Below are 279,744 nucleotides of genomic sequence, written 5' to 3' on the forward strand. Positions count from 1 at the left end.
CATTGTATTGTAACTCCTTAAGTAACGTAATGTGTAAGTCATAATAAGTTATTATTGCGTATTGTAAGTAAGTAAGGTAATGCCAAGTATTGTAAATAGTTGGTTTTTTTATGTATTGTAAGTGACGTTTGTAAGACAGTAAAAGCATTAGAAATAATAACAATAATAATAATAATAATAATAATAATAATAATGTAGTGTATTGTAAGTAGATTAAGTATTGTGTCGTGTTGTAAGTAGAGTAAAGCAGTGTAAGTAATTATGTGTTTAGCAATAAAAAAAATAAATAGTTTATTGATGATGCACCCCTTCGTAACAGTTGTGAAATCCGTCCTGGTGGGTTATTTTTGTCCCCCTCAGGGGTGATCTGAAATTTCAGAAACCTTCATTACCCTGATGCCGTTCAGGTGCTACGCTAGGAACAAAATTGCAAGAACATTTGCAAAATTGCTGGACTCACAAGAAATGATCTGTATGCATTTTCTGTTCGTGTCAGGGGTTAACCCTGCAATAGATAGATGGAAAGATACTGTTATTTATACAGAGTTTCTTTTTCAGCATTAACAAAGTGAAATTGATACCAGTAAACCTAACAATTAAATAAATAAACAACAATGATAAGTATGTGGTTAAATATAATATGACATAACACGGCTAGATAGAAATTACTTTAAAAGGAAGCACACGAAAAACGTAACTAATATATAGATTTTTACCGCAATTGCAGCTAATCTCGCAATCTGATTGGCTAATTTGCTGCAGTCGATTAGAGTCCAGACAACGCTGCTCGCGTCAATGTGTCAAATCGAACGAGGTTTAGCATTGTCTGTACTCTTATCGACAATGATATGCGTCATCACAGTGGTCAACATTTGTTGTGGACTCACTCGGCTGCGCCCCGTGAGTCCACAACATTTTGACCACTGTGATGACGCGTCTCGTTATCAATGAGAGTATAGACCCCGCTAAACCTCATTCGATTTGTTAATTAGCCTAAAAGCCTAAAAGCTGAGCTCTTATAAAATACTAATCATTTGCACGAAGCAGTAACCTTTTATTAAAGAAATATCAGCAATGAGCATCTCACCAAACCGTATGAAATTGAACAAATAAACTAAGGAAATCTTCATAAACAGGTACAATGTGCAATCACCACGTGCGAGTGTCAAATAGGAAATTTAAAACATATACTTCTCAACGGAAGATGGCCAAATGAAAGAACATGATGTTAAAGAAGCTTCGTTTAAGATTGATTATCATTCAAGATTTGTAAAGGCAAGACTAAAATGCAGTTCAGTAGAAACAGAAAACTTCCGAAATTTCAAAGACGTTTAGGCCAGGTCAAGCTTTGCCAGTGACAGTGCTTTTCACGTGTTCTCGCAGCTTGCCAGAGTCGTATAAGAAAAATGGCTTCTTGGTATCCAACAGTAACAGAATAATCAGTTTTAGCAGTCTACGAAGCAGTCGCCCCTACTTACACAAACAGAACTACAAAATTCGGTTTGGCAGTGTTTACAAATACGGATTTAGTATTCTTGGCCGTGAAGTTATCGGCGAAAATGAATGGATATATAACTTTCAGAACTGAAAAGAACATGTTGTAAATAGCCGGAACAGCAATTTTCAGACCAATGCCATGTAAGGCTGAGATTTAACGACGATTTGAATATTGCAAAAATAAGAGAGTTATGTACGGAAGCGACGGAAAGCTTTGCCCTCCAGAAACCTTTTCCGTTATTAATCACTACAAAAGGAGGCTGCTAGCATAAAAAAAAAAATCAGGGTAAAATATTAGGAATAATGGAAGATTCTAAGCTCTTAAATTAAACCGAAGGACAGAGTTTTTATGACAGTTTTTGTTCAGAGAAGCCTATAACATTCAGTGATAAATTTTATTACTTTTATCTATTTTTTTTATTTGTAATGCTACTTTTTATATTTTAAATTTTTATAAATATGTATATTTTATATTTTTATATTTTAAAATGGAAAGCGCTTATGAATATGTTATATAATTAGCGCCATACAAATCGAATTATTATCATCGTTAGTTTGAAAACTTACAAAATTGCAAGGATTTGTATGAAAAACCACTGGAGCGTGATTGGAGGGCAAAGCGTCTTCTTCCCATACAAATCCTTCTACTTTCTAACGTCCATAAAAATTCTTTCTTAAAGGATATAAATCTGAAAGTTTGCCTCTAAGCTTATTTGTAAATGTTATCTCGTTTCTGATAACATTATGCATTACCAATGACTAAATCAGTGTGTTCTTGAAAAGCACGTCACGTGATCAACTGTTGCAAAAGGCTTACTGCAATTTACAACAACTTCGACAAAGCAACCCAAGAATTGTTGTTTAGAGGTTACCGAAATTAATTGATATAATGAAATTTATTAATAGTTCACAGTATGGTTTCAGTATGGTTTCTAGCCAACCCCACTGCGGGAAAAAAAGTGTTAATTATTCACGCTGAAGCATAATTTGAGTACATTTTTGCCGACGTCTCCGCAGTCATTTCATCGGCTGTAGCTTTACCATATCTTTTAAAATATCGAATCCAGCTTTGAAGCAATACTGTACATTATGCATCAGTCAATTCCAGCAGTGCCCATCCCCCCCGGGCAACCGCGGGGCATTTGCTCACGTTGTCAGTCCCGGGGGTGGGGCATCCGCAATTTTATCGCGGCCCGGGGGCTGGGCATTTGCGTACCCCGGGGCGACCCCCGGGCATTCGACACACGTGTTTTGGAAAGTGCCATGGATGAGTTCATCGGGAAAGACGAGGCGTTTGTCGAACAATGGCTTGTCCGTCAGGGACTAGAGAAACTTGAAGATGTTTTTAAAAGTATGTTTTCTCAATTTTAGATATTTCTTCATTACTTGTAAGGTGAACTATATTTTGTTTATCACAAAACAATCACTGACGTGTAAGCGACTATTTCGCATTTCGCATTCAAAACTAGCCTAACATTTTTTAAATTCATGAAAGTGGAGTTAAAATACTCAAGGTTTGCGAATTCAAATGATGCGATCTTCAAGGCAGATCTTGCGAGCTTAAAATGCAATGCATCATCTTTTAAAATGTCTTGATTCTTCACAGAAAAAGTAGCCTGCGAATACAGGCGCCTATCATCGCTCGCGGCTGGGGGCACGTCCGCCGCAATCCCAGCTATCCTCTAGCAAACTGTTAAAAACAAATATAAAGAAATAAATATAATCAGAATCAATTAACACGTACTGTTGTCCTTGAAGCCTTACCGTTGCATTAAAATACCGAACAGTTGACCGTTTTATTCACTGATTAATTAAAAAAACTGCGGAGGTGTCGGAAGGCGACGATCCCGGGGGAGGGGCATTTGCCCTCTTTCTTCGTCCCCACCCCGGGGCATTTAGACAGCTTATGTGTCCCCACCCCGGGAAATTTGCCCATTTTTTTTAAAAAATGCTAATGCCCGGGGGTTAGCCCGGGGGGGGGGGGATGGGCACTGCTGGAATTGACTGATGCATTACCATTCAGTTTTCTGAATTCCCGCATTAAATCGGCGATCTGTACGTATTCAAATCACAGTTAAAAGCGCATTGATCGTCATATGTCTTTGCATCCATAGAAGGAAAGAGAATTATGTCCAGGTGTTCTTAGCAAGGTCTTACGACTCTCTACTTCATGATTTTCCTCTTCAGTGTCTCGTAAACATAGGTTGTTGTTTTTTTCTCTCAATTTTAAGGCCAAAAGTAATTTTCTGTTATGAATGAAAAACCACACCTTGAAACCTTGAATGTTTGTGCTCGGGTCGAACGGGCGTTCGTACTTATATTACGAACGGACGTCTTACGGACAATCACGTGACAACCAAACTTTTCTGGCCTGATAGGTTACCAAGTTTTCTTTCCCCTGGTGCTCCGCTCGCATGCCTTCAGTGCGCAGGAGCTCCGCTACAAAAGCAGACATTATCACCAGACATAAATTACGATTAAAAACTATACAGCCATAATAATAAAATGCCTTTTGGGGGCCTTCCAAATTTATTATAGAAGGCATTCTAAGGTGGTTATTTTCCCTTGCCCTCCTATATAGAATGTCTATATTGCATTTTTAAGGCCAACCTCTGATGTACTATTGATGGTGTGCAACCCATCTCGAGAGATTTAATAGAAAAGTTGTGGCGACTATTTTGAATAACACAAATGAAAGAAGCCACTTGGAGAATGCAAAGCAAGCTGACAATGACGTCATAAGAGAGTTGAGAGTCAGCTTTGGTATTCCTTTTATTAGCCTTTTGCAATACAATAATTTATTCTTCTTTATATAAAAAAGTAATAAAATTAGAGTTGTCCGACGTTTCGATGTTGCTGACATCATTATCAAGGTAAAAATGACTTTTTTATCGCGGTGTGAATATATATTAGGGGAAATAGCATAATATACATTTGCTTGTGATCTCACGGAAATAGTTTAGCGCGGATAGAGTCAGTTTACACCGGCGTTCAAAGCTGACTTGAGATCTTGAATCTCAAGCCAAACTCTTAAGATCTCAAGCCAACTTTGAACGCCGGTGTAAACTGAATCTGCTCGCGCCAAACTATCCACGTAAGATCAAACGCAAATGTCCAATTCCAATAATTCATATTCACAACGCGATAAAACTATAAGTTTTACCTTGATAATGATGTCAGCACCATCGAAACGTCGGAAAACCCTAATTTATTATTTTTATTGAAGTTTTTGTATATACAATTACAAAATAGCCTTAATGACTGGGAAATAGTTTAGTGAACAAAAAAAGCCAAGTTGTTTAACGGTGCGGCGGCTTCAACCGGGGCCATAGCCTGCGAAAACAGCTGCCCTTCTTCTCTCCCAGCCCAAGCAAAGAAGGAGGGCTGTTTTCACAGGGAACCGGGGCCATGTAAGATTTTTGATATCAACATAACGTGAGTTTAAACAAGAGACGGTGTAGAACATCGTCTCTTGGTTTAAAACAAAATAATTTGAGTTTGTTTGTTAACGGACCAGCCACGTTGAAGCAGCGTATCTGTTAGATGTTGGAAAAAATGATTTTGGTTGTTGCTAATTAACTCTTATTTTGATGACTTGAATATATAGCGTAGCAAAGGTGCGAAAAAAAAAAAATTGAACCCGCGAACATTCCATATCAGTATATATATGAACTCGTGCTCTGCAATTTGTTTTCCCGCCAGGATGAAAATCATTATTTCGTTCGAGTCCGGAGTTGTTTTGTAGTTACGGAAAATCTCTGTTCGGCTATTGTAGCCCTGGGTTTGAAGTTTTGTCCAGTCGGCGTGTTCGGAGTGTTCGAGTTATTTTGTTACTGGGTTTGAAACTATGATGCCCCTGGACCAAAATTCAAAAAATTTGTTGAAACTACTAAAAAAACACTCCAGTTCAGTTCTTCATTACAACAGTCCAGAATCGATCAAGGACTGTACAATCATTAGGCTCCTTCTCGACTCGGCAAGTGATGTGCGATAACAATGGCCTTCCTCTTCCATTACAGAACAAATCGCAAATCGTCTACTTGAGTGAAACTTGGGCGGCTGTTTGCTGATGTTTCTTTCGACAGTCGAACGCGGTGTTTTCTGCTCGCCTTCCGTCCTGACTCCTTCACATTTGGAGGGTGGTAATCTCTTTTTTCTGCTAAAAAAGGACTTTATACGTCTCCATTGAAATACTTTGGGTCTCTCCAGTTGAAATGAAACAGTTTTTACTTGCCTTTGCCCCATAACTCCTCGATTTCCTTCACTACTGTTCATGTTACGCTGCTATTCATTACACGGGGAAATGTTAAGTAATGACTTGTTTTGAACGGCATAACGTGTTGACCACCTATACCGATTTTTTCGGCAAATGACACAAAGAGATTAAAGAAAACCTAACTGGACAAAACAACCAAGAATTTGAAGTTTTGCCCGTTAGATTAAATAATTTCGAAATTATAATTGATCTGTTTGCACGAAAAGTTTTTTTCGGGGTGTGTCAAATACTACGTACTTACAATTATTGACCGAGTGGGAGGTCAATACGTAGAGACCGAGCGCACCGAGGTCCGTGCGTCCTAACTGAGGGCCAAATATTTACCCGTCCGGCCCGACCCCACTCATTCGGTAAGCATATGACCAGTTTTGTTGTTCATTTGTGAGGAGTGTTAACTCTCCCTCTGTACTTTCGGAGTAGGTTGGCAACTGAAGTAGTTCTGCATTGGACAGTTCACCAGGATAGTAAAATTCACTGTCAGAATGCTCACTTTCATTCAATTTGAAGAAAACAAAATTTGGCAGAAAAAAAATCTGTCATTGCGTTGATTTTAACTTGCAAGGATTTTGCGGGGCCGTCCGCGTTTCTAGCAGCGTCGTACGCGTGTTCCCGACCCAATCACTTCGACGCGTACGGGACCTTTTTCTTATCAGGAAATAACGCACGGGACCGTACGAGCCATATGGGGGATAAAATGGCTCATACACCATGATGGCTAAGCCAGTGAAAGTTCGAGAGCTTTCCTGTGGTTTTGTGAAACATAACATTTCCAATGATTGTCGTTATGGTTCGCACACGAAATTTTCCATTATCGGAATGCCAAAAACTGGGAAGGACACAAGTTTGTTTATTATATTTAAGTTTCCAACCCCTATTTCAGGTCTATTTACAACATTCGGTTATCAAATTAAAGTGATCTCAATTAGCTCGGCAGTGCCGTATTAGTTTAGTCCCGGGGGGCGCTGGTTACCGATGCTTTTGGTTTGACTCCGATCAATTGATAAAACTCTCTAAGACGAATACGAAAACAAGTAAGTTCATAGAAGAATAAGAGAAATTAAAAATAGTCATTTATTTAACAAAGTCTTACTTTCAAATATTGAAGAAGCTACTTAAAATCTGTAAAAAAAAAATCGTAATCTGACATCTCTTGTTAGCATTTCCACTGTCCAATGAAAAAAGTCGCAAATAATATTATCTTTGGAATTTTCTGAGCGGTAAACATGCAGGTTTTAAAATCCTTGCAAAATCTAACATTTCGTAGCCGCAAAAACGTTTTTTAACGAGGAGCCAAAGAACAAGACGTCTTGACTTGCTCAATAAAATCTTCTTAACCAACCAGCCTATGTTATACGGTCTGCTAAGAGTGCTGATTTTCTTTCATTCAAGTGAAAACAAGCTACTGTACAAATTTGATGCGGGCATAATTTAAGTTTGTCTCAGAAAATCTAAATTCTCGTTTACGATTGTAAACAGTCAAATTTAGATGACCACCAATAGTAACCTGTCTTTTGGAATTTCGAAGCTTAAAAAAGTCTCTTTCATCTACAAAATGGCACAAATGCCAGACTTTTTTTCTTTGGTTTTCCCTGCCTCGGGTTTGTCTGCCTTATCGTCCTTCTTGTCTTTTTTGTCTGTTTTACCTTTGCCATTCTTTTCTTCCTTGTCTCCTTTGTCTTTACTTTTTCCTTCTTCTTCGTCTTCTTCTTCGTCATCTTTATTTTCTTCGGCATGTTCGTCGTCTTCATCATCTTCCTCGTCTACGTTGTCTTTCTCCTGCACATACAATAAATACAATGTGATTAACAGTCCTCTCTATTTTCTTCTGCTGTTCACAGTATGCTGGACTATATTCAAACGTCTTTTTTATTTTTCTATTGTAGAAATTGTGGTTCAAGTGGCGTTTTTTTTTCTCTCTGTTCTGGTGTATGGCAACATATTATAATGTATACGAAACAAAGGCAGATATACCAAATTGTACCAAGGGTAATATTGAACCACAACATAGACAAAACGGACATTTTTACACTTCTTTTCTCACAAAATTCTGACGAAGGTGAAGAAGACGGTGAAGCATAAAAAAGGACATCTTTTAACGCTGCAAAAGTTTAGAACGAAAGTGATACACTCACTCCTTCACCAGCCTGGCTATGATAGAACGACAAAGACAACAAGGGCTATTACAACCCACCCTCAGTCAATTCTAAGTTGCAAACTCACAAACTTTATTTCAGTCAATTTTCACGGCTAGGCAAGGCTGAAGTTCATGTAAACATTCCATGTCTAAGGGCCTGTTTACAAGGAGAGATAGTTACCCTAGCAAGCGGGTTACCCTAGCACTCAAACATTTCCTCTTTTTTTCTCCGTCGTGTTTACAAGGCAGCTAGGGTTACCCGGGTAGGCGGGTTACCCTATCTGCGTGCTAGGGTTACCCTGGCTGGCGGGTTAACTTTCTTTTGTTTCCAGACCCTTTGAGTGTAACCGCGCATTACGTTGTCCCGGGTTGTAGGGTTACCCTACCTGTGAAAGTTTGCTAGTAAACCCGGGCTATCTTTTGCCCTCAAGCTAGGGTTAACCCACTTGCTAGAGTAACCCTCCCTCTTTTTAAACAAGCCCTAAGAACTGTCCAGCAAGGTGGTTATTTAGTAACCCAGTCACTAACCAAGCAATGATTGGAAACTCGTTTAATGTGCCTACGCATATTGATCCTAAACGGCAGTTGGCTACCGAGTGAAAGACTAAAAAATGTTCCGCTAGGGATGAAATTGTATATTTTAAGCGAGATACGAAAACCCAACTCACTTTTCCTTTCTTGTCCTTGTTCTTTTTCTCTTTTTTATCATCAGATGTTTTCTTGTCCGAATTGTCTTCATCTTCTTTCTTCTTATCTTCCGTTTTTTCCTTGGACTTTTTATCTGGAAATAAGAAAGGTAGAGTAAGTTTAGAAGATGTCTAACATTCATTCATTCTTACCGTATTTTCCCCGCCCCAGCATTTAATTCAAACTTTGCCTGATTGACCTGGCGTTTATTAGAGTCCCGCGGTTTTTTCGAGCCCGGTGTTTACTTAACAAAGGTTTTAATTCTTTATTTTTTTTACAGCCATATATCTTGCCATCATACTCCGAATAAAGTCTTGAGGGGCTTATTTACACCTCTACCCTTAAGTCCCGGCGTCAGTTAAATCAGGACCCGTCTTCCACCCGAGGAAATACAGTAATTTAATTTTATTTATTGTGCACGACCCCACAAGCTACTGAGCTTTAATTTTTATTGTGCTTAAATAAAGGTTTTCTGTCTGTCTGTCTGTCTGTCTGTCTGTCTGTCTGTCTGCCTATCTATCTGTCGGTATACTCCGGCCCATTCTTGTCCAAGAAAATTACACACAAAAGTCGACAAGAGACGAGTCAGTGATCCTGCTGAACAAAAGTCTGTAATGCATGAACAGATGATGTTATTTCTACCTTTCGTAGCATCCTTTGTTTGTTCCTCTTCTTTTTTCCTGTCCTCTTCCTCATTTTCCTCGTCCTCGTCATCATCATCTTCCTCTTCCTCTTCTTCGCTATCCTCTTCAGCTTCCTGCTTTTTCTTGGAAACAGCTTTTTTATCCTTGTCTTTAACTTCAGATTTCTTGTCAGATTTTTTTTGCTGCTCCTTCTGTTTGTTTGCCTTGTCTTCTTCTTCCTCGTCCTCGTCCTCTTCTTCACTTTCCTCTTCCTCAGAATCCTCCTCCTCCTCCTCCTCCTCCTCTTCTTCTTCGTCGTCGTTCGTCGTTTTCTTCACTTTTGTAACTTCAATTTTCTTTCCAACAACTTTAAGTGTCTCACTCTTCTCGGATTTTTTCCCCTCCTCTGGACTCTCTTCATCTTCGTCTTCCTCATCACTTTCTTCGTCGTCTTCGTCGTCTTCGCCGGATTCTTCGTCTTCATCTTCTTCTTTATCTTTCTTGCCCTCCTTTGATGTAACAGTTGAGACTGTTTCTACTTGCTTCGTTGCTGCTGCCGCTGCTGTTTTCTTTTTGTCAGAGGGCTCTTCCTCTACACTGTCACTTTCATCTTCAGTCATGGATTCCTCTGATTCTTCACCTACAGTTAATAAGAAACCAAAGAAATTACAAGAAACGTTCGCTTTAAAACGAAAACCATTTAGGTTTTTATTCTCGCATTACACTGCAGGATTGCAATTCAAGTTGAAAAAATCCATATTAAGACAGTTTTTAGTGTTTTATATATCAAGGATGAGCAAAATAAATAACTAAAGAGAGGCAGCAGAATCCAGTTCTTTTCGAGACCTAATAATTAGTAAATAGTAAGTTAAAGGCTCCGTCCACAATACGCCGGATAAATTTGAAAACGCAGCTTTATTTTTACGGTTAGGCCTACCGTCCGCACTAATCCGTCACGAAAACGGAGCTTTTCGAAAACACTCTTCAAACCGGAGGAATTTGAAAACGCCGGCTTTTTATTTTAGTATGGACAGAAAACATTTTGAAAACGGAGCTTTTCGAAAACGATGACATGTGGTTTCCCTGCCCAAGTTTTCCTCAACAAAGAATCCAAAATGTCCGGTTTTTGCTGCGTTTTCAAATTCCTCCGGCGTAGTGTGGACGGAAAACATTTGATGCGTTTTCAAAGTGAAACCTGCGTTTTCAAATTCCTCCGGCGTAGTGTGGACTAAGATGACTAAGATAACATTCCGCAAAAAATGTCTTTTCAGTCATTTACTAACGATCAACAACAACCCCTGCTATCTCGAATTATAATGTTTCTCTTGAGAGTTTGAAATAGCGGGGTTTGCCTGTCTTTACCAATTTAAAAAAAAAATTAAAATGTTGCCTAAAGGATATCCACTACAACCTGTTAAAATGAATTTGAGTGTCCATAGCCCACCTGTTTTTTTAGTATCTACTTTTTTCTCTTTCTCCTTTAAACTTGTTGTTTGGCTTGCTTTTTTCTTGTCTTCCTCCTCGTTTTCATCTTCGTCATCTTCACTTTCTGATATGCCAGAAGAACTTTCAGCATCTTTTGGTTTTTTAGCCGGTTTATTAGTGACCTGTGGGTCAGAGAAAACAGAATTTTGCACTCAATTAACAAAATTAATGGTGATTTTAAGGTGATTCCATCAAAAAAGAAGCAGTGTGAAAAAATTTCTTAAATGTTGTTCACTTAGTAATTATAGGGAGCTTAAGCAACGATGGCGGCGACGCCGAGGACGACGCCTAGTCAAAAATGAATCTATATTCTACAAGCGAAATTCGCAATTGTCTGGTTCTGTTCAGCACGCCAATGGCTCCAGAACCGTGCTCAGGCTAAATATGTAACAACAGCGTTTAATTTCAACTGGAATACAAAAAGCTTAGCCCTCGTCCTTCGCGTTCCTTGGATTACGCAAAACTTGGCCACTTTATTTGTTGTTTTACAGAAACAAATGTACAAAGAAATGCACAAAGATTTATAACGCACGTGCACAGCTATTGTTCTGCTCGATAAGCCTTTTGTTTGGTGACGTCCTCGTTGCCGTTGCCATCGTGATTTGCTTAAACTCCCTTATCTTAGGTATATTACAAAATGTAGTCAATAGAAGATGGGTGTCACTATGCTCTTTTTTGCGCGGTATGGATGGCTGTTATATAGTAACTATTTGACTTTCCTTGGGACCCCACGTAATCTGAGAGGCTAACTAAAATTTCTGGAAAAAGAAATGTCTTACATCAAAGTAATTGGAGCCATTCAACAAAAGTCTTTGTTCTTACATTATAAACTACTTTTATGGTAAAGGAATGAGGGTTATGACACAAAAGGATATGCTGCATGTACACATACCCAGAATTTCCTATAACATGTGTTCTTTACATCATTCAAATAAAAATATCTCAAAGAAGAATTTTTGAATTTTTCTTCAAATTGAGATACACTGTAGTCAATCGTATATCATTTCAATTTATGCAGGGGTCACCATGCTTGTTTGGGAGAAAACAACTATTTATTTTACGTCATACAAGAGTGAAAAACTACGCACCTTTGTTTTTCTGCTTGCAGATAGCTTATTTTCTTTGTCCGAATCATTTTTTCTTTGGTCCTTTTCTGCTATTGATCAATAAACAGAAGAGCTTGGTAAGTCCAGGTATAGAATTCCTAATAAGGGAGCTATCTATTTAAACAAACGTCTTTCATCCATTTGTATTTGAACTGACTGTGTAACAAACATGTGCACTCTCCCCAATAGGCCATTTTATAGTTGTATGCTTGAAGTTACCTGGCCCATGAATGCAGGCGAGGCTGGAGGTGACCTTGGTTTGATGCAAACCTCTCTGCTTTTCTCATTTAAATGCAAACAAGTGAGCATTAGAACAACTTGATTTACACAACAAAAGCAGTGAGGTCTGTGTCAAAACAAGGTGACCTCCAGCCTCGCTACCATTCAAAGGCCAGGTCACTGAGCAGACAACTGTAAAATGATCTATTAGTAGAATTCTAATCTGATCAGCTGAGCCTCTTGTAGAGCATCAGTCACACAGTGAAAATGGGTAGAGGTTGTCCACATGATGGCAACACTTTCTAGTCCCTCTAATGTTTCAAGGAAGATTTAGGAAAATTATTGGTTAATTAAATTCTCAAGAAACGTAAAGAAAAGACCCTGACTGTTATGTAACTTTCAAACCTAAAAATTTGTCAATGATCTAATAAGCATGTGTGCACAAATGCAAATTTCAAATAACTATTCAATCCACAATTCGGGGGTCAAATTCAACCCCTTCTCCCCATGAAGGCCACTTCTCTAGATAAGCTACTTTCCTCTGTCCCCAAGGTGACTGTTGTGCCATATCATAAAACCATGTGCAACAGAACAGGGATCCATGAACTGTATACTTACCTTGCTCCTCTCGTGATATTTTAGGTAATGTCGACATGTCAAGGGGGTTGACAGGCATCTTTTCTTCTTTAGACACCTCTTTCTTCAGCACCGGGAGTGTCCGAGACAAGGGAGGTAGACTGGACTTGCTGATAGGTGGCAGTGAACCTCCTCCTACTGAGTTACCCAAGCTCTAAATAACATTAAATGGGTCAGTAAGTAGACCTTCATATTAAAGTTACCCAGTTGACATGTTTTAACTCATATTTATTCCATGACTTGTGTTTGTAGCTGATATAACGCAAGTTCTGATTGGCTAATACTAGGGCATTATTCTCCGGTAATGCCCACAGGTCAATTACAGGCCTGCAAAAACCAGGCAAAAAGCCAAGGCATATAATAAACTACTTAATAACCTTGAATATTTGGGAGAATCTCAAACCTTGGCATTGTCATATTGACCAAGTGATAGCAAAGGTCAATATGGCAAGGTCTTGGTTTGAGATTTTCCTGTAAAGACCTCACTCTTGGTTAATGAGTAGTTAGTAAATGTTTGTTATTGAACTGGCATGAGGTCCATATTGGGGAAATATTGGTTAGACAAGTTCTTTTTTTGCAAGTTAATAGACCTCACCTGTAGCATGGTCCATAATCCCACAAAAAATAGAAAAAGCTAACTCAACGAAGTGTTCATGATGAAAAGTAACTCTTTTAAAGCTCTGCTGATAATTGACGCATCCCAATTATCCTTTCTTGTTAAATGCGTACACAATGATTGATTTTCAAGTCACCCTGTGTATCTGAGCAGTCCATCTTAGCAATTCGTACTGCAAACTTCAGACTGCTCAGGGAACCAATCAGAATTCTCCTTTTAACATTGTTATAATAATAAGCAGCATTGAATCATGTTCTGTTCTTCTTTGACACGCTTCAATTTGATGAGGACCATAAACTGAACTGCATATCTGCACTGAAACCAAATCAGTGAATCCCCCAAGCTGAATTCTAGTTTTTTCAAGACCATTCATGCACTTTTAGATACTCATATCACATGCAAACAGTTAAAAGACTAGACTAAGTATCATTCCTGTTACCTTCCTTGTCACTATATGAACTTTTGTTACCTCTATGTTTCTTTGCCGACGCTTATTCCTTGCTGCACCTCCCACAGGAAAAGTGGAAGAAAGACCACCACTGTAACCTGACGGTCCATCCACGACGTCCTGGAGACTTTTAGTTGATGAAACTGAAGCTGCAAGAATGTCCTTCTCGGCCTCAGCTTCACTGTCTGTACCGTCACTGTTTTCAGTTGTTTTAACAGCAATAACAAGTGTATGACATCCTCCGCAGGCAACCTTTTGTACCATGAAGTTATCAAATCTAGTCACTTTTTCAAGCTTAAAAAGATTGGAGAATGACTCTTCTCCCATTCCAAGTTTTCCATGTCGACCATCTCCACAAGTGTAGAGATTTCCATGTTTTGTTATTACTGCCGTGTGAGATTCACCACAGGCTACATATTGAACACGAATGTTTCCTAGAGAAGACACCTGTTTTGGAGTTTGGCACTCTAACCATGAAGAGCCATGCCCAAGTTGCCCATGATCTCCCTGTCCGAATGTATATAATTTTCCATTCCTGGTGACTGCCACAGTATGATTTCCACCACATGCAACAGTGATAAATTGTTCATTTATACTAAAAAGTTTCTGAAGTTGTGATGTCTCACTGAGTTGAGAGTCATCCAATCCTAGCTTGCCACTTTCATTTTCTCCACATGTGTACAAAGAACCATCATCTGCAGTTGTAAGAGATACATATATTCCAACCAAAATGAACTGTAGTTGAACACCTTTAGTTAGTAAACCTTGTATAAATATTATTGTAAAAAATCATTCACATGAAGGCACATAATACATGCAGGGAGCTATAAAGCTGAAATACCATAGCCAACAGACCAACCATTAGGTAAATACACAATCTGATAGAAACCTTGAGTGCACTATCTATTCAGCAACTAGATTTACGAGCTCGAGATTTCTGTTGCATGCTAGTTGAAGTCAGGGCGCAGCCCGACTGCGAGTCAACTATCAGGTATAGAAATTGAGAGCCAATAATCTAATTGTTTTAGTATAAATCTACTAGTCATTCAAATCTTTACCCAAATCCTCTTCACAGACACTTCGAAAATGCAAAGAAGCGGCCACCAATTTCTTAACAACCACTCACTACAAGGCTACTCAATATTTACAACAGAATAGATAGTGAGCAAGGTAACCAATCAGAGAACAGCATTCCTGGTAGAACGCTAATAGATTTATACTAATATTAAATGTACTCCCTGCACAAGTTATATGCTAACCTGGTTAGGACTGACCTGTAACTACAGCCATGTGGTAATAGCCACACCCCACAGCCACTACCTTTCCTCTTATCTGCACTTGTGTAGGTACATTATAGTCCTCATCACCTTGACCTGTCTGCCCTTCACTGCTGGAACCCCATGTATACAGCCTGCCATCAGCTACAGGCAGGAAAACACCTCAATTAAATAAGTATTGCACAGTAACTGGACCAAACCAATTACGGAGAACTTAAGTAATTAATTTTAAAATCAAACAAGCCCACAGCGCAATGCCAATTTGAAATTTTACGACCACGAGTAATTAAATTTCATTAAAACCCCCCAAGACTCCACAACTCAGTGTACAGTAAAAGTTGAAGTATAAGTGGTTATTTGTACTCCTTAGTTGTCAGTTAAATAGATTTTTTCTTTATAATATTTGGACTTTCCACGTCATGTCACTTTTTAGTTGTTTTAGTTCAATTAAAATTCTCCCATGACAACCAACCCACGACCCACAACCACCAACCCAGGACCCAACCCACACACGCTGATTAGACAGTCTCAAACTCTGCATGTGAGTTTGTCAAAACTGCTTAATGCCTCTAGGGTCCAATTTAAGGGTAGATGATGTTATTGATTTTAACTTACAAATTTTCCATAGGATGACTTGCATTTCGTTCCTAAGCTATCATGCACATATTGGAATTTGTACATTATATTCACTGCTGGAATAAAATAATCCATTTACCAGTAACGGCTGCAGTGAAGTCTGATCCACAAGCAAGCATCTTGTACTGCTGATCATTTAACGACTCAATTGCTTTAGGTACTTGAGAATTCTATAAGTCAGAAAACAACAACAAATTCAGACGAGGTTTGTTTCAAAGAATTTTGCAATTTACAAGTTAGTATTAAGCTAAGTTTGACCTTTCAAAAATACTATTTAAACGGTAGATTTCATTTAGCTGATCAAATTGCAGTCTGCCAATTAATGTACCTTTCCTTACCAAACCACGCTGTGATAAATGCCACTCAGTGAGAGGACTGACAAGTTAAATGAAAAAAAAGAGAAGAATTATTGCATACCTCACAGTTGCCATGTCCCAGTTGTCCATCACTTCCACAACCAAAACTGTATAATTTTCCAGATTCTGAATGGGACAGAAATGATACGTGAAGTGTACAACTGTCCAGTAAAACACAAAAGATCCTGACAAATTAAGCAGCATGTCCCAGTTGAAAACAAACAAGAGGATTTCACATTCAGCATTGTGTCATAAAAACAACTGAAAACCTCACTGACCAGTTGACACAATTGTGTGATTCCTTCCAGCAGCAACCATGTTCACCTTTTCTGGTTTTAAGCCTGGAGTAAAACACCAAAACAAAAACATGACACTTTTCTTTTTGACTCCATAATGGGATATAGGTTCTCTTGGCTTCAGTGGTCCATACAATTAGACATTGGGACTTGTAATAAGCCCAGGGGAGACTGCAGGTCAGGTTCAATATTTTAACAAATAATTATTCTTTTTTATTTTCCTTATAGGCAATGTTGTGGAGGTATGGTGGCCAAATGGCTAGCACGCTGGAATCTGGATCGAGTGGTCCGGGTTCGAGACCCAGCCAAGGTCTCTGCATTGTATTCCTGGACAAGACACTTTACTCTCACAGTGCTTCTCCCCACCAAGGTGTGTAAATGAGTACTGGCAAATTTAATGCCGGGGTTAACCTTGCGATTGACCTGCATTCAATCCTGGTAAGGAGTAGAAATTCTCCTCGTAGTCACTTCAGAGATAAGTTCCGGCTATCTGGGCCACTGCCCTGATGCTGACTATACCTTTTATAAGCATTGTGCAGAGCAATAAGAGTACTGAAAGTCATCACCATCTCCTAGTAGAAATTTCTGTAGTATGGACTCTAGTCCAAGAAAAACCATAACCCCATGTGGTCATTGACAACATGTGAGCATTTCTAGAAAATGAAATTTTTGCTCACGGTATATATTAGATTTTGGAATTCACCCTTCTCATTAGGACAGGCGGCAAAAGAATTTACTTACGTTGTAACATGCAACACAACCTTTGAATATTTTTATCTGCATCGCTATAATTTACAGAATGATGTGGACAGGTATTTATCATGTGCTAATGCTGGAAAGGTAAATTTTACTATAAATGTTACTGTGCTATATGGCAATGTTTGAGAACATCTTTGATTATGCTCCTTTCCTCTTACAAAAGGAGAAAGATAGTTTTACTAAGGCACCCCTTGGAACTATAAAAATTAAAACAAAAAAAAAGCTGTCAGAAGCAATTATATTTATACCCCATGCAAATTAAGTTCAGTTCTATACATGTTTCAAATAAAACAGAAGTTGAAACAGGAAAACATTTAATTTGATATTAATTTGACAGGTGTTAGATTCTTTGTAATGGAGAGGAAACCCACAGCTTTGAACTCTTTTAAAGTTAAATACCAGTTAAGAACTAAGATACAGCACTAAAACAAAAAGAAAGGAACATGACACCAAAAATTGGAATGTATAAACTTGTATGTTTTGTTACAAGTTGCTGGGAAACCCTTATTAGTTGGTCATGGGATGAAACAGCGGAAATCAAGCAAACTGTTCAATAATTAAATAACAATTATTTTAAAACTCAATTAAGCTAAGTTCGCTTACTTTTGAGCAAGAACAACTGAATCTGAAAATTTAAATTAAAAAAAAAATGGTTTATACCGCAAACTTCATTTCCAATTTTTTCATAGAAGTGCGAATGTAGTTTCTCCTTCCTCTGCGCTGATCAGTCAAATTTTTAACGCGAATTTTTAATCATATCAGATCAAGGTAATTAAGTTTACTGTACTGATTTTCGGTCGTGATGAATTGACTGTATACTTACGTTTGACAAGCTTTGGGCTCGGAAACTGCACAGTGCTTCCATGACCGAGCTGTCCCCAATCGTTACTTCCAAATGTGTACAACTTCCCGTTTTCTGTGAAAAATCATAAAGCGTACAGTAAGCTTCATGGTTACATGTTACTAGTGAGTTATGTGAAGAACGTTAGTGTTCTGATTGCAAGCTATTAAGCTTAGCGTAGAAATTCACTTTCTTCGAACAGCCAACTCCAGCAAGAATGCAAAAGTTATTAATGATAAGGCTACCTGTAACGACAGCGGAATGCTCGTCTCCGCAAGCGAGATGGATCACTGCATCATCGCGAATCCAAAATTTGTTGTCCAAGAAACGGCTTTTGCCAAACGTAAACACGGCTCCAGAATCTGCAACAAAGCGTGAGGGAATCGCACAACACTGTACACATTTCGAGACTCGCTTACATCATGACCAGTCTTACCTTCACAACTTGAGGACAATTTTGAAAGAAACACAAAAAAGTGAAATAAACAAACCTGGCACATCCTCGTCGTCCGACGCCATCTTGGTTTCTACGAAAGAAACCTGCTGACCAATCAGTGCGTTTCTTGCGTTACTCCCGCCAAAACACTCTTCGTCAAACGTCGGGGAATCTTCGTGACTTTTCGTGACATTTCTGCGGGTGGTAGTGGAGCAGTAAGTATGGCTTTCGTTCGTGTATTTCGAGGGTGCTACCGACTTAATTCTTCACTTTCAAAAGTTGTGAAAGGAACAGAACCTTTCCTTGGTCACTGTAAAGCAGTAGGAGCTCTTTCTTTTATGAAAAAGCGACACTGCAGTGAAAGGTAATGATTAATATAGAAATCAATAGAATCCTTATGATCATTTGTTCTTACAACCTGTTAGAACACCTCTTTACCTCAGTTATAAAATTCTCATCAATATTAAATCGGTGAGTTAACATCTTAAGATAAGGGTGTTACACAACACCTGTAGTAATGATCTGTTATTCTGACATATTTATTTCCTTTGTCTCTTGGCAATATAAATTTGACAAAAAGGTTGTATTTTAAAAGTTCTTGAGGAAAATTGAAAGTGAACCTTTGGTTGCCCTACAGCCTTTCAACCTTAAACGTTTGGTTAAAATAACTTCATGGTGGAAGGTTTTCATTAAAAAAATTTAGCTGTAAATTGACCATACTGCTCAAAATTCTCACTAATTTTTGACTCCCTTTTAAATTATGGTCTCTTAATAGCTATCCTAGGCCTATTTTGGGAACTGTACAAGTAATAAACGGCCAATAGATGGGGTTTTTGTAATGGGTAAGGTGTTTGTTATCAGCTGAAGGAGGTTTGAATGCTGAGTGAAACATGGGTGTCTCGGAAACTCCAGAAATAAATTAAAATGTATCAAGAGTGAGTTAATCAGTAATGTTCTTGAAAATGTCCATTACACCTTCCATAACAAACTGTTCTGCTCACTCTTATTGAGACTTTGTTTAAAACTTGTTGTTCCTCCGGTCCATAGCCGTGGATTTCCATCCGTTGTGGGGAGAGATCTGCTTAATCTGAAAGACTATACTGGTGATGAGATTAGATACCTGTTATGGACTGCTACTGATTTGAAGGAAAGAATTAAAAAATCAAAAGAGGTGGGCAAAGAAAAATTGTATTCTTTAATTTAAGGTAGATTTCTTGAGTTAAGGAGCTGGGGGAAGAAAATATAATCAAAACTAAAGCTGGATCATAATACAGGGGAGTGGGGATGGCGCAGTAGTGAGAGTGCTTGTCTCCCAGCAATGTGGCCTGGGTTAGAGTCTAGCCTGGTGCCATATGTGGGTTTAGTTTGTTGTCTGTTCTTGCCTTGCCCCGAGGATTTTTCTTGGGGTTTTCTGCTTTTCCTCCCTCCACAAAAACCAACACTCCAAATTCCAATTTGACCAGGATAGAGGACCTGCATGAAAACCAGCCATGGCTGAGATGGCTTCCTCTCATAGAGCACGCATAGACCACACAATGTGTGGTCTATGTGTGTCATAGTCAAACCTGTTACATTGATATCCTTTGGGTTCGTCATAATAACTTCTGTGTAGAAGGTGACACATAGTCTATCATAGAATTGTAAAAAAAGAGTCCTGTCCAGAACCCTCCTCATTCTCATTTCTTAGGGAATAGTTTACCTTCCATTGTTAAATCAGTGCTGTTTGCACATTGACATAAATGTGATATTCACCATTTCAAATAACTGTCAGAACTTATTTTAGGAGAAATGGTTTAATTATATTTTCAGACAATTCAACTTTTAGAAGGAAAGTCAGCTGCTCTTATTTTCCAGAAGCGTAGTACAAGAACGAGAGTGTCAACAGAAACCGGTAAATATCCAGCTGCCTGCTTTGTAGTTACTTAGCTCTTATTAACCGAGTAGGAGGTCTGTATGGGAGAATCTTGACCAAGGTCTTGAGTACAGACCGAGGTCAAGATTCTCCCATACAGACTGACTTAATAAGATGTTCATTATATGGCAAAGAAGAAAACTTTAATTCGTTTAATGTAACTAGTTTGCTGACATTTTGCTTGCAAACGGAGATGAACTTAACTTAAGCCTGCCAAAATTTGCTCGTCCTCTTTACTTTTTTTTTTGTCATCAGGCTTTTTGGCACTTCCATAAATGGTAGAGAAGAAAATAAAAGAAAACGGTGAACATTTTTGTATTTGAGTTTGTTACTTTTTCAACGCAAAATGAAACCGGTCTAGATGCCAGTCTAAATGGGAAAATCTAGACTGCGGTCATTATCGATTTCAGCCAATCAAATTCGTGAATTCGGTGGTTCCCAGTCCTTGTGAGACACAGCCATGTAATAAATTGTGATATTACTGGGAAACATGACTCTTTTTAGGGTAATTGTGAAGAACAGCTCTCGCAAAAAGCATTTGGCAGTCTGTCGTCTTGTCTGCTAGTTACACACAGCATAGCTAATAGAGGGGACTGGTTATGAAGCTCGGCAAACATCAAAGGAGCAAACAAAGATGCCAAGATTTATGTTGGAAGGTCCACGACTGTGCACAATCTTTTGTTTTGCGGCCATACACTATGTGTAAATTATGTAACTAACACGTTTCTATTGGTTAGTTCCTCAGTACAGAGTAAACAATTATTGTGTTTTGTGCACGGTCAAGGCCAAAAAAGCGAACAGAAACGTACGATGAAGAACTTTGATGGGTTTCATAATCATTCCCCTCTATTAACTATGCACACAGTTACAAATTTGGTATAAAATTAAGTTTTTTGAAAATGTTTCACAATCAATATTTTCTGTGCCAACCATTGATTGGTAAGTTAGTGATGAGATGTATTGTTATTTGTTTACAGGTTTTTCAAACCATTTTGTTGGTCGGGTTTATTAATCTATTCTTGTCTGTTCTACAGCAAACTTTCTGTCTTAAGAAAACTGTTGGTAACCTGTCGGTAGCCTGTTGGTAGCTTGTTGGTAACCTGTCGGCCAACATTTGACCAACAGTCAGTTTCAGGGTTCTTATTCACAATTACCCTTTTTAATATATGTGAGAGAGCGATGAAAAAGAAGATGATGATGATGTTGATTTTGATTCTGATTCTGATGATGATGATAAATGTTCAGAACAGAACACTTTTCAACTGTTCACGAGTATTATGTGCTCATTCATTAATATTCAGGACTTGCTCTGCTTGGTGGACACTGTGTTTTCCTCACAGAACAAGACTTTCATCTCGGAGTCAATGAATCAACTAGAGACACAGCCAGGTATAATGTACATCCTTTTACTTTCTGTGATCTAATTTCTGTTGTCCCATTATTTCTCTCACAGTCTTTTGATTGAGGGTATTGATCGACACTTGACTGCAGATGCCTTTAGTACACATGATCCGAGTTTGATACAGAATCCATGCACTGAGCATTCAAGGCCAGTGTTATTCCTGCTACTTTTACTTGAAGATTTCCTCTGACTGTTATTAATTATCTCTTACGTATAGAGTCCTCTCAGGATTTTGTGATTTTATCGTGGCTCGGGTCAACAGACAGGAAGATCTGGAAGTGATGGCAGAAGCAGCCACTATACCAGTTATTAGGTACATGTAGGCTGATATAAAACCAAATTCTCCTTATAGTATCCCATACATTTCTTAGAGCTACAGTTGGAAGAGTTTTGATTAAAGATATGAAGACAACCTTTCTCGTCAATGATTACTGCCGGTTGTGCCATGTCCCATTTCAAGACATGTCACAGTCCTGTTAATCTTACGGTATTGATTTTTCTTGTTGAGATTCTCTCAGAAGGTAAAACTGAGGAGACTGGTGTTAATAAAGCTTCCTTCTGGCTTTGTCTACACTGTATCATAGTTGTAATCTGTTGAGAAGGTCTTTCTTTTCTAAATTTGTACTTAGCTTAATTTTCATCGCATTCTACACAAGTTTAGTGTCCTGTTCCTAACGCTTGAATCAATGATTTATGCGAGGACTTTGGGACTGCAGGTAATCATGCATCCTGGTTGAGTTTTGTAAAAGCAAATTTAAGTTGTCTCAGTGCATCAAGAGCTGGTCAGTTTTTGATTTTTATTAATACTAAGAGACCAGTAGAGAACAATGCAAACATGCATTCTGTGGGTAAAGAGTGAATTGTTCTTGTTCCTATACTAGCAGATGTTTAACTTTCATTTGTTTTTGATTGATGTCAATTTCTGTTGCACAGTGGCTTATCAGAAATGTACCACCCTGTGCAGATACTTGCAGACCTGCTGACTCTACAGGTGATGTAATTAATAAATTTCAGAACCCTTTATTAGATACTAGTTGATGAAGCTTAGAAGAACTGGCTGGTCTTGTACAGATACCTGGTTTATGTTACAACTTACATAGACGGAATTTAGAACTGTTTGCCTCAGAGGTTTTGAAAGGGTCAATTGTAATCAATTTTTATATGTGTAGGAGCACTTTGGTAGTCTCTATGGCCACACTATTAGCTGGGTTGGAGATGGCAACAATATCATTCATTCACTGATGATGGCAGCTCCCAAGTTTGGGATGCACTTGAATATTGCAACTCCAAAGGTCAGCTACTAATTTTTCTTCATTAATGGAATACAGGACTAAATAGAAAAGTTAATGAAAAATTATCTCAGCAGGAAGGCAACTAGTTTTCACAAGCAGAGATAACTTTTTGCACTGAACTTTTTTGTAAGAAGAGCTTTCCACTAGATGGTCAAACCAGGAAGATAAGAATCATCCACACAGCTGATCAATTTGCTCAGTGCCTGGCCTTATTGAAACTCCTGACTTACATGAATTTGATTCCAAAAGTACATAAATTAAATTTTATTTACAGCAGCGAGTAGTTGCTTGTGGGAAAGAAGTCAGTGTGAAGTCAGTATTTTGATCATGACAAATTTATTTTGAACATTATGATGTGATGTGCACTACGCACTACCAAATGATTATAGAAAAAAACATTGATATTACAAAGTGATGATGTGGATCAATGTAAGGCCACATTTGCTTGAGTTAGTCTTTTTTGTTCTTCTCCATTAGGGCTATGAACCAGACAGTGAAATAACAAAGGTTTCCCAAGAATTTGCTCAAGAGGTTGGTTACATATTAAATTATCTACTTGCTACTACGCAAGATCATGGTGGAGGTGCAGTGGCCTAATGATCAGTGTGCTTGCCTACAAATGGAGCAGTCTGGGTTTGAGCCCAGCTGGTCATGGACTGTGTTTTTTTTTTTTGGGCAAGACACTTTACTCTCACATTGCCTCTCTCCTCCAAAGTGTAGTAATGGGGGATAACCCTGTGATGGACTGGCATCCCATCCAGGGGGAATAGAAATACTCCTTGTCACTTCATGCTACTGAAACTGGAGATAAGCACTGGCATGTCATGAGCCACTCAATGGCTTGGATGCAGACTTGTGGCAGGAAACTAAACACCCTACTGTAAGGTTGCATTGATTTTTCTTCTTATAAACATTGTGCATTCTTCAAAATGTTTTAGAGTTCATTTTTAATTGGCCCATAGTATGTTCTTATGACATTTGTTACAATTGATTTACAAACTCAAAATTTGCTACTGTATCAAGTTTGTGAAGCAAGATGATGTTTTGAGCATAATGGCCCTTTGTCAGAGGAAAATGAAGTGAAATATGAAGGGCTAACTCTTGAAATGTCAGCTTCACAAGCTTGGTTAATTTTCCTTTTATTACCTTTATCCCTATCAACTTTATGTTGATAAATAGCTACATGTAGTTCTTTCACTTTCCCACTAACGCAGCCTTTATACCTTTGTTACTACATGTAGCTTATTTAACAAGCCAGATATGTATAATTTTTTTGACATTGTAAATTTTCAATGATTATTTGTTTTGTAGAATGGTACATCCCTGAACCTGACAAATGACCCAAGAGAAGCATGCTCTAATGCAGATGTGATTGTGACTGATACATGGGTCAGCATGGGACAAGAAGCAGAGAAAGCTGGTAGACTCAAATCTTTTGCGGGTTACCAGGTTGATACTAAGGTGTGTAATTCAATTAAGTGACAGGCTCACAGATCTCATTCAGGAAGGTGTTAATTACCTTATTCAAATTTAGGGATGATGGGCGGTAAAATATGGGACTCGCTGAGACATGCAAGACCCTTGTTTGAACATTCAAGACTGACTTATGATTGTAGACTCCAAGAAAGAAAGAACCACACAAACACAAGACTTTTGGACTCATCACACAGGATTTCTATATTGGACCAGAAGCATCTAAAATCCAGAGTTTCTTAGGTACCGTTCCCCACCTCTGAATTGGAAAATTAATATTTTTCCCTGGATGCATTGCAGACCTGTGACACTGGGAAATTTAAAAAAAAAAAAGAAAAAAAATTGAAAAAAAATGTGAAAAAAATGGAAAAAAAAATATTCATTTGGGAATCTGTCATCTGTCCGCATGCACTGTGGACTTGTGGTCAGATCTTGGCAACATTTTGGGAAATGGGCTTGGTTTTGAAGTCCAGAGAAAGAAAATAATGGTTTGGAAAGAGTTTTATGTACACAAGAATGTGTTTGTAGAGACTTAGCTGTGACCACCTATTTACAGTAATATGATATAATATAATTTACCAGTAATCTAATGGTAGTTAATCTGTTTGGTAGATGATGTCCCTGGCCAAGGAAGAAGCTGTTTTTCTACACTGCCTGCCTAGAAAACCTGAAGAGGTGACTGATGATGTATTCCTTTCTGACAAATCCTTGGTTTGGCAGGAGGCAGAGAACAGAAAGTGGACAATGATGGTGAGTTCTGTTGTTCATCCTGTAAGGCCTGCTGTGTATATAATTATCCTTTCATCCTGCAGCTTTACTTGTAGCTTTAAGAAAGATGACTATGATATGATAAAACAAGGGACGGTCTTTGCATAGTTTTGCGTACATGTAGACAAAATGGTGACATGTTCCAGTCTGCTTGTCTTGGCTACAGACTGAGATAAATTCAGGCCCTGCCCACACTACATTGGAGGAATTTGAAAATGCAGCTTAACAAAGGCACAGTAGGCTAGTAGTCACTCTCTACAACAGAATCGATACAGTCAAACCTTTCAGCAACAGCCACGTGAAGACCAGGAAAAGTAGCCGCTGTAGAGAGGTGGCTGTTATGGGGAGGCAGGGGTGGCAGGGAGGTGATATGAATAAAATGATGCCTGATCCTTTTCAGGGGGGTACAAAATCTTCTATTTGTAAAAACATTGAAAAGGAAACCCAAATGTTCAACATCTCAACTCGAAAGCCCCCAGTGACTACGCACACTGGTAGGTATAGGCTGCACTCATTTATATTTACTGGTATTATAAAAATATAATTTACAATGAATAAATATTAGTGCTACAGTTCTCTCTCTCTTTCTCTCTCTTGCTATAGGCAGTGATGGTCTGTCTGATGGATGACTATTATCCTATTTCTCCAATACCACAGTTTTAGTCAAACTATCTTTACTTTAGGGAAATTTTAGAATTATAGGACAGTATGCTGTGTACAGCTACTCGTTTACTTGAGGAGAGCTGACAAATGTACACAGGGTATTGTAATTATAGGTTGGTGTTTATTATCATTTTGATGTCTGCATGGATCACGTGGGTTATGGTAGCCTGAATTGTTCAGTTAACTGATTGTTTTAAATTATCAAGACTTCAGTAGGAATTAATTGTTACATAATTTTTTGTCATCATTGGACATCAAAATAATGCCCAGTTGAGACTGATATCAAAATTTCCCGATACCCTTGACTGTTTACCTAAGCAGTAAAATTATGACTGTTTACTATGATTATCAGTTGAGTAAAGCGCGACTAAAGGTTGGTGACCAGGTTTTAATGTTCAACTTGAGTTGTTTTAACAGGCAACTGACTCCGTTTCCAGTGGCAACTTGTCGGCATTTGATGTCATTGCCAGCAAGGCACATAAAATTGCGGCGACAGTGTTGTTACCACTGGAAACAAGGAAAGTTGCCCGTGGCAACACCGTAATTTTAAGTCCAACACTTCGTCAACAAAGCACTGTGGCACCTTAATCAACTGATAATCGTAGTAAAACAACTGCCTCTGTCAATAAGACTGAGCACTGAACACCAAAAACATTAAGTAGAGACTGATTTTAGTAATATATATATTTGTATATGTTATAACGTGCATTCAGTAAAGGACAACATTTTACTGGACCACTGTTCTGTCTTAGATTGTGTCATTCCAGGGAATTTCCCCCCCCCCCCGCCCCACCCTGCAAGGGAAGGATTTTTATTTATAATAACCCTCAGCCTGATGGAAATTTAACTTCAGTTACATACTTTAATAGGCATTTGAAACCTCCCACCAACTGGGAATTTCTAAATTTCCTTCCACCAGGTGGGATTTGTTATTTCCTGATTATTGGCAAACATAGCTTGTGAAATGAATACAATTTGGAAATTTGCAACTAGCCAATCAGACAACATGTCTTCTGTCCTAACTATCAGGGTTGCCACAGGTCAGGAAATAATCAGGGAAAAAAATTATTCGAGGTCAGGGGAATGTTGTGGAATTGTATTTTGAGTCACAGAAAAATTGACATTTAAAGAGGAGTCAGGGAAAATTGAAATTAAAACACCATTCTGATTGCTTTAATGCCATTAAAGAGTAGGATCAAAAAGAAATAAAAGAAGACAAAAATGGTCACAGAAATTTACTTTCCAGAACAAAAACCAAAAACCAACAATGGATGCTTACCCTATAGTGTTATTTATTCGCCCGATCCCAGTTGCTTTCTTTAACCCTTCATTTACACCAACTCAGAAATAAATTTGTGAAAGAATGTGGTCGCTTTGTTATGAGATAAAGAACATTAAAATTGCCATATCCAAAATGTTGGGTGTTAGACTTTAATTACAAAATGGAAACTGAAAATCTTAGCCTAATGACTGGTTTTAGTTACAATAATGTACAAAATGTATACACAACACAATGAAATCAGAATGGTCAAGGTTTTGTTTAACAGTATGTTTTGAAATAGTAATTACAACAGAATACTTAATCATAATATTTTCATCATGAATAATAGGAGTAATCATAGTAATCACGATGATTGTCAATTTTATTCACAGTAGACAACAAAGAATCCCTAAGTTTCTACTTTAATTGATTTTAAGACCTCATCCCATTCACAGACCTCTTGTAACAAGATTATTCAAGGGCCTTTGGACAAAATTAAACAGCCTTGGTGTAAAAAGCTAAATATTGTTGTATCATATACATGTATTCCCATTATCACAACAATCACAGTTTAGTTAGGTTATAGTTAAAATGGTGTCTGGGGAGAATTGTATCCCATGGAGAAGATCCAGTTTTATTATTACACGACAAAATCCTTGTTCCAAAACAGAGCTAAAGCCTGGATCACCAATTTCATTTTAAACCACATTGACAGTGAAAATTTAAAACATACTACCTTATCACAGGAAATTTTTGCACCCTCAATTGTTTTTTAACTTAATGTTGATTTTGATACGAAAGTTGCCACCAAAAATGTTAGTATAAAATTAAATGTCAACGGAATTATGAAGGTAAAATCAAGTAAATAATTCCTATCTTAACACCGAGCTCATGTTCTTCAGACTACATTCCCTAGGCTGTACAACTTCTAATTTAACTTCCAAGTGACTAAAAAAATAAAACAATACATTTAAAATTATGACAATTGCTCTCCGTGTTTGGCATTGTTCATAATATTAGTACAAAATGAAAATAGGATAACTTAAATAAATTATGCAAAGCAGAAAAAGTTGTCCTAACAAAATATTTCCTCTTCAAGATGTTGCAAAAATTTTCTGTGGTAAGGTAGCCAGAAAGGAATTTTTACCATTCTGTGTGACTAGCTGTCTACTGTTAATGTCACGCTGAATAGAACTTGTTTCAACTAATATACAAGTCTAGTAATGTGATAATATTATAACTGTTTGTACAGTAACCAGGAAAACCCCAGAACTAGTAATCAGTATTAATATTTATTTAATTTTGTAATTATAACACACATTATCAGGCATCCAGTGAAATTGCCCCCAGTGGAATTTCATGATTATTTAGAATTCTCTCAACTGTTATAAGAAATGTATGGAAATAAGTAAGAGGAATTTGTGGTTGAGAATAAGGCTTCCCTTAGAGGTACACGTAAAGCAATCAAATTCTAAAAAAATATGATACTAAAAATACCAGCTCACCAAGTTTATCATAGGTAACTACAACAATATCATGACAGTCTTAAAATTAAAAAAAATAATTAAGTTAACAAACATTTTGCATTTAAACCAGGAAATATTTACAAAAGAAGACCAGAATAAAGGAAAAACCCGAGTCTACTGTTTTCTAGCCTTACAAAAAGAAAATGTAATGTGTAGTTCCAGAAAATATCCATGCCTCTCCCACAAAAGGGTTGTTTTCTAAGACCCCCCCCCCCCCCAAAAAAAAAAAAACCCTCTGGAAATCCCAAGTAAGCTTGACACATTTCTTTAAAATTTCTGGCCTTACCCCCTCACCTCCCAGGAAATTCTAATCCCTTCTGTGGGGAAGAATGGAGATTTTCTGAACTACACAATCTGTAAATTCTATAAATAACTATTTTCACTTATTTTTATGACTAATGAAAATTAACAATGAAAATTGAACTTGAGAACACAAGCACATTCCCAATCTATGACTACTCCTAAAATAAGGTGGCTGTCAATTCTCAACAACTAGCTATACCGGAATTGCCAAAAGTAGTTGGCCACTGGTGAGAAGCTCTGTTTACTTCATTATCCCAGCCAGCTACTAATTCCATGCCGGCTAATTCCAATCAAAAAGCTTCCTTCCTAAAAACTCTGATACAACCCTGTACATTCAGTCACAGGGGAAGCTTACAAATTTGGCAAAATTAATTACAAGCCCATTCAGAAATAAGTAAAGACTTATGGTTTGAAAGCCTCAGTGTTGACCTGTTACCATTAGATGTAAATAAAATAAGTATGACAAGAGAAAGCTACTACATATTTGTACATTGGATATGAAAAACAGACCCATTTGGTGATAAATGTGTGAATGTGTGACCCACTAATGCAGACTAATATTCCACAGCCACTTTGAATTAAAACCCCTGGATGATACTTCTATAGTTGACACAATACTGTAAGTACAGGTTTTTGTTTTAACATTTCAGTGATGATAAAATGCAATGGAAACTGAAAAACACGATACAATGCAGTAATAATTATTAACTACTAGGCTGGAGTCAAAATTGAATTTTGATAATCAGCCACTATATTTGCATGCTATCTTTCACTTTGATTCACTTTGAGACCCCAAGATCCATCTCGGCACTTGAGATGGGTAACACATTCCTCCATCCAATTGAGTGTTCGATGAGCAGTAAAGTTAATGATTTAGTTTTAGTTTTCACTGAGTTTATTAGACAATGGCTTTATTACTCTACCTATTATACACAGTGTTTTTGAGATTTTGAGCAACTGCCACCTGTCTATGTTTTGTTTGCCACCTCTACAAGTGGTTCACACTACTGTTTCTGTTTCTAAGTGCCCTGTTTCGCTGATTAACTAGCATGCACTTTCTTAGACACTACTCAATTTAACAATTCCCTTCTCACTGTCAGCCTGAAGACTGTCTTGGTCTTGGGCTCTTGGCAGTAAGTTGTCTTCTTCTGCTCTCTTGGCATCATGCTTAACACCATTTGTTGAGCTTAACTGTGTTGGAGACTGCAAAAATACAAAGAGGCCAAGAAAGCACATAGTTTACCATCATACCCACAAAGCAGATACACCTTGTACACTGTACAGCAGGAACGAAAAACGAAAATTCCTAAAATACATTGAAAAAATGTTGTTTGGGTCCCATTTCAATTTTTTGTCACCTCTGAAAAGATTAAAAGCGTTCTTGGTTTTCTCAATCCCCAGTGAAATATCTTTGGCATTAGGTGCACTTAACGCCTTATAACATCAAAGGTGTTTATCTCCAAGAGTTCAGATGTAAAGCGTCATGACGCCTTTTGAAACTAAGGTAAGCCAGTTTTTGGTTCCTTCGTTTAAAAAAAAAAAAAAAAAGACAGCTGTTTGAGAAAATGTGAAATCATATTGGTAAACTTGCTATGACCTAGTGAACAATAGGAGTTCTCATAGTCCAGAGTGCTATTTCCTTACACTTAGGAATACTCACCATAGGTGCTGCTGTTGTTGTCCTTACTGCTCCATACTTGTCTGATTCTGGAGGTTCAGGTATAATGACTCCTCTTCTGTTTATTAAACTAACAAATCAAACCAACAGTGAGAATACATGCATGGCAATTACAGACGAACTCTGCATTGATGGATATGGCAGAGAGATATTTAAATACAACATACATACAACTTTATTTGACTATGGAGGTTTACAGACATTGGCAAGACCCAAGTCCTGATGTGGACCTGCCTAACTACAACTACTTTAGTAATATTAGATACCTAAGAATAGAGAGTCTATATGTTAAGATTTCTAGATCACTGTAAGTGCCTTACGTTGACCCAAAAGCTGTAACCTGATACAAACATAAAACAATACATTTTCAGTTTACACAAAACAGACAGGAGTTGGTGTATGTTGGTTACAAAAAAATAAATAATCATTCACATCAACAGCTTGAATTCCAATGTAAAAGATCAAAAATATAAACAAAAAATACAACAAAATACTGATGTTCAGTTGTACCTAGGATGAAGTGGCCCACAAAGAACTTCAGCACAGTTTTTCCAAAGTGATCCTTGGCTATAGGGATTTGTATTTCCTTGACCACTCCGTGAGGAAAATGATCCTTTAATCTATGAAACCAAAGACTACATGTAAGTCTATGCCAAGAGGTCCATTCTGCCCTAGCTTCTCCTGGTTTCTGTGGCATTAAGTGGCTGCCAATGACAATTTGACATATAAATGTTGTATGGGTATGCTCAGCCTCGCCTTTCATGTGTAAGTACATGCAATGAACAACGAAAACAGTAGTCTGAGTTGTGGTGGTCACAGCATTGTCATTATTACAGTGGACAAGGTTGACCTCCTTCAAGCATGCAAAGAGCTGCACCTTATGACTTTACTGTAACATAATTAACACAGACACCCAGTTCCCAACAGGTAGCATTACAGGTTCACCTATACTTACATCTTCATTTGTAGTTTGGTTAGATGCAACTAAATATGAGTGAAAACCGGTCAATCCAACTATTGACCAAATAGAAAAAAAGCAAATAATGGCCTCTAAGATAGTAGGAAGAGTTAAGGATAATTCAATTTAACGCAGATAATATTAAACAATGCGATAAATATCAGGCTCTTCATCTTTAATTAACACTAAAACTTAATACACCACAACATAGTCCATGACAAGATTTTTTGCTTAGTGACATATAAAGTACTTCAAAGGATATCTAGCAGGTGACTGTTTCATAGCAGAAATAAATGATTCCTCTTCACCTTGAGATACTATGTCAAGAAAAGCAAATAATCAATACCTACAATGGGCGACATAAGTAGTTGAGACACTTTAAGAAAATGAATCTTTTCAAAATTTAACCTCTTATTCTAATTCATTTGCATCTAGCATTAATTCTCTGATACCTCCAGCCCCCCAATTCAATGTTGTGTAAGTGCTGTGGCCTCCCCCCTCCCAAAAACATTGTTCGGGGGTGGGGGGGGGGGGGGAAGGAGGAAAAGGGGAAACGTTAACAAGACGTTCAAAAATTGCATTTTTCTGTGAAGTGTCCCAACACTTTTGATGGTCATTGTAGTTAACCTCACGCACAGGGAAGTGCTCTGTGTTGCTTCAGAGATGATTTGCCTTTGTAGTTGATTGATTGGTTCTTCACCTTTGCCCCAACCATCCCCCACCACCATCCAAAGTAACTCGTCTGTCTTGTTCTCTAATAAAATATCACTGGGACTAGTGCTACATGTAGGTTATGGGTTGACGGGGGTGGGGAGTGGTACTTAAATGTTTTACAGATGTAATGCTGTCATTGCCAGTTCATTATTAGAATACTGTTTTTTTCATATTCACTTGTTCTCCATGTTGCTCACCATTTATTATTGTGATAGAGTATAAGTACATCTACAGAACCTTAACATATTTTACATTAACTTATAGTCCAAGATGTACTGCTCAGAGCATTGCATAACAAGAATGTATTTTACTGAATTAAAAACTACACAAAGTTGTAACCACTTACACATTACAAGATGTGTTACAACAAAAGCAAAGAGATAACAGCAGTAGATTGACAATGAAACTAGAAACATGAAGAAAAACTTGTAGTTCCTCTTTCCTACACAGTTACCAACCTAGAACAAAACAAAACAAAACAGTTCTTACTTTCACTATCAATACCTACATGTAAAGAACACTATAAAAGTACATAGATCTATTGTTATTATGTAAACAATGCACAAAGTGACAAAGAACTAGCTGAAGATTGTTCTTGAGTAAGTGCTGAAAACCAACTGGTTCAATTACTTACCCAGGGACAGTGATGATCAAACCGTTCTGAAAACAAGGAAACATAACATCACTACAGGTAATGGAGTGAATATAATTATATCCAAGAAGAAAAAACACATGATACAAGAAGTACAGTGGAACCATGCTATTTTGAACTTTCAGGGAAAAAACAAAAAATAGTTTGAAATAGCAGGAGTTCAAAAAAGCTGATAGTAAATGACTGAAGAGCAAATCCATGGGAAATGGTTTTGAATTTGAAATAACAGGGAATTTGAAATAACCCACTTCAAATAGAGGGGTCCAATTGTAAATGACCAATAAAAGAGAGGCAATCTTGAGAAGACTTTTCACGTTCTACCCCTCGCTCTACTATTTAAAATGCTTCATGTCCCCTCATTTCTCATAAATGAAACCTGCTGTAGTCAAATTCAGTGATCACATGCATACATGGTCTGAACGGGGATCAAGGCAGGGAGACTAATGTTTACAATCATGAAGCCTGGTCTTGAACATTGAGTAGAAAATACAATGCAGTCTCAAGAACATGGTTTGATTGAGTTACAAAATGGTCAGGAGCTTTTACTTCTGGCTAAGAAAGGGCATTTTCATAATGGCAATTTTGGTGCCCCAAACATGAGAAGATTTTTACAAAATAAAAAACTCATTTCCAAAGAGAAGGAAATTTATGGCTTGGTGATAAAGGAAACCAATATGGCCAGGGTGATGTGACAGAAGTCCATTATTGTGTACGTTTCTTCTCACCTACACAGTTGTCACACATACTGCAATGCGATGCTCTGGGTGGTCTAAATATTTTGCAAGTAAAACAAAATTTAAGTTTGACAGCTTGTCCATTTATTGTTATCTCCTTCACTCTAGGAGGTGGTCTGTAAGTTTGTGGATCTTGATTAGGAGATTCTGAAAGAGGAAAGGAAAACCACAATCAATAGTACAAATTGAGAAAACACAAAGTTTGTTCTGTACAATATGACATGCTTTACTGTGCTCTTTACCAAACTAAGTTGAATATTTGGGTTCAGGCATGTCATAATTTCTGATATCAGAGTGCAAAAAAATCAGATTTTTCTCATGAGATTGTCATGAGAATAAAACCCAAACCAGACAACTTGCCTGTGGTACTATCAGACTAGCACCATAGGCAGACACTTCATGTGAGAGGCTATTTTACAATTCAGTTTCTCACCTAAGGTTTTTTCAATATATGCGGCCTCTTCAGCAGACGCCCTTGGTACAATTCCAGGATCGCTGAATGCCGTTCGAAGTAATGTTGACATAACAAAAATAAATAACCAGGCTGCAATAAATGGGACAGCTGGTGAAACGTTATCAAACAAGAATGGACAACTGAAAAAGAAAAGAAAAAGCAACATAATAGTTTGTATCCAGTTTACATAAAAAACTATTCATGTTACATGTACATTTGTATATGTTGTGCAGTTCTCTCCATCACTTTATGTACTCTGAGACCACTCTTTATGACAAAGAGGTGTTCAGAAAGACTTACAAGTTTGAAACTACAGAAACTAGTAACAGGCTAGGGAGAAAATGCTCAGGCAATAAGCCATGTTCGATATATCAATATTCTAACATGGCTCCAAGGTTTTCAGGACAAACTTCTATATTTAGTGTTGTCTTCTTTGTATCCATTCCAAGTCTCTTTTGAGAATTGAGAGACAAAGGGAACCTAAGAGATTTACAATTTTGACCTGAAAGCGTCGGAGTGATGTTAAAATATTGATATCAAATGTGGCCTATTTAAAAGTCTCTAAAATTCTGAAACAGTACAAACAAGCCATCAGAGACCACACTTTTTTTCCTGCAGTGCAAATTCCAAAAACACATGTCAAGCCGTTATCTGGATTGAAATCTGTGTGTATTTACCTTTCGTCTTTATTTCTGCATACTATCATTCAGTATTTTTCAAGATAGTTTGTTTTCAGTATTAATTTATCATCTTTGAAATAAATCAAGAGTCACTGCAATTAGATTTTATGGTTATCTACAGCTACAAAAATAAAAAACACAACATAAACTTATTAAATATTTATTCTTAAAAAATTATTGCTATTTCTGACACACAATCAAAAAATACAACTGTAACATATTAACTGCTTAAAATAAAAATTATTAAAAATGGACTTTATATGCAGTGTATGTACATTTGCTTGGGCAGAAACAAAAATATTAAATTAGTTTCTTGTGGCTTCATTTGGGCCAAACCAAATGTACAATATTAAAGTGTATTTTTATGTTTCTAAATAATTTATTGTTTACTCCAAAACTTTCGTGATAATTATTCTTATTCACACTAAATATAAAGAATAGCTGGTTTTCACATGACGTCACTAAAGTTCAAACTACAAAACTATCGATCTTCCTGAGATTTTACTTTAATGATGTATAAGAGCAGCTGAAAACTAATATTCATACAAATTTTCACTCCGAATGGGTTCTTGGTTTTGTGATACACTACGCTTAAACTTCTAAGCTTTTGCCTGACGCGGCATTTACATGACAGCCAAGAGAGCTGTCATGATGGTTAAAAAAGGGACTTATCCCGGGGAACTTGGCTATCTGAACAGTTCATGTCTTAGAAAAAGTATTATTTTAATGTTTTAGAGTTTCTCGAGGGATATATTCACGCTTTTATAGCAAAACTCAGTGACAGATGTTTCTGTTGGTTTCTGGCCGCCATGTTGGTGCCCATGAGGATGGGCACCAGCATGGTGTCTCCATACAAATCTCTATAAATTTGGGTAAAAAATTTCTCCACATATCTCGCATAAGAAAAATTGCTGTGCCCAGAATTTTGGCAAGAGTCTTTGCATATTTACCTTCTTTCATTTCCCAGATTCTGGACTTTATCTATTGACCGGTTTTGTTTGAAGACAATGAAGACAATGAAGATGGGTGTTTTGCAAAATGCCTGAAATAAACGTATTTCTCCACATTTTAGCTTCTATGATTTATTTTTTAACCTTTGACTTTTTCTTAAATGTTCCTTTTGGGTTCCATGGGGTAGTTCCGTGGAATACCAAAGGAAACTTAAGAGTGGAATTGAACAAATTCCACAGTCTGCAAGAGTCAAGCTGGTATAGGGAAAAAAACTCTCAAATCTCATTTTGCAAAATGTGGAAACAAAAAAGGCACTAAATCAGAATACAACTCATTCAAATGGGTCACACACCAGTGCTTCATCCAAAGACTAAATCTTTGGGCAACCTTGTTTGATTGCTCTATTATGCCTACCCCAAGTACCCATGACAATGTCTACATCATTCTTGGAATCCTGCACCAGCATAGCCTATGCCCAGTGCAAGTTAATTAAATTTACCACACAAATTTTGTATGAAACATATCCTTTGTTTTAAATACATGCATATACAGGTACCGGTATCAAGGAGGTTTAATACCAAAATGACCAATGACAAAGATATGGAATGCTGTCTGACTTTTTATGTTGACAATTTTGTGAATAATACTCAACTGTATCATTACCTCTATAAAATTCCATATAAAGGTACACGTCTGATAAAGCATACAAATTTGTTTGTCCATATGAGTCTGGTGATTGTATTCGCCTTTCCAGACATTAACCAATAAATGAATCCATAAACTAAACAAGGGCACCTGTCCACTGAAGTTTGGCAATGTATCTGTTTATGCTGTTTATATCAAAATACAGTAAATATGATCCTTTATTATCCAACTGCAGTGAATACTGTCCAGATAACAGTACAAATATACAGCAATATTGTATAGTTATTTGTACAGTAGAAAACTTATTTGCTGTACAGGTCAGTGTGCATGCGCAAAACTGTCACACTCTCCTTCTTTCATTGATAAATTTACTGACCACAGCAGTTGGATAATAAATCTCTTATTAGATGTTTTGGTGTATAGTATCGCTTTATATTTTTACTTGTTGTTTGTATTTTGACGCGCCCTACAGCACAGCTCGTAAAAATATACAGCGATACTACACACCAAAACATCTAACAAGATATATGTGGCTCTCTTTTTATCAATTTATCCACTTGGGAGAACATTATAAAAAGATATGTTTCTGTACATATGTTGTATGCCATCAACATGTAGATGAAAGTCATAAATGTACAAAAGATATTTGTTTACAGACGTAGACGTTTACGCATGGACGTGGCCTAAGCAGACTCAACCATGTTATTACAAAGCAATATTTCCCTATTTGATCAACGTAATGAAAACCCATTTTGTCAAATAACCTAACAATGTTAGTTTTGCACAAAAAGCTCATTGTGCTTTGCCTGGCAGAATTTTTCCTAGGCTACTTCAGATACCAGTTTATATCTAAGTATTTGTAATAGCATTGCATTGGCCAGGAAGAAAAACTCTTATTTTGATATCTGTACATCAATTTAGCTAAGCAATAGTACAATTTCTTATTGCACAATTATGCTCAGAACTGGAGCGAAATAAATGTTTGCCTAAAGAATTCACACTTATCCAGTTGCACAAAGAAAATAAATTGGCACTGAGTTATCAAAAATATGAGTTAAATATATAGGAAAAAAAACGCAAAAAGCAAAAAATGAAGTGCGGCAATTTCAATTATCAAAAAGCGACGCGGAATTATTAGGTTTACAAACAAAACGCCAAACAACAAGCTCAACAACAACTTGGATATCTTAGGAAATCTTCTGCAACTCGTCGCTTAGGAAAAAGTAAGTTTATACATGTACGCTTACTTTTTAATACACAGGTGTCGAAAAATAAGAATTCGAGAGACGGTGACCGATTTTGGTAAGTAAGTGAGTGACTAAGTGATAGAACTTACTGCATAAAGATTAAGCTATGGAATGGTTAATTTCCGCAACTTCTCTCCACAAATAAAACATGACCTCATGATTGGTGTAAAAAAAACTTCATACTTACTCAAATGCAAAGAAAAGTCCGCTAGTAACTACAATGAGCACAACCGTAAAGTAAAAGACGCCGTTATTCCTCGCCATAATAATCCTTCCATCACAATAAAATTTGTTTCTCCCAGGAAAAACCTCCCAATTCCGATTTGACATGATGGGTGTGTATTGCTTTACAGTCATGGAGGTTTTCTCTGTTCACAGCGGTCAAGGACGAATGCAGGTTTCCCTCGGCGAGAAAAAAATCATCACCGGCACTGGTTCCTGTGTGCCGAAGTAGATGAACAAATATCAACGGGTAAAACTCCACCTGAAATCACTACGCTTGTGTTCACATTGCAAAGCAGAACGAAGTGCCTTCGTGCATAAGCGCCACACGAACCTCAGAGCGCATGCCTAAATGAGCCTGCGGTAAAAATTCAAAATGGCGGACGACGGTAGCAAGAAATTGCGCCAGAACGGTACTTCGTCTGAAAATGTTAGACCAACTAATGTTCTACCAGGGACCATATTTTTGACTGGAGTTGCTTTGGCATCAATACTTGGTGGCTTTAGCTACGCTATCGGACAAGCGCGTCGGAGAAGTCCAGGGTCTTTTGATCAGCGTCAACAAGAAGGAGTGAAGTTGGCTGTCAGAGCGCTCGGCTGGGGTACTGTTCTTGCTGTAAGCGGCGTAGGCCTTCTAGTATTTGGAGTGAAGACTGCTCTAGGAGTCAAGGATGTAAGGGAGCGTGCCATTTCTTTGTTTTCTTTTTTTACGCGGTCGAATTCGAACGCATGACGTACAATTCCATATTTTGCACGTGCATCTGCTAGTCTCGTGTCAATTAAAGTAAGCTTATTTGAACGAAAATGCAGATTACTATATACTATTATTATACTTTTAATACTACGTACTGGTACCTTTTATGTTAGCATCTCAAAAATGTTCATGTAAGAAATGGTGAATTGTGGAATTGTGTAACGATCTCACTTGTTTTGGAACGATCTGACCACGGAACGATCAGACTGGATACCTTTGCTATTGATTATCTCTCTGTGGTAAAACCTCAGGCTCACTTTTGCCGGCTCAATACACTGTAAGCTTTTTCCTGGTAAAGTTCATACAAATAAACTTAAGTGAGTACTGTCATCAGTAAAGGTCTATTCAAAGGCAGGGCTGGGGCATTCCAAAACACTGACCCCTGGTCCACGGACCCCACTACGGACTACCCTAACCACTGCGGACTACCTTACCGGAGTGGTCCATGGAGTACCCCTACGGACCCCCTCTGCGGACCACCCCAAAATAGAATAAAAATGATAAATAAAGATTTCACTCATGGGTTGTCTAATAGATTACTCATGTCAGTGAAATTTCGAGTGTTATGCTATGCAAATGTAACCGACCTGGGTTTATAACACTCCCTAAAAATGTCTAAAAGCTGTCTTCCATGTAAGAAGATGCTGATGGGAAAAAGAAGGAAAGTTATTACCTTCCACTTGTGGCTCAGTCTGGCTACGGATTTGTTTTAGGTTGTTTATTAAGCTTGTTTGTATCTGTAATTCCGCTGTGTAAATCGTGAAAGCTGGAATGAGTTCGCGAACCCACTGTGGCAGAATGGGCTGAACAAAATGGCAGAGGGGAAAGAGCGCAAATTTAATTTCGAGGTTTCCTGGAAGCTTCCTGGAGGCTTCATGGTTTTTTATATACTGTGTGGCCACAGCAAAGGAAATGGCAATGTGTAATGATACAAATTGTGCGGGAGCCTGAACCCAAGCCTCTTGCATTTGCACATTGTAACGTTCAAAATTTCGCCGACACAAGTAATCTATTAGACAACCCGTAACTGAAATATTTATTATTTTTATTCTATTTTGGGTGGTGGTCCATAGAGTGGGTCCATAGGGGTAGACCGTGGACTGGTCTATAGGTAGTCTGCGGGCCTGGTCCGTAGTGGGGGTCCGCAGACCTGAGGTCAGTGTTTTCGGGTTACCAGCAGGACTGTGACATACCCAGTTCTGCCCCACTTCTTTCTTAACACAATCACTATTGATACAAATTATACAACAAAATATATGTCTGATGTCATTTTTACAAGGGCCTGCTTCATGCACCATTGGTTTCCATCTGAGGTTTATAACAATACTAATCACATGATATTATTATTATTTGTGTTGCATCTACATGTCGTAGCAACTGTTGGTGTCCAAGTACAGGCCAAATTCATGCTGGATTTCAATCTTTTTCAATAGACGTTTGAGAGAGATAGATGATGACTCTCTCTGTTTTTTGTTGTTGTTGTTTAATTTGTTTTGTTTTGGTTTTTCCTTATCAGGCAAAGAATTTGGTTTGAAAATGAAGGGCATTCTTCCCACAAAGGATGGAAAATTTGTATCCTATTTTGAGTCCTGGAAAATTCCAAGAAATAAGGGAGGTGGGAATGTTGATGAATGGTCTTCCTCAGGTTCAAAATCAGAAAGTCAGAAAATAACAGAAAAATAAAGCTGGTTTCCTGGAAGGATTTGGATTAAACTCACTGCTTGTTCCTTTACATGCTGTAAGAGGACAACTAGCATAAACTCTGGCATGTTACACAGCCTTGAGACCTGAAACACCACAAAATATTGGAATTTATGAGAGGCAATGTCATTATTGCCAGGTCCTGACAGATCTTCCAATTACTTCAGAAAGCGACTGTTAACGAAAACTTCACAGCAACAAATCCGTGATTGATGATAGACAAGTCTGCCTTTGTCCATTTCCTTGGAATGGGGTGAAACTCTATTATAAGTAACACAAGTTTATGAAGAACACTACAAATTTACCTGAAACAAAGGTTGCGTGAAAAGTTAACAAGTAAGATTACGTTTGATGCATTCTGGAAGCCTGCACTTTACTTTTCATGCTCCATTCTATCTGGTGTGGCACTTAGTCTTATTAATGACCTCACAACATGTGAGACTGAGCCTTTCAGTTTGCACCGTCTTTAGACTTTGTTAGCTGGCCATGTGATCGCAGGGTGGTTTTATCAAGAGATTGTCTTTGAAGACAACATTAAATATAGTTCAGTATTATTTTTTTTTTAATTCAGTATGGTGCTTAGGTGTTGGTTTTCCTTTTCTTACTCCACTCCTTTGATCAGTTCTCTAACTGGCCAGGGAGTACTTCAGACTAGGGGTAGGAGTGTACCACGTACCCTACAAGCAGGCTCTTCCCTGCAAAAAGCTGGCTTACAGCTATGCACCACTTAAAATAAACCGCTCATGATGGTCACCCTTCTCTAGCTCATGTGACTGGGCTCATCGGCATACATATGATAAACACAACATGTCAAGATGTGCTAGGAGTAAGGGGAAGAGTCCTCACAACCCATGTTGTGACTCCTTTAAAGACAGCAAAAGCTGGGCCATGCAAGCTGACTTCATGTATGTCCTTCCACAAGAAATAAAAACTAACACAAGTCTGATAAATTACAACCTTTATTATTAAAAGACAATTTACATGTACTGCAACCATGGTACACCTCTGCAGAGTCTTGTTTAAGTTCTTTCAATTTAACCCTCAGTGAAGATAAAATAATATATGATGTTTAAATAAAATTGCTTTAAATGAAGTTTAAGAACTATCAACATGAAGTCATTTCTTGACTAGAATTACAGAGTAGGTTGGCTCATGACTCGTACTTTTCAATACTAAAAATTGACACTATATTTGTACGGATAATTTCAAAAAAGTATTCCTAAAAGGTAAACAGATAATTTCACTGACTAATCGGGAATGACTACCAGTACTTAAAGTAAATTGAATAGACATATTGTGAAGAGTAACAACCTTGGTAAAAATGGATAAGTTGCCACTGTTACATTTCTGACAAAGATTTTAGATTGAGTCAGAGCCCAGAGAAAGGCTAAAAAAATAAACATCATGAAAGGAAATCCTGTAGTATTAGTGTCATTATAAGACATTATTGATTATTTGTAAGCTTCCAATACCCTCGAGCCCTATCAACATCAGTTTATTTCAATTGTTATTCTACACTGTCTAGTTCATTCACTCTTCACTTGACTCTTTCAGTTTTGCTTGTGAATACCTGTAACTAAAAAAGAATATTAAAAGGTACAATTAATAAGCATTTCAACAGTATATATGCTTGCCATTTGTTGGAAGTAGCTGGTTGGAATTACTCAATGACTGTTAAATTAAATGTTTACAAGGGTTTTCCCAAAGTCAGCAACAAACCGAAGGAGCTGGTGCAAACCATTTACAATGAATCTGGTTTCCTATTTTTTTTTCTCTTAATAAGAGTTCTAATAGAAACTGGAGCAAACGGAAAGGAAATTTTCCAAATTTATGTTATTCTGAATGGGCAAAGATTTTTCAAAAAATCCCAAAAAGAAAATCAAATGGATTAGTAAGAATGCCTTACTCAGTATAACTTCACTGTAAGTTCTTTCTACAGCTAAATTAAAATATAGCAATAAAATACATACTATGCTATTCTACAAAGCTGATTTATTCCTGTGATTCCAAGACCAATGTTAACACTAAACAGCAGCCAGTTCTTAGGGATGATAACCATGGAGTAACGTGCCCATATCAATCCTGCAACAACAGTACAATATTATAAAACTTATGTACCATATGTCTGTTATGTTGAACTCTATACTAATATCATGGTCAATGATGTGGCTGAGATCAATGGCATCACTTGAATGTAGAACATCATCATCTGCAGGTTTGAACGAACATTTATCATCTATTTATCATTTACTGATATTTAAAACCAGAAAATTACCAGCCGTATAGCCAAGTGAAAAGAGCACTTGTTTTTAATGGTATACTCAAAGTGGTTTCTTCCCATACCTAAAACAGAAGTGTCACATGGCAAGATAAAATAGCAGAAGGAACCACTTAGAAGATATCGTAAAATATTGACAATTTTTTGGCATTTTTCATTACAAACCAAAGAAACTTCTCCATAAATCAATTTACATGTAGAATACCAGATTTAGTAAATATGCAAAGTTTTATGATAATCTGTTGCAAACTCATGGAAATAAGAGACCCCAAACTTACCAAGTTTACAAAGAAAATGACTTTGTATGCCAGGGCACAAGCACTTTCCCAAGGCATAGATTTACTTGGACAGAAGTGGCAAGTTTCAGGTCCTTTATTCCTACGAGTGTGTGACGGATTATTATGAAACTTCCCATACTTACAAATTCCACATGATAGACTTAGGGACCGTTCATTTTTTATAAGGTAGGGGGGGCTGGTGGGATTTAGGGGGGGGCCATGCAAAAAAAAATGGCTTTCGAGGGGGGGCCATCCCAAAAAAATAAGGGAAAAAGGGGGGGTCACGTGAAATATTTTAGTAAAACTTTAAAATGGCATAATGTTTGAATATCAAAAAAATTGCTATAGAATAAACATAGAAGGCAGGATACAAATTTATTACAAACTTTCCTTCTGCTTTAAAAAAACGTTTGGCGACAAAAAGCATTTGTAGCTACTGAAAAGAAGTATTTAACACTGTTATTTTCGAATGCAACTTTCACTGGCACTCATCTTCATCTCCGCTGTCGTCGAGTTCTTCGTCGCCGCTTGTGCTGCTATGGGAGTCTCTTTCACCAATGCTGCAAGAAGCAGCAATGCTTTCCGTCAGAGTGTACTCTTCAGGGTACATGAAGGTGTAAACATAATCTCAGACTTCCCGCTCAAGGTTGGTGGTGATTCTGCTTCTTGCAGCATTGGTGAAATAATTCCCTTCCAAGAGCTGTGCGATGTATGGCCCATCTCTTCTAAATATCGACGTGGCAACATCCTCAACTTTAAGACACTCTTCCGGGACGGCCGTTCTAGGAGGGTACACAAGGCATTGTGGAAGATCATTTCCTAGCGGGTTTCCAACACAGATTCCATAAACTCGTTGGACGTTGTTTTCAGTCCACTTCCTCTTTCTTTCATTTGACTTTCTGCGGTTTTCTTTTTTCCTTCTCCTTTTGTTGATGTGCTGTTTGAGTATGCCTTTGAATATGCTGTTGTAATTGCTCTTCTTATTTTCTAGTGCTTCCATATCCTGCGTGACCTTCGTCAACTTAGCTTCTGTACATTTGATCTGTTTTACATTAAAACTGTGGGCAAATTCTTCGCCCTGTTTTAAAGCAAGCCCATTGGACTGAAAGAGTGTGGAATCGTGTTCCGTTACATCTTTCAATATGACATTCAACTTTTCCACCATTGCTCTGTGCTCTTTGATGGAGAAGTTCAGTTTTCGTCCATCACTGGGCTTCAACTGGTACCCTTGCATGGAAAACTCACTCGCCCTTTCTGAACAGCCATCCGCACCTAGAAAAATTGCTTCTTTGCTTGTAAGATGTCAAACTGCCTGGATCGTTCAGCTGTAAACCTTTTCTTAAATGACTCGTCGCTTTCGCCATTATTGCGCATTTTGGAATGAGCCTCTTTCATGATGCTCATGTAGTAATGCGCTCTTTCCCCGATTGGATTAACAATATAAAGAAGAAAGAGCATGGAAGTGGCAGGCTGGTTTTATCTGACCCAGAGAGCGTTGCTCTATTTGCAGATAAGTTTATTGTCAAATCGAAGTTTGTGGTGGATTATCTTCAGCATCTTGAAGTGCTGGAATTTAAAAGGAAAAAGAGAGCAGAAGAAAAGGCAAAGTTAAGTAGGGAGGAGGATTATCCTTGGACTGAGTTGTGCGAAGATCTAACCAAGCTTAAAAAGCTACGTGTTCCAGAACTAAACAAGTACTCAAACCACCACGGGCTGAAGCAGCATTTGAAAAGCAGCAAGAGTGAGAAAGTAAAGGCAATTGTAAGACATTCATGCTTGCAGCAGAAGAGTCCTCTCAGAGCTGGCCAACCAACACTGAGAAATGCCAAAACACTGACACAAAATGACAACAGGGCAAGTGCTGACAGCAGTGAAACGGATGAAAGTGACAATGATGAGTATGACAGTGATGCCATTGACTCTGGGGGAGAAGATGACTCAAGTGACGTCATTCTTGCATTCATCAATTCAGATGAGGAAGATGCCAATGAGAGGCCAAATGCCACACACTCAGGGCGAGCCATAACTAGGAGATCCGAAATTGACTTCTCTTTCTTTTGATTTGTTTTTTAAACAACAGCTCTCTGTCGTATAGAGATTGTAAATATTGTCTTCATAGTGAGCACAATAACGTGAAGTAGGGGGATAATAGAGAAATATTAAAAAAGTTGAAATCTAGATATTGTTTGTTCAATTTTTTTTTTGGGGGGGGGGGTCATCCCAAAAAATGACCGCTATAAGGGGGGGCCATGTGAAAAAATTGGTAAGCTGAGGGGGGGTCATGCGATTTTTAAATGGTGCTTCCCAAATCCCACCAGCCCCCCCTCCCTCATAAAAAATGAACGGGCCCTTATTTCTTTGATTAAATGAAATTGTTGGAAAAGCATGACCTTTTTGATTTGGTCCAAGTGATAGGGATGTTTATGTTCACCAATGAATTTCCAGCAATATGATTACCTATAACTTTCAGTGCTATAGATAATCGATAGACATCTGTACTTACCTGTAGCTGCCAGTGCAGTGGATTGTGATGGGCTGAGTTTATCAGCTGGCCTTGCAAGATCAGCTATTCCAGCAAATACAAGACCCTTAAATAAAACAGTTCACAATCATTTCTTTAATAACATAAAAGTAATGTCCTGCAAATCATATACTGTCTACATTTGAGAAATTTAATATTAAATATAGCATTATATACATGCAAATCTTACCCATTTGAAAGCTGGAGCCCAGAAAAAGATAGTCTGAGGTCCTGAAAATAAATAAATAGAGCATACAGTTTCTACAAAGCCAGAAATGTCACATGATCAGTGAAACATAACATTGACTAGTGCAGACCCCACACCCCCTCCCCCTACTCCACATATCGGGAGGCCGATCTTTCAACCCCCCAGAAATGACTAAAACTGCGTCTGAGGGGTAAAGTTTCTCAAATTGAACTTTAGGCACCAGTACACGAGCGCAGATGCATGGCAAATTGAAAAAGCACTACAAAATTTTAATCAAATCCAACCAGAAACATATCACACGTCACACGCTAATAAATTATGCCAACCAAATTCAACAAGCAAGCCGGCGCCGGTACAGGAACCTGCGCGCAGCAAGTTCTATTTACAACGAAGACAAACGCAGGAAAACACACTGACAGAAAAAAGTGCCATCACTGAAACGCTTATGTTGTACAAACGGAGGTCTAACTTTGCTTTACAAACAGAACATCAACCAGAACATTTATTTCGCGTTAAGCATAGGTTCCAACGCAATCGTAATATTTCGAAATATTTGGATGAATTTTAAGCCGTCCAACTACATCATACGTGTCTAAGGGAAAAAAAGCTTACTTACCAGCTGGCGCTTTCCAAAACGGAACAAGTCTACGAGGTAATGCCGCTTCGATCTGTCCGAGGAAACGCACCCAAACCACCTTCACTGCACTCATTTTGCGTACTAAAGTGACGATTAGGTAATTTCAACAAAATGGAAGACAAGAGTTTCACAACAGAAGAACTGGGAATTAGTGACATTCTAACAGCATGCATGATTGGTTGAAATTCAAAAACAGCCAATTGAAATTCTTGTAGGAAATGACCCAATGAAAAACGCCAGAGGCGTACACTGAATTTCACAGTAAGGAGCGGGAACTTGAAAGCGGGAAAGACTCGCAGTTTGTTTGTTATGGAAATGTAAATTCGCTGTTCCCAAGCGGTTTTGCTGAAATGCGAGAGAGAACAAAGAAGACATGAGACTTTACATCCGTAACAAAGAAAAATATGATCCTTCAAAGGCTGGCAAGGCGTTGGTATTTGTGGAATTTCCAGATCCTCGCGTGTTTTCAGTTGGGCAAGTGAAGGAGGTAAATTATCTTCGTGTTGTTTTTCATTGGAACATCCAAATCGGAGAACTGAGAGGTTATTTAAACCTTAAAAAACCCCAAAGATCCGTTACCTTGTGCTTGAAACCAAGGACGATCTTGTCTTTTGAAAATTGCCGCCCAAGTAAATTTGCTTTCCACGGGACAACGCGCCAGATTGACAGTATGACTTTTGCAGACTGCACTGCACACTACAGACTGTATTCGGACACTAAGTAGCGCTCTGGTTAGCCTGAAAATAATTGAGGTTAACCTGAATAGCGCTCAAGTTAGCCTGGTTACGGTTAACTCGCGGTCATAGGAATGGAAATACAATGATGAAAAGTCTGCAGTCTGTAGACTGCTACATCGCGCGCAAGAAAATAAAGTGGGCATGCTGCGCGCAAATAAGCCATATTTGTATTCTCGGTATTGGACTGGAACTAGCTTACAAGTGAGGCTAATGCTGGGATCTGTTCTAAATGCAAATGACAGTAATATCTTTGTAATGTTATACCCGTGCATGAGCCTTTATTGTAAGTTCCAGTCCAGTACCAGGAATAAGTACAGGGCTTGTTATAAATGACTTAGCTACGTGTACTATGCACGCTCTCATTGGTCGGTAGGTGTGTTTAGATGACAGTATGGAAACATGGTTGTGACATGTTAGATTTTGCTTGTAGTTTAGAGAATTATTTTACAAAAGAAAGAGAAGACTTTTTCCATGTTTTTATAGCCTTATTTAAACACTCAGGAGGGTTGGAGGAATTCTTAAAAGTTATGTAAACCCTTGACTGCATCTTGGGTTTGTGTAACTGTCTCGAATCCCCTCGTGTTTAAACGAGCTGGGTCATGTAAACATGGAAAAAGTACACCAATTAGCTAACACTTCCTATATCTAGTATACATTTTCCTTCTGAATCAAAACTACTGCAGTGTGTTGTATAACTTTTCATAGTTACAGAACTTTACAGACCCCCTCCTCACCACCACTACCCCCTCCCATTCCCCCCTTCCCCCCCCCCCCCCCATTTCCAACCTCCATGGCAGAAGGTTTTCTCTCCGGGGGTGGGATACTCCCATATAAAAGGACGGGAGTGTTGGTTGTACCTTTTAGAGGTTAAAAAAGCAGTTTTGGTACCTGTTAGGGTGTTCAGCCTCAAAAGGTCCACAGCGGGAGCTTTTGTGGTGCCTTTTAGGGTATTGAGCTGAAATAATATGACAGGAGATAATGCTTTGTTTTAGAATTGGTACCTCTTAGGAATGAATAAAAATTCAAGTGATGCCCACAAAGCAGGATCTTGGTACCTCTTAGGGGTTCTTTTCAAAATTTCCAACAAACAGCCCCACCCTATTTATATGGGAGTCCCCCCGGGAGGGAGGGGGCTCTCCTGCTTGCACAAACAGTTAGTAGTTTGAAGGGTGATGACAACTCATCAGCATATATAAAACTAGCCTGCTTTGGGCCAGCAGTGTACATATTGGCTGTGAGATCTACAAACGTTAATGTAAATAACGTGATTGTATTTTACACACTGCCTGATTTTGCATGTATTTCAATTGTCAGGAATTCAAAAAGAAAGCCAGGGCGGCAAAAATTGACTCTTTGTATTTCCGTCAAGGTGATGGTTCCTATGAGGTCTTAGCTGATGACCGGTGAGAATTGTGTAGAGCTGGTCTCACTAGCTACAATAGTTATTGTTCATAATATTTGGTTTGACTTAAACAGGACTCGAAAAAAACTTGACTTCCAGCTTTCCCTCAGTTCAAATGGCTCTTGAATTTTGCTTGCCCTGGGCAAGTCTTAGTTTGCTCATTTAATGATTTGGTTGGCAGATGACTTGCATGATCTGTTGCCCATCGGGCAAGTGAGAGTGAAAAGTTACTTGCCCAGAAGGAGAATGTACTTTTTTTGAGCCCTTCTTAGAGTGGATAGCAAAAAGTGTGAATTAGGTGGCTGTTAAAGTCATGTGTTATCATTAATGTTCAAGTTAAATCTTAGATCTAGTGGCATAATGGTTATATAATAGTGTGCTGGTGTGGTGGACTCTGGATCAAGTGGCTTGAGTTAAGTGTGATTTAAGCCAGTGATGGGCGCTATCTTGGCTGCTTGGTGTTATGCAATGTGTCACACAGGAAAAATTTCTTGCAGACATAATAAAAAAGTCCTGTAATGACCAAGCTTGTTCGGTCAAGATGGCTGGATAATGGCTTTGTTCTTTTTTATGAGAGTTTCATGGACCTTGACCTTGTCTCATAAACATGCAAAAAAATAACTTGACCAATATCAAGCCATCTTGACCTCACACTTGGTTAATAACCCACATAATATAATAACACTATATGACTGTTTGGAATTATGACAGGACCATAGGCTTCTACAATATACAAGACAATGCTGTTCTGGAAACAACAAGCAATCCTCTTTGGGCTGCTACCATCTACTATAGATTGCGGGAAGTGGAAAGAGATGCTGCCAATCGTGCAGATGATCCAAGGGCTGCTAGAGGATTGGAGCAGTCATTGATTCAGAAGTTTATGGCATTGGGTATTCTCTTTAATGGAGGAAACAAGTGAGTTGGTCAAATCTCTGCTTTTGGACACCTTCAAGAAGAGGACAACTTCTTCAATAAAACATTAACTATACAGGCTTTTAGTCAAGATTTGAAGAGTGGATGTCCAAAATGTGCTATAGGGTCTGTTGAAATGAACAATTGACAAAGCAACTTGAAAAAAAAATAAAACAATATTTTATTTAAAGGTGGGCATCCACAGGACACCCAGATGCCCATATGACTAAAAGCCTGCGTCAACCCATAATAGAAAACCTCCAATCATGGGACGCCCTTTCCATAAGCAGGGTTGTTATTAAAGTTATCAGCAGGAAGGCAGTATTGGTTTTCATAGGCAGGCAAAACTTTTTGAACTGAATGTCTTTATAAGAAAAACTTTCCTCCAGATAATCAAACAAGGCAGGCAAAATCATCCTCACAGCTGGGTAATTTGCCTGGTGTCCAACCCTTATTGAAACCCCTCCATACTATAAGGGCATACTTTTCATTACGGGACAATATCCATAGGGTACACCTGCCATATAAGGACACACCTTCCTCACACCCTGCAGAAGAGAAATCTTTCTATAGGGACATACCTTACACAGGGGCTGACCTTTCAAAATGAAACATATCATAAGGAGAGGTAAATGGTTACTTTAATTTATTAGTCGGCGGCAGCATTGGGGGCATTGATTCGTGTCCGAGCATCAATTTCTTCTAACAGTACAGTCTCCTCTTCTTAAATTAATAGCCATCCTTAACAGATCATTGCTTAATCCCAAATGTTATTTAAAGAAAGAAACTCCAGGTGAAACAAAAAGCTTTTTTTGTGCTTTAGTCATGAAAGGCAACAGCCTCCATACTTTGAAGAGTTGGACCAGCTATTTGAACATCTTCAAACTGCAGGCAAAAAGCCAGTCCACATGTCCCAACAAACCTTGGATACCCTGCAACAACTAAAAGATGAGTATGAACAAAACGACATCCATGAAAAAGACTCCATTGGTCACTTTGTTTGTAGACAGGCTGTGAAATTAGGACTTACTGCAAGTAAGTGGCCAGGTTTAATCGGTAGTTACCAAGTATTACTATGTTAGCTTGTCGATAAGCAATATTCAAATGGAGGGTAGGTGCCAATTGGCAGCAAAGCAGGCAATAAGCAAGTGAGTGTGAGCAAAAGGCAAATAAAGGGGCCACCTATGGCAACCTCCCACTGGTCACCTCCCCCTGGAACCTGTCACACCAAGTTCTCAGCGGAGAATAAGTGAACTTACCTGGACATAAGGGCCCTCCATGCACCAAGACGTGGGTGTGAGGGAGCAAACCAAAGGCCAAAGTGACAAGGCTACACAAAACAAGTCAAATATGCATACCCAAGGCAATCATCTGCTGGCTAACAGAAGACCTCCCAGTTAATAATCATGATTATTGTTAATCTCATTTTAGACTTATACCATGGCAGTGACAATTTTATAGACGTAGAGATGTGACATCAACCTTGTTCCAGGATCTCTCTTCATTATTCCTTGGAACATGATAAATTTGTAATGAGATGAATATGTTAAGAGACAGTAGTTGTTAGTAGAAGCTCTCTAACCAGTATGTAAACAGTTATTTTTAAAAAGCTTTTTGTAATATTTAATAGTTGAGTTAATATTTTTCCTTTGTCAGACATCATTATCACAATCTAACACAAATTGGTTTGAAATTTCTCAAATCGAAAGCAAATGAGCTTATTGTTTTCATTGATAGATGAATCAAATGGAAATGGTGATGACCACAGTAATGGAGAAGTGCAGAGGTAAGCAGTCTTCTTACTGAAGATAACTTTATTTACATATGAACAGGGCTCGAAATTGACTTTTTTATTAAGGAGCCAACTGGTGACTTATTCCCAAAATTTTGATTGACGGATTGTAATGTTTGGTTGCCTTGGTTTTTTTCACTGATTTTTTACTTCAGTATATTCTTAATATACACAAACTTCAACATAGTTCTAAGTTCACGTGCAAAGAAGCTTAACATACGATAGTAGAATTTAAAGCAAGAACACATAAAACAACGTTATGAAGTAACAATCGATGTGAAAGCAGCTCCAGTCTCATTTTCCGTGTTTCCTCTTCTTCCTTCTCTACTTTCACTTCCATGCAATTTTCGACACTGAGACAAGGTTTTGTGCCTTAGTTCTTAATATCTGGTCGCCCACACTCAATTTTTGGTCACATTGGCGACCGGTCAGTCGCATTTATTGATGAAGAGAAATTTATGGCTTAAGAAAACTCTGCAACATCCTTTACTGTTAGCATGCCATGCAGTAGTTGTTTACATGTACTTCAATGTAGTCTTTTCATTCCTTCTGAAATGGAGATGCACATTGACAATGTGGACAAATTGATGGGTCGCCATACAAGAATGAGACTGCTTTGTCCTATTTATGATTACGTGCTATCATTTTAAGACCTCAGGGTGCAGTCACCAGAGGTGGAAGAGGAAGAGGCAGCAACAGGGGTAAAAGGCCTAGTGGAGCTGGCAGAGGTGGCAGGAGAGCACCTCAGAAGCAAAGGATGTGTGAAGACTGTGAGGAGAATGCAGCTACTCAGTTCTGTGCTGACTGTCAACCATCATTGGTTCTGTGTGATAACTGTGCACTTGTGCTACACAGGGGAGTCACAAGAAGAAATCACCAGTTGAAAGGTAAGTAAAAGTTCCATTGAGATAAATACCCATTTCTTCTGGTATCTGGACAGGCTTTTAGCCAGATTGGTGTCTAGGCATCCTGTGGATCGCACTTTGTAAAATTTATCAAATGTTGTCATATAAATATTGCTGATTTGAGCAGACCCTATAGCACATTTTGGACGCTCACTTTTCAAATCCTGGCTAAAAGCCTGTATCTCGACATAATCTAATTATCTATGTCATTCTTAACAGTTAGTGAACTGTTTGATATCTTCACAGTCTACCTCCACTGACCTCAGTTTTGTAGGCAGTGGATTCATAAGGAAAAATATATAGCTCTCACAGATCATAGCCATGAGTCTGCATAGTGTAACTGTGGTCTTTTGTTTTGTCAGATGTCTCAGAAGCACCTGCCCCTGCAAAGGGCTACACACCTAAGGTAAGCTTCTAAAAGAAGCAACATCAGATAATGTTTATCATTTGAGTCTGGTGTAATTAAATACTGCACTCTTTCTTGCAGGCATACAGAGCACCATTTGCCATGCTAGTGGCATTTCATAGGTAGGTGATTTGCGAAGCGTATTTTCTGTAACTTTGAAAATGTTGAGGAAAAGGTTGTTGTTATTCATCGTGGTAGATGCAATAATAAAGTGTATTATCGTTTGTCTCACGATGTAGTCACTTGAGATGTAGATCGCGACGTTTCGACTGCTTACTGCTAGTCTTCTTCAGGCGATAAGGTCAACTGATTGCACGGTATCATTTATCGCCTGAAGAAGACTAGCAGTAAGCAGTCGAAACGTCGTGATCTACATCTCAAGTGACTACATCGTGAGACAAACGATAATACACTTTATTATTAACTTTGAAAATGATAGTCTCATATTGTTCATGGTGCCAAAGTTGAAATGTTGTAATTGCACTTACAGGGCTTCTAATGAAGTTCCCAGCAAAATGAGTTTAAATGCAGAAGACCTTAAATCCAGAGCTCAGCCTCTAACAAACACAGATTTGGAAATCAAACAGGGTAACTTGATGATCTGGCCAGCATTCAGGGGTTTCATTAACATTTTTAGCAGGAGGGCAACTGGTTTTCACAGGCAGGAAATTTTTTTATATTGAACTTATGTATAAGAAAAACTTTCCTCTAGATTGTCAAACCAGATGGGCCAAATCATCCTCACTGCCGGTCAGTTTGCCCTGTGCCTGGCCCTTAATGAAACCCCTGTGGCATTGATTACATGTAATTATATAGCCCAGAACCACTAATGGGCTATTCACTCTCAGCTTGCAAAAGGGACCACGATATCTATTTGTGAAGGATTAGTTAACCATTTGACAGTCAAATAATGGACTTGGAGAATACCATAATCTTTAGGTCATTCATTTTAACTGAGCATCACAATTCTTCTAAAAATTGTAAGTTTGCCATAAAGATCACCAAACGTACCATAATGGGGAACTTGCCTCCACTTTGGATTGATGACCACTGCTACTATCAGCACTGCTACCAGCGGTAGTAGCGCTTTGTAGACCATAAAGAGAATTTGTTTGTTGACAGCTGCATGTACAGGATGCTTGCAATGTGAATCTTGATCTTTCCTGTCATCAGTCATCTAAGCATTGATGCATGAGAATGATTCAACCTCATCCCAAGCTTTTCTTCATTGGCTACCGTGAATCTGAAGAGGAATTGTCTGTTCTCATTAACAGGAAGATGGTTTGGAGGCTTTGACTCACTTGAAAATGCCTTGATGAAGAATGAGCTTGTACAAAAGGAAGCAGAAATACCAAAGTAAACAAACTTTAATATGTTAGTGAATCCCTTGAATGTACTGATTATAACCCCAACAACAGTTCTTTTCATAAGCACCCTCATCCACACTAGATGAACTGCTTAAAACAGAAGCATACATATAACTAGTCTACAGACCCTGTGACCCTTCCAAAAGATGCTACACTGCTGAAAAAATTAATAACTTTCCCAGGTGATGAGTTGGTGCCAGACAGGTTCACACGAGGTAGCCCAGAAGAAAGGAATCTGCTCAATGTACATCAAGCAGAATGTGATGTTCAAATTAGCCCAAAATATATTGCATACTCACTAGGACAATTTTAACAACTCTGCAACCAAGTCTTTCTATTGATAGTGTCATGATAACATACTTTTTGACTGAGATAGGTCAGGCTGCTGAGACTTTTTTTTAATCTTGGCCAGGTCTTGAATGACCTGCCATCAAATGATTATTTTCTTATTTTCTTGTTTTCTTGATCAGTAAGTAGCTACCACTGTAAGTAAGTTAGAATTCCCTCCCTCCCATATGAAAACGTAGTTCTTTAAGAAACTGCTGTGAGCTTCCACTGGTATTTGGAGATAGTAGTGGCATCGTTTAGGTTCACAGACTAACCCTGTTGTAACATATGCCTCACCACTTTCAATCAAATGAAATTGATAGTAATTTTACAGGTATTCTCTTGTGGAAAAGGGCTTGCCCTTAGCTGCAAGGTGCTCAGAATTTGATTATGCTGTTCAGAATCTCACTCAATCAGCCTCAGTTCCAACCATACCAGTCATGGCAGCAAGGTTTGTTCTAGGCAATAATATTATACAGTATTTGTTTGCTCTTTGTTACCTATCTATGATCTTTTTTGTCTGGTTGTTGCATTGGAGGTGTGAACCTTTGGGCTTTCAGTGAAAATACCGGAGCTTTTAACTCTGTCTGTGAAGACACCACACATTCTTGATGTAATTTGTGCTATTCAGCAAACTGGTAGCTTGACTCTGCCACTCTCACAGTGCCTCCCTCCACCCAAGTGTATAAATGGGCACTGACATTTGATGCTGGGTGTAGCCCTACAGTAGTCTAGTATCTCGTCCAGGGGGGGAAGGGGGGTAGAAATAGTCCTGGCCTTTTCATGCCGCTAAAACTGAGATAAGCCTTGGTGCTATGGTGCACTTAGCCTGATGCAGTCTTTACCTTAACACTACAATGTACGTAGGGCTAGGCTATTACAGAAACTAGGTCAATCAGTCATGGCAAAAATAATAAACTAGACTAAGCTAAAATCATGAACCCTTCCTTTAAGGGACTAATGGACAATGAGATCATCTTGTTTTATAGGCCAGTATTCAGAAATCGCCAAGTGTGCTTGTTAGTTGACAGTGAAGAACCATTGAGGGAGCGTTTTGTTAGAGTGGCACTACAGAGAGGACTGTCAGCAAAAACAAGAAAGCTCCCTGTGGGAGATTTCCTGTGGGTTCTGCTTCCTCCTGGAGTGAATCCTGACACAGTCAGAGATATGCCAGAACAGGAACTGGTAGGTAGAAATGTTCAATTTTAACCCTTTAAATTACAAGCTCAAAGCTCAAGATCTTCTTCGTCTTTCTAGAGGACATATTTCTCGTAATGAAATTTACTAGGTACAAATCATCTTATAAAATAAATAAAGTAAATCTTGTTCTATGCAGGACTTCTTTGAGGTTAAAAGGTTTTTAAAACATTTTAACCTCAGAAAAGTCCTATGTAGAGCAAGATTTGCTTTATTTATTTTATATGGGAACATGAGAGGTTCTGAAAGTTGCAGAAAAACTATTGCAAGTTATCTGTCTGAGGCAAATTAACTGTAGGAGATGGATAATTTGTCTAGGCATAAATTTGGTGTTTAGATGAATTGTGAGGCAAATTTGTCTCTGGTTAGTTTGTCTTTTAGCATGTCTTGAAGACATATACTGACAGACATGGATTTTGCCCCATGTTCATCTTAACACTGAGTTTGTATCAAGATGGACTGTCTGTCCCAGGTGGATAAATCATCTGATCATTAATTAAAAGAAACTCATCATTATCTTGAAGTTTTTTACAGACCCCATCTGTTTTCATAATGACAATATTCAAAATATTTTGCAGGTTCTTCCCATGCTTGTAGAGAGGAAAACATGGGATGACTTGCGGTCTAGTCTCAAGTCCACAAGATTTGTGAACCAAGTTCACAGAATGAAGGTACGCTAGCATAAAATAATACTTTAACTGCAAAAGAATACAGTGGAACCTGGTTAATACAACCACGTTCGGGCCATGGAAAATTGGTCGTATTAACGTGGTGGTCTTATTAAAGGGGTTCTTTAAATAGGAAAATGACTGAGTGAGCTTTTTTTCGGGTCAGAATAAAGTGGCCGTAGTAACAAAGTGGTCGTATTAACGGGGTGGTCATAAGGCGGGGTTCCACTGTAGTGGCATTTGCTGAAGAGTAAAAAAAACTGTAGTGGTATCTTAACGAGACAATTCTCAACTGCTTTAGTACAAATAGGTGTACGCTGGTTTGTGATGATGTAATTACTCGCAGACATGAATAATACTAACATGTTATATATGAAACGCTAAAGTTGAATCATTTTTTTTCAGAATTGTGGTTTAGAGAATCTTTTCTATTTGGTGGAGGGTAGTCCTAAAGAGCTGAAAGGAAACCCAGGGCCTGAGGTGGAGAGTTTTCTGCAGGTACATACTACACAGGCAGGAGACAGTTATAATTTATTGAATTTGATCATAGATTATTTTCAGTTGGCTGTTATAATGTCAAAGCAAAGTAATCATTGTGACTGATGACAAAGGACAGAGACAATCCAGGTAGTAATCAAGAGTCAAAGAAAATAATTGTAGCAGACCTGTAGTGTAAGAGAATGTACAGGATTGAGTCATGCTTTAGTTTTACTTGATAAACTGTTGCAACAGCAAGCTTTTTAAGCAATTACTTAGCATAGCAAAGTAAAACCAAGCAACTCCAAATTACTGTCAACTTTCAAGTGAAAACTGCTCAGACTTAAACCTCTGGATCTAGACAATGGAACCAGATGAGCATGACTATTAAAGTGCAAAATAACTAATTTGCATTTTCATGTACAAGACTGAAGAGTAATGTTGATAAAATTGATGTAAGAAATTCATTTTCTAAGTGTTCTTTTGCCTTTATGTACTTTGTTGGTCTTAAATCAAGAGTTTGAACCAATTATTGTCCCTGGGGAAGGATTTGACAAAAAGTACCTACCTGAAAATATTGTCTGGTTGCTGATAAAATGCTAAGTCAGCTTTCTTGGTTGGAGTAATGGTAATGTAACTTTCTTAAAGACCTAAAGCAAACATGACAATGTGCAGGTACTGAGTTAAAATTATAGTACTTTGTACCATTGGAAAATGACAATTGATTGTTATTGTTACTGTCATGCCTTTTAAGGACAAAATTGACAGTCTACTTTTAGAGGATCAGTTTCTTGTGAACCGCACTGGCTCGTGGCTCAAAACGGTGGAATGGCTTTGTCATTTAACTAACATGGCCATAGAAGCTCTGCTGTCAGGTACACAGAGATGTTTCATAATATTAAATTAATGGTCAAAACTACCTAAAATAAATAAGTTAAAAAGTTGAACATAGTTACGTCTTGTAAGGCACTCAGTAACTAAGGGACATCTTGCAGTGGGATGGTAACAATGTCTGTTTACACAGTGTCAAAAATTCCAATGCAACAAATGCACGTGGGGAATAGCCTTCCCAGCCACTGAATATCATTACTGAGATAAAAGGCTAAGAGTTTGAGCTGGATTTAGAGCACCACAAGATTTGCAAAAACTGTTCACAGTCTTTTAATTTGGACAATGATAGAACAGTGCCAACCACTGCCTAACTAAAGAATGGATATTCTCATTTGGAATTGGTTCTGCCCCTTCCAGTCCTGAATCATATCATCCTGAATCTTTGTAATTCAGCTTTTGGAAGTCTACAGAAAATCGAACCCTTGAGGTGTTGTATTTTTGGTAAGCAGATTTAAAATTTGTACTGAGGTTTGGGTTTGCATGTTGATCATGTATAACATTTAGATGCCTAAATTCTTACACGGTAAAATTTCTTAACCAGGTTAGCCAAGAGAAGTTTGGTCTATTTGTAATCAAGAATAACTGTCCAGTTGTTGCACAAAATGTGTGCCATCAAGCATTTAACAGAAGGTTGTTGATTTGCAGAAAGAAGTCCCAGTTTAGTGACATACAGTGAATTTTCGAAGGGAGGGAAATCAAAAAGGTCCCTAACCACTGTTGCTTCAACATCAGCTGTTCCAGGTATGGTTAAAATGTGTAAAATCTTTTTCACAAAGTGTGTACAGTCTGTTTTCTAGATTTTTAATCCAAAACTCTGAACAAGCTGACAGTATGATTCACTAGCTCAGACGGCACTTTTGGCATGAAACAGTTACAATCATGAAATTATGCTTTCCCGGATAGACTAGCAAATGTATAATTGCCCTTGAAAACATCTACCACTGTAGGAGAAGTACATATAAATGGAACTATTGAGGCAATACATATGAACCTTCTTCTCATAAGTTTATTAAATAAATTATACTCAGAAGAAGTTACAAATTTCCCTTTTGTTTCTTAGCTACTTCCACTATTTGGTCAGCAACTGAGTTTACAGATATTATAAGAAGGTAATATTGCTACATAGTAACAGTCTGCCGTTAACTTGTGTTAATTTGTATTTCATCAACATCCTTGAAGACAGCTTTGCTAATGATAGTCTAGCCCATTCTTTTGGTTGATTTCTAGTCATTTTTACCAAATTGTAACGAAGTGAGTAGAGCTTGAGAACAAAATTAATGGCATGATAATCTGAAAAACTCTCCTACCTGGGGCAAATTCATGCATGAAGAATAAAACGAAAATATGGGTAAGACATTTCTAGCATTTGAGCATTTGACAACCATTTTCACTTGCAAAACGAGGATTCTTAGTACTTAGTGAATGCAAAACTATGTGCTAGTTAGATAGAATGCAATGCACAGAGACATATCTCAGCCACCAGATCCAGGAAAAATGTACTTAGCATGTTTGGGTTTTTCCAAAATTCTTTTGTTTAGTCATAGCCATGGTGGAAATGAGCTCCACAATCTCCCTATCAGCTGCAAAAAAGAAAGATCTTTAATTGTGATCCAAGGCCTTACTCTTTATAATAAGGTTAGTTATTTTAATGTACACCCTAATTTATTTGTCAAAAGTTAATCAATGTGTAGCAATTGACTTTTAACACATTATCATCAACTGTGTTATCTGTCTCTACTTTCTATTGAACATCTAAGTATTTGTGCTATAGTCTTAAGCTCTTAAGCTAATTACGTCAATGTCCAAGTAATTAGGCATATTATTTCTTGGTCACAACCAACAACAACAACAACCATTTTATTTTGCATAATACATAGAATATCATTTAGCAAAAGAATACATTGAACTTAATAAGCAAAAAAGCTACTCAAAATAGTAAAAACTAAACAAGCTGAGTAGTTACACTAGTTCTGATATTCACTAATGAAATTAAGCAATGCCTACAATTAGCACATGTGTTTTAATTGATAACAACAGTACTGCCTTTTTTTTTCTTTTCAGCAATGTCACAAGCTACTGGACAAAGTACTTGCTGACCTCTTAGAGAACTCACATCAAACTGCTGAAGGTAGCACTGTCTATTCCAACAGCACTGTGTTTAAAAATTCAAACAAATTTTTTGGGCATGAGGACATTGTGATTTCTCAACTTTATGCTTCAAATTGATCCATGCAGTGTATCTGATGTCAAAAAGTTCAATCTTTGGTGTGCATGTGTATACCATGGATAAATAATTGGATTGTTGCAAGATAACTTGAACATTCTTCAAGTTTGATGTGAAGTATATATGAAATAATTCATATTTGAACTGCGGTTGTAGGTGAAAGTGAAGAATGATCATCGCAGTAAGTTTTCCAATTTAAGCAATTGGAAGGAAGAAGCCTTAAAAAAATCAGTCAATCCCATTGAAGCCCTGATTTTTTTCAGGCTTCTTCTTTCCAATTGCTTAAATTGGAAAATTTACTGCGATGATCATTCTTCAAGTTTCACATCGTGTTAAAGGTGTGTTGTGTGCCTAACACGAGTCCACGGAATATATGAAAAATTTAATCATCTGGCCACCAAGGGAGAGATCTAGCCTCAGATGTCTCAACCCTGACACATCTAAATGAAAGCCCTTCTCCTCTGAAACATGTTTTTTGGAGTTTTGTATTTTTTTTTTTTTTTTTTGCTTCTTCCAAAAATGCCTCTTTACTCTCTCACTCCTCTTTGTGATGTAATCATCTCAAATCCTTGTTCTTTAATTATTATCCTGAACTCACCATTTGATATCACTCCTAGGTCCTGTGCTGTCCCTCATTTCAAACATTCTTCTGGCTTTGTTTTTACTTTGCTACTTTGTTTTTTTATTACTATGTATGTGAACCTGCTGCAAACAAATCACTTCATCGAGCACTTATTTCTTGTGCTGATTAGTTTTGCAATGTTCATCCATTAGCATGTGTTCAAAGACATCTCCAGGGTGTCACAGACCAGCTGATTCATGAGGATGTTCCACAGTGGTACATTCTTTGGCTACAGGTCAGACAAACAAAATAATAAACAAATGTTAAATTAGAATTTGTAAGAAACATTCCGGTAGGTTATCTCAGAAGGTTAATGGTATTTAGGTAGATTTGTAAAGAGACCTGATACTGTACAGTCTTAGCAATCATATGATAACCACTCCAATAAGCAGGGAAGCACCCAACAAAGTATTTGAACATTACATTCATTAATTTTCCCTGATTTCACATTACTGAAAACACCATATAACAGCTATTACGTCTCCCTATTTCCAACAAGGGATATCTCTGGTGTTGTCCTCGGTCGACTATGGGTGGCATCAGTGACATCTGCACTTAAGGTCAACAATTCTATTTGCGTTTTTGTTTGTAGGTTTTTAAAGGAGTGATAGTGCGTAGAACAGACACTGAGGAAGAGTCAGCAGAAATTTTGGGGAAGTTTTATCAAACCTCAACAGGTACAATAAACTGTCAGAGTTGAAAGTACTGTGCATTTAGATGTACTTTGCAAGCAGTAAGTAGATGGTGTAATAAACAGCATAGTGAGATGTCTGTGTCTCAGCTAAGTTGTCTTCCTGTTCAATTAATAATGGATAAAGTTCTAAACAGACTATATCAGAGTGTCAAATCTTGAAGTGTTGTAAATATTTTTTTTTCATTTGACATATCTGTTGGTTTCTCTGTTATCTGAAATGGAGGTAACAGTGAATATTTTCATAACCCACTGACCGACTATTAGGTGAATGCTCAATCTGTTGGCTACACAGGAGCACTCTAATAATTATTGCTAGACAGAAGTCTTTGATAGATCACTCAGTGGGTTATGCTAAGGCAATTAGGCTGCTCAATGTTGGTTTCTGTTGGCTTTAGGCATCACTCCTCATCAGTTATCAGCCAATAGAAAGCTCTCGCTCCCCATGTAATAATATTCTTAAAGAGTAGTCTTGACCTTAGGCTTGATTTTCACCTTGATGAGTTCAAATACATGTAGGCTGGTCATAATGTGATCATCTCAGAGGCAGAGTGTTGACTTGTGATTATTGGACTAACAAAAAGGATAATTTAATTGTTATTTTTACATGTCAGGTGGTGTAGATGCTCCTCTTCCATTTGACGATGAAAGTGGTCATATTATTGGACAAAAGGAGGAAGGGTATTTCAATCTATACTCAGAGAAATATAAGATACTGCCACTGCTGATCAATGTTTGTATAAGGACTCAGTTGCAAGTGCTTGTGATCCTTTGTAATGGCCTCTTGACACCAGGGCATTATAATGATATACAAACAACCAAGTCAGTTCTTGAAGCTTCCAAGTCAAAATGCAACTTGCATTCTAACTGAACAATATTATCACTGTTTCTACTGATCACTATTGAAATTTTTATGAGACAAATTAGAGGTAATCATGTCAGCAAGGCTGTTTGAGACTCAAAAAGGTGCTTAAGCTAAGTACAAAATGATTAAAACATCTTGATTGTTTAGAGCAATTTGTCTTGCGACCTGACAAAAAATACTGGGAGATAATTGACCTGCAATGGACTATTGTAGCATCACATCCAGAAGAATGATTGTACTCCTTGTTGCTTCGTGAAGCACAAATTAGACTTAAGTAAGCACAGCAATGTGGGATAGCTGGCTCATGTCAATACTATCAAATCTGCTTTGACTGGATTGTAGTCAATTAACTAATAATAATACTACCTTTTGTTTCCCTCTCTGTTCATTGATAGGCTGCCTGAGGATGACCTCATGTTCGCTACGGATTCTCAAGAAGAAGATGCAATGATCCGCCAGGTTGGATGATATTTGAAATGTATCTCATGTGAAGCATATCTTCATTCCATCTGTATCCTATTGTTCTAAATTTGTGTGTTTACTTGTACATTTACCTGTCACAAATTGAATGCAAATCTCTCATTTTTTTTCTTCGTAGGCTCTAAGAGCATCACAGTATAGAGATAAGACTCCAGAGGTATGGTATTGTATGTTTACTTGATATTTTACATTTTACAGGTCCTCATTGACTTTGTTTTGTCTCAGTCTACATTTTATATCATCCATTTTTCCCATCTGCATACTCTAAGATATATGTTGTTCCTGTTATTTGTTTCAACAAAAATTCTTTCTGTTTTTGCAATGCAGGAAGTCTTACACTCTTCCTTGGTTAGACCCCCTAGCAGCACCACAACAAAACCATCAGTTGAGCAGATGACTTCCAGCAGTTCAGACCATGGATTGCAGCCATTTTTTCTGGATTCCATGAATGAAAGGGAACAGCTTGATTTAGCTATGCAACTCAGCAAAGCAGAAAATGAAGCAGGTCCATATCACAGTGGACACATTCTAGGTCATGGCAAATCCTCTGCCAAAACATTAGGAACAAGCTGTGCATTAGAACAACACTCACACCCTCCTGTTAGGCCAAGAACTAAGAATGATGTACGTAAATCAACACATACAACTGTTTATGATAGCAAGACAGAGAGTGATGGTACAAATGATGAACTTGAGGAAGCCTTGAAACAAAGCTTGGAAGAGTTTCAAAACATGAAACAAAAACAGGTTGATAGGAGCCTCATGTCTGCTTCAATCAATGACCTGGAGAAAGCTTTGGAACTGAGCAGATTGGAATATGGTCCACCAAGGAACAACATAGTGCAACAACCAGGTAATACAGGTGGCCCATCTGACATGGACGAAGAGCTTCAAAGAGTATTGGAATTAAGTAAGCTGGAGGCTGAAGAAAAGGGACAAAAGGATCACTGTGTTGATATGGCTGATGCACACAGAGTTTTGCAATTAAACCAAACAGAGGTGCAGCAATCAAAAAAAAGAGAAAGTACCAACCAAGAGCAAAGCAGAAAAGATACCACAAGAGGTTGTGACAATAACCTACAAAGAGCCGTAGAACAAGGCAGAGTGGAATATGAGAAATACAGTTCAGATGCTGTGATAAGTTTGAATGAAGAGAGTCAACCAAAGGCAAATATTACTCCAGATGACAGAGAACTAGGAAAAGATTCTGTATCCAAACATGATGAAGATTTGGCCAAAGTCTTAGAAATAAGCAGAACAGATTCTGAGCATCAGGCATGGAATGACAAGGCAAAACAAAACAGTTTAGTGAAGAGCACAGTGCAAGATTCACAGGTAGAGGATGATGTAGCAAAAGCATTGGAACTGAGCAAAACAGAATACAGAAAGTCCGAAGACAGCACTGGTTTGCTCCCTATGCTTGGAAACAAAGAACAAACTGAGGACAAAGATCTTGAAAGGGTCTTAAAGCGAAGCAGAATTGAGTATACCCAATCCACCAATTATAGTCCGGATGGGAAGCAGAAAGACTCTGATTCAGATATAACTATTTTAGATGAAAGTGTTCTTGATGTTACCCCAAGGGAAAGAAATGTACCTGCTCTAAAACTGAACTGTCCTTCAACTGCAGTGAAGGATTCACTTTTGCTTGATGTTGATGACAATGATGTTGTTCCTTCTAGTGTAACCTCTGAATGGGATCCATATAATGAAAGTCGGGATATGTTTAATGCATTGGATCATGCCACACCAGTGGGAAGCTCAAAGTGTTCTGCAATTTTGCTAGATTCACAGGAACTTGATGATTCAGAAGACCTTCCAGTTGAAGACATTACCAAAACTAACAGGAAACAGCTATTCCCTTTAGAAGAAGAAAACAGCATTGGTGATGATTTTGCATATGCATTAAAAGTCCAAGAAGAGCTGAATAAACAAGTTAAGAGTGCTGATAATCAGCACAACATACCTAGGGCAACTGGTCATGAGCTTGAAGACCAACTCACTTGTTATTGCCAGTCACAGAAAGAAAAATATGGTACAGTCTCTGGGAAGGGAGACAAATTGTCACGTGGACTTGATTTCAGGAGAAATGTGGCTGCAATTGCATGTGGCAAACCAGTGCAAATTGGTATTGCTAGTCCCATTAGTAGGTCAGGTCATTCTCAAAGGAAGCAGGATTCACACAGGTTTCTTGGCAATAAGTCATCTCCTGCTAGCAGAATTGAAAGTGGCGAATGTGATTATTCTCCTAAAAAGCAGGGTCCCCACAAAGATGAAGTATATCTCGTAAGGTAGGAAAAAAAATAAGAAGGTGGCCCATAAGCATCACATTTTTATCAATAGCCATTTAGACAAAGTGATTGAAGTGGTTCACTTACATGTAATAATAGAGTTATACAATATTATAGTAATAGTGGTTAACATGTTTTACTTGGCGGGGGGTTGGGGGGAGTGGGGTTGCATCTGCCTATTCAGAGATGACACTGTAGCAAGGCATCTTATTTGTTACTGTTCACTGAAAAAAAAATGTAGACTTTTTCTTTAGTCAAATTTTCTTGGAAGTTAGTTTCATTTACATTAGGAAAGAGGAAAGACCTTGGAATGCCAAAAACCAATATAAGAAAACTAAACAAGCCCTGTAAATAGCGTTGGGTGCATGACTCAGTTTAGGTATTTTTGAAGAGTTGAGAGCAGTGTTTCGGTCAGAGCGCGCCATTGCGGGAATCCTGCACTATAATCAGAGATGGCCCCCAGAAAAACGAGATAAGGGCCAATTTGGCCCTTTTTTTTTGCAAGACTTCCAGATTAACACAGGCATAGTATTTTAAAGGCCATCCCAGGGTTAGAAATTGGATTCTCTGAAAACTTCCAAATCGCTGACCGTGTATGAAATCGCGCTACAATGCATTGCAAACCCTTTATCATTGACTACGTCATATATGCCTACAAAATGTTCTCTTGTAATGCACAGATCCTTCATACTAGTGTCTGATTCAAAAGAAACTTCATTGAGTAGAAACACTTCAAAAAGCACTTATTAAATTTTATCATAGATCCAAATAAACTGCTTTATTTTCCTTGGTACCCTGATGCATTTTTTCCTTCTGTAGCTTTCAATTTATTGGCTCCTATCCTAAAAAAATTGGCCCCTAAAAAAGGTCTTCAGGGGCCACTTTGACCCTCAAGTAAAACTTTCTGGCTGAAACACTGGTTGAGAGTAAGAACGTGCCACTTAATGTTTCAGTCCCTTTTAGTCCAGTTGTACTGTGTGGCCTTTGTTTTGTTCCAAAACATCACGTCCTTTGACTTGCAATTTGTCTTCAAGGGACATTTCATGGCTGCAAGCATATTTTATTGTCATTCCTTTTGAAGGAGCACCTTGTTGCCATCTGGTGAAATAAGAGTACTCCCAGTGGGAGACAGCAATTCCTACCCTTAGACCTAGAGTATAATTGAATGATTCCTTGTTGGAGGCTTGTAAATCTGATCCTAGCAACCCATGTTTTTGAATTATTCAAGTACACAGCATTTATCAAAGATGCTTGCATTCCTATTTGTTTAAAAATGTATATTGACCAATCAACATGTGGTTAATATATCAGGGATGATGAGGAAAGATGTAGAACAGCTGGTTACACATCAAGGAGTATGATGAAAAGTAGTGATGAGAGGTCATTTGCCTCCCAGTCAGGAACTACAGCATCTCCAAGGCCATTTTCGTCTTCTACCAGGTAGGTTAAGTCCTGTTTCTTAAAGAAGAAAAGGACTCTGTAATAAACATTCAAGGAAACTACAGTATCCTCCCAGAAGGCGACGTTCAGTACAATTTGTTTTGGAACCTTTTTATGGCACATCTCGCATCCTTTCTTGCATAATTAATTATTTTACTGCAATGTTGCTAACTATATTGATTTCTTATGCTACGCCATGCAGTCTTGTCCAGTTTTACAAACATAAGTACTAGACTAGTCTAGCCAAACATTGCTTAGTTCCTGTCAGTGCAACTTATGCCAGCACCTCTATTTTGGTTATTGCAGCTTTGAAAGAGTCCACAAACGTGATCCTCCTGCTCTCTCAAGCCCTCATTTGGTTGGTTCAATTTCAAATTTTTGTTAGTTGCTTTAGTTAATCATTTACACATCAGGTTAACACAATTGTGTTGTTGCAATAAGTTGTTCTGTAATGGTGTGTATTAACAATCACTTATTATTTTAATGGAACAGGCTCTATGAACGTATGCAGGGGACTAGCTACAAGTGCACAATTATGTTTGTAGTGAAGCATAGCATACTATTAATTATTTTTAAAATAGTAGTCATGTTCTACTGAAATACAGTCTTTTGTTTTTGTGTGAATCATTAATTCATTGCATTAAACAGTTATCAGTTCATCCAAATTTCTAATTAAGGTAGAAATACACTTATGGCCCATAATATCTTGGGCTGTGGTCTGTAGTTGTTTATATTTCTGAGTCAGAATGTAGACAGTATCAAGGAAGGAACAGAAAAAAAGATCTTTTGCCTGCACTCACTTGTTCTCAAAGGCCTATGAATATTCAGAAATTAAAACAGGTTGGAAATGGTGCTTTGTGTGAAACATTAGACAAGTTGGCAAATTCAGCCATTTGGAATGTCCAAAAAGGGAATTGAGTTGGAAACGGAGGACCAGAAGAGCACACATAAAGCTAGACCACTAGTCGGTGGAAATGGATATTAATTACTTACCAGGTGAAGACAGCAATTTACACCTCTCCATCTTTGGAATTATTTGTAATGCCTTTTGGTCTTTGTAACACGCCAGGAGCTTTCCAGAGGATTATTTGTCCTTATCAGCTAGTCATGGTTGTGACTTTGAGAAGCATCTCACATAACTAGGAGATTTGTTCCTGGTATGTCTAGGTTCTGGGTATGTTTCAGTTGAAGTTAAAACTCTTGTGTTTCCTGCTGTGTTGGTTGCTTGCCTTGGTGATATTGTCTCAGCCAAATATGATAAATACTAATCCTGTGAAGACTGAAACATTCCAGGTACAGTTCAGTCTCACCAGGGTCTTTCAGCAAAAGGTGGCTACTCTGGCCCTTTTTTACCACCCTCTTCTCAGGTGGCATGTTCAACCGGGTACCACAGTTAAACCAGCCTTGAAGGAGAAGCTGTTATCAGTTTGACTGTAATGCAATGACCTTTGTTGCTATGAACAGGGTTTGTACGGGTCCTGGAAAACCTTCAAAGTCTTAAGTTTTTTGCAGCATTTTCCAGGACTGGAAAGTGCTGGAAATCTGTTAAACTCAAGTAAAAATATGTAATGTATGGCAGTCAATAAGGAGAATTAACACTGAGATCTTGGGAGTGAAAGGGGTAATGTGAATTTTAGAGTCATGGATAAATCAGTCTGAGTCCTGGAAAAGTCCTGGAAATTTGTTTCTGAAAAAGGGTATGAACCCTGTATTGAGTGGGAATAGTCATTCACAGATGCAAGACATCGTAAACTAAGGTTATTGTGTGAAGCAGATGAACAACAATTGTTTGATAAATTTCTTTCTCTGTCTATGTGAGAGATCTTTGACTGTTAGGACTGCCCACAGTGGATTGTGATGGCTTCAAGGTTTCAAATAACCTAAAGGCCAAAGAGCCTGGTGTCTTACTGACTTGGAGGGTGTGTTATGAGAACAACAGCAAAATGCAACTGATAGTGCCAATGGCTGGCAGCAACTGATTTTTAAGTGAGGGCAAGCACTTGACCTAAACACGAGTGAGGTTTTCCTCTAGAGAAAAGGCCACATAGTCAGACAACCTCCTGGGAAGGGACTTCTGGGTTTGGGTTAAGCCATATATTTTGAGTCTTCAGGCATATAGGAGAAATTACTGCAGTTAGAGAATAATAGAGAATTGACTTGAATTGGGAATTGTATGATCAACTATTGTGTTGTTAGTTTTGAAGTTATTGTTATTTGAAGGTACAGCACAAACTGGCAACTTGTTGAAAGAATGTTCATGTAGATGTCTCATTTTGATGGTATTGTTTCTAATGCAGCCATCATCTAAAGTTCATTCACCTTCTGTTACACCTTCACAATCAAGAGATTCATGTCATTTTAAAAGCAGCTGTGACAAGCCAATGGGACCAAAGTGTGGAGCTTGTGGAGAAGTGGGACACAACAAAAATTCAAAAATGTGCTCTCATTACTTCTCCCCAGAGGCTGTTCAAAGACGAGAGGTATTGTAACACGAAGAAAGCAAAACAATGTCATTTAGTCAAACTCATTTCATAATAAAAAAAATATATCCAGGAACTTAATTTTGGTTGAAGTTTCTGGAGTAATTGTTGTTCTTTGTGAGAGGATATGTGGATTAGAAAATTTAGCTTGTGTCTCATCAACCCCCATTGATTCAGAAGGAAACCGAGTCTTTAGTCTTAACAGTGTTGGGATTAGGAACTGATAATAATAATATTATTAATATTATGTTTTGGAATCTGCAGTAAACAGCGAATAAAAGTTGCTCATTTTGTATTTTTCAAGTGAAAAATCTTCAAAAGTAACTCCTATGAACACTCAGAACTCTCTTAGCATTTTAGCATGCAGTGTCAAGGTTGAGTTTCAGTTTAAAAAAGTTAAACCTCTGCCTGAGGTGGATCATGGATCTAAGCTCTTAATGTTCCACCTATTTTTTGATTAATTTATGTTTAGCGCTATAATCCTGAATGATGTAATTTAAAAAAACTTGTACAATCAAAGTGCTGCTGGATCATCTCATTATGAAGCTGTTTTACCTTTACTTGTTTCACAGAAGTGAGTCATATTCAGGCAACGTCTAAAGGCCACTTGTTTTGTCTTGTGTGTTAGGAACAATCAAGGAAGAGGAAAGCAAGGAAAGAGGAGGAAGAAAGAGACTTAACTGATCGTCTGGGTGCATTGGTAAGTAACATTTAGACTAAAGAAAAGTATTTAATAAATTAAGTATATTTTAAATAAAATTTATTTTGGTTAAAATCACAGGGAAAGGGGCATAAGCATGTAAATAAATTATTACTGACATTTTATGTCTTACTGATATATGCGAGTCCTCTAGTTTGTCTGTTGTACACAGTAACAAATTGTAATCACTGTAAAATTATAGATACTGTACCTGTACCTTGTAAAGATCCTCTGATCTTTGACACAAAACCCTACTTCCAAGGTATGGAAGTAATATATGAAACACAAGAGACAGTGTTTCATCGGGATGTCCAAACACCGAGAAGAGAGTTGAACATATAATGCGCAGCGGAGTATTTTTGACGAATATAGCTGATGAAACACTGTCTCGCGTGTTTGATATATCTTCTCAATCGAAATCGTAATCGTTTAAGAAGCTTTGTTTGGGCACTGCATGGCTTGCTGTCCCTTTTCAGGCTGCTCAAAGATTGGTAATGGAGGAACGAACTAGAACCATAGGTGAACAACTAGATGAGCTAAGAAGACAATCTGAAAACCTGGCAAACACCCAAAAGATGGTAGAGGATGTAATAAAACGGAAAAGAAAGCGGTAAAGGGAGTGGCAGCAACGAAGGCTAAAATAAGTCAGCATTCAACCAATATGAAAAGAAGTATTTTATTACTGTATGATGAACACAGTACTGTTATCTTCATTGTTATCAACTTATATGCGTTTGTTCACTTGTTCCAGTTTCTTTTGTTAGCGATCAAATTGTTAGTTGTTGGTAACTTCAATATTGCCATGAACTGCACAGTGCCAAACTGTTGCAAATTAATATGTCCTGTTTTCAAGGAATTTGTATCAAGTCTGTATATACACCATTCAATAATAGTTGACTACTTACCATCTTTAGAGAATGTAGATTTTTAATGAAATGAAATGTTATAATTTTTACTACAGGAAAAAAAAACATAAAACTATTCTTACATGTTTCATTACATTTTGTAAGTTTTATTTCATATGTATAATTTAAAAGGGGGAAAATATTTTAAGCTTAATAATACTTTCATATGTTTTAAATGCCAATATGCAAGGAAAAGTAGTGTTGTTGTTAAATGAAAACTAGTACAATAGTGGGCAACTTCGTATCAAAATATATATGCTACCCGGCTTCCTTTCTTGTCACTCTGGCTTGGCATCCTTCAATCTTACTGCATTTCCTCACAAAACAAACAAAAACTCCATTGTCAAAGGTTAATGTGCATAGTAAAGGGTAAATTACATGGAGTAGTGATGTAAGTGCCTCAATAAAAGACTTGAAAGAAAGACAAAACAAGGTAACACATATACCTCATGCAACTAGCTGTCTTTCAAGTCTTGTTTTTATTGCTCTGTTCCTGTTCATGTTCCAATCATATATAGCCTTTGTACGTCTAGCTACAGCTGTAGTTGATGAAAAATTCATGAATATTATTTTAGCCTTGTAACCTGATCAATAAAAATGCCAAAAAGAGTCTTGTTTGGTACTCTTTACTACATTTGACTTAGCCTGCAGAACAGGTAGTTTAGTAAAGCACAGTGTGGAACAAAATACAAAAGCGAGTTGCAACTGACAAGCAGGCAAAGGAAAGTAAAAATATCCTGCCTGTGGACACATCATTTTTTACGCTTGTCCAACAGTTTACTTCAGTTTTTTGTGACTGGTTACTTGAGATCACTTGTTAAAAGAGTTGACAGCCTGTTCTACATGCTACATTTGACCAGGATTTTTTTTCAGATATGAACTATTTTGAGACTCTCCTCAAGCCTTATCACCACTCATGCTTTATTGTTTTTTATTCAATTAAAGATCTATTTCAGGTGTAAAGTTAATTTATATGGGCATCAAGTGTATCTTGTGTACAATTCCCTAAGATGTAGTTCCCTGAGGTGCTGTTAAGAGATTCAGTTATTGATTCTCTCTTTCAAACAGATCAACCCTCAGCAGCACCATCTGCTTGTCTACACAAGTGAGAATGTCAATGTTCTCTCTTTTCTATCAGTCAATACTGCCATGTTTCTCTGGGTCTTTTCTACCCTCTAGTGCTTTAAAGTGATACTATGACGAAAATCGCATCTTTCCTATCTAAGCCATTTTAAAACAAACAAGTAGTCAAGTAGAAGAAAAATACTGTTTACTTTTTTCAAATACCTCTTTTTGTTCCAGAGATGTTCAAGTTTTTAAAATATGCAAATTAGCTAAGTGATGATGTCATACACTCAACCAAATTTTGATCAAATATGATGAAGAAAGATATCTCAGCCAGTTTGTATCAGTAATGTTTGATTCTTTGGGGTACGATTCTACTAAACATGCTCCATAATACAAGCTTAACAGTTTTATTACCTTGGCAACATACTGGGTTCCAGACCTCCCCAATATTAAAGGCTTTTCTGGCCACCTTTGGCATTCCATTTTGATATTTTGCTAATGGTGCCTCATATACATGTCCCAGCAAGTGTATAAATACGTTTTGTTGAGTTCGTGGCCTAGTTTAACGTTTTTCAAGCTGAAAATCACTAACATTGAAATCAAGTGGGTGGGGACTGGAAAAGAGTGAGTTGCCATGGGAACAATTTTTAATAGCCATAGGTGTGTTTCCTGTAGAACTATTAGCCTGCCAAGTTTCAATGGTCTGTGTTGCAAATTGGCCAAGATAGCTCTATTCATATACTTAATATAATATTGGGCAACCTCGTTCCCAGGGTCTCTCATCTTACTGCCCCCTGGAGCGAGCAAAGGGAGGGGTGGTAAGATGAGAGACCTTGGGAACGAGGTTGAATATTGGGTTGAGTGTATGATGTCATCAGTCATCTCATTTGCATATTTTAGACATTTTTCAAACTTACATATCTCTGGAACTGATGCAGATATTTGCAAACAGTAAACAGCGTTTTTGTTCTTTCATGGAGTTCTATGTGATACACCTAAAACATCAAGGGGTAAAGATTTGGTCATAGTACCACTTTAAACTATTCTTTCTTTGCTTTCCTATTTTTTTTCATAATCAACACACTGAGAACTAACATTGATATGCACTCTTTAGTTGAGACTCAGTAAAAGCTTACATTTTCTTATTTCAGTGCACACCTGCCATCCACTTTGCCACACTGTATACTAATCAGTTTTTGATTGAAAGAAGCAATGACATCAGCAAATGTCAGTGTACAGAAGGGGCAAGGGAATCCAAATGTACCTTGCAGCATCACACATCAAATTCCATTTTGTTCTATTTTTAATACAAAATTGTGCCAGTTTAAAACCTAATTAGAGACTGAGATATCTATGTTATTGGCTTGCTCAGATGTCTGTGCTATCAATAAAACATTATTCCTTTCACCTGAGGCTGAGAGGTAATTTTTTTTCATTTTAGCACTAATTAATGGGATCTCTACTTACCCTCTGGAATACATATTTTAGTTCATTGTATATAAAAGATATATAATTTATATATTCCACTTGTGATTTGTATCTTTATATAATATTTAATATCTTCACTACGGCATTCTAAATACTATGTGAAAATAGACATATATTGCAGATTGCTAGTGTGAGACATTATGTAAATTTACATTAAATCAAACTTTTAATCCCTTCGGCTTCCCTAAACCTGACAGCTGTTTTTCCAGTTTTGGATCTGTTTGTCTGAGAAGGAATACTCTATCTCTGCATGTGTCAGAGTAGTTAGAATTTGCGTGGTACGACAGTATATGCATCCTACATGGTAGCATTATTTATCTTTCTGTGATAAAAATAAATGTGAACTTATTGTACCTTTACCTTGAAAATGTTTTTTTAAGGATTCTGTACAATACTTTCTTGCCAAACTGAAGGCCTTGATAAATTATGATTATAAACTGCAGTTAATGATGATCTTGCTGGTTTCTGACTCTGTTGAGAAAGAGAGCTTTGCTGAGCAAGATAGTCCCCAGGGATGAAGAATTGAAGCCATATACTTTGCTTTCAGAAAAACGTATGTCTGTTGTTTATTCTTACGGTGACAAAATTTACATATGTATGCAAAATAAAGGTCATTAGTACTTACCAAAGAAAGGTAAATGGTTTAACTAGTGCAAATGGAAAATTGTGTATCTTTGGTAAAAGAATATGGCATACACTGTATTTGAAAAATGTCTGAAGTAAACAGAAATTTATTTAGTTATGCAGAAGTGAAGAGAATCTGCCAGGACAAGACTTTTCAATTAAAATGTCAACTGAACAAACATTTAATGCTGGGTACCATCTTGCACCTGTTCATCCATTGTGCTTGGCATTATTTTTCACATCCTGGTTGTAATTAACTGAATATTTTAAAACACATTTTACTGCCCTTTTAAAATGTCTCAACATTCACTCAGCTGAATTATATTCAGATTGAAGTAACTGGTCTTTGTAGTTAAGTAGAAATTATTAATAACATTTATTTTTATATGTCAACATTACTGTATATGGCAATGAGTCAATTATTGAATTCAAATGGCCTAAAAGAGATTTATTACCACAGAAAAATATCCATTAAATCACACATTTCAGTCTGTAACAGATAAATGTTCAAATGAGGCACAAGAATGGTAAATAAATGCATTGGGCTTTATGGTTTTAACACTTGCATATTTTGTTTATTTGTAGCAGAGTGTTAAATTGAGGATTTCACAAATAAATTGCAGTGCTGAAGTAAGATTAACTCTGATGTTGTCTTATGGTGGTTAATCACTCTTGACCCCTTCTCTCAAAAGTACTCTTCTTAAAATCGGTGATTCTAAAACTGTTTTAAATGGCTTTATAAAAAATTAATCCCAAGTCAGCTCTGCAAGACTTTTTATGTTTTAAGAACCCTACAATAATCTAGGAGTGGGAGACATAACAGACTCAAGGATGTACAATTTCACTCCTATTCTGCATATAAATAAATAAAATGTAAACTTTCCAAAATTTTAGCACTTTTTAAGACGCTTATTTTCCAACTTTAGTGGAATCAATTGAAATCTGTCTCTTTCCCAACGACCCACACTGAGTAAAACTAACCTTGAGTGGTGATTGTTAAAAAAAGTTAAATTGAGTTTCTGCCGAAATAGTTAATTTCACTATTTTTGCCCATCCAGAAATCATGCCAGATCACCCATTGCATGTCCCTCATGAGTAGATTTATTTTCACAAGCTGAGTGCTTCTTAATGGAAGGGGTTTTGGTCACAAAATTGGTTGGACTTGTGTTTCCAAGGAACAATGCAAATTACACTTTGAGAGTTACTTGACAAATGGCAAGTGCTGTCAAAATTTAGTTTCTAACACTGTAACGACTTATTATCAGTTGATGCTACAATCATGGTATCAAAAATCTGCCCTAAGATGCAACTTTTTGCAAAGTCTTACACATTCTCTACATGAACATTACCTTCAATAGCAAAAATCAACAGTTAAGCTACTTGTTCTTTTACACCACATGAAGTACTAGTTGGAGATCTGGCACATACCATTGAAAAGATTACACGCCTGACGTGTTTCTTTAAGCTTAAGCTATAAAACATCAAGTCAAGAAGCACAACAGTTTTTGGAATACCTTCCCTGATTTTAATACTTTTTAATTCTATTAATTATATAATTCACAATAATAAAATTATTACAGTCAAACCTCCTGTCACTAGACACCACACCTAAGCCAACGCTGTCCCAACTACACACTAACAACTCATCAGTACTCACCTCTATGCAGATGCTTGTTCTGGCATCATCGGTGTTCGCATGCAGGAGGTTTTACTGTTACCATAAATATATATATATTTTAATTTAATATCCTTTCAAGAACATTTATTTTGAGGACAATTCAATGCTGTAATTCCACCAAACCTTAAAAATTTTCTGGGTGCAAAAATTTGTTTTAAAAATGATTCCTTAAATTGTGCACAATTTCATTTGAGAGATACATCAGTTGGCTTCAGTGATATGATACTCAGGACATCTGTACTTTACTTACTTACACCTATGTCTTTTGTATGACCAATAGCATTAAATTTTAACATAAAAATAGTATTCCTTAGTCAAGAGCAGTTTTCAATTAAGTTTTGTAAAACTAATGTAACCACTCTAGCCAGTCACAACGGACACAGACAATCCAGTGAACCAATCAAAACTTGACAGTAAATACTCCTACATGTAACTGATGCAAAGGATGGGAAAACATGTGAGCAAGTTATGTTTGGTTTTGGTTTTACTTCTGACTGGATGAAAAGGTGGTGTGATTTTGTTAATCTAATCATGTAGTGAAGTCATTCAAAACCAATAATTATTACTTTTTGCCACTTAAGTGAAAACTGCTCCACCAATATAGGAACAAGTTTAGTATTGTTTAGCATCAGAAATCTGCCATAATTTAGTAATCTTGGAAATATGAGCTAGCCATAAAGTGATTAATTATTCAAAAAATGTCATGTACAGCATCGTGATAAAACAAACATTTACACCATGAGTGCAAAATCATTCCATAACAGTTTAAAGTTCACAACTGATATAAGTTTAATTATTCTTCTTAAATATGAATTCTCTTGCTGAAAGTCTTTGAGTGTCAACAAAAATATTCCTGGATTGTTGCCCCGTGTGTGGCAACCACAGTTATATTAGACCTTTGGGCTAACAGCTCACAGGCACTTCTATAATGATATGTATAATCAGTGTCTTTATGTAGAAGTTTCCTTTAGAGTGCTGAGGTTACAATTTTTTTATCCACTTCATATACTACATGTGGCCTTATTCGTCGCATTGTCCTTCCCGGCAAACAATGTGGGACATGACACCATGAGGGCATAATGTCCAGGCAGGCCTCTCGGAATTTGCTGATCCGAATATAATAAATGATGGGCTTTAAAGTAGAGTTTAAGTAGGCTATTAATATGACCACAACATCCGCGGTGTAGGACAGCGAATCTGCATATCCTTTGACGAGAAGGTGAAACCGGATCACTGTGTACGGCGTGCCACAGATCACGAATAAAATAAATAGGATTAATATGGTGGTAAAGGCTCTTGTTTTAAAACTGTAGTCGATGTTCATTTTGCCTGGTCTATGCATTTTCGTCATAACACCTCCGGGTACAGGCGGGTGATTCTGAATGCGTGTCGAATTTCTTCGCACCGTTCTCAGAATAGAACCGAAGCAATATCCCATTAGAAGAAGCGGAACTGAGAAAGTTGAAGTAAAGAAAAACAGCCCATACGATAAATCAACTGCGTCTTCACTAGGCCATTGCAGGGAGCACTGAATTTGACCAAGCTCAAAGCCATATTTACCCCAACCAAATAGTGGCGGTAAAACCACTACAAAAGACGAGAGCCATGAAATTACGATGTATATTTTTGCCTTCCGCGGAGTTAAAGTGTCTTTCCGCTGAACGATTATCATAAATCGGTCCACTGAGATCGTCAGCAACACGAACGTGCCTTCTGTCACCAAGAAGCTAAACAAAATGGCATTTATTTGGCAAAACACATCGCCAAAAAGCCACCTCTGCGCGATGAGGGAGATGATAGCAAACGGCATACACAAAGTTGCCGTGAGCATGTCCGCCATAGCCAACGTTGCCAGTAAAATGTTGATGGCGGATCGCATAGCCGGTTTCTGATAAACGATGTAGCAAACGACCGAATTCCCCAGAACACTGAGAAGAAACATTAAAATAAACAGAAAACCCAGTGACACGACGCATCCCGAAGAAAATCCCGAAAAATCAGAGGTATTAACTTGATCTGTGTTCGAAATATTGCTTGCATTCGCATTGGAAGACACTGTTCCGTTCACCATCACATGTGAAGAGCAGGTTTTTCACTCTGATGCGAGTACTCTATTTCCCACTGTTGCATCAAGAAATGTCTCCTTTCTGACTGTACAAATTTACGTGATAAACAAGAACCGCCACCGCTGACAGTGCAATATAACACAAGGAAAATTTAAATTAAATGGTTGCTTTTTCGTCGCTTTGACCGTGTTTGTTTTGTACCTTATTTAACCGCTGTCAGTCGAAGCTAATTTTCCAGTTTTGACTGCGTAATTCTAATACCATTCCAAACAAAACCATGACTACGGGCTGCATTTTAAAGAACCTGCTGTTTAAATAGCAAACGGCAGATGTTTAGTGGAATCTTCCCATAATCAGCGAGTCGCCCACGGCAAAAACGAACTTAAGTGCTTTGCCATCTTGTAAACCAAAACTCAGAGTCATCAGCAGCGTCTGGATGCACCTTTTGTTCTCCAACTTTGCATGTAAATGTAAGTAAATAGAAAAAAGACGCGGTTTCGTTTACAATCTGTTACAATATTCTCTCTTTTCCAAGATGCACATGCCGTCATGAGCCCGCACAAATTACAGCGGCAGCCTTGAAACTTATTTTCCTCTATGTAATTAATCTGTAGTTTCCAGGTACAACGCAATCCGCATTCGACCAAGAGGATGTTTTCTCGAGGGGATTATTAGACTATTGGGAGAGGACGTAAATTTATTTGGAGGAGGAATTCTATTTCAGTTTTAATATGGAGTCGTCATGAAACTCCTTCCTAAAATTGGAGTTCCGTTTTACCTATAAAAGGTGACGAGTTTCCAAACCTGGGGGGGGGGGGGGGGGGGGGACAGGGGGTCAGAAACTCCCGCCTCCCGCCCTTTTCCGTGCTGCTCCCGTCCACTGTAAATTGGCAGAGTCAAAACACATCCTAGTCATTTAGCTTCGCAATTCTTAAGCATTTCCTTTGTTTTTGAATAATTTAACAAGATTACCGCTGCCATATGTTTCAATTCAATGAAGTTTTGACCTACTCGTTTATCTTCTTTGAGTTTCACCATTTCAGTTCATTTTCATCGGCTCTTCAGATTTGTTTCTGAAATCCGTTTTCAGTGACGACGGTTTCAAAAGTTAATTCTAAATTGTCTCATGTTCTGATAAAGTATACGCATTTCCAGTAACCAGTCCGGCGTTTATTGGGATCAGACAGTTAAATCATGGAAGTAGGTCGTCTCACCTTTTTGCAGTTTGACAGCTTACGCGACACATGTGCGCCCACGCCGCTTGACATTTCATGACCTATGACGTAACCACTGTAAACGGGTTTACTATTTCACCGGAAGTAAGCCTGTTTTTAAGCCCAAGCGCAAATTTTCGTTTGCTCGTTTGCTAAGAAGTGACTGAGAAGACGTTTAATGCAAGTCAAATATATTTTGGGTTCTTGTTTTTGACAGTATTCTAACGCATTTTTGAATTTAAAAAAATTAGCGTTTCGCACCTTTCTCCCGCTTCCCGCCTTCTTAGAACTCCCGCTTCCCGCCCTTTCCTCTCCCGCCTCCCGTACCCCTCCTCCCCCTATTCTTCCGGACTCCAGCCCCCTGTCCCCCCACCAGACCTGGAACCATGTTACTATTCAAGTCTCTAAAATAAATCACTTTCTCCTTGACAGAGAACCATCCTTTACCGGTATTCTGCACACCCAGTGTTCTTAACGCCTGGCTAAAAACCAGGATGATATGCTTTTGTTTCGTGGGAGGGTCCTCTGATGAACTATAGGGAGAGGCTCCGCCCGAAAGGAGTCCTTTTTCAGGCTGCAGGTAGGTATAGTAAAATGATTGAGTTTTCACGAGTTTAAGTATGGAGAAAAGTAGGAAAAATTGACAATTAGGTATTTCAAAGGGTCATTCAAAATATCTCGTACAGATGTATCACTGAAGTGCAAAGGCCTTTTTGCGATTTGAAAGTATCAATTTGGTGATTTTGTAGTCTGTCCATAGACGTTCATCTTTTTGCTACGAATTTTTTTCGAGCGCGAGAGCGGGCGCAAAAAAATTATTTGATCTTTCCACATCCCCACCCCGTTGCGTTTTAGCGCGTGTATCCCACGCGCCGGGTTAATATTTCGCTAATCCAACGATAACGACGAACTCAAGGGTCTGTGGACTGACTGGTGATTTTTTTAGGGGGGTGGGGTATAAATTGCTGGACCTTTTTGGGTAGAAAGATACCAGCGAGATATTATTTTCTAGGCTCGATAACAGGGTATCAAAGGCATGTGGCGGGGGTACCTTTTCGGTTAAAAAAGTTTTTCGGCTTGGACCTTGGGGCGGAGCGTCCCACTATGAAACTAACTATACTGAGTACAACCCTCAGGCCAGGTTCTTGATGACTGGTGGAGCTAACCAATGCTACAAAATGGAATCAAAACATTGTGGACTGTTACCATTGAAATTCAATGGTATATTTGTAGCAATTTATTCCGTTCTTCTCTCGACAAATGGTCTGTGCATGTGAGGGAATGCGATTTTTCAAGAGCTCGGATAGAAATCTGATCATGTACCAGTTCACCCCTTGCATCACGAGCGGAGGCCTGGTGAAGAGTTGTATCAAATTACATCCAAATAGACGAGACTTCCTGTCAAAGCTAAAAGTGGGTTATGGCTCGCAGTTTTTGCTTTCAACAAACAAATGAAATGTTCTAGTAGTAACAATAGATGAAGAAGTAGAAGTGTTTTTTTTCGAGAGATGCAGTGTCCCTTTTGCCAAGAAGAAGTTCGCAGCGAAGATGACTTGCAGTTACATTGTTTGGTCTGTTCGTCGGCTTATGCAGGTATTTACCGTTGATGTGCAATCGTCTAGAAAGCTTTACTCACTGTGTGTAAAAAGTTCAATGTTTGAGTTGTGAAAGCATGATGAAAGGTGTTCTCCGCTGGGAAAAAGGCGATTGAAGACAAATCCGTTTTTGAATATCAATTTGTTTGTGGTCAACAGAGCCTGGTAGAACTACAAGAACTCCCACAGTGGACAGTGTTGTAGTTCGCTTTCGCTGGGTCAAGTCGAGAGCATGCTTCGAGAGAGAAGTTCATCTCATTAGCTCACTGGTAAGTAAAGACATACAACTGGTTTATCGTAACTATTTCTGCAGGAAACCAGGGATTTTTCATTTACATCGCCTGATTCTTGGTGTTCTGTTACAATACTTTGTTAAATGTGGGATATCCGGAAGTTGAACTGAAGAAATTGATTGTGCTTTCGTTTGTTTACCTTTGACAACGCGTTTTGGTGGTCCCGAACAGCCTTCGTGAGAGCAAGTTTTTTAAGTGAAACGTTATTGAAAGTATTGTGGCTCGAAAAGCTTATCTAATGAATGCAACTGGTATTGGTGTCAATTTTTCTCGGCAGCCTATTTTGAATTTTGTGCAAGCTTGACCACTGTGGCTTGAGCTTATGTTTCAGCCCCCTCTTCATCAACGGTTGTATTTGTTTTGCTTCCACTTTCGCTTTCGAAGTAGGGGCAATTTCGACTAAAATTGTTTTACTTAGCACGTCAAAACAATTTTAATTTAGACAGACGTGTTTAACTTAACAAGATGGCTCTTCATTAAACTTTAATGGTTGTTCGTCGTCGTTAAAACCCACTATCTTTGCTAAACGAGATTACTTCGAATAATGCCTCTTCAATTATTAGTTGATTTTTTATAAGATATCGCTGACGTTGCGAGAGAGGCATGCCAAGGAAAAATATTTCCTTTTACCCTGAACTTATTCGCTAATTAATAAGTAGTTTTATGAATTTGAATACAAAATAAAGCCACCTGAAAGTTGAATGATTGAGAAGTTTTTGCTCCAGACAAGTTTTCTATGGAATGGGATGGACACGCTATATAATCAGGTATTTTAAGATACATGTTCCATTCTGATTTTGCAGCCAAGAGCTGAGGTGGGTTCAATTCCCGGGGTTCAATTAGCTGGTAAATTAGATGGTTTCAAACCCATTCAACCTGGCATTTCATGACCTGTGTTTAGACACCACAATTAATCCCCCAGACTCCAGACGGTGATCCAGATAAGTGAGGGATCTCAGGTCAAAAACCCAACATGATCAGCTACATGACCCAACAAATTAATTGAAAATTTAAATAATGATTTGATGGGAACAGTGGGAATTGACCCATTGGAATTCCTTATTGATACCTTGCCTTGAAAACTTATCTGGAACCCCGCCAGATCGAGCAAACAGGGTTATTGACCTTGCATGTAGTTTTCAACTTATGACTTACATAGAAACTTTTTAAGGTGTGGGTCAATTTTTTCTAGGCCGGTTCTGTTAAACTCCACTGGAAGGAAGATGAAGGACTGTATGAGTCAGGCACTGTTGGTGTTCCAGTTGGATCGCATACCTGTCAGTTAGCTATTGGTGGTGATGTTGTTCCTACTGAAGAATTTGAAGTTAATGAAGACAGTGATGTTATTTTTATAATACTTCAAGAAGGTACAATTCCCTTATTTGCTGAACTTGCTGTACATGTAATCATTTATTAGAATGTTGGAGTGGCAAGCTTGTTTAAGCTGGCTATTTTCAATCAATTTGCCACTTGAGCAAATAGTATTTTGCAATCTTCCCCACAAGGTCTCAAGCATCACAACGTAATAGTGCTCCACTTACTTTTTGACCCAGTATTAAGTTGGACTTTTATATTGACTGTATTAATAAAGAAAGCAAATATAGACAACAAAGTGTTATAATAATTCCTTTTTATTTCATTCAATATATATACTAGCCTTCTCGAGTGTCAATGAAAGGTTGTTGGCGGAAGGGTGGGACACCAGAAGGAGTGGAATGGTTTCTAATTTCCTAGGTGTATTTTTTCTGGCGGTGTTATGGACTAGTGGCTTGTCCTTGTGGGTAGTGATTTATTTTGCTTACTAGTCCACTGGCTAGTATTCAAAAAAGTGAGGCCCAGTTCAGACATTGAACTTTTCATGAGCCAAACCTAATATGTTGAATTTAAAAGTACATGAAAAGTTCAGCATCTGAATCAGTTAAGAATGGCTATTTGAATTTGGAACGTCTCAGTCGTTCTTCCCACCTAGCTCAGCCGGGTATTTTGGCTTTGGAACAGCTTTGATTCAGATGTCGAACTTTTCATATTCCGAACCTAATGAATATATTATTATAACATATTTTACAAGCAGTTTACACTTCACCTGAAAACCACTGACATTTGAAATGATTTGGTTCAATGTCCTTGTGGGTAGTGATTTATTTTGCTTACTAGTCCACTGGCTAGTATTCAAAAAAGTGAGGCCCAGTTCAGACATTGAACTTTTCATGAGCCGAACCTAATATGTTGAATTTAAAAGTACATGAAAAGTTCAGCATCTGAATCAGTTAAGAATGGCTATTTGAATTTGGAACGTCTCAGTCGTTCTTCCCACCTAGCTCAGCCGGGTATTTTGGCTTTGGAACGGCTTTGATTCAGATGTCGAACTTTTCATGTTCCGAACCTAATGAATATATTATTATAACAATTTTACAAGCAGTTTACACTTCGCCTGAAAACCACTGACATTTCAAATGATTTGGTTCAAACTAATTTAAGTTCAGCGAATTAAGTTCAACATCTGAATCAACAGGGGTACTTTTGATAATTTGGGTTGGTCCAAATTCATGAAAAGTTTGGTGTCTGAACTGGGTCAGTGCCAACCACTGACCATATAGCAGTTGACACTAAATACGATAGTATTGCTTTAACTTGTCCAAGTGTACTGAATTTGTCAATGTTTCGCCCACAGCCAACTATGGATATATGTTTGATGAAAATGACAGGGGGACACAAACCAATACTGGTGATGTGAGTTCTGATGGTGAAACAGAGCCAGTGGATGTGCACGACAGACCTCCACTTGGTAAGAAATTTAACAGTGCAAAGTCCTACCTGCTAACAAAATTATGAACAATACTCTGCAATTCAATGTGTAACTGCTAGTAAAACTAATAAACATTATTGTTATATGGCTAGCTCCATGAGTGGACAAGATGAACTGAATCCTGCAATGTGATTAGCTACCCGTGCGGGCGGGCCTCGTTTTTTTTTTTTTTTTTTTTTTGGCATGTTTATGGACCTCAACTCTGTCTTGGTCCATAAACAAGTGTAAAAAGGACTTGGCCAATAGCCAGCCATCTTGCATCTTTACCTCACACTAGGTCAATAAGCCATATTTATATCTTTTGGCAGGGATTTTTCTATGTTTATTGTAATAATTTAGATTCAAAACAAAAAAGGCCATTCATATGCATTGTGTCAGAGGAAGATGGCAGAAGAAGAAGGGAATCAAATATTAACAGAATAGTAACTGTGTAATATTAAAATTTACATGCAGGTTAGTGGTATCCTTTATCCATAACCACCAACATATTATCACTCCTCACAATGTCAATGTATACATGTAGCTTACAAAAAAATAGATATATTAATCCAGGAAGAGACCATTTTGTCATAAAACCTAATTCTCAGAACTAGCATCAAAGAAATTAATGGAAACTGGTAAGGGGAAATGAGAGTTTGATGTAATGAGACTGAAAGCAAAGCAATCTCATACATTGTACACTTATAGACATGGAATCAAGGGAGAACCGAACTGAGACTGCGAATGAAATGAGTCCACTATACAGAGAGCTGCTCCAGCATCAGGTAGAGTCAAGTTGAATTTCATGCTAGTATCATTAGTAACCATGCACTAACCATATTCTATTTAGAATCTACAATTCTGATTGGGTTTTTCTTTGTTGCATACAAAAGCAATAGCCTCCATTTGGCATTATTATAAAAATATGCTCTGATGTTTGTCTGCAGACATTATCTGTTCGGAGATGCAAACAGTTTTCTTAGAGCGTAGCTTAATTTTAAGAAGGTCACTTAGAGAAATCAAATAGCAGTGTGATGCTCAAAGAGTTCTTCTTTAAATAATTCACAATGATCTGATCACCATATTCAATGAACTTTTGTGAATGTTGTTTTCTTTCATTCTTTTCAAACTGAATTGTTTTCAGTGCCCAATTTTTGTAAACAATGTCAATTCCGGCTTGGTTCATGCTATGTAATATTTCTTTTATTTTTGTGGTGTTAAGAAAATCATATTCAGTACCAAAATTGAAACACCTTTAAGTGTTTGTGCTCTGTTTTGCAAGACGAGACAATTTCAGAGCAATAGTAAGTTTTACAGGATTCTTGTCCATTTAGTTAATGTAGGTACACAAGCTTTAAGCAAATTGCGGTAGTCTACATGCTTGATGATAGTATTTTTGAAAGACTTACCATTTAAGAGCACCATGACTCGGAAACATGTTTTTGTGGTAATTAAAAGTATATTCCATTTATTTATTTCCATTAATTCTCCCTGATGTTTCAGATATTATTGGCTTTGGAACTAGTAGATCCATGTTTTGATGTATTTTTGTATAATTTTGTATAGCACCAATTATTACGCTATGGTCACTAATAGCTATCAACACAGCAAAGTCCTTAAAGGAAAGTAGTGCAAAATTAATAAATGAAAATGGCAATGATTGTTACAGAAAGATTTCTGAAAAGTAATGGTTACAGTATAAACTTGACCTTATTTAAATCGTGAATATTTGGAACGTTTGGGCAATAATAACTGGAAATTTCAGCAGTTCAATCCATCCCAGTTGTGAAGAATATTAGACAAATAGAATTATTTGGGATTCATTTGTCCACATGAAAATTAAAATTGTTTTTTGAACTGTTTCCGTTTTTTCGCATTTTGCGTGGTGAAATAAGTATTCTAAAAAATGAATGATGAATAAGCTGTAAACTTAACATACAGTACAAATATGTCAAAATTATTTTGAGGTGAAGTATATTTTCACAGTCCAATCCAAGAACCTGTCAGGTTTGTTCCCGTTTATCTATAGTAAGTGAAGGAAGAGCTCAGCAAGAGTTTGCACTTTTCATTGCTGTTTCAAGGAGAGCACTGATAATGAGAAATGAGAAATTGATCAGCTAGATGCATCATCTCTGTTCATGGTTATTATTACTGCTAAAACTGTTGTCTGCATAGCAAAAAAATATCCAGTTGTTTCAAATTTGTTCCCCCATCTAGCTCAGCCATGGTGAGCCTTCCTGGGTTCCAGGAAGTGGAGTTCCGTCACCAGTAATGTCTGATGTTGACCTAAGTGCCCTTGCTGGTCAGCGAGATGATGATGATGATGACCCTCCCATACTGACACCTCAGCCAGATTCTACAGAAGAACTGCAGCCGTCAAGTCCTGTTCTGTTGCATCCAGGACTGGAAGCAGGGGCTCGACCAGGAGACCTGTCAGGTGAAAGTGATGGCCTTCAGTCACTTCCTGATGGTGGAGACGTTGATGATCAGAGTGGTAGATATAGATTTGAAGTTCATCTCAATAATAAGAAGTCTATTTGTTCTGTGTAGACTTCTTAACTTATCAGACTCTAGTAGCCCATCCAGCAAAGTGGCAAATATTAGTTAATGCCTTGATGCTGTGGAAACATTATGATAATAAGCTGATGGCATGTTAGGCATTGAACAGCTCAGTTTCAGGTTTCTCTTATGCTGGTGACCAAGCCTGAAAAATGATGGGCCAACTGGTTCATGAGTGTGTTTTTAAGTCATGCCCTGTGACTTTGTAACAACTGTTGTATGTTATGTGTTTTGTAGACTTGTTCTATGAATCTCTCACAGAAAATGAAGCAGAAGAAGTACTTTCCAGTTCAAGGCCCCCAGCCCCGCCCTCATCTGCCTCTCCAGTTCCTAGCAGCCACAGTGAGCATGACAGCCGAGTGTCATCAAGAGACAGTCCTGTCAATAGGTCAGTCAGTTCTGCTGTCACCAGAGTTTTAAGAGCATTATTATGTAATAAGGGCAGGAAATGATTCTCCAATATGTTTTCACGTGGAAGTTATGAAGGGAATCTAAATCAAATGCGACATTGTAATATCTTTATTTTTTAGTTCAAGTTGTCCATAATTTAATCCATTTCCATGTAGTTAATCATCTTCAAATCAATGACTTAAACGTGTTGGTGGACGTATGACGGATGTTTGTTTGACAGACTGAGTAGGACGCAAGCTACATGAAAATTAAGTTTTCCCAAAGGAGTCGAACCCATCAGTGACCTTTTTCAGAAAGGGGAGACGCATAGGAACTAGTTCATGTAATTAGGTTCAAGTGATCATTCTTGTGTTGCTTCAGCAGACTGATTAACATCTTTTTTGAAGTGGATGGTTTGATTTTAATCTTCTTCACAGCCATATCATGTTGTCAAACAGTGCTTCTCCTTACTAGTTTGGGAGAGGCATTGCATGATGACACAAATAATGCTTGCAAAAGAGGCTAGTTAAGCAAGGAATCCAGAAAAACACAAAAGGGAAGGTTACATGACAGTGTACATGTAGACAAAAACCTCATTGCTACTTAAGAGAGTTGTTATATGTGGAGCCAAGTTTAGTAAAAAGAACGATTCGGCTGTTGGTATTATAGATTATATGAATGATTGTATTCCTGACATACAGGATGAAAACATAAAATATGAAGACTATCAGTCAAGTTCGAGTATATAGACTCTTGACTTTCTACTAATCTTCCTGTCTACCTTTTACATCCAGTGTACCTAGTGAGGCAGGAACAAGAGACGACTCCGTTATAAGTCCTTTACTAGATGAGGCCCTTAGGCATGACAGCCCACCTCCTATCACTGGTACCCCATTGACTGAAGAAGAGCACAGAAATGTTGTTCCACGATACACCTCCCCACATGCCACACCGGTTGGAGATCATGACTCCACAGAAGAAACAGACCATGTACCACCCACTGTCCAGACTACAACTGAAGAGCAGCTTAGAGAACATGCCCATTCGTCTCTCAGAGCCAGTCCTCTTGGCTCTGTCTTGGATGCTGTTACAGTTCCTGTTGCTGATACCAATGTAACCTACAGCACACCAGCCGTATCACCAAGTGTTAACGAAATCACCTCATCTACTCAAAGACACAGCCCGGCAGGATCAGTGCACAGTAGTTCTTTGTTTTCATCTGGTTTACCATCTCCTATTATGTCTCCAAGAGGTCGCAGCCAGTCGGATACAGGCGTACCAGTGGCCTCAAGAGGAAGCCCTCCTGGGTCCATTCACACCCAGACACAACCACCATTGAGACCCCAAAGCCTTGGTGGATCGGGAAGCCTCTTTGGAACAGTTCCAATTTCAGTGGAGCTACTGACAACTGGTAACTCTGCATCACATTTGGAAAGTCGTCGGGGACCCATTTCTGGTGCAGAGGGGTCATCGATATCTCCTGTTGTAAGGCAAAGTCCCACAGGGTCCAATCACAGCACCAGCGTTCGCCCTCGAGGCGGATCAGGCCAGGATGCTGATGCTAGCCTTCACTCAAGTCAGAGGAGTACTCCTGTACTCTCTGCCCATGGTGAACCTCCAGCAGGAGCCAGTCCTTTTGTGGCACCACCAAGAAACTTGCATTTGACTCACCGAGATAGTGGAGATAGTACACCTTCAGTGCACAGTGCAGGACATAGAACATCAGGAGCGGGAAACCCCACAGAGCTGCATATGGAGACAGTGTATAGACAGGTTACTGACACAGCTGCAATAACCTCTCGTAATGGATCTACAGGAGCAACTCCAGTGATGTCACCAACAGGCTCAAGGGAAAGTCAGAGAGAAAGTGAGAATAGCACACCTTCAGTGCACAGTCCAAGACATAGAACATCTGGAGCAGGAAGCCCATCAGACCTCCTAGCGGAGAGAGCGTTTAGACAAGGTACACCTCCAGTAGTCTCACGTAATGGATCTTCAGCAGCAGCTCCTCCTGTGATGCCATCTAGAAGCTCAAGAGTTAGTCATGGAGAAACTGAGAGCAGCACACCATCTGTAAACAGTCCGAGGCATAGAACATCGGGAACTGGAAGCCCTTCGGAACTCCTTGCAGAATCCTACGGGCGAGGTTCACCTCCAGTACCTTCCCACGGTGGTCCCAGCAGGGCATCCAGAGGGCAAGGCCCAGTTTCTTCAATTCGAAGTCGAGCTGAGCATTCCTTTCGCCGTGTCGTGTCTCCTCCATTGTCGCATGAATCAGTTATTCCAAGCCGTGGAAGTGCATTTGCTACTGTGAATGGAGAAAGCGGACCATCTGCATTGAAACTATCGTCTGATTTGGAAGCTCTTAGAAAGGAAAGGGACACTCTGGTCGATGATTTCAGACAGAGGGCGGCTCATTATGAAGCAGAGCTTAGGAGAGTCAAGTCCAGGAATGAGGACCTTGAGCAGCAGATGCTGAGCATTGAGGTGGGTCTGCCGTAAAGCATGAGTAACAAACGTAATTCCAGTAACCTAATAGATGTTTTGAGATTGTTTGAGATTACAAAATAATCAGGTTAGTTGAAACCAGGGAAACAACGAGTTCACTCTCTTGTTGTTGCACTATTCATGATGCAACCATGCTGGTTTGAAGGATGTATCCCGTAGTGTTAAGTTGGAAGGTTGGGAAATTGAACCAATGTACACAAACATAATGGCTAGGACGAAATTCAGTTATCCTAAAAGAACTTCAATTCACTAGGCCTCAATTCATAATTCCTGTTACAGGCAGCCCGAAACTTTAAGTATCAACACAAAATTTGGCTATATGTTCGGAAGAAAAGTGATATTTTAAGCACCTTTTAGCTAAAGGCATTACACGTTTATTCCGCCAAAAAGTCACGAATAGTTGACAGGTTCTTCCATCTTTTTGGTAGTTTTGGAAACAACAGTGCTCACGTTTTACACAAATAGACTATCTGGCTCAAACATAGTTTTGCTATGTTTCTTGGTATTTGTTTTCAGCATCAGTGGCCTGTTTGCTATTTCTGTAATCCGAGTAAAAGACGTCTCTTTTGTCTTCCTCATTTTCAAGCTACCCTCTCAATTGCCACCTGATTGGTCGTTACTTGGTGTGAAATTTTCGCGCGCAACTATCAACCAATCCGACTCGCAATGTATATGTGTAGGTGTGGGTCATTGCTATAACGTTTTCTTTCGATCGACAGTCGCGAATGAGCGTCTCTTTACTCGGGCTTACATTCTTCCCGCTCTTAACCGCGTTCGACGACACAGAGGGCTATTAACTTGCACGTTGTCTGTTTAGACTGTAGCCTCTCTCGCCAAGCAAGATGACGAGAAAACACATGAACTGGAGCAGAAAGTGGTGGATCTTAACAGAACTTTACGAGAGAAAGACGAGGAAATCCATTCACTGCAGGAGTCTGTGAGGAGACTGGAGAGAACCAATCAGCAGTTGAAGGATGAGCAAGAGAGTCTGAAAACTGTCAATCAACTAAGCCTTGAAGAAATGAACAAGCTCAATTCAGACCTGCAACTAGAGGTTTGTTGGCCACATTGTGAAACAGTAATGTAGATATTCTTGCGAATTTGCACTTCTCATAGCAAGTTTGTGTTTTAGGCAGTTACACTTTAATACCAAGTATGGTTAATTTTCAGTGATAACTAAATTATTTAAAGATTTCAAAGCATTGTGCCCTGTGTGACTTACTGAGTCCCGATTCATGGTTGTCATTCTGCCATTATAGTCTGGCCCTCAAATTAAAGTATTCATTTCCTTCTTTTAAGCGGTAATTCTTAGTTTTAATGTCGTTTTGGCCGGTGTGTAACATTTGTGTGGTTAACTTTTATGTTTTAGATAGCACGTTTGCGGCGGAGATCTCTGGAATCAAACAGAGCCGGAGGAAAGATGATCGAGCTTCAAGTACTCAACAACACTCTCGAGCAGCAGGTCAGACAACTTCAACGAGACAACGACCGTCTGCAAACAAAACTAAAACAAGCAAAGCAAGAACTGGACACAATGAAAACGATAACAAGCAGAAATGGCTCAAGACTCGGCAGAGCCAAGAGCGAAACAGACTTGTCAAAGAAATTCGACAAATATACCTCATACGACAGACACAAGTATGCAGATCTGGAACCTACAGCAAGGTCTGTTAGCTTCGCCACGAGAAGCGACAGTTTGGGGCTCGGACCAACTCGGTACAGTTCGTTGGACACGAATTACACCCGATCCCACGACGCTGCAGTGTCATCTCCTGTTATAATGAACGGCTACGGCTCGCCGAGGTCTGAAGCCACGAGACAATCGTCGTCGTATACATCCCTCCAAGACAAGCTTGCGAGTACTTCGCGCAGAAGCAGGGCTACTGTCCCGAGGCACCGCGTAAGCTCGTTAGGAGAAGACAGCGATGTCTCTGATGATCTAGAGCATGGCTTGGGACACCATACTGCAACTCACCCGAGGTGGCGCACACAAAGCTCCGAGTCTTCCACTTCGTCTGTCGTTTCGTGGGATCGCGACTACAGGACAGATGCTGCGACGAGGCAACCAAGAGCAAGTGCCTACAGTCAAGACTCGTCTCGGTATCAACAAGTTGACAGAATCAGTGGGCGTAGAAGAAGACCTCATTCATATCATGGAGGTAAATGGATCATTACGAACTTGGCACAATCAGGAGCTTGGCATAATACAAGTGACCTTGTCTGTGCCTTGATCTTCGCGTAGCGCTCATCTCCCTAGCGTTGTGTGACGATCCAAATAAGGGCTGCGAGGGATACTACATAGCATGACATGCTAGTCGCCACCTGCTCGTCCTTGTACCCAAACCCCAGACGAGCAGGTGACTAGAGTAAGCCCGTAATTTTCGTAAATAGTTGTTAAAAAACGTGGCTTGGCCCTGTGATAGAGTGAAAACGAGCTCGCACTCAGGCTTGCTTATGTGTTAATTGTAATAATTATTGAAAATGTAAGCTAATGCAACATTGGCGACAGCTGAAAAGCTTACCGTTCTCAACAGTTGTTGAATGTCTTATATACCTTTCTCGGTTCTTACATTTTCCATTTTAGCAACGGGGTCCCTGAACGACGTTTTGGGCAGCAAAGACGACTACACTTCTTCGTACCACATCAAGTCTTCTCCTTACACCTATTCTCTGCGTGATGTTGGTCACCATTCCACCTCCTCGTCAAGTTATTCTACCAGTTCCCAGTCTCTTACAACCACTCCATACCATTCAGCAGTCACCGCGTCCCCTACAGATACGAAAGTATTCACCAAGCCATTTGCGCCCAAGTCAAGCAGCGATATTCAGGTGGGAATGGAGGTACTGGTAACGAGGTCACGAGGAGAGATTGGCCGCGGAGTTGTAAAGTATATCGGGCCGTTGCCAGGCCGCAAAGACACGTATATCGGAGTGGAACTGGGACCAGGTCATGGTGAGCATATATCTTTCTCGATTTTCTATGTGCCTGCCTTGTTTGTGTGGTGTGATACTGGCTGATGATAACGCGTTGATGATAAAAAAAGATCGTATTTTTAGTCCTTAAATTATGCCAGTAGGCAATAATAGTGATATATATTGCCAAATGCAGTCTTTTGGCTTTAAAGAAAAAAGATCAGAAAACACCTCGATTTATTGTTATCCGTGATTGATTACCTTGTTATGTCTCTTGAAGTGTAGTTATCGATGCAGCAGTAGCCTGTTCCAGATATTCAAGTGACTGAGAAAAACTCTTGTCATCGCGGGGAAATTTCTCTAAAGTCGTATTGCGAAATAAATCCTAGGCTGAGTAAGGAGAATTTGTACATCGACACAAGGTACCTGAAAGTAGAGGTTTGACTGCATTTTAGTTTGTAACGCATTTTGGTTCTTTCAGAGGGAAAGCACGATGGATCTTTGAATGGAGAAAGATTATTTTCTTGGTAAGTAAATCTGTAAAAGTTTGTGCAATAAAAACTAACGATAAAAATCACGACTTTTCGACCTCTTCGAAGTCATTATTATATCTTTTTTACTCACACTTGAAAATGACCTCAGAGAGGTCGAAACGTCGTGATTTTTTTCGTTAGTTTTTATCGTAAAATCGATCTCAAAGAAATTACTCATTAAGTGAAAGTTCATACTTAATTAATTCAGGATTTGGCTTGCATCATCGATTTCAACGCTGCACATCATCGAGTTATAACGCTTTGAATTCGCGATACACCGATGTTGATATGAAACGTAACTTGCGATGTTTCCCCGGTATTTTTCATGAGCTGCCAAAGTGGGAAATTCAAAAGTAATTTCTTGTTTTATTTTCTACAGTAAACCAAACAAAGGGATCTTCGTCTCCTTCAATAAAGTCGTCATGTGTTATGGGTGAAGGCTGCTCACTTGTGGTTTCTGCATTCCGAGTCTCGTGTATACAAAAGAGTTTAATTTAGACTCCGTAGCATCTGTTTCCTGCGGACGACATACTTGCATTACATACAGGCATAGAAGGAGGGACACTTCATTGTACAGGATACATGACGGGCCTTTTCAGTAACTCTCATGATTGCGACCCCAACGGAACGAAAACGCAGTCGTTGGATCGAGTGGTTTGTTTTTTTGTTCGTATATTTTAAAACCCGCCTCGACTTTTCAGATCGAGCGCAAGTAGTTCCATGTAAAATACATTCTCATTTCTTCTTAATCTGTGATTTCAGACTAGTTGCTAATAATTTCAAGCTTTATTACAAACAGTGAAAAGTAAAAAAAGTTCATATTTGTCCAAAGGGCGGTGATCTTCAGTAAACGGTAGATATCATCTCCAAACAATCCAACACTGGTGTTGATGTATTTTATCCAAATGTAGTATTGATAAGTTATTATATTTATTAGTCTTAGTCCCTCAAGCATTCGTTACATATTGTGTCTTATAGAATCACTTTTGGTGAACAAAGTTTAGCAGTCTTATTACTAAGTAACCGAGATGCCAGATATGTGCCATTTATTACCGGATATATTTTATACAGTGCACGTGAGATTTTACGCGTTGCTTTTATCCTCTTGCTTCAATTTGCGAGCCAGTCTGTGTTTTAAAATAGTCAGGCCTGCCAAATGATCAAAGGACTAACTCCGCCCCAAGCGGTTTGTCACCGGCGTGAACCAAGGAGCTATGAACACTTGGCACGAGGTGTACTTCGTTTAGTTTTATCTGACGAGAATTTTGCTGTCGAGGTCTTACATCCCTACATAATTCATAGAAGTGCCAAATGAGAGTAGAAGTTAGACTGCAAAACAGTCCTGTTTTTTGCGAACGCGAGCGACGCGGGCGGTATTCGAACGAATGGTCTGGAGCGATTGTGGAAACGGTGGGGATCGGAGGTGAGGCTCGTGCGCTTCACGCGCGAGGATCACGCTTACGGTGCTTTTTGCCTTCCGAATAGGGAAGAAAAAACGACTGCTTTGCGGTCTAAGTAGAAGTGAGCGTTGGACTTTAATCTCTTCTCAAAAAGAGACTCGGCTCACGGTCGCTCGCGGTCGTTTGTGGGGCCGTTTCTGACGTTTCTGGAGGCAAAACAAAATTGTCCCCAGGAACGGTCCCACAAGCAACTACGAAATGAGTCTCTCCCCAGGCTTCTCGTTTGTGTGGTGACGATATAGTTCTCTATGTGCGGTTTGTACCGTGGTATTCTCGTAGAACGCCAAGTGACTGTAACGTTTTCATATCATAGGACTTTGCATTTATCCACAGAGTCGTTAAAAAAATAAGTTCTTTATCACTATATATTCGCTAAAATAAACTATTCAACAGAATTGTATGATTTAACTGATTGTCAATAAACAACGAATGATATCACTTTGTATAAAACTAGTTTATTTGGTACAGTTTTCAAAAAGCCCCAGGGTTTCTTCAAGACCTTGTGAATGCAGGTTTGAACAGAGAAGGGAGTTATTAGATATAATAAATTCCGCGGGGCGGGAGTGCGGGGAAGGGGCTGGGATTGGACAAGTATTAAAACAAAATTGATCAAATTCCCCAGTGCAGGGAAACAAACGTCAATCAAAAGTATTAAAAAAGCCCCACCCCGGGGCAAAATATCTAAATACTACTATATAAAACAGATAAAAAACACACTGGGAAAGTAAGTTCTCCTTACCGCGTTTCATTTAATATAAAACGGAAGTGACTTTTAGGGTGGAGTTCGATTTCACTGAGTTTTATAATCAAATTTGTTCTTGAAGTTAAAAACTGTCTCAAAATAGACAGTGGCCGCGGCCGCACTAGAGAGTTAACCGGGTTATTTCTAATTAACTAATTACGGTTAACCGGGTTACCGAAAAATCGTGATGCGACCACTAATTTTGGCTGTTCATGGAACTTAAACCGGGTTTACGGTTACCATGAAAATTAATTGATGAACAATAGATTTTTTAACCGGGTTAGGTTAATTTTAAACCACCTTTTTCCGTGCTTTAACCCAGGTTAGTGGTCTCTTATCAGCAGTCTGATCAGCGCCGTGCACTGACTTTTTCGAAATCTGCCATTTTGTTGGTTTGTCTCATGACGTCAATTGAGTTAACCCACTTCATAACCCATTTCAGTGCGGCCGCTCATAAAATATAACCCCGTTATTTTATTATAACCAACCTTTAACCGAGTTAAGTTGTTTAGAATTTTTAACCAGGTTTCTAAAAAATAAACCCAGTTAACTCTCTTAGTGCGGCCGCAGCCAGTGTCGGATTAGATGTCAGTCTAGTGTCAGATAAATTGCGATTAAAACATTTAAAAACTTACCTTTCCCGAAGCGTAGGCTGTGAGAGACAGACATGGTAACCGCGTCCGAATTATGACACCAGGCATACTTTTTCCAACCACGGGGCCGCTTCGTACGATCAATAGCCCGATCGGGTGATTGTACCATGGCCAGGCATCAAATCCCCGCCTCTTGCCCGCAATCAACATTGGTTGTTGCACTCAGAGAGATCGTGTGATCGTCCGTTTGAGGGTAGTCGGTCTTATGAGAACTGTTGTTGTTGACAGACGTTTCGATAACCTGAGCGGGAGTCATCTTCACAGTCAAGTGAAAAGTATTTTTCACTCGATGGTGTTATACTAGCTCATTGAAACTGATTGCAGTGATTGGTCAGTTCAGCCGCGTGGTGGTATTGGCTGAAAGACTCGTGTAAGGTATTGTAAGGCTTCCGACATAAGCGAACTTGCTGTAAAATAGTTTGTCAGCGGTTTCTTTAACTGACTGATGGTGCGTTATGTAATGCAACAATTATGTAATACCGAGTAACAACAAACATGGCGACCTGTGTTCTTCAGAGATTTTGTCACATTTTGTCTCGCAATACGTGTACATCCCTGGTGCTGTTACGAGGATATCCCTTCCTTAAACAGGCAGGCCGTATGCTCTGCACACCAGCATCCAGCATGAAAGTCAAGGACTGTTATCTTCTTCTCGGCGTGGACTGGAGTGCAACTGTTGTGGATGTTCGTGAAGCATACTTGCGACTAGCCAAGCAGTATCACCCAGATTGTGGGAGAAAAACAGCTGATGCTGGCAAATTTGCGCGAATAGAACAGGCGTACAGAGTGGTCATGGATCATGTAACTACTGCGGCCCAGGAAGGGCCTGAAGTCAGCGATCAAGACTTCGAGAAAGAAATATTTGATATTCATCACACTGCTCCACAGCATAGGTAATCATAAAATACATGCAGAAAACTTAAGCTTATATATACACTTTCCGGATTTATAAACGCCTTAGTTTCCGAGACGACGGTGGGGTGTAGGGAAAGTTCGTCTTGACTCCGGTTTCTGTACTGTTGCATGAACGGACTATGAAAATTGGTACTCCCTCTGTAGGGGAATTGCTGGGACATTCCATTCTTAATCCGAAGCCCCACCCCACCTCCTTTGAAGGGCAGATTCTGACACTCCAGTTTTCTGTAGTTGGTACCTTAGAGGTTTGCGTCACAGGGGCTTAAAATTTTGCTGCCTTCTTTGAAAAAATATTCTGACAGGCCCTGTACCAGAGGTTGGCCCCCATAGGGGGATGGGGAGGGGTGTGCATTAAAAATGGAATGTCCCATTTTGCTTGCTTTTCTAGCAGTTTTCTGGCAGCCACTTATTCTAATGGATGGATAGTAAAGTGTAAAGAGTATTTTACCAAAACCTAACCTTTAGACCAGTGCACCTCCCCAACAACAACAACAACAACAACAGCTTTATTTATTACTCGTACATTTACAATTTCACAAAAATATATACACTTTACACTTAGCGCTTTCTTGACTATGACTACAGTGTGAACCCGCAGGTAGTCTAGGCTAATCTAGGTGGGCCACATCTATATTTATTTTAGACCATTAATATACTATAAGATTACTATTCAACTAATTAGACAAAGATTTACGAAACTGTTTAGTACAAGTACATAAACATAATTTGATTGAAATACAAATGCCATCTCTCTCTAAGGAGATGGCTTTTGTATTTCTTGTGATTAAAGGTTTAGTCTCATGGCTTGAAGCATGTACAAGCCATAACACGATCAAATTTGATTCCACTGTTTTTGAAATTAAAAAAAAAAAGGTGAAGCTGATAACTCTTTCAGGAATTTGTCTGTATGAGCTCAAATCCAAAGGGCGAGAGCACAATCTTCTGGCCTGATTTTTTCCTGACCCTTATACTGGTAGTATTTAAGTTCCTGACCCCCTGATCTCTCAGGGTCTCTTAGTTATCTGTTTAAATGTGGTGCATGTAACATTCATTATACTGTTGAAAAGCATGCATATCCATGAGAAATCAAACATGGATTTATGAATTAAGAATATAGGGGAATAATGAAGCATTGACATCCAGCTTCAGGAAAAAGTGCAGCAGAAGGCAATTTTCTTGGACAAAACATCTGCAGGCCTAGTACCCAGTTATTGTATATCCAGGAGTTTGCTAATACCTGACTATTCCCCTTTCTCCCATTATTAAATATTTAATATTAACTGGCCTGTTAGTAAAATTAAGTGTTTGCTGTTCCTAGGCAATACCTAGAGTATGAAGGTATTGGGTTTGGTTCACCTTCAACGAGACAAAAGCAATACCAAAACTACAGGGTGCAGAGGGCTTCAGACAAAGTGATTGATCATAAGACTCGACAGTTTGGCAATCAAGAAACATCCATTGCTGAACCTGAAAAGAGGGCGATAAGACGGTCAAAGTACTCCAAGGTCATTGACAGACTGGTTGAGGATCTCATCCAGGAGGCTATGTCTAAAGGGGAATTTAAAAATCTATCTGGGAGTGGAAAACCACTTAAGCTTGAACAAGAGCTGTATGTTGGTAGGTGCGATGTCTATGATCCAAATCAGAATCGCAACAACTTACAGTAGGGTTCAGAGGGTGTGTGGTTAATTATGAGAGTTAGAGGATGTGACCTTTTAGTGGGGGGGAGGGATGCTAACTGGCCCTATACTTGCAGGTAGAATCGTATATGAATTGGGTTATTAAAACAAGAGAAACCTCAAACAGAAATGAATGTGAAAAGGAAGTTGCATTCTGTCCTTTCCTTGCTCTTTTCTTTGGGAAAATTTTTGCTTAATGGCCAAAGTATGCGGAAGCTTTTTCCTTTCCGTAAGTCTCCGTTCAGGCAACGCATTCATTACCAGATCAGGCTTGTAATTCCTATTTTAGAGGAGCCTAGAGAGGAGCCATTGCAGTGCTGTCAAACAAGGCCACACCCATTGCTGTCATTTCCATAAGAATTCTGATTGGTTACTTCTTCTACTACTACTACTTGCGCTTATTTCAATCATCTTCACTCGGATGAAGTTCATTGCAAGGGTACTTTGGCCGTCCATGTGAGTTTTGTCCTCATCAGCTTTCACGAAAAGGTACACACCACACCCTTTCGTGTCTGCAAGAATATCCTTCCGCTTCAATTATATCTGGGTGTAACTGTGTCTAAATCTTTTGTCTTTTTCTCCTTCGTAGACTCTACAACTCGGAGGCTCAATAAAGTACTGATAGATTCAGGATTTGCGCCGGAATGGATTTCACTCGACAAGGAAATACGACATGATATCAAAGGGCTCAGAGATGGTTTATTGACAAAAAGGGCAAAACTCGGACCTAATCCACTGACATTGGAAGCTTCTATCACATGGGAGCAGAATTTGAAGGAATTCGAGGAGAAGTTACCCACCATTAATCAGAAAATCGATAAATTTAACATGATCGTCCCCATTCTCAATAAACAACGAGTTCATGTTAATTTCCAAAAGGAAGTCGACAGAACAGTGGAGAACTGCGGTTATGGATCAGTAACTGACAGTGACTTTCAAACGAATTCCTGTGAGAGAGAAAACAAAGATGAACGTAATAGAGTTAACTTGACGTTTATTCAAAGGCTGCTCGAAAAATGCAGAGTTAGGTTTTTAAAAATATTCAGTGAGAATGGTAACACATCATGAAGGAGAAATTTAGGGCGATAAAGCTTCTTTATTCATCTGCCATGGGAAGAAATGGGATTATCTATCCTCATTCGTCGAGAAAACGCGCCTCAAGACTTATCCCCTCAACTGCGACCAACACTGCGCTTATAAGTTGCCATACGCTTGACCGTCAAGACGCCAGGTTTGAGATCAAACGCGTGCGTCAAATGTACACCATTTTTTGTGTTATGTTGTTGTTATTTTTTGTCACAGTCCGGAAGTAGCTCCATTCACGGATTCGGCTTCAGATGTCATCAGGAAGAACAGCAGCCAGTTTTGGCCCCTGTCCTTAGCTGCCCACTGCCATGGCGAGGTCCCTTCCTAGTGAATCAGTTGAAGACGAATTTGGCCGCATAATTCGTGTAAACTCCGGATTTGTACTTGGGCGGTTAATCCTTCTCAGGCAGACAAATTTCCCGTCTCTGTCGACTAATTCATCTCGGACGGATAATTCGTCCCTAGTATAAATTCGGCCATTACAAGCCTAACCGCGCTTCATCGTCTCTCTTCAATCAATAAATACGAAGTTCTCTCTGTCACCTATTGTAGAAAAGCCACCGATGCTTTCATTCTCGAATGTTAAATTCAAACCCACCGCGTCACGTTTTCCAGTTGTAGGATAACATAACCACGGCAAGTGACGGCAAGGTGACAATGCTCTGGAGTCCAGCCAGCCTCTCTGCGAACGCCAGTCAGCTTCTCGTGATTCCTGTTTCTCAGATCTCTTGCACTTCCAAAGTTCTCATTCCAAGGCACTGTTAATTTAAGCTGGATTACTCGGCTGGCATAATCACTTCACACTGCTACATCTGGAAGTTGGCTAGTTATTAGAAACCGTAAGCAAATCACGACGGTAACGGCAACTAGAAAGTCGGCAATCAAAACGTTAACTGAGCAGAACAATGGCTTAGCACGTGCATTAGAAATCATTGTGCTTTTCGTAGCCGTCTTTTGCAAAACAACAACGGGAATTGCCAAGCTTTAAGTATTTTGGAGAACGTGGATCACGCGCGACGGCTAGGTTTTCGTATTTCCTTTGAAATTGATTGCTGGTGATACATATTTTGTTTGAGCAGGTTTTTAGACCGAAATTGGAGGGTAAAATCTAAATCCCTTTTTTGGTAGCCGTCGTCCGTGGCGTCGCCATTATCATTGCTTAAGCTCCCTAACATGATACTGACATGATAGGAAAACCGAACTTGTTGCCTGCTACCTCTGGTCCACTATTTCTGTCTTTGGAGGTGGTTTAGAAATTCTCCTATCCCCTACTCGGTGAAACACAATTCTGCATTTAGCATTGACGAGACGGGTTTTATTTTTTCATCCATCCGTCTGTTAAACGCCGTCAGCAAAATTCCTAACGCTATGCAAATGTACTGGAAAAGCGCGCTCTGGGCAAACGTGTTACAGGTGTTATTTTCGAGTTCGAAATTTTTGTACCGGTCTTTGTATTTGTATTCCGTTTTTAAAATGTCTTCAGTGTACCGTTGTGGAGGTTATGCTTTACACTGTACTCTATTTTTGCAAGAACGTCTTATTTTGTGCTGAAGCTTGACGCTCCAAATTCTTCGAGGATTTGAGCCTGAAAGTTGCTAAAATGCACCGTAAATCATTGTTAAATACATTGAAACCATACATGGTCATGTCGCTACGTTCAGGACTAAAATACTTCCAATTGGATTTGAATACGATTGATTTATAATTCTGTTCCTGCATTAATTGGTTATTTTCTCAGCAATTGGCAAAAAACTCAGTTTTCGCCCCAATCTTAGCCTTTTAATATACGTTCCAAGCATGTTAAAAAAATTTGGCTCTCCCAGCCTTAGGTCTTACTACAAAAAAGAATATACTGAACAATTTGAAGAGGCAGAGGCGCGACTTCAGACACAACTTAAAGCGAGTTTCAATTAGTGCAGCAAATTTATTTGACTTTCCGTAGGAGGAAGGTAAATTCCTAAAGATAAACATAAAACGAATTACTACAAATAACTAACCGAAGACGGCAGAAAAGTAAGAGGAAAATACAAAACAGACGATAAACTAAACGGCTTACCAAAATGCTGGCAATGGGGTTCAGGAAACCAAGAAGATACAAGTGTACCGGAAGTCAAACTAGCACTAAATGAACATGAAAGGATAACACAAATATATACGCCACGAAATTTGCATATGACGCGAGAAAAAAAAGCATGCAGAATGTGAAAAATACATTAACATACGGAACAAAAAGAAGGCACAAAGAAAACACGAAATAGCCGCAACACAATTGTAAAAAAAAAATCTCTTATCTGACAGCACAACGGACAGACCAATTGAAAATTAATAATTTATTGGCGACGATTTCTTTATTCAGGAAAAAAAGGGGGCAAAGAATGGTAAATTATATTGGCCGTTGTTCATTGTAATCAATTTATATAATCTGAATGAAGGATGGCAAGTAACAGCTGCTTTCTCGCGGCAAAATTTTCTTTGTCTGATATGTTCAAACCATTGAATTTTCTGCGTATTTCATCTCTCAGTATAGAAAAGGGGCAGACACCATTACTTGTGCATGTATAACGGAAGAATGTATGTTGAAAATTGTAAACCACCGGTGACCGTGTCAATTTTTCTTTATATTTTTTGATATCGCTTTAATCAGTTTTGACGGTGAATAGATATGTACCCATTGATTCTTCGCTGAGCTAGAATCTATTATTTAATTGTTTTTGTCAGTATTCGTTCGTATAGTTTTCTCACTGTTGCCATTGTCTTATAGCATCTTGGTTTTTGAAAACAATATTTACTGTGAGCGAAAACAGAACGGCTTTGAAATAACTATGAAATAATATTCAATAGACTTTGAATAATTGGTGGTGCCGTGGTCTAAACCGGAATCCGATGAAGCCAATAGAACGCAAGATTTCAAAAGGCTTAAGATAAATCAGCTATTCTTTTATATTACCGTTGACAGACTTACCTTTATGACGCTAAAATAAGATTAATTAGGGAGCATGTACAAGCCATCTGATTGGCTCAGAGTTCAAAGCAAGCCTTAGGTTTCGAGTTATTAGATATACCACATTGTACTAATAGATAAGTATGGTTATTTCAAAATAACTCCTTCCCTCGAGGCTTGTGTGACAGCAAGTCGGGCTGACTGAATGGAAATTTAGGCTGCGGTTGTATAAATTCTAAATTTGCTCACAGGTAAAATTGCTCCTCAAAGCCGGGCAAAGAGTGCTCTCAGTGTTTGTGACAAAGTTCTCAACTCAAATGTCAGGTATTGTTTATGTTGTTAGAGAATTACATTTTTGCAGTTTCCCCGCGTCCATTTTCGTAAAGCTTTCCTTTGATTTAAAATCTGAATCATTATTTAAACCGAGATGCAGTTTCTTCAAATTAAATCGCTTTATCGCGAAGAGTATTTGTTCGCGGCTTTGCAGGGCAGACAAACGATTCTTTAAAAGTTCTTTTAGATTTCCAACTGAGATCTGAATACTGGAGAGTTTCGTTTGGTAAAGGTTAATTTTTACGAGTCTAGTTCGAACTCCGCGTAATAAATGCGTGTTGTATCGAGTTTCGCTAGCTTACTAATTTGGGACCAGCTCTCTAAGACTTTCTAGCAAACAAAGGAACTCAGAGTTTGTTAACTGAAGAATTCTTCGGTCATACTAACTGTACTAACCAAAGTAGTTTTTCGCTTGACTGCCGTTTTTAGAAGGGGAAAAGATTGACGAAGGCGAGCTAATTACGGGCTCGGTAAAGTGGTTTAATCTTGTCAAAGGGTTTGGTTTCATCACAAGGGACGACGCTCAAGAGGACGTTTTCGTTCACCAGGTAAGACACAAAAAATGTGAAGGGTTTAATCGAGTTAGATAAGCTTAACCTTTTTGGTTGAATGTTTTGCTTTGGTGTTTCATCATACACCGCCAGCGTTCTTGGTTGTTCTTGCGGTATGCGAGTATTACTCAAAACTTATTCTGTGTTTGTGGAAAGCACCTTAAATGATTAATTATTCATCGATCGAATCACCGTGCGATGGTTCCTTCATTACCGGTGAGTTCGCTTGGAAAAAATAGCGCCACGTGCCATATTGTAGCATGGTTTTTTCATTGGAATTTTGACATGTTTGATGAACTTTTGTTGTTGTCAGTGGCCTGTCAAATTTACTTTTGTAACATAAAAATAATTAGACAACTCGTATTCTTAATTTTTATACTTAAGTTTTGTGGTTTAATGACGATTTTCCTTTTGAATATTTGTCATCTGTTGTGGTAGGAATATTTAACGTTATTCAACATATCTGCTTGTTCTCCCCAATTCTTGAACACAGATTTTGCTGGTATTCTAGCTTCTTCTGTATGTATTTCGGCCGACATTTTTAATGAAATACACGCTTTCAATTTTAATTTGGTTTATACAATAGCTTCATTCTATTGTTATTCTCTTCAGAATAGCACCTGATCGATCTGATAATTCAATTTTAGTCAACATTTTTTTTCAGCAAGGCGAAGATTATTTGCAGCTTTGTTCACAAGAAACAAAAAGAGAATGTTTCAGCGGGGTTCGTTATTTTGTTATTTTAAAAAAGGGTATTCCTGGTTCATCGGGCGAAAAACTTTCATAGTTCAAGATCGCCTATGTTAATCGCTTATTGAGCGAGTCAGTTTACCGAAAATAAGCCCGAAAAAAGTCGAAAACGCATTCATGGATCAAAGCAAAAACAATATTTGGACCTTTTTTTATCGCAATTAACGCTAACAAATACACGGTATGAAAACAGACCGGCTTGATCAACTTTTAGTAGAACTAAGATAATATCATCAGTAATACGAGAATCAATACACATTTTCTTAGTTTTCTTCTAATGTCCCTCTCTACCATAAATAAACCTGAATATTATTTTTGCCTCCTATTTGGCGGTATTTGTTTAATTTCTGAAAGTCTAAGCACGTTGAACCTTTCTTTTGCTGACGTCTACAGCGACTCATTGATTTTGATTTTCGTAAACTAACCCCAAATGTTTTCATTCCCTCAAGGAGAACTGTACCAGTATCCTTCCTCTTTACACGTACTCACTGCAATTACAATTACAGATGAGTTTCTCGGCGTCATTTATCCGAAAAGAAATTTTGCTTTAAACGAGATAACTAAGTTTGGTGAAAAGGTAATCCTTCCGGTTTCAGCTTTGACTGCCCATTACTTGTTATATTGGAGAACAGAGAGCTTTTTTGCTGTCTCTTTAATAAACACAAAACAATCGTGACTTGACTCACATACTACTTCCCGCGCTTTATAGAGGACTGCACGTTTTCTTGCCCTTGGCAGTTTTGATAGGCTCGCTATATCTAATATCAGTCTAGTAAGTTCATGCGGCCAGAACATGTTGACACCGAGTTCCACAAAATATATATAAGAAATGAGTTTTCTCTTAGTAGCCACAATATGAAGGCAGAATAGTCCGAATATGCTAAAGACAGTCTCTATTTTTCTCCTAAACCTGCATGACAGGACGCAACACACGCTATTGAAAGCACGACCACACGGAAGTTCCAATCCTTGGTCGCTTTGCATTTCATTTAATTTCCGAAAATTCCTAGTGGGGAATGGAAAAGTATTTTCATGCATCTTACCGCGAGGCATACTCAAATTTTCCAACTTTTTTTTCCGCGAATTCCCGTTCAATTTAATTTTGCTCTTCGAATTTCCGTTAAATGGTTAATATTTCGTAAACTTATCAATTTTCGGATTCTCAGGAACCTTTCCCAAGAAATGACCCTTCTATATTCCTCCGCTTCGAAAGTTCTGGCATTTTGGATCGAATGGAAAGTTCCCTTGTTTCATTAATCGTAGTCCATTCGAAAACTATTGCTGCAATCTTTTTCAACAAAGTCTGTTTCATTAATTAGTTAACCGTTCTATTTTTCAGAGCGCTATCAAGTCTAAAGGATACCGTAGCCTCGAGGAAGGAGAAAAAGTTCGGTTCAAAACAGTCAGCTCAGAAAGAGGCAAGATCGCTGTGTTTGTGACATCGACAGACGGAGGAAATGTGAGAGGCCTGTCACACAAGTGTCGAGTCAAAAAAGGCGCGCGAAAGTACACGAGTCTGTGTTACAACTGTAACGAGAATGGGCATAGAATGAAGAAATGTCCATATGCAAGGCGCAACGAAAGGGCTTGTCACAAATGTGGCGCCCAGAGTCACCTCATAAGAACTTGCCCAAAACTTTTGGAAGACTTGGAGAAAGTGTGCAACGATTCGAGTACAGAAAGCATCGACGATAGAGAGGAATTCTGATTGAACATTACAACAACGCGATGACTTTGAGTTAGCGCAATATATTGATGTTCTGAAGCAGCTTTTTCTCGACAGACAAACGAGCCATGGCAAACGCAACAAAAGCAGGTGACGTCCACGCATTAAGTAAACGCCTGTGATACGATGCACGCATGAACCTATACAGACAGGAAATCAAGTACCAGTTCATGGCGATATCCGAGGTGCCTTTCATTCAGCCACTAAGCAATCAAGCAGCCACAAGAGACGATGGTCTCTTGGCGACGATGATAGAGAGAAACGTTCCTAGTCATACTAGGGCAAACGTTGATTGTCGAAGTAAGAACGAAGAACCAACTTTAAGCTAGGTTACCCTTCATTGATGTCTCATTATTGCGCGCGAAAATGGGAACGAGGACACACGCTACCTTGTCCATTAATTAGCTTGGTTCAACTGCGTTTAAAGCCGTAATTACTATAAACAAGAACGTTTCTCAGCGTTAATATCCTTTTTTTAAATTTATTTCTCCTTTTAACCTTCTTAATTTTGCTAAATCCTCTAATTAGTTAAGACAGACTCTTCTTTCACAATAGAGATGTGGCTTTTTCCGTCTGTTCTATGAAGGTCATAAGTGCTCCTGAAAAAAAAACAAAGGAGAACAAATACTGCTTTGTTTTTGCGCAAAAAGGAAACAAAACCGATTAATTAATGAAGAGAAGTAATTCCCAGCGATGTATTCTCAAGAGAGTGATTGCGTTTACTTACAATGCCCAGCCGGACATGACATGTCGATAATAGGCTGCAACAGCTCCTTGGACAGTTTGTCGAAATCCGAAATCTGGAAAACGTTTTCTTCTTTACCCAGGGCGATCTTTTTCAACTCTTCTTTGAAGATCCTCTTACCGACTCCGACTGCGATGATTTTGACACCTTTCGCCTGTGTAGAAGAAAACTCTTCAATAGTCAACCCACGTAGATTCAAAGAGTTTAGGCACAGCTAAACCGAGCCGCGAGCTCGAGGCTACACCTTTACCCGTTGTCCTCTAAACAAAGTAATGTTTAGCCACAAGTGACCAGTTCGGAGAAACTGATATTTAAAGCTATTCTCCTAAATAGACGTATAAACGATTAGGAAGAACACTTAGGGAAGCTTTATGTTGATAGTGGGGCTTAGATAGGTTATCTAAGGCTTTCCGTTTGACAATTGTTAGCGACTAAGTAATGTATCAAATACGAAAGACCTTGTTTGACCACATTTTCAAAGACCGAGAAGAGAGTTGAAAATACGACGCGCAGCGGAGTATTTTTGACGACATTTGAGGTGTTTGGAAATGTGGTCAAACAGTGTCTTGAGTGTTTGATATATCTTCTGAATTGAAACTAAAACTAAGGAGAAAACGGAGAAATAGAATGGTAGAAATCTATCCTAATTCAGATCAGATATCTAAACACCGTCACGGTTATAATATCCTTTGTTTAAACTTGATGAATTATTAATGATTTTGAGAAGTTAATCATTCTAAATTTCTTCTGTTGATTAAGGACTAGTTACCTTCATACCTTTTCAGACACAAAGTTCTCCTATAAGCTAGATAGAACCATTGCGTTACGATCGAAGTAACGGCTGCAAAGAGTCTGATTCTCAAGGAGAAGGTGTACTAAACAAAGTTTCATATGGGGAGGTCGAGAAGCTTTACCATTTTTGACAGATGATGATAAAACAATAGAGTTTATGTTCTTGGCATAAATATGCTTTAAGCCCGACTTAGACTCAGAGCTTGGGCCCAAACCATATTTATGCCCGCGCAAATAAACTGTATTTAAGAAATAAAAAGCATGTACCGTGTTTCTATCGAGTTTTAGTATAAATCTACTTGCGTTCTATCACGAGTGCCGTTCTCTGATTGGCCACGCTACTCATTATCTATTAAAACAAGATTTCTATCGCGTGTTATAGTTCACCACTTAATTTTCTCTGATTCTTATTGGTTTAAGTTGATCACGTGACGCGATAGTGTTCATCCGCGGAGAGACACTGTCAACCCATAGTGCCCGTCCGAGGAAAATACCCGGATGGATACTACTCGACCGTGAAAATATTACTGTAAACAAAGCGGGCTTATAGAAAGTGAACAATTGAAATTGTATTAAAAGGGTTTTTATTTGTTTTCTTTTTCAAATTTTACATTTGGCTTTCACGGCTTTCATGTAAAGAAGTTGAAAAATTCAATATGATTTTTGAACTGGCGCGCGGGAGAAAATTTAGTGGTGAACAATAAAGACAATAGAGTGTTTATGTCTCGGAACTGTCGGTCTGATAGTTGCCCCTTGGAAATTTGATGCTCTTGAAACTAGCATATTTTCCCTCGAAGCTTCGCCTCTCGGGCAGATATTTGTTTTAAGAACATCAAATTTCCGCGGGGCAACTATCAGCCGATAGTTCCTCGACGGAAGCACTCTTGTTGTTTAAATGGTTGACTCTGGCCCCGAGTCAACTATCACGCAAAATTCTTCATTTTAACCAGCAAAATGCGCCACAATGCCCGACAAAGCGATGATAATACCTTTTTTTTTAACATACCTACCAAAGATACACTGCATGCAACACTTTTCTTGGGATTGAGTAACCGTTTAAATACTTACGCTTAAACTAATCCGTGAAAATGAATATACCCACCCTGAGTGGCTGGTTGACAACATCGTATGGCTCACTGTTTTCATTGGTTCGTCCATCTGTTAGTATTATAAGGACGTCTGCTTTATCAGGTCGCTCGCCTCCCGCCGTAGTAAACATGACTTCACCGGCCAACTTGATCGCTCTGTCAGTAAAGGTTTTTCCTTTTAGCCCCTGGGTCCCTTGTAAAATGCCTTTGATAACAGAAGGATCTTGCTTGTCTGCCTCATTAAAACTCACTAGCATAGTGGGGTGAATATTGTACACCATGAGTGCCAGGTGGGACGCACCAGGAGCGACTGTCATCGAGTTCACTAGGGCTATGGCAAACTTCTTGGAGAGGTTGAAGTTGAAACTTCCAACGCTGTTCGTTGCGTCCAGGATCACTCCGAGATCTATGGCCTTGACACATGGAATGGGACCTGAAAATTAGTGTAGATATGGAATGATCAAACAGACTTGGAAAAAATGACGTCTGTGTCCGTAGAATGGCCACACTGTCTTGGGAAAAGCTAACGTCGGTTACAAAATCAGTTCAGTAAGGTTAGCTACTTTACTCACATTCAAAATCGTTGCAAAGTTCAACTTTCTCCTTGGGTCCAACGCAGTCTTTTCCTCCGAACTGAGGAGGGGGATTAGTGCAGTGTCGAACAAACTTTTGTGTGCCACCACCACAGGTCTTGCTGCATTCTGAAACTGGTTTCCATGGAGTAAAGCCACCGTCAATAGCTTATGGAATAAAAGCATCCAAATGTTACGTCGGAGGGTCTGCATGACGCGGGGAGAACTTTGTATGATTGAAATGGTTTTTGGGCGTTGTAAGATGAAGTTAGGAGACCTTACTTATGCAATCTGCCACTTTTAACCTGTATATTGTAATTTCTCTTGTTTTTGTAGCTTTTTATAGTTCTATAGTTTTGAGGTTTTCGTACCACTTTTTAGACCATTTTTTGTAACGCAGGGCCGTTCTGAAAACCATTTGTGTGATGTATGCACTCTGTTTAAAGATCATGATCATTGCAATTGTCGTTGTCATTGTCATTGTTTTGTCATTGTCATCATCGTCATTGTCATTGTCGTTGTCGTTGTCGTTGTCGTTGTCGTTGTCGTTGTCGTTGTCGTTGTCGTTGTCGTTGTCGTTGTCGTTGTCGTTGTCGTTGTCGTTGTCGTTGTCGTTGTCGTTGTCGTTGTCGTTGTCGTTGTCGTTGTCGTTGTCGTTGTCATTGCCATTGTCATGGTCATGCTTTATTTTATTTATTTGATTTTATTAGCTTTGCCTTCATGATACAAAAAAAAAAACACATTACAATCAATATGTAGAGGTTTGGCAGGGACATCGCAACAGCTATTAAGCATCCAATTACTGCGGGCCCAGAAATAAGATATATGTAAAAAGAAAGAAAGAAAAACCACATTACGTGCAGAACATTATTGTTACGTCTAGAAATCTTGTGGAGTTGCAATTCAAACGGATGGTTTTAAACGTTCGAGGATTGTCCGGATTGTAGTTCATTCTGACAGCACGAGAGAAGTAGTCATAAAGAAGAGATTTGAAACTAGTAAGAGTAGCATTAACCAAGTCCCTTCTGCCGGTGAGTAAGTTCCAGATTCTGGTTGTTCTAATAAAAAAAAGATTTCTGATATGTTGTAGTTCTACATCTCTTGGGTACAAAGATAGGAAAGTTAGTAGCAGCTGCTCGAGTCGTTCTAGCGTTTTCGCGCACGAGGGGAACAACGGAGGGACTGAGGTGGATTAGATTATGCGTAGCCTTGTAGCCTCGTCAAAAATACCATTGTCATTATCATTGTCATTGTCATTGTCATTGTCATTGTCATTATCTGTTCAACTGCGCATTTATTGGGCGAGTTTGCATTTTTAATTTTTTTTTCGGGAAGCGAGCTCAAGAATTTTGCAACCTGCAAGCCTAAATACGACGCGTAGTGGAGTATTTGTGACGAAATTCGAGGTGTTTGGATAGCCGATGAAACACTGTCTCGAGTGTTTGATAATTCTTCTCAAACTAAACAAAAACTAAGGAGCACACGCAAAAGTAAAATCGTTGAAATCTATGCTAATTAAGACCGGGTGTTTTAACTTGATGAATAATTATTGAGTTTGAGAAGCGAGTTTCCGAAATTCTGCCATCTGTTCCTTACTCCTCAAGCTTTACGAACAGTTAACCTGTACCTCTTTTGTTCTTACGCCTCAGGGCATTGTTTGTGTCATTATCTATTGTTTCGTTTGGCCAGTTACAAAGAACCTCGTGAACGGTGCAGGTCGTCATTTGACGAAATGAGTGATTCTCAAGAGTTCCTCTGCAGGATCGATTTTAACTGGTTTAAAAAACAGTGAAATAGGTCGGGAAAGAAAAAAATAGTTAACTCGATTTAGAATATGTATGACAAAGTAACACAGAACGCGCAATTTAACCGGAATTCTGCTATCTTCGGACTTCAACTCGGAACTTTCCAGGATCTCTCGCTTCCCCACTGCTGGTCAAGGGGTGCGAAGACTCCGGTCATGAGGTCGGTACTTTATATTTGTGGTCATCTCATGGTGGGCTCTTGAAGGTTAGCCACCGAAGAGCAGGAATGACGAAATAAATAATGCATCAAATTAAACTTTTCCTCTCACTTACGACAGTCAATCCGCTTGCAACTGACAGTTTCCTTGTGAGGTCCTTCACAGCCCTTGCCACCGTTTTCTGGAGGGGGGTTTGTGCAGGTTCGCTCCCTACTCTTCTTTCCAGTCCCACACCACTTGTCACACTTACTCCATTCTCCCCATTCACTCCATCCTCCATCGCCGGGTGAGCCTGGGTCTAGGAAGGCGGTAAGAGAAGAAGAGGAGCGTGTAAAGCGAATCTGTAGAAGCAGGGCTGAACAATACTAGAGTTAACGAATGAACTCTTAAGTAATTTGAGGTGATGGAAATCAACTTACATGTTTCTTTCTGAGCGTCTTTCGAAAGGAAATGGGGTAACACAAGAAGTAAAGAAACATTCTTTAACCTCGGAGGGATTCGAACCCACGACCTACAGGCCTACACTGAGAAGGAAATACTTGCATCGATTTCCAGCACTCCAAATTTAAGAGTTAATTCTCTACTTTCCAATCTTCTAATATCCTTGCTTCCTGGTAGTGTACCACTCATCAATACTGGACTTATACACTCTTTCTTGCATGAGGTTGTCTTATCGTATTTTCTGGCGACTTTGGGCTGTATTCTTGCGTACATTCTTTTATTAAATAAAACGGGTGTGGCCACTTATTGGACGATCAAACAGAACTGTATGGTGTCTGTATCGTGTTATATGGCGAGTCATACTTTACAATGTGATGGTAAACCATTTAGTGATTTTATTGTATTTAACTTTCCATCAACATGCACGCAAAAGTGTCCTTAACATAATCCCAGCGTTAAGTATCTTCTGAACATGTTTTCAAAATTTCGCCAATTTCAGCCTCAATTCCAATGTTTTTATAAAAAAGATTCTTATATAAAAAAAGTGCAGTTATATGACTCAAATACTAAACGCAAAAAGGAAAAAATATCGGGAAATTGGATCTCGGTGTGTTCTAAATTTCAGCCCAAATTAATAATAGTGGAGAAATTTAAGAAACAATACGTTTGTTAACAATTAGCCATAAAGACATGCCTTCATCCAGACGGTACACATAATTCGTGCTGTGTACTCCAACGCACTCTTGCTCGGATAAGATGTCGCAGTGCTTCAGTCCACTGATTTTGTTGTCTGTATAAGCATAATCCATGACACAACTTGTATGCTTCGCGGCACCAAACATGGAGTACGTCTCTGTTCCATTTACTTGGCTCCAACACTCGCCGTAAAATTGAAGACCAAACACGCCGTAACCTTTTTGGCGCGCTTTTTCAGCGCACAGGCAGGCAAGACTAAAAAACAGGGAAACATCAGTACCTCTTATTAATGGTACTCTGTCATCTGTGCAGCCATTTATATTGACACGTTCTTAAAACTCGTCACGTAACACCTTTCAAAGGGGCCATCGCTTGACAAGCCAAAGTATGCATGTTACGTAGATACTCCTCTCCTCCTATCTCGCAAACGAGAACAAAGAGTTCTGGAAACTGTTGCAATACATAGTCCAGCTTAGGGTTCGGTCGAGTTAACCAAGAACCCTGATTAGAGACTGCTACAAGAAGACTAGATTATCACCTTAACTGCTGGAATATCGCTTCAATTGTACAACATCCTTCGAGATTTGACAGGGTAACTTTTGGAGGGATGTCTGATTTAGTGGCTGGTTGAGACAACGAGGGAACAACTTACATCATGTGCAAATCTTCGTACGCATTTGTTCCGTTTCCAATTTTTATTAACGAATCAAAACTTGAGTATACTACTTAAAGTGCCACTGAAACGAAATTTTCGTATTCTCTTTTATTACCCCAATTTGTAGTTTCAAACGTGCTTAAAATAATGGTGAACTTTATTTCTGTCAAATCCTAACGGAAAGTGCTTTTTTTAGCTGCTGAAATCGACTTTTTGGAGCAAAACTGTGTCCGGGCTCTGGAACCGAATTTAAGGACCTTGTGACGTCACTGGTTGTATTCACGCAAGAAGCGCTATAGATTCTCTCTTGTTTTCACTTGATTTATTCAAGTCTATTTTTCATATTGTCGATACCTGCTAGTTTTCTACCTTGTAATTTCTGTCCAGTCTTGACAGGAAATACATATCATGAACGTTGGAGGGCGCCAAAGAGTGTAGATTCACCAAAATAAATGCTACAGATTAGAACAGCTCAGTTACTTTTCGAACATTTTGAGTACTCGATTGGAGATTTCGAAGACGAGTGTGGCAACTTTTATATCACGTCCTAAAGCCTAAACACGATATTTAGTCGTCTGTTTTCAGCCTGGTTCTGAAATTTGGATTCTCACGTTTATGTAAGTTCTATTACACAAGGTTCGAATATATCCTCGGCAACTTTACTGCAGTAAAAGCCGTAAGCGCATCAGCCATCCGCATAATCACGAAGTTATTAACGGTCCACAAGCTCTGAGTCGAGTACTTCTTTGTACACAGAGGGCATCTTTTATGATACTAATAAGTGAGAGTTCTTGTGGTAGACAAAATGTGTCTTTGAAAATTGTGATCCGCAGCAGGGTTTGCTTTATCGTCGCATACGTATCAGTGTAAACAAAGCGCGAATTTCGCTTCTCTTTTACACGTATCTCCTAATTGCAATATTTCACGGTCGATGGATTACTTTGAGTTCTTTAGCACGCACTTATGTCTATGATCTTCATTTAATGGTATCCAAATTCAAAGCAATTCGTTAAAACGTCACTAGTTTACACTCCTTTCGAAGGTTTATTAAACAGAATTTGAACTAATTTGCATATATCACCTTTCGCCGTCGACATTGTCACGCTTTCTCTCGTTTCCTGAAAACATACCTGTAGGGTCATGGCAGCTCAGTTTACCTTTATAGTTTAAATTCGCTCCCTCACATAAAAGAAGAGGGTTTCTTAAATTGTTGCTGATTTGATAACTTGTAGGATGTAACAGATGCAACTGGACTAAAGGTCACTGTAGCACAATCTCGTCCGCGGTGAAACTCACAAAGCGTCCGGTTTCCTCGAAGCGAAGCGACTCGAAACTCGAAGCGTTGTTGCTGCGATTCGTGCAGCAGCAGTCCGGATAATAATTTCAAAAGCCGCTTTCTCTTGTTTTCATGTCTTTTTTACTTTATGAGTGTAGGTATTGTTTAATTGAGTGGTGGCCATTTCACCAAGAGTCCCGATCATTTTGCGATCTAAGAACTCCCACTCGTTTGCTTGCTTACATAAAATATCCTGCAAATATCCAATTAAATAGACTGAAAAGCCCCAGGATCGACTCTCCACCTCTTCTTGTCTAAGGCTACTGTGATTATCTGCTTTACAGCTCTGAGATGTCCTTAAGGTGTTTTTTGGGGGGCTTCGAACAGTATTCTCTTCTCCCATAATCACTCTAAATTTTCAGCGCAGCATGAGAGTAATACAACCAGTGACGTCACTAGGCTGTTTTGGCCGCGCCAAGATGGCCGCCAATTTTGGGCTTAACCAGCCAACTTCGAACGGCTGAAAAAGCAGTTTTCGCTTACCGTATGCGAAAAAAAAGTCCGCAGTGTTTCCAAGTAAGGTTGAAACTTTATTACTAAGCAAAAATCTCACATACGAAAATTTCGTTTCAGTGGCACTTTAAGTACAAGATTATGGGGCCACTGGGACCTTATACCAACTGAATCAGGCCCATAGGCTTCTTCAAGGCTTACCTGTGGAACGACTGCGTCAAATGTTTCCAGCTTAGTTTGGGTTCACCAACTGGAAACACCTTGCTCTTAGGGTCTCGTATATTGACCAACTGTTCCTTAAGAGCCCTTTGGCCTCCTTTTAAATCTTTAAAACATCCAACCTTTCTCCAAGTCCTCTTGCACGTCTTGAAGGGTGGATCAGCTGCAAATAAAAGCCGACAGAAACAAAATGGAGGACAAACGAAATCGAGGAACGATGACAACGACATATAACGGTTTTAAGTTTTTGCTTTTGCGCTTTACCATGTCCTTAGACGGGGCATAGAAAACACGAAACGAGAATGACAACACGTCAATTTTGAGTTGACAGATTCAAAATGTTTAATTCCCAAATATGCTTTTCAGTGTCTGCAAACGAGTACCCTTTTCTTGCACGAACATGTATGCCAAGGCAATTTTGCTATGTGTACACGATTAAAAAGAATCTTATTAGTGTATATATATGGATAGGGTTTGTGATATTTCTCTGGTTTAAACCAAAATATTAACGAAGCCCTTATCACTGTAACAGCAAAGATTGGCGAGAAGCCAACAAGAAATAGAACAAATAACATATATGTGCAATACAGAGTTTTAATGCGAGAAAAAGGCTCTGCATAAACCAAAGTACAAGTGGTTTTGTATATTTTACGTCGTTAACCGTCGATAAAGTAATCGTGTCTGCTTAGATTTTCGGTTTGATCAATGAAAGACAATCAGAACGTACAAGCTGTTCTTTCAGCAAATAAGGAACACAACCAAACCAATTTGCGAATTTCTGAGTACGTCTGCTTTGCTGCCCTTGGAAGAGGCTGTTTTATTCACTAAGGCGAGCAATTTGGGTTTGGGTTGATTGGTCAGATGTTTGGCAAACTCACAATCTGATCGGTTAAACAGCTACCTTTCATAAATCGAAAGAAGGCCTTAAAATGCGCAGACGAGACGGACGAGGAAGAACTTACAAAACAGTCTCAGTTATTTGTTCTTCAACCTGAAAACAGCTCATAGCCATCGGTAAACTGACTGCATTGCTCACTGCGCACTGCCATGCACTGAATTAGATCTATCAACCGTAAACTACCGCTTATAAGCCCTGGGCTTACACAACGTCGTAAGGGTTTTCAGATGGGCTTACTGAACGGAGGGACTTATATTCGAGGGGACTTACAACCAGAAAAAAAAAAACCGTTTCCAAACGAGCTATAGCTGCACATGTTGATCGAAATAGTTTTTCATTTACTGGTTATAAGCTTTGAAACACCATAATAAAACGAATTCAAAACAAAGAAAGATAGAGGGGGGCTTGTTCCGGGAGGGGGCTTACAACCGGATGTATATTTTTGGTTTACAGAAGACGGGCCTGTAGCTGTAGGGGCTTATAAGCGGAGGGGCTTATAAGCGTAGGGGCTTATAAGTGGAGGGGCTTATAAACGGAGGGGCTTATAAGCGGGGCGCCCTATAAGCGGCAGTTTACGGTATACCAACGATAGTGCTTACCTGAGTTAGCATATCCCATAGCGCATACAATTACGATTAGGTTAAGCTTGATCATGGTCGAGAGCTCTGTAAACAGAAAAATTATTGTGAATAATAATAAGACTACAAAGTCGCTCGAAATTACTTACTCTGTCATGAAATGCTTCCATGGCAACATGGAACATAACCGCGAGTTTATGAGAAATAGGAAGACTATCGCAAAAAAATTGACAAAAGCGTTAAATTAAAATTTGACATCATCAAAGATTTCAATCGCCAAGAAATCTGTCAGAATATCGAAAGGCTGCATCCTGCATGACGTTTATTCAATTTCATTCCATTTTGACCTCCATTTTGGAAATCCGATAGTCCTGTGAAAGCAGACACCGCGAGACTGTATGTCTGTGAACCATATTTGACACTTCGGTCCTTTAGAAGGCTTAGGTATTCAGCGGGATTACCGCGGACATTAATTTACGAGCCAACTCGATTTTATTTCCTTTAACATTGTTCTCCAAAGCCCCACGTTAATAACCAGAGTCAGTCGTAACACAAACCAACAGTTAATTCTATTTTATCCAGCCGGAGGTGCGATTTCGTAAATTCGCGCTGTTAAATTCAAGCTGTTAAACAATTTTGATCGAGAAAAACTCCGCCGGCTAATTTTGAGACGTATTTTCTCTTCCTATAATCAATCACCATGTCATGGCATAATGTTGTTTATGTCGATAGAATCACCAATGGCAGTCTCATATTATTTATTTATCAGATAGTAGTTTATCATGCGATTTAACATGCGGCCAATCATGTTTTAGAGCGTGTCTGTCTGTGAGTATAACTAAAAGGCCCTTTGCACAGCCCCCCCTTTTTTTTTTTGATTGCAATGCACAAAACTATTTACACGACTTTCGTTACAATACTTTACTACTTTACTATACATAATAAACAGGACTTACGGTTTAACACAACTAATTCACACTCACTCACGTACACGCACTACGAACCAGTTTACATAGCAAAGTCACACCTATTTGAGCCTATTCCGTCAACGACTTCTAGTATTTATATTGCCCACTTCTTCCTAAACATATCTAAATTATTATTTTTTGCACAGATGTATTTGTCAGTCTCATACTTTAATTTGACTTTTGATTTAAAACCTCGTATACTTGGAAGTTCTTTATTCCTTCTACACGCCCATAAATAAATTTTTCCTGTAAGTAACAGATAATTAAGTAAGGGAAGTTCTGGTGTTAAAAGACCGATTAATATATCCTTCAAATTAAGATGTATCTACTGTTTTGTCAAAGATAAGTAATATACTTCGAAATCTTTCCAGAAAGAAATTGAATAAGAGCAATCATAAAAGAAATGCTGCATTGTTTCTGATTCAAGTTTGCAGAAAGAACATAGATAATCTGCAAAGTACCCGATTTTGTGTAATTTGGAATTCGTGTAGAGTATAGAGTTCAATATTTTGAACTGAAAGGCCTTGACATATGGCTCAAAAGCAACCGAATGGGGAAGAGAAAAAGCTTTTTTCAGTGTCTCATCAGTTAAATTAAATTCACACTTTAATTTTCTCGCGTTATTAGGAAAGCAAGCCTTTTGACGGACAAAAAGAGAGTAATAGTCTTTTGATTTCTTTTTAGTTACATCAAAAAAGCCGCAGTCAATTTTGAAAGATGGATTTAGGGCTGTATGATCTGGATAGTGATAAGCATTCCTTAAATCGAACAGTGCAGAGTGACGAAGACCGGTCCATTCCAGAAAGGTCGTCTTCTGTATGTGTTTTGCGATTAGTTCATAAGAATCGATATTGTTAAGATCGAAACGAAAATTCTGTACCATGTGACCAGTTCGTTCAAAGTGCCTATTGGACGCTCTGATATTACTTCTAGTCCTTTAGTTGTCACCATCATAGTGGTAACATCTGTTGGGAATCGGTGCCGTAACTAGTAACGGGCTAACCGAGGTACCTTCCTCAGTCATTTTTGTTGTTGTCTATAATCATCATAAACACCCTAAAATACCTAGGATGAGAATTTAACCTTGAGCATTGTCTCAGTCACATTTTTTTTCATGTACATTGCCTCATTAATAATTTTTTGTCTGGCTGCGGCCCTGGGAAAACACTTTCCCACCTGCCACTCCGTTGGACTCCATCTGTCTGATTCTCATATATGATATCTAATATTGTTATTTAGATATGGGACGCCTTTTTTACCCCACCCTTGCTGAACTTCATGATGTGTTAATTGCCTTCTACAGTTTCAACCAGTGCATTTTTGAAGTGAATACCAAATATACCAACCAGGCAGTTGATCATTGTCTTCTACAGCAATTGCAAACTACTTCGTCTCACTCAGATTTCCCGATTCTTGTTCAGAACAATTTATCGGCAAGAAAAATTATATTTGATTATAGTTATGATTTGATGTTTTTTGCTCGGACGGTCATTTGATAATTATCTTCAGTAAAGTTGCTCGTCTCCACTCAGAGCTCTCGAATTTTATTCAGTAAAACTTATCTGCCTTCGAATATTTTTGATATCGTTTGCTATCTGAGCGTTGGAAATTCGTTTTCCTTATTACCAGAACTACGAGTAAGTTTAAGATTTTATCGGTTTAAAGAACACAAGATTTTACAAGGTAGTGTTATTCGCTTTTTGGAAAAACAAGAAACGCTTAATTTTTAAGGTCTATTATGTGAGATGTTCAGATTAAATTTAAATGGTGATGAAGTTTGGCCAAACTCTTTAGTACAGTGAAACCCCGTTAATCCAGTCACCAACAGGTCACAAAATTTGGCCGTATTAACGGAGTGACCGTATGAAAGGGGTTCTTTAAATAAGAAAATGATTGACTGAGCTTTCGTTCGAGCAAGAATAAAGTGGCCGTAATAACGAGGTGCCCGTATTAACGTGGTGTCCGTTAGGCGGGGTTCCACTCTACACCCAACTCGTGAAAATCTAATGTGTCCTTGCGGAAATCAAGACACTTACGGAAAATATTGATTTGATGCTTTATAAATTTCTTAAGACTAACATGAATGGAAGTCTGTGGTATTCAGAAAGAAGAATTTCCAAATTATCCGAGGAAAGGCAGAACAGAGCAAAAAGAACAACAACAACAACAACAACAACAAAAAAAGTAGATAACCAGCTGAGAACAGATTCAGGATAAAATGGTTATCCCTTCTATAAAGAAATTAGGAGCGCAGCGACTAAACATTCAGTTTGATGGGGGTATCACAGTTGAGTGGAATTATAACTGAGATTTCGTCAAATTGAACCTTTTTATACCATTCTTGTGATTAAAGAAGCAACCATAGTTCTTAGTTTAAGCGCCTGAGGCAAAAACGAATAACTTACCTTCAAAATTAAAGTCGCGGCGAACCACTGCAGTCTACTAATTTTCCTCTTCACTGTGAGTATTTATGATGTGGGCTGACTAATTGAAAAACCTTACAAACTCTCACTAATGGATTTAGAGATTTATAGTTCTGTCACCTAGATTTGCACCGAGGAAACTTTGAAGGTATTTATAACTTGCAAGAAGAATAGAATTCTTGATTTTTGGCGTAAGATCGTTGTTAGATAAGGCTCGTGATGTCTGCAGGCAATTAAGGGAACATTAAGCATCGGAAATTATCCTAGCTTGTGAAATCTTGTCACGAATTAAACCATGGACACAGCCCACTTCTTTCTCTACTGTGTTAGCTGTGATCAAATATGAACTTACGATACATTCTCTACTATGAAACAAACCAGCAACAGAGACATCAAAATTCCGATAACCTTGCGTTGCCTAATTTTATGTCCGGTTTTAAACAAACACACACAAAAAAACCACCTAATACCCCGTTAAAAGCTCCTAATTTTCAATCTGTTATTATTCTTTGAAAGAAGAATAGAAATCTTGATTTTTGGCATAAGATCGTTGTTAGATAAGGCTCGTAATGTCTGCAGGCAATTAACGGAACATTAAGCATCGGAAATTATCCTAGCTTGTGAAATCTTGTCACGAATTAAACCATGGACACAGCCCACTTCTTTCTCTACTGTGCTAGCTGTGATCAAATATGAACTCACGATACATTCTCTACTATGATACAAACCAGCAACAGAGACATCAAAATTCCGATAACCTTGCGTTGTCTTATTTTATTCAGGTTTTAAACAAACACACCCAAAAAAAACCCACCTAATACCCCGTTAAAAGCTCCTAATTTTTAATCTGTTATTATTCCTTGAAAAACAAACAATTTTGTTGCGATGAATCACGTTCAAATTACACGCAAGGTAATTGTTTTGCCACGGTGATTAAACAAGTGATTTAATAAAGGACGAGATTTAATAATATTGTAATCTGATCCATTGCTAATTAAATGAATTCAGTGTTAATTGCATCATGATCCTCATAAATTCCAGATTAGTTCTTTATTATTCGCACTAACCTTGCTCTGTTTCGAGAAAATGAGAAGTTTTTTAAAACTGGTCGAGCGGTCCGGGTTCGAGTCCTGGGGCCCGTTTCTTGAAGGTCTCGAAAAGTTTTCGCACGCGGAAAGCCATAACAAAATCCGCTCAAACTTTATGATTACAGAGCTGTTTTATTCACATATTCGTAACATGAACAGAGCTTCCGTTCATACAAGAAGTTTCAGGCGTATACACCTTTCTGTTTTTAGATACAGATTTGCTAAAAATGACTTTGCAGGCCCGAAAAGTTTTTGGGGCTTTCGAGAAACGGACCCCTGGCCAGGGACATTGTGTTGTGTTCTTGGGCAAGACACTTTACTTTCATAGCACCTCTCTCCACCTAGGTGTATAAATGAGTACTGGGGAATTTAATGCTGGGGATAACCCTGTGATGGGCTAGCATGCCATCCGGGGGGAGTAGAAATACTCCTAGTCGCTTCATGCTGCAGAATCTGGAGATAAGCGCAGGCCTGATGGGCCACTTGGCGCATACGCGGACCTACTTATAAAGCTGAAGTAGCATTATAAGCTGATAAAAATATGGAATAAAATCTTGCAGTTTGCCGGGTTTGCGCCTTGCCAGAGTAGTAGTGTTGTGGTCTTAGGCCACAAGGCAGCACATACTCAAAGCGCTATTTTCCATTTTGGAAAAGTATATGCACACCAAAGAACATTGGGGTAATCTGACAAAAATGCCCAGGGGTAATACTACGATCATTCCTGCCCCTAGTGCCGCCTGTCCACTTAGCTGTTGGGGTCTTAGCTCGTGGACTAGTTTAGTTTTAGTTTAGTTTAGTTCAGTTCAGTTCAGTTCAGTTCAGTTCAGTTCAGTTCAGTTCAGTTCAGTTCAGATCAGTTAAGTTCAGTTCAGTTTAGTTTAGTTTAGTTTACCGTAATGATTCGATTTAGCGCCCGACCTCAAGGGAGGGCGCTTATTCGAGACAGGACGCTTTTATTTCGGGACGGGCGCTTATTTCTCTTTTAAGAAACAACCGAATGTTCAAAACAAAACTTTAATAAGGTATTTACCAAAAAAGGAACAATAACAGAAACCATAACAGTAACAAATGTACCGTGAATGTTCAGACGCATTTTAATCTATTTTGACGACGATAGAGATCAGTCGTTTCAAGAAATTATGCAATGGTTGAGAAAATCAGACGAAGACCGCTGTTTTTGTTATACGTAATAAAGGAAGGTGAACCTTCGTTGATACGTACTCTGACGGCGTTTTAATATTATAATGCATTATAATATTACAATAGGGGCGCTTATTAGAATGTGGGCGCTTATTGGAATAGGGGCGCTTATTAATAAAAATTCATTCAAAAGGGGTGCATATTCGGAAGGGGACGCTAAATCGAATCATTACGGTACTATTGTTTTGCCACAGTCAATTAGATTAACGTTACAAATATAAAATCTATGAGGCAAAGAAGCCCAGTAAAGCCAAAAGACTTATGTAAAGGACTACCTTTAGAGATCTCTAACAGTAAATAAGTTAAATTAAAATACTGTCATCGGCAGGACAAATTATCTAAATATATAGACACATTAATTTTTTTCTTACACACAAAAGTGATCATTATTTAGCACCAAGGATCTAAATGATCTGAAAGATCTCTAGGAACGTCCAGATGCTCTATTCGAGGCTACGATTTTCAATAATTCAACACTGGTTTCCTTCGCAAAAAAAAATTCACTGATTCGTCTCTACCAAAAAAAATCCGTTCCGCTATAGTGTCTAAAAGTTCCTTGAGATTTTAACAAACGGATCTTAAAACAGAAATAAAGTTCTGACCGAAAGTGGCCCCGTCTCACTCCTATCGTTGTGGAGGACTTGAAAGTCTGTTAATAGTGACGTAATCGAAGAGTTTTAGTTAGATATCAATTAGTAAATATTTTTGGGATAGAAAACAGCGCTGAATTTATTGAAATCAAAATCCCCGACTATGATTTGCAAAGAGGACTGGCCTCTCAACCCGGGGACGTGGCTGGCTCCAGTCTACCTCAAGGCTGACTGGAAATACCGGTTACCATAGGACACGTTAGACCTGCATCCCTTGATTGTCGAACGTAATTAGCATTTCAAACCAATCGCGACTCTCTCGCACACGTTTTCCCGCGCCTTTCGTCAGCTTCAAGTCTTAACTTCAAGTTAGGAATGGTTCTCTGGATTGTCTGTGTTCTTTGTGATTGACCAGACAGAGACCAGAGTGATTTTAAGTTTCCTATAGACGTAATTATAAGGTTACCGTACATCTTTAGAGGTGTCTCACGTCCAAGCGATGTAGCGAGTCCGGTTCGAAGTGTAGATACATAAACCTCATATCAAATTAAAGTTTATAGAGCTGGCTATCAAACTGTACCAAGAATTTTGAAATAAAATGACTTGTCGAATTTTTTACTACCTCTAAATGCGAGCGTTCGAATCACCTTTTGAAAGCTACAAGTCGAAGCGAATTTTAACTTTCGCTTTACTTGATTTGTTCCTCAGTTTCCGGACCCAAAACGCTAAAAAAAAAAGTGACTGCGATTTGCCATGTTCACTTTCAGTGAAAAGTGACAGAACATTTTCGAAATAGGATTAAAAAAAATATGGAGTGAACGTAGAAAAATCGCTCTCGGGGAAGAAAATATTTAGAAATAAGACATTCGCAGACACCGTTTTGTTTTTTATATGTCAAACTATAGCTAGCTACTGTCCAAATTTGAGGGTAAACAAACAAATTCCCTTTGACTTGTAGCTTTCATAAGGGACCCATATCATGATGCGGACGCTCATATTTAGAGGTCGTGAAAAATTCGACAATTTATTCTATTTCAAAATTCCTGGTATAGTGTGATAGCCAGTTCTATAAGCTTTAATTTTATATAGGGGTTTAGGTATCTACAGTTTAAACCGGACGCGCTACCTTCTTTGGACGCGAGACACCTCTAAAGGTGCTCTAAAGGTATACGATAACCTTAAGGGTTTGGTGTACTATAGCTATTTTGGTGTTTGTCTGCTTTTTGAAACTAGTGACTTTAAAGTAATAGAAAAATGACTGGAAAAGTTGTGCCGTACTACCAATATCGCCATCCCATCTTCTCGCTGTCAAAACTACTGTTCTTGAAGTACACAGCGTTAAATTCGAAACAGAAATTTTAAGAAAATTACTCGTCGTTCACGTTCCCCCAACGTATCCGAGTTTAGTCATTTCTTGTTCTGCTTGCAGAGGACGGCAAAGAAACGCACCATGATTTATAACGCACCTGCACAGCCATTGTGCTGCTCGTTAAACGTTTTGTCTTAACCCGTTGATGTTGTGGTTTTCTGAAACTCCTTTGAGAACAGTGTTTTTGTAGCTACTCGACTGAGTTATAGTCAGTGTCCATCAGTTTTTGTACACTTGAGTATTTTATTTGCTTCTAATTACTTTGGACGATTTTTGGGGTTTTAGAAAAGAGCCTTTTTGAAGTTCCATGATTTTCTACGTGATGGTTAGGTACAATGATTACTGATAATGGGACTGATATATTTTGTCCGTCAATTTCGGGACATGCTGGCTCTGTCGTGACATTTATAGCTATGAATGTGCTTTTCAGTAGTTTATACTCCAATAGACCATTTTACAGTTGTCTGCTCAGTGACCTGGCCTTTGGATGGCAGCGAGGCTGGAGTTGACTTTGTTTTGATACAGACCTCACTGCTTTTGTCATGTATATGCACCTAGTTAGCATCAGAACAACTTGTTTTTCACAACAAAAGCGGTGAGGTCTGTATCAAAACAAGGTCAATTGCCAGAAATTGCATTAGCTGAAGAACTAAAGGAAATCAAGTTCTGAGGTATCTTCCAGATATCTCAATCCATTTTCAGTTCAGGATTTTTATGTCAAACTTGGCGCGGTCACTTGTTTACATTTTCTCAGAACAGTAATTTTCACAATGTGTATGATAAGGTTAATGGCACTAAAAAAATTCGTTAGCAAAAAAAGCTACAAAAATCACGCGATAAATATTTGATAACGATCTTTTAAGCTATTAGCTGTAAGGGAAAGAGACTGAATATATTCGCTTGTGATTAAAGATCCTTAAACCGTCGAGAACAATTTCATCAGTCGACTTGTAAGATGAGAATTTTAGAAGAAGGCTCAATTACAGGATAGTGAACGCTAACTTAGAAGAAAGTGTAACTAAGTGAGACAATTTAAAGAACACGGATATTACAGAAGAGGCAGAAACTTAGAGAGAAGGTAAGGAACAAAGATTTAAACAGGAAGCTCATATTAAAGTAACTTCACTAGTTGACCATTGTTGTTGTCTGAATATACCGGCACGGGGTACCCGCGGGAGTACCTCCGCTCGTTAGGCTAATTTCCCTCCAAAACAGGGCTTTCAACCATCGTCTTGCTTCTACGGACGATCGCTAAAGCCCATGAATACGGGGGTGCTACCTAACTCACAAATTTTCTGCTTACCGCCTTTCTTGTTGGAGATTACGCGAAGCCCTTCCTTTTCGTAGAGTGTCAAGCGTTACGCAAGAGAGAGTAACTGAAAGTTAATATTTTTCCATGCGTGAAGGCGACAAATTAAAGTGAGAGATTTCTCCTGCGTTTGCTCACAGTCTGTCCTTTTCAGTTTTGACTACTCATTGCTTCCAGTGGAGAAAATATATTTTGCGGCTTTTTTCGTCCTATGATAGTTAAAACTCGCTACATCTTTCGCATTCACTCAACAAGACGTTGGGCCGAGATATGATTTTGTGACAGTAAGATTATCACGCCCCATTCGAAGGGACTGTAAGCCGGCATTGAAAACAAGGAATACTTTCTGAGTGATGTTGTCTCCTTGGACCAGTTCAATGTTGGTTTAGCCTAATAGGAATGGAGTCTGGACACAGTAGAATGCACACACCATGTATAAATTAATCACTACGGAGAGTGAATTCTGATAAACAGAAAAAGGTCTGATAAGGGGATGTTTACTTTAACTTTAGATGTTTCAAGAATCCCAAATCCTGAACGTAAATTAAAATACATCGCTACTGCCTTCTACAATATTATTCTAGCTGGGAGGGAAATAAGCTACTAGTTTGGCTAGGTACACTACAAAATATAAACCACTCTGCCTATGAGGCTCGTGCAGCCGCCTGATACGAATCGAAAACCCCCAAATCCAGTGGGAAAAATGGGAACTTTATGCAGGTGCACTAAGAGAGATGATTACAATTAGACTGCCAGATTTTCAAAAAGTCTAAACATAAAATTTGAAAGCTCGAAAGCTGTGATGAATTTTCATTACAACTGTCAAACCTTATAGTTTAGTTCCATCGAATATAAATACATTAAATTTACGTATCTGCCAGTGCAGTGGAATTGGGCGGAGTTTTTACCAGTTTAGGGTTTGAATGATTCAACCACTTCAAATAATTCCCATTTGAAGGGATTGCTTCCTGTGTTTATCAAAGTATTTAGTTCGGAAAACTCACGCCTTTGTCTAGTCCAGCGCCGTCCAGCGCCGTCCAGCGCCGTCCAGCGCCGTCCACATTCTCGTCCCCACAGCCCTTCTCCCTTCTCTAAGCAGGCTAAGACAAGCGAAAAGGACTATGGGGTATTGCTATGGGGACGAGAATGCGCCGTCCAGCGCCGCTCTGAAATTAGGCCCAGATCCCCTAACCGTTCAGAAACTGTCAAACGGAACAACGGTTGTCCAACACTTCTCCCAAAATGTGGATCGATGTCACTGCACGCTGACACACGCTACCTTGTCTGTTAAGCTTGGTTTAACTGTGTTTAAAGCAGTAATTACTATAAACAAGAACATTTTTCAGCTTTAATATCCTTTTTTTACTATTTATTTCTCCATTTAACCGTCTTATTTTTGCTAAATCCTCTAATTAGTAAAGACAGACTCTTCTTTCACAATAGAGATGTGGCTTTTTCTGTCTGTTTTATGAGGGTCATAAGTGCTCCTGAAAAAAAAAGGAGAACAAATACTGCTTTACTTTTTGCGCAAAAAGGAAACAAAACCGATTAATTAATGAAGAGAAGTAATTCTCAGCGAGATATTCTCAAGACAGTGATTGCGTTTACTTACAATGCCCAGTCGGACATGACACATCGATAATAGGCTGCAACAGCTCCTTAGACAGTTTGTCGAAATCCGAAACCTGGAAAACGTTTTCTTCTTTACCCAGGGCGATCTTTTTCAACTCTTCTTTGAAGATTCTGTTACCGACTCCGACTGCGATGACTTTGACACCTTTCGCCTGTGTAGAAGAAAACTCTTCAATAGTCAACCCACGTAGATTCACAGAGTTTAGGCATAGCTAAACCGAGTCGCGAGCTCGAGGCTACACCTTTCCCCCTCGTCCTCTAAACAAAGTAATCTTTACTAGCTACAAGTGACCAAATCGGAGAAACTGATAGCCACGAGTGACCAGTTCGGAGAAACTGATATTTAAAGCTATTCTCCCAACTAGACGTATAAACGATTAGGAAGAACACTTAGGGGAAGCTTTATGTTGATAGTGGGGCTTAGAGAGGTTATCTACGGCTTTCCGTTTGACAATTGTAAGCGACTAAGTAATGCATCAAACACGAAAGACCGTGTTTGACCACATTTCCAAAGACCGAGAAGAGAGTTGAAAATACGACTCGCAACGACATTTGAGGTGTTTGGAAATGTGGTCAAACACTGTCTTGAGTGTTTGATATATTTTCTGAATTAAAACTAAAACTAAGGAGAAAACGGAGAAATAGAATCGTAAAAATCTGTCCTAATTTAGATCAGATATCTAAACACCGTCACGGCTATAATTTCCTTTGTTTAAACTTGATGAATTATTAATGATTTTGAGAAGTTAATCATTCTAAATTTCTTCTGTTGATTAGGGACTGGATTCCTTCGTACCTTTTCAGACACAAAGTTCTCACTATAAGCTAGATAAAATCGTTGCGTTACGATCGAAGTAACGGCTGCAAAGAGACTGATTCTGAAGAAGAAGGGGTACTAAACAAAGTTTCATATGGGGAGGTCGAGAAGCTTTACCATTTTTGACAGATGTTGATAAAACAATAGAGTTTATGTTCTTGGCATAAATATGTTTTAAGCCCGACTTACTCTCAGAGCTTTTCAGAGCTCATAAAATGAGCTCTGAGAAGGGCCCAAAACATATTCAGTGCCGGCGAACATAAACTGTATTTAAGAAATAGAAGCATTTACCATGTTTCTATCGAGTTTTAGTATAAATCTACTAGCGTTCTATCACGAATGCCGTTCTGTGATTGGCTACGCTACTCGCTATCTATTAAACAATTAGATTATGAGCTGGAGATTTCTATCGCGTGATAGTTGACTTGGGCCCCGAGTCAACTATCGCGCGATAGAAATCGAGAGCGAAAACGCCAAGAAGCGGCCGTCATTTTGTTAACAAGGGCACACTGCTACGCTACTCACTATCTATCACAGAATAGATAGAGAAGGTTAGTGAGTAGCGTAGCTAATCAGAGAACAGCATTCGTGATAGAACGCTAGCAGATTTATACTAATCTATGATAGATAGTGAACAGCGTAGCAGTGTGCCCTTGTTAACAAAATGACGACCGCTTCTTGGCGTTTTCGAAGTGTCCGTGAAGAGGATTTAGATAAAGTTTTGAACGACTAGTAGATTTATACTAAAAAAATTAGATTATTCCCTCTTGATTCTATCGCGAGACAGTTGACTCGGGCTGCGCCCTCGTCAACTCTCACGCGATAGAAATATCGAGCTCATAATCTAATTGTTTAATAGAAACCCGATTTTTAACCAATGAGAGCGCGTATTTTCTTAGGACTGTTTTCTAATACTTATTATCACTTTGAAGGGCATTGAGAAAATAAAAACTGAAAACAATGATAACGAAACAGTCTAAACAATCACGCGAACGATTACAAGTTGAATGAAAATACAGAATACATCAAGCGAAGTTGGCTAGAAATTACAAAATCTTGCTATTTGAGTTTTCAAAAATTGTAAAAGACATGAAAGAAATGTTCGATAAAAGTTATTTGTAAGCGTTGAAATTAATAGTACAACTGCTGGTTAAACTCCTAGTTTTCAACGGACTGAAATAGATTTTAGCCAGCAAAATTCTCCATTTTAGCCTGCAAAATGCGCCACAATGCCCGAAAAAGTGATGATAATACCTTTTTTTTTTACATACCTACAAAGATACACTGCATGCAACACTTTTCTTGGGATTGAGTAACCGTTTAAATACTTACGCTTAAAACTAATCCGTGAAAATGAATATACCCACCCTGAGTGGCTGGTTGACAACATCGTATGGCTCACTGTCTTTATTGGTTCGTCCATCTGTTAGTATTATAAGGACGTCTACTTTATCAGGTCGTTCGCCTTCCTCCGTAGTAAACATTTTTTCACCGGCCAACTTGATCGCTCTGTCAGTAAAGGTTCTTCCTTTTAGCTCCTCGGTACCTTGTAAAATGCCTTTGATAACAGAGGGATCTTGTTTGTCTGCCTCATTAAAACTTACTAGCATAGTGGGGTGAATATTGTACACCATGAGTGCCAGGTGGGACGCACCAGGAGCGATCGTCATCGAGTTCACTAGGGCTATCGCAAACTTCTTGGAGATGTTGAAGTTGAACCTTCCAACGCTGTTCGTTGCGTCCAGGATCACTCCGAGATCTATGGCCTTGACACATGGAATGGGACCTGAAAATGTGTGTAGATATGGAATGATTAAAAAGACTTGGAATAAAATGACGTCTGTGTCCGTAGAATGACCACACTGTCTGAGAAAAGGTTAGGGTAAGGTAAGCTAAGCTAAGTTAAGGTAAGCTACTCTACTCACATTTGAAATCGTTGCAAGGTCCAACTTTTTCCTTGAGTCCAACGCAGTCTTTTCCTCCGAACTGAGGAGGGGGTTTGGTGCAGTGTCGAACAAACTTTTGTGTGCCACCACCACAAGTCTTGGTGCATTCTGGGACTGGTTCCCATGGAGTGAAACCACCGTCAATAGCTTAAGGAATAAAAGCATTCAAAGGTTACGTCGGAGGGTCTGCATGACGCGGGGAAAACTTTGTATGATTGAAATGGTTTTTGGGCGTTGTAAGATGAAGTTAGGAGAGCCTACCTTTTAATATATGCAATCTGCCATTTTTAACCTGCATATTGTAATTTCTCTTGTTTTTATAGCTTTTTATAGTTCTATAGTTTTAGAGTTTTCGTACCACTTTTTAGACCATTTTTTGGTAACGCAAAGTGGTTCTGAAAACCATTTGTGTGATGTACGCACTCTGTTTAGAGATCATTATCAATTTCCATATCAATATTAATATCGTTACCGTTACCGTTACCGTTATCGTTATCGTTATCGTTATCAGTATCAGTACCAGTACCAGTACCAGTACCAGTACCAGTACCAGTATCAGTACCAGTATGAGTATGAGTATGAGTATCATTATCATTATCATTATCATTATCATTTTTACCGGGAAGCAAGCTAAGGACTTTTGCGAACTGCAAGCCTAGTCCCTCTTTGAAACCAATAGCTGGTTTTGATGATCGATCCAGTTTCTTTTATCAGATTTTGCAGATATGTATCAAGGGTGAATGACGCTGTCTTCTTCGTATGCTCGCTGTTTCATGTAATATTATGGCTCCTGGTAATATATCAAACACGAGAGGCGGTATTTCATCGGGATATCCAAACACAAAGTAAAATCGTTAAAATCTTTGTTAATTAGACCGGGTGTTTTAACTTGAGGAATTATTGATGAGTTTGAGAAGCGAGTTTCCGAAATTCTGCCCTCCGTTCCTTACTCCTCAAGCTTTACGAACAGTTGACCTGTACCTCCTTTGTTCTTACGCCTAGAGGCATTGTTTGTGTCATCATCTCTTGTTTCGTCTGGCTAGCTACCTAAAACCTTTGTAAACGGTGCAGGTCGCCATTTGACGAAATGAGTGATTCTCAAGAGTTCCTCTGCAGGATCGATTTTAACTGGTTTAAAAAACAATAAAATAGGCCGGAAAGAAAAAAAAAAACATAATTAAATCGATTTAGAATATGTATGACAACTCAGAACGCGCAATTTAACCGGAAGTCTGCTGTTTTCGGACTTAAAATCGGAACTTTCCAAATTTCTTTTCGGATCTCTCGCTTCCCGACTGCTGGTCAAGGGGTGCGAAGACTCCGGTCATGAGGTCGGTACATTACATTTGTGGTCATCTCATTGTGGGCTCTTCAAGGTTAGCCACCGAAGAGCAGGAATAACGAAAATAATGCATCAAATGAAACTTTCGTTCTCACTTACGACAGTCAATCTGCTTGCAACTCTGAGTTTCCTCGTGAGGTCCTTCACAGTACTTGCCACCGTTTTCTGGAGGGGGGTTTGTGCAGGTTCGCTCCCTAGTCTGGGTCCCAGTCCCACACCACTTGTCACACTGAGTCCATTCTCCCCATTCACTCCATCCTCCATCGCTGGGTGAGCCTGGGTCTAGAAAAGTGGTAAGAGAAGAAGAAGAGCGTGTAAAGCGAATCTGTAGAAGCAGAGCTGAACAATACTAGAGTTAAAGAATGAACTCTTAAGTAATTGGAGGTGATAGAAATCAACTGACATGTTTCTTTCTGAGCGTCCTTCGAAAGGAAATGGGGTAACACAAGAAGTAAAGAAACTTCTTTGACCTCGGAGGGATCCGAACCCACGATCTACAGGCCACACCGAGAAGGAAATACTTGCGTTGATTTCCAGCACTCCAAATAACTTAAGAGTTAATTCTCTACTTTCCAATCTTCTAATATCCTTGCTTCCTGGTACTGTATCACTGATCAATACTGGACTTATACACTCTTTCTTGCATAAGATTGTATTATCGTATTTTCTGGCGACTTTGGGCTGAAAGTATTCTAGCGTACATTCTTTTATTAAATAAAACGGCTGTGGCCACGTATTGGACGATCAAACATAACTGTATGGTGTCTGTATCGTGTTACATGGCGAACCACACTTTACAATGGAATAGTAAACGATTAAGTGAATTTATTGTATTTAACTTTCCATCAACATGCACGCAAAAGTGTCCTTAACATAATCCCAGCGTTACGTATCTTCTGAACATGTTTTCAAAATTGCGCCAATTTCAGCCTCAATGTTCTTATAAAAAAGATTCTTACAAAACAAAAAAAAAATTTAGTTATATGACTCAAAAACTAAACGCAAAAAGGAAAATCTACTGCGAAATTGAATCTCGATCTGATCTGATCTACATTTCAGCCCAAACTAAAAATAGTGGAGAAATTTAAGAAACAATACGTTTGTGAAGTTTATATGAAATAATTCATATATGAACTGCGGTTGTAGATGAAAGTGAAGAATGATCATCGCAGTAAATTTTCCAATTTAAGCAATTGGAAAGCAGAAGCCTGAAAAAATCAGGGCTTCAACGGGATTCGAACCCGTGACCTCCGCGATACCGGTGCGATGCTCTACCAACTGAGCTATGAAGCCACACATTGGGAGCGAGGTCAATTAATTGAGTGCATATCTTCCCGTAAGGAATGAAATGATGTGAAGTTTATATGAAATAATTCATATATGAACTGCGGTTGTAGATGAAAGTGAAGAATGCTTCTGCTTTCCAATTGCTTAAATTGGAAAATTTACTGCGATGATCATTCTTCACTTTCAAACAATACGTTTGTTAACAATTAGCCATAAAGACATGCCTTCGTCCAGACGGTACACATAGTTCGTGCTTTGTACTCCAACGCACTCCTGCTCGGATAAGATGTCGCAGTGCTTCAGTCCACTGATTTTGTTGTCTGTATAAGCATAATCCATGACACAACTTGTATGCTTCGCGGCACCAAACATGGAGTACGTCTCTGTTCCATTTACTTGGCCCCAACACTCACCGTAAAATTGAAGACCAAACACGCCGTAACCTTTTTCGCGCGCTTTTTCAGCGCACAGGCAGGCAAGACTAAAAAACAGGGAAACATTAGTACGTTATTAATGGTACTCTGTTATCTGTGCAGCCATTTATATTGACACTTTCTTAAAACTCGTCACGTAACACCTTTCAAAGGGGCCATCGCTTGACAAGCCAAAGTATGCATGTTACGTAGATACTCCTCCCCTCCTATCTCGCAAACGAGAACCAAGAGTTCTAAGAACTGTTGCAATACATAGTCCAGCTTAGGGTTCGGTCGAGTTAACCAAGACCGCTGAATAGAGACTGCTACAGCAAGACTAGATCATCACCTTAATTGCTGGATTATTACTTCAATTACACAAAATCCTTCGAGATTTGACAAGGTAACTTTTGGAGGGATGTCTAATTTAGTGGCCGGTTGAGACAACGAGGGAACAACTTACATCATGTGCAAATCTTCGTAAGCATTTGTTCCGTTTCCAATTTTTATTAACGAATCAAAATTTGAGTATGTTACTTAAGTGCAAGATTATGGGACCACTGGGCCCTTATACCAACTGAATCAGGCCCATAGGCTTCTTCAAGGCTTACCTGTGGAACGACTGCGTCAAATGTTTCCAGCTTAGTTTGGGTTCACCAACTGGAAACACATTGCTCTTACGGTCTCGTATATTGACCAACTGTTCCTTAAGAGCCCTTTGGCCTCCTTTCAAATCTTTAAAACATCCAACCTTTCTCCAAGTCCTCTTGCACGTCTTGAAAGGTGGATCAGCTGCAAATAAAAGCCGAAAGAAACAAAATGGAGGACAAACGAAATCGAGGAGCGATGACAACGACATATAACGGTTTTAATTTTTTGCTCTTGCGCTTTGCCATGTGCTTAGACGGGGCATAGAAAACACGAAACGAGAATGACAACACGCCCATATTGAGTTGACAGATTCAAAACGTTTAATTCCCAAACATGTTTTTTAGTGTCTGCAAACGAGTACCCTTTTCTTGCATGAACATGTATGCCAAGGCAATTTTGCTATGTGTACACGATTAAAAAGAATCTTATTTGTGTATATGGATAGGGCTTGTGTATATTGATATTTTCTGGTTTAAACCAAAATATTAGCAAAGCCCTTATCACCGTAACAGCAAAGATTGCGAGAAGCCAACAAGAAATAGAACAAATAACATGCATGTGCAGTATTTTTAGTTTTAATGCGAGAGAAAGGCTCTGCATAAACCAAGTTACAAGTGGTTTTGTATATTTTACGTCGTTAACTGTCGATAAAGTAATCGCGTCTACTTAGATTTTCGGTTTGATCAGTGAAAGACAATCAGAACGAACAAGCTGTTCTTTCAGCAAATTGGAACACCGCAACAAAATCAATTTGCGAATTTCTGAGTACGTCTGCTTTGCTGCCCTTGGAAGAGGCTGTTTTATTCACTAAGGCGAGCAATTTGGGTTTGTGCTCATTGGTCAGACGTTTGGCGAACTTACGATCTTATCGGCTACACAGCTACCTTTCATAAATCGAAAGAAGGTCTCAAAATGCGCAGACGAGACAGGACGAGGAAGAATTTACAAACCAGTCTCAGTTCTACATCTACACCGTGCTGATTTATTAAGTGGGTAAAATCATTAAGATATCGCACCAACTAAATTATAAAAGTTGATCATAAAATATATAAATAAATAAATAATAAATAAATAAATAAATAAACTCTGATAATACATATATAAGAAAAAATTCAGGAATTATAGAAGACTATGAGATAAAAATATATAGTTTATAACGCTATTGATTCTTAGCTAAATGGGGAAGTAACTTAGAGTTAAAAACAACCAGGAGTTTGACTCAGCTATTTCCGCGGGTAGTTTATTCCATAGTCTTATTGTCCTTAAGAAGAAAGAATAAAAATAAATGTTCTTTGTCGCCTTATCTCGTCTATATCTATAACGATGACTCTCTCGTGTTCTAAATTCAGAATGGAGTTGTAGGTAGGTATTTACGTCAATGTCAATCAGATATTTGTCCTTCAGCATGAAACCAGCTCATAGCCATTGGCAAACTGAGTACACTGCGCACTGCGTGTTGTGGATAAAGAGAAGACGTTTGCCTGTAAAATATTAGGCTTTAATCACCAAATTTCTTACTACAGAAAACATGGCGGCCAACTGCAACCACGAGGATTGCAGGCTCCTATAATGAATCGACTACATATACAACACAACGAATTATAATGTAACACAATACGTCACGCAACACTCGCAGTGTTCAAGTGTCTAGTTTCTAGCTTAATTCGCAATGTCATTTACACCACACTGCGCAATACCATGCACTCCGGAATTAGATCCATCAACTGATATACGTCCAAAGATAGTGCTTACCTGAGTTAACATATCCAATAGCGCACACGATTGCGAATAGGTAAAGCTTGATCATGGTCGAGCGCTCTGGAAGCAGAAAAATTATTGTGAATAATAAGACTACAAAGTTGTTCGAAATTACTTACTCTGTCATGAAATGCTTCCATGGCAGCATAGAACATAACTGCGAATTTATGAGAAAGAGGAAGACTATCGCGAAAAAAAAAGTGACAAAAACGTTAAGTCAAGATTTTAGTTTTATCGGAGATCTCAAGCTCCAAGAAATCTGTGAAAATATCGAAAGGCTGCATCCTGCATGAATTTTAATTTCAGCCCATTTTGACCTCCATTTTGGAACTCCGATAATCTTGTGAAAACAGACACCGCGTGGGCGACACTGTATGTCTGTGAACGAGATGTTATACTTCGCGTCCTTTAGAAAACTTAGGTATTCCGCCGGATAACCGGGGCCATTAATTTACGAGCCAATTCGGTTATATTTCCTTTAAAAGCGTTCTCAAAAGCCCCACGTTAATAACCAGAGTTGGTCGTAACACAAACCAATAGTTAATTCTATTTTATCCAGTCGGTGGTGGGGTTTGGTAAATGCCACTTTTTGCTACCTTAAACGCCAGTTAAATTATAAGTTTAAGGGTTCGGCTTGTCGCGTTCGACAGAACGCAGTTCTAATCGTGTAATGCATAAAAACTCGAGACCTGTGTATCTATCTTCAGGAGCGACTGACGTCATGTCCATGCTCGTCGCGTCTCCATGGGCGCTTTCCATTCGACCAAAAATTTCGGTGGGAATTTCCGGAAATTTCCATGGGCCAATGGTACAGACTTTTCCAGTGTGGAAAACGACAAACCGCACAGTTTTGTTCGCTTGGAATTTTTCAATGACTTCGAGGTTTAAACCGCAAATATAGAAGTAAACAGAACACTGATATGTCGACATCGTGATTTTTTATAGACCACAACAGCATGGACCTTATACAAACCACAACGGTGGGCAGCGAAAACGTCGCAAAACAAAGGGTTTAATGAGTCGTACAATGGTTCTGCACGCGTTATAAATCTTTGTACATTTCTTAGCCAACCTATGCAAAACAAACAAGTACACCACAGGGGCATTATTTTTAAAAAACGCTTTCTTCACGAATTTAGCTGTAGCTAGTATTTATCGACATATAAGTGGAAAGATTCTAAAGTATTTCAATTTTCGAACACGCGTCGCCGTCATCCTTGCGCGAGATGTCCAACTCGCTGTCATCGCGGCCAAAAGAACTAGCGCTGAATAGAAAATTGCAAATTTGCATAATTTCCGAAAAAGAGGACAACCTCGTGAGGTATACCCAAATTTTCGAACATATTTTCCTGGAAATTTCCGTTCCATCTGATTTTCATCCCGAAATTTCCAGAATTTTCGGTTGACTGGTTCGCTTTTCGGAAATTCAACAATTTCCGGATTTTCTGGAACTTTAACAAACAAATAACAATAACAAACAAAACTTGGCATAGACGCAGAGCCTGCATTATGAAATTACGCAAACCAAACCGAATTTCCCTTTGGGCAAACGAGAAGATTTTCATGAACATAAATCGAATGGGAGCTTTAAAATTGCTCACAGGCCAGAGTTAACGCTTGTTCTTTTGTTTACGTTTTGAATTCATGCTGAGTTTACGTCAAAACATGAAATTTTGAAGGCCTACCATTTTTTGGAGTCTAACGGAAACTGGCGCCATCACGCAACGTTTTGAACAAATATCGACCACCGTAGTCTATACAGGGGACCTCTTCACTGGCATGGACTTTGACACTATGATATATCTGTCTGTGTAAACCCTCGGTTGCTCATGAAAAATGTTGATTTTAGCAATAGACAGAGGTTGAAAGTCAGCTAGTTAAATCATGTAAGGTATGTATATGAAAGTAACGGTGTCGAACGCACTCATAATCTTTGATTACTGCTAGTAATTAAATAATAAGCTTGTAGAAGCGGCGACAAGTGATCGGTTCTCCCAGATATGACTTTCAGTTCCACAGGCGGTCTTGCAATGACTTGTTTTGTTCATTTCAAAACTCAGCCACAAGTACAGTAGGTATCCTGTTTTCTTCTGCAGTAAATATTTTACGGAAGAATTTTGCCTTGAGATACTGAATTGAATTGTCAACAGAACTAGGTAAAGCGATACTTTGTTGAAACAAGTAGAACTTAGTTATAATTGTACAGTGCACATTTGTTTCAATTTAATATGACATTTTTACAAATGAAATAATGCTAAAGGTAAACGAGATAGCTACGCAAAAGGCAAAAAAGCGTCCTGCTTAATTTGGAATGGGAACCTTAATGCCTTATTATTTTAATGCACCCCATTAAGATAATATAAACATAAGAAGACAGCTGACAAGCCAAGAGCACAGCCCAGATTGCCGGCAAGATAAATTCATAGTGTGAAATAAATAACAGCTGAGGACGCAACACAGACCGGAACCATTGCCTCTTGTAAACTGCGATAAAGTTTGTGTTGCCTCCTAGACGTGCCCCTGCCATAAAAAAAAACCTGTGAGGCCACAAAAATGCATACGGGTTGGGCTCAAGTGCTCAATCGTAACCGGAGGCACTGTCCCCCTTGTAACCGGAAGCTCAATTAATTAGCCAATTACCAGGCGGATAGCACCGTATTTCGAGCAAATCACAACACAGGTTAGAACGTTGTGACAGTGCCTAGCCTGATTTCAGCGCGCCACTGGTCTTCGTTTAAAAGACGTTCATAGCTGTTTTAAACAAAGCACTTTTAGTTCTTGCGTGCTTTCTCGCTGCATTTTTATAATTTGAAACAACAGCCTGAAGTAGTCAGAAAATATTTTTCCTTTAAGATGAAGCCAGAGATTCTCAACAGCCTATATCGTGCAGGCTGTAACATTAGAACATTTGACGCTCAGTACGTCATTGTTTACAATTTACAGCCCAAGGTTTCATGACTTTGAGACCGAGTTTGGATTCTCTGGCTTTCGTGCTCTCCAATACAGTCGTAAAGAACTTTATGTTTATCTAATATTTGGCCCCAGTCATTTTTCTTTAACTGTAACATAATTAGATAGAGGCTAACTTCCTTCACGACAGTTAATCATATTTTAAAACTTTGGCAATTCTTCGATGGCCAACAACTTTTGATAAAGCTCAAAATAATTCTGTACACGGAGTTCAGAGCCACCTTATGATTTCGAAAATATAGCTTAAGTTAATTTTTTTTTTCAAATGAAATATGCAATAATTAATTAGTTCTGCCATAAGCGATACTCTCGGGACACTTAAGAAAAAAAGATTTAGCTTGAATAACAATGTTGAAAAGATCTTGATACAAGAGCAATAAAAGTAACACTAGTATGCTAGATCAGAACTTCATGAATAAGATTTTACTGTGAGTAACATGCAGATGGCTTGGTATTCATCAGAAGATCAGAAGGTGACATTTAACTAGTATTTGAAATTGTCTTATTAAAATTCATCACTACTTCGATCTGTTTGTATATTTTGTCTGCTATTTCTTCAAGGGCTTTCTCCTCGATCCATGGTAATTAAATTTTCCTTTCGACTTAGAGTTCGCGCTGTTGAATAATTTTGATCGAGAAAAGTTCCGCCGGCTAATTTTGAGAGGTATTTTCTCTTCCTATAGGCAATCACCATGTCATAGCATAATGTCGATAGAATCACCGATTGCAGTCTCATATGATTTATTCACCAGATAGTAGTTTATCATGTGATTTAACATCCGGCCAATCATGTTTTAGAGCGTGTCTGTCTGTGAATATAACTAATAAGCCCTTTGCACGGCCCGATCACTTTGCACAAAATCAGCCATTGTGGGACGGGAAAACACTTTCCCACCCGCCACTCCGTTGGACTCCATCTGTCTGATTCTCATACATGATATCTAATATTGTTATTTAGATATGGGACGCCTTTTTCGCCCCACCTTTGCTGAACTTTGATGTTTTAATTACTTTCTACATTTTCAACTAGTGCATTTTTGAAGTGGTCAAAAATACCAACTAGGCATTTGATCATTGTCTTCTTCAGCAAACTACTTCGTCTCACTCAGGTTTCCCGATTCTTGTTCAGAACAATTTATCGGCAAAAAATTATATTTGATGTTTTTTGCTCGAACGATCATTTGATAATTATCTTCAGCAAAGTTGTTCTTCTCCGGCCCACTCAGAGCTCTCGAATTTTATTCAGTAAAACTTATCTACCTAAGAATATTTTTGATATCGTTTGCCATCTGAGCGTTGAAAAATCGTTTTCCTTATTACCAGAACAACGAACAAGTTGAAGACTTTATTTTAAAGAAAACAAGATTTTACAAGGTAGTGTTATTCACTTTTTGGAAAAACAAAAAACGCTGAATCTTTAAGGTCTATTATGTCAGATGTTCAGATTAAATTTAAATGGCGATGAAGTTTGGCCAAACTCTTTAATACAGTGAGACCCCGTTAATCCGGTCACCAACGGGTCACAAAAATTTGGCCTTATTAACGGAGTGGCCGTATGAAAGGGATTCTTTAAATAAGAAAATGATTGACTGAGCTTTGGTCCGGGCCAGAATAAAGTGGCCGTAATAACGAGGTGCCCGTATTAACGTGGTGTCCGCTAGGCGGGGTTCCACCCTACACCCCACTTGTGAAAATCTAATGTGTCCTTTTCGAGATCAAGACATTGACGGAGAATATTGATTTGATTCTTTAAAAATTTCTTAAGACTAACATGAATGGAAATCTGTGGTATTCAGAAAGAAGAATTTCCAAATTAGCCGAGGTAAGGCAGAACAAAGCAAAAAGAACAACAAAAACAACAAAACAAGTAGATAACCAGCCGAGAACAAATTCAGCATAAAGTGATTGTCACTTCGACAAAGAAATCAGGAGTGCAGCGGCTGAACATTCAGTTTGATGGGGGCATCACAGTTCAGTGGAATTATAACTGAGATTTCGTCAAATTGAACCTTTTTATACTATTCTTGTGATTAAAAAAGCAACCCTAGTTAGTTTAGGCGCCTAAGGCAAAAACGAATGACTTACCTTCAAAGTTGAACAGATTTAGATCGCGGCGAACCACTGTCTATTGATTTTCCTCTTCACTGTGAGTATTTATGATGTGGACTGACTAATTGAAAAACCTTACAAACTCTCACTAATGGATTTAGAGATTTATAGTTCTGTCACCTAGATTTGCGCCGCGGAAGCTTTGAAGATATTAAAAACTTGCAAGAGGAATAGAAATCTTGATTTTTGGCATAAGATCGTTGTTAGATAAGGTTCGTAATGTCTGCAGGCAATTAACGAAACATTAAGCAACGGAAATTATCCTAGCTTGTAAAAATCTGTGTTAGCTGTGATCAAATATGAACTCACGATACATTCTCCACTGTGAAACAAACCAGCAACAGAGACATCAAAATTCCGATAACCTTACGTTGTCTTATTTTATTCCGGTTTTAAACAAACACAGAAAAAAACCATCTAATACCCCGTTAAAAGCTCCTAATTTTTAATCTGTAATTATTCCTTGAAAAACAAACAATTTTGTTGCGATGAATCACGTTCAAATTACACGCAAGGAAATTGTTTTGCCACGGTGATTAAACTAGTGCTAAGATTTAATAAAGGACGAGATTTAATAATATTGTAATCTGATTCATTGCTAATTAAATGAATTGTTGATTGCATTATGATCCTCCTAAATTCCAGATTAGTTCTTTATTATTTGCAATAACCTTGCTCTGTTTCGAGAAAATGAAAAGTTTTTAAAAACTGGTCGAGCGTTCATTTTCCACTTTGGAAGTGTATATTGCACACCAAAAAAATATTGAGTAATCTAACAAAAATGCCGATCATTCCCGCCCTTAGTGCCGCCTGTCTCACTTAACCGTCGGGGTCTTGGCTCTGGAGCTAAGACTCGTGGACTAGTTGAGTTTTAGCTTAGTTTAGTTTAGTTTAGTCTACGCTAATGATTCGATTTAGCTCCCGACCTCAAGGGAGGGCGTTTATTCGGGACAGGGTGCTTATTTCTTTTTTGAGAAACAACCGAACTTCGTGTTCGAAACAAAACTTTAATATGGTATTTATTAAAAAAGGAACAATAACAGAAACTGTAACAGCAACAAATATACGGTGATTGTTATGAGGCATTTTAATCTATTTCGACGATGATAGAGATCAGTCGTTTGAAGGAGCTATGTACTCACATGGACATAATGGTTAAGAAGTCAGACGAAGACCATTATTTCTGTAATTGCACAGCCATTGTACTGCTCGTTAAACCTTTTGTCTGAACCCGTTGATGTTGTGGTTTTCTGAGACTCCTTTGAGAACAGTGTTTTTGTAGCTACTCGACTGAGGTATAGTCAGTGTCCATCAGTTTTTGTACACTTGAGTATTTTATTTGCTTCTAGTTACTTTGGACGATTTTTGGGTTTTAAAAAAGAGCCTTTTTGGAGTTCCATGATTTTCTACATGATGGTTAGTTACCCTCTACTAACTATGATTACTGATAATGGTACAGATATATTTTGTCCGTCAATTTTGGGACATTCTGGCTCTGTCGTGACATTTATAGCTATGAATGTGCTTTTAGTTGATACTCCAATTACCAGAAATTGCATTACTTGAAGGAATCAAGGAAATCAAGTTCTGATGTATTTTCCAGATATCTCAATCCATTTTTAGTTCAGCATTTTTATGTCAAACTTGGCGCGGTCACTTGTTTACATTTTCTCAGAACAGTAATTTTCACAATGTGTACGATTTAGGGATAATGTTAATGGTACTAAAAAAAATTGATTAGCAACAAAAAGCTACAAAAATCACGCGAAAACTGATATTTGATAGCGATCTTTTGAGCTATTAGCTGTAAGGGAAAGAGACTGAATATATTCGCTTATGATTAAAGATCCTTAAACCTTCGAGAACAATTTCAATCAGTCGACTTGTAAGATGAGAATTTTAGAAGACGGCTTAATTACGGGATAGTGAACGCTAACTCAGAAGAAAAAGTAACTAAGTGTGACAATCTAAAGAACATGGATATTCCAGAAGACGCGGAAACTTAGAGAGAAGGCAAGGAATAAAGATTTAAACAGCAAGCTCGTATTAAAGTAACTTTACTAATTGAGCATTGTTGTTGGCTGAACATGCCAGCAATGAGGGGAGCATCTCCGCTCGTTGGGCTAGTTTCCCCCAAAACAGCGCTGTCAACCGTTGTCTCGCTTCTACCAAACTGTTACTACTAAAGTAAAGTTCCTCGATAGCAGTTTCAAGTAAAGCTGGGATAATTTATTCTGTCTAATATAAAATTCGCGAACCTTACTGGGGACTTTAAGAAAACCGTAAAGGCAACGGCAACGGGAATGTTGCTAAACAAAAGGTTTAATGAGCAGTACAATGGCTGTGCATGTGCGTTATGATTCTTGGTAGATTTCTTTGCCGTCCTCTGTAAAACAACAACGTGAAATGACCAAATTCTGCGTTGTCTGGAGAATGTGAACCTCGACGAATAATTTGTAAAATTTATATTTCGAATTTTATGCTGTTTTCCACATTCAGTTTCGAGATAGCTGTGACAGAGAGAAACAAACTAAATGACCTTAGAGTATGTACTATCGCGAGATTCGTAGGTAAAATGTAAATTCATTTTTCAATCGACGTTGTCCTCGGCGTCGCCATCGTAGTTACTGAAACTCCCTACTCACTGCTAAAGGGAGCCATGACATAAATTAATTTTGTTCTCCACAGAAAGGTGGATAGCTTTGCGATAACGCAAACACTCTGGGTCCAGATCAAAGATTGCTAAAGCAGATGTGGGTAATAATGGTAACTGCTCGGGGAAAGCACTAATATGATGTTAATAAAGGAAAGGTACTAACTGGACCTTGTTGTGTTGGTCTGTTTTCTTATCATCCTGTTATTAAACAAATTGTGATAAAACTCAAGATCTGAGGAAGAACAAAAAAAGAGAGGGAAAACTGGGGAGGAAGGAAGAATTTGGAAAACAACAAAATCCACTTACTGTCGTAGTTGGAGCCTTTTTTTTCCTAACAGCTACCAACCAAGAGACGCTTTGAATTCAGGGATATGTGTCACTAACGAGCCGAGAACCATAAGAAACATAGGTAAGATAGCATTCACTTTGTACGTTCTCCGTTGTAAATAGGGAGTTTAAGAAAACCACGACGGCAACGGCAACGGGAACGTCGCTAAACAAAAGATTTAATGAGCAGAACAATGGCTGTGCACGTGCGTTATAATTCTTGGTACATTTCTTTACCGTCCTCGGCAAAACAACAACGTGATATGACCAAATTCTGCGTTGTCTGGAGAACGTGAACCACGACGGCTAATTTTTTAAAACTTTATTTCAAGTTTATCGCTGTGTCCCAGATTCAGTTTCGTTAAAGGTTTGTCGGTGATAAACAAAGTAAATGACTCTAGAGTATCGCGAGATTCGTGGGCAAAATATAAAGTCATTTTTTAATCGACGTTGTCCTCGGCGTCGCCGTCGTAGCTTCTTAAGAGTAGGGAGTTTTAGCAATAACGACGGCGACGGCGGCGACGAAGCCTTGTAAAAAATGTATTTTTATTTTACCTTCGAATGTCGCAGCTGTGTAAATCTGTTCAGGGCACCTATCGATCTAAAAAATTGCTCAGCTAAACATGCACCGACAGCGTTCAATTCGAAAAGAAGATACCAAAAATAAGCCATTGCGGTTGGCGTTCTCCAAAATACGTAGAACTTAGTCATTTCACGTTGTTGTTTTGTAGAGGACGGCAAAGAAGTGTACCAAGACTCAAAACGCACGTGCAGAACCATTGTTCTGCTAATTAAACCTTTTGTTTGGGGATGCTCTCATCGCCGTCGCCTTCGTGGTTTGCTAAAACTCCCTAGTGATTTTCTGAGAGTGTCGAGAATCGGAAGACACTCACGAAAAATCGATTTTTCTTTTATTTCGCCAAAACATACCTTTGGGTGAACTTATTCATGGAAAAATAGTTTAAAGTTCCAACGATTTATTTTACGGCCAAAATTTAAGAAAGTTCGAAATTTGCATATAATGGCGGTTTTCGCTGCTTAAAATGTTCAGAATTTCACGCTTCTTTACGAAAACAGCGGAGGCGTAAAAACAATCCTATGAAAACAAAACTTGGCACAAATATTATTTCATTCTTATACTTTAAAATCGTGTAATACGTTTCTTGAAGTTTTGTTTGTAACTTTGCAACGAAGGGTATTTGTACAGCCGCCATTTGTGTCTCTCGGCAAGGAAGAAATAAAGGCCAACTTTGACTAGTATAAATGGCCTCTGGTATATATGATTTGGTCAAAATATCTACATTTTAGGAAACCTTGGTTATTGTTTTTTTCACCCGAAATGGTATAGCTCTGGGAATTAAAATGTTCTCCGTCAGTAAAATAAAATGTTACGGCATGTAAGCGAGTTCAAATTTATGCAAATCACGAGGTTATTCTTTGGAAGTCAACGGTTTAAAACAGGAAACAACGACTCACCGTTACTTACGTTCCTTCTGCTGCTATACAAACGATTTTAACTTCCCAGTGTCCTTGTGAGCTGTTCTGGAAAATATTTCCAGTAAAACAGCGAGCATAAACGGCCATAAAATTCGACAAGGTCGACAATGTTTATATTTGAGATGAGACACTGAGTGGCACACAAAGTCCTGGCTGTTTTCATCGTCTTGCTCAGTCGAGAGTCCTTTAAAAATATTATAGAATATTCGCTTCAAACCGTAGCAAATTAGTTTCTCATATCCATATGCCTCATGTCGACTCATGAGTAAATAAGTCGACTGACCTCTGAGGTCAGGAGGTCAGCTGATATGTTATTATGTTACTTTTCCCCGGTTTCACATTACACGCGTAACGCCGTATTGAACATTACGGTATTTCGTTGAATTACGGTATTCAAACTCTCTTTGACGACATTTCGATTTAAAAAGAAAATTGAAAAAGTAACATTTTGACATAATTGTTAGCTTCTAAGATATCGTTCGTAGATGCATGATACCCTGACATAATTTCAACACTGGATTGATCTCTCTGATGTCGACGTGATTCATAGTTTTGCGCTTAGTAACATTTGGCACATACCTAAACGTGCGCAAAGATAAATACTCAAAAATAAGAAGCCGTTTATCTGCAGGAAAAGCTGGACCGCCGAAGATAATAATGTTTTAAATTCTGCATATTTATTTCGTGTCGCTTAGCAAAAGTGACAAACTTAGGCCCAGTTCAGACGCCGAACTTTTCATGAGCCGAACTTAATTCGACTTTGGACCGACCCAAATTATCAAAAGTACACCTGTTGATTCAGACGTCGAACTTAATTCGCCGAACTTTATTTGGTTTAAACCAAATCACATCGAAATGTCAGCGATTTTCAGGCAAAGTGAAAACTACTTGAACAATACGTTACAATGATTTATTTATTTACATATTTTTTTAGGTTCGGCTCATGAAAAGTTCGACGTCTGAATCAAAGCCGTTCCAAAGCCGAAATTCCCGGCTGAGCTAGGCGGGAACAACGGCTGGGCCGTTCCAAATTCAAATAGCCGTTCTTAACTGATTCAGACGCCGAACTTTTCATGTACTTAATTCAATGTATTTGGTTCGGCTCATGAAAAGTTCGGCGTCTGAACTGGGCCTTACTCTATGAAAATAAAGGTAAGGTAAGGTCAAGTCTGCATGCGGGCCAAGTGGCCCATCAGGCCGGAGCTTATCCCGGTTTCTGTAGCATGAAGCGACTAGGAGTATTTCTACTCCCCCCTGGGTGGGATGCTAGTCCATCGCAAGGTTACCCCCAGCATTAAGTTCGCCGGTACCCATTTATACACCTGGGTGGAGAAAGGCACTGTGAGAGTAAAGTGTCTTGCCCAAGAACACAACACAATGTCCCCGGCCAGGGCTCGAACCCGGGCCGCTCGATCCGGAGACGAGCGCACTAACCATGAAACCACCGCGCCTCCCTATGAAAATAAAGGCTTACTTACATTTGTTTCATTCTTTTATTTTTCTAATCTGAAGTTTATGTGACATAGGCTTAAGATCTTCTTTCCAAATTTACCGTTTAATTTCCTATTCCGGCCATATTTGAAGACATTCCTTCTCATTTGATTACTGTAAAACTTTACAATCACATATCTTGCGGAGGTTCAATATTTGCCTGTGTCGTTGAAGGCGTCAAAAACGTGTCAGACATTTATTACTTACTTGTTGAAGTGGTACTCTTGACAGTTTTAAGTTGCGCTTGTTAATGCAAATCAAACATGTTCACTTCCTTATAAAGTTATTGCGATGTCTGTCAAGAGCAGCATGACATTTTGTGTGAAAAATTAAGCAAACATTTAACACATGATCCTCAGTTACAGCAGCACAGAGTTAATCCGTTTTAATGGTAATATGGCTTTTTTAAGTATGTCCAGGTAGATTCGTTTAAGGCGAACAGGCTTGGGTGGCACTTCTAATTCCCTTTTTCCGTTCCTACTTTCTCTTCTCCAATATATGCCTGTTCGCAGGCTAGTGCCTCTCCATACAATTCATGCAGATTGCATTCTGCTTTCGGGAGTATTAGCCGTCACGATCGACTTTTGAAATTATTTTTCTTGGGAGTGGGGTGGGGGTGGTTTAGCGCTTCTTCTAAAACCTAATCATAACAGCAAAATTGAGCGTCATAAGTGACTGAAATGACTAAAACACAGAACAAAGGCTGTTCCTTTTTAGTTAGCAAAGGCTGGTGATATACGAACAGCGAGAGCAAAGCTTATTTTTTTTCGCGTGAGATTTGCGTATTCAGCTCGTTCCTTCCGTGCCTCTAAATAACGCAGTCACTGCCAAGGGCATAATTCATCTCCACCTATTAGTCCGTGTAACTGACGATTTCTGGAGATCTGACCCGGATAGTCACTGCTTTAAAAACCACATGCGGTGGTGCTATCCAGTAAGATCGTTTGCCTCCTTTGACTCACATTCGATATTTTTAACTATAAACCCCTGTAGACCATGCTGAATTTTCAAAATCAGGTCGTTTTCTACACGCTTTATCTCTGAAACGAAGTCGGTGACCCCCATTTCTTTCTTTCTTTCTTTTTTTTTTTGCATTTCTGACGCAAGTAACTCATTATCTGACTGCCGTAAAAATTAAGAAAAAATCTATCGACTGGAAAATTTTCGCGCGAGCGTCCTCAAATACGGCGTTACGCGTGTAATGTGAAACTGGGGAAAAGTAACATAATAACATATCAGCTGACCTCCTGACCTCAGAGGTCAGTCGAGTGGTTAGTTCAATGTACGGGGACGATTAATTTACTCATGAGTCGACATGAGGCATATGGATATGAGAAACTAATTTGCTTCGGTTTGAAGCGTATATTCTATAATATTTTTAAAGGACTCTCGACTGAGCAAGACGATGAAAACAGCCAGGACTTTGTGTGCCACTCAGTGTCTCATCTCAAATATAAACATTGTCGACCTTGTCGAATTTTATGGCCGTTTATGCTCGCTGTTTTACTGGAAATATTTTACAGAACAGCTCACAAGGACACTGGGAAGTTAAAATCGTTTGTATAGCAGCAGAAGGAACGTAAGTAACGGTGAGTCGTTGTTTCCTGTTGTAAACCGTTGACTTCCAAAGAATAACCTTGTGATTTGCATAAATTTGAACTCGCTTACATGCCGTAACATTCTATTTTACTGACGGAGAACATTTTAATTCCCAGAGCTATACCTTTTCGGGTGACAAAAACAATAACCAAGGTTTCCTAAAATGTAGATATTTTGACCAAATCATATATACCAGAGGCCATTTATACTAGTCAAAGTTGGCCTTTATTTCTTCCTTGCCAAGAGACATAAATGGCGGCTGTACAAAATACCCTTCGTTACAAAGCTACAAACAAAACTTCAAGAAACTTATTACACGATTTTAAAGTATAAGAATGAAATAATATTTGTGCCAAGTTTTGTTTTCATAGGATTGTTTTTACGCCCCCGCTGTTTTCGTAAAGAAGCGTGAAATTCTGAACATTTTACGCCGCGAAAACCGCCATTATATGTAAATTTCCAACTTTCTCAAATTTTGGCCGTAAAATAAATTGTTGGAACTTTAAACTATTTTTCCATGAATAAGTTCACCCAAAGGTATGTTTTGGCGAAATAAAAGAAAAATCGATTTTTCGTGAGTGTCCTCCGATTCTCGACACTCTCAGAAAATCACTCTTAAACTCCCTGATGAGATCCTCACGTAACGCGAAAGAGACAAGATTCGAGTTTACCAGTACCACTGAATGAAAAGACTAAAGACGCCTCTGGACCGTGTTAACCTGACTTTGATCTTGAAGTAACGTATCATGCCATTGAGAGCAAGATGTGATGCCGTGTGATGCCTTGTGATGCCTTGTGATGCCTTGTGATGCCTTGTGATGCCTTGTGATGCCTTGTGATGCCTTGTGATACCTTGTGATGCCTTGTGATGCCTTGTGATACCTTGTGATACCTTGTGATGCCTTGAGATGCCTTGTGATGCCTTGTGATGCCTTGTGATGCCTTGTGATGCCTTGTGATGCCTTGTGATACCTTGTGATGCCTTGTGATGCCTTGTGATACCTTGTGATGCCTTGTGATGCCTTGTGATGCCGTGTGATGCCGTGTGATGCCTTGTGATGCCTTGTGATGCCGTGTGATGCCTTGTGATGCCGTGTGATGCCTTGTGATGCAGTGTGATGCCTTGTGATGCCTTGTGATGCCTTGTGATGCCTTGTGATGCCTTGTGATGCCGTGTGATGCCTTGTGACGCCGTGTGATGCCTTGTGATGCAGTGTGATGCCTTGTGATGCCTTGTGATGTCGCGTGATGCCTTGTGATGCCTTGTGATGCCGTGTGATGCCTTGTGATGCCTTGTGATGCCTTGTGATGCCCTGTGATGTCCTGTGATGAGTTGTGATTTTCTGTAAAACAATCTTGACACTTTGTGAATACCTTCCTGGGGGCTGTACGTTCCAATATCATTCTCAACCCCAGTCCTTTGGTGCAGTTACTCGCTTACATAAGGGCAAGCGCATATAGTCCATGGGCCAGACCACTTTTCGGTACCAAACCTAGGGACAAAACCTAAGTGTTATCAGCTGATACTACTACATGAGTTGTTCTCAAATTTGTATGATAACCTTTCTGAATGAGTAGCTTTGTGTGAGATTTTTTAATTTTAAATTTCGCAAAAAATGGCTTCAGCATGGAAACGAGGCTCAGAAGAAGAACCTCTAAATATATGTTCACGATCGTTTTATCAGTACTTTAGATATTTGAAAAAAAGAAAAACATTTGTATTTCTCCTCGAAGTTGTTAGAAGTAGAAATTTGTGTTAGGATTACACGAAAAACTAAATAAACAACCAACGGTGTCATTCACATTGCATCATGGGTAAATCCAAGATGGCGGCATTCTTGACAGGTGTGTAGGGCTAATTTGTGCTAAAATTGTGGTTCCTTATAGAAACGAGAAATGTTTTCAGGGGATAAATAAACAGTAAGCATCTAGGTAAACATTTAGAGAAATCAATTAACTAAATATTAAGCTGATAGTGTCGATTTTTGACAAGAAACTTACAGATCCTCGAAATAGGCGTTCGAGTATATATCATTCGTCATTTTATACGAAAGGTGTAGCAGTAGATGACATAATGCGAGATTTTGAAAAATATGGAGTTTGAAATACATCAAAAGGAAAATGATATTAAATAATAGTTTTCCTTTGATATGAGGGTCATTTCATACACTGCTAAAGATGATTTCATACATATATAGTGACTAAGCTAATTTACAATGACCAGTGCGGATGGTCTTTTGTGCTGCTTTTGTTGTTTATGTAAAATCATTTTTGGTGAAGAACGAACACCTAAATAAATAAATACAAACTTCAGCGCTTAAATTAGACCGGTTTAAAAATGGCTTTTTAAAACCTTTAAGTCTTAATGTTGACGTAGAACCTTTCATCACTGAATAGGTGGCACAAAAAGAGGAAATGTGACGCCTGAAGAACAAAACATCGATCAAAAGCGATCACGTTCAGAACAGTCCAGTTGTGCATGTATTATTCACTGTACTGACGATGATACGGAACTAGTTAGACCAAAAGATGAGGAGTCCTGAAGTACACTTGGAAGAGGCGAGCAGCTGCTGTTCGTAAAACACCTTTATGTTGCTGAGTCATTAAATGAGGGAGAAATTCCAACATTTACCATCACAGAAAACGTCATAGCATGTTTACCGTGAAAAAGCTCTTGGAAACAATTTCAGAACAACAAACTGAACTGACGACCAACGGCAGCTAAGAGGACCTCGATCCGACAGTCTCCTACCACCAGCACAACTTACGAACATGTCTGCATATTCTGTGAAAAGAAGTATCTTAAGGGAACAAGAAATTGGGAACCCTTGGAACAATGCAGAGATTTGCGTGCAGATTACTCAATTAGAAAATCAGCCATGGAAAAAAAGGACAGCAGGATTCTCGCAATTGCGTCGCGTGAAATCGTAACAGCTGAAGCTTGTTACCACAGGACATGCTACAAGGGCTATACTAGGGCTGAGGCAAGTCCACTGGGGCTTCCGATGGCTGTGGTGAATCGCTGAGAAGATGAGTATGCTAATCTCAAGTCAGAAGCTTACCAGATGCTTACATCAGATGCTTACATCAGATGATTACATCAGATCGGATGTTCTTGCAAACGAGAAAATAGTCAGATTGACTGAAATGACAGAACTACTTATATCGTACGTATCTCACGTCTTTGGTTGTTGAAGAAATCAAGTTATCCACAAAGAAGCACACCAGACGGAATCTCCAGGCAGAATTTGGCGATGTCCTCCTCTTTGAAAATTTGTTAGAAACCACCAGTGTCTTCGTAGTTTCCACCAGTTTGACACACTTCATGTAGCCAACTACATAACAACTCTTCTTCTGGAAAAACAGGACAATGCATGCAAACCAGTCTTCTCGGAGCTCAAATATACACCGGGCTGCTATTGACATTCGCAAAGCTATTCAAAGAACAGAAAACAAGATCTCATAGTCTCCACGCCCTTCAGATCGCAATGATTGTTCGCAAAGAGCAGGGTTCATTCTTGCAAACATATCAGACTGGAGAAAAAGAGTGGCCAGATAAAAACTGTCATCCAAGAGTGCAGAGGTTGGTGAAATCCTTCGCCCAAGATCCGGCTGATGTTTGGAGTGAGCAGAGGAAAGATTAAGCCATCCGAACAGATCCCTCTTCCCTCCCTATGCTGTGAAGGCCATGACAGATAACGTTGAGCTCATCCAAATGGAGTTAATCGCTGCGGCCACGGAATCGCCTATTCCCAGCTTGAAGAAATCAACACCGCACTGTGCCTTAACGAAATGACATCAACAATTGAAATCCCATTGCCAGATACCATCCAGCCTCATGTTGGTACTACTTTGGCATGGGATAACATTGACCGCCTAGAGGAAACGTTATCGGGTGAAGGAACATCGCATAGAGTAAATGGAATAGCGGTGCCGGCGAGGCATTTCGGACCACAACTTCCCCCGGAACCATCAACTCAGATAGTTTAGACCGAAAGGAGGAGTGTCGAGGAACTGGACGCAGAAAATCTTCCCATTTACAATGCAGAACATGGTTGCGGTCCTCGTTCTAGAAGATTTGTGGAAGTTATCTGCCCAAAGCTCTTGAAAACGCACGAAGAAAAAACCTTTTAAGGGTCTTAGTGCGGCTACATGCGGACGCATCCAAACACAAGGTGCAGCAGTGGAGAAAATTCTTTTTGAATCCAAAGAATAAAAAGGCCTTCACAGAGTTTGTGGTAAAGGGGTGGAGACGGGATTAATACAGAACAAAGTTGACAGACAAGGTCACTTTTCGTGCGAAAGTGACTGTTACGAGATTACCTCACAAGCTGCCAATATAGTTGAAGAGCTTAACTCCACACAGGAAGAAGCTGATACCAGGCTTATTCTACATGCAGTTCATGCAGCTAAATCTGGCTAAAAGGCGGTGGTCGTGCATCAGAAGATACAGACGTATTCTTGCTTTGCCTGGCGTTTAATTACTTTATTCGGCATCCATGTATGTCAAGTGTGGAGCGCAGACAAGAACTAGATATGCTAGATATGTCAGTATCTCCAGTGTTGTGGTAGGAGAAGAACTTTGCAAATGCGTAATTGGTATGCATGCTTTCACTAGTTATGACACAGTAAGTGCCTTCGCTGGAAGGGAAAAGATAACAGCCCTACGACTTGTCAAGCAACGGACATCTTACCAAGGAATGTTTAAGCAGCTGGGGATGGAATGGGTTCTATCAGATATGCTTTTTCAGAGCCTTCAAGAGTTTATGTGTAAGCTCTACTGCTCTCAACCAGGAACCGATCACATTAATGAGCTGAGGTACAGGTTATTCTGCGCCAAGAAAGGTAACATCGACTCCACCCAATAACCACCTTGTGTTGACTGCTTGTTCAAGCATGCGGCTCGCGCAAACTTCCAAGCAGCCATTTGGAAGCGAAGTCTGCAAAGCTGCCAAGGGACACGACCCCCATTGGTTTTGGCTGGGGCGAAGACGGTGATCACTTTGCCGTTGTCTGGATGAGCGGTGACCCAGCCCCTACAGCCGTGCTAGAACTACTGTCTTGCTCGTGTACAAGGTCATGTCAACTTCCTACCTGCAGTTGCCTGGCAAATGGTTTGAAGTGCACAGATGTGTGCAAGCTATTAGACTGTGACAACAGATGTGACGATTCTATCGAGGATTTTGTCTCAGATGACAGCGAAGAAGACGAAGAAATCTGACTTTAATTATCAATGTTACACATGCACAAGCAGTTTCTTATATCCTGAATAATTATTCATATGTAACATTTGGCAAGTTTAGCCATGGAAACCATCCAGGAACAATTTCTTTAAGTTAAAAATAAGTTGTTGACATAAGCTCTGAAAACGTTTGAGATTTTCAATAATTAAAAACCAGTGTATGTAACATGACTGTATTTGCATTTGCTTGTATTTGACCATAGTAATCACATCTGTACCAGTTCTATCTGTTCACCCCAACCGAGTAATTTGCAGCTGATCACGTGATAAGGTATAGCTACTCATTTGACATGGTTATCATATACCAAACTAAGCAAGAGGAGTCAATGTAGTTTAGAACGAGCGTTCGAAAGTAACCAATGCAATTTACACGAGCACTTTCTTTTTATTTTCACATTTTCCGTCTTATTGTTCATATTTATAATTTAACAAGTGTTGCCATGGAAACCATTCAGAGATAACACCTATAAGTCAGATATAAGTTATTGGAATTAGGTCTGAAAACTGCGTTTGAAGTTTGCAATGACGAAAATCAATGTATGTAACATTTTCAGTTTTGCATTTCCTTGTTTTTGGCATCTTTTTACCAATTCTGCTTATTCAGCCAAACGGGGTGACGTCATTTAATCACTTGATAATCCTAGTAAAGCTACTCATTTGGCATGGTTATCATACACCAAAACAACCTAAAGGAATCAATGTTGTTAGAAATAAGTGTTAGAATTTGTCCCTCGTTTTGGTACCAAATGGCTCTTTCCAGGGTCCTGGCCCATGGACTAATACATGGAAAGATCTACGCACGGTGTTGCGAATTAGGTTTCTATAGAATTGTGATATGTGATGTGATCACAAACTTTATGTGGTAATGATAATCTTCCTAAATCGTGCATGGTATATTTCTTTCAGCTTAAATGTACAATAATTCGCTACATGGGTTTCACTCTTGTAAGGACACATAGCTCTGTTACATGGAAATAACGAGAAAATATCGTTTAGTTCGAGATTTTTTCTTTATTATACTTAACGAAGTTTCTCAGAGCGTTTTACTTAGGTGTACTCGAACAGATACATTCGTAAACAAATTCTCTAACCTTTCTGCTCTTGTTGCTCAGACGTTCTTGAGTTCGTGCAGGGATTCTACTTGGTTCACGATCATACGGTGACGCTTCTGAAGATGCTTTTTATTAAGTTGAAGAGTTGATGGCCCCAGTTGATGGCTCCTTTGGTATAACATGACTCGTGATAAATTCACTCAAAATGTTCGTTCGTAAGTTGATCTCTCGTATAAGGCTTGCAGACCGACCCGTTCCGGAAACGCTTAATGTCCTTTAGTGTTGGTCTACCTCGAACAGTGTGTTCGTTTGTATATGATTTCATCGCCCTAGAAATCATGGAATCCGTGCTAACTTTTCACGATGACAACTTCTGTAAATTCCATGTGCTGTACACATCCACAGGTGACGCATGGGCTTTAGGGACCAGATGGCGATTTGTGACTGAACGAGGAAAAAAAAAAAAACAAGAAGATCTGTTAGATCTTATAACCGCGCTTTTAAAATTTAACTGTTCGCTTAGCACTACCGTCGGAACGCAGTGCACATTCCAAAGCAGTCATTGATGATTCTTTTCTTACTGTAGACATCACATCACTTGATCAACACAAACTGTATTATTGCACCATCAGTGGTAGCCGTTGACAAATCTCCGATGACTTAATGGTCTTAATCTAGAACTTTCTTCGGGATATGTATGGGCATGAACGATATCAACGACACAATAATAACACTATTAACAACAGCTTTCTTTCTTAAAAGTCATGATTAAATTTAATTGGTGTTTTCCACGAGTAAAGGGCTAGCAAAGTAGTCACACAAGTCATAAAAAAACCCTATCCCGACCGATGTATCGATTTTGGTCACTCCAGTGACCACAGATTGCAAACGTGACAGAAAATTGGCGTTACTTTTGATTCTCACCAAATTTGTCGTATCACCCCCCCTCGGGAGAATTTTGTCAAGTTAGCTAATTTAGTATGCAAGCCACCGTAATGGCGGTCGCCGCCGGCGAAATGTTTATTTGCTCAAAATTGGGGCAAAATCTTTCGGAGATGGAAATCAGGACATTTGTAAGGATACAGAAAGTAATTTGGGACCGGTTGCTGGCTTCTAAGGCTGAATTTATCCAGAAGTAAGCTGTATTTTCGTTTTCGTGTCGAAAGCCACGCGATGAAATATTATCGTCTTGTTCTGCTGTCTTGTTCTGTTTTTTCTCTTTGTCGTTTTTGTAGCCCGCCGAGGCCAGTCTTTCGTCTAAATCAGTTGAAAAAGGTTCGAAAAAGATGTCCCCATTCAAGTTTAAACTCTCAGGCGATAATTGTGGAGTTTTTTGGCCGAAACGTCGGCTTTGTTATGTTGGTGTCTTTCGGTTGCTATGGGCGACCGTTGCTTCTTTGTTAGGACAAGTCTGGGAAGTGAGATCACAAAAAAATTCTAATTAATTCTGGTTTTGTTCGATTTCGCTGAAATTTTAACACGATAAAGCTGGATTGATAAGGAATAGATTTACCGCCTGCCGATGTGTGGTAGCTATTAACGCTGAAGTGTTATATCGCTTCGAAGTCAGGGTTTTGAAGAGATTTTTTTGCAACATGTGGGTTCGGCGTGATTTTGTAATCTGAGGTTTCGGTTGACCCCGAAGGAAAAAATATCCGGAAAAGGTCATTTCATCGACGATTCAAACAAATATAAATATGTATATGTTCCGAGCTAAATTTCTGCTGAAAAAATATAATTTTTGACGAGCGCTGGGTTTTTAATTTATTCCCGCAAAAGATGAGATTTATTGTTTCAACAGGTTTTGGCGAGTAAACATCACAGGTTGCGTGACTCAAAATTTGGCCGAGTGGAAGCTTGGGTCTGCTCGCACCGAAGTCGAAAAACAAGAAGATCTGTTAGATCTTATAACCGCGCTTTTAAAATTTAACTGTTCGCTTAGCACTACCGTCGGAACGCAGTGCACATTCCAAAGCAGTCATTGATGATTCTTTTCTTACTGTAGACATCACATCACTTGATCAACACAAACTGTATTATTGCACCATCAGTGGTAGCCGTTGACAAATCTCCGATGACTTAATGGTCTTAATCTAGAACTTTCTTCGGGATATGTATGGGCATGAACAATATCAACGACACAATAATAACGCTATTAACAACAGCTTTCTTTCTTAAAAGTCATGATTAAATTTAATTGGTGTTTTCCACGAGTAAAGGGCTAGCAAAGTAGTCACACAAGTCATAAAAAAAACCCTATCCCGACCGATGTATCGATTTTGGTCACTCCAGTGACCACAGATTGCAGACGTGACAGAAAATTGGCGTTACTTTTGATTCTCACCAAATTTGTCGTATCCCCCCCCTCGGGAGAATTTTGTTAAGTTAGCTAATTTAGTATGCAGGCCACCGTAATGGCGGTCGCCGCCGGCGAAATGTTTATTTGCTCAAAATTGGGGCAAAATCTTTCGGAGATGGAAATCAGGACATTTGTAAGGATACAGAAAGTAATTTGGGACCGGTTGCTGGCTTCTAAGGCTGAATTTATCCAGAAGTAAGCCGTATTTTCGTTTTCGTGTCGAAAGCCACGCGATGAAATATTTCGGCTTGTTCTGCTGTCTTGTTCTGTTTTTTCTCTTTGTCGTTTTTGTAGCCCGCCGAGGCCAGTCTTTCGTCTAAATCAGTTGAAAAAGGTTCGAAAAAGATGTTTCCATTCACGTTTAAGCTCTCAGGCGATAATTGTGGAGTTTTTTGGCCGAAACGTCGGCTTTGTTATGTTGGTGTCTTTCGGTTGCTATGGGCGACCGTTGCTTCCTTTGTTAGGACAAGTCTGGAGAGTGAGGTCACAAAAAAATTCTAATTAATTCTGGTTTTATTTGATTTCGCTAAAATTTTAACACGATAAAGCTGGATTGTTAAGGAATAGATTTACCGCCTGCCGATGTGTGGTAGCTATTAACGCTGAAGTGTTATATCGCTTCGAAGTCAGGGTTTTGAAGGAATTTTTTTGCAACATGTGGGTTCGGCGTGATTTTGTAATCTGAGGTTTCGGTTGACCCCGAAGGAAAAAATATCCGGAAAAGGTCATTTCATCGACGATTCAAACAAATATAAATATGTATATGTTCCGAGCTAAATTTCTGCTGAAAAAATATAATTTTTGACGAGCGCTGGGTTTTTAATTTATTCCCGCGAAAGATGAGATTTATTGTTTCAACAGGTTTTGGCGAGTAAACATCACAGGTTGCGTGACTCAAAATTTGGCCGAGTGGAAGCTTGGGTCTGCTCGCACCGAAGTCGAAAAAAACAAGAAGATCTGTTAGATCTTATAACCGCGCTTTTAAAATTTAACTGTTCGCCTAGCACTACCGTCGGAACGCAGTGCACATTCCAAAGCAGTCATTGATGATTCTTTTCTTACTGTAGACATCACATCACTTGATCAACACAAACTGTATTATTGCACCATCAGTGGTAGCCGTTGACAAATCTCCGATGACTTAATGGTCTTAATCTAGAACTTTCTTCGGGATATGTATGGGCATGAACGATATCAACCACACAATAATAACACTATTAACAACAGCTTTCTTTCTTAAAAGTCATGATTAAATTTAATTGGTGTTTTCCACGAGTAAAGGGCTAGCAAAGTAGTCACACAAGTCATAAAAAAACCCTATCCCGACCGATGTATCGATTTTGGTCACTCCAGTGACCACAGATTGAAAACGTGACAGAAAATTGGCGTTACTTTTGATTCTCACCAAATTTGTCGTATCACCCCCCCTCGGGAGAATTTTGTCAAGTTAGCTAATTTAGTATGCAAGCCACCGTAATGGCGGTCGCCGCCGGCGAAATGTTTATTTGCTCAAAATTGGGGCAAAATCTTTCGGAGATGGAAATCAGGACATTTGTAAGGATACAGAAAGTAATTTGGGACCGGTTGCTGGCTTCTAAGGCTGAATTTATCCAGAAGTAAGCTGTATTTTCGTTTTCGTGTCGAAAGCCACGCGATGAAATATTATCGTCTTGTTCTGCTGTCTTGTTCTGTTTTTTCTCTTTGTCGTTTTTGTAGCCCGCCGAGGCCAGTCTTTCGTCTAAATCAGTTGAAAAAGGTTCGAAAAAGATGTCCCCATTCAAGTTTAAACTCTCAGGCGATAATTGTGGAGTTTTTTGGCCGAAACGTCGGCTTTGTTATGTTGGTGTCTTTCGGTTGCTATGGGCGACCGTTGCTTCTTTGTTAGGACAAGTCTGGGAAGTGAGATCACAAAAAAATTCTAATTAATTCTGGTTTTGTTCGATTTCGCTGAAATTTTAACACGATAAAGCTGGATTGATAAGGAATAGATTTACCGCCTGCCGATGTGTGGTAGCTATTAACGCTGAAGTGTTATATCGCTTCGAAGTCAGGGTTTTGAAGAGATTTTTTTGCAACATGTGGGTTCGGCGTGATTTTGTAATCTGAGGTTTCGGTTGACCCCGAAGGAAAAAATATCCGGAAAAGGTCATTTCATCGACGATTCAAACAAATATAAATATGTATATGTTCCGAGCTAAATTTCTGCTGAAAAAATATAATTTTTGACGAGCGCTGGGTTTTTAATTTATTCCCGCAAAAGATGAGATTTATTGTTTCAACAGGTTTTGGCGAGTAAACATCACAGGTTGCGTGACTCAAAATTTGGCCGAGTGGAAGCTTGGGTCTGCTCGCACCGAAGTCGAAAAACAAGAAGATCTGTTAGATCTTATAACCGCGCTTTTAAAATTTAACTGTTCGCTTAGCACTACCGTCGGAACGCAGTGCACATTCCAAAGCAGTCATTGATGATTCTTTTCTTACTGTAGACATCACATCACTTGATCAACACAAACTGTATTATTGCACCATCAGTGGTAGCCGTTGACAAATCTCCGATGACTTAATGGTCTTAATCTAGAACTTTCTTCGGGATATGTATGGGCATGAACAATATCAACGACACAATAATAACGCTATTAACAACAGCTTTCTTTCTTAAAAGTCATGATTAAATTTAATTGGTGTTTTCCACGAGTAAAGGGCTAGCAAAGTAGTCACACAAGTCATAAAAAAAACCCTATCCCGACCGATGTATCGATTTTGGTCACTCCAGTGACCACAGATTGCAAACGTGACAGAAAATTGGCGTTACTTTTGATTCTCACCAAATTTGTCGTATCCCCCCCCTCGGGAGAATTTTGTTAAGTTAGCTAATTTAGTATGCAGGCCACCGTAATGGCGGTCGCCGCCGGCGAAATGTTTATTTGCTCAAAATTGGGGCAAAATCTTTCGGAGATGGAAATCAGGACATTTGTAAGGATACAGAAAGTAATTTGGGACCGGTTGCTGGCTTCTAAGGCTGAATTTATCCAGAAGTAAGCCGTATTTTCGTTTTCGTGTCGAAAGCCACGCGATGAAATATTTCGGCTTGTTCTGCTGTCTTGTTCTGTTTTTTCTCTTTGTCGTTTTTGTAGCCCGCCGAGGCCAGTCTTTCGTCTAAATCAGTTGAAAAAGGTTCGAAAAAGATGTTTCCATTCACGTTTAAGCTCTCAGGCGATAATTGTGGAGTTTTTTGGCCGAAACGTCGGCTTTGTTATGTTGGTGTCTTTCGGTTGCTATGGGCGACCGTTGCTTCCTTTGTTAGGACAAGTCTGGAGAGTGAGGTCACAAAAAAATTCTAATTAATTCTGGTTTTATTTGATTTCGCTAAAATTTTAACACGATAAAGCTGGATTGTTAAGGAATAGATTTACCGCCTGCCGATGTGTGGTAGCTATTAACGCTGAAGTGTTATATCGCTTCGAAGTCAGGGTTTTGAAGGAATTTTTTTGCAACATGTGGGTTCGGCGTGATTTTGTAATCTGAGGTTTCGGTTGACCCCGAAGGAAAAAATATCCGGAAAAGGTCATTTCATCGACGATTCAAACAAATATAAATATGTATATGTTCCGAGCTAAATTTCTGCTGAAAAAATATAATTTTTGACGAGCGCTGGGTTTTTAATTTATTCCCGCGAAAGATGAGATTTATTGTTTCAACAGGTTTTGGCGAGTAAACATCACAGGTTGCGTGACTCAAAATTTGGCCGAGTGGAAGCTTGGGTCTGCTCGCACCGAAGTCGAAAAAAACAAGAAGATCTGTTAGATCTTATAACCGCGCTTTTAAAATTTAACTGTTCGCCTAGCACTACCGTCGGAACGCAGTGCACATTCCAAAGCAGTCATTGATGATTCTTTTCTTACTGTAGACATCACATCACTTGATCAACACAAACTGTATTATTGCACCATCAGTGGTAGCCGTTGACAAATCTCCGATGACTTAATGGTCTTAATCTAGAACTTTCTTCGGGATATGTATGGGCATGAACGATATCAACCACACAATAATAACACTATTAACAACAGCTTTCTTTCTTAAAAGTCATGATTAAATTTAATTGGTGTTTTCCACGAGTAAAGGGCTAGCAAAGTAGTCACACAAGTCATAAAAAAACCCTATCCCGACCGATGTATCGATTTTGGTCACTCCAGTGACCACAGATTGAAAACGTGACAGAAAATTGGCGTTACTTTTGATTCTCACCAAATTTGTCGTATCCCCCCCCCTCGGGAGAATTTTGTCAAGTTAGCTAATTTAGTATGCAAGCCAACGTAATGGCGGTCGCCGCCGGCGAAATGTTTATTTGCTCAAAATTGGGGCAAAATCTTTCGGAGATGGAAATCAGGACATTTGGAAGGATACAGAAAGTAATTTGGGACCGGTTGCTGGCTTCTAAGGCTGAATTTATCCAGAAGTAAGCTGTATTTTCGTTTTCGTGTCGAAAGCCACGCGATGAAATATTATCGGCTTGTTCTGCTGTCTTGTTCTGTTTTTTCTCTTTGTCGTTTTTGTAGCCCGCCGAGGCCAGTCTTTCGTCTAAATCAGTGGAAAAAGGTTCGAAAAAGATGTTCCCATTCAAGTTTAAACTCTCGGGCGATAATTGTGGAGTTTTTTGGCCGAAACGTCGGCTTTGTTATGTTGGTGTCTTTCGGTTGCTATGGGCGACCGTTGCTTCCTTTGTTAGGACAAGTCTGGGAAGTGAGGTCACAAAAAAATTCTAATTAATTCTGGTTTTGTTCGATTTCGCTGAAATTTTAACACGATAAAGCTGGATTGTTAAGGAATAGATTTACCGTCGCCGATGTGTGGTAGCTATTGACGCTGAAGTGTTATATCGCTTAGAAGTCAGGGTTTTGAAGGAATTTTTTTGCAACATGTGGGTTCGGCGTGATTTTGTAATCTGAGGTTTCAGTTGACCCCGAAGGAAAAAATATCCGGAAAAGGTCATTTCATCGACGATTCAAACAAATATAAATATGTATATGTTCCGAGCTAAATTTCTGCTGAAAAAATATAATTTTTGACGAGCGCTGGGTTTTTAATTTATTCCCGCGAAAGATGAGATTTATTGTTTCAACAGCTTTTGGCGAGTAAACATCACAGGTTGCGTGACTCAAAATTTGGCCGAGTGGAAGCTTGGGTCTGCTCGCACCGAAGTCGAAAAAAACAAGAAGATCTGTTAGATCTTATAACCGCGCTTTTAAAATTTAACTGTTCGCTTAGCACTACCGTCGGAACGCAGTGCACATTCCAAAGCAGTCATTGATGATTCTTTTCTTACTGTAGACATCACATCACTTGATCAACACAAACTGTATTATTGCACCATCAGTGGTAGCCGTTGACAAATCTCCGATGACTTAATGGTCTTAATCTAGAACTTTCTTCGGGATATGTATGGGCATGAACGATATCAACGACACAATAATAACACTATTAACAACAGCTTTCTTTCTTAAAAGTCATGATTAAATTTAATTGGTGTTTTCCACGAGTAAAGGGCTAGCAAAGTAGTCACACAAGTCATAAAAAAAACCCTATCCCGACCGATGTATCGATTTTGGTCACTCCAGTGACCACAGATTGAAAACCTGACAGAAAATTGGCGTTACTTTTGATTCTCACCAAATTTGTCGTATCCCCCCCGCTCGGGAGAATTTTGTTAAGTTAGCTAATTTAGTATGCAAGCCACCGTAATGGCGGTCGCCGCCGGCGAAATGTTTATTTGCTCAAAATTGGGGCAAAATCTTTCGGAGATGGAAATCAGGACATTTGTAAGGATACAGAAAGTAATTTGGGACCGGTTGCTGGCTTCTAAGGCTGAATTTATCCAGAAGTAAGCTGTATTTTCGTTTTCGTGTCGAAAGCCACGCGATGAAATATTATCGGCTTGTTCTGCTGTCTTGTTCTGTTTTTTCTCTTTGTCGTTTTTGTAGCCCGCCGAGGCCAGTCTTTCGTCTAAATCAGTTGAAAAAGGTTCGAAAAAGATGTTCCCAATCAAGTTTAAACTCTCAGGCGATAATTGTGGAGTTTTTTGGCCGAAACGTCGGCTTTGTTATGTTGGTGTCTTTCGGTTGCTATGGGCGACCGTTGCTTCCTTTGTTAGGACAAGTCTGGGAAGTGAGGTAACAAAAAAATTCTAATTAATTCTGGTTTTGTTTGATTTCGCTGAAATTTTAACACGATAAAGTTGGATTGTTAAGGAATAGATTTACCGTCTGCCGATGTGTGGTAGCTATTAACGCTGAAGTGTTATATCGCTTCGAAGTCAGGGTTTTGAAGAGATTTTTTTGCAACATGTGGGTTCGGCGTGATTTTGTAATCTGAGGTTTCGGTTGACCCCGAAGGAAAAAATATCCGGAAAAGGTCATTTCATCGACTATTCAAACAAATATAAATATGTATGTGTTCCGAGCTAAATTTCTGGTGAAAAAATATAATTTTTGACGAGCGCTGGGTTTTTAATTTATTCCCGCGAAAGATGAGATTTATTGTTTCAACAGCTTTTGGCGAGTAAACATCACAGGTTGCGTGACTCAAAATTTGGCCGAGTGGAAGCTTGGGTCTGCTCGCACCGAAGTCGAAAAAAAAAAAACCACGGGTAAACCATGAACCGCGCTCGGCCCATGGCCGCGCGGTTAAAAAAACCACGGGTAAACCATGAACCGCGCTCGGCCCATGGCCGCGCGGTTAAAAAAAAACCACGGGTAAACCATGAACCGCGCTCGGCCGATGGCCGCGCGGTTAAAGAGCCGAAATTTAAATCCAGGCCTCACTGCCTGGCTAATAATTCCAATTTGCCTACGATCCAGTCCAGCGCGGCGTCCAGCTCAAATTCTCTGAAATTAGGCCCAGTCCCCCCTAACTGTCAAACGGAACAACGGGTTGTCAAACGCTTCCTCCCAAAGTGAACCCAAAGTGTGGAACTTCACGAAGTTCACCAAGTAAAGTTGATTTGTTTGTGCTTCGTTTCGACTCTATTTATCCAATGGTGTGTCGCTTCATTTAATTGAGCCAATTTTTGCATCATGGTGAGGTAGACATTAAGGACACTAGTGAATGACCTGATGATTAGAACGCGGAAGCAAATAATGCGGCTGTGTTTATTTGTCTTTCTACCGTTGCTTGCTCGTGGAAATGAATTGCTGGGACATTTAGAGCCATTATTCTCACACGGTAAGAGGCTGGAAGTGGAAGTGTACGATGGATTTCCAGCAGCGGAAGAATTCTTCAAGAGATTCGTGGACAATGCAAAGCCAGTTCTGTTTCGCGGGGGAGCCATGTTATTCCCAGCTTACTCCTTGTGGAATGACGAGTATTTTCTTTCCTTTCCTGAAAGCGAGGAAAGTCTGGTGACAGTGGAAGTTGAGAAGAAAGAAAATCGTTCAGCTCCTGGGGAAGATATTCCATTTGCAGACTTTGTTCGAGAATTGCACTCGTCTGGGAAGTACATGATTAGCTCAGTGCCAGAATTCCTCAGGTAATCTATAAAACCCGAGTCCAGCAAAAGTCGACATTTAAAGCTGCACTCAGCAAAATACTGATGCCATCCATTTGCAGCGACGTTTCAAGTGAGAAGTCCCTCTTTATTATCTCTAGCTCTCCTCCTCCCACGGCAGTTTCAGCAGTTTTGAAATATGTTGTTGGCTGTGTAACTTTATGGGGAGGTGGCGGGCAGCAGGTATATTTTGCAGGTTGTAGGTTGCAAGTTGAAACGACTTGTTTATTTGAGTTGAAGTCCAATAAACCCCAGTATAAAGGCTAAGCAACCTGAGCTAATTTGAGCTAACCTGTAGTGCTATTCAGGCTAACCAAAGTGCTAAGTAGACTCACTTGGACTTGAAAGTGGAGTTTTCAACCTGCAATCTGCTAAACGTACCTGCCTGGGGGGGAAGGGGGGGGGGGGGAAGCATACCCAGTGTTTGGGCCCAAGCAATGTATATTATGAATGTACTTATTTACCTGATTTTTGAGGTCACACACCAGGTGATATGTCTGATATGTTGCATTAGTCAGCAAATGTCAACATTGACTTGTGTGGCCTGGTATACTGGCCACTTTCATTGGCATACAGGAAAACTCGCATTTGTCATCCCCGTAGTGGGTATTCCCTTAATGGGCTATATAGACCATATTTGCACCAAACGGTATGTTTTTTGAGCCGTTTTAGTCTGAAATAGGGTATGGTTTGTGCACTCTGGTCTTGAATTGTGTAATGATGTTTTATGTTTTAGAAAGGTCAGGTCCAAAATAGGGTTTTGAATTTTTTTTTTTGGGGGGGGGGGGGGGGAGAGGGGGAGGGTCGACATCATACACTGACTTCCTGGCCATGCCACTTCCTCAAGTTAGATGATTTCATGATGGCAAGCAGCCTGCAGATGGACTAGCATCTCATCCAGGGGATTGGGGGAGGGGGATCTGGGAGGTAGGTGTGATATGCAGACTTCACCTTACCCATTCAGTCGGAAGACTCAAGAAGAAACCTGATCATGCGATTGAAGCGCATGACCATGGATTTCTGTGATTTTCCCTTGTAAACTCATTGTCTGATGTGTAGTAACAAGAGTTATTTTTACACCATTAGTGCTTATATTGACCTAAAGAAATAAATGTTTACTAATTTTTGTCCTATGACAATCTGCACTCATGAAGGCATGATGTGTTTGTTCCTCCTCCTATTGCTTGTCAAGATATAACGCAAGGAAACCTTGTGCAAGAAGTAAGTACTTTAACTGCTGTAATAGTATTTGTCTCGGAAAGGTTATGCACCATCTAGTGATGCATGTTGAGGTTTAGGGCTTACATTATCATGCAGAGATTCACACTGTTGCATGATACTGTGTCAATTCTAGATCCCTATTATAAAATAACATTTTTTTTATTTGGAGTAACAAACTATTGTAAGTTGCATATGATTTCTGATATTAGGGTCCATTCTACTTATGAAAAGATAAGCTTTATAAAAGAAAGTCATTCTTTAAAAACACCAGCAATAGTTTGTCTAATTAAAGAAAAAAATCCATGAAATTGTTTGACTAACAACCCCAGGGCTCGAAAAAAACTTGAATTCCAGCTTGCTTTTGGGACAAGTATCTCTCAAATATTGCTTGCCCTGGGCAAAATCATAGTTTGATCTTTTAATGAATTAGTTGGCAGATGACTTGCCTGATCCCAACTTGCCCATCAGGTAATGAGAGGGAAAAGGTACTTGCCCAGAAGGAGAATCTACTTGTCCCGGACAACCGAACAGCACTTTTTTTGAGCCCTGACCCATGCTTATTTCAATTGTAGATGCTGTGGTTTAGCAGTGGAGGAACCAAGTCTGTTCTTCACAACGATCATGCAGAAAACATCATGTGTGTATTCAGGGGGACCAAGGAATTCTTTTTGATAGACAAGGAATATCAGGAACTGGTATAAAATTAGTTTGTAATTATTTTAACTCAAAAATCTGAAACGTTAGCCAGAATATTTGATCAAAGTGGCCAATCAGAATGAGGTTACTTTCTATAGTGTAGAACCTTCCTGGGTCAGTTGTCCCAGATGAGATGCTAACAGCGAGTCCATTGCACGTATTCACCCATCATAAGGTTGAGTTGAGCTAGGCAGTTTAATTGAGAGCACCATCTGTATTCCTGGGTGACTAGGATGAAATATCTTGCTCAAGAATGTAAAACAAATGATCCTGATCAGTGGCTGAAACATGGAGGACCACTCAATCCTAAGACTAGCATGCCCACTAGATTAATAGGCCTGTGTCATTGACTACATGTACCTCAAAGTCCCAAGAAGAATGAGTGATCAATCCAGTTATCTGTGCTTCTAAAACTAATATTATTAGAAAACAGTCCTAAGAAAATATGCATGTTGATTGGTTAAAAATCGTGTTTCTATAACTCGATAGAAACACAGAACTAGCATGAGCTCAGTTGACATAATGATGGCACGAGCAAAGAGAATTTACATTTTGATAATCAAAGTTAACAAATTGTTTTCCTTTTATCGTTGTGGTGTTTTCTAAAAGAAATAGAAAACATGTTCTGCGTGTTTCTATCAAGTTATAGAAACACCCGTGAAAGTTTGGGAGAACTCATGCGGCTCGTGTTCCCACCGCATTTCTCGTTCTCCCAGGCTTCCACTCATGTTCCTATAACTCGATAGAAACATGGTACATGTTTTCTATTTCTTAATTTCAAGTGAGTCAACCTGCAACCACTCAAACAGAATGAGACACAACTTTCAAGAACAAGAACAACAACTTTTTTTTAGGCTATTTACTCTGTTAATTTTGTATTATTTGATGGGAAGCATTTTGTAAATTGTTTCTGTGGGTGATTTTAGATTTGACTACTCCATTTTTGCATCAATCTTTAAGGCTTGTCACTCCTGGGTGATATGTTGTGACGTAAGTTATTATTTATTAAAATTGATGTCATAATATTTTATGTTAACAATCTTACTGCCTTAAATAATGAATTGCATAGACGATATTTAACCTGTGGTAATTAAAAATATTTTGCCGTCATTTTCTGTAGGTTAATGTGACAGAGCGCGGGTATTCTCAGGTAGATGTTGACAGGTTTGTATATTTGGCTGTGATTATTACGCTCTGCAATGTGCACATTTAGAAAGCTTTGTAGTTGTGGCCATGCAAAGCATAATTTGACGGCTGATAATGCTTTCAGGTAGCTAATATTGTACTAAACTTTTAGCATGATGGTAACAAGGAAGAAGAATTATATCCAATATTCTGAACCAGTGCTGTCAAGTGAACTTTTTAAAATGTAGTTTCTAAGGCAAGAGTTGTTCTTTATTGTACATAATTAATAGTGTTTATCTGTGACAACACTTGAGAACATGTACCCTGAAGGCTGGATGGGGTGTACCATCGTTTAAGAGATGTAAGACTGTCTGATGGCTTCTTCATTTACTGCATTTGTTTTAAAAGTAATGCAATGTACCCTTATAGTGTACGGGTGTAGTGACCATATACACACATGTGCATGTGCACACCTCGGGAAATCTAAGGAATAAATATACTTATTGATTTATTGGCGAAAAGCCTCTTAGAGAAATATAATTAAATTGGCTTGTTTGACTTAAAGTTCTTCTCATTATATTACCATAACGATGATTTTGCAAATATGAAATACAGAATGAAACTTTCAAACATTAGAAGTGCTAATCCAGCTCAATGCTGAAGTTCAAATCCCAATATACCTTTCCCACATTCCACTTTGAATAGTGCGTACTAACAACAGCACCAGAGCGAGGTTGGGGTCGACATTTTCACACATCTGCTGTGTTTTTGTCCACCCTGACTTCGATTTGGCGCCATTGTTTGTTGGAATGTGGGAAAGGTCTGTTAGCTTATCATGTAAATGTGATCAAGATGAAATGAGAGATTATATGGACAGGTGGGTTACCCCACCAAGCTTATAGTATTAGTTATAGGCAGGTTACCCCGCCTACCCTGGGTTTGCCACCTCAATTAGTCACAAATATTTGTTTGTGAGTGGTAATGCTTTTAATCATTTGTATACATGTACATACACTGGAATGTAAGATGTTAATCTGGTAGTCTTTTGTATAACTTAATTTAGGGTTGACCTGTTCAAGTATCCTGGACTCCACAATATAGAACACCACTTTGCCTTCATAGAACCTGGTGACTGTCTTTATGTACCTTTTCTTTGGTAAGTAGATTTTTACCCATTTTATCAGCGACAATTATTTTGTCTCTAATTCTATAGATTAATCACTAATTGTCATAAAAATTGGCCATATTCTTAACAGATTGGGTACCCAGGCAAATGATGTTATTGATGGAATAAAATCAATTATTCTATATTAATTAACTTCTTGTATTATCAAGGCTCTGTTATGTGAAGTGCCAATAAACCAGCAAGTAGAGAATGATAAAATGACAATGAATGACATGCCTTAATTGTGTTGAAATTCTGACAGCAGCACAAGGACCTTCTGCAAACTATATTGCGACAAACTTAAACATGCATAACCCAGTAACAGGACCTCACTATTTTGTTTCACTTTATAAACAACCAGTATAGCGTAATGTTCAGATTTCGTAATCTAACTTCTAGAGACACCCTATGGACATTCTTAACAAGCGCATTCTTAGATTCATACTAAAGGACTTAATGACGTGCCCTAGGGTAATTTACTGGATAAAATTAATTTAAAACCTCTGTATATAAGATGCCTTCAAAATATTTTAGTTATACTATATAAGAGTCTCTTTTTTGATAGCTATTCAAGATATTTAAGTAATATGTTTACTCTACACTCTACAACCTATAGTTTACATGGTAATTATATTGTCTCTTCCTGATCTGAAAACAACAACTTACAGCATACATTCTTATCATATTTAGCTGCTAAATTATGGAACTCTCTTCTGGACTCACTTAGAACTTCTACTTTTGCAGACTTAAAGCAAAAGATATTACAGTATGACTCTTTTCAGTAGCATTGCAACTTTTGTCTAGTTTTATTATGTACATAGTTCAGCACATTCATAATTTTTAGCATGTTTATTGTATGTTGTATTTTGTTGTATTTGAGTTACTTGAGAGGAAATAAAGTATACGTATGTAACTATGTGTATGTTTACAGGTAAGTGTAGTTATACTGAAAACAAAAAAAAATATATAAATATTTGTTTACTGTGCCTGTGGGCTGTTAATTAAATATAATATAATTATGATAATTCCTCTTTCTTGAAGCTAATTTTTAGCTTCAGGAATTGGGAATTATCATAAATAAATTAAATGCTGTCGCAAAGTATTGATCTGCCCATTAATATCCAGTAATGTAGCAAAACTGCAAGCTATAACAGTTTTTAGTTCCAAGAATTAACACTTAGAATTCTCCTAATCAGTCTTGATCCATGCCACTTATGTAACTCATCTTGTGAGAATTTGGTATAATAATCATAATCATAATCATAATCCTAATCCAATCCTAATCCTAATCATAATATATTTATATAGCGCCTTTTCCACAAGATTCAAAGGCGCTGCTTGCACTAATGAAATATAAAAAATAGAATTTAAACTACTTACATTATAAGTTATAGGCTCGAATAAACTGGAGAGTCATGAGTTGGCATTTAAAATTCTCTTCAGTACTACTTAATTTAACATAATGTGGCAGTTTATTCCAAAGTTCAGGACCAACAACTGAAAAGGCCTGTCTACCATAGGAGTTCAGATTAAAACGAGGTTCAACCAGTAAATTCTTAAAAGAGCATCTTAGACTGAGGCTGGGGTTGTATGGTCAAAGGAGTTCTTGTATGTAGGTAGGAGCTTGTCCATGCAGGGTCTCTTATCAGGGCATGCATAAATCTGTTTGTCATGATTAATGCCGGTCACTTTCCAGTGTGAATGTGATAGCTATTAACAATGTTTAATATTAAACTTATCACTCCTGGTTATTAAGGTTCAGTATAACCGGTTTATATTTTGCTGTGTAGGGTACATCATGTGCGATCTAATGGTGTGAATATAGCTGTTAATATCTGGTGGAGGCATGGGGTGGAAGTGAACTTCAGTTACTGTGATGCACAGCCAGGCAGAACAATTAAAGATTTGACATTTATTGGATTTGGAGCTCTTCATGAAGCCCAGGAGAAGTTGATCAGGTATGATTAGTAATTGTGTTGTTTTGATCTTGTGATAGTCAGGTACAAGGATTTATGTAATTGTTTGTAGTTTTGGTTATTGGTTTGGTTCCAGATGGGGGAGGGCTCAACTAAGATATTCATTTTCATTAATTATTTATTTAAATTAGTTTTATATTCTTCAAACTTAAGTTGTTATTATTACAGTGTCTCTCAAGACTGCTGTCAACCCTGTTGGGTGGAAGGGGGGGGGGGGGGGGGGGGGGAGATTTGAAGATAGCCTGAGCTTTATCATCATTTCATTCACGGCATGTTGTGCAATAATGCTGAATTCACTTCACATAACAGACACTGGAAGTGTTTAGTGAGCGTTAATATATGTTATGTTACTTCTTCAATCCCCTCAAAATGTTTACTGTTGATCTTGCTGCGACTGGTTCTACAGCAAAAATATTGTTTTTCCATTGAGGGAGTTGCAAATCTACTCTACTGAATACAAATTTTAATTTGGTTAAGACAATCGTCTACATTTCCTACACTTCGGTAGTCATCCAGCGATATTAATGCTCTGGTTTATAGTCTGTCACTTTTTTGGCAATATTTCTCCTTTATGATTCGTTTCATCCTCTGTTTAAGTTATACTGCTTTAGATTTGGGGTTCCTTTTGGGTGGACAGTCATGATGTGATCGAGACTGAACCGTGTAAATGCCATAATTTGAGTTTACTGAATGTCCTGAATGAAATGAACCCTTTTTCTCCAAAGAAACCGTTTAGTTCAGGCAGCCAAGCTAAGTGACAATGACCTAACTCTTGAAGGACTTCAAGATTTCTTCATACAGGTGATTATTGAAGTAGAACTCTGGGTAAATTAGTTTTCAGTGAGTGATGCTTAATTGGCAAACTGAGTCGGCAAGCATACACTCAATACTTCACTATTGATAGGAAAAAGGATTTTGTCCACCACAATTATCATAAACCTTCATTTGTTGGGCATTGCAAGCCACTTTATTTTTCTCTTGTAGCCGGATGTTTTTGGACCTGGTGTGCAATGGACTGATGGCATGCTTGAAGTTGTTAAAAAGGTGATTTATAGGTTCCAATTGGGCTTGTTTTCTTTCGTTTGACGTGCAACTTGCTCTATAGCAGCGAGTGTCACGTGCTGTACTTAAGCAATAGAACACTTTTTCCGTGTTTACAAGGCCTCATCTAAACACGAGGAGGGTTCGGAGAATTCGAGACTGAGTTATGCAAACCTGAGACGTAGTTGAGGGTTTGCGTAACTTTCGAGAATTCTTCCAACCTCCGAGTGTTTAGATGAGGCTATGTAAACATGGAAAAAGTGCTCTATTGCTTTTATAAAATAAAACTCAAAAATACGCGCGAATCTAAAACGTGACAACCGCGTTTACATACTCTCATCTAATTAACAAATGGTAAACGCCATAGCGTGTACTATTGAGTTAACTGGATGCACGCGGGAGGTTGCTAAGCACGAAAGAAGCGTAAGAGCCGCACGAGGCGATAGCCGAGTGCGACTCTAGCTTCTTGAGTGCTTAGCAAACCTCCCAAGTGCATCCATAACTCAATAGTACACGCTATGGCGTTTACCATTGGTTTTATAACATAACATCACAAAAAAATGTTCGTGTAGTCTTACATGACAAGAGAAAACAAGCGCGCGAAAATTCATTCATGACAACCTAATGCACACCAGTAACTCAATAAAGTTTCATCTTCAGACAGCTGTGAAGACAGTTTCGCATTTCTGGGAGAAGGACGTCGGCCATTACTTTGGAAACAATGTCTGTCAAAAGATTTGCTTTGTAAACATTGGCACACACGTCAGCAGCGTACACCCATGGGCAAATAGTAGATGCTAAATTAACCAATCAGAGCGCGCGCTTTGCTTTAGTTATGTTTAACAACTGCATCGCAAAATGGAGGCTGGGTGCCTGTGATATCCAGGAGCTTCCACTATTGGCAGCCAGCTCCTAGATGGAGACTGCTCCCATGGCTGGCAAATCCTGGCAAGCCAGCCATGAGCCCCCACGCAGAAGGGAGAGCAGGCACCCGTCACACTGTGTGAACAGTGGAAAAGAGGGAGGGAAATGGGGGGGAGGGAGGAAGCCTTGAAGATGAGGTCCCATGAACTGCCACGCAAATAACACGCTAGCGCCTGTAACGCTAAACACACTTCAGTCAAAGAGCACATGGGATCTGGCGCATGCCCATGTATGAAACGCCGCTGACTCCAGACAACACTGGCGCTCTTTGTTGTTAACTCCGTTAAATTGCATTTAACTGCATTTAACAACTGCATCGCAAAATGGAGGCTGGGTGCCTGTGATATCCAGGAGCTTCCACTATTGGCAGCCAGCTCCTAGATGGAGACTGCTCCCATGGCTGGCAAATCCTGGCAAGCCAGCCATGAGCCCCCACGCCAAGCCGGAGGACCTCCGAGCAGCGCGCTAGCCAGCTCGGAGAAGAGAGGGGCTCATGGATGGGGAGGCCAGAGCCCCGAGAAAAATGCCCAAATCCGTAGGCACCCAGTAACTGGCAAATTAGTGACAAAAACCATACCTGTTAGGCAAGTCGTTCAGCTACTGAAAGGATGGTTTCCACAGGTGTGCGCACATATAACAAGTAAGCATCACTCGACCAGCGACCCATTGTCTTAATGAGATGATCAGGAACACCTCTCTGGGCAGCAGTTGTAGCGGCTCCAATTCTAAAACTATGACCCGAGAACTTTCCAGGAATACCTGCTGCCTGTAGAGTGGTTTGAAGAAACGAGGAAAGCCGAGATCTAGAAAGAGGAGAGCCATCTTGGTGAATAAAGAGAGGTCCGGTGCCTGGCCCACGAAGATGAAGGTAGTTTGTTAATGCAGTCACAGGACAGAGAGGAAGGGAACCACGGCCAAGATAGATGAAACAACCCTGCCTGAAAGGATCAGTCTTTGCACACTTGATTAACACTCGAAAGCTTTGGGAATTGGTGGAGGAATCTACTTGAAGATCTGCCGCGGTCAAATGAACAGATGGATCAAAGGTACCATTTGTTGTAAATTCACCAGCTCTAAGAAACCCAAAGAAGCCAAGACAGCAGGCTGCCCATAGCATGACACTGTCAGGGTTGATAAAATCTAAAGACTTGTGCAAAACAGACATAAGGTCGGCTGTCACTGGTTGGCGCTGAGGGAGATTTGGGCCCTGATGACGTTTGATCCCTCGTAAGAGACGCTGAAGTTGAAGACGGTTGACAATTGGGTCTGGGAAGCCATAGTCAATGTGTAAAGAACGGACTGCAGACAAATATACTTTAATGGAAGAATGGTGAAGACGATCTGCTAAGTGGGTACAGAAGCGCATCAGAGTTTGTTCACTGGCTGGTAAAAGAGGCTGACTTGGCTCGAAGGGAGTATCCTGACTACAAAAATCTAAGAACTGACGTTGAGCCGAAGCATAAACTTGGCGAGTAGAAGGTGCGAGGCCATTGGTCAAATAGAACTGGCATTTATCTGTCAAATTACGGGCAGCTGAGCCAGCAGCGTTAACGGAATTGGAGTCGCCCCAGGAGCTGCATGAGGAGCAAGATGATGGAAACGCTGAAAATCAAAACGAGATAAGGCATCAGCAATCGAGTTGTCTTTACCCGGCGTATGAGAGGCAGTAAAGGCAAAGGAATGTCGGGCTGCCACAAGTGACAAGTGACGGAGAAGAACCATCATGTTCGGATCCTTCGTGGTGCCCGAGCGCAAAACGCTAACGACTGCCATGTTGTCGGAGCAGAACTCAACTCGTTTAGAAGCCCATCGGTGGCCCCATAGGGAAGCTGCAATAACCACCGGAAACAACTCTTTGTAGGCAATTGCCAAGGGATGCTGAACAGCTGACCATTCACCCACAAACCATTCATGATCACAAATTGCACCATAACCCCGAGCACCAGCAGCATCTGAGGAAACGTAAAATTCAGGCAAGGTCGCCCACTGTGGGGAAAGCAGGAAACTGAGACCACCCCAAGAATGGAAAAATTCTCGCCACCAACGGAGGTCTAAGCGAAAGTCTTGGTTGATCCTAATTGGGTGGCTATCACGTCGAAAGGCTGACAATAAATTGATCATGCGTCTCAAGAAGGTACGCCCCTGAGGAACTACTTTACATGCGTGTTGGAGATTGCCAATGAGAGATTCCAGCTCCTTCCGTGTGCAATGTTGTTTGAGGGACCAGGCTTCCAGAAGTGCAGCAATACGATCAAACTTATCCTGCGGCAGACGGGCCTGAAGTGAGAGAGAATCGAGCTCAATACCGAGCACAGTTAAACAAGTGGATGGCCCCTCCAATTTGTTCGGGTGAAGAGGAATACCCCCACTTTTTAAATAGCTTAACACAAGTATCAATATTGTTCTGGCAAACAGGTGAGTTAGGAGGGCCCAATGTATGGAAGTCATCCAGGTAGTGTAAAAGAAAATTCACATTATAATTGTGTTTGAGGATCCACTCGAGCATATCTGCAATGGACGAGAAGATGAAAGGAGCAGAGCGTAGTCCAAATGGAAGTGCCATATCAATAAAATATTTCCCACGCCACTTCATACCAAGTAGGTAACGATCATCAGAATGGACAGGGACATTACGGTAAGCACTTTCCACATCGAACTTTGCCAACAGCGTTCCTCTGCCGTGAAGCATGATCCCATCGATGATATCATCAACCTTCATGTACTGCACTGAAAAGGGTTCTTTTGGAATGCCATCATTGACACTATGGCCTAAAGGACTAGACAGATCCAAGATAAGCCGCCATTTTCCAGGCTGGTACTTCTTCGGGATAATTCCAAAGCGACTCACATGGAGGTTTGGGATAGGGGGCTATAGCAAAGGGGCCAGCTACACGGCCTTTGTCGAGTTCCGTGAGGAGATACTGGTCGATGACTGAAGGCTGAAGGGATGCTGAAGGCATATTTTTATTCTCCGATTTTAAAGATACTGCCCGAGGGTCAAAACCCAGCTGAAAACCATTTGTGAGACCTGAAATCACGTACTCCACTTGCGTTTGGTCGGGGTAAGAACACAGTTCATGCCGAAGTTCCTCCGCATCTATGGGGGTTACTCTGGATGGGGGGACCAGGTCTTGCTGCGGGGCGCCCAAAATGGACAAAGAACAAGAGGGCAAAGCATGGTGTGCCACTTCGGAGGGCATGTCATTACCAAAAGCATCTTGTGGTGCAGGAACAACAACATTAACAGGAACAGGAATCAAAAAATTTGAAAAGGAAACTGAACAAGATGAATGTACGCTATTTACATATGGTTTGGATCCCACTTCAACGCCGCAGACGTTTGCTTTGGGATGGGGGAGTTGACTGGGAGCGCCGGTAGGAAGAGGTTGAGGCCCGAAATGGACAGTTGACACGTGGATGATCACCTTCACATTTCTCACAGCGATGGAGGTACCGGCATTGACCAAAGGTCCAGCGACAGGTGCCATCATTCCAAGATCGGCAAAAGGTGGATGAACCGGCTACCGAAATTGAAGCTGAGGACGAAGTGGTTGGCTGCTGGCTTGACTGGGGAAGAGGTGACGAAAGAGTATGGAAGTTGTACAAATCATGGTTCATGTGAGACCAGTCCACCAAACCTGCAGCAGCTGCGTCCTTGCGGAATGCAACATCGTAATGGAGCCAAGCCTTCCCAGGGAACTGGCGCGACGTCTTGAGAATTAGCAGCTTGTATTGTGTCATGTCCTGCCATCTGGAAGAATGAGCACAGCAGAAGATCCACGAGTACACAGTGAATGCTTCAACCCATGTCACGATATCAGTGATCTCTTGCACCCTTTTCTTGGAAGAACTCACGAGAAGTTTGCCATCAAGGTACGTTTGGGGCTCTGTCTCCTGGGCTTTCAAGTTCTCTGCTAGCAAGTCAGCAAGATCCACAAATTGTCCAGACCTAATTTTTGTCACCAGCTTCTCCGGGATAGGGGAATAACCGGGGCCAACAACAAACGGCCTATTCAGGGATGTTGAGGTAGAGGCGATGGAGGAATTAGAACCAAAGGAGACCAATGGCGTGAAAGACTGGTTGGAAGATGGCAATCCATTCGCAGCACCACGAGAACCAAACAACGATGGCGAAGATAAAGAAGAATTGCCTAACGTGCAGTATGTTGAAATAAAGGGAGGAACGACCAAATTACCTGAGGACTGGCCTGCAGAAGAAGGCAGTGGTTGGTTAATGACCACAGAACCGGATGACGTCGTGCCCGACGCCGCGTTTCCCGCTGTCGAAGAACTCGATGAGTGACTTTGCAAAGCCGCCAAAATGCGAGGTAACGTATCCCCCAAGGCTTGTGAAAACGCTTGACTGAGGTCCTGTTGAGAGAGGACGAAGGAGGGCGGAGTGGACACCGGAGTCGAAGAAATGGGAGGACGTACGACCGAAGAGGGAGAATCGGCTGAAGAAGAAGGCTGACTTGAATCCAACATGGCGGCCACACTGTTGTTTGTTGCACGACGATGTGCCATACCAAACGAAAGAAACAACGGCAAGATTCGAAAACGACGAACGAAGAACAAATAATGCACACGCTACTCCGGAAGGAAGCCTTGAAGATGAGGTCCCATGAACTGCCACGCAAATAACACGCTAGCGCCTGTAACGCTAAACACACTTCAGTCAAAGAGCACATGGGATCTGGCGCATGCCCATGTATGAAACGCCGCTGACTCCAGACAACACTGGCGCTCTTTGTTGTTAACTCCGTTAAATTGCATTTAACTACATTATAAACACACATATCGACCAATGAGAGCGCGCGTAGTAGCTCAGTTATTTTATAACATCCTTTTTTATACCTTTCCCACACTAGTCATGGGATACTTGTCTTTGCTTTGATGCCTGACTGGCCGATGGCTTTTATTACGTTTGTTGCAATTAGCTGTATTTGGCAACCTTGTTCCCAGGGAGAGAGGACTCTGGGAACGAGATACCGATTTTGGTTCCACAGGGGGTGGTTCCACCACACTTAGTAGAAGACATTTCAAACTTGGGAGCCCTTAATGCAATTATAGCTTTCCTTTTGGTTAAACAGGTGCAAAACCGAAACCTAAAAGGAACAGGCCAATTCTGAGTTTACTTGTGCCTCTGTTTCAAATTGAGTCTTTGTGCAAAACCTTTCACATGAAAATGAGTTTGATTTGCGTGAAAATGAACCTGTAGGCGATCCGAGCTCATTTTAATATGAATGTTTTTGCACATAGACTTCTTTTGACACAGAGGCAAAAGCCAACTTGGAAGACTCAGCGACTTCAGGTTTATTAAGCTGCATGTTGCGGTTTTGCTATATGGTTGGGATTTGAAATGTACTCCATCTCTTGTAAATTAAGATGCAGGCTGTGACAGAATGTAATCATGTCGTCCTGAAACGTACATGAGAACCGTGACAACGCGAATCTGTGTTTCTCTCCCGAGCACCTGTCACTGCGACTGATACTCTATGTTTGTGTTTATTCTAGTGTGTGATTTCATCTAAGATGTTTGGAAAAATACCGTCGTCTGGGTTGTTGGTCTTGTTCCAAAGGGACTGTCTTACAGTGTTTAACTTTTATTGCCCAAGAACCAGCGCTCTACCAAACCAGCACACACACATACTTTAACATATGCTTGGAAGGAGCAAGATACATAAAGATATATAACGTTGGACTTTACTGATAACTTTGTTCTGCTTTGTGGTTAAGCTGTTTAGTTTGATGGACAAATCGCAAGATGGCAAGATAACGTTTATTGAGCTGAACAGTTTACCTGCAGAGGTAAGTCTTTCCCTGTTTAGACATGACTCAGTATTCCCCAAAAGTTGTTAAACATCTACATAAATAATAAACAGTGGCTTTATATTTCAAAATCATCCTACCTGATCGTCACTTTTCCCACTTTGTTCAAATTTTGATTCAGTTCTACCTTTGGGGGAGGGGGGGGGGGGCGGAGCGGGGGCTTCTCATAGAAATAGTACGGTGGTGCTCGTCGAAAATTTTGAAAAGAACCCCTAAGAGGTACCAAGATCCTGTTTTGTGGGCGTGGCTTGAATTTTTATTCATCCCTAAGAGGTACCAATTTTTAAACAACACATTATCTCCTGTCATATTTTTTTCGGCTCAGTACCCGAAAAGGTGCCTGAAGAGCTCCCGCTGTGAACCTTTTGAGGCTAAACACCCTAACAGGTACCAAAACTGCCGTTTTAACCCCTAAAAGGTACAACGAGCACCCCTGTAGTCCCCTCCAAGGGGTTCTAACCATGCTTGTGAACTCAATGCTAGTACCCAGCTCGACCTGGGATACTTGCCATAAGAGACGGTCAGGGTTGGGTGCGGAGGTCTCAGGTATGAGTTATCAGTGATTTCTCAGCTATCAAATACAATTTCAACCCGTTTCCCTGCTGTTAGTAAATTTTGATGATGTCAGATATTAGCTGTGGTCTAAAAATGTCATTTCTTCAGCTGACAGTTAAAATTTGACCAATTCTCAGCTACTGGCTAAGCCCCATCGAGATCTCATTAGCATGCCAGCCTGTAGATAAAGCCGCCATCAGGAGCCGTCAACAGCGTTCAAAGGCGACTGTATTTCACAAAGTTGTTTTAAGAAGGAATCCACCAGAAGTTCGAGTAACGATTGGACAAAACTTGGCGACTTTGAATTTTGTATCAAGAGTATTTACATTTAATCATGTTTAAACATGTAAATCATGTTTGCACAATTTCTCTGAACTTTGAAATTTGTTTTCTCGAGTTCCCATGGGAAGTTGTTTTCCGTGTTATTTCATTCAACTACTTTTATAGTCAGCTTTAAGAAAATGAAAACAGGACAGTCAAATATCTAAAATTATTCTGGTACCTTTTTTTTTCCACAAAAAACTGAAATTGCTTGATTTCGTCTTAAAGTCTTCTCTTCTGATGTTCTGTGTTGTTTCTGTGTAGGATTGGGAGAAGGTCCGTGTGCTAGTGACTGATTTGACTGAACTAGTAATGGCGCAAAACGACCAGGCAATAGAACAAGAGGCTCATTTTACAGAAGCGGAACATTGGCAGGAAAATGAACCACAGATACATACGGAACTTTGAGAAGAACTAGAGAACAAGTTGTATGTCTAGCGACATTTCAGCTCTTGATTAACTTAGGTAAATGTAACAGCAGATTTTTAAGCCATAGCGCCGCTCAAGTTCTTATCCTTGTAACGTAGCTATAGTAGTTAGAACTGCGTTATTGCGGCCACTAAGTGTAGCTGTTGTTCTAAAGAAAAGTAGTGAACATTCTGTCCTGCAACCGAGCTAATGGACCTTGATGATTCTAACAAGTTGGTTTGAAGGGTTCGGTTTAGATTTGTTGCCGAAAAGCGCCGTGGTGCTTTGTGAAGAGCCGGACATAGCTAATTTCGTAATCTTTCCTTTGACTCAAGTTTGAATTTATAATTCTAAGTTTTATAATTTATGTTTTTGTCTTACCTCTGCACTCAGTAAAGTACCAGGCAAGTTTGAGTTGAGCATTTCCAGAGCTCTGTTTACTGGGAAATGACAAACCACAAGATGATGTGAAATAGTTTTAAGTTTACGACGTATAGTTCAATTTGTTATGGATAAACCCTTGTACTCTTTCTGAACAGGACTTTCTGACAACCCTTCACGGATCGAGATTATTTAATGCTTCTTTTTATAAGTTTTAATAAAGAACGTGTTATTTATTGTGTTTCAAATCTTTTGTAGTCTTGTTACCTCAGTCAGGAAAGAAATTGCTTATACTGAAGAAAAAAGAGAAGCTGACATACCGTAAACTGCCGCTTATAAGCCCTCCCGAGCCTGCTTTTTGTACGATCACGTCATATTTTATTGATCGTATTTAGAAAATGCTGTGACTTTTCACTGATATTGAATAAGGAAAAAGGGCCGACACGTTTTTTCGGCACTTAAGGTCCAGAAACTAAGGAACAAATTACATTAACGAAAAACAAAATTTGCTTTTACTAAAAGCCTAAGTTTTCGAAAGGTGATTTGGACGCTCGCATGTAGAAGTAAAAAACTCGACAAGTAATTTTATTTCAAAGTTATTGGTATACTTTGATAGCGAGCTTCATAAGCTTCAGTTTGTTATAGGATTTTGGGTATCTACAGTTTCAACTGTACACGCTAGGCATTTTTCTGATATTGGTTCTTATAAACCAGTATCAGGAAAACGCGTAGCACGTTCGGTTGAAACTTTAAAATATCGAATAAAGGTGAAATCGAACTGCAGAATAGCAAAGCTAAATTTTGACCCTGACAACCCCCCATAAAACTTTTGCATGTAAAATTAACATTCAGCTTGTTGGAATAAAAAACTGTGTTTTGGCATTGTCCGACATTTATAGTAAAATTTCAGAGTATCCCAAAGCAAATTAGCCAGTTTCTGTCCGCAATAACCCCAGCCAGGGCTTGGACCTGGACCATTCGATCTGGAATCCAGCAGGCGTACTATGAGGCCACCATGCCTTCTGCAGAAGCAACACACTGTATATGAATTTCTTACATCAAACTCTTTATTTGCCTGTTTACACACTGTGTTTTTCTGCCATTTGATCTTAGACTCTTCATACCCATAGTGTTCACCCTTTAGTTTTCACCAGTCTTGCTGTGGCGCGAACTGGCCGGGAAACACCTTTATTACACCTGTGCCTAACTCAGGTGCCTTCTCCGCCCAGAAGAAGGCTTTCAAGCCAAAAATCCCTTCCTCTGTAATCTTCTTCACGAGGCTTGCATAGCCTGGTGTTTCTTCCCGAATAAAAACATGCACAGATTTGTCAACATTGTAAACCATTAAGTCTTTTGGGGCATCAGGATCTGCAGTAGTAACAGGCCTTTGTACTTTTACAACAAATGACTTGTTAGCTGGGACACTGGACTGAGAGGCAACACACTCCTCTGTCTTTCCACCACTCATAGACAGAGTCGGTCGGTCAGCTTTGAGCACATTACTAACAGTTGTCATGTAGGGATATCGGCTGGGATGAGCCAACACACCCTCTTCACATCTCTGCTTATGCCCTCCTTTCTTCCAGTGTTCTTTCTGACATTCCTTGCCACAGTACAAAGTGACACGACACCTGCCGCAGCGCTTCATCTTCTCAACGACTTTTCCTAATGTATTAAAAATAAGTGAACTTTTACATTCTACATCAATTTCTTATCATAAAGTTCCACAAGTGACCACATTTCTTACATCTGGATTAAGCTGACTACGTTTTGCCCTCCATCCCTCTTCCAAAGGAAGGCACCATGCATAATTAACATCAGAACTGAATAATCAAAATATGGTCCTTAACAACTGTTGTTACCCAATTTTATTAGAGCCTTACAGTCTGAACTTCTCCCCATTTGGGATAAGCTCGTACATTGCAGGATTACCCCGGGCAGCATTAAATTTGCCAGTACCCATTTGAGAGAGAAGCACTTGTGAGAGTTAAGTGTCTTACCCAAGAAGGCCAGGGCTTAAACCTGAGGCACTCAATCTGGAGTATGGTGTGCCAACCACTGGACCTCTACACCCAAGGAGTGGGAGCTTCATTAAAAAAATACAGTAATCAGAACATGACATACCACAGTTAGCACAGCTTGCTGCTCTCTTAGCAGCAGAAGAATCAGCATCTCTGTTTGCCTTGTGCAGCAATAACCTTATCTCGGGTGAAGTCCTCGCCTGATCAAATGGTGTTTTTCCTTCATTGCATGTAGCTTGAGGATCAGCACCATGTTTTAAGAGAAGTTTAACAACATCTGTAGCACCTGAAGCAATAATTGAACAAAGTGAGTGTTGCATAGCATGTTTTTCAAGTACACCATGTGTGACGTAGGATAGTGCTAGTATACACTTCACATAGAGAAACCCAATGCAAAGGGTCATATCCGAAGATTTCCCAGGATGACAAAGATTTCTAAAGGCATTTTGAGCATTTCCAGGTAGCAATCCAAGGATGTGTTTTGTCAAACATAGCATTGCTGCCAGAGTTGTCCTTTGAAAATAGGATTGAGAATTGGAAGAAGCGTACTATCATTTGTGTGGACATTTCTCTTCTTCCATCAGTCCAACTTGAAACATTTTTTGGAACTGTTTATTGTACGATAAGGCTCTACTACATGTAGCTCAAAATGTTCACCTCGGTGTGAGAGTTTGGTCTATGGAGGTGACAAGCCATGACATGGAAGTTTTTGACCCACACACAAGAACTCATGCCCAAGGCATGAAAATTAATTAGCAGATACACTGATCATCCACTTTTAAATAATGATTTATTGACTCAGGGAATATTATTTTAGCACAAATTGTCAATTTCAGGTCTTATAGATTGCTTTTTTGTAGATGGGAACAATGCTGATGAAAGAACAGTTGTCAAATCCAGTGCCAGTGGTTAAAAAGCACTTAATGACTGACCCCAAAAGGAACAGTGAGTTTTGTTCCCCTAGACCCTCAATGTTCCCCTTTTCCCATGGGGCCAGTCATTAAGTGTTTTGTTATACTTCCTAACTCAAAAATATAAAAAACTGTACAAAAATTATTTGCATGACACCGGCTGGCACACAAACTTGCTGCAATTTCAAGGTGAACTGCCTGATTACGTGCAAGTCGAAATTTCAAGTTGTTGTTTCCCCAGGGAGTTAGTGAGTTTTGTTTGCCCTAGGGAGTTAGTGAGTTTTACCCATGACATGTGACACATTCTCCTCCAATCAGAAAACAAATTAGGAGGTATAAAGAAATTCCTTGTCGATTAATTTCCAAGTGTAAACAAACCTTTGCCCGTTTTAAGTGAAGAAATTTTTGAAAGAAAATTTGTCCTTTTGTTACGGTTTTGCCGTTGTCAGGCAACACAGAGTTTCGAAAAATTGAACAGATTAGGTGGTAATTCTCTATTACACCAGCAGCTAGACTTCACTTACCAACAAAGGCCGCGCAATGCAAACAGGTCATTCCAGCATACGTTCTAGAAACAAAGGAAGCTTTGCACTCTTCAATAAGATACTTGGCAATTTCTACATTTGCTGCCCTGCCACAAGCATAGAACAGCGGAGTGAATCCGAGAGCGTCTTTAACCTCCAAAGAAGTTCCATACTTGACCAGTAGTTTTACCATTCCCAGTTTCTTCTGCGTGACTGCATAGTGCAACGCGGTGAAGCCTAGCTTGTCTTGTTCGTTAATGTTGAGTTTTCCTAACGCATTTCTCATAAACATGTATGTTGCCACAATGCCTCTGCCTTCGTCGTCATCATCACTTTCAGTGATCATAATGGCTAGTTCCGTTACTGGCTCAGCCCGATATGCAGCCAGTCTGTCACTATCAATGCCTTCCTCTTCTAGGTTGTCTGGGTCGGCCATCTTGGAAGAAGTGCCGGTTACTCGTGGTTTACTCTTCTGAATAAATAAACGGAAATAGCTATTGCTGATAGATGCAAAGTGACGAGATAGTTCTTGAGTTCGCAATTTTTAATAGTCCCTACTAAAAATCGCCGAGGATTGTTTTCTTGAAGCGTATAAGTCCTACGAAGCCCAAGAGTTCCTCATAGTTTAAGCCTTTGTACCAGGCCTCTTCTTTTTTTTTATTTCTCCCCAGTGGTAGGGGAAGGGTAGGGTTGGATAACAAACTCAAGACGTTCCATGACGCATGGAGAAATCATTGATTGATAATTCGTTTTATTTGCTTATATTAATAGCAATAAAAAGCACATATGAAAACATCAGTGAAATATAGATGGTAGAAAACCAACTTGAAAGAAGATAGAGATGCCCTCCGTACCCCTGCAGTTCCACAGATGTACTAGTTACCAGTCTTCCACCCACTGGAAAGATTGCTCAGGTAGTTTTTACTCTTCAGGTATTTCAAGACGATATTGGTCATTTTTTTCCAGAAACAGTCTAGAACAAAGGTTTAGAATAGTCACAACACAGTGTTGTCTACATGAAAGCCCCAATATAAGCACAATGATTCAAAGTGTTTTCTCTAAGATCATTCTGTTGTGGCCCGGTTACAGTTATGCGGAGTTACGTACATTTGCGTGACCCGGCGATCGTCTTGAGATCACGTGTGAGGATTGCAACGCCAATCAAAATTCGCCTTGTACTCCCTTGTACTATGTTTGAAAGCCAGTGAGAAAACAAAAAGAGTCGAAATCGCGAAATCTCTATTATGCATGGGATTCTCGGTTCGACGTGGCCAAAGATGACTCTGGCGTCTTATCTAAAGATCAAAGAAGAAACTCTGTTAGTCTATTGTTTATACTTTGTGGGATTTTTGGTAAGGTCTCTGTCCGGTTTCGATTGTGAATTCACCAATGTTTCTATTACATGTAATAGCAAATTTATTTATGGTTTTAATTTTGTAAACAGGATTTGTTTGCCGTAAGCTGCTTCTTACCTTTGTTAACTCACAGAGCAAGAGAATTAGGGGCTTCACCATCACTTGTTGGGGTTATAGGTACGTATGGAGTGTTGTAAAGAAGTACTAAGTCTTGTCTACAATGGTTACGTACATGAGCGTTAGTGTACACAACAACAAGCTTCAAGGTTATGTAAGCTTATTAAGCTTCCACCTATTACCTGTTATTTAGGGTATTGGAAAACAATTGGCAACTTCTTTTGTCGTTTCAAAATCGTCACAGAAAGTTTGTTGTCACTGGTTTTATTTACTTTTTGCTAAACCCCGAGCTATTTAGCTCATGGTGCGGTTTGACTCAAAATCGTGAAACCGGCTTTTTAAAATTTCTTATTCTTGTCTCATAGTCATAAGCTTATCATCAAATCTGGAAAAGAAACCTCAAACTGGTTTATAAATTTTCAACCCAAAAAGAGGCGTAGAGTTCTAGATTTTGGATATTCAAATTATGTTAGTTTGTGCAATAACAAACTTATCCATTAAGGGTCAAATTAACCCAGGATAAATAGAGTAAATTGCTCGCGCATAGGTTTAGAGACTTTCACTGCCAGGAAATATAAACAAAAACCTCACTGAAAAGTCTTAAAATTAAAACTGAATTTGACACAATGTCATATAGCAACACAGTAACTGTAGTGCGTTGAACAACTGGTACCCTGATTGTCAATCAAAATTAAAATCAGAACAAGGATAGCTTCATTGCTGTAGATGTTAACAGTGCTATCTACTGCATATATAACTACCTTGTAATCAAGCATTTTTTGCCTGTAGTAGGAAAAAAAATGTCTTTTCACAGGTTACTGGATAGCTACTCAGCATGAATTAATTTCAGGTCAAGTTTTTTGAAGGGTAGTCATACTATGCAATGGTTAAATTGTTATCCAGTCTTGGTACAAAAAGCTATGGAGTGGATAGCAAGAGACCATTTCCGAGTTGCCTTTTGCCTCTGTATCAAAACGAGTCTTTGAGAAAAACCATTCATATGGAAATGTGTTCTGACTGCAGGTTCATTTTTGTGCAAATCAAACTCTTTTTCATATGAAAGGTTTGCAGGAAGACTCGTTTTGAAACACTGAGACACAAGGTGACTCGGAAATGGCCAATTTGACCAGTGGATAAATCTCAATCTTTTATCCGGAGTCTCCCCTCCAGTTTATCAGCAGTCAGAAAGCAAACAGCCCTGGACAGTTCTGATTGTAAGTCTGGAAATATGGAACTTCCAGTTGAATTGCACATGCATATTGGCCAAACACACATATTTGTTTTTCTCTGTGTTTTATATCTGTTCAATTTTATTTTTTCTACAGTAAAGAATGAAAACTTGAGCTATGAACTGGAGCCTAAATGTATTTTTTTATATAGTTTTTCCTCCATCAGTTTAAAAGAACTCTCAAAATAGGACGAAATTCAGATGGGCAAATTCCTGGTCAGGCCCGGGAGGGGACTTCCTTATAAAAAGGATCAGGGTGCTTGTCATACATGTTAGGGGTTGGAAAAGCGGTTTTGGTACCACTTTGAGTGTGCAGCCTCAAAAGGTCCACAGCAGGAGATTTCACAGTACCCTTTCGGGTATTGAGCAGAAAAAAAAATATTACAGGAGATATTTGGCAATGAACTTTACGAGTAGAAGGTATTCCAAGCAATCATCTTATCGCTAATGAAATTTCTAACCCTCACCCTAAGGGTTAAAACAATTTCAAGCCACGCCCGCAAAACAGGATCTTGGTACCTCTATAGGGGTTCCTTCCAACAAGCACCCCCATCCTTTTCATATGGGAGTCCACCCATGGAATCAGGTTTCAAGATACTTTTCAGACTATTACCCTGCAGGGAGACCTTGAAGTCTGAAATTGAGTGGTGCTTGTTAATCTTGGCAGGTTCTATATACGGAGGTCTTCAGTTCTTTTCCAGCCCTGTCATAGTAAGTGACTGTATCTTACATTACATAACTTAATGTTTACTTCAATCACTAGAGGGTGTTAAATTCTCCACACAGCAAGTTAACAACAGCAAAACCTATTGTACTGACATCAATTTCAACAGTGCCCATGAACACCAGTACTTGTAAAATGTTATTTTGGGGATATCACCTAGCAAAAAGGAATTAGATTAGTAGTATTAGAGTACTAATCCCTTTTTGGGATAATTGATTTGCTCAAAAAATACATGCCCTCTAGTACAAACTTGGTAACAGGTTACTTCACAAAATTACATTTTTCTCTATGTACTTCAGCAGGGCTGATCCCTTCTATATGCCTCCTTGAGTGCAAAATTCAAGGGAACTGCCTCTGTATCCTGTTCCCTGGCTTATGGCATTGTCATTATCACAAATACTTTCTGGCCCCATATGGGAGCACAGAGCATTAATTTCTTATCTTCTTAATCCTGTAGTCCTTACTAACTTTAACATTTTTATGTGTGTTTAGGGCAGACTCAGTGATATTTATGGCAGAAAGCAGCTTCTTTTAGTGAGCCTGCTGGGAGCAGCTGTGAGTTATTTCCTGATGGCATTTCCAACAACGTTACTTTTCCTGGCATTAAGTAGGATTCCTATAGGTGAGTTATACATATATGGTGACTTTGATAGATGATGCTTTGTAATCAGAGAGGTTGAGGTGAGAACCAAGGATAAAGAGAGGTATTTGTTGTGTGATTCCAGTAAAAAAAAACATGATTTGTTGTTACTATTTTCCCAGGGATTTTCAAGCACAGTCAAAGTATTGCAAAGACATATCTTTCTGATGTTTCACCGTCTGTTGATCAACCCAAGGTGTTGGGCAATTTCAATGCTTTCTCCAGTCTTGGCTTTGTGATTGGTCCATTGATTGGCGGCCACTTGGCCATGGAGTCAAATGGGTTCTCCAAGGTGACTGTCTTAACTGGATGTATTTTTGTGATCAATTTTTTCTTCGTGTGGTTCTTTATGGCATCTGTGGAACAAGTCAAAGGACACTCTTCCATGCGACAAGAACAAGTACTAATTGATGATGAGAGTGAAAAGAGCACTAACAGAAAAATTACTGAACATGAGAATGGAGGACTGGAACATGACAAACTGCATGTTAGGCACCACATGCCAAGTAAAGTGGGCAACAGTACATCATCAAATTTTACCAGTGTATATAAAATTTCTTCAATGAGCTCCACTCTGGACTTGTTGGTCATTCGATTTGTCATGGGATTTTCAATGTTAGTTTTCCGAAGCAACCTTAATTCCATGCTAGAATTTCACTTTAATACCAGTCCGAAAACCAATGGCTACCTTATGTCATATAATGGGTTAGTTGGCGGGTTTTCTGGAATTCTTGTAGGCCAAGTATCAAAATTCTACAATCACAATGATGCAAAAATGCTGTTGCATTTCTCACTTATTCTTACAGCATCAATCCTAGGGATAACATTTTCACCCAGTATCTTCTTTGTTGCTGTCTTTATCGCGCCACTTGCCGTATCAAGTGCTGTGTCACGGGTGTGCGTGACCAACCTCACATTCCGAAGAAGTCGTGGGGATGAGAAAGGGATGATCTTTGGGGTAGGGAATTCCTTGCTGTCATTTGCACGTATGATCTCCCCTGCACTGGGTGGTGTCGCTCAGGAAGCAAGTGTGTATGCACCAGGTAGTATTGGGGCACTGATCGCTGGGACTGGTGTGCTTGTCATGGTACTCTTTCCACCAGATAGACTCATAGTGAGTACAGACAAGAAAAAAGACAAGTGATCATTTTGCGGGGGTAATGTTAAGTATTGGAGAATTTCAAATGAACCCATTGTAAAGGAAGAGTTTCGTGGTTCGGTGCAAGACCAAGTTTTCTTGTGAGAATAAAATGGCTTTTTCCCTTTCTTACTAACCACATGTTCTGCCGTTATCTAATTTGGGTAAGCAGAATATCTGATGTCCAAATTTTGTGGAAGATATCAACGGATTTACATAGAAAGTGCCAAATTAATGAACATAGAATTTGTTTTACAGGCCAAAGAATTTAGTCTGGACACATGCCTAAGTTGTCTACTCATGTCCAACTGGTTCATAAACAATGGAATTGAGTGGTGCTTGGGATTCAGTACATATACAAATAACTCTAATGAAAAAGATTCACCTCTATTGTTTTTGCGATTGAACGTAAAACTTTCAAAGAAAAATATCTTTCGAAAGTCATCCGCCTGCTTTTGATCATTTCATAAACAATGAAATTAAATGGGTTAATGTTACAGCTTGCACAGTGCCGAGCCATGAAACTATCCCTTCAACAGCCACCTCTCTGCAACAACTCCCATCCTCTGTACGGGCTAACCCAAAAATGTAAATTATATCACAATCTCTTGATAACAGGCTGTTCTATACAGTGGTCTCTTAATTCTGAATAAAAAGAACTGTTAGTTACCTTCATAAGGTTTATCAAAAAGACATACATGTATTTCATAACAGATTTTATCTTATTTGGTGTAATAGCTAATTTTACAGTCTAAATGTACTTGAAAGAAATCTTGTTTTAGATGTTATTCATATTGATTTCATCAATTACTGATGCTTCACAGGAGAAATTTGTTGTTCCAGAAAATCTCCATTCCCCTCCCACGGAGAAAATGTTTTGTCTGACCCCCACCCCTCCCCACTACACTGAGATTCCAATAAACCTTCCTCCTTCATTTCTGACAATGACTTTCTCTTGCGATGGATGTGAGTATTTCCTAGAACTGCAAAAACTAATAAAAACTAAATTTTCCACTTGAAGTCATTACAGGCTGGCTGTAACAAGCCTTTTGAGAAAGAATTTTACTTTGAAAATTGTTTTCGATACAACTTTTTTTATTTGACTATAGTTTTGTAAATTATACCCATGTGCATGTACTATTGGATCAAGGGTCAACGTACAGCAAAGAATAAAATTCTTGCAGATAAGCTGCATGCTACCAGTAAAAAGTAAACTTGAAAGTGTCTCGAGACTTGATGTAATACTTTTGTGTACTTAGAATTGATTCAAAATGTGCAAGATTTGTCACTAGGTTAACTGGTCAAAGATGTTATTTACTAGAAGTTAAATTTTTATTCAAAAAATGTGTCATTCAATAATTAGGAATAAACAATATTATTATTATTCAGTAAACTGATATTTAAATTATATGCTGAATTTGATGTCCAAGGTTTGTCCAGACAATGTGCTTGTTCATCACTGAAAACCTACATGTACATGTACATTTGTATAGATTAATTTGTAAATAGCACAGACTGTTCTAAAGAAACAGTAAAATAAAGAATATTTAGTTGTCTTGTCAACTTCTTTGTATGTACATCTCACCATCGTGGTCACCTTTGGATTAATGAGGCAGGGCTGTAGATTTTTACATGTCCATCCCAAGAGCAGTCAGCAAGCTAAGTAAAACAAATACAGTCAATTCTGGTTAAGCTTTCTACTCATTTCCACCCAATAAAGAAACTCTTTGTACACAAAGCCATGATCAATCAAGTAACTATTGATTGATTGATTGATTACTACCGAGTAGCATAGGTCTGTGGAGCATACGTAGAACTTCAGGCATATAAACCTCTGTCTGTATAATGTTCATTAATCAGACCTTGACTTGACACATAAAGGAATTAGTACAACAGATATATTGGTGACACTGCAGGCTATCAATAATTGGTCTGCCATGAGATTATAATTATGTGAACATTACCAATGTCTCATCAATGACTAATTTATGACTGAAAATCTGAAAGTTTTGTCTTATTCATTGATTACTAATTGATCCTAAAGGCAATAATCAATGATCAATCAACTGATTATCCATTGATTACCAATTTATTACTCCCTGATTTCACTGATGTCATCGATTAGTTACCTCCAGTAGCTTAGATAATGCAAAAGTAATATAAACGATTACATTTTATGTTTCCAGTGTCGGAAACATGCCTGACCTGTCCAGGCAGGTGAAGATTAAAATCCAGACCAACCACAAATTCTGTGTGATGCTCTATTCTTTCTAAAGATTGTGGTCCATTGTTAATGTTCCAAGTTCGCATGGTGAAGTCATATGAACAAGATGCCAATAAAGAGCCGTTATGGGGAGAGCACTAATAAGAAAAAAAATACTATTTTATCACTTTGCAAAATCACTTGACTCAAGTTGACCTAAAAAATAGTCTTTTAACAGTTTCCTTTATTTTCACTCTCTCATGGAACGGTTACCATAAAAATCTGCATACAAGCCAAGTGGCCCATAAGGCCAGAGTATTTAATCCTGGTTTCTGTACCATGAAGTGACTAGGATTATTTCTACTCCCCCCTGGATGGGATGCGAGTCCACTGCAGGGTCAACCCCAGCATTTAAATTTGCCGGTACCCATTTATACACCTGGGTGGAGAGAGGCACTGTGAGAGTAAAGTGTCCCCAGCCAGGGATTGAACTCAGACCGCTCAATCCGGAGACCAGCACACTAACCATGAGGTCACTGCACCTCCCACGTCTTTCGACCGTGAAAAGGTTTAGAACTTTGCACATAGAAAACTTGCTAATTCAGACATGCCATGTGAAGAAATCATTTGAAACATTTTCTTGATTAAACCAATTCTGTTCTAAAATCCAGTTTCATCAACTTTGCAACATTTAGCATTTCATCCCATGTCTATTATTTGATTGAGTACAAGGATTAAACAGAACAAAGCACCTCACCTTGACTCGTCTAACAGCATACTGGTGACCTTCAAGACTGAAAACTGGAGCTGTTGTGTTGCGCAGGTCCCAACCCCTTAATCACAACAAAGCAAAATGTGTATTAAATAGATGAAGTAACAACCAAGCTGTCATGCTACTCTTAACATTCTTTCCACACATAAATCCACAACTCAATAACTGTCTTAAGACCCAAACTTTCCCACAAAATCCCTCTCAATGAACATAGGCTGAACCCTTCCCAAACAATCCCAGGGTTAACAGAATTTATTATTATTTCAGTGTTATTAATTTTATAAGTACCTGATCTTTGTGTCCACTGATCCACTGACTACTAGATTCTGCACATCAAGGAAAATGTTTATTAGACAATGCTTTGTATGTTAAAAAGTTCTGATATTAAATGATTTAGTAGAATACCTTAGAATCTGTGCTAAATATAATTTTAACAATAAAGGTGTTCCTGGCCATCTGTGATATTGTCTTTAGTTAGTTTAATTAATACCCTGATACTCACCACATCATATTTGGCCCAATCACAAGTGAGGACCTCTCCATCATGAGCCCTGATAGTCTGTTGGGCCCTTGGAGGGGCTGATACATCCCATACCCTGAGGGTGTTGTCACCTAGGAGTTCAGGAAAAATAAGAGTTGGTGTGCATTATGTATTTAGGATTTACATAGATACAACTTTGAAATTTTCTTAGTGTATGAAAATAACAGTGTTCTTACATGTATCTTGAGGTGATTCATTTAATCATGCTGTGTTCATCAGTATCTTATTGATCTGATGCTTATTAAGAATCTGATTCTTATCACACATATAGTCAGTGACCTCATTCACATTTTTTTGGACTGGACTTTCATTTCATGGGACTTTGGTAACCATCTCTGGATCTTATTTTCTTCTTCAATGTTTATTGTTTGTAACATTACCACACTGACCTGTCAGTGAATGAATTTTTATTTTTAATCATCTATTATATTTTAAATAAATTAATCCAGTTTCAATTTTTACTTTGATCTCATTTCTTATGCTTGTGATGATTTTATTTATTTTGATTTATCAAATGAATTCAGTTTCATTCTATTTTAATTACATTTCAACTTCATTTGTATCCTGCTTTTATCTGATTGGATCCTCCAAAATTTCCACACTGCCTCAGGAATTCTTCTCTCTATTAAAATTAACAACGGATGTATGTACCTTATGTAGCTTCATCATACCTGAGGCTGAGGCAAAGGTCCTTGCAACATGTGGAGACCACACAGCACTGTAGACAACATGTTGGTGATCAGTAAACGTCGCTAAGGATTGGGCCTGGTTTGGATCCCACTGTGAAAGAAAAACAGTCACTTTAATCTATGGATAACTTTCTGAAAAAAAAAAGCTTTGGGACTCGCACAACTGTTATTTCACAAATTGACTAAAAGTTACATAATGTGGCCAATTGCTTTGTGACTTTGAGATACCCTAGTGGCTACTGATGAGTTGTGATTTGTATTCAGTAAAGCTGCATTCGAGCCCAGAGGCCCATCAGGCTGGAGCTTATCCCAGTTTCTGCAGCATGAGGTGACTAGGAGTATTAAAATTTTCTATTCTCCCTGGATGGATGATAGTTGATCATAGGGTTACTCCCAGCATTAAATTCGCTGGTACCCATTTGATTATACAGCTGAGCACAGAGATGCACAGTGAGAGTAAAAGTGTCTCCCCCTAGAACACAATGCAACGACGCAGGCCAAGGCTCGAACTCGGACTGCTCAATTATCCAGAGCCCAGCGCACTAAGGTGTTCCATAGACTAGCACGCCTTACAATATATAGGAGAGCAATAAAAATAGAGGGTCTGGAGTGAAGAGGTAGCAGCATACTGAAAATAAATAAAAATTACACGTAGGTTGTTCATTCTTGAGACCTGTCCCTGGAATTTCATGATTAAAAGGTACAAGGTTACATTTACTTAAAACTACTAGCAACTGATTAGCTGCCCATAATAATAAAATTAAAGCTTCCTCACCAATTTTATGGTGTGATCCCAGGACGCACTCAAAATTTGATCAATTTGTCTATGACAACTCCAATCAACTCCATAAACCTGTGAAGTACATTGAAGAAGCTAGTTATTAATCACATACAGTACCAAGACATACAAAAAGTTAAGCAATTAACATACTCAAACTAATTCAGTCTACTTGTCATAAATAATTAATTGAAATTGACAAAGTTACGCATGTGCATTGTGATGAGAACCACATTATATGCTTACCCCATTGTGTAATGACTAACAGCTTTCGAGTGTACAGTATAATAAAGAAAGATACTAACAAATTGAAAGCTTGCTCCTTCAAAATCACAAAATTAAGTTGTAAGCTGAGGAAAATGTTGTGTTTTAAGGTGCACAAAACTGTTTTACAGTACTGATTCCTCAGTTTATGTACCATCCTTTACTCTTCAGCAAATTTATTTAAATATCAAACTTAAGAAAGAAGCACTACCATGCTGTACCTCTGCCCTGTGCTCTTTTAGAACCTTTATTGGACCCTGAAAAAAGAGATTCAAGATTGCTTTGAGACTGCATTTATTCAATTTTCACTTATCAGATCCTAAGATCACAGTCCTGAATGAATGTTTGGTAATCAGTATCTAAATACAATAAACTCAAGTTACATGTAGAATTGCAAATTTTTTTAACACCATGAATTGCTACACATTCCCTCCCAGTCAAGGATGTCTTAGTATAGCATATAAAACTGTGCAAAGTCTTACTGTCAGTAATCCCTGGAAAAGATTTCGTAGGACTTGATTACAGAGCTACTATCTTCATTGTGAATTTCAGCTAACAAAACATTTTGATTATCAGGTTAACTTGTTACCTTAGGATTTTTAATATCCCACATCTGAAGTGATCCATCCCCACTTGCGGTAACACTAAAATCTTGATTGTGTTCACTCCATGAGCAGTCAAACAGACCCTCACCCCACTCCCACCTATGACATGAGAGAGTTTGGAAAGAATTACTGATTGCTGTTGTCCTGGGGGGTAAGATGGGATCAGGGGGTACTCCCAGAAAAATTGGGTGGGGGTGTAAGACCCACTTCCCAATACCCTTAACCTATTTAAGATCAAAATCTGTGATTTTCCCTACCCTGTTTATGATGTGACTTATACACATTAGCTAAATATGGGAGTACCCCCCTGGGTGTGGGATGCACTGGCAAATTCCGGATGAGTCATTGCTCTACTGGTGTAGGAGGCAGGAATTATATGTAAGATGTCACTTAAAGTTCCTTAAAAATGGAACCAAGTGTCAAGAAGGACTTGTAAACTAGAATACAGGGTCTTCTCAACTATTCATATCTAAAAGTGTCTTGCCCAAGAACAAAACGCAGTGCCCCTAGCCAGAGCTCGAACCTGGATCGCTTGATGTGGAGACAAGTGCACTAAAACCATGAGGCCACCGCACCTCCTATGTCAGTGCTGTTATGATACTGCAGTGCCAGAATTTTCATCATTAAAACAAAGAGTTTACCTGCCTACAACCTGAATTCCTGTGGGAAGGACATCTAGAATAAATAACGTCCCACTGCCTAGAACATAAAACAGACTTCGATAAGCTCAGTTTTAAGAGTTTTATTGTACCCCTTTACTCCAACAATTTAGGTTGATGTACCTTGGTTAGCGAATGTCTTGAGCCAGTTATGCACTCTATTTTATCAGAATGGGACTAATAGTGAACCTGCAAATAATTATGCGTAGTTAAAGAAAAGATCCATACCTCCTGCACAGAAGGGTTTTTTTTCTAAGATCCCCACACCCCTCTGGAAATTCCCATATTAAGCTTCATAAATTTCTTTTAAATTTTTTGGTCTTACAGAAACCCCTCCTCCTCCTCCCCCTCTTGGAAAATTAAATTTGTCCCTTCTGTTGGGGGAGTATGGATATTTTCTGGAACTGCACAATCTCCAGATTTCAAGTCCAGCCCTCTACCCGCTCTGGCATGTCCTTTACAGTTAGAGATGCTAGTTACCAGCTATCCCATAATGTTGTGAAGCTGCACAGAGAAGTCTTTGCCCAAAGTATGGAGAAAACTTGACTGCATATCCATGGCGTCCACGAGTGTGAAATGTAACAGCCATGACTGCAAAAAGTAACAAACTGACATAAAACATATACTCTCTATAAAGAAGGCCACATAAATTTAAATCTTTAGAGTCTTAATTAACCTGGAACTTTTAAGGACTCACATGTGTCCTCCAGTGTTTTATGAAAGGGACTTAATTTATATTTTATTTGAGCTTATATTATTTTTTCTAGTAAAACATACTGTAGTAAGAAATAAACCTACCGGTTCACTTTAAGTTGTTCCAGATCGGTTTAAAGCCAATTGACCCTTCTCTACAAGCTCACCTTTTAAATATTCATTCTTTACATCTATATGCCATAATTCGTCAGAGGATTGAGCTACACAGAGGGAAACGTATGTCAGAGCGTATCGTCCGCCATATTGTGGACTTTGGTACCGAGCCTTTGAGGACACTTCGATTTTCACGATATGAAGTAGCAACTGTTCAGGGATCCTGACGGAGTTGATGTAGGGATTTTTCCAAGTCAAGTCTACGTCGTTGAAAGGTTAATACCTTTTGCGCAAATTTACAAAGAGTGAAATATGAGTAGTTCAGATCCCAAAGATTTTCTGGAAGAGCTCAAAGAACAGGCGAAGAAGAGTGTTTCTGGAGGCGAGGAAGAACGTCAGACTTATGTTGATCCATCAGATGGAACAGTTTACGAATGGGACGCTGAGAAACGAGGATGGTTTCCAAAGGTAGTACTAGCGTGTTAAAGGTTACTGGTATTTTTCAGTAAAATGCCGTAAAGCTATACTTCTGTTGATGGTGGCAAACAATTTCTGAACACTTTATTAAGGATCATCTCAAGTGCTTCGCAGCTTCCTCAGTTGTATTAATTAAGCTTAGTCCAATAGTACATCAAATTACATGCATGCATAGTACTCTATCAAATGATATAATAGGTCAATACACTATTAAAAGAGGATGTGTGAACTTAATTAACACTTGTACAGGTGGATGAGGACTTCCTTGCCGCATATCAAATGAACTATGGTTTTACGCCGGATGGTGAACAAGCTGATAACACAACCACTGACCTTCCGGTAACTGCTGCAGATGAAATACAAACCTCAAATAACCAGGTAGGTAAAGGTATGTGCCCTTGATGATTTTATGGAAAGTTGCACTAAATAAAATTTTAATAATAATAATAATAATAATAATAATAATAATAACAATAACAATAACAAAAGCAATAGCAATCGCAATTGCAATTGCAATCGCAATCGCAATCGCAATCGCAATCGCAATCGCAATCGCAATCACAATCACAACAACAATAATAATGATAATCTTGATCAAAAGTGATTTCTTAAAACATAAGTAAGTGTAAAGTTGATAGCTGATGTTTCGGCGTCATCGTGACACCATTCTCAAGGCAAAGTGAATAAATTAATGCGAAGGTTTGATTTCTATACTTTTCAGTCTCTACAAATTAGCATAATAACAAAGGATCACAAGTTCTTCAAGTGAATACCTTTGCGCGAATTGAGTCCATTTGCTTGTTTAGAGATGGTTTAAGTTTTCTGATAAAAAGTCTTCTTAATTAGGCAATCAAACTTGTTCAAGCATTTAGTATGGACACAAACAAAAATCGTCGTCAATTTGTAAATATTGCTTGAGCAAACATAACTCGAAAGCACCTACTTGTCTTTCAGTACAATTTCACGTGCTTACTAAATGCTTGAACAATAAAATTATTGCCCTTTAGTTTTCACGTGATTACATGTATTCTCGCAATCTAAACAACACATTTGTAGTTAAAAGACTTGCATATATATGGGAATACGAAAATATTAATAAATATAATAAAAAAATTAATCACTTGATGGAAGTTTTTAAATGAGCAAGACTCAATACATGTATAAAGTATTGCAGGTGGATTATTCAGATGGTCTTTTGCGGCAAAACTTGGTACAATGAAACTTTGTTCAATTCCTTGTTATAGGTACCAAAAGAAGAAAAAGGAGAAGAACATGGTCCAGAGTTATTAAAGAAGAAGAAGAGGAAAGCAGATGAAGGTAAATACTGACTGATGAATAAAATAAAACAGAGTGGGACATTCACATACACTGTATTGAGTATCTGTGAATGATTCTTGCCGGATATAAATCTCCTTTCTTTTCTTCCAGGATGGTTTGAAGTTGAAGGCAACAAAAATCCAAATGTTTATGTTTCTGGTGAGTTGTGCTTACATGTATAATGCAAAAATAAATTTTATCCAATATATTTCTTGTTTACAATTATATTGCTACTGTCTTGTGATTACTGTTTAGTATCATTGTGTAGGTCTGCAGAAAGTGCAGAAAGTTGTTTTAAAGACACACAGTCTAATATTTATTACATAGGTTCACAATAAAACCAGAGCGAGGGTGCAGTGGAAATTTCCATACATATGCTGTATTTTTGTGCATGACCTGACCTCAAGTCGGTGTAATTGTTTGTTGGAATTATGTGGGAAAGGTCTATTATAGAATGATGTGAATATTGCTGCATAGTTGTTGCTGACCTCATGAGCTCTTCTTTCTTAGGACTGCCACTTGATACCAGTGAGGAGGAATTTATTGAGATGATGAGCAAATATGGCATTATAATGCAGGATCCTGACACAAGTAAGGAAAAAAAGTCTGTTGTAATATTATTATTGAAAGATTTAATACTCGCTATTTCGGAGTCATCATGATGCCATTATCAAGAGAAAATAAGTATAAGATTTAGCGAATGAGATGAAAATGCTTTTCATATGCAAGCTCAAACCAAACCTGAACGTGTAAACTGACTTAATTTGTGCTGAAGTGTTTGTTTAGCCATCTAATTAGTGTGTAATTTTCAGTCCTGGCCTATTTTTGCATGCCTTTACTTTTAATTGGCAAATCTCTTTTGATCCTATGTACTTTTTTATGCTCAGGTTTTGTTATTCACTCAGTTAGTAGTGATATTAGTGCTCTCTTTTCAGTTATTAATTTTACACACATGCATGTGTTGAATAAATGATATAACAGCCAACTGGTGACTAACAGCTCATTGTGTGTAAATGGTGTGTAAAGTAATGTAATAATATTAATTTTCTTTAGATAAGCCCAAAATAAAGCTTTACAGGGACCAAAACGGTCAACTGAAGGGTGATGGCAGATGTTGCTATCTGAAGGTATCTATTTATTTTAGTTTGCTATATCTTGTAACATCTGATGTACGTGATGTATTTTTGAGTGATTTCATGCTAGACAAACTGCAATCATATGGCTCTAACCAGCAATCAAACCTGGAGAGTACATTAACTGTGTCACTGCCATACCTCACTGACTTGGGTACTTAAATGTAATTATGGATTTGATAATAAATGTAGATTCAAAAATATTTGTTTTGCTACAAACAGTCATTGTAACAATGGTATCTAATTTTATAGATTGAAGTAGACTTAGATATCTTTCTTTTTTCTTCCATGACAGCGTGAAAGTGTTGATCTTGCGATAAAACTTTTGGATGAGTCAGACTATAAAGGAAATACCATACATGTTGAACAGGTATGTCCAGATATGTTTTGTTCAAAAACAGTTTTACGTGTATGTCCTCATGGCATTAAATTCCTTGGATTGTCACTGCACCTTTTAGTAACTTGCCATCCCTGCGCATCTGATGGTTTTTTGTTCCACTGCCATCAATCCTGATCTAATTAGTGGACCTCGAAGGAAACAGAAGTTGACTTCAGCCAATTTAAAAGATGGGGGATATGTCTAAAGGACACAATACCTTAGAACAGCTCAGTCACAGCATTTTGAGTTGTTTTGGCCACGTACAAAATTATTTCTAACTTGAAGAAAACTGAAAAGAGTAGTTAACTAAAATAAAAACACAATTTAAGGGACAATATTAAACCATAAACGAACAGGGATGGTTAAGGATGGAGAAGATTAACATGGAAATTACAAATTGCAAACTTGAAAAATTTAGTCTAAATTTTTCAAGAAGTGCAAACTGTGATGTAGCTCCTAAATTAAATATATTTCTGGTAACCAATTGAATGATAAACTTCAAAATAGTGCAAATAATGATATTTGGTCTTTTTTAACTTCAGGCAGAGTTCCATCTGAAAGGAGAATACAATCCAGCTCTAAAGAAAAAGAAAAAGAACAAAAAGAAGAAAGCAGGAAAGGGACAGGAAAAGTAAGTGAGTTGTCAAACCTGGTTGCTAGACAACACAATCTCATGCTGTTGTGGGAGTAATCCCATATATATTTTTATTTTTACATCTATAAAGACACTATAACAATAGTATGAATTACAAATTATTGCTTCAAGTCAACTTTTCTTTCAAATCAGTGCATGCAAAGTTGAAATCTTACTTAGGAGGCTAGTTACAAGACCTAGAGACGACTAATCCAGTCTGACCTCTCTATGTATTAAGTGCACAAGGAAGGTGGAGGCCTCATGAGGGGGAGGGGAGGGTCTGAGTATCCCACATCCCTTTAATCTTTGGCCTAAATATCCTATATCCCGCTAATTCCAATTGCAAAAATAATTAACGATATTTCTACTCAATGCCCCATTTTATCTTTTCTAAATATCCTATATAAATAAAATAAAGGGTTATTTAAAAAAATATCCCACATCTCATTAATTTCTCCCCAAACAGGGCTAAAATAAACTTGAAGTCCAGCTTGCCCTTAGGACAAGTATCTCTCAAATATTGCTTGCCCTGGGCAAGTCTTAGTTTTCTCTTTTCATGATTTTGTTGGTAGTTGACTTGCCTGATCCCTTGCCCACCACACAAGTGAGAATGATATGGTCCTTGTCCAGAAGGAGAATCTGCCTGTCCCGGACGACCAGATGGCGCTTTTTTCAAGCCCTGCCAAATATCCTACATCCTGTTAAATTTTTTACGTAGATATCCCATCTCCCCAAAACCCCTCATAGGGCCTCAGTCTGATTCAGACAAGTATAACGATAAACATTTGAATTTTTTTCCAGATTATTAGACTGGGTGGAGAGAGACACAAGGAAAAAACATGAGAGGGTCATTGTCTTTAAAAACATGTTTGATATTGAAGACTTTGAGGTTTGTGTTTCCAGTTCCATTACATCAAATTTTAAAGGAGCTGCATCACGGAGGGTATCAGCCATTTTGAAAAATTGGTCGTTTTTTTTCAAGTTGGTCATTTGTAATTTGTTGTGATCATCTCGGCTTCCTATTTCTTCTCTGATGGTTTTCTACCTTAAACAACCAGTATTTTACCCACAATTTGTAATGTACATAACGTGTGGGACAAAAGAAATAGATGAAATATGCGTCAGTAGTGGATCCAAACTTACACGCATGGTGACGGCCATAGGTAAATCAGCAGGGTTAGACTACGAGCCTGACTATGAGTAGTCCATTTTCGCTTATAGTCCGTCGAGTGTGACCGCGAGAAAAAAATGGCCTCGCGAAATCCCGGCAGTGTCTGATGTGTGAAGCGCGATTCTTGCCCCTAGGATATCGCGCGGCCATTTTTTCTCGCGGTTTTCTATCGCGTCACCCACGACAGGCTAAGCGAAAGAGGGACTACCCGTAGTCTACAGCAGGGTGGGCATTTCGAGAAAAAAAAAAAGAAAATTGAATTGAAAACGATTTTTGTCTCTTTGGACCTGACGGTTTCAGCGATATAGGCCTAGGCTCCTGGATCTTGCATTGCCGGCATACAAAATCAACGTGTGACTGGCTCACTATAGTCTGTTTTTCACAATCAGCTGTGTTGTTGCTTTGGCCTAAGTTTTATGCTCGCATTGTTTAATGAACCTCTCTTGTAGTTTAATTATGTCATAATACCAATTTTCTTTGCAGAAAAATCCTGTTTTGATCACGCATTTGCGCAATGATATGAAAGCGGAATGTGAAAAGTTTGGTGAAGTGAGAAAAGTGATCGTGTTTGATGTGAGTATTGATAGTTTTTCTCGCACAGTTTTTTTTTTTTTTTACATTCAAAAGAGACTCTTCCAAATTGAGATCCCCAATTGGTATTGTAAAATGAAAGAAAAAGGAACGTTCACCGTAATTTATCATTTATCATCTAATATCTCCCCTCTCCCCTGTTTGCGGAACGTCAGTTGTTAAATTCTGAATTTCGTTACAGAAGTTTTCGTCTTCATGACTATTGAGCTTATTATCCTGATGGCTCCAAACAGTTCTTTACATTTTCCCCAGATGTTCTTTATTTCCACCATGTCACATAAAAAATATCTTAAGTTAAACTTTCCCGTCGGTCCCTTAAGAATTCTGCTTGTTATCGATTGAGGAAAGTTTTGTTTGAGGGCTTCCCAGGTGGGGGAAGGGGGTAGCATGTTCCCTTGATCCCTTGAAAATTTCACTTTTTCTCCCTTGTTGCCTATTTGTAATAAGTTTCATCGTTCCCTAAATTTTTCGTCCCTCGATAGTAGAGATATCCCTTGTTCCCTTGGAATAAATGTTCACTTGTTCCCCGAAACCCCTTGGATGCAATAACTAAAGTACAGTGACATTGACGTTTTAGCTTTTCTTGTGACTCCCAGAACAGCTGGAAGCGGTAAGAGTCGGTTGTATTCGCAAACCACCGAGTTTGAATGTGTTATAACTTGTAATTCTGTTGTTTCTTTCTTTGACAGCGTAACAAAGAGGGAATTTGTTCTGTGGCGTTTTCAGCATTCGAAGCAGCTGATGCCTGTTTACCGGTACGTATAGTCTCACACAATTAAATTTTAAGTAATATACCAAACAAGGTAGGCCTAACCGTAGAAATAAAGCTCCGTTCTCAAATTCCTCCGGCATAGTGTGGGCTCGTGAGGCCTCAGTTGCCCTAGTCTTTTTATTCAGGTAAACGTTTTGTTTGGTAGCTATTGAACTAAACAATCAAAAGTGAGTTCGTGAAACTAAATAACTCCCTTTACAAGATAGCTGACTTTACAAATATTTGTACTCAGTTGAGTAAAATTGAAACTGAACATGGAACGCAGAAGAAAGAATTTTCTCTCGAAAGGGAAAATTAAAAGAGCCGTCGCTGTTCACGTTCTCCAGACAACGCAGAATTTGGTCATTTTACGTTGTTGTTTTACAGAGGACGGCAAAGAAATGTACCAAGAATTATAACGCACGTGCACAGCCATTGTACTGATCATTAAACATCTTTTTTTAGTGACATTGTAGTACGCCCCGTGACGGGGCCACCGTCCACACTACTTCGGAGAAATCTGTAAAGGGCATTTTTTTTTTCACTCTGAAAACTCACTATCAAGTGTTTTCCGTCCACACTACGCCGTAGGAATTTAAAAACACAACAATCACCGGTCATTTTGGATTCGTGTTTGAGGAAAGCTCGGTCAGGAAAATCACATGATTATCGTGACGTCATCGTTTTCGAAAAGCTCCGTTTTCAAAATGTTTTCCGTCCACACGAAAACGAAAAGCCGGCGTTTCCAGATTCCTCCGGTGTGAAGAGCGTTTTCGAAAAGCTCCGTTTTCGTTACGGGTTAGTGTGAACGGTAGACCTCAACCGTAGAAAAAAAGCTGCGTTTTCAAGCTTCTCTGACGTAGTGTGGACGCTGCCCAAAACTCCTGCTGTCGCGCCTCGCACGCGGTCTTTCTCTCGTTTCTGTCTCTGTTATCTCTTTCTTCCGTCGTTATTATTAACTGAGTACATTTTGTGGCAGGTGATGAATGGTCGGTGGTTTGCAGGTCGCAGAATAACAGCTGAAAGATGGGACGGTGTAACAAGCTACAAAGTCGAAGAAACGGATCAACAACGGGAACAGCGGCTTGGTGAATGGGAGAGATATCTGTCGGGAGAACTGGACGAACCAACGGCGTCTAAAACCTAGCTACAATCCTGTTCCGTTGGTAAGATTAGTGAAATAATTTCGGGGGGTGGGGACTCCGATATAAAAAGGACGGGGGTGCTCGTCGTACCTGTCAGGGGTTAAAAAAGTGGTTTTGATATCTCTTAGGGTTTTCAGCCTCAAAAGGTCCACAGCGGGAACGTTCGCGGTACTTATTAGAATATTGAGCCAAAAAAAGGCAGTGTCATCTAATGTGTTGCTTTAGAATTCGCACCTCTTAGGGGCAAAAAAAATTTCAAGCCACGCCCACAAAACAGGATCTTGGTACCTCTTAGGGGTTGTTTCAAAATTTCCGACGAGCACCGGGGAAATAATTCTTAGAAGAGGAAGTAGTCATCTCAGCAAAATGACTGACCGAGCTTTAGTTCGAGCTAGAATAAAGTGGCCGTAATAACGAGGTGTAAGGCGGGGTTCCACAGGCTGTAAAGGAATACAAAGTTGACTATGCCGACACAACGTCAGATTATCTGTCTTATCATGACTTTGGTGGCGTTGAAGTAATTTTGCAGGCAGATTGCAGGCAGATAACAGGCAATAAAACCTGATATGACACACATAACTTCTCCACTAGAACAAATGACTAGTGTTATGTTGTTGTTTCTCTACTAGTTTTACCGTTTGAGAAGGGAGAATTTTCCAAAAAATAGCGTTGCTTATGTTTGCTATTTAATTTTATTTCAACTATTTTGCCACTGTGGCCTTGCAATAAATATTCTACTGTTTTCAGGACAATTTGAATCAACTCGCCACATTTATAAATGTCAATAAATCATGCAAAAGGAAACAGTCAGCAATATCTATTGCAAGTTGGAAACTGCGGACAGTTGAAGAACAGCTCAAGGGCCATCTGTTTATCATCTGTGCACGTGCTGTACACGTGGACTGAGCGACCTGGCATGTGCACCGTCGTGTGTCAAGATATACTGGACGTCGAGATGGCTTGGAACCAAGTGAACACAAAAAGTTCGGTATTCTTATAAGAGGTTCAAACCAAGAGGACAGCCAGGACAGCCATTTGAAAATTTATTCAACCAAGGATATTCTATTTATTAATATGAAGTGAAGAAAAACGCTAGCAACGTCAAAGAAACTTGCTAGATGGCTCGGAGTCAAAAATTAATCAACAACGGATGTCGAAAATCTCGCCCTGTTTCGCGGAATACTTGACAGCTCCCAGCGTCTGTAAAATTCCTGAACCAACAATGGCTTTGTTCCGTGTTAGCTTCTCTTTTTTTAAAACCAATGTCTTGAATACAAAGATTGCGGTAAATTGTGGCTTTTTAAGAAACAGAGAACATTTCTTGTATAGTGAAACAGTTCTAGGAACACGAGTTAAAGTTTGTAGGAACGAGAAATGCTGTAGAAACACGAGCCGTAAACGAGTGTTTCCACAGCGTTTTCGGGTTGTCAAAAACTTTCACGAGTATTCTTTACTCTTTAGAAACTCGGACAGAAATGTTTCGATTACTCTTAGAACTGAAAATAAAGGTCGTACTTTTTCGAGGCTATTTGGTTATTGTTCTTGTTAGTTCTTGTCAAATTTTCATACAGATTTCTTGTCTTGCTTGTTGCGGCACGAGTTGCAGAAGAAAGTGTACACCTTTGTTTTTACTACTTTGGCGGCTGGCTGTTACTACGATTACCAGTTGAGTAAGAGCCTGTTTACATGGAAGGAGGGTGCTCCGGCTAACCGGGCTACCCGGCTAACCGAGCTACCCTGGGAGGGCTAACTTCTCATACCTTTCTTCAGAAAACGCATTGAAAAGTTTACATGCTAGGCAGGGTAGCCCGCCTACCCGGGGCACCCTGTCTACTTGCGCGGGGCACCCGGCTAGGCGGGATAACTTTTTACCATGTAAACGGTTCGTCCCGGGCTATCCCGGCTAGCCGAGGTGAGATAAACCACGAAAACATGGCGGCGCGAGGTGAATTTTTTCGTAGTTACCTTTAACAACAGTCCTATACACTGAAAAGAGGCCGCTAGCGGAATGAGCGATAAAAAAATTAAACTTGCTGCCAAAAAGTTTCTTTGGTCGGCCATTTTGTTTGTTGTGCTTAGCGGCCGCTCAAAAGATAGCCCACGCAGCCCACTCACTGTCCCGGTTAGGTGAGATGCATGTAACGGCGGGCTGTGTGTCAACCCTTCTAGCCGGGTAGCCTGGTTATGTAAACAGGCCCTAAGGCGCGACGGAGTTTTGGTGGCGAAGTTTTGGATTAAAAATTACGGTGTTACCATGGGCAACTATCGTTTCTAATGGCAACAATATCTTCACCTCCAATTTCGCGCGCTTTGCTGCAAATGACGTCAAAGGCCAACAAGTTGCCACTGGAAACGGAGCCAGTTGGCAGTGACAACAACACAAGTTGAACGTTAAAACCTGGTCACCAAACTTTCGTCGCGCCATACTCGACTGATAATAGTGGTACGATTTTCATGGAGGAGAACTATAGTCCGGATAAACCGGTTTCTGCAAGCCTTCGACCGGCCATCTATTTCGTCTGTTCAAACTGAACCTGGTTCTTTGCACAACCTTCGTGGCGGTTTGTAACTACAGCAGCACTTGCCAGCAGCGGGTTAGAGTCCCTCATAGTTGATTACTCGCTAGCGGATTTGTAAAAGTTGGAGAAACGGTTATGTATACCAGCTTGGAGCCATAATTCCCATTAGAAAAAAGTGAAGATTGATCGAGTCGTTTTCCTGGGCCCCGTCTACACCAACCAGGAGGAATTTGAAAACGGAGGTTTCACTCTGAAAACGCATCAAATGTTTTCCGTCCACACTACACCAGGGGAATGTAAAACGCAATTATTACTGGTCATTTTGGATTTGTGTTTGAGGAAAACTCGGTCAGGAAAATCACACTATTATCGTGATGCTTTTCAAAATGTTTTCCGTCCACACGAAAACGAAAATCCGGCATTTTCAAATTCCTCCGGTTTGAAGAGCGTTTTAGAAAAGCTCCGTTTTCGCGACGGATTAGTTTGGACGGTAGGCCTAACCGTAGATATAGAGCTGCGTTTTCAAATTTCTCCGGCGTAGTGTGGACGCTGCTCTACTGCCTCGTTTGTGTAGGTTTGTAGGTGTGTCGGTCCAAATCCACTGTCACCGGGAGGGACTCGTCGTCAGTCTACCTCGGAAATCTCGTGAACTAATAATCTGCATGAACAACAGGCTAACGCCAATGAGGGAAAAAAGGTTGGATGAAAACTAATATTCACACCGAGACTAAATGTTTCAAATATATGCCAGAAAATTGATGGTCTCATTTCCCTTTCTCCCACACAATGGGTCTACAAATGACCACTGACTGGAACCGCATTCAATATTGTCTCGCGCACTATTCCAGCATGTTAAGAAAAAAACCACCTGCGGGTTATGTTTACTGACCTGAGGGTGAAGTGGAGGAAATTATTTTTCTCAATATAATAAACTCGAGTAGGAGTTATTGTAACAGTGAAAAAGCATGTTGGAAAAACTTTCTCTTTTTGCAGCCGAAGCAATTGTTATGAAATTAAAATGTGCGCTTTTCTCACAATATGCAAGAACGTTGAATAAAACACAAGGGAAAATATAGATGATTCCCAATATGTCCGTCCTTTCTGTTTTGTCGAAAATGTCATACAATAGAATACTCAAACCAAAAGAAGTTTTCCTCCCCTTAGTCGAACACTGTTTTTTCACCCCAGATTTCTCGAACTATCCCATTTTTCAAACCTATTTTCGTTTCCCTTAGAGGTTCGGAAAATTCCACTTTTGCATGAAAATAGTCTGTTCTGGTGGTCGGATTGTTAGATCTTTCACTGTCAATGCTAATTTATTGTAAAATTTGGTACGATTATGCAGGGAAATAGTTCTCATTGACTAGAAACCCCAAGAAGTCTATTCCTCGCTTCACTCGTTTCATATTTTATCGACTCTTGTCAATTTAGTCAATTTAACCCGCTGGAAAAAAAAAAAAAAAATCGCTCGCCAATTTTTGTGCGAATCGAAGGTCCAAAATCCACCATTTTTCGCAAGATACAAGGCCCGAGGTTTTTCTTCTTCAATAACAAGGAAACTCGATTATAAATTGTTCGCTAATGGCACTTGTTTGGTCTTGTATAGCCGCTATTTTCATGGTGTCATTAGTAACGTCCGATCTATATTAAGTGTTTACCATCTACTTAACTGATCGACGAGGGAAATCTAGTACAATTTCAGTTTTAACAAGCCGACAGCTTTTTTGCAGGTGAAATTTCGGGTCGCAGGACTCGTATGTTGACTTTCACTTAATGAAAACGCCTGGATAAGGAGTATTTGAAAATTAACACAGCTTTCACGTATCTGTCTCAAACAAAATTTAAAACATCGGGCAATTTCGGTTATCTACTCTTTTAAATGTTTCCGAAACACCAAAACTCACTCTATTTGTCTGCGAAAAGCTAAGAAGATATGTTTTAAAGTTCATTCAAACGGTTACATTTTCTTTCATCAATAAAATGAACGATCGATAGATAAATATTCTCATATAAATTACTTTTCTCTTCTCCTTTGTTCAAACTATTCTAACGTTTTTGTCAAGTGAATGTATTTGAGATTTCCACTTTCTAGCGCCGCAGGAAAACGTGAATAGTAAAATGGTCCCATTTATCTTCATCGCTTTTTGTGCTGTCCGTAATATTACCACTCTTTCCTCCACTGCTCGAAACGAGCTCGAAGTGGCAATCTTGCAGTCGCTGGAACGCTCTCTCGATATAATTATGCTTCAGATAAAATCTGTTTGTGTACCTGTTCCCCTCCGGGTTAGGATCCCTTGTCTCATTGAGGGTTTCTCCAAACACTTCACGGCACAGAGTTACTCTTCCGCAGACTACAATTCTTTGTAGCTTGCGAAAATTCACGTCTGCCTGACCGGAGCGACCAAACGTGTATGTACCGCGTATGTGTAGCGTGATGTAACCAAACCGATCGCTCACAATCGTGGCTGCTCTTTCCCGCGCTTTCCAGTACAGGTCAAGTTGCTGTTCTAGTGCTTTTATTCCAAAAAACTCCGCTTCTGTTTTGAGCCTTCCAATCTCGTGGAAATCGTCTGGGAGGTGCAATCTTTTTGTTCGGAGAAAGTCCAGAATGTAACGAAATAGAGAGCCATCGCGGTCTATGAAATATTTCCCGGATTGGTCCTTTTCCACATGCTGCTTCCCGCTGAAAATTCGCCCAAGAAGCGAATCGGGTTCCCTTGTTAACGTGAGCACTGATGTGGAGTAGAACTTTCCACCGACGTTCAATTCGATATTTTCTGGGAACAATCGATGATGTTGTGTGTAAATTGCAGCCGCCATGTTCACTACGATAGTTTTGCCACGAGCCCAGCTGTATGTCAGTCGCGAGTTTATTTGTTTTAACGGCAGCGAATAAGAGACAAGTAAGTCAAGGGTAGAATAGATTATCATCTGCGACGTGTTGTGTTTGATTTTATAGCTTTCCGCTAGAGGATAATTGACATCTCAATGGGCATAAAATTAAACAATATTAGCTGCGGATGGGTTTTCAAGACAACCGTTGTTTAGCTTCTGTTTCTCCATGACGCTCGCAACAAAGGGTACGTAACACAGCATGAAAACATCAGCGGAAGCAGACGTTTACTGACGAATTCAGATTTTAAGTAAAAATTCTGCATTTCCTTACAAATTAATTACTAGGCAAGGGTGAGCTATTGGGATAGAGTCATTCGGTTTCCTCAATTCAATCCAAAATTGACAGCTCGCCCAGAAGGCAACTAACAAATTGTTTTCCCCAAAGGACTTTTCTTCCGAGTCATCTAGATTATTCATCTAACCTCGTTCTCACTTTAAAGGATTTTCGCTTCTGCGGAACTGCTAAGTATGAATAATAAAAAAAGAAAAAAACTATATTTCTTTGTTATTAACGTCGTTTTCTCCGTGCACAGTGAGATCTATACATTTCGGATCCGTTTGCGCAAAACAGCAGGCGTGATACGTAGACTGAAATTCAGCCTACGTGATGTATTCAAATTAAGATCCTGTAGATTCAAACGATATTGAAACACGGATTAATGGAACAGTCCTAAATGTGGCAGATATTCTACCTTGATGAACAAGGCGCGTTGCAATTATTGGCCATCATTAATTTGCAGTCAATATGGAGCCTGCAGATTATATTTGACGAGCGAAGTCATTTTTTGTGTGCGTGTGGTTAATCGAGCGCACCCAAAATGCCTTTATCTAAAACCTCATCGTTATTTTTTTGTTCCTAAATAAACGGTTGTTCGCGCTTTTTTCCAATTCGAGGTTGAATGTTTGTTTGTATCTAGAAATATGCATGAGCTTTTAAACCAGATAATCCTTCCATCCATTAAAATCCAACCAAATTGCAAATTATTACAAGTTCAGTTATCGACTGCTACACAGGATGCTGATTTCCTATTCCTCCTGTAAAGTTTCATTTTACTTTTACAGTAGCTGTTTTATATCAAATCTAAGTCTATCGCGGTTCGTTTGCGATCTAGTTGTTGACCAATTTCTAATACGTTTCTCTAATCAGTCAGCAATTATAATCAATAAAAAGCACGATCATATAAACTCAGTAATGCATTACTGAAAGAATTTCATTTTGCATTGAACCCCGCGTTATCATTTGTTTTCTTTTTTTGCGTGTTGCGACGTCGCCGAGAGGCCAACAGTATTCTACCAAGCAAAAGGTTTTGCAAAATTGAACCCATTCAAAAGGTATCTTGAAAAACAGCGGTTTTTCTGAGTAAACTAGAAACAGCATAAACCTGGCAGTACTAGAGAGAGAGCTCCGTCGATATTTTTCCAAGCCTAAACTATCACGGGTTTAGTCACAGAACTAAAGTAAAACGAGATTTTCTTACGATGTGCAATTTTAAGTAAGTCGTGCACAAAACATTACAGGAAGTTGAAGAAAATCATGTCGCACCTAAAGCAAATTTGCAGGGAAGCTTTCAGGCTAAATTAAGATCACCTTAGATAGTAACCTTGACCGATATTCTGTCTTACAAATGTACAAATGCAAAGATCATTTGATTGAATTTATTGAGTATATTGTCTGGTTTCAACTTTAGTAAATTTGAAGTCAAGCTGTTAAGTTTGGAACGGTCTAGCGACGAAAAAATATTAAGTAATTTCCACTGAGCTCTGGTCTCTTTAATGGTTTTTCAACTGCGATTAGCATATTTGATTTTCAACCTGTTAATGTGCCTACACGTTTTGTTCATAACAATATACTTTATAAGAATAACGAGCCTGAAATTTGCGACATTTTAAGAATATTTTAAGAATAAACCCGAGGCTGAGAGTTTGAAAAGAATACAATTTCGTGTATTGAAAATTTGTAAATACAATACAATTATATGTTTTTAACTAAACCGTATAAAAATCATTCCTTCCCTAAACGGCAAAATCGGCCCAAAAACAACAAAAACAGCACTAGTTGTATGTTCGATACTGCCAACACTTCTGCAAGAAGTTATGTGTGTCATATCAAGTTTTATTGCCTGCAGCCTGGCTCCAAAATTACTTCAACGCCATCAAAGTCATGAAAGGACTGATAATCTGACATTGTGTCAGCATAGTCCACCTTGTATTACCATAATCTAAGAAAATTCACAAGAATATTTTCAGCCTAAAATCGGCAGAAAAATAAGAATATTCAGCCTGGAACAGAAAAACACTATTCTTATAAAAAAATGAGTGTACCTTTATTAGTTGAATGGCGAGGCGCAAAATTAATAATTTCGAGCCTCAGCTGAAGCGCAGTTTCCAGTGACGGTTGAAAAACTGTATTACATAATTATTTCTTTCCTTACACTTATTTAAGTCTAAAACAACAAATATGTCACAATTTCCTACGAGCTTATACTCTACAAAATACGCAAGCTTCCCCCATAGTCTTATACTTAAAGAATTGTACATTAATTTTATAAACAACAGAAAATTGGTAAAAATAGGACACTGTGAAGTTATTTCACTGAGCTGAGTGTTCCATCAACCCCAAAATTCTGGAAACGTTTTTTAAAGATTTCAGGGAACCTCTTGAAGTGCTACAATTTTCCATTTGAGTGTTTCTCTCCCTTCTAGCTTCTCTGAGCGGTGAATTCCCACAGACTTAACGCAAAAGTCACTTGAAAGCAAGAACTTAAATCAATCAAGTGGGCATTCATTTTGATTTTGACTTGATATGCGAAGAACCATGCAGCCTGTAACTCCAATTTGATTGTTTCGTAGGTTGTAAACGAAGATTCAAAGGGCAAAAGTTCTTGTCGTTTATATTTTTCCATAAGTTTCCTTTTGCCCCAGGGTTCGCAAGCGCTCAAAGTGATCGCTTTGGCTCGAGGGAGCTGGTGTCACTCAGTCCCAGTACTTGATAAGTCCATCCCAGCCACAGGTCACCACCTTGGATGTTTCGTGAGGATGCCACAGGCAACTGATACATACTGCGTCATGCGCCTTGAACTTGCTGCGGGAGGACAAGCGAGTTATAACGTGAGTAGTTGATGCAGAAAGGGAGGAAAACGCCCGACACGTTTCGATTTTTTATCATGGTTAGATTAGCCTGCATAGAAATCTCGCCCTTCAAACACATGATGTTTCAAAATCATATAGTCACTAGCATTCCTTCACCAGCATTCCTTCACCATCTAGGAGATATTACGAGCCCCCAGTTGGCTTGATAGCTCAGTTGATAGCTCACCGGTATCTCAGAGGTCATGGGTTCGAATCCCGTCTAAGTCTAATTTTTTTCGGGTTTACTTTTGATACTGCTTTTTTGTCATACATACATAACTTCGACAATCTCCAATGTCTTAAATATATACTTCCCTCGCAATTCAAGTACGTTTTTATTTATGTTTCAAATTATCAGTTACCGTTACTAGCGCAGAAATCTCTATTTGTTTCGTTTAGTTTGCACAAAGAAGCTAAGCGAACTATAAGCGGCAGAGCTTCGACAAACAGACCACGCGAGCAAAGTTCGGTGTGAAAAAGAACAAATCACTCTCTTCTTTCGGGCAGAACAATACATGGCAAACACCGATAAAGAAAATCGTTCAGTAAAAAACGCCAAAGTAAAAACAGATATTTTACCTGTAGAGTTTTGTAGATTTCCAGTCCCAGATGCAAAGTTTGCCATCTGCATCGCCGGAAATAAGGTAACTAAAACAACAACACATGGTGAAAAGTGATTATAAAACTCACCATACGAAAATAAAATAATTAACATCACCGTAGTCGGCTCAAGATATACACTATCAGAAACATAAATATACACATTGAAGAAACTTGGATTTTGTTGGTGTCCTTACCTCCCATCCGGAGAGAAATTTAACTGGCAAGCATAGCCTGCCACCTACAGGAAAAAAAAACATTGAAATACGTCACAAAACGGTGCAAAGTAGATTGCAATCTAAGTACTAAGAAGCTATAAAGCGTTTTCACTCACGTGGCCAGCAGCCGTGCAAATTTACTGGGACGAAAGAAAGTGTTTTCCTAAGAAAAGTGTTCGACTACCAAGATTGGTTTGGGACACGAACATGGTCGCTGTTTCATTGTTTTGGGACAAAGTGACTTGTGAAAACACTATATACGACAACCTCGATCCCAGGCTCTCTCTCCTTTGCCTATCACAAGGGAAGCAAAGGAGAAATAGTCTGAGATAACTTAAATGACACTTATGCCTGGCGCCTTACCATGTGGCCCTTGAACGTTTTCTTTCGGTTTTGACGAAAACGGTTGAGGACCCCGAATATCATAATTTGATTGTCCATGGATTGACATGCCATCCACTTGTCTGAAGAGAAAACAAAAATGTTACTGAAAGTGAAGAATGATCATCGCAGTAAATTTTCCAATTAATTGGAAAGAAGAAGCAAATTGGAAAATTTACTGCGATGATCATTCTTCACTTTCATCTACAACCGCAGTTCAAATATGAATTATTTCATATATACTTCACAAAAATGTTACTGTTTACACTTTGTATTTACCTCACACTTGCACTTCAGGTACTGATCGGTTGAGAAAAGATTGGGTATGAGTAATGCAAGCTCTTTCCTTCCCATCATACCTCGTACTAACGGAACGCACACGTCCAATCCCTTCTCGGCCAAAATTCAGATAAATAACGACTGAATACACGCAGTTAGGAAGAACTTACTGTTAGGATGAAGAGCTACAGCGGGCATGGAGTGCATACTGGGTTCGGCGATATACTTGAAATCCACGGGTATGTCCCTAAAAAAGCAAACAACTAGATGAGTTATGGATGAATTGTTTTCCTCGAAAGAAACGGGACAAAAAGGTAACAAAACTGTGTCTGGAGGAATGGGGTGGGTTCTTAGAAGAATACAACGGTAAAAGGTGCAAGTTCAGTCGTACTACTGGAGAAATCTCGCCCTGGGTAACAAGTAACAAGTCCCTTCTACACCCCAAGAGAAAAATCGAACTTAACGTGTTGGCTGAGACATACTATCCATTACAGTTTCTCCTCAGTATCTGTAGCATTTGACACTAGTATCACTAGACTAAGACCAGGTTTACAATAGTGACATAACGACGTAATCGTTTACGTCGGTAATGTGAACATCGACATTAGGACAAGGAATAGATCCCTGTCTTTTCCTTTTGTCGTTATGTTTATGCTGTTATGTTGCTAGTATGCCATTATGTCCGGATGTTCACACTGCAAAGTGAAACATGACGACATAGCGTCATTCTTATGCTGTTATGTTCATGTTGTTAAGTCGCTAGTGTGAACTAGGCTTAAGCACAGTGTGTGAGAGAGAAAGACAGACTGTTTGCAGTGAATGATTTTAATGAACTCACCACTCCCACACTCTGATGCTTTTGTCATCTGAAGTGGTCACAAATCTTCTGTTTTGATCCACAAATGTTATCGTGTTCACTGCACCAAGATGCCTGAAACGGGATGGTATTTTCAACAGAAACTCACATCAGAGTTAGCTAAGATAGCTCTGTCACACCAGGTGCAAAGTTTCGTATCACAGTAAAACTTGTTATAGTTTTGGGTTATGCCTTACCTGTCATATTCCTGAACTATCTCGTTCGCTCTCGTGTCCCACTGAAATCACAGAAAACTTCAAATCACTCACAAGAATTCCCCGACCCGATAATTATATTCACAGAGGTTGCTACATGTCAAGCCTGACAGGCATCTGAGACTTGACCCAAACTCGAACTGTTATGTTCTGTTAGTTTGCTCCGGTTTATTTCCGTGTTGCTTACATTACGTTTTTTTCAGTTCAGAAAGCTATATCTCTGTCACGGGTTCTGTCAGTGGCTTGACTAACGTGTAGGAGGTTGGGCTACTGACCTAGTGTACAAATGGTGGCAATAAGGAAGGAAGTCTTTCAATCTTACCGTTAATATTTTCTTGTCTGATGTACCGCAAACAAACAGATGCTGCTTGTCCTTCAAAAAAAAGACAAAACAGAGCATGTTGACTTTGATACTAAAAAAAGGTTTCTATTCGAAAATGTGAACAAAGAACCGTTTAGAGTAACATTACGCGTCTCAGCAGAAGCTTCTAGGCTCACCAAATCAGATGCAAAATCAGAGCTTACCACAGGTTTAAGGTTTCCCGCACTCAACACAGCTTTCCCGCGCTTCGCACAGGTTACAAGATTTCAGTTTCGCTTAGGCTCGATTTCCGCTGCTCTCTCGTGTCTGGCGGAGGAGCGCGGGCTCCTTTCCCGAACAGCGACTGATAATTGAGCCTAAGTTCCGCTTGGCACAAAGTAAAACGTTGTTGTACTTCAAATTCTGATTCAGATTGGTCGTGGTCCGTGGCTATTGCTCTGACTTAAATGTAAACAGCTACTAGAAAACTACTTCAAGAAAACCTAACGCTTGTAATTACCTCATCTGGATTGAACTTGACACAATATGGAATTTTACGGTTGGTGAAACGACCAATGCATTCCCCTGGAAGACATAAGTCATTAAATTAATTCGGACGAATTCCAAGGAACGGAAAACAGACTTGTTAATTAATTTTACGGCACAAAAAGTTCTCGAAACAGCCAACCTGTTTCTGTGTCCCAAAGCTTGACATATCTGTCATAAGCAGCACTAAGGAACTGTGCTCCGGTGTTGTTAAAAGAGATGTCACGTACAGCTTTACTGTGACCTAGGATCATTAATCAAAAGAACACATACTTAAATTACTATCTATGAATTAAAGTTGTCACATACTCGTGACCTGGCTGATTAATAAACAATAGAGTACTTTTCCCGTGTTTACACAGCCTCATCTCAACACGAGAGGGGTTGGGGGAATTCGAGACCATTATACAAACCCGAAACGCGGTCAAGGGTTTACATAACTTTCGAGAATTCTCCCAGTCCCCCGAGTGTTTAGACGAGGCCATGTGAACACGAACTCTACTGCTTTTATAAAATGTTTCTCAAAAATACGCGCGAATCTAAAACGTCACGACCGTGTTTACATACTCTCAGCTAAACACACCTATCGACCAATCGGAGCATGTAGTAGCACAGTTATTTTATAAAATATTTTGAGAGCGTCTTGTACTGTATTGTACACATACCCATGAAAGTCCGAAGACACCGTCTTTTGCCATAAACTTCCCACAGCTGAAATAAAATTTAAAATAACATTACCATTATATGCATTACTTTGAATTTGTTAAATTCAAGAGCAACTAAAACAATTTTACGTGGAACTGTAAACAGACCAAGCCAAACTTAAGTGCAAAATAAGTTTACTGTAGACTGGAGCTATGCCATCAGAAAACTAAGAACGAAAAAAGTAGAGCTAATATATTTGACTTTTCCCAGCCTACGTATTGTCTCACTGTGAAGAATGAATGCGACAAGAGTCACGAGTGAAGCATGCGAAGCGATTGCACTGACTATGGGAATGGCAGGGAATGGTGTCATCTGCCCCACACACCCTTATGCTCCCATGGAGTTCTCTAGTAGTCAGTTTTATGCATTCAACAAGCATGTGAACAGTCCAGTACATGGCCTCTACTGGGCTACAATTGTAGGTATCTTTGGAACAAAAGATATCTCTTGACGTTCACATTTACCTTGATCTTACAGTCCATGCTACAAGACAACAACAGATGGGCTGATGTTGGAAAGAATCTGATTGATGAAACACCCTTTGTGTGGCCAGTCCTAACAAATGAAACAGCACAAGATTGTAAAGAATGTTTATTTATAACACAGCCTGAGTCAAGTTAGAAAAAATCCAGCACAGCCTATTTCAATTCTTCTAAAAAAAATAAAACAAATGAAAATTGCTCTCTGGCAATATAAAAACTTTAGTTTCCATTATGCCAAATAACCTTGGTTTAATGTAACTTTTAAACCTCAGAAAAAATAGTCAGGATCATAATGTGATTGGGTAAGAGCTATAAAATAAGACACTGACATACACATATTTTACTCACCAAGTGTGAATATGTTTCTTCGGCAAGTAACATCGTTCGGGTGGCTGGTCAGTGTCCAGTTTAATATCAATATCTTTTGGAATGTGAAGGTAAGATCGACCTTGGTAATCCGTTGAATCTTGAACTGGAAAAATAAACAGGAAAGGGGAAAAACTTGTATTAAAACTAATGAGATAGACAGCAAATACACAGAGATGAAAGGAATCTTCTCATTTTACTAAAATAATGTTCTTCATGTTTCAAAACAGTACATGTACAATGCATTGAGTCAAGGATTGTTTACCATTTACATGAAGAAACTGGTTCGTCAATGGTTTGCGCAAATGGTAAGCAAAATTGCCTGGTGGATTAGATTGGCCATTTATGATGTACTCAAAAAAACCTAATTTACCAAAAGAGACTAGAACGAGTGCAACCGGATCCTAATTCTAAGATGGCAGTGAAGAATAAATGATAAGCACTTTTTCCAGTCGGAAATTTTGGTTAGAAATTTTGGATTACCTTTCAAGACGTTCCATTCATTTTGAAAATTTGCCAGTCAGTCGAGCCATAAATTGGATTTAGTTACCATTTACATTCTGACCAAAATTTCCGGAATGTTTGGGTAAATGGTGGACTACCACAGTTCCTGCTCTCTTACCATGTAAAGTGGTCTTTTCTTCAACACTCTGTTCCTCTTTCTTACTTCTCTTTTGTTTTGTCATCTCAAACTCTTCCAGTTTAGCTGCTTGTTCCTTCAGAAGTAGATTCAAACAAAGTGCCAAGTCTAATCATTACTATTACATGATATATTTTACATTTAATGCAAACTATCAATTTTCCCGATCATCTTACCTCAGAAGGTTTAGCCACTTTTGCTTCATCGACATATGTTGCCCAAGGACCTAAAAGTAGACATTAGTAGCTTGGTTGAGCTACAGTAGATGCAAAGACAAAACATTCCATATGGCTTAAAACACACAATAGTATATATTTCAGAAGACAAAGCATCTACATGCTGAGAGATTGCCTGGGCAGTTCTTGCCTCTCTGACCGGCCAAATGTTTATTAAACCAACAGCAAGGGGTCTAAAAATTATCGCAGTTAATAAAAAATTGTAATAACAAATACATTAGCATAGCACAAGCCATCCTCCATTTCCAAACATACTTATTCACCAACTAATCAGGGGTTTCATTAACATTATTTTTCAACGGGAGGACAACTTGTTTTCACAGGCAGGCAAAACTATTTGAACTGAATTTCTTCATAAGAAAAACTTTCCTAAAGATGGTCAAACTAGGCAGGCAAAATCATCTTTACACCTGGTCAATTTGCTCAATGCCCAGCCCTAATGAAACCCCTGAACTACATGACTTTTTGTTTGTAATCTTAGCAACTTATGTGGACCGTTAGGGACATTTGAACCAAGCTGTATGGTCCTGCAAGTCTCCTGTAGCTCAGTCCTGGACTATCTGACCCATGCGAAAAGGCCACCAGTTTGACTCATGATGGGAGAGCAAAGAGTTTTTTCCAAGTAGATTGTGCCACTAACAGATATATATAGATTACATTTATGTTTCTCTACTGACTTCACCTTTGTATCCTTCAATATCTCCTGGGTCACCGGGTTTTTCTCGCTTCCTCTTGTCACCTGCTCTGGCTTCTGCTACTTCGAATATGGTCACACCTATGCCAAACACAATCAATTACTTTCTCCTTTCAATACCAATACATTTATAAAGAGACAGGAAAGGAGAATACAGCAAATCATCAGCTAAGGAATATTGCTTGATACACATTCATTGAACAGTCAGAAGTCAGAATAACATTTTAATATATAATCAACCACTGGGTATAAAACTGTTAATTTCTTCTCATCTAAAACAGAGACTTAAGGCTTGGGGTTAAGCATACATTGTAAAGTTTGATGCGAACAATCTCTAAACTTTTATCAGATTTTGGTACTTAACGTTTTTCACTTTTTATACTTAATCATCTGAAATTCAGAAAGTAGCTTTTCTGCATTTTTTTAAGATTTAGATGACATGCAAAAACTTCAGCTTGACTAAAAATTCACACATGTTTTTGCACAAAAATTACCCTTCTGTTCACTAGTGATTCACAAGTTGGCTAAACCACTGCACAAAAAAACAAGACAAAGTGAAAACGATTTTCTTTTCATCTAACCTCATTTAAATCATTAGTACCTTTCCTTTCCTCTGCTTTTTCTTTATCACCAACAAGCCTTTTTCCAACAAAAAAATATATATATTTACAAACCAAATAGAACACACCATTTTTTCAACACAACTGTTATTAAAATGAGCACATTGAACTCTCCAAAAGTAAATAGAACTCAACTCTCTTGTGTTCCTAAAATCTCATCTCTCGTATAGCTTAACAATGCACAAGGAACAAGTCTTAACATGTTCACAAAATTGTAGATGCTCAAAATATTTGTGACTTAGGTTTCAAGCATTATTGCATGCTTATTGAGCTGTAATGAACTCAACTGATCAATCATAGTGTGCACAGTTCCTTGAACATTTTACAATCACAATGTAATCACAGTGTAAGTATAAAATCAAACCTGTCACCACCAGGACTGTCTATCCCTTGAACACTGGGATCCAAAGCATAACCTGTTTGGACAAAAACAAAACAAAAGAAAAACATACTGATAAAGCAGTAATAAATTAAGAGAAAGTCTAAATTTCAAAATTTCTACATACCATAACTTGTAAAAGTTCTCCTTTGGGTTTCAAAAGTAAAGTCGCTCATATGAGCAGGCTCAACATACCCTGTAACCAAAATAAGTAATTACACAAATCAACATCCCATGTCTGCCAAGTGTATTAATTAGAAACAATAATTGCAAAACTTAATTCTGCCTTAAACCCACACATCCAGAAATGCCTTGCTAGACAGCCAAAGAGAAAAGTGTGTTCTCCCAGGTCACTTTCTTTCCCCTAAATTCTTTTGATTATATCAGGGACACATTCAGTGCGGGAGAGGGGGATGAATTGGGTGGCTAAGTGGCTGGGTGGCCAATTCTTAAATTGTAACATTTGGGGGGCATGCCTCACTGAATCTGCAATCCCAAGGTACCAGCAACTGCCCCCACCCTCCTCTTTTTGAAAAACCCTGGATCCACCCCTGCATCTCCTCAGGCTAATCATTATAATTATAACAAACAAATAGTTACACTATGAGCCCCTTTTCTCTTGTCTTCCAATTCAGGAATTAAAGAAAAACAACGGTTTTCTATGGGAAAAATATAACTGTTGTTTTTTCTCAATTTGTGAAGTTCATGTTAACATATTGTTACTTCTACGACAACAAGCCAAAACATGTTAAAATAATTTATTACCAGCTAGTGTATTTTTTGATGCTTTCTGTTGTTTTGTTTTAAAGGGATTTGATGGTCCAACCTGTTGATAAAACAGAAAAAGGTTCAAATGGTTAATAAAATATATTTTTTGATATTTTATTCAGGGTTCATGAGTTGTTAATAATATTAATAAATCAAAGCCTAGGCTTAGAAGGAAAGGATCTGTAATATACAATTGGCTATGTTGAAAAAGTATGCAATGTTATGATTGCCGACTTATTGTGATCATTCCATAGTACCAGTATAATATTATTATTTAGAAACTTCCAGAGTTGAATTTGAACATTCCTAATACTGTAGCTAAAATAGTCATTTTTTATAGTTTTTTAAACCATAAATTTGTGATATATTGGAGCTCAGGTGAGTCAGTGAGTGCATATTGGTGTATATGAGAAAAGTGGCAATCAATAAAGCATTTTTTAACCTCAGAAGAAAACATTTCCTCATATCTTGGATTATAAGTGACCTCCTTTGTTGTGGGATCAACCTGCCGAATGACACCAACATCCTCCTGTGAATCAAGAAAGCAATGGAAGTTGTAAGACAGTGACAGACTTGAAAAACTGTGCAAGGCTTAGAAGAACTAAACAAGATCTCACAAGTGCAAGCAACCTACAGCGCTAGAAGCTCCGCCATGGCACAAGGCTGTTGTTTTTTATTTCTTTAAGGCTCTCAAGTACCTAAAGCAGAGCTCTCAAAAATGATATTAATTGAAAAAACGAGGGTCAGAAACAGAAGAACTGGAGCTATTTCCCTCCTGGTGGGGGATTTTACGTTGAACATTGAAGCATATCACAAGATAACCCCAAGTGTAGTACAGAATTATAAATCGGATCACCCTAGCATTCCTACAAACCTTGATCATTGCCCATGCTTACACTTAAATTAAACAAAGAAAACTAGTTTAAAAAAATGAATAACTTAGCTGACACTCCACAAAAACACAACTGGAACACCAACCTTTGCAGTGACTGTTGGTGCACTTCTAAGCTGGATTTTGGACTGGAGTTGTGATATGGAAACTCCAGACTTGAGATGTGCCGTATGATCTGGTGTAACTTCTTCTTCTGGGCTTTCATTTCCTTCAGAATCGCTATCATTGCCATAAGCACTCGCAAGGGCCTCCATTGCCGCCATCTTGTTTTAAAATTGGCCAGGTCACCAAGCCAAACTTGCAGTGGGAATGGAAGAGGAGGACTGGAAATCCAAACGAAAGAAAACAGGACAAATGGAATTAAACACCCCGGCAGGGACTCCCATATGAAAAGGTCGAAGATGCTCGTCGGAAAAGTTGAACTAAACCCCTAAAGGAGACCAGTCGGGGCTTGGCTCGAGCTTTATTTGATCCCTAAAAGACACTCACTTGGAACGAAACAGGCTCGAGCGATTACCAGCCGCCGGACCCCAGCCACCGTAGACTACGAGTAGTCCCTCTTTCGCTTAGTTCGTTGTGCGAGACGCACAAAGAAAACCGCGAGAAAATACTGGCCTCTCGCCCACAGGAGTTGGCGTGGCCATTTTCTTCTCGCGGCTTTCTTTCGCGTCACACACGACGGAAAGAGGTACTCGTAGTCTACAGCCGCTGTTTAGGAAAGGAGCCCGCGCTAGTAGACCGGACTCGAGATTGCACCCTAAAAGATACTTTGACAGCTACAAATAGTGGCTTTTCGTCATGAACACCCTAAGAGAGACCAGAATCCCTGATTTATTCCCGTGAGACGAAGAGCATCCCGGTCTATGGATCCACAGCTACTTTGACAATGTTATGACGAAATTCATGATCAATAACAGGACAGACACATGAAAAACTGACGTTAATTTGTCAATTTGAAGTGCAACAGGTCCATGATCCTACGCGTACCCCGCTCCAACGGACGAAAGGCACCCAAGTACCGCCCTGACAGTCTACGCTGTGTTCATTCAGTAGCAGAAAATGCTTGCCTTGTCTTGCGCATGCAAGACCACGGCACAATAGTTTTATACTCAAGAAGATTTCCCAGACAGTGAACAAAACAATGAAGAAAATTGTTTGCTTTATTTATTTTACTAGGTTCCCCCCTCGATCTTAACGCAACAGTAAAATCCACCTTTCCTCTGGGATGAACTGATATATTCAGTCAGTTTTCACTGACTTGACGATAACAGCTTCAAGAAGCCAAAACGCTGGAAAAACGATATCCCTACATCGGTTAATACAAAATGTAGTATTAAAATATTTTCCAGGAAACTAGATGGCTTTATAATACCTTATAGAAAATACCCCCAAATTACTTTGTTACATCGATTAAAATCTAAAAGTACAAAATCAACGCTTGGACGATGTTTTCATGTTGAAATCTTGCCAACATCATTTTCCCAGTGAGAAAAGTCACTGTGGATTGAGTTATTTGATTATAGATATCTCCAATTCATTCCTACTTTATTTATTAATTGAAAATATTTATAGAGGATCTCCGTGGGGTTTGGTCAAAATTCGAACTATCAGCAGAGAAATGACGCGGTTTTTTTTAACTCTTTTAACTGATTGGCGAGATCTGTCAGATCTGAGATCTGCAAAATTTACTGTTAGCCGAGAATTGGGCTGAAGCTTTAACTGAAAGCTGGGAAACTAACCAACCCCCATTCAGACCCTCGTGGAACCTGTTTACACTACCCCAAAGGAATTTAAAAACCCAACAATCACCGATTTTGAATTTATGTTTGAAGAAAACGCGTTGAGGGAACTCACATGATTATCGTGACGTCATCGTTTTCGAAAAGCTCGGTTTTCAAAATGTTTTCCGTCCACACGAAAACACAAAGTCAGCGTTTTCAAATTCCTCGGGTTTGCAGAGCGTTTTCGAAAAGCTCAGTTTTCGTGACGGATTAAGTTTGGACGGTAGACCTAACCGTAGAAATAAAGCTGCGTTTTCATATTTCTCCGGCTTAGTGTGGACGCTGCCTTAAACACACTATTCGTTGCACTGCAACCCTTGACTCGCAAATATTTGAAGCATCGTCCAACACTGAATTTTGTATTTTTGTTCAAAAACGGTTAAATTATCAAACCTATAACAACTGTTTATTGAAAGTCTAGACTTGAAAAGTCATTTGAACTAAAAGAAATTGAAAATACACGTCTAACAATATATCATAATTTAAAACAGCGAATTTCAATCTAGAAACAAAATACAAGTTTCGTAAATAGAATGACGCTCCGAACTGACAAATCGTTCATTATAAAATAAAAAAAACACTATGACCCAAAATCACAGATTCTGGAATAATAAAAGCATACACTAAGGAAGAGTGTTAAGCAAATTTTTTCAAGCCTTCCGCTGAATATGAACCATTCCTATACTGTGGCTTTTGTCATTCAGTAGTAACAAGAGGAAACTTTGCGAAGATGAGAAGTTACAGTGATAATACTGTGTCTGTATTCAATATTCAAGTCATGAAGGTAAACAGGAAATTTGTCCTGCAAAAGAAAAACAGCAAAACAGAGGTCAACCTTCTACAGAGCTACTCAACATCTAGATTTTCCCCACTGGTTATGGAATATTTTTTACAACACTTCTTTGAAGATCTTATCATAATGAATGAATTTAAGTAATAAATAGACACCAAATGAGAAATTATGCTAATCCAACTTTAGAAGTTAATGATTAACTCTATTTCAAAAACACTAACTAGTGGTTGGTCAACCAATAGATAGCACTATCCAGCATTTAAAAGAACCAAGCCTAATTGGACTGAACAATAAAATTCACTTACAGAATGTTCTAAAGCTGATCATCATGTCATTGTCCTCCTGGTTGAACAGGTGGTACAGGCACTTCCCCAGGGGGTCCTGCTATTCCCTGTTCCCCCTGGGGGCCTGTTTCTCCTGGGGGTCCCCGTTCTCCCTGGGGTCCGGCAGGCCCTTGAGGTCCTAAAAATAAATTCTAAATTAGCAATAATTAATAACTTTGTTTTGAAAAAATTCTACTCAATAGCTAATTGTTAATGACCAACAAACATTTTGGCAATAAACTGTTGTCAGAGTGACCCTTTGGGCCGCGACAATTACAAGCTGCCGTTTGGGAAAGGAGCCTGCACTCCTTTCCTGAAGGAAAAAAAAAGTTTGAAGGGAGCAAAAAAAAATCTCTTCTGGGGGAAGAACATAAACCATACTCGAGAGAGCCATGGAAATTGAGCCTATCCCTTAGGTAATGCCAACAAACTTTTAAAAAGTATGTCTAATGGAAAGGAGGAGGTTGTGAATAACATAATTAAAGGGGAAGCTTTCTTGGGCAAGAATCAAGCATTGTTCTCGTTACCAGTCTCTCCATTTGCTCCATCCTGTCCTCTCTCGCCTGGAGGTCCTTAAATGAAATAAATTGAAAAGAAAAATAAAATAACAAGGATCAAATCTGGAAACACTGACAGTGAAATAATAGACAGTCTCACATCTCTGGACTTTAAGCCACAACCCCCTGGGGGTATTGGGCAGGAAGAAAAACACAGCCCAGTATAAAAGCATCACAACTTAAAAGTTCCTGTTTTGCTTAAGATACAGCAATAAAAGTAGGCACGCACTAGCACACATGTTACAGGGACATAAGGCGGTGGCTAGCTCCTTCGTGTGTATGCATAGGATACATTTTGTAGGGATGGTACAAGCTGGTGTACACAAAACAGATATTGGTTTATTACTATAATGTTGTAGCAAGGACAGTTTTGAAGAGCAGTGCACAAAATGCTACACTGAAAATTAAGGTCACTTTGTCCCCTGCATCATGACACAAAATTCAAGCCAGCTTAATTTCATGTAACATGCTGTGGGGACAAAAGTTTGTCCCTGCAACATAAAGTTTTGTAAAAATGAGCAAGTCACATAAGGGAAACTGTTGCTGTAAGATGTCCCTACTTCATGTAACATGTCCCCTAGTGTGTGCGAACCTAAATATTCAAGAACATACCTTGAGGTCCCTGTGGACCCTGGCTTCCCTGTGGTCCTTCTGGACCAGTTTCACCTGCGAAAAATACATCAGCACCCAATCAGAATTGTGCTTTTCTTTGGGATTTTTTTTCTATTATGTGTTCATGGCACTTTTACTAAACATTTTTGGTTGTGTAATTAATCTCTCATTACCCACAACAAAAAATAAAGTAAAGGTGCTACTGGAAAAAGCTGCTGCTGTCAAGGGAGAAAACTTCACTTCTGAAAGAAATTTGAAAATACTTTTGCCATGGAGTCTGTTTGTACTGCTAAATGAACTAGGTATTTTCTCTAAAACTGTTGGATTATATTTATGAAAATTCCAGAAACATTCAGTAGATTTTCTTGCAGATACGCCGTATTCCTGCTGTTACAATGTAGGTATTTATAAGGCACATGGCTTGTCAACAAGTTTTGACATAGTACTTACCCCTCTCCCCCTGGGGACCAGTTGGGCCAGCTAGGCCTGTCTGACCTGGTCAAAGAACATTATAAATTTACATCATTCAGCATTTAGCATTTCTGGCAGTACAAGCATTTGATTGCCTGGGTTGTCCCATTCAAAAAATTAGGCTGGGACAAGAAAATAATATGTACCAAGTAAAATGAAGTTAATTATTATTAATGAAAATATTAAGCTAAGAACCTTGTCACATTTCTGTTCAAACATTGTCTGATCAAAAATAAACGTACCAACCTATCCCACAGAAGACCTTGGCTAAGAAGTCTACATGATCCTTGAAGCTATTTTAGAAAAAACCTTTTTGTTTTAATCTTTTATTCAGTATTTTATCAAACATCAATTTAGGTAACATTTAGTAATTCGTTGTTACATTTTTAAAAAACAAAAGAAATTAATTATATCACATTTATTTAATATAAGGAGGTTTTAAAAAAAGAAATTTACATGTACCTTCAAGTTAACAATTTGTTAAGTGTTCCAGTTTAACATAATGAGAATTTATAAAATTTAATTTAATTTCAGATTTTTTACAAAAGACATGTTAGCACACATCATGATCAGGTACCTTTTTCACCCAGGTCCCCTTTGGGCCCTTTTTCACCCTGAGGGCCTTTTCCTCCAGTGGCTCCTGTTTCTCCTTTCTCACCTGGGAGCCCTTGAGGGCCTGTCTCACCATTTATGCCAGGTGCACCTAAAATCAAATCCCAAAATGTCCCAGGGGACATGTTAACCATCATCACATGATGACCTCTTGGTAGGGAACATCACTTCTTAATTCCATCTATGTGGATAGGTACAGATTTTCTGAGACTAGGCTAATGCTTATAAATTGCTGTCAAGGGTTACAAGGCAGCCATTACAATCATGTCCCATGGAGATTTCTGGATTTCTGGATGTTTGTGTAGCTGCCACAGTAACAAGGGCATATGGTATATGGTTTATTTTGCCATGTAGTCCATGCTTTTAGCCATTTTACAGTTGCCTGATCAGTGACCTGGCCTTTCAATGGCAGCGAGGCAGGAGTTGACCTTGTTTTGATACAGACCTTACTTTTGTTGTGTAAAACAAGTTGTTCCGATGCTAACTAGGTGCATTTACATGACAAAAGCAGCGAGGTCTGTATCAAAACAAGGTCAACTCCAGCCTTGCTGCCATCCAAAGGCCAGGTCACTGAGCAGACAACCGTAAATGGTCTATTGGTGAAGTATTCATCCAGGTAACGGAAGTCTTGGTGACATGTCAAGAGGAAGACAAGGTGCTTTAATGAGCCTATCAGCCCTGTTCCTGTCAGTAGCATTCTATGAGCTTATCGGCCCTGTTCTATAAAAAGAAAAAAAAAAAAACCACCAAGTGCTCTCCATAGTGTTCCACTTAGTACTCTTAGTAACAATTATTACTAGTATGCTTAGATTCATGGCAAATTTAGGATGTTTTGATGCTGGGTTTGTTTTGCATTTACAGCACACACTAGTGGGTGAATCTGAAATTAAAAGAGTGCTGGTTTGTTTGTGTCCTTGGAGATTTTTAATCTGAATTTAAAAACAAGAACATTGTATCTGAATACTGCAAAATCTACAATGTGTTCAAGTGTAAACAATCCTTAATGAATAATTTTATGTTTTCTGCCTCCCTTGGTAACCATTTGGGTATGAATGTACGGTCAGGAGAATGTCAAACCAGCAAAAGCATCTGGAACGAAAATTTATGGCTTCCACTCATTTGACTTTCACCTAATGTGACTACCTCCTCCTCCTGGGTCTCTAAGATTGGAATGTTCCTAGATTATTGATGTGTGTACTGTTATTTATTTATGTGTGTTACAGTTATCATACTTGATCATAAAGCACAGTTTTTCATCTTTGGCACCAAACAGACTAATCTGGTAACACTTTTTAACGTCTCAACCAGGCCTTAGTTTACATTTTTCAATTGATTCTTATCAATATTATTAGGGGATGTTAAGATTATTAAGTCAAAAAGTAAATCAACATATTGTTACATGTATTTTAAGGCTTACAAATTTAAGAGTCAATGATTCATATTAAAATTTCATTCTTTAAATATGTTAAATTCTTTATTTATATATTAGTTATTAATATTAAAATTTACATTTTTAAATGACAGAAGTACCTTGTAACCCATCAGCACCCGGTTCCCCATTTTTGCCTGGTTTCCCTGTGTCTCCTTTTATCCCAGGACTACCAGGCAGACCTCTTTCGCCATTTTTGCCAGGTATACCTAATATGGACGTGCAACAATATCCAGTACAACATTCATAAACAATTAACCATTTTTGAGCTTATTTCAACCAAACCTTCAGACTCCTTAGTGGTCATCAACGTGCAAGGAAAGTCTGTCTGATGAAATAGCTAGGACTAAGGATTTTTCTGTCACCATCAGTGGATTTTACTTAGGGCAAGAAACATTTTTGGTTTTTCACTTGAGATGCTATGGTAGACAATGAAGGGCAACTGAGAAAGGCCCTTTAGCTAAACTAAATTTTATGACTGAGCCAACTTGCCTGAGTGGCAACCTGAGAAATCTTTTTTCTTTGATCCCTGCTGGTCATCAAGGAAACTTAGAAAGACACTGGTCTAAATCTGTAATAGATTATTCCAGTGAATTTTTCAACTATTTGCTGCAGATACCAATAAATGCCTGATATAAGAGTGGCAGTTTTGATTTATATTTATCCGAACAGTGGCTTGGATATCTGTATCATGGTGGCAATATGATTTATCCATTGAAATGGATTCTGCTCCTGCTTTGAATTCTGCAATCTCAAATTTATCCTGATGATTGTCCCCTCCCCACCCCAACCTCATTCCCAGGGCCTCCCTTCTTCCTGCCAAAGAAGAGAGACCTTGGGAATGTGGTTGTCCCCACTCCTCGACTGTTTTCAACATGGTAACATATTGTTTTATTTATAAGCAGTATTAGGAACCTTTTTATGGTTTAGACATTGATTTTTAAAGTTTTACAAATTAGTTATTAGTGCAGTTACCTTGCTTCCCTTCATCCCCCTGGGGTCCTTTTATCCCCTGGGGGCCTTGTATCCCTGGGATTCCCTGGTCACCTTTCTCACCCGGATTTCCTTGAGGGCCCATTGGGCCTCCTTTCCCAGGTACACCTGCATAATGGTTCCACTGGATCATCAGTGTCAAGTTTTGCAATAATCTAACGTTTTAAACTCAGAATTAAGCAAAGTATAAGTCGATTTTAGTATTGTGTCGTAAATTGTAAGTTTTGTAACGTGAGTATTCTGTGATTGTGATGTAATATATACAGAATCCATGAAAAAAAAAAAAATTAATAATAATAATATCATTATAATAATAATAATAATAATAATAATAATTTAACATTTTACGTACAGTTGAACCCAGCTATTTCGAACTCTCAGGGGAAACGAAAAATAGTTTGAAATAGTGGTAGTTTGAAATAAGAGATAGAAAGTGACTGAAGGGCAAGTCCCGGAAGAGAGATGTTTTGAGTTCGAAATAACGGGGAATTCGAAATAAGGGATCCAACTGTATTCTTATTGGCTAATTTCATATTATTATGGGTTTAGCTCTGCAGAATACAGTACAGTTTAAATGGACTCTGGGAGGCATAGGTAAAGTGAGAAAATTAGTCAAATTAAAATTAGTATTTTACCATAATTATAATTTATAACAATATTTAATAATTTTAACTTGATCCTTTAAATAAAGAAAATATATCCATGATAATGAAAATATTTAAATTTAATGAAAAATATTTAAATTTTAGTTTAAAGTAAATTACAATAATTGAAAATATTGGGCAGTGAAAAGTGCTTTATGATGCTTCATTGAAACACCTCACTTAGTCAGTTCTGTAATATTAATTCATTTCGATCTACATGTAAGCCGTGCCAATATTTAGCCAAGTTTTACAAACATATATCATACATCATTATTCAAAAAAGCCTTATATCCTTGTAAATTAATATTCCACCTTGATTAGTTTCTGTGGCAATGTTTAGTCTATTTAAAATATAATAGTCATTTAATTAAACAGAACGCGTTCCACAGACGCAACGGCAGTGCCACGTCAACAGAAATTGGTGACAAAAAGAATTATTACGACGCTTACATGTGTAGTGTCTCTCAAGGCTTAGTCTAAAAATTATAATCGTGAATGCTGATAGATTTTAAAAAGAAACTAGGTAAAAACTATTTGCTGCATATTCTAATATCCAATTGTATCAAAAGGGTATCATATCATTTCGATTCATTTTCAGCGATGTCCTCGAACGTGACATGTCACGACATAAGCTTCGTCATATGGGCAGTCGATTGCGTCTAGTCCATTTCCAACCAACAAACTTAGATCAAATTATTACAGCCTTTTGCCTACTGACGAACGACGAACAAAAATGAAAACGTTACCATATATCCCGAAACAAAAAATTCGATATGGCTATGTCAACATTGTTAAAAGGAAAGAGCTCTTGTATATATCAACTGCACAAACAAAAGGAGAGAAATTGAAACTGCTCACCGGCTACTCCGGTGTCGCCTTGCGGACCGGCTGGACCTGAAATAAGTGAAACAAAAGAGTAAAACCAATTTCTTCGTTAATGCATTCAAGCACCTAAACCCTTATTAATGAATGCTAAGTAATCTTGGGTATCTTATTCAACTTAACGTCTGTGTATATTGGAGCTACCATTACAAGCAGTAAGCATGCATGACTTATTACCTCTTTCGCCTGTTTTTCCAGGAGGACCCTCGCATCCTAAGAAAACATAAAAACACATAAACAGTTATTTCAGAGAAGGTGGAATCAAGATATTTGGAGGTATGTTTGATCCGCACGTTTTCGATTAAAAAATGTACGCTTAGAGATTAATCACAGGATTTTTGACCTTTCCTGGCCATGAATTGAGCTAAGATCGATATATTTACTACGGGTATTGAAAGAGAATCTACAATTAAGTTAACTCGTCAAATTTCACACAGTTTAGAAGTACTCTAAGTATCTAAAACATCAATCAGAAATTTACCTTTTATCGGAATAAGTCCATAAAGCATGGCAAAGTTCATTGCCATAGATGAAGTGGCGATTAAAAATATGAGAAGCTGAAATACGGAGAATCCTCCAGCAGCGGGAGCCGTTCCTTTGGTTTGGACCTCCTTGATTCCTTTCCTCCCGGTCATAATGCGTCAGTATCACAATCAGATGATATTTATTTTAGAGGAAACGAAGTTTAGATGGAATCGATATGTACACGGGTTCTTCAGAAAAAGCAGAAATGTGGAGATGAGCAAAGAAAGTATTTTGACCGAGTGGTACGGAGATCTGGGACCAAAATGGTGCAAAGTAGTTTTTATTCTCCCTCGGTCAAGACTGGACGCCTGCTGAAAAAGTTAATTGCTGACAACAAGAATTTTGAAACTATTGACACGATGAAAAAACTTTTGGCAATGAAGAAGAGTAAGCAAGCTACAAATGTCACTACAGAATCTGTTCTTGAAAATTATGCGAGTCGCCCGACCACTGCTTGGGATCTTCTCGAATCATCACAGGTTGTTAAGTCATTGAAACCAAATCATGCTGCACAACCCAAACCGGCGGGGCACACAAGATTTGTCTGTATCTCAGACACGCACAATAGGACGGATAAAATGGAACATGTTATTCCTGATGGTGACATCTTGATCCACGCAGGAGACTTTACAAGCTTTGGATCGCGAGATCAAGTAATCCATTTTAACAATTTTTTAAGCACTCTAAATCATCCACACAAAGTTGTGATCGCCGGAAATCATGACATTTCGTTTGATCTCAAGAATTATGATTCTTTATGGTCAAATTTTTCAAGGACGCGAGAAGATCCCGTGGAAATTCGTCAAACGCTCACCAACTGCATTTATTTAGAAGACGAAGAGGTGACTTTGCTTGGATTTCGAATTTTTGGCTCTCCCTGGTAAGGGACAGGTGCAATCACATGTACATGTAGCCTACTTGGCGGTGAAGTTGTAGAAATGCTGACCTTATGAATGTTTTGAATCTCAGTTTTTTTTACTTACATAAAGGCAATGTTATAATCAGACTGTTAGCCTCCTATGCAGACATTCTTTTGGCTAATATTCCACACAAGCCAAAAATGTGCGCATTGGAGGCCGATACCGTAAATCCTCAAATTAGCGCCCAGGGTGCTCATTTCAAATTCAGAAGAAGACACGGGGTGCTTATTCGAGGGGGACACTTAATCGAGGGGGAGGCGCTTATTTATTTTTTCCCAAATCGTGGCCTAACATGATCATTTTTTTAATACATCATCTGCACGTTAGCAACAACATAAGCTGTTTATCGACATAAAAAGCTGATACTTAGGTTTAAATTGCAGTGCCGTTAGTTCTTAATGTGTTCAACGTGCTCACTTAATGTGTTCACAAACTGAAACAATGTACAAATCTAATACTCTGTCACATAGTATATGATCTTTTGTTGTCTCATTACTCGTCTACAAAATGGGAGGAGGGGAGTGGGGGGCGCTTATTCGAGGGGGGTCACTTATTTTAAATTTCGGCCGATAGGAGGGATGCTTATTTGAAGGGGGCGCTAATTCGAGGATTTATGATAATTGTTTTTTTAAGTTGAATAATATTTACTGCACAGATACATTCACCCCTGACCCTGTATTATTCTCTCTTTTTGTTTCTGGCAATTCTAATAACATTAGCCAGGACTGGGCTAGAAGCCTGATAATAGCTAACCCAGGATTAGCGAGAATTTTATTTCAGTGTTGTAACTTTTTGATGCGGTTTTCTGTTTATAGATACTGTTTTCTCGTTCAGTTTTGAGCTTGAATAAGCTTAAACTACACAAAACATAAGCAGTAAAAAACATTTTTGTACAAGAATACTTCGGTTACCTTTCAATCCTGGGTTAGCATTAACTGGCTTTTGAACAATCCAGCTCAGTATTTGTCTTGATGATCTTTTTCCAGGACACCAGAGTTTTGTGAATGGGGCTTCATGAAAACTCGTGGCGACCCAATACAAGAAATATGGAACAAAATTCCAGATGGAACTGACATTCTTATAACCCATGGACCACCTCTAGGTAGAAGAAATATAGCTGATCACCACTTTGAATTAGTTCTAATAATCACCAATTTACAAATTCAATAGCTGACCACTAATAGGTAAATTATTGGGCATAATCATAGATACACACGACTAAGTTAGTAGTTTTCAAATTGCTCTTTTTTGTGCAAAAATGTAGGACTATGAAACTTGCTAGAACTATGCAGTTCAGGTTGAGAAACTACTAGTGACGTGAAAGTCAAAAGGCATCAATCATTCAATCAATCAATCAATCAATCAATCAATCAATCAATCAATCAATCAAAAACTTTATTACTGTGTGAAAAGCATAGGGCAAACAAATAAATCCAGCATGGAAAAATTGCAGAGCTCTCTGCTGTATACCATTGTCTAGTATTTTATTATGCACCTTTTAGATACAAGATCACCTAATACTTTCTAGCTGAGCAACAGAGCAGGAGTCTTTCAGCTATTTGGGTTGGATAGTAGCAGTTTGACACTGAGTTCTAAATTTCAGTTTGTAGAATTTCAAAATTTCCATTGATATTGTTTTTCAGGTCACGGAGATCGTACCATTTCAAATGTAAGAGCTGGATGCCTTAATCTTTTGCACACTGTACAGTCCCGTGTTAAGCCTAAGTACCATGTTTTTGGACACATCCATGAAGGTAGGTATACATATCCATGTATATAAGCTGGATCATTATAACTAAACATTCTTCTTTAGTAAATTATTACCTTCTATGATAGGCACTTAATGCATTGCTAATGCATACAGCCTATCATGCGAGGTCTATTATATTGCAAGTTCACAAAGTGATCAGTTCCCACTTGCCTTGATAGCTTAGTTGGTAAAGAACTGCATTGTAACCACGGTACATGTACGTACACTGGAATCGCAGAGGTCATGGGTTAGAAACTCGTTCAAGCCTGAATTTTTTCAGGTGTTCTTCTTTGAACTGCTTAAGTTGCCTAGTACATATATATGTAACTGTGATCATGGTCTGTCATGTATTAAATACAGTGGAACCTCAATTTAACGAACCTCTATATAATCAAGTTCTTGGTATAACAAATGATTTTCCTGGCCCCAGTAATAGTAAAATATATGGAAAAGAACAATACGACAAAGCCTTGATACATCAAAGCCTTGAACATATTTTGCCAGTCCCTTGGCCCCGTTCTATATCAAGGTTCCACTGTACAAGGAAAATGTTGCAGCCTGGGCAAGTGTAAAATAATATTCTTTTCTACATTTGGTTGAGCTGAGCTAAACACAACAATCACAATATGTAGAACATTACCATCATTCTATCTCCTTTATTTTTGAATTACTTTATTACTCAGCATATGTGCATTGTCTCTTTCAGGATATGGAATAACTACTGATGGAGTTACGACATTTGTTAATGCCTCATCAGTTACAATCCAGTACAAGCCCTCTCACCCACCAATAGTCTTTGACCTTCCAAACAAAGAAACCTGAACAAACTACAAAATAATTTGAACAGCAATATTTTCTGATTGTAATTTTCACAATAATAACATACTGAAAAGAAATTCAAAGTAGCTGTAGAACTTACATTTATGATCTTTGTGAATCTTAAAAAATTTAATCACACTTAATTTGAACTAGCTGTTGGCCCAGATCATATTTTTGGGTTACAGGAGTTGTCACAACAGAAATGTATTAAGTTTTAAATTACCTGAAAATTGAAGGCCGAATAATTTATTTTCCAACTAAAGGAGGAAATATGCCAATAATGGTTATGACTGGTGAGGAATGAGCTGGTTTACAAATAATTAACTCCTCAAAAAAAATGTAGGCTCTGAGTCTTATGATGGTGTGCCATCCATAATGCATTAAAATTCTAAGAACACAGCATTTGCTTCCATTAATGGACACTTAGTCATAAACATTATCTGTATTCCTTATTTATTATCTGTATGGCGTGGTCTACAAATAAACACTTTGAAATTGGTGACACCGAAAAAAAGGTCAAGGTTTACAATCATTACTCTGCCTTTGGAATTTTGAACTTGTAATATCAACACTGGCAGTATTTTAGAAGATCAAAACCAGTCAATTTCCATCAATAATAAGGTTTGTTTAAACAACCACATGACACACTACCCTACACAAATTCAAACAATGCTACATTAAATGATGTATATTTTTCATTGATACTGTAATTTTATTTTAATTTTTAAAGATTTTTGAAATCTGCATGAATTTGTTCCCTAATGGGCGTAATTATTATTTTATTTAAATTTACCGGTATGAACAAAACTCTTTTTAAAATTTTATGTACAAAAGATTTGCAACTTCACAGCAAATGCAAACTTTGAGATGAATACTGCATATGAGTGAGAGTGTATGGCAACCTTAAAACCTTTGCTGTTCGTCAATTCAAAAGATAATATTTGCAAAATAGTTCAAACACTACTAGCTCTTTTTCATGGCAATGAGATTTCGCAGCATATCAAAGCTGTTTCCATCTGGTTGTACAGATAATGATTCACCAGATGTTGTTTCCACCAATAGAAAACCAAAGTCATCAAGCCCTTTAATTGTAACTTCCTCCATCTTATCATTCACTGACAGGTTCACTTTCACATTACTAGAAAGAAATTGAAATTGATTTATCAAACTCTTCAAATAAATGCATATGATAGCTTCTATATCTGACCTTTTGGTACCTAATGAAAAGTAATAAAAGCTTAATAATCAATAATGGATAGTAATGCTAGTTCCAAACTAATGTATGTACAATCACAGTTTAAACCTGCATGTTCTCCAAAATAGAGTCTAACTTGTGTTGAGATCAGGCTATGTAAATGCACGCATTTCCAATTCCCTCTCTCTTCCAAGTCTATTCACTCAATGTGTGGTTTGAGGAAATATAGCTATTCCATACCGACCATCAGGGTTTTGAAAGGTGATGTTTTTAAAGGAAAGTATGAGGCATGAAAGGGTTTCAAAGCAAAAAAAAAGAAAAACATTCTGAGCAACACAACACTGGTGAAAACAACAACACCCACTACTATTTCTTGATGCTATGCACTTTGAGATCAGTACATTCATAGTAGAATAGTCTACTAGTAAAAAGTGATACTCTAAAAAAGTCATTATAATAGAAAGTGCACTGGTCAATGAAATATCAAGAGCAATAAATATTTATTTTGAAACAAACCTGTGGAGCCATCGGTTATAGTACTTTTTCAGAAATAAATCTGAACCATTTTCTTGAAAGTCATCAATAAGTTCCTCCACTTTGTTGATTGTTCTTGCCAATGTCTCCTCGATAGTTAGTGGCTGCAAGCTCGTCTTGTGATCTTTGTTGTATTGTGCAATGATCTCATTGATGCTGATGGTAGGCTCTTTGTTGGTTATGTTTATTCCCATTCCTGGCCAAAAAGAATATTTTTTTAATGTAAAGCCAAAGTTTACTTGAGATGTAACCCTTGACTGTAGGAACAATATCATTTATCCTTATATTACTGTGAGAATGCTGTGCTGTAAGTTACTGTCAAACCTGCTAATTTGACCCAGTCAAATCTTGATCTTGGAAGTCACTCATTAAACATTCAACTTTCTACACTATCCCAACAGTGTAAATCTCATTCAGTTGAAGTTTCAAATCTTTGACTCAAAAGATCAAAGCAACATCAGATCAGTAAAAGCATTCATTTGGTCATTATTTGGACACGATGCTTCAGCTACACCTGTAGTTTGACTGGAGAAACATCTCATTCAGTCTTCAAAATGTAATTTTTGTTAACTTAATGCAACTTCAGATCTGGAAATTTACATGTAGCATCACAGCACTCCCTAACAACCCCACCATTACAGCAATACAAATTTAAAAGATGCCGCAATCATACCTTTATTGTATTTATTATATAGATATAACAATTTATACATTTATATATTATTGAACACTTCTAACTTGGTGTTGCAAGTAGATAATACGGTTATATTATAAATGTATTAATTTTACATTGTTTTGAGTGTCAATAAAATTTAACTTACATATCATAACAAGCTCGGCACTGAAAGTAAAAGTTGTATGCTGACACAAAAATACTTGCCTATGACTGCACTAAGTGTGCCACTTGTGGCTGACGAGGTCACAATAACACCTCCAATCTTTATCTTCTGGCCAAAATATATGTCATTTGGCCACTTGAGACACACATCAATATCCTACAACAAATGGGTCAAATGATTTATAATTTTCACAGAAAAAATTTCTAGACTGAAGTAAGTTGTAATATATTGTTTTGAATTATAAAGCTAACAACATTCTTTTGGTAAAAATTAAAAAACCAACAACAACAACTAGAAAAAACCACACAACATAATGCTAGTTATGATGAGATTTAAGTCACAAAATTATGGCATGTATTTAAAAGATTAAAAATACTGGTAGCCAAATGAATAATAAAAGAATTTACTTAGTATACTAAAATACCAAAAGTAATAGTCAGAATACATCAATCAGGCTTGGGATCTAACCGTTTGCTGGCAATTTTGACTCGTAATTCTACCAACTCAAATTTGTTTACTCTTAGTCTTAGAACTGCTTTTGAATGTTGTAAAAAGGTGCACATTACTGTCATAAGGAGTGAGGTTTTCTGCTTATATTGTTTGGCCTTCTGAGTTTGAATAATCTCAAACTACACAAACATAAGCAGTGAAAAACATTTTTATACAGGAAATATTTATACTTTGGCTAACTTTTAATCCACAGTTAGCATTAACTGGCTCAGCTCCGTACAACCCAGCTCTGACTACAGTAATTTAAACTGGTTTGAGACCACAATCCAATTGAAAAGCCAGTAGCGGCTTAAATTAATAAAAAACATGTGACCTTGGTGAGCTCAAAACTTGAGCCCACAATATGGTCACGTAATACTGGGTCATGCGTATGCACCCGTGAACAATACTGCTAGCCATTTTTACCATGAGAAAAGCAATTCACAGGTTTCTATGAGTATGGGGCTCCGCTTGGAGCTCCACTATAATTTTAATTAAAATAAATTTAAAATCATTACTTCATATCCTGGCTGGGATCTGACTGCCTCCACAGCTGCCAAGGAGGCGATGTGCTGTAAGTAGGGCGGTCGTTGACCAAGATTGGAAGCAAAGGGAATCCTCACATGAAGAGAGAACATCATACAACCAGCAGGAGACAGCCAGATATTTCCACCTCGACCTACAATTCAATAAATTATTGCAAACTAACTCCATAATTAGTATATTATTTACTTAAAAAATCTATTACATTTACCAAAAATCTAACCTAACTTAACATCTCATTTAATTTGTTTCTCCAAGACTGACCCTGTGATTAAATTCTCAAGCATTCCTGAGAAAGTTAATGTCAAACCTCATAAAAATACTTGAAGCATCACTGTGCTATTTTGTTTTGAACTAAATGAAATGTCTATAGTACAAACCATTAACAATAATACTATTATAAAACCTTAAAATTAAATGGACTTTTTTGTTGCCATGTAAAACTACAAATCCAACTGGCTTACTTACCTTGACCTTTCATTTGCTGCCCAGCAACGACTACAATGCCCAAATCTTCTGGGATATTTCTTGTAAATGTATAATTCCTGGAATAAGATATTAATTAAAACAGCATATGGAATTATTTAATATATCATATAAACATCACTGTATGTACTGTAAGTACTCATTAAAAATTGCTTTTAATTACCAAAGACAGTGGTTTCATTAAGGGCCGGGCACCGAACAAATTGAGTAGCTGTGCAGATAATATTTATCTTCCTGGTGTGACCATCTAGAGGAAAGTTTCCTTATAAAGAAGTTCAGTTCAAAAAGTTTTGCCCGCCTGTAAAACCCAGTTGTCCTTCCACTGAAAACATTAATGAGACCCCTGCTTTACCATGAAATTCCACAAATATTAATATGTACATTTGGATATCAAGTATGTACTTGCCTTTCCTAATAACTGCAAAATTCTGATTATAAACCTGATAATAAGCCTTCCCAGTTACAAGCCCATCAAAAAACTATTGCAGTTATAAGCTACCTGGATATAAGAACTCCTGTACCTTTTCTTGTTTCATTAACCAGTAGAGTGTGGAACAATATATTTACTTACTATCTTGTCAAATATCATTAAGGCAACTGCCTATTGTTTTAATTGTACTTGTAAAATGTTGTCAACTTTATCCAGCATCAAGGGGTTTTATTTTTGTACTTCCAGTATTTGGCACTACGAGGAATCTCCAGATAATGAATTCTGTTCAACAGTCTTTTTATACTGTTGGATGCTGGTTTCATCAGCTCATTTCAAAATATTTTTTATGCTGCTCATAATCTTGGATATAACCCTACCCAACCCCCATATGGCCACACAAAACTGTTATGAAGTTGTATAAGCCCACGGTCTAGGGCTTATAACCAGAATTTTACCAGATAATAACACAGACTGGATTGACGAAAGGCAAGCTTTTGAGACTTGTACAAGGCCTTGACCACTGGAAGAGCATGACCTATAACTTCTACCTCCAACCTCAATGCTGACTAAGATGATCGATGACTATGACACTAGTGATTCATATTGTCTCCTATTTCTTCATCTGATTCCTGATTTAGCTAAATTGATAGATACTAACCCATCAAAAACTGTTTGAGTCGATGTTATCACATCACTGTATAACACCACATGACCCAACACTTTGGTTAGCAAGTTATCCTGGTATTTCTTCCAGTCAAATGAAACTGCTTTGATGTTGTCTTCTCTGGTAACAACTGGCAATGTCCTTTCTGTAGCCTTTGGAATAGTTTCTCCATTTGGCACAAAATGCAAAGACAGATCCTTTCCAGAACAAATATCTGCATCCAGTGATGTTCTCAGAGAGTGAAAGAACTTCTCTTTATCCTTCAGAGAGCAAAAGTGATAATTTCACAGTTACTGTGGTTAAATTTTCCCTTCAAGACAGGTCACTATAACATTACTATGGAAATACAGAAGCTAAAAACCTGGCCAGATTGACATTCACTTGCTAAGAATAATTGAAAAGACCCCACCTGTCCAAGCATCTTGCTGTTAGGAGTCACTAAATACCAGTCCCAAGGGTGTCTAATCAGTAGTTACTACCTTAAGAACGAGTAAAGAAAAAGCAGGAAAAATAGAAATAAGGTGTACAGTCAGATAGTTTTCAAAAAACCACAGGATCAAGTTTGCAAATGCTGTAATTTCTCTAGATCTGTCAGTAAAGATCAGTATACACATTTAGTCCATAAAAATAATAATGCAAAGCACAAACTAAAACCATAAATTTTTGTTGTACACATTAATGCAGGGTTTGTACCCTTTTTCAAAAAAAAATTTCCAGGACTTTTCCAGGACTTTTCCAGGACTCAGATTGATTTTTCCAGGACTCTAAAATTCACTTTAACCCTTTCACTTCCAAGATCTTAATGTTAATTCTCCTTACTGTCTGCCATACATTTCATATTTTTTTACTTGAGTTTAACAGATTTCCAGAACTTTCCAGGACCAGTAGCCCTTTTCCAGGACTTTCCAGTCCTGGAAAATGCCACATTAAAATTCCAGGACTTTCCAGGTTTTCCAGGACCCATACGAACCCTGTAATGTTGACTTAAAATATTGATAAATCCTTTACTGCAAGAGAACCCAGAGGTAAGAGGGTCCAATATTTTTTCAATCCTACATTTCGCCTCCATTTTTTGCTCAATGCTGCAAACCAACTCCACCCAGAATATTTATGCTGCTCCCACCTGGTGAGAGTTGCACTTCTCCACATAACATCCATAACATGTCACTGATTCTCCATTTTTCATCCTATATCCCACAATTGATTTTAAAACTATCTGGCATCACATCTATCAAAATGAGCAAATCCCACTCCCACCAAAATATTTTTATCCTGCATCCCACCATTAAAAGTCCCGTCATCCTGTATCACACCTTCATTTTTACTCTCATCCTATGTTGAGCCCTCATGTAAAATTGAAAAAAGGAGCAACTTTCAATTCTGAATACTCGGCAATGCCCTTGGATTTCCTCCACAGATGTAAACTCAGAACCATACCTACCTGACTCTAGCTCTAAATTTAGAAGTGCAAGGGTTCAATCAGTAGATACTTACTAATTTGTTTGCAAGAAGAAAAACTGGCATCAGTTCTGGAACTTCACGTGGCAGACAGTTCATTCCTAAGAGTTGCAAGATCTGTGATAATGAGCTTATCCTGGCGTCATCTGACTGCCTCAAAAGATCTAAGGTTTGTGCATGTAATTCGTCATCATGTATTCTTATGTTGTCTGTGAATGACTCTAAATGAACAAGACTGAACACAGCACTTCCAAGACCTTCAGAGATCTGAACAATTACAGGTTTCCTTGATGATTCTTCTCCGGCAACAACTGTTGTTTTGGCTCCTGCTGAAAACAAAAATAAAACAAAAGGGTCACATTCAACCATTTTCAGCTTGTGAAAGGTTCTATTACATTAGGAGGCAAGATATAAGAGATTGTCACATTCTGACACAAAACCTGCACCTTGTTACTGCTGTTAGAAATATAATTTATGTTTCCATTGAATGCCTGCTACAAGTGTGAGCATGTTGTACATTTCAATCCTGACTTGACTATCAAAAAGAGTCTTAAAATGTGTGGTGAGATTATACTGGTCACGTACATTAAGAAATTTATCTCTCCTCAAGAATGATTGTGCTCTTTGATAGGGATGTTCAGTCATTGACTTGTCTTGTATACCTTTGCTATCACAACTATGTAAGGAAGGGTCCACAATTCTATGTACTGTTTGAAAGTGTTTGTGACATGTGAGGAGAATGTAACGAATGTATGTATAATTTAGTAAAATTTTTGTTGTTTTTGTTATTGTTTTGTCCTGACAAGGAAGGTCAGTAATTCTAATGGTAAACTCATGATCCTCCTTGAGTATTCCTTATCACATTCTGCAAATTACAGTAAATCACATTCAGTCTACACTTAATATCAGTTACCTTCAAAATAATAGGGTTCACAAAGTGCCAAGAATTTTTTTGAGTCTCCATAAGGTAGTTCTAGATGATTCACTTTAACAGAAGCAATAAAAGGCTTAAACTGTTCATGCCATGACTTCTTGATCACGTGACACGTAAATGGACTACACAAACCAAAAATCTGACCTCCACCTCTAAGGTACTCAAAAAATGCTTGTTGAACTTTTGATGATACAGGATCATTGTTCCCAAGAACTAAGAGAGCCGTATTCTCAATCCATGGATGAGAAGTGACCTGCTGTTCATAAAGTCTGTAGATAACATAACTATGCAAATTTAGAACTTGTGCTAGTGCCTGCTTCACAACACTGAACTTCTTGTTGTCACTGTCTTTCATTCCAGTGTAAATAAGGACATTTGGAGGCTTTGAAGAGGGAGTAGCCGATGTTTGGGTGACATGGCCAGTGGGCTTTGATGCTGAGGAAATATAGTGAGACATATTTCATGTAAAATGAAAATTTAAACATACTGTAAAGTAACAAACTAAAAAGTCAAACATCATTATCTAGGAATGGTAATTCAGATGTGGATGTTGTTTGTTTGTTTGTTTGCAGCACCTAATGGATGGGATCAGTCTAAAGTGTAAGATTGTAAGATTGAGAGTAGTGTCTATCCCAAAAGTTCCCTAACAATAATTAATTATTTTTCAGGTTTCCACTCCCTCCCCCCCCCCCCCTTCCCTCTCCCCTCTCCCCTTCCAAAGAAAATTAATTTTACCAATAACTTTGGTCAGTTTTCCACTCTTATGGGCTCAGAGATGAGAAACAGGAGATCGCCAACTTTGCCTTGTCTATACATGTAAGTATCATACACTCATCTTTAAGCTTTTGAGCTTTTGAGTTTGTTACTCACATTTTCCGTCACTTGATGAAAGCCACCGACACTGCTCAGCTTTGTTTGAAGCCGTGATTCTAGCACACGATGAGGTCGATCTCAGAAAAAGGTTTGTAACAGCATAACCAGATAACCATCCAGCACCTAATAAAGGCATTTAGGCGAAAGAAGAACGCTCACACGAGTACATGACAGACGAACAACAACCAGTTCAGGAACACGGAAAGGAATCGGCGCGGGCGCGTTTACGCGAAAGCAATTGCTGCTTCATGTAGTGGTCATCGACTGTAGCTTAAACTTTTTCGCGCCAACTTGAGCCCTGCAGTCTCCCTTCTTCGTAGGAAGAAGAGAGGTTGAGTTTTGTGGGGTTTGTGGCGAGTCAACAATTACTTCTACCTCTGGGTCTTATATACTTCAAAATATTCGGGCGTTATTTTTAATTTACGCACTTTTCTTTATTCACATCAGATGTCTACATGCTTTTCAAGCCTCAACACGAAAGGGATTCTCTTCCTCTCACATACCAGGGGTCGGGAAGGATTTCCGTGTCAAATTAAAAATAGAAACCCAACAGTCTTCTCTATCGCTTAGTGAACCTATAGCCTTAAGTTCGGTATTCTTTTCGTTTCAATGTATTGGTTAATTTCGAAGAAGCGGTCATTAGACGTAACAGGTAATTAATGACTATCTTCTCCTCTTCTTCTTTGTCTTCTTCTTGCCTTGTGGTCGCGGCTCCCAGGGCTGACTTGCAATTTGAACAAAGCTGTTCGTCGTAGTCGTATCTGTTGGTTTTGAGAAGCAAATAAATTTGATCAATTCTATCGTAAAATTACCGTACCTTTAAATTAAATTAGTGTAGATCGGTTTAGAGATGACGAGTCTATGGCCAGTCATAAAACGTTACGAGGAGAGAAAAAGCGCAATATCAAACGTAGGATTAGAATTTTCCAGAGCGTATCCAATAAATTAAGAAAAAGCGGGCATTAGCAGTTAACGCGACAGCTTTTAGGACGCAGGAGTGCTATTCCCACCCCCTGCCCCCTTTCTTTCCGCTCAACGGAAATAATAATAATATATAAGAAAACCAGAAAGATGGGCGGACATTCAATTTCCCGCTTATCTTTATCTGCTTATACTTCTGCTTTGGTTTTCAAGCCGTTTTGATCCTGTTCCTAAAGTAAACCAGGCCTCACATAGCATCGTTCATGTGTATAGATACTATTTGTTTCTTCCTCCTGCAGCTGGTTTAATAATTTTTAAAATGTTAAACTGGATATGAAGAAGGAAAGCGCCGGGAAAAAGAGCATCATTATTATCCTGTTAACTTACTGTGTTATCATCGTAGCTTCACAATCCGACCCATCCTCCGCCAGAAATTGACATTCATCTATTACGGGGTAAAGGTAACAGGTAAATACATGTAAAACAGTAATAAAATAATACAACCTTCATCAGCTGGGTCATGGCTCGTGAGGGTGGCCGATATTAATTTATAGATATATACTCGGATGTGATCTTTATTTCATACACGTTAAGAAAAACTATCAGTAGGTGCAAAACAAAACTACAGATCATTCTGGGTTTCCCTAGCATGTAGTGGCTGATTGCTGCTCAAGGCAGATTGCGAATCCACCACAATTTAATGATAACATACGGATATGTTGCTAGTAGCTAAGCTTATGGTTATAGTTTTTGTTACTGAGTACTACTAAAGGCTCGGCTTTTGTTCATGTAGCCAGGACAATCTCTAACTGGGTTCAGTATATTTTATCTCGATGCCCGAAAACCTAAAATTGGATTTTTGAAGCATCCAAAAGACCATGAGCCCCTAGACTTGAATTGAGTCCACTCCCATTTATACGAATGGCACTAACCTGAACTTGTGTCATCACCATAGTTACTCTGGGGGACAACATGCGATGTCGATGCCTGTAACAGAACATTAATTGATTCGATAATTGGTGAAGCTAAAGAATCCGATCCTATCAATGCGTCGGCAAACGCGTCGGTCGACAGTCGCCGACTGACCGACTGTCTACCAACCCGTTAGCCGACGCGTTGTCGGGATCGGCTTTTTACCTTTGCGTCGGCCGACGCGTTGGCCGTCGCATCGGTGAATAGAATAATTCGGCAGATGTAATAAATTTTACATTTCTTCCAGAATGTTATTATCTTCCGCGACATGCACTTGTAGTGCCTAGTTTATCGACTCGTGGCATAATAATTTGTATGTCCAGAACCAGTCTGCTGAACCGATTGTTCCACAGAGTTAGCTTTGGGAATATCTGAGTCTCTTTAGAGATTTCAGCTGCTGTCAATCAAACGGTTGAAGGTGCAACGTAAATCCCACGGTGCGATGAAGTTAACAATAGCGCCCTAATTTAAGGCGGGCCGCACTTATTCACAGAAAGCCAAGTTGAAAAAAAGTTCAAAGCATGGCTAAATTTCATTTATAGTAGAATATAAGGCCCCGTCCACACTATGCTGGAGAAATTTGAAATCTTAATTTTATTTCTACGGTTGAGGTCCAACGTCCACACTAATCCCTCCCGAAAACGGAAATTTTCGAAAACGCTCTTCAAAGACCTCAAACCGAAGGAATTAAAAATGCCTTTGCCTTAGTTTGAACGGAAATATTTTGATATCGGAGCTTTTAGAAAACGATGGCATCGGTGATAATCATGTTATTTTCTTCTCCAAGTTTTCCTCGAACACAAATCTAAAATAACCGTTGATTTTTAAATTTTCAAATTTCTCCGGCGCTGCGATAGCTTGATGCCTCTGCTTGGCAAGGGTGCACCTGCAACTGAAGCAATGCTAGTATACTATATGGTGGAAAAGAAAGAGTCTCCTCAACTAGGTAACAGAGGGAAGAAAGTGGTCACTGCAATATGCAAAGTTATTGGAAGCAACTCGCCACCATTGATACGAACTAAGATGTGACTTAATTACCTCCGAAGAAGAATGTTCATCGTGAAGACCAAAAACTTGAGCGAATTCTTGCTGCTGTTCAGAAAGGATTCTATGCACATTACTCCTCAGTTGTTCGAGTTCTCCGTCTATTCTTTGACGCATGAGGTTGTCTTATGAAACAGGAAGAAAAGAAAAAAACCTGATTGACTCAGAGTACGTTCACTTTGAAAATCTTTCCGAAGTTTTTGTTCGTCGAATCTTTCCCACGAGAGCAGTTTCTGACAAAATAGAATGAACACGTGGTAGAAATCAAATAGCGCTAAACTTTTTATAAGAAATCTGAGGGCAATGGGAATTTGGCGGTGTAGTTGGATTCTCATCTGCGATCTTTTCGGGAAAAAAAAAATGAGATGTCCAAAAGCTAAGACAAAACTTAACAAAGCCAGTGAGGCATTCAATCACAATACTTCTTTTTTGACCGAAAAGACGGCTTTATATTCTTATAAGTTTATTTCTCTTTTTTTTTTTTGACTACTCGGCACGAAAAAATGCTCGAACAACATTTTCGATGTTTTCTGGAAGATTAACTTAATAACTGATTTCAATTTTATGACTGGTTAATAAAGCAACGGAGAATAGATTCGGCTGCGTTTTCAAGAGGCTTTACCAAAAATGGAAAATGGCACGTTTGACCCAAATGATTAATTGCTAGGGAATAAAAAACTGATTTTTTAAATTATTATTTAGTGAATATTACGTACCAAGATGTCGGAACACTGCCGCAGCAGCAGCTGAATCATCTGAAGAGCTTGCTACTGACATGGCTTCTTCTGCAACTGGGTTCATGTGCCTCATGGATTCTCTGTTCTCAGTACCTTTAGCCATTTCCGCGTAGCTGATGAAAAATGGTAACACAGTGTTAAAAGCTCTACCAAGTGACGAGGGCTTTATTGAGCGTTTTATTTCTTTCCAAGGCCTTTTGAGGTTGAGGGTACGAGGGAAAGCTTGTTTCATATTATATAAGTCAGTTACGGAACATTAAAAAAAATAGAGAGGAATAATTAATGTCATGTTGTTGATATCATATGGCTGGCATTCGTGGCCGGTAGAGCGGTTTTCAATTGAGTTTGGAAAGTAATCAAGCAGTTACTTTGGTTTTGGTATGGTTGAGTAGCCTAATTGGTAGGTAATTTGTTTGGCTTTATTGTTAATGCTTTATAGAGAGAGAGCGAGAGATAATTCGAAACCACCACGTTTTCTTCTCAAAACTGTAACAGTAAGAATGCCGTAAAAAATACCGCTTTCCGCTAGCAGGCAGGAAGACCGCAAAATTCCAAACTTTTTAATAATAAACCAGTTCAAACTTCGTTATCACATTACGGGCTTTGTTTGTCAAAAAAGAAAAAACTTTGCACCTCGAGCACAATGAACATGATTACGGCATAGCACATACCGTATAAAATGATCATGCAACATTGCACCTTCACAAAAGTAGTAGCATAATTATGCACAGTATCGTTTGGTCTAAAAAAAAGACGTAACGAAGTAAACAAACAACTTAAAACCATCGGTAACGCTCAAATCGACAGAAATGACAGTCGTGAGGCGTTTGCCCAGAAAACTCCCCCAACTTTGAAACTTCACAACTCTGATTTGGAGTTATTAACTGTTTACTTAAACAGCAATAATTCAAACAAGTAAAGAAGTTGCCTGAAAACTAAATCAAGTACTTTTGTGTCCACGAAGAAGAGAAACGAAACTAACTCATATTAATAAAAATATTTTTTCTGGAGCAATGTAAATCTCGCCTATAGTGCCTTCGTCATCGGTTCCTTGAGTGGGTAGGGTTGCCGTCGCCTTGCAATAAGATTATTGACAGCAGAATAGTCGGGAAGCTAGAAACTTCTGTTTCCCGGGGACTTGTTCTCTTAGGGAACATGTTGCGGATTCATTCAAAAACCGTATTCTTTTCTACTTTAGCCAACCGGGAAAATAAATGGTAGTCTCCACCACGTATATACCTCTGTTTTAGTTTTGTTTTCAGCCTATTTCATTCACTGAAAAATGCTTGTGATGCTGGACTGCTTCCGCGGGACACCGTCAATACACTCAGGCGAGATCTGCCCAACTCTTACCAAATTCAGTCGCTTTGTGCAAAAACATCAACCTTAAAATCGATCAAAACTATGACAAATAATATCAATAGTTTGAAATTGCAGTAATAAATTTCAATCTTTTAAACTAACACCAAAAGGCTTCGTCTTGGTCCGGGAGAGTTTGATGCTGTAACAAACTTTTCAAGCTTAACTCCATCTTTGTCAAAAGTTTCCGATGTTGTTTATTTTAAAAAGTAATTTTGAAACGGAGATTTTTCCGGAAAAACGCTACTATATCTGATTTACGGTTACTTAAATTTTAAAAACCGTGTATTTGCTATCTTTATTAAAAACGTTAAAACTGTTAAAATTTTCCTATTTTCTCAGGGGCGAAGCAGTAGCCCAGGGGCAGTACCGGTGATGGCTATATCACTTAAGTTAAGACCTGCTGGATAAGGTTAATAGTTGGATGGGCTACTGAAGCTGCAAATGTCATCTCCTGCCGAGTAAAGAGTAAAGAGTAAAGAGTAAAGAGTAAAGAGTAAAGAGTAAAGAGTAAAGAGTAAAGAGTAAAGAGTAAAGAGTAAAGAGTAAAGAGTAAAGAGTAAAGAGTAAAGAGTAAAGAGTAAAGAGTAAAGAGTAAAGAGTAAAGAGTAAAGAGTAAAGAGTAAAGAGTAAAGAGTAAAGAGTAAAGAGTAAAGAGTAAAGAGTAAAGAGTAAAGAGTAAAGAGTAAAGAGTAAAGAGTAAAGAGTAAAGAGTAAAGAGTAAAGAGTAAAGAGTAAAGAGTAAAGAGTAAAGAGTAAAGAGTAAAGAGTAAAGAGTAAAGAGTAAAGAGTAAAGAGTAAAGAGTAAAGAGTAAAGAGTAAAGAGTAAAGAGTAAAGAGTAAAGAGTAAAGAGTAAAGAGTAAAGAGTAAAGAGTAAAGAGTAAAGAGTAAAGAGTAAAGAGTAAAGAGTAAAGAGTAAAGAGTAAAGAGTAAAGAGTAAAGAGTAAAGAGTAAAGAGTAAAGAGTAAAGAGTAAAGAGTAAAGAGTAAAGAGTAAAGAGTAAAGAGTAAAGAGTAAAGAGTAAAGAGTAAAGAGTAAAGAGTAAAGAGTAAAGAGTAAAGAGTAAAGAGTAAAGAGTAAAGAGTAAAGAGTAAAGAGTAAAGAGTAAAGAGTAAAGAGTAAAGAGTAAAGAGTAAAGAGTAAAGAGTAAAGAGTAAAGAGTAAAGAGTAAAGAGTAAAGAGTAAAGAGTAAAGAGTAAAGAGTAAAGAGTAAAGAGTAAAGAGTAAAGAGTAAAGAGTAAAGAGTAAAGAGTAAAGAGTAAAGAGTAAAGAGTAAAGAGTAAAGAGTAAAGAGTAAAGAGTAAAGAGTAAAGAGTAAAGAGTAAAGAGTAAAGAGTAAAGAGTAAAGAGTAAAGAGTAAAGAGTAAAGAGTAAAGAGTAAAGAGTAAAGAGTAAAGAGTAAAGAGTAAAGAGTAAAGAGTAAAGAGTAAAGAGTAAAGAGTAAAGAGTAAAGAGTAAAGAGTAAAGAGTAAAGAGTAAAGAGTAAAGAGTAAAGAGTAAAGAGTAAAGAGTAAAGAGTAAAGAGTAAAGAGTAAAGAGTAAAGAGTAAAGAGTAAAGAGTAAAGAGTAAAGAGTAAAGAGTAAAGAGTAAAGAGTAAAGAGTAAAGAGTAAAGAGTAAAGAGTAAAGAGTAAAGAGTAAAGAGTAAAGAGTAAAGAGTAAAGAGTAAAGAGTAAAGAGTAAAGAGTAAAGAGTAAAGAGTAAAGAGTAAAGAGTAAAGAGTAAAGAGTAAAGAGTAAAGAGTAAAGAGTAAAGAGTAAAGAGTAAAGAGTAAAGAGTAAAGAGTAAAGAGTAAAGAGTAAAGAGTAAAGAGTAAAGAGTAAAGAGTAAAGAGTAAAGAGTAAAGAGTAAAGAGTAAAGAGTAAAGAGTAAAGAGTAAAGAGTAAAGAGTAAAGAGTAAAGAGTAAAGAGTAAAGAGTAAAGAGTAAAGAGTAAAGAGTAAAGAGTAAAGAGTAAAGAGTAAAGAGTAAAGAGTAAAGAGTAAAGAGTAAAGAGTAAAGAGTAAAGAGTAAAGAGTAAAGAGTAAAGAGTAAAGAGTAAAGAGTAAAGAGTAAAGAGTAAAGAGTAAAGAGTAAAGAGTAAAGAGTAAAGAGTAAAGAGTAAAGAGTAAAGAGTAAAGAGTAAAGAGTAAAGAGTAAAGAGTAAAGAGTAAAGAGTAAAGAGTAAAGAGTAAAGAGTAAAGAGTAAAGAGTAAAGAGTAAAGAGTAAAGAGTAAAGAGTAAAGAGTAAAGAGTAAAGAGTAAAGAGTAAAGAGTAAAGAGTAAAGAGTAAAGAGTAAAGAGTAAAGAGTAAAGAGTAAAGAGTAAAGAGTAAAGAGTAAAGAGTAAAGAGTAAAGAGTAAAGAGTAAAGAGTAAAGAGTAAAGAGTAAAGAGTAAAGAGTAAAGAGTAAAGAGTAAAGAGTAAAGAGTAAAGAGTAAAGAGTAAAGAGTAAAGAGTAAAGAGTAAAGAGTAAAGAGTAAAGAGTAAAGAGTAAAGAGTAAAGAGTAAAGAGTAAAGAGTAAAGAGTAAAGAGTAAAGAGTAAAGAGTAAAGAGTAAAGAGTAAAGAGTAAAGAGTAAAGAGTAAAGAGTAAAGAGTAAAGAGTAAAGAGTAAAGAGTAAAGAGTAAAGAGTAAAGAGTAAAGAGTAAAGAGTAAAGAGTAAAGAGTAAAGAGTAAAGAGTAAAGAGTAAAGAGTAAAGAGTAAAGAGTAAAGAGTAAAGAGTAAAGAGTAAAGAGTAAAGAGTAAAGAGTAAAGAGTAAAGAGTAAAGAGTAAAGAGTAAAGAGTAAAGAGTAAAGAGTAAAGAGTAAAGAGTAAAGAGTAAAGAGTAAAGAGTAAAGAGTAAAGAGTAAAGAGTAAAGAGTAAAGAGTAAAGAGTAAAGAGTAAAGAGTAAAGAGTAAAGAGTAAAGAGTAAAGAGTAAAGAGTAAAGAGTAAAGAGTAAAGAGTAAAGAGTAAAGAGTAAAGAGTAAAGAGTAAAGAGTAAAGAGTAAAGAGTAAAGAGTAAAGAGTAAAGAGTAAAGAGTAAAGAGTAAAGAGTAAAGAGTAAAGAGTAAAGAGTAAAGAGTAAAGAGTAAAGAGTAAAGAGTAAAGAGTAAAGAGTAAAGAGTAAAGAGTAAAGAGTAAAGAGTAAAGAGTAAAGAGTAAAGAGTAAAGAGTAAAGAGTAAAGAGTAAAGAGTAAAGAGTAAAGAGTAAAGAGTAAAGAGTAAAGAGTAAAGAGTAAAGAGTAAAGAGTAAAGAGTAAAGAGTAAAGAGTAAAGAGTAAAGAGTAAAGAGTAAAGAGTAAAGAGTAAAGAGTAAAGAGTAAAGAGTAAAGAGTAAAGAGTAAAGAGTAAAGAGTAAAGAGTAAAGAGTAAAGAGTAAAGAGTAAAGAGTAAAGAGTAAAGAGTAAAGAGTAAAGAGTAAAGAGTAAAGAGTAAAGAGTAAAGAGTAAAGAGTAAAGAGTAAAGAGTAAAGAGTAAAGAGTAAAGAGTAAAGAGTAAAGAGTAAAGAGTAAAGAGTAAAGAGTAAAGAGTAAAGAGTAAAGAGTAAAGAGTAAAGAGTAAAGAGTAAAGAGTAAAGAGTAAAGAGTAAAGAGTAAAGAGTAAAGAGTAAAGAGTAAAGAGTAAAGAGTAAAGAGTAAAGAGTAAAGAGTAAAGAGTAAAGAGTAAAGAGTAAAGAGTAAAGAGTAAAGAGTAAAGAGTAAAGAGTAAAGAGTAAAGAGTAAAGAGTAAAGAGTAAAGAGTAAAGAGTAAAGAGTAAAGAGTAAAGAGTAAAGAGTAAAGAGTAAAGAGTAAAGAGTAAAGAGTAAAGAGTAAAGAGTAAAGAGTAAAGAGTAAAGAGTAAAGAGTAAAGAGTAAAGAGTAAAGAGTAAAGAGTAAAGAGTAAAGAGTAAAGAGTAAAGAGTAAAGAGTAAAGAGTAAAGAGTAAAGAGTAAAGAGTAAAGAGTAAAGAGTAAAGAGTAAAGAGTAAAGAGTAAAGAGTAAAGAGTAAAGAGTAAAGAGTAAAGAGTAAAGAGTAAAGAGTAAAGAGTAAAGAGTAAAGAGTAAAGAGTAAAGAGTAAAGAGTAAAGAGTAAAGAGTAAAGAGTAAAGAGTAAAGAGTAAAGAGTAAAGAGTAAAGAGTAAAGAGTAAAGAGTAAAGAGTAAAGAGTAAAGAGTAAAGAGTAAAGAGTAAAGAGTAAAGAGTAAAGAGTAAAGAGTAAAGAGTAAAGAGTAAAGAGTAAAGAGTAAAGAGTAAAGAGTAAAGAGTAAAGAGTAAAGAGTAAAGAGTAAAGAGTAAAGAGTAAAGAGTAAAGAGTAAAGAGTAAAGAGTAAAGAGTAAAGAGTAAAGAGTAAAGAGTAAAGAGTAAAGAGTAAAGAGTAAAGAGTAAAGAGTAAAGAGTAAAGAGTAAAGAGTAAAGAGTAAAGAGTAAAGAGTAAAGAGTAAAGAGTAAAGAGTAAAGAGTAAAGAGTAAAGAGTAAAGAGTAAAGAGTAAAGAGTAAAGAGTAAAGAGTAAAGAGTAAAGAGTAAAGAGTAAAGAGTAAAGAGTAAAGAGTAAAGAGTAAAGAGTAAAGAGTAAAGAGTAAAGAGTAAAGAGTAAAGAGTAAAGAGTAAAGAGTAAAGAGTAAAGAGTAAAGAGTAAAGAGTAAAGAGTAAAGAGTAAAGAGTAAAGAGTAAAGAGTAAAGAGTAAAGAGTAAAGAGTAAAGAGTAAAGAGTAAAGAGTAAAGAGTAAAGAGTAAAGAGTAAAGAGTAAAGAGTAAAGAGTAAAGAGTAAAGAGTAAAGAGTAAAGAGTAAAGAGTAAAGAGTAAAGAGTAAAGAGTAAAGAGTAAAGAGTAAAGAGTAAAGAGTAAAGAGTAAAGAGTAAAGAGTAAAGAGTAAAGAGTAAAGAGTAAAGAGTAAAGAGTAAAGAGTAAAGAGTAAAGAGTAAAGAGTAAAGAGTAAAGAGTAAAGAGTAAAGAGTAAAGAGTAAAGAGTAAAGAGTAAAGAGTAAAGAGTAAAGAGTAAAGAGTAAAGAGTAAAGAGTAAAGAGTAAAGAGTAAAGAGTAAAGAGTAAAGAGTAAAGAGTAAAGAGTAAAGAGTAAAGAGTAAAGAGTAAAGAGTAAAGAGTAAAGAGTAAAGAGTAAAGAGTAAAGAGTAAAGAGTAAAGAGTAAAGAGTAAAGAGTAAAGAGTAAAGAGTAAAGAGTAAAGAGTAAAGAGTAAAGAGTAAAGAGTAAAGAGTAAAGAGTAAAGAGTAAAGAGTAAAGAGTAAAGAGTAAAGAGTAAAGAGTAAAGAGTAAAGAGTAAAGAGTAAAGAGTAAAGAGTAAAGAGTAAAGAGTAAAGAGTAAAGAGTAAAGAGTAAAGAGTAAAGAGTAAAGAGTAAAGAGTAAAGAGTAAAGAGTAAAGAGTAAAGAGTAAAGAGTAAAGAGTAAAGAGTAAAGAGTAAAGAGTAAAGAGTAAAGAGTAAAGAGTAAAGAGTAAAGAGTAAAGAGTAAAGAGTAAAGAGTAAAGAGTAAAGAGTAAAGAGTAAAGAGTAAAGAGTAAAGAGTAAAGAGTAAAGAGTAAAGAGTAAAGAGTAAAGAGTAAAGAGTAAAGAGTAAAGAGTAAAGAGTAAAGAGTAAAGAGTAAAGAGTAAAGAGTAAAGAGTAAAGAGTAAAGAGTAAAGAGTAAAGAGTAAAGAGTAAAGAGTAAAGAGTAAAGAGTAAAGAGTAAAGAGTAAAGAGTAAAGAGTAAAGAGTAAAGAGTAAAGAGTAAAGAGTAAAGAGTAAAGAGTAAAGAGTAAAGAGTAAAGAGTAAAGAGTAAAGAGTAAAGAGTAAAGAGTAAAGAGTAAAGAGTAAAGAGTAAAGAGTAAAGAGTAAAGAGTAAAGAGTAAAGAGTAAAGAGTAAAGAGTAAAGAGTAAAGAGTAAAGAGTAAAGAGTAAAGAGTAAAGAGTAAAGAGTAAAGAGTAAAGAGTAAAGAGTAAAGAGTAAAGAGTAAAGAGTAAAGAGTAAAGAGTAAAGAGTAAAGAGTAAAGAGTAAAGAGTAAAGAGTAAAGAGTAAAGAGTAAAGAGTAAAGAGTAAAGAGTAAAGAGTAAAGAGTAAAGAGTAAAGAGTAAAGAGTAAAGAGTAAAGAGTAAAGAGTAAAGAGTAAAGAGTAAAGAGTAAAGAGTAAAGAGTAAAGAGTAAAGAGTAAAGAGTAAAGAGTAAAGAGTAAAGAGTAAAGAGTAAAGAGTAAAGAGTAAAGAGTAAAGAGTAAAGAGTAAAGAGTAAAGAGTAAAGAGTAAAGAGTAAAGAGTAAAGAGTAAAGAGTAAAGAGTAAAGAGTAAAGAGTAAAGAGTAAAGAGTAAAGAGTAAAGAGTAAAGAGTAAAGAGTAAAGAGTAAAGAGTAAAGAGTAAAGAGTAAAGAGTAAAGAGTAAAGAGTAAAGAGTAAAGAGTAAAGAGTAAAGAGTAAAGAGTAAAGAGTAAAGAGTAAAGAGTAAAGAGTAAAGAGTAAAGAGTAAAGAGTAAAGAGTAAAGAGTAAAGAGTAAAGAGTAAAGAGTAAAGAGTAAAGAGTAAAGAGTAAAGAGTAAAGAGTAAAGAGTAAAGAGTAAAGAGTAAAGAGTAAAGAGTAAAGAGTAAAGAGTAAAGAGTAAAGAGTAAAGAGTAAAGAGTAAAGAGTAAAGAGTAAAGAGTAAAGAGTAAAGAGTAAAGAGTAAAGAGTAAAGAGTAAAGAGTAAAGAGTAAAGAGTAAAGAGTAAAGAGTAAAGAGTAAAGAGTAAAGAGTAAAGAGTAAAGAGTAAAGAGTAAAGAGTAAGTACAGGTTCATTAAACTTGATTGGGTCACAATAGGAAAATTTTGCTTTCAATTTAGTCGTGTACTTGGTAGCGTAGCTGATTGCGCATGTTAACCCAGAGCGCGCGTGGCGCTTAAACCATGGCTTACGTGATGCGCAGAACGTGCGCGCACTAACAAAAGTAGGCACCGTGCTTAGAAATATTTAGAAGTCTTACTTACCAGTTTCGGCCTGTAAATCCAGCACAATAACTCTGCACCAGTCCAGAATCACTTTCATACAGATGACTTTGATCAGTGGACATCAGCAACAGCTTGTGGTTGTAACTTATGGACTGTTATCAAGATATTACAATTTTGTTAAAATTTAACGTTCGGCTTTGAAGAAATATCCAGGCAATTTATCAAAACGGAATGATAATAATAATCAGTATTGATCGGACGAGAAAATTCTCGAACGCGAACTTCTCTCACCTTGATTAATGGCAGAATGCATTAAAGTTCTTTTCAGTTTAGCTGAGATCATTCCCCAGTAAACAAAATACCATAGGTTTTAAATTCCCTGCAAGTCGAGGAAATTTGTTTTCCAGGACTTTGAAGTTGACACAGCAAGGCGACGAATCGTTATTTCGCGCCAAAAGAGGCGCGCGTGCACCAACTTTCCCGCCATTCTTTAGCCTGGCGCCCGCGTTGAATTTCAAAGTAAAATCCTGTGAAGCGAATTTATGTCAAGAAGGATTCATGAGTCGGGCACAGAAGTGATACTTGGCGGTTAAAATTTTGATTTCTTAGGGGTTTTAAACCTCGAAATGTTAGATATTGACACTGTAGTATATTTTTAACGCCGAAAAGTAGTCTTGCTCAGTTTACGAGTAACAAACGTGTGGTCGAGAAAGCGCTGTTTTTTTTTCTGACAACATGAACCACGATAGCGTAGATGACATCGGAAAAGCTTCAACTTTGTTGCAAGGTGAGCATATTCTTACATCAACTTTTCCTCGTCATGTCTGAAATTTATATATATAATGGTAAAGATAGTTGTTATCCTAACTAAGCTTAATAAAGAAATCAATGTTCTAAAAGTTTCGATATCTGAGCTGTTTCATTCAAGCATTGTAATGTTTTTCCTATGGAAAGCTGCAAAAGATATATTACGTGTACTAACTTCTTTTTTTTGTTTGTACACTTCAACAGCTCTTGTCAAAGACTTGCGTCAAAATCAAAGCAATGAGGAACGTGTGATAGCTTTGGCTGATCGTATAACTAACTTGACGAACAGAATGCATCAATTGTCGTTTGATAGAACTGAAAATAACGCAGCGTTGATTCAGACTCACAGCTGCGCTGTCACAATGTGGAATATTGCTGTGGCAATGAAGACTGGTGGCGGACAAAGTGGAACAACTTACAACGCAAAATGTAAGCGTCTTTGTTTTTTGATCACTTTTATTAACAAATAACGATCACTTATTACTTACAGACATTTCAAATAGTGAACATTGCTTGAACAAACACTTTCTCACCCATTTTCGTCGCTCCTGTGAGTAGAGCATAAGATAAGGCTACGTTTAAACAAGCAAGTCAAATTTCATAGGGTCTTCCCTAAAACCAGCTAAGGCAGGTGTGGCTTCTTCTTTAAAGTTGTCCTATTTATTTTCGCGAAAAAAAGTTAGGGCTTCAAAATGTGGTCTCCAGGCTCTCTCGGAATTGCGCGGAATGCCTGACACAAAAAGTGCTCGGGAGTGCATAGTCGGAAATTTCAGTCACTTCCCACCTTCACAATTTCACTGACTTGTAAGCATGCTTTGGAAATACTTATATGTGATGTAACAGTTATTTCTTTTTTGATTTGATTTGATTTTGATTTATTTATTTTTTTGCGTCAGTATGACTGCACAATGACTTCATTTTGCTTCAGAATAGACAAGCTTGGCCAATATCACTGATATTTATGAAATAGTAAACATGTACCGTGTTTCTATCGAGTTATAGAAACACGATTTTTAACCAATCACCGCGCGTATTTTCTTAGGGCTGTTTTCTAATGCAATATGATGTATCTATTTTTTATTCTAGTGCGGCATGCAGCTTGTAAGCTGTCATTTTTGGCTAATGCTACTGAAACGAGTGAAGTCACCTTTAGGAAACAGTTAGTGGTGAGAAAATTATTGTTATATCAATTTCCAGATGTTTTAGGTTTATATATAGCTATATAGACATTTGATGGTTTGGTACGAACATATGAATCAGCAAACATTTCAGTACAGTAGTTCCAACAACCAAGGCAAATTTAACATCTTCACTTACCAACTTCGCTTAACTGTGGTACTTCCTAATGTAGTTTGGAATGTACAATACCTTTTTTTCAGATACTATACGTTCCAAACTACATTACTGAGGTAGTTAGGTACTACAGCAGGCAAAGCTGATAAATGAAGATGTTAAATTTGCCTGGGCTGTTGGAACTACTGCACTGAAATATTTGCTGATTCATATGCTAGTAGCAAAAACACTACAGATTATCTGCAAAGTTACGAAGCATATATCTGAAGCAGTAACTGATCACAAATTTGAGGAGATAAAAAATCTGAAATTATGTCTTTTTTATTTAGATGACCACAAAAACAGGGAGAGCTTGGCTGGGTGAGTTTGCTGAGAAACAAAAAAGCATGCCAAACATTTTCATATTGCAAGGCTATCAATTCTTTTTCCTCCAGTTTACTTGATTGTTTTGTTTAGATTGTCAGAATCCAACCATGGCAGAGGAATCGCTTGCCTTAGCGTCTGAGGCAAGTATTAAAGTTATTGCTGCCAGTTTGATTAACTAGTAATTTGTTAGCGGATAATTCTATAATTATATCCAGGATAACTCTCACGATTAATAATAAAGTAAAAGTAAAACTTTATTTAAACAGGGTAGCCCATTCAGGCTCAACGGCTGGTATCCATAGGGGCCCTGTATAAATAACATCAGGTTAAATATACAAATTTATGTACACAGATTAAAACTTTCTGACTAAAACTGTGTTAAAAAATCTATTCACAGTACTAAAATACTAAGAGAAACCACTAAGAACTATTACAACTAATAAAAACCCTTTTGCACGGCAGGCAGCATAAACTCTGTATGCCTTTGGCTTTTGTTATGTCGGTGGGCAGCTCATTAAAAATTTTCGCTCTGCTAAAAAGAAACCTGTTTTTCCCAAATAATTATAATTATTATCCATCAAATATTTTTGCTCACATGCGGTTGGTCTAAATGCGTCACGTGACTGAATATTCCCCAGCTGAAACTGGGAATATCCGAGTGATATTCCCCAATTTTCAAAACCACGCTTGTTGTGAAAAATATTTGAAGGATAATAAACACAATAGCCTCCATTTGATGTGTAAATATGATTGGATATTATTTTGTCCTCGGACATTATCTGTTCCTCAAAGCTCACAGTTTTTCTTGGTTTTTGTCTCTTTTGCTGACTATCCTTATGACCATTTTATTCTATTATTGCTTGTATTTTCCACATTATCTTCACCATTAAATCGTAATAAATAAATAAAAAATAAGAAATAAACAGCTAATGTCTGCGTACAAATATCCGAGCATATTTCCATGTCAAATGGAGGCTATTGTTTATATAATCTTTATGGAGGAAGGTCCTGTCACATTGCATGGTTTTCAGGGAGGTCCTCAGTAACTAAGGTAAAATAGAGTAAAAAAAATAAAAACTAATCACAATCAAATCCAAGTACAAATGAAAAATGGAAGTAACAATTGAAAATCACAAGTTCGAATTGTAGTGTTGGAATGGACTGCAAAAGTTGTGGTCCTCAAGAAGTGAGCAAGACTCTTCAATGGCTGAGTACTCCAAACAGATTGCCGAAAGTGAGCGGTACATGTTCAGAGTCTTCTGTTACAGAGCTGAAGCTGTGAGTATTTCTGCCCTCTTCTACATTTATTTAGTTAGAAACTGTTTTAACAAATGAAGTTAAGTCAACTTAACATTGTGTATTCTAGTTTCTTGTCCTTTACATCTATCAGTGGTAAGGGGGCTTGCTGACACTCCTCCACTATGCTCTTCTTCCTGTTCTTTTCTTGGGGAGGGATGGCACCTGATTCCAGACTTTGAATGCTCAATCTCAATTTCAACAGAACTTCTCACTGAATCGTCAAGATGAAGCAAAATTATATGTAACCAAAGCGAAAGAAATATTGACAAGACTTCCTGCAAAAGAGGTAAAGTTTCTTATCTAGACTCTTCAAATACAATTACTTTTAAAGAAATGGTCTTCTAATGAATTGCTCAAGCCACTCTGGAATCATTAGAATTTTTTCTACTTTTTGCAAAGAGTATTACCCTGGCAGAACTATGCTACAACTTTGGTGTTGATACATACTACAGGGAGGAATATGACAGTTGTATTGCCTGGCTCAGGTAGGTAGCTTTTCAGAAAAGAAAGTTTCTTTTTTCTTTTTTTGTTTTGTTTCTGAGGTGATATTGCCTGCCTATAAATGTATCTTATTGTCCAGCTTTATCAAGGTTTAGACTTTTTATTTATGATGCTTGGACCGCTTTCAATAGGTTTTCTAACTATTAAAATAACAATTTTTCTCTAGGAAAAGCTATGATCTTAGAAAAGGGAACAATCCTTTTGGGGCTAAGAAAGAGGTTGGTAAAGTAGTCTTTTTCCTATTTAATACACTTTAGCGTATTTAACCATTTTGGTATAAAGCTTTAAAGATGATTTTGTAAATAGTTGGTAGTGATAATTTATTTCATAAACCACAATTACATCTTTTAAGAAAGTTCTTCATGGTATAATTGAATTAAATACTAGGTAATGACAAGGGAATCACAAATCATTTTCTCTTGATTTTAATAAGTTACTCTCTCGCTCGCAGCAGGCAACTACTCTGCGCCTTATGGCTAATGCATACCTTGACTGGGACTCTAAACAACACTGGCAGCTGGCTCTTAATGCAGTTGGTGAGTAAGTATACTTTAATTAATGTGCATTACTGTTTACTAGAAAACTATTAAAAATAAAATAATAATTTCCTCTCTGTTTTTAATTTATTTGCAGATCTTGCAAACTCTGTAAGTATCGTACACTTTTCACTGTGCTCAATCATGAGTTGTTATTTTTCTCTGGCGGATTGAAGTATGTTAGTTTTATTTTGATAGGAGTATGCACATCCAGCTGGTCTCTATCTAAAGGCCAAGCTGCTTATCATGGGTGACGGAGATGAAACTTGTCCATCTTCGAGATTGGATTCAGGTATGTTGACCAAAGAACTGTTTTTCTCAGTATTTTCTCTGACTTTTCAACAGATTTATTTATTAGTTTCATTAAACAGATGACCATATTCACAAGCTTTTCATGCCAATCCTGGCCAAACAAGTCGCCCATCATTCAACCTGAATTTGTCTGAAAATTCCACTCAGAATGTAGCTCGACAGAGATCCAAGCATCTCTTATCCTGTCTTTCTCAGTTTCTAAATTTTGACAGAGACATAACAACCAATTGATCAAAAGGCAGCATACATGTCTGTAGTGCTATGTTATTAGTATGGCATTTTTAGGGTCAAATCACAGACATCCTTGAGTGAGGGAAGAACTGAGGGTGCAAAAGAAGATATATTTTTATTTAGCGTCAATTTTTGCATCCTTTCATTTAGTCTTTGAGGAAACTCTTCAGCATCCTGACTTGAAGGTGGACCTTGGGTTGTGTGCAGTAAACCTTGCTGTCCAACACAAAAGGTGAATCAACTGGCATCAAGAAACATTCTTGTGAACGTGATATCGCACTATCACAACCACCTCTACTGTTTTTATCTCAGCCACACACAGACCTCCAAGAATCAGATGCGGCTCATGAGTAAACACTTATTTGTTACTAGTTTCAGTCGAGGTCTTCATTTTTCTTAAGAAGTTGATTTAGAAAACAATCCTGTGACATCAGGGTTATAACTTATTATTATGTTTTAACCGGCAGGATAGAGTTGGCTTTTGACTGCTTGAAAATACTGGCATCTCGGTTCAAAAATTCTCCTGACCTTTACAAAATTCAGCTGGAGCACTTAGTAAGTAAACATGGAGGGTTTTCACTTGTCTTTGAGTGTCAAAAGTAATCAGGCAATTACCTTGGCTACTACAGTTAGAGATTGGCAGAGTAGTCCAATATATTATTGGTAAGTAATTGGTTTGGTTTTGGTTTCGCGACACTGAATTGAAAACCCCTCTAATGTCTAAAATATGAAATGTAACATAACATTTGTGACAAATTGTGACCAGTTGTAACTCACATTGCATTATCGATGGCAACAGTTTTGTTTTAGCCTCTTTTTTTCCCCTCAAACCAACTATGTTCCCCAGGAACGCTTAAGTAATGGCTTGCAGTGTGAAACACCTTTCTTTCCTTATAACTAACAAGTGAATTTTACATTTACCTTGATGATTGAAGTAGGACTTTGGAAACAAAGAAACAAACACGCAATCCTAATGTTCTAACAGTGGGTTTAAAACAGTACTATAACTGATTCCTAAATATTTGTGAATTTCATAGAGGTTTATGTACTCAGACAATGAATTTTAACGTAACAGAACCCTCTTAAATTAGGCGGGGCTTCATTAAGAGCTGGGTATTGAGCAAAATCGGCAATGTTTCCCACCTGGTTTTTCCATCCAGAAGATAGTTTTTCTTGTAAAGAAGTTCAGTTCAAAACGTTTTGCCTGTCTGTGTTAGTGTGGAAACCAGTTGCCCTACTGCTAAAAATGTTAATGAACAATTCCTACTGGTACTCTAAACAGTAATTTTGATATCCTCATCTTGGAAGGAACTTCTCCTAAAAAACAAGCAGGATGAAGCTGCAAAAGAACTTATTGAAAAGTGCATCGTTGGTAAGTTACTCATATACTTTACATGTTAGCCTAAATTTCTTGGAAAGTGAAACCACCGGAGAGTATCTGTGCTACTTGTCTGCAATTTCAGTGTGGACTTTTTAACTGCTGCTGGCATGCAAACCGCAGGAAATGTCGTATCTAGTGTTCTATGGGAAATCCACGAATCATTTTCTATTCGCTGGTAGGGAACGATTGTGCACTCGCTGCTCTTGAAACCGAAATTATTATTGATTTTATGCTTTAAAAAAAATTACAATTGTAGGTTTTGTGCAGTAATCATTTAGAGTGTCTACTAAAACAATTAGACCACTCACCCTCAATTTCTATGAACGATAGTCAACTCAGCTATGCCTCTTTTGACTATTTGCTCATAGAAAACTCGGGCTTGTAGTCTTAAAATATAGTTGTTAAATACAACTGTAAACCAAATGAAAAATATCATATTTTTCATTTATCTCAGAAGTACTGATCACTTCTTTCATTTCACGCACAAGCTGAAAGGAGTATGTTATAAAGTGTGTTGTATTTATCATTTCGAAATTATCTTTGGAAATTGATTTGAATAATTTTTCAGAACAAATAGGAAAATCTCTTGATTCTGAGATGTGTCAAAGATTCCACATTACTTTATGGGAAAAGGCTGCTGCTGCTTACGAGGTTGGTGCTGACAATTTTTCTAAAATCAAAACGTAAACCATTACAAACACAGTAAGAATCCTGGAAGGAGATGTAATAGCAGTTAGCCGAGCAGCTAAAGTCCTCATTTGAATCGTTATTGTTAGCCACTCGCACTATTGTCCGGGAGGAAATCTATTTAGGCCTGTGAATAAGGTAATTGCTGATCATGATACACAACTTTTCCTCAGGGGAAAGACTACAAAGAAGCCTTAAACTGGTACAATTACTCACTGAGTATGTTTTCTTCAAAAGAGACAAACGAAAAGAACATTGGAAAACTGCAGGTGAGTTGTAGAATTGTTTCTAATTCTTAACGTAACTTTTTCTAATTAACAATTAGATTATGAGCCTATCACCTCATAGAAATCTAGCACGAATAATGTAATGGTTTAAGTGGAATTCTAGCTGAAATTTCCTTCAAATGACGATTCCAGTTATTTCTGGTCGCGTACATCAGATGTGTACTCGCGCTTATCAGTTTCTTTCAAAACTTCCGAGCTTTTTTAATTCAAGAAACCTTAAATACATTCCTTTTAGTCTTCTCAGGAATTTGACTATCCATTTGTTTCTAAATGTTCTTTCAAAACTTCGGAGAAACGAGGAAATGTTGAGATTTTGTCGACCACATCAAGTCATTGCGCACTAATGGCTGATAGTGTGCAATGGCTCAGCCAATCAGATTACGACATTTGAATTAGTATACTAGTAGAATTATACTAATACTGTTACTAGATTCACTAATGAGAGCCGCTCATTAAGTATAGCACTTTTACATCTACTGAGATAGCTGTTTCTAGTGATGAACTTACTTACTTACTTACCACTACAATGCACCTGACCTACCGCAAGTTGTAATCAGTGTGAAGTTCGTTCGTTCAAACTAGTAAAATCAAGACGTAAAATCAAAAATACTTATTGCATCTTTTTATTGCAGAGGAACAAATGTTCCTGTTACATGAATCTTCAGGATTACGAGAAGGTTTGTTTAGACATTAACTGAAGTCCTATACCATGTTGTAGACTACGAAGCAGCCCCTTTTTATCAGTCAAGCGTGGCGAAAAAGAAAGTGCGATTGGCCATGGAAATAACGTGGCGCGCCATTTTTTCCCTCGCACAATTCTTTCGCGTCACACCTAAGGGGCCGCGAGAAGCCGTCTAGCAATTTGTCCCGTCTGCGTACTTTTGTAAAGCGCACAAAACAGCAATGGATGAGATCGTCTTCGGCATTACCTACAATTCGTTTAGTTTCACTTTTTTTAATTTCTCTGGTGTTTAGGCGAAAGAAGCTATAGCAGAAGCCGAGCAAAGTGATCCAGAAAGCCCAGTTATTTACTTTTACAAGTTTAAAATTGCCCTCATGGAAGGAGAAGATGACATTGGTTAGTAGACGACTTTTGCAATCGCTTTTCCAGCCGTGAAACCCCAAACCATACTCAATCGGTTGTATGTATTTTACCGTGTGCTATTGCCTCAGCTGTAGATGCAATGACAAAGATGAGTGAAGTTGGCTCAAGGCAAGATAAGAACATCACAGAAACGGATGCTCACGGGTTGATGTGTCTTGCTGCGCAGTTGGCTCTAGAGGTATGGTTATAACGGACACTTCCTGAAAGACCACAAGGAAAGTGAGACATTTAATGTAGTGTGGCCGAGCTAGCGTGACCAAGTGGTTAGGGTACCGGTTTTGAAATCTGGAGGTCGTGGTTTCAAGACCCACTCTGACCACTGAGTTGGAGTTGTTTCTGGGCGTAGTTAGTAGACCCTCAACTCCTCAGTCATAAAAACACTCATGCTTGTAAATAGCAAACTGGTGTGCCTCCCACCAGATGGGATTTTTAAGCCTATTGTAGTTATCTGAAATATTTGTTTCTTTCAGTTGAAGTGGCATTCCTGAGAACTAGCTAGGTGTTAGTAGCTAAGCGCATTGACTATTATAAACAGTCAACATTTAACGTTTTTTATCACTGAATTGCATTTTTAGTATTAACAGTGGATTGCTTGGGCAGAGGCACGGTGACTGAAGCTCCCCTAACAACATTTGAAATACTCAACAGCGGTTACGCTTTTTTAACTGAAGAAGATAAGAGTATGAATTTTCTAGAAGAGTAAACAAACGTGATCAATCCCCTGACCTAAGTTCCAGAAGATCAAAATGGTGGCTTCAACTTGCTGCAGTATACATATATTGGTTACGTCTAGGATCCGCTTCAGCGGATTAATCAACCTGCGCATCAAATTTAAAAGAAACCGAGTTTGTTCCCTGTAGTCTGTAGCCTGTAGCCTGTAGCCTGTAGCCTGTATCAGTCTAGAGTGGGTAATAACAGTATTTCTGCTCAATGACTTCTGTTCTTTTCCATAGCAAAAGAACCATAAGGTAGCCGTCAGTGCGCTGGAAAAAGTTGTAGCTACAAGCAGTGACAATCAACAAGTTCTTACGTCACTGAGGTACACTGAAGTAAAGAACTTACTCAATTTTACCTTCTTGTAAGCTAATTCTGAACAATCTTATGTTATTGCTATGGGCTATACCTTCTGATTAAGTCAGGAAGGATTGTAAAGAGCCGTTTTCTTTATGTTGAAATCAAGCCAAGTCAGTTGTTGCTACGTTTGCCAAACTAGTCCGTTTGTATGCGTGTTTCTCGATCTCTGATCTGATAATTTCATGAATCTTCTTGAAATTAGGTGCCTGACAAGGTTGAAGCTTACAGCGCAGTCCACAGATTCAGGGAAAAGGTAAGTTCCGACAACAGCGCGTGTTCTTGCAATGGCCATGGTTACATGTTTCTGTTTTAAGTCTTTCAAGTCCTGCTGGTTGTTTCATCACACCTTTTGAAGCACAGTTATTTGCACTATAATTGGTCTGGTTTATCTTTTACAGAAATACATGTCACATGGTTGAATTATATGTTTATACGCTAAGAAATGACCATAAATTGTGCGTTTCTCTCTTACGCAGGAAAGAAGGCAGCAGTTTTCTTCGTTACCTAGAGATCGGTAACTGTTTCATTCTTTGTAGCTTTGTAGCAACTTTCGTCAGCAGCAATGATTTTAGTTACGATAGAGCGGTTTTCAAGTGAGTGTAGAAAGTAATCAGGCAATTACTTTGGTTTTGGTTTTACCACGTTTGATTTTGGCTGATTGGTTCGGTTTTAGTTCTGCGACACTCAGTTGAAAACCGCTCGATATTAGTAATAAAAGTCCTCTCCTATTGCCTTGGTAGTACTTCGCAACACATTGAAATCATGACGTCAATATCGTTACTAATTTAATTGTGCTGAGATGTGTTAATGTTTTTTGTACTTATTTGGTCAGCTCTGGGTCGTTTGAATAAAATGCAACAAGTGGGCAGTTCTAATGTGCAAACAGAGGCCACCTGGTTTATGAAAATCGGTGAGCTTGTGATACTGGTAAAATATCTTTCCTTCACTGAGTTGAGCTAAGTTGTTTAAAAAATAGAAAAATGTACCGTGTTTCTATCGAGTTATAGACACAAAAGTGGAGTTTTGTCGGAGAGAACGAGAAATGCTGTGGGAACACGAGCCGACAGTTGAGCTCAGCTGTATTAATATAAGTCATGCAATGTAATTTAATTTAGAGCTATTGCCGAAAACATGAATATGATAAGGCCAACGTCGAGCCATTTAGCGGGCCTTATCGCGGTATCCATGGCATGAAGCAACAAGAACTATATCCCCCCCTCTCCAGCATTAAATTCTCCAGTACCCTTTTATACACATGGGTGGAGAGAGGCACAATGCGAGTAAAGTGTCTTGCCTAAGAACACAACAAACTATCCCCGTCTAGGGCTCGAACCTGCACCGCTCGATCCGGAGTCAAACACGCTAACCACTAGGCCATTGCGCCTCCACCGAAGAAATGGTAGGAGCAAAAGCAAGCTCTTCAACTTTTACCTTTGATTGTTAGGTAGTTCAGTAAAATTACAAAAAAGTACAACATCGAGGAGGATTATGTAACATTCCAGCAATTTTCATCATTATATTTGCTCTTCCTTATAAATGTAAACCCGAATTCAGTGGAACTTTTTCCCTTTTCCGAAAGTGAGCTATTGCAACATTAGTCTAGGTGATTTCAAGAATTTTCTTATCAAGTTACTGGTCGAGTTGTTTTTACTCAATCATTACACCACTTCACCAAACTTATAGCATGACATATATTGTTTTCAGCTTGGAATCTGGCGTTGGAAAGTACTGATACTACCATGAACATGCAAGATCTTTTTCTGCTTTGTTACAAGGTATATTGCATTGAATTGATTAATTTCAGTAAATGTTTTTTTTTTCCCTAGAGAACGACCTCTTTTAAGACCAAACGTTATGAGAAATGTATACAAGTTGGAAATAAGTTTTGTTCTTACCAAACTTAGAGTTCGTTAATTGTGGTTGTTTCTTTTGTTTAGTTTTCTTGCTTCTGTCCCATGGAATCAACTAACTTGATTCGTCAGAAAAATTGCCTCGTTATGGCAGCTGCATCTGCAGTTCAAGCAGCAAGAGAACAAAGTAACAGAGAAGGGAAGGTTTGTTTCACTTCAAACTAAAAAGCACATAGACAGTCATAATGGGATTGCTTTAAAGTAGCATGCAAGCTGGTACTGTAAAAACTGAAACATGATATAATGCGCGTTTATCTCGAGTTTTACATAATTAAAATCCTTCTTTCCTCAGAATAAGCTATTGAGGCAGTGTGTGGAACATGTTGAGGCTTGCCGTGATCTACGTAGAAAGATAGGGATTGGAGGGTCAAGCAGCAGTCAGAAAGGTAGCCATGACACTGTTTTGTTTCTTCTGAAGTTAAATACACGGCACGAATAATGACTTAGTAAGCCAAGTAGCTTATGTAAACGCGCAGACGTCTTAACTCCTCCATCTACTTTGATGATAGGCGGTGGTGTGCACATGTTATCTTACCTGGAACTTTCAGTTTCATTTTGACTAGTAAAATTGTCACTGTTCTTTTTAGAAGAAGTAAAAACACCTGATGTTAACACTAACAGGCTTTGCTTTTAAGGGATTTTTCGAGACAAAACCAATCTGAAACTTCCTTTTCAGATGAGTCAGTGGTACTGTTGACATTGTATGAGTTCGAGGCAAAGGCACAATTAGGCGATTCAGACCTGTCCTTGTGTCTCGATACTGCGGAGGCCCTGCCACATGCTGATGCTAGCACTTTCGAAACTCTTGCTGGTAAATAAGACGTACGTAGTCATAATTTCAAAACATTTTTACCGTGAGGACTATCAGAGAAAATTTGGAGAATCCACACGAATCGGAATGCAAACAAAACGTGGAAGTTCTTGGTGGGGACTGGGTAGATTATATGGGGGGATCCTCAAGCGGTGTTAACACCCTCAACGCACCACAGTCAGCACGTTTCAAATTTGATCTATTGCAAATTGGTGTATTCCCTTGCCTGCTGCACTTGAGCTAGTACATAACGGTCAGCGGAATAAAGCAGGGAGGAAAATTAAGAAACAACACAGAAATGTCTCCTTCTTACTGATCAGGCTAACATTCCATCCACGCTCTCTCCATTGGGCTTGAGAACAAAGAAAAAGTTATCAAACTTTCAACAAGACGTTACATCATCGGTTCTCGATGCCCCTTTAAATTAAGTGATTTCGCTTTTTAAATAATCAGTAACTGATTTCCACTACCATTCCAATTTTTTTCAATATTTTTCCATTTTTGTGCTTCTAAATATGCAGCTCTCGCAGTTGAACCGCCTGCCTACTACAGAGAAATAAGCATGAGAGCTTTGAAAGTTTCTATCAAGAAACATCTTGCCATGGATGTAGTTGACTTCACTAAATTAAGGTAATTGATTGTCACCGCTTTGCCCTGGTTTTGTTCATACACAAAGTACCTAACGGAAGACTTAGCAGGATTGGCTGAGAAAACAATAGAACAAACAACAGAAACAATGAACCTGCCCCTAAAACAATAGAGATGGGTAAAACAGCTAATTATCACATGCGTCCCCAGTTCGCATCTTATGGGAACATGCAGGGTTCGTTATGCTTTGTAAACCAACTATTACCAGCAGTTGTTCAATCTTATTGATTTCCTTTACAATGCAATGTAAAACATCTGAAATGACGTGGATATTACTCTTGATTTCTTTTACAGCAAAGCGTTTCACAGTCTTGTACATCACGCATTGAGTAGTGGTAGCAGCAGTGACGCTGAAAGTAAAGAAGAGGCCTTAGCTGTTTACCAAGACATTTGTGAAATCATTGAGAACCAGGCCAAGGTGAGAGATATATCGAATATACTAAGTATTGGCTGAGCTAACATCCTTGTTGCTTGTGGTTAACGATAAATTAAGAGTAGCGTTTCCACCATCTTTCTTATGCACCTCGAAGAGCCAATGGGTGAGGGTGAGCTCGGCTAGAGATGTAAAGGGCGGTCCTTTTTGTAAGTTATTTTCTGCTCCTATTAACTACAGATTAAAGAAGATATGGAAAAAAATCGAAAAAGGGAAGCTGGAAGGCTAATGATTCACGAGATATTGCTAGTCAAAGAAAAAAGGCTAAGCGGACTCTATTCGGGCAACAGTGTTTAATTAGCTTACATTGTTCGTCACATTAAACTCGACTCCCTAACACTTAAGCTAGAGTATATCTGAGCTGAACGACTTAAATCCGCATTTAATTACTGCAGGTTGGATTTAAAGATAATTTGCCAAAAAAGGCTTTTGCATTTTCGGTTGTTCCGCAGACGTCCGGATAAGAAAGAGGTAAAAATCGAAGACGAAATTTCATGAATTAAACATCTTCACAAAAAGAGAAGAAGTGCAGGTGTTGAGCAACTGGACTAGTAGCAATTTTGTCTCTCCTGGAGAATTACACGTAACCGTAATTCGCTGAGATTTTTAGAAGTAAGAATAATACTAAACCATTTCATTTGGAAACTTGTTTAAATCCAGGGTTGCTATCCTGAGATTCAAATCTTATGGCTGATGACAAAAGCATGGAACTGTGGGATAAACCTATTCAGGTATGATATCCACGTATACTTGAACCAAGGTAATAAGAAAATAATGCCAACATCAAAAACCAAAAGAGAAACAGAGTGGCGTATCTGCTGATAACTTAAGGCTAATATGACAACTTAGAAAGCCCTTGCCATCTCCAATCGTATCTCTCCAATCGGCAGTACCTGTATCTTATGAGACGTTTTGGTGAATCGAAAACTTTCAGTTTAACAGAGAGTTTGAGTGAACCCTTTTTTGTTCCGGAAGTGCGTGGCTTAGTCCTTTATTCCCTCTTTTCTACAATTTCTAGCTCAAACAGACACGCGGCGGGAGAGAAGTGGTGCGCATTGGCCATGAGGCTGCTTCACCATTTGTCTACATTCAAGTGTAACTATCAACACAAGGTACAAATCCATTTTGAACATTTAACTCAGGTGGTCTATTACTCTCAGTTTCATTTATTCAAATCGTTTAGTTAATTACAGCCTGAATTATAATTCCTTTGCTAGCTATGCTTTTCTTTAACTTAAAATTGTCTGCGATCGTTAATGTTGTTGCCGGCTCTTGTCAAAATTTTGTTTGTCGGAACCGGTCTTGCTCATGATTTAAAATCAGTTATACCTCTCCAACTTTAGATGACTAAAGTTTATGGCGACATCTTGGACCGCATGGAGAATAGCAATTTCAAAGGCCAAGTTGAAGAATAACTTTTCCCAAGTAACCTACTATGAAATGACGTATTACCCAATGCGGATTCTGCCTGAACGTTTGACTGCAAGTCAAAAATTTTATTTATGGTGTTCTAGCTGTGTACTTTGATACCATTTTCACCAACAAATTCCCAATAAGGCTATGTTCACATTTGGTGCCCGAGCACGGTGACCGGGTACAAAGTCTCGACTCGGACACTAAACGGTACTTGGATACTTGGAGTACCCAGTGTCTGATCGCAACACTTTTTTGTGCCGGTGCCCAGGCACTAGTTTTCAGGCAACAAGTGTGAACGCATGCGCAGCCTTAGAATGACATTCCCCCTTTGGTTTATGGCCTAGATAAAACCATTATTGAAAATTTGAGTGTTAACTTTTCTTTGACACTTTATGAGAGGAAACCTTCCAAAACGCAGCTTTCAATCTAAGCTGCTTGTCGAGTACGACATAAATACTTAATTTGACTCTGTAGCTGGGCCACGTTTGTGGTGTTCTTTTAAAAGTAAAGACAATTGAAGTGAAAAAGAATATTTTAAGGGAGACAATGGTTGAAAGCTTTTTCGACACTAAACAATTTTAAAGACTTCAATAAATTCTATCGAGTTTTATTCTTATACACCTTCCTCTTAAGTAGTGTATGTAGACGTATGTAAGTCAAACACTGTTTGACAGGCCCCGGTTGTCCACAGGTTGAATAACGCTATGAATAGGCCATTTCCGAGTTACCTTGTGCCTCTGTTTCAGAACGAGTCTTCCTGCAAAACCTTTCAAATGAAAATGATATTGATTTAAATGAGAATGAACCGGTATAGACGGAACTCACTTTCAAATGAATGGCTTCGCTCTTAGACTCGTTTAGACACGGAAGCAAAAGACAACTAGGAAATGGCCTATTAGCGGATAAATCACTGTTCAGTAGATAACGTCGTTGTCCACTGCCTAGTGATTTATCCGGCGGACAGCATTCTCTAACCTTTGAACAAACAGAACTTAAGCTTTTTGACCTTCCAATAATTTAGTCTCCGTCTACGTTACCGCTATGTGTTGTGGTCAGAAGTCCACATGCCACGTTTACTGTGATAGTAATGAAAGATCCCCGGATGTCGCACTCTGTCATATTCCATTCCAAGCCTTACAAGTCTCTCCATAAAGTCCCAATCTTCTCCGCCCCATTTCTCGTCAAAGGCCTTTTCATTGAATCCTCCAATTCGGTCCCAGTCGCTTTTAAAAATGCCAACTAATCCAAATCCTTGCGGTTCCCAAAATCCTTTCAGCGTCGCTCGAGATTCTCCACAACTCAGGCGGATTATAACGGGAGTGTACACAGTACGACCTTCAAAACAGCGCTGTGGAGTAAATTGGTAAAACGCTCGGTCATTATATGTCTTATCACTGAAAATCAAACCGTACTTTTCTGGTTATCAACTACCCCAGTCATAGCCTTCCCCTGCCTTCCCGGTTAATACCTTTGTTCTGGTAAGACTATAGCCTAGTTGATTAGTCGTTGATTTGTCTGTCTCGATCTCCCGTCTTAATAAAACTCGCCCGTGATCATGATTCTGCTCGGGAAAAGTGATTCTGCGCGGAAAATGTAATAACTTTCTTCGCCTTTAACATCCGAATCATTGAACATGTATATGTGATATGTGAGAGTAGATTTTATTTTCTTTTGGAAACTCAACGTAATTGCCATGTCGAATTTGCAAATAGCATCATCTGACTTCTCAGATCACTATTGGTTTTTATTCAATCTTTCACCGAATTCTGCTCAAAGTTTTTTTTCTCTGCTGGTATAATACACGTTGCCAACGGGCCTAAAAATGCACAGTGCTTGCATTAGAAGTTATCCAAACCCATTTGTCACTTACTTTTCGGATGTCATCAAAGAGTGTAGTCGGCAAGTCCAAGTGCAGATCAAGGGTGAACACAATGGTCTCGGGATCATGAACTTGTTCAACAGCTCTGTTGAAAGATTTAGTGCGGGAATAGTGTTCTGCTTGTTCACTGATAACAATGTAAGGTGGAAGTTTCCTCAAAGCCAACTCGTGCTCCAGATTTATGTCAGAACTGTTATAATCAAATATGACCAGACGCACGTTTTCGTCTCCTGTGACAGTGTACATCGCTTCCAAGTTGTCTAAGAAGTGCACCATCCATCGGCCTTGATTTCTAAGAGTGATCACCAAAGCAATTTTGGCATTTCTTTTCCACTGGAGACCTTTAGGATAACACAAGGAATCAGTGTCCTTTGGCCGGAAGACGTGTTCAGATAGCCTGAGCGGCTCGTCTCGGCCTGTGACATTTACTAAGAACTCCAGGAGAAACCGACTCCCTAGCTCTTTGTCAACTTTTCTTTCCACGTTTATCAGTTCTAGGACCTTAATTTTGCTGCAAAGAAAGGTTACAAGAAAGGTTTCCTTGTCTGTTGCTCATTAAATTGTGTAACTGCACCTTATTACAAATGTAAATAAATGAAGTACTTGCTGTTTCAAGTTACTTTCAAACTTCGCTGTTTTATTTTTTAGTCAGGAAGTATTGTTCAAACCTTTAGGTGGAAGATGTAACTAATGAGTTGTAGAAATGGAAAGAGTGAGATGAACGTGATGTAAATAAATCTAATATGAATGTGAATATTAAAACAGTTTGTAAAATTCACAGTATGTGCATGGAAAAGTGTTACTGCATGACGTGTGAAAGGCTCGCCTTTCCAGTCTTAATGGACTTTTTTTTATCGATGTCACGCTTTTCCGCTTTCATTCAAACAAACAACAAAAAAATAAGCCCCACCGCTCGATTTATCATGCCGAATTTAGCAAATATACGAAGCTTCATAAGAATCCGTTGGAAACTCGTGAAAATATGGGACCTTAGAGTTACCAATTTTTACAAAGAAATGTTTGCATATTAAAAAAGAAATCAAAAATGAATAATTTAAACAAGAGAGGGCGATAACACAAAACTGCATTCACTTACCTGGGATAGCGCTGATGTAAGTCATCCATGTAGATCCTTGCAACCTTCTGTGCTGTTGCTGTATCCAAATGATGATCCCCAAACTCTGGAAACTTATTAATGATCGTTCTGTACTCCGCTGCTGGGTAACTTCCTATAGGAATAAAATGATCTTTCAGGATGAAGTCATAAACAAGTTGTGGGCTACCATCAGGTGCTTCCTTTTTTGTAAGATAGCTTGGCGTATATTCGCAATAAGGCAACACATCTCTTACCATCTCATGAGAGAGGTATTGTGGCGTGGCTTTAGTTTCCGTTCTTGTACTCTGCCGATGGTGGGATCTTGATTTGCATGCTGGACTGTCTGGAGTCATGTCGTAATTATGCAGAGTCCCGCTATCGTTCAGAAACAAAGACAGGCTGTCAGTGGAGATTATTTCAAACTTATCACGTGGCGTTGCAGGCACGCTCCACGCCACTTGGAGAAAGTCGACTCCCAACAATTGAACGTGTAGAATTTCTATGAAATATTTTCGATCTTCCTTTAACTCTATCTCGTCTGAAACCTGTGACAGTGATTGCTGGAAATTATCCCTGGTAGTCCATTCGCCCAGGCTACAAATTAAAACAGCCTCGGAAGGGTCTTCCCCTGCACTGAGCCACAATTCTGAGAAATCATCCGAAGCAATTGCGAATTTGTACTTGCCCGTTTTCGGTGGATGTAAGAATCCAAATATTCTCTGGGCATACTTATCTTTAGATCTTGTAACGTCTAGCGCTGTAATGACTGCCTTCTCGTCTGGTGCCTTTGGAAACAATGGGTGGTAACACAGAACATGAAGCGGCGACGGGCAGAAGTCGTACCAAGTATGGACGTTTATTCCAGAAATTATTTCATTTTCCTGTCTTTCCTTGGACATATTGTCGTTGAAGATTTCCCTTGTCAGTGGATTGGTTGCGCGAACTGAAGACAGATTAAATGCAATTCGAGTCCCACCTCTTTCGCTTGTGATTAAAACACCGCATATAACAAACACGGCCATAACAGGAATGGAAAACTTCGCAAGCCATTTCCGGCGGAAGATGAACACGAATGATAACAAGAGTCTCATAGCTGTTACATTTAGAATGAACATCCGAGTTCACAGTTTTTTCCTCTGTTTTGACCTCAATTGAGTTCTGACAATGGAGCGAAACGAAAATTCTTGGAAACAAAACAAATTACCTAGATACGGCTTTACAAGACGTCTTCGTGTCATGGTGTACCTTTAGGTCATGTTACTCGAGTACACTTTTAATCGCAACACTTCGAAAAATTGTCATCAACCAAATTATCCTGTTAGAGCGGTTTTTATTTGAGTATCTTATTATTAATACATTTGCCACATTTGCTTGGGCAATGCGTTATTACATTTACCACATTTATTTGTATTATATTACATTTAGCGTAAACATGTACTACGTCAACTGAGGGGTATGTTTTTACATCTGGGATTCATTTTAATTACATTCACGGTAAGTATTTTTAAGTTACCACTGGAAACGACACAATTGACAAGTTTCCGTGAAAGTGTGTATGGTCCAAGATCTCATTTTAATAATAAACTGAATCCAACAAACACTAACAACCTTAACGACACGAAAACGAGGCAAATTGTTCAAATGCCGCGTTTGCATGTTACTTTGCGTCACGTAAACTGGCATTGTCACGACCGCTATTCCATCCCGCTGTGAGCTGCTCATAGAAAGCGGTAGAATTTAGCCTGCGTGCGGAAGTCTGCAATTTCGTTTGCTTCACGCGGAAAAGTAGAACAAAAAAAATATCAACTTTGCGTTTTTAGCGACGTCATGGAATAGAACAGCGGATAATCTTGAAGGTTTGGGAAAAGTGTAACAACAGTTAGCTGATTCTCTCGCTCGCCTCCACTCCCTCCTCAGCGAACTCGGACCGTCTTGAGAATCAGGCTACTCGACAGTCAGAAATTAACGAAAATGGAGATGCTCTAGGGGCAACATCTTAAGCCTATGACACTGCTAACGACAAAATGCATATAACCTGGAATAAGTAGTTTCAGGAGTTTCTTGATCTGTTGCGACGCAGCTATAATGATTTTCAAATTAAAATCAAAACGCTTTCCATTACAATAAAACTATAAAAGCACTTCCATTTTTTATTTGAAGCATCCTTTGCTACCATGGCAACACTTCATTCTATAAAGAAAATGCAGCGGAATAACAACAGAATTAATTTTCTTGCTCCGCAGGACAGCAGCCTGGGAAGATAAAATTAAGGTGGGACTTACCCTAAAAACACACCATGTTTCAAACATTTTCTCGCGACTAAGAGTTAACTCCAAACCATTGCAGAGTATACATTTTTAAAAAGCTTAAAGGCCAACATTTATGGAAAGAATATTTGTGTACCCTATAACTGTATTGCAACCTGACACCGGTTGATTAAATCTGCCACCTGCTGGGGAATGCCAGGGCTTACTTGAGAAAAGATAACTCCTACACGAACTGATCAAAAGGAATAATTTTTAAATTTTATAAAAGAAGACATATAGCTTGCTGGGATAAGCAAAGAGATTTTTTTGAAAAGTTAAAAACACATGAAATGATGACCAGTTAAATCTGATACAAAAAATCTAATCTACGTTTCAATACATAACTTCGACAGAATGCACTGAATGGAAAAGGTCTATGCTTATCCCACAGAACGTACTAAGAACAACAAATCCTGAAATTTCAGCTCAATTGAATAAATTCCTCTCAAGATATATTTTCTGGAAGGCGAAAATAACTCGTTTTGAGAAAACGCGCTTTAAACTTACAGTAACAGTACTTGTCAAAATAAAACTTCAATACCTTAGGGTTCGAGTTCCGTGAAAAACAAAACTTCGAATTTCTTTCAGAATTTTAGGTTAAGTCCCGCCTTAAAGGGGTCCATCAAATTAAGTAACCTTAACATTCAACAGAACACGAATCATCATTCATGCTTTCGGAAAACACGTGTCGATACACGCGTTCACCTAGATAGTATTAAGTTTATCACAATGATGTTTGTTTGCTTGTAGGAACGAACTTGCAACTTATTTAAAATTAGAGCTTTGTTTTTAGATCATAAGAATAGTGTAATTAAAGTATTGGAAAACAAACTCGCGAAGCTAGATTTAAATCTGTCACGATTAACCCTCGTCCTCCTGAGCTATATCTTTTCTACTACGCCATTTCCTAATGGGCGGGGGGATTGCCATCCCCTCGGAATTTTGTTATTGACTGACAAATGTTACTTTTTTGGTATGGGTGGGTAGCTACAGATGCCCTCTATTGAAATAGTACAAAACACACAGAAAGTGATAAATCATCTTTGCGAACTAGGATTCCTTATAAGCTTAGAGAAATCAAGTTTGACACCTAGGAAACAATTTGTGTTCTTGGGAGTGTTTCACGATCTAGACAAAGAGATCATTCTTCCATCCACAGAGAACCTCCAGAAGCTGGAAGAATTTTACTTGACTTTGACAGCAGCAATCTTATGATTTGGATGTTAAGCCTCCACTCGGCCAAAGGACGTTTGCATTGCAGATGTATATATTTATCCAACAAAGGAGCGCATAACCAGTCATGTATAAACATATACATTGCATTGCAGATGTATATATTTATCCAACAAAAATTATCAACTCTAAAAAGAAATACAGGCAGAAGACATAATAATCATATTTGGTGCCTGATGAAATGTGACATTTTAGCAATCATGTTCTCCTGTTCCCTCTACATTAACAGGAAGTTAGAATTCATTCGCCTATCGAAGACGTATATTTCACTTTTAACTTGTTTCACCTATATAAATTATTATATTTAACATTATGCACCTAGATGCGTGCACTGAATGAGAAGTGTTGTTTGGTAATTTAAGATGGCAAGTACATGAAACTGCGCCATCTCAAAATAAAGAAACTGACTACTGACCACCAGCGCCCTCTCTTTTAATTATCACTAACTAAGGAAAACTGAAGAGAAATCTCAGGCTTGGCATGGCTACTATTGTACTATGGCATTATGTGAACAGTGGAGAGAGGCACTGTGAGGGTAAAGTGTCTTGCCCAAGAACACAACACCATGTCCCCGGCCAGGGCTCAAACCCGGACCGCTCGATCCCGAGACGAGCGCACTAACCATGAGGCCACCGCGCCTCCCAAAACATGCTTGCTACAAACTATCCTTGTCCAGTGACTACCTGAACCCATTTTCAAAATGCCACGCTACAGCTGAATGTTGTTCAGTTCTTACAATTATAGTAAATGGTTTGAACCCAGGAGTATCAGTAAAAGAGCTGTTAACGTTGTTGGTGACTGACGTTTCGACAACCTGAGCGGAAGTCATCTTCAGAGGCAAATGAATAGTATTTGCCAGTCGATGATGTTGTAAGTCTGGTCTGTTGAACGTGGTTGGTCAGTTTAGCCATGATGGTATTGGCTGAAAGACTCGTGTAAAGTTTGTCATCAGTCAATGGTGGGTTTCGATCCGTCTATTGTTAGTCAAATTGGTCGGTTTTTTGGTCCGTCTAACGGTTAGTCAAAGTAAGTCGGTCTGTTAGATGTCCGTTTTCGGTTTCGTTTGCGTCATGGATAAGTCGTTTGTAAGGCGCCGGTTGTTGTTGACATCTATTAAGTGGCGTTTGATCTAGGTTAGTGCACCAGCTTTCCATAGTCAGTCGTTGAAAATCGTTTGTACTGGAGGAGGGGGGTGAATAGGGGTATGCAAATCCGCCAATCCGTGCCTTTTTTTCGCCAAATCCGTCGATCCGCCAATATTTTTTTTCAAATCCGAAACCACAATTACATCCGAAAAAGTGTGAATGTGAATGCCATTGTTACTAGTAATTGTTACTAGTAATTTCGCACAAATAGTAAAGAAGGCAACATGCTTAATGACTATAACACGGTACAATTCCAATAACAGTCTCACACCTGAGTTTAAATGAGCTTTGTTCGAAAAAAGAAATAATTTGGATGAACTCATTAACATACCGACCAAGGCTGAAGAAAGATCTATGATCCAAATTTCGTTTAGGACCCAAGATCCGAACGTCAAACCAGGCACAATCCGGAATCCGCGCCAAAATTCACAGCTGATCCACGATCCACTGTGTTTTCAAAATCCGCGAATCCGCTCGATTTACCGCAAAAATCCACAATCCGTGCGCTTTTTAAGGCCAAATCCGTCGATCCGAAAACCTATTCACCCCCCTCCTGTAGGTTAAGCACTGAGCAGAGTCCCAGTCAATGTTGTGGTATGTCAGTTGATGATGTACAGCAATGTGATTGTGGCTCGTTTCTTGTGGCTCGTTTGTGTTCAGTCAGTCTCGTGTTAAGGTCTCTGCCAGTCTCACCAATGTAGAAGGCCTGGCAGTCGGAACATTTGATCTTGTAAACTGCTCCCTGTCTGTTGTAGATTCGTCCCTGTATTTCACGTTGGTCAGTAAGTGTCGTAACGTAGTTGTAGGTTTGTGGGCTACACAGATGTTGTAGGGCTGTAGGATCCGTGAGATGGTCTCAGAAGTGCCCTCAATGTAAGGTATAGTCACTGTAGTAACAGGTGTTGTATACCAGAAGTATTGTTATCTTCTAGCATACACAAAAGGTCCTTAAAGATTTTGCAACCACAGGCCACATGTAGCTCACTTAAATAGCCACACATGCCAAATTGTGGCCATGAACTGACCCAGATGTGGCCGGGTTACTTACATTCTTAACACTCAAACTACTAACCCAAGGTCAACTTGACCTCGTGCAGAGGGTTTCTCTATTCCGCCAAATCCCAACGAGTATGGCTCATATGGTTCTTAGCACCTGTTTGCACATATTTTGCCACCAACTTCCTATTACTGAATTCAAAATTCAGTCACTTATCTTTTCTTCAAACATAGGCACGCAAGGCGTGCAAGAGTTATTATTTTTTTGTGGTCTCGGAGATAGGAGCATTCATGGAGCTGTTTATACTAATGGTTTGGTTAATTTGACAAGTTTTTGGTTAAGATGTACAGCAAGAAAGAAACTGGGAATTTATGATGTACATACGACGTTACATCGGTAATGGTAAGATAGCTAAATAGTAAGCCATAAAATGTTTGACTGAACAAACTACAATGATCTGACACGTCTCCAGATTAATGTACATACCATCTTATTTTTTTTCTTTGACTCGTTCTTTGATAAAACCCACACTGTGATTCGTGTGACACGCGCACATGCATAACTCCTTCACCCACCGATCACATAGCCCTTCCAACCCCCAAGAGGAATTTTTGCTCAAAAATACTCAAGTTAAGAGACCTTTTCGCATTTTATACGAGTCGTAAGTTTACCCTTTTTACACAACACAACACGACAACACTACTTCACCGAAAATAGAAAGAAAGAGGAAAAAAACCTCTCTGACACGTTGAAAGTCTGATTAAATTAAATTGCACTTTAACTAGGTGCCATGCGGTCTTCAAAGAACCTTTGAGCAGTTTTGATACTTTTTACCTTTAAAAATATCGGACTGGAAAGAATGTCATAAAGTGCCAATCAAATAAAAATAAATTGCTACTGCAGAGACGTAAAAACCGTCCAGAAACGAAAGCTTTTTTTTTGTTAAATATCCTGGGAACAAAAGCCGATAACTTGTCAGCTCTAATTGAATTTACTCCCATATAAAAAACAAAAGTGTTAAGTTACCATTTGTAACTAAAGATAGCAAACATCTCGTGGGAATTCGAACAAGCGCTGACGATTGGTCAGCTCTAATTGAATTTACTCCCTTGTGAAAAACAAGAGTGTCAAATTACCCTTTGTAACTAAAAAAATAAAAATATCTCGTTATATTTGCATGCAGCAAGAACAAAACAATCGTTACCTGCACTTACTATTGTAAACGTTAGAACTGTTTCAAATCTAAATAGTCTCGGCTCCTCTAAAACATGTCCTAAGAACTAGAAGTAACCTCTAATTGAATGTACTCCTCGTGAAAAACAAAAGTATCAAGTTGCCTTTGTCACTAAAAATAAAAATATCGCGTTGCATTTGCATACTACTAACTCACGAAACCTCAAGGTTCAACTCGTTCGTAACTAAAATCCTCAGCCTAACCCACAGAAAATGTTGAAGTGAGCCCAATATATGAATACTTCCTCCTGTTTTATAGAAGAATAAATATGGCCGTTCTGAACTGTATCGGGATCAAATCTTCTCACATACCATTTACCTTTACAACAAGAAGAAATTTGATTGGCTGTTTATAGTAGATCCAATCTGATTGGTGTGGCATACATACATCTCTCACTTACTCACCCACTCACTCACTCACTCACTCACTCACTCACTCACTCACTCACTCATCCATTGACCCGTCCATAACATACCCCGACGCGCCGACTAAGAGGTTTTTTTTTTCACAAAAAAATAACTCAAAGATCAATAAACCGTTATTTAACTTGTATTATTTAAACGAAATTCTCCAGACATGAAAGTAAAGTTATTACGAAAGGAAAGAGACTTTCTTTCAGTAATCTTACGTATACTTTATTTCTGTTAATAGTGTGCTAGTTGAAACTAATTTAAATTACATGCTTATAACAATTATTTCCCCCACAACTTTTCATCGTCGGTTTATTTGTGATAAACGACAATAAATAATTGACCATGACAACTACAAAGTCCACGTTCATACTGAAACAAGTTTAGTTTCTCTCCGTTAGGAACGCGTCTGCTACCGACACTTCCTTAGCAGAACTTTTAAAAAACTACTTTAAATTGAGCAGGAGGGGAAGAGAGATGAACCAGCTGTGTCTGGATTTCGGTATTTCCCGTTGGGGGCTGAACACTTCCTTCCACATATTGAAGAAAAGTGTTCACCGCCACAGCATACACCCCAGGCTTGGCTGTGTCGTATGCAGAAGAAAGATCAATCGCCCTTGACACGGTCTTTCCGCCATTAATGAGCAGGAAATCCTGGGGATTCGGAGATTCACGCTTTTCCAAAATACCACGAAATTCCAGTTTTGTCCCATCTCGAGTGACGTGCAGACCTAAAGGTGATTCTTCTCTCAGCGGTGTGTTCGACGTCAGCACAGAATAAGCACGATTATCATTGTTCTTCAAGTTGAAGGAACATTTTATATGCTCTGTAGCTTTGTAGCGAGGCTGACACGCGATGGAGGCGGAAAAAAGCCTGTTAAAGCACACATGAATTCATGTAAGTAAAAAGAAGTCAGCTGCCTCCTAGGTAGAATTGACAATAATAGCAAATGTAATGTTTCACATTTTCACCGAAACTGTTTTGTTTTTTTTCCTAAAAGGGATTCAAATCCAAACCCTGCTGTCTGTCTTTCTGGCTTGCTGTCTTTCTCTCTTTCTTTCTTTATTTTTTTCTAACAGTCCGGTCCGTCTGTTCGTCTGTCTGTCTGTCTGTCTGTCTGTCTCTCTTTCTTTGTTTTTTTTCTTTGTTTCTTTCGTGCTGCTAAACTATGGAATTCTCTTCCAAATGCGATCAAAGCAGAACAGTCTCTAAGTCATTTAGTAAATCTCTTTGCACACTGAGTCTCCACAATAGCAATTAAAACTATTACTTCTTCCTTTTGCAATGAAATTTTGTGACTGTATTGTTTTGAGTTATTTC

The 279,744-nt window shown here is 38.6% G+C and overlaps 26 protein-coding genes and 1 pseudogene across 38 annotated transcripts in view; 11 read left to right on the forward strand and 16 right to left on the reverse strand.

Moving 5' to 3' along the window:
* Positions 1-6,830: 6,830 nt before the first annotated feature.
* Positions 6,831-18,460, reverse strand: LOC110060396 (uncharacterized). Of its 2 annotated transcripts, none has more exons than XM_020767164.2 (14): positions 18,384-18,460; positions 18,138-18,254; positions 17,875-17,967; positions 16,275-16,337; positions 16,058-16,122; positions 15,720-15,810; positions 15,002-15,148; positions 13,749-14,422; positions 12,646-12,817; positions 11,791-11,855; positions 10,662-10,824; positions 9,237-9,857; positions 8,576-8,688; positions 6,831-7,549 (listed from the first exon to the last, which is right to left on the reverse strand). In XM_020767164.2, exons 1-14 carry the CDS (start codon positions 18,409-18,411, stop codon positions 7,319-7,321), a joined length of 2,643 nt encoding a protein of 880 aa, XP_020622823.2. In that variant the 5' UTR covers positions 18,412-18,460; the 3' UTR covers positions 6,831-7,318. The 2 variants fall into 2 exon arrangements, with proteins under 2 accessions (XP_020622823.2, XP_020622822.2); XM_020767163.2 differs by having other exon boundaries at positions 11,791-11,858; positions 18,384-18,459.
* A 44-nt stretch (positions 18,461-18,504) lies between these two features.
* On the forward strand, positions 18,505-26,573 carry LOC110060397 (ornithine transcarbamylase, mitochondrial-like). The gene is made up of 11 exons (XM_020767166.2): positions 18,505-18,692; positions 19,376-19,499; positions 20,138-20,219; positions 21,542-21,629; positions 21,860-21,955; positions 22,576-22,633; positions 22,812-22,934; positions 23,412-23,465; positions 24,246-24,395; positions 25,020-25,157; positions 25,779-26,573. Exons 1-11 carry the CDS (start codon positions 18,550-18,552, stop codon positions 25,836-25,838), a joined length of 1,116 nt encoding a protein of 371 aa, XP_020622825.2. The 5' UTR covers positions 18,505-18,549; the 3' UTR covers positions 25,839-26,573.
* A 485-nt stretch (positions 26,574-27,058) lies between these two features.
* LOC110060398 (palmitoyltransferase ZDHHC14-like) lies at positions 27,059-38,000 on the reverse strand. Its single transcript, XM_020767167.2, has 10 exons — positions 37,829-38,000; positions 34,098-34,258; positions 33,656-33,811; positions 32,913-32,938; positions 32,625-32,736; positions 31,827-31,881; positions 31,562-31,664; positions 31,117-31,226; positions 30,589-30,676; positions 27,059-30,131 (listed from the first exon to the last, which is right to left on the reverse strand). Exons 1-10 carry the CDS (start codon positions 37,996-37,998, stop codon positions 29,988-29,990), a joined length of 1,125 nt encoding a protein of 374 aa, XP_020622826.2. The 5' UTR covers positions 37,999-38,000; the 3' UTR covers positions 27,059-29,987.
* A 238-nt stretch (positions 38,001-38,238) lies between these two features.
* On the forward strand, positions 38,239-41,733 carry LOC110060400 (transmembrane protein 242-like). Its single transcript, XM_089283239.1, has 2 exons — positions 38,239-38,546; positions 40,134-41,733. The coding sequence occupies exons 1-2, from the start codon at positions 38,240-38,242 to the stop codon at positions 40,298-40,300; spliced, it is 474 nt and encodes a 157-aa protein (XP_089139365.1). The 5' UTR covers position 38,239; the 3' UTR covers positions 40,301-41,733.
* LOC110060402 (mitochondrial pyruvate carrier 2-like) lies at positions 41,262-46,373 on the reverse strand. The gene is made up of 5 exons (XM_020767171.2): positions 46,220-46,373; positions 45,586-45,626; positions 45,378-45,462; positions 42,289-42,400; positions 41,262-41,894 (listed from the first exon to the last, which is right to left on the reverse strand). Exons 1-5 carry the CDS (start codon positions 46,311-46,313, stop codon positions 41,849-41,851), a joined length of 378 nt encoding a protein of 125 aa, XP_020622830.1. The 5' UTR covers positions 46,314-46,373; the 3' UTR covers positions 41,262-41,848.
* Positions 46,374-46,484: 111 nt separating this feature from the next.
* Positions 46,485-70,631, forward strand: LOC110060379 (uncharacterized). Its single transcript, XM_089283238.1, has 30 exons — positions 46,485-46,727; positions 48,292-48,380; positions 49,091-49,297; positions 50,118-50,329; positions 51,032-51,080; positions 51,738-51,973; positions 52,354-52,397; positions 52,479-52,519; positions 52,888-52,985; positions 53,672-53,753; positions 54,426-54,542; positions 55,081-55,276; positions 55,867-55,959; positions 56,362-56,454; positions 57,188-57,308; positions 57,970-58,065; positions 58,385-58,433; positions 58,863-58,959; positions 59,386-59,452; positions 60,323-60,405; positions 60,763-60,847; positions 61,476-61,542; positions 62,122-62,185; positions 62,325-62,363; positions 62,534-64,497; positions 65,809-65,937; positions 66,244-66,295; positions 68,235-68,417; positions 69,046-69,117; positions 69,594-70,631. Exons 1-30 carry the CDS (start codon positions 46,614-46,616, stop codon positions 69,729-69,731), a joined length of 4,977 nt encoding a protein of 1,658 aa, XP_089139364.1. The 5' UTR covers positions 46,485-46,613; the 3' UTR covers positions 69,732-70,631.
* A 4,073-nt stretch (positions 70,632-74,704) lies between these two features.
* On the reverse strand, positions 74,705-77,616 carry LOC110060399 (high-affinity lysophosphatidic acid receptor-like). Its single transcript, XM_020767168.2, has one exon. The coding sequence runs from the start codon at positions 76,949-76,951 to the stop codon at positions 75,848-75,850; it is 1,104 nt and encodes a 367-aa protein (XP_020622827.1). The 5' UTR covers positions 76,952-77,616; the 3' UTR covers positions 74,705-75,847.
* Positions 77,617-79,534: 1,918 nt separating this feature from the next.
* On the forward strand, positions 79,535-93,634 carry LOC110060411 (uncharacterized). 3 transcript variants are annotated; one of them, XM_089283240.1, is made up of 13 exons: positions 79,535-79,753; positions 79,915-80,024; positions 81,241-81,415; positions 82,720-82,833; positions 83,542-83,618; positions 85,051-85,327; positions 85,630-85,780; positions 86,577-88,269; positions 89,108-89,344; positions 89,660-90,449; positions 90,875-91,243; positions 91,685-91,730; positions 92,116-93,634. In XM_089283240.1, exons 1-13 carry the CDS (start codon positions 79,669-79,671, stop codon positions 92,171-92,173), a joined length of 4,182 nt encoding a protein of 1,393 aa, XP_089139366.1. In that variant the 5' UTR covers positions 79,535-79,668; the 3' UTR covers positions 92,174-93,634. The 3 variants fall into 3 exon arrangements, with proteins under 3 accessions (XP_089139366.1, XP_020622841.2, XP_020622840.2); XM_020767182.2 differs by having other exon boundaries at positions 85,051-85,270; positions 85,654-85,780; XM_020767181.2 differs by having other exon boundaries at positions 79,536-79,753; positions 85,654-85,780.
* A 1,295-nt stretch (positions 93,635-94,929) lies between these two features.
* On the forward strand, positions 94,930-98,275 carry LOC110060372 (dnaJ homolog subfamily C member 28-like). Its single transcript, XM_020767143.2, has 3 exons — positions 94,930-95,484; positions 96,825-97,123; positions 97,775-98,275. The coding sequence occupies exons 1-3, from the start codon at positions 95,087-95,089 to the stop codon at positions 98,251-98,253; spliced, it is 1,176 nt and encodes a 391-aa protein (XP_020622802.1). The 5' UTR covers positions 94,930-95,086; the 3' UTR covers positions 98,254-98,275.
* On the forward strand, positions 98,255-106,380 carry LOC110060373 (protein lin-28 homolog). The gene is made up of 3 exons (XM_020767144.2): positions 98,255-101,536; positions 101,975-102,093; positions 104,186-106,380. The coding sequence occupies exons 1-3, from the start codon at positions 101,530-101,532 to the stop codon at positions 104,552-104,554; spliced, it is 495 nt and encodes a 164-aa protein (XP_020622803.2). The 5' UTR covers positions 98,255-101,529; the 3' UTR covers positions 104,555-106,380.
* On the reverse strand, positions 105,040-118,514 carry LOC149117481 (coadhesin-like). Of its 2 annotated transcripts, XM_089283244.1 has the most exons (9): positions 118,382-118,514; positions 115,030-115,095; positions 113,515-113,695; positions 110,868-111,124; positions 109,848-110,030; positions 107,770-107,937; positions 107,212-107,630; positions 105,300-105,471; positions 105,040-105,171 (listed from the first exon to the last, which is right to left on the reverse strand). In XM_089283244.1, coding segments are annotated over exons 2-9 (1,437 nt in total). In that variant the 5' UTR covers positions 115,085-115,095; positions 118,382-118,514; the 3' UTR covers positions 105,040-105,169. The 2 variants fall into 2 exon arrangements, with proteins under 2 accessions (XP_089139370.1, XP_089139369.1); XM_089283243.1 differs by lacking the exons at positions 115,030-115,095; positions 118,382-118,514 and having other exon boundaries at positions 113,515-113,762.
* Positions 118,515-125,290: 6,776 nt separating this feature from the next.
* Positions 125,291-138,946, reverse strand: LOC110060371 (coadhesin-like). Of its 2 annotated transcripts, XM_020767141.2 has the most exons (9): positions 138,857-138,946; positions 133,796-133,861; positions 132,004-132,184; positions 131,204-131,460; positions 129,792-129,974; positions 128,330-128,497; positions 127,772-128,190; positions 125,568-125,739; positions 125,291-125,442 (listed from the first exon to the last, which is right to left on the reverse strand). In XM_020767141.2, coding segments are annotated over exons 2-9 (1,437 nt in total). In that variant the 5' UTR covers positions 133,851-133,861; positions 138,857-138,946; the 3' UTR covers positions 125,291-125,440. The 2 variants fall into 2 exon arrangements, with proteins under 2 accessions (XP_020622800.2, XP_089139371.1); XM_089283245.1 differs by lacking the exons at positions 133,796-133,861; positions 138,857-138,946 and having other exon boundaries at positions 132,004-132,266.
* Positions 138,947-160,518: 21,572 nt separating this feature from the next.
* On the forward strand, positions 160,519-178,533 carry LOC110060356 (tRNA wybutosine-synthesizing protein 5-like). The gene is made up of 10 exons (XM_089283246.1): positions 160,519-162,625; positions 163,798-163,864; positions 164,437-164,559; positions 165,681-165,724; positions 166,749-166,841; positions 168,641-168,808; positions 169,552-169,627; positions 169,811-169,870; positions 176,528-176,599; positions 177,761-178,533. Exons 1-10 carry the CDS (start codon positions 162,213-162,215, stop codon positions 177,902-177,904), a joined length of 1,260 nt encoding a protein of 419 aa, XP_089139372.1. The 5' UTR covers positions 160,519-162,212; the 3' UTR covers positions 177,905-178,533.
* Positions 171,369-172,253, reverse strand: LOC149117482 (uncharacterized). Its single transcript, XM_089283250.1, has one exon. The coding sequence runs from the start codon at positions 172,155-172,157 to the stop codon at positions 171,372-171,374; it is 786 nt and encodes a 261-aa protein (XP_089139376.1). The 5' UTR covers positions 172,158-172,253; the 3' UTR covers positions 171,369-171,371.
* Positions 178,534-179,330: 797 nt separating the features above from the next.
* LOC110060358 (uncharacterized) lies at positions 179,331-182,387 on the reverse strand. Its single transcript, XM_020767125.2, has 3 exons — positions 181,742-182,387; positions 180,410-180,592; positions 179,331-179,950 (listed from the first exon to the last, which is right to left on the reverse strand). The coding sequence occupies exons 1-3, from the start codon at positions 182,175-182,177 to the stop codon at positions 179,433-179,435; spliced, it is 1,137 nt and encodes a 378-aa protein (XP_020622784.1). The 5' UTR covers positions 182,178-182,387; the 3' UTR covers positions 179,331-179,432.
* Positions 182,388-182,660: 273 nt separating this feature from the next.
* LOC110060357 (solute carrier family 67 member A2-like) lies at positions 182,661-188,506 on the forward strand. 2 transcript variants are annotated; one of them, XM_020767124.2, is made up of 5 exons: positions 182,661-183,093; positions 183,186-183,273; positions 185,109-185,152; positions 185,658-185,787; positions 185,928-188,506. In XM_020767124.2, exons 1-5 carry the CDS (start codon positions 182,986-182,988, stop codon positions 186,947-186,949), a joined length of 1,392 nt encoding a protein of 463 aa, XP_020622783.2. In that variant the 5' UTR covers positions 182,661-182,985; the 3' UTR covers positions 186,950-188,506. The 2 variants fall into 2 exon arrangements, with proteins under 2 accessions (XP_020622783.2, XP_020622782.2); XM_020767123.2 differs by lacking the exons at positions 182,661-183,093; positions 183,186-183,273 and having other exon boundaries at positions 184,889-185,152.
* LOC110060359 (peroxisomal targeting signal 2 receptor-like) lies at positions 187,624-194,461 on the reverse strand. Of its 2 annotated transcripts, none has more exons than XM_089283248.1 (12): positions 194,315-194,461; positions 193,935-194,045; positions 193,437-193,494; positions 192,780-192,894; positions 192,412-192,447; positions 191,924-192,001; positions 191,131-191,239; positions 190,421-190,530; positions 190,207-190,244; positions 189,904-189,979; positions 189,149-189,304; positions 187,624-188,602 (listed from the first exon to the last, which is right to left on the reverse strand). In XM_089283248.1, the coding sequence occupies exons 2-12, from the start codon at positions 194,041-194,043 to the stop codon at positions 188,537-188,539; spliced, it is 951 nt and encodes a 316-aa protein (XP_089139374.1). In that variant the 5' UTR covers positions 194,044-194,045; positions 194,315-194,461; the 3' UTR covers positions 187,624-188,536. The 2 variants fall into 2 exon arrangements, with proteins under 2 accessions (XP_089139374.1, XP_089139373.1); XM_089283247.1 differs by having other exon boundaries at positions 194,253-194,402.
* A 4-nt stretch (positions 194,462-194,465) lies between these two features.
* On the forward strand, positions 194,466-203,387 carry LOC110060361 (17S U2 SnRNP complex component HTATSF1-like). Its single transcript, XM_020767128.2, has 13 exons — positions 194,466-194,729; positions 194,988-195,116; positions 195,983-196,055; positions 196,167-196,214; positions 196,566-196,646; positions 197,109-197,182; positions 197,484-197,558; positions 198,110-198,198; positions 199,003-199,090; positions 199,856-199,945; positions 200,653-200,718; positions 201,694-201,880; positions 202,607-203,387. The coding sequence occupies exons 1-12, from the start codon at positions 194,574-194,576 to the stop codon at positions 201,859-201,861; spliced, it is 1,137 nt and encodes a 378-aa protein (XP_020622787.1). The 5' UTR covers positions 194,466-194,573; the 3' UTR covers positions 201,862-201,880; positions 202,607-203,387.
* Positions 203,388-205,675: 2,288 nt separating this feature from the next.
* LOC149117483 (BTB/POZ domain-containing protein KCTD16 pseudogene) lies at positions 205,676-207,321 on the reverse strand (annotated as a pseudogene).
* A 1,700-nt stretch (positions 207,322-209,021) lies between these two features.
* Positions 209,022-219,897, reverse strand: LOC110060431 (pre-mRNA-processing factor 17-like). Its single transcript, XM_089283242.1, has 22 exons — positions 219,667-219,897; positions 219,131-219,217; positions 218,686-218,746; positions 218,048-218,116; positions 217,906-217,957; positions 217,523-217,560; positions 216,910-217,002; positions 216,168-216,217; positions 215,974-216,067; positions 215,334-215,457; positions 214,968-215,058; positions 214,464-214,509; positions 213,941-214,042; positions 213,773-213,837; positions 213,274-213,324; positions 212,934-212,974; positions 212,719-212,811; positions 212,051-212,127; positions 211,584-211,684; positions 211,200-211,243; positions 210,982-211,050; positions 209,022-210,355 (listed from the first exon to the last, which is right to left on the reverse strand). Exons 1-22 carry the CDS (start codon positions 219,841-219,843, stop codon positions 210,247-210,249), a joined length of 1,734 nt encoding a protein of 577 aa, XP_089139368.1. The 5' UTR covers positions 219,844-219,897; the 3' UTR covers positions 209,022-210,246.
* Positions 219,898-220,722: 825 nt separating this feature from the next.
* Positions 220,723-229,312, reverse strand: LOC110060406 (uncharacterized). 2 transcript variants are annotated; one of them, XM_020767175.2, is made up of 11 exons: positions 229,159-229,312; positions 228,855-228,890; positions 228,654-228,689; positions 227,134-227,259; positions 226,260-226,367; positions 224,695-224,820; positions 224,097-224,141; positions 223,647-223,700; positions 223,005-223,049; positions 222,460-222,616; positions 220,723-222,163 (listed from the first exon to the last, which is right to left on the reverse strand). In XM_020767175.2, exons 1-10 carry the CDS (start codon positions 229,310-229,312, stop codon positions 222,486-222,488), a joined length of 861 nt encoding a protein of 286 aa, XP_020622834.2. In that variant the 3' UTR covers positions 220,723-222,163; positions 222,460-222,485. The 2 variants fall into 2 exon arrangements, with proteins under 2 accessions (XP_020622834.2, XP_089139375.1); XM_089283249.1 differs by lacking the exons at positions 226,260-226,367; positions 227,134-227,259.
* A 54-nt stretch (positions 229,313-229,366) lies between these two features.
* Positions 229,367-234,208, forward strand: LOC110060405 (metallophosphoesterase MPPED2-like). The gene is made up of 4 exons (XM_020767174.2): positions 229,367-230,082; positions 231,109-231,224; positions 231,766-231,876; positions 232,579-234,208. Exons 1-4 carry the CDS (start codon positions 229,367-229,369, stop codon positions 232,692-232,694), a joined length of 1,059 nt encoding a protein of 352 aa, XP_020622833.2. The 3' UTR covers positions 232,695-234,208.
* LOC110060403 (biotin--protein ligase-like) lies at positions 232,502-241,345 on the reverse strand. Of its 2 annotated transcripts, none has more exons than XM_020767173.2 (9): positions 241,134-241,345; positions 240,243-240,698; positions 239,366-239,655; positions 237,866-238,131; positions 236,760-236,836; positions 236,267-236,427; positions 235,301-235,415; positions 234,403-234,616; positions 232,502-233,829 (listed from the first exon to the last, which is right to left on the reverse strand). In XM_020767173.2, exons 1-9 carry the CDS (start codon positions 241,270-241,272, stop codon positions 233,655-233,657), a joined length of 1,893 nt encoding a protein of 630 aa, XP_020622832.2. In that variant the 5' UTR covers positions 241,273-241,345; the 3' UTR covers positions 232,502-233,654. The 2 variants fall into 2 exon arrangements, with proteins under 2 accessions (XP_020622832.2, XP_020622831.2); XM_020767172.2 differs by having other exon boundaries at positions 239,366-239,658.
* Positions 241,346-241,347: 2 nt separating this feature from the next.
* LOC110060381 (uncharacterized) lies at positions 241,348-253,173 on the reverse strand. Its single transcript, XM_089283252.1, has 6 exons — positions 253,066-253,173; positions 244,790-244,923; positions 244,068-244,198; positions 242,990-243,044; positions 242,445-242,502; positions 241,348-241,897 (listed from the first exon to the last, which is right to left on the reverse strand). The coding sequence occupies exons 1-6, from the start codon at positions 253,146-253,148 to the stop codon at positions 241,720-241,722; spliced, it is 639 nt and encodes a 212-aa protein (XP_089139378.1). The 5' UTR covers positions 253,149-253,173; the 3' UTR covers positions 241,348-241,719.
* A 588-nt stretch (positions 253,174-253,761) lies between these two features.
* LOC110060383 (testis-expressed protein 11-like) lies at positions 253,762-268,653 on the forward strand. The gene is made up of 33 exons (XM_089281571.1): positions 253,762-253,813; positions 253,981-254,262; positions 254,920-254,999; positions 255,456-255,486; positions 255,583-255,632; positions 256,642-256,770; positions 256,994-257,077; positions 257,191-257,276; positions 257,459-257,510; positions 257,744-257,828; positions 257,926-257,939; positions 258,027-258,120; positions 258,522-258,603; positions 258,839-258,926; positions 259,680-259,743; positions 260,321-260,403; positions 260,613-260,708; positions 261,359-261,403; positions 261,702-261,804; positions 261,900-262,009; positions 262,785-262,870; positions 263,108-263,158; positions 263,382-263,419; positions 263,738-263,815; positions 264,610-264,680; positions 264,843-264,959; positions 265,108-265,201; positions 265,492-265,626; positions 266,148-266,256; positions 266,569-266,692; positions 267,368-267,438; positions 267,726-267,819; positions 268,051-268,653. The coding sequence occupies exons 1-33, from the start codon at positions 253,762-253,764 to the stop codon at positions 268,120-268,122; spliced, it is 2,850 nt and encodes a 949-aa protein (XP_089137697.1). The 3' UTR covers positions 268,123-268,653.
* On the reverse strand, positions 267,856-272,276 carry LOC110060384 (beta-1,4-N-acetylgalactosaminyltransferase 3-like). The gene is made up of 3 exons (XM_089283253.1): positions 271,099-272,276; positions 269,994-270,513; positions 267,856-269,471 (listed from the first exon to the last, which is right to left on the reverse strand). The coding sequence occupies exons 1-3, from the start codon at positions 272,211-272,213 to the stop codon at positions 269,163-269,165; spliced, it is 1,944 nt and encodes a 647-aa protein (XP_089139379.1). The 5' UTR covers positions 272,214-272,276; the 3' UTR covers positions 267,856-269,162.
* Positions 272,277-278,622: 6,346 nt separating this feature from the next.
* LOC149117484 (uncharacterized) overlaps positions 278,623-279,744 on the reverse strand; it is a 6,084-nt gene continuing 4,962 nt past the window's right edge. For all 4 annotated transcript variants that reach the window (XM_089283254.1, XM_089283256.1, XM_089283255.1 and 1 more), the window contains one exon: positions 278,623-279,297. In XM_089283254.1, the coding sequence (XP_089139380.1) occupies positions 278,862-279,297 (436 nt within the window). In that variant the 3' untranslated portion in view covers positions 278,623-278,861. The remainder of the gene's footprint in view (positions 279,298-279,744) is intronic.

Source organism: Orbicella faveolata, unplaced genomic scaffold (assembly GCF_042242905.1).
Source record: "Orbicella faveolata isolate gen_17 unplaced genomic scaffold, um_ofav_v1 contig_12, whole genome shotgun sequence".
NCBI lineage: Eukaryota > Metazoa > Cnidaria > Anthozoa > Scleractinia > Merulinidae > Orbicella > Orbicella faveolata.

What these genes read in the sequence shown, in the direction of transcription:
- LOC110060396 (XM_020767163.2), bottom strand. Translation starts at nt 18,411, where the DNA reads ATGGCGTCGGACGACGAGGATGTGCCAG. An exon ending in GTCGGCAAAGAAACATAGAG is followed by an intron (nt 12,818 to 13,748) that starts GTAACAAAAGTT and finishes AATGTTATTTAG; the next exon opens with AGCTTGGGTAACTCAGTAGG. An exon ending in CTGCAAGCAGAAAAACAAAG is followed by an intron (nt 10,825 to 11,790) that starts GTGCGTAGTTTT and finishes TCTGACCCACAG; the next exon opens with GTCACTAATAAACCGGCTAA.
- LOC110060397 (XM_020767166.2), top strand. Translation starts at nt 18,550, where the DNA reads ATGGCTTTCGTTCGTGTATTTCGAGGGTGCTACCGACTTAATTCTTCA. An exon ending in AAGCGACACTGCAGTGAAAG is followed by an intron (nt 18,693 to 19,375) that starts GTAATGATTAAT and finishes TCCGGTCCATAG; the next exon opens with CCGTGGATTTCCATCCGTTG. An exon ending in TGAATATTGCAACTCCAAAG is followed by an intron (nt 22,935 to 23,411) that starts GTCAGCTACTAA and finishes CTTCTCCATTAG; the next exon opens with GGCTATGAACCAGACAGTGA.
- LOC110060398 (XM_020767167.2), bottom strand. Translation starts at nt 37,998, where the DNA reads ATGACTGTAAAGCAATACACACCCATCATGTCAAATCGGAATTGGGAG. An exon ending in GGACTTTTCTTTGCATTTGA is followed by an intron (nt 34,259 to 37,828) that starts GTAAGTATGAAG and finishes TTTCTTTTTCAG; the next exon opens with TTGTCCATTCTTGTTTGATA. An exon ending in TGTAACACATCTTGTAATGT is followed by an intron (nt 31,882 to 32,624) that starts GTAAGTGGTTAC and finishes TTCTTGACATAG; the next exon opens with TATCTCAAGGTGAAGAGGAA.
- LOC110060400 (XM_089283239.1), top strand. Translation starts at nt 38,240, where the DNA reads ATGGCGGACGACGGTAGCAAGAAATTGCGCCAGAACGGTACTTCGTCT. An exon ending in AGTCAAGGATGTAAGGGAGC is followed by an intron (nt 38,547 to 40,133) that starts GTGCCATTTCTT and finishes TTTCCTTATCAG; the next exon opens with GCAAAGAATTTGGTTTGAAA.
- LOC110060402 (XM_020767171.2), bottom strand. Translation starts at nt 46,313, where the DNA reads ATGAGTGCAGTGAAGGTGGTTTGGGTGCGTTTCCTCGGACAGATCGAA. An exon ending in CACTGCACTGGCAGCTACAG is followed by an intron (nt 42,401 to 45,377) that starts GTAAGTACAGAT and finishes CTGTTGTTGCAG; the next exon opens with GATTGATATGGGCACGTTAC. An exon ending in CAGCTTTGTAGAATAGCATA is followed by an intron (nt 41,895 to 42,288) that starts GTATGTATTTTA and finishes ATTCTTTTTTAG; the next exon opens with TTACAGGTATTCACAAGCAA.
- LOC110060379 (XM_089283238.1), top strand. Translation starts at nt 46,614, where the DNA reads ATGAGACTTTACATCCGTAACAAAGAAAAATATGATCCTTCAAAGGCT. An exon ending in CAAAGGGCTACACACCTAAG is followed by an intron (nt 52,398 to 52,478) that starts GTAAGCTTCTAA and finishes TCTTTCTTGCAG; the next exon opens with GCATACAGAGCACCATTTGC. An exon ending in AAGGAAGCAGAAATACCAAA is followed by an intron (nt 53,754 to 54,425) that starts GTAAACAAACTT and finishes GTAATTTTACAG; the next exon opens with GTATTCTCTTGTGGAAAAGG.
- LOC110060399 (XM_020767168.2), bottom strand. Translation starts at nt 76,951, where the DNA reads ATGGTGAACGGAACAGTGTCTTCCAATGCGAATGCAAGCAATATTTCG.
- LOC110060411 (XM_089283240.1), top strand. Translation starts at nt 79,669, where the DNA reads ATGCAGTGTCCCTTTTGCCAAGAAGAAGTTCGCAGCGAAGATGACTTG. An exon ending in GAGAGCTGCTCCAGCATCAG is followed by an intron (nt 83,619 to 85,050) that starts GTAGAGTCAAGT and finishes TCCCCCATCTAG; the next exon opens with CTCAGCCATGGTGAGCCTTC. An exon ending in AGAGACAGTCCTGTCAATAG is followed by an intron (nt 85,781 to 86,576) that starts GTCAGTCAGTTC and finishes TTTTACATCCAG; the next exon opens with TGTACCTAGTGAGGCAGGAA.
- LOC110060372 (XM_020767143.2), top strand. Translation starts at nt 95,087, where the DNA reads ATGGCGACCTGTGTTCTTCAGAGATTTTGTCACATTTTGTCTCGCAAT. An exon ending in CACACTGCTCCACAGCATAG is followed by an intron (nt 95,485 to 96,824) that starts GTAATCATAAAA and finishes TGCTGTTCCTAG; the next exon opens with GCAATACCTAGAGTATGAAG. An exon ending in TGAACAAGAGCTGTATGTTG is followed by an intron (nt 97,124 to 97,774) that starts GTAGGTGCGATG and finishes TCTCCTTCGTAG; the next exon opens with ACTCTACAACTCGGAGGCTC.
- LOC110060373 (XM_020767144.2), top strand. An exon ending in AGGACGTTTTCGTTCACCAG is followed by an intron (nt 102,094 to 104,185) that starts GTAAGACACAAA and finishes TCTATTTTTCAG; the next exon opens with AGCGCTATCAAGTCTAAAGG.
- LOC149117481 (XM_089283243.1), bottom strand. Translation starts at nt 113,762, where the DNA reads ATGTCGTTGTCATCGTTCCTCGATTTCGTTTGTCCTCCATTTTGTTTC. An exon ending in TGTGTACCGTCTGGATGAAG is followed by an intron (nt 110,031 to 110,867) that starts GCATGTCTTTAT and finishes CCGCCTTCCTAG; the next exon opens with ACCCAGGCTCACCCGGCGAT. An exon ending in TTGCAAGCGGATTGACTGTC is followed by an intron (nt 107,938 to 109,847) that starts GTAAGTGAGAGG and finishes TTATTCCATAAG; the next exon opens with CTATTGACGGTGGCTTTACT.
- LOC110060371 (XM_089283245.1), bottom strand. Translation starts at nt 132,251, where the DNA reads ATGTCGTTGTCATCGCTCCTCGATTTCGTTTGTCCTCCATTTTGTTTC. An exon ending in TTGACGCAGTCGTTCCACAG is followed by an intron (nt 131,461 to 132,003) that starts GTAAGCCTTGAA and finishes CCTGTTTTTTAG; the next exon opens with TCTTGCCTGCCTGTGCGCTG. An exon ending in TTGCAAGCAGATTGACTGTC is followed by an intron (nt 128,498 to 129,791) that starts GTAAGTGAGAAC and finishes TTATTCCTTAAG; the next exon opens with CTATTGACGGTGGTTTCACT.
- LOC110060356 (XM_089283246.1), top strand. Translation starts at nt 162,213, where the DNA reads ATGATTAGAACGCGGAAGCAAATAATGCGGCTGTGTTTATTTGTCTTT. An exon ending in ACAAGGAATATCAGGAACTG is followed by an intron (nt 164,560 to 165,680) that starts GTATAAAATTAG and finishes CATTTTCTGTAG; the next exon opens with GTTAATGTGACAGAGCGCGG. An exon ending in TCTCAGGTAGATGTTGACAG is followed by an intron (nt 165,725 to 166,748) that starts GTTTGTATATTT and finishes AACTTAATTTAG; the next exon opens with GGTTGACCTGTTCAAGTATC.
- LOC149117482 (XM_089283250.1), bottom strand. Translation starts at nt 172,157, where the DNA reads ATGCGCTTCTGTACCCACTTAGCAGATCGTCTTCACCATTCTTCCATT.
- LOC110060358 (XM_020767125.2), bottom strand. Translation starts at nt 182,177, where the DNA reads ATGGCCGACCCAGACAACCTAGAAGAGGAAGGCATTGATAGTGACAGA. An exon ending in GCATTGCGCGGCCTTTGTTG is followed by an intron (nt 180,593 to 181,741) that starts GTAAGTGAAGTC and finishes TTATTGCTTCAG; the next exon opens with GTGCTACAGATGTTGTTAAA. An exon ending in AGCAAGCTGTGCTAACTGTG is followed by an intron (nt 179,951 to 180,409) that starts GTATGTCATGTT and finishes TTAATACATTAG; the next exon opens with GAAAAGTCGTTGAGAAGATG.
- LOC110060357 (XM_020767123.2), top strand. Translation starts at nt 184,889, where the DNA reads ATGAAATTTCTAACCCTCACCCTAAGGGTTAAAACAATTTCAAGCCAC. An exon ending in TCTTTTCCAGCCCTGTCATA is followed by an intron (nt 185,153 to 185,657) that starts GTAAGTGACTGT and finishes ATGTGTGTTTAG; the next exon opens with GGCAGACTCAGTGATATTTA. An exon ending in ATTAAGTAGGATTCCTATAG is followed by an intron (nt 185,788 to 185,927) that starts GTGAGTTATACA and finishes CTATTTTCCCAG; the next exon opens with GGATTTTCAAGCACAGTCAA.
- LOC110060359 (XM_089283248.1), bottom strand. Translation starts at nt 194,043, where the DNA reads ATGGCTGTTACATTTCACACTCGTGGACGCCATGGATATGCAGTCAAG. An exon ending in ACAACATTATGGGATAGCTG is followed by an intron (nt 193,495 to 193,934) that starts GTAACTAGCATC and finishes TTTATGTTCTAG; the next exon opens with GCAGTGGGACGTTATTTATT. An exon ending in ATTGGGCCAAATATGATGTG is followed by an intron (nt 190,245 to 190,420) that starts GTGAGTATCAGG and finishes CTTGATGTGCAG; the next exon opens with AATCTAGTAGTCAGTGGATC.
- LOC110060361 (XM_020767128.2), top strand. Translation starts at nt 194,574, where the DNA reads ATGAGTAGTTCAGATCCCAAAGATTTTCTGGAAGAGCTCAAAGAACAG. An exon ending in AACGAGGATGGTTTCCAAAG is followed by an intron (nt 194,730 to 194,987) that starts GTAGTACTAGCG and finishes ACACTTGTACAG; the next exon opens with GTGGATGAGGACTTCCTTGC. An exon ending in GAAAAGTGATCGTGTTTGAT is followed by an intron (nt 199,946 to 200,652) that starts GTGAGTATTGAT and finishes TTTCTTTGACAG; the next exon opens with CGTAACAAAGAGGGAATTTG.
- LOC110060431 (XM_089283242.1), bottom strand. Translation starts at nt 219,843, where the DNA reads ATGGCGGCAATGGAGGCCCTTGCGAGTGCTTATGGCAATGATAGCGAT. An exon ending in CACCAACAGTCACTGCAAAG is followed by an intron (nt 219,218 to 219,666) that starts GTTGGTGTTCCA and finishes CTTGATTCACAG; the next exon opens with GAGGATGTTGGTGTCATTCG. An exon ending in GTGTCTTCGGACTTTCATGG is followed by an intron (nt 214,043 to 214,463) that starts GTATGTGTACAA and finishes TAATGATCCTAG; the next exon opens with GTCACAGTAAAGCTGTACGT.
- LOC110060406 (XM_020767175.2), bottom strand. Translation starts at nt 229,312, where the DNA reads ATGACCGGGAGGAAAGGAATCAAGGAGGTCCAAACCAAAGGAACGGCT. An exon ending in TGGAAAAACAGGCGAAAGAG is followed by an intron (nt 228,690 to 228,854) that starts GTAATAAGTCAT and finishes CACTTATTTCAG; the next exon opens with GTCCAGCCGGTCCGCAAGGC. An exon ending in GGGTGCTGATGGGTTACAAG is followed by an intron (nt 224,821 to 226,259) that starts GTACTTCTGTCA and finishes ATTTGATTTTAG; the next exon opens with GTGCACCTGGCATAAATGGT.
- LOC110060405 (XM_020767174.2), top strand. Translation starts at nt 229,367, where the DNA reads ATGGAATCGATATGTACACGGGTTCTTCAGAAAAAGCAGAAATGTGGA. An exon ending in CGAATTTTTGGCTCTCCCTG is followed by an intron (nt 230,083 to 231,108) that starts GTAAGGGACAGG and finishes ATCTTTTTCCAG; the next exon opens with GACACCAGAGTTTTGTGAAT. An exon ending in TTTTGGACACATCCATGAAG is followed by an intron (nt 231,877 to 232,578) that starts GTAGGTATACAT and finishes TGTCTCTTTCAG; the next exon opens with GATATGGAATAACTACTGAT.
- LOC110060403 (XM_020767172.2), bottom strand. Translation starts at nt 241,272, where the DNA reads ATGCCTTTATTAGGTGCTGGATGGTTATCTGGTTATGCTGTTACAAAC. An exon ending in TTCATCAAGTGACGGAAAAT is followed by an intron (nt 240,699 to 241,133) that starts GTGAGTAACAAA and finishes ATATTTCCTCAG; the next exon opens with CATCAAAGCCCACTGGCCAT. An exon ending in TTCTTCTTGCAAACAAATTA is followed by an intron (nt 238,132 to 239,365) that starts GTAAGTATCTAC and finishes TGCTCTCTGAAG; the next exon opens with GATAAAGAGAAGTTCTTTCA.
- LOC110060381 (XM_089283252.1), bottom strand. Translation starts at nt 253,148, where the DNA reads ATGTCCACTGATCAAAGTCATCTGTATGAAAGTGATTCTGGACTGGTG. An exon ending in GGCAGTGTTCCGACATCTTG is followed by an intron (nt 244,199 to 244,789) that starts GTACGTAATATT and finishes CTGTTTCATAAG; the next exon opens with ACAACCTCATGCGTCAAAGA. An exon ending in TGGTGATGACACAAGTTCAG is followed by an intron (nt 242,503 to 242,989) that starts GTTAGTGCCATT and finishes ACCCCGTAATAG; the next exon opens with ATGAATGTCAATTTCTGGCG.
- LOC110060383 (XM_089281571.1), top strand. Translation starts at nt 253,762, where the DNA reads ATGAACCACGATAGCGTAGATGACATCGGAAAAGCTTCAACTTTGTTG. An exon ending in CAAGTTCTTACGTCACTGAG is followed by an intron (nt 262,871 to 263,107) that starts GTACACTGAAGT and finishes TCTTGAAATTAG; the next exon opens with GTGCCTGACAAGGTTGAAGC. An exon ending in AGTGTAACTATCAACACAAG is followed by an intron (nt 267,820 to 268,050) that starts GTACAAATCCAT and finishes CTCCAACTTTAG; the next exon opens with ATGACTAAAGTTTATGGCGA.
- LOC110060384 (XM_089283253.1), bottom strand. Translation starts at nt 272,213, where the DNA reads ATGTTCATTCTAAATGTAACAGCTATGAGACTCTTGTTATCATTCGTG. An exon ending in TTACATCAGCGCTATCCCAG is followed by an intron (nt 270,514 to 271,098) that starts GTAAGTGAATGC and finishes CTTTCTTTGCAG; the next exon opens with CAAAATTAAGGTCCTAGAAC. An exon ending in TCTTTGATGACATCCGAAAA is followed by an intron (nt 269,472 to 269,993) that starts GTAAGTGACAAA and finishes TTTACTCCACAG; the next exon opens with CGCTGTTTTGAAGGTCGTAC.